General features: G+C 44.8%; 5 protein-coding genes and 7 long non-coding RNA genes across 18 annotated transcripts in view; 5 read left to right on the forward strand and 7 right to left on the reverse strand.

Moving 5' to 3' along the window:
• Nucleotides 1–57,394: 57,394 nt before the first annotated feature.
• Nucleotides 57,395–72,883, reverse strand: LOC110341630. Of its 2 annotated transcripts, XR_002383595.2 has the most exons (5): nt 72,757–72,883; nt 72,387–72,517; nt 66,332–66,387; nt 60,129–61,305; nt 57,395–59,631 (listed from the first exon to the last, which is right to left on the reverse strand). It is a non-coding gene; the product is annotated as an uncharacterized LOC110341630 (long non-coding RNA). The 2 variants fall into 2 exon arrangements; XR_002383596.2 differs by lacking the exon at nt 60,129–61,305.
• Nucleotides 72,884–78,030: 5,147 nt separating this feature from the next.
• Adra2a (adrenoceptor alpha 2A) lies at nt 78,031–81,826 on the reverse strand. Its single transcript, XM_040742818.1, has 2 exons — nt 81,201–81,826; nt 78,031–81,108 (listed from the first exon to the last, which is right to left on the reverse strand). Exon 2 carries the CDS (start codon nt 80,814–80,816, stop codon nt 79,419–79,421), a length of 1,398 nt encoding a protein of 465 aa, XP_040598752.1. The 5' UTR covers nt 80,817–81,108; nt 81,201–81,826; the 3' UTR covers nt 78,031–79,418.
• Nucleotides 81,827–95,074: 13,248 nt separating this feature from the next.
• Shoc2 (SHOC2 leucine rich repeat scaffold protein) lies at nt 95,075–164,972 on the reverse strand. The gene is given in 11 exon segments (XM_040742823.1): nt 95,075–97,347; nt 98,599–98,716; nt 99,016–99,153; nt 100,153–100,275; nt 102,067–102,255; nt 109,458–109,588; nt 121,296–121,433; nt 135,204–135,660; nt 135,663–135,833; nt 135,835–136,144; nt 164,725–164,972. Coding segments are annotated over 10 exon segments (1,749 nt in total). The 5' UTR covers nt 135,910–136,144; nt 164,725–164,972; the 3' UTR covers nt 95,075–97,138.
• On the forward strand, nt 164,473–177,100 carry Bbip1 (BBSome interacting protein 1). 3 transcript variants are annotated; one of them, XM_040742845.1, is made up of 4 exons: nt 164,484–164,611; nt 172,906–172,920; nt 175,879–175,952; nt 176,515–177,100. In XM_040742845.1, exons 3-4 carry the CDS (start codon nt 175,907–175,909, stop codon nt 176,679–176,681), a joined length of 213 nt encoding a protein of 70 aa, XP_040598779.1. In that variant the 5' UTR covers nt 164,484–164,611; nt 172,906–172,920; nt 175,879–175,906; the 3' UTR covers nt 176,682–177,100. The 3 variants fall into 3 exon arrangements, with proteins under 3 accessions (XP_005063202.1, XP_040598779.1, XP_040598785.1); XM_005063145.4 differs by lacking the exon at nt 172,906–172,920 and having other exon boundaries at nt 164,473–164,611; XM_040742851.1 differs by lacking the exons at nt 164,484–164,611; nt 172,906–172,920 and adding an exon at nt 172,977–173,102.
• LOC121139321 lies at nt 172,528–175,530 on the reverse strand. Its single transcript, XR_005876254.1, has 2 exons — nt 174,555–175,530; nt 172,528–172,974 (listed from the first exon to the last, which is right to left on the reverse strand). It is a non-coding gene; the product is annotated as an uncharacterized LOC121139321 (long non-coding RNA).
• Nucleotides 177,101–178,379: 1,279 nt separating the features above from the next.
• On the reverse strand, nt 178,380–208,371 carry Pdcd4 (programmed cell death 4). 3 transcript variants are annotated; one of them, XM_005063457.4, is made up of 13 exons: nt 208,250–208,371; nt 204,044–204,150; nt 202,192–202,494; nt 200,355–200,449; nt 198,210–198,323; nt 188,418–188,639; nt 186,670–186,767; nt 185,775–185,889; nt 181,897–182,004; nt 181,642–181,752; nt 180,968–181,107; nt 179,103–179,211; nt 178,380–178,521 (listed from the first exon to the last, which is right to left on the reverse strand). In XM_005063457.4, the coding sequence occupies exons 2-12, from the start codon at nt 204,084–204,086 to the stop codon at nt 179,151–179,153; spliced, it is 1,410 nt and encodes a 469-aa protein (XP_005063514.1). In that variant the 5' UTR covers nt 204,087–204,150; nt 208,250–208,371; the 3' UTR covers nt 178,380–178,521; nt 179,103–179,150. The 3 variants fall into 3 exon arrangements, with proteins under 3 accessions (XP_005063514.1, XP_012971869.1, XP_040598768.1); XM_013116415.3 differs by having other exon boundaries at nt 178,380–179,211; XM_040742834.1 differs by lacking the exon at nt 208,250–208,371 and adding an exon at nt 207,840–207,946 and having other exon boundaries at nt 178,380–179,211.
• Nucleotides 208,372–208,640: 269 nt separating this feature from the next.
• LOC121139318 lies at nt 208,641–216,410 on the forward strand. Its single transcript, XR_005876249.1, has 3 exons — nt 208,641–209,024; nt 214,042–214,153; nt 216,030–216,410. It is a non-coding gene; the product is annotated as an uncharacterized LOC121139318 (long non-coding RNA).
• LOC121139319 lies at nt 212,966–220,896 on the reverse strand. The gene is made up of 2 exons (XR_005876252.1): nt 220,791–220,896; nt 212,966–213,462 (listed from the first exon to the last, which is right to left on the reverse strand). It is a non-coding gene; the product is annotated as an uncharacterized LOC121139319 (long non-coding RNA).
• Nucleotides 220,897–246,498: 25,602 nt separating this feature from the next.
• The window catches only part of Rbm20 (RNA binding motif protein 20), a 195,817-nt gene continuing 153,957 nt past the window's right edge, over nt 246,499–288,358 (reverse strand). The window contains exons 6-14 of the mRNA XM_040742878.1: nt 281,446–281,586; nt 279,144–279,275; nt 272,909–272,988; nt 269,977–270,640; nt 264,249–264,353; nt 262,533–263,187; nt 260,663–260,797; nt 255,013–255,134; nt 246,499–249,611 (exon numbers count right to left, since the gene is read on the reverse strand). Of these exons, the coding sequence (XP_040598812.1) occupies nt 249,501–249,611; nt 255,013–255,134; nt 260,663–260,797; nt 262,533–263,187; nt 264,249–264,353; nt 269,977–270,640; nt 272,909–272,988; nt 279,144–279,275; nt 281,446–281,586 (2,145 nt within the window). The 3' untranslated portion in view covers nt 246,499–249,500. The remainder of the gene's footprint in view (nt 249,612–255,012; nt 255,135–260,662; nt 260,798–262,532; nt 263,188–264,248; nt 264,354–269,976; nt 270,641–272,908; nt 272,989–279,143; nt 279,276–281,445; nt 281,587–288,358) is intronic.
• On the forward strand, nt 249,528–259,114 carry LOC121139325. Of its 2 annotated transcripts, XR_005876261.1 has the most exons (4): nt 249,528–249,648; nt 251,569–251,666; nt 254,520–254,631; nt 255,601–259,114. It is a non-coding gene; the product is annotated as an uncharacterized LOC121139325 (long non-coding RNA). The 2 variants fall into 2 exon arrangements; XR_005876260.1 differs by lacking the exon at nt 255,601–259,114 and having other exon boundaries at nt 254,520–255,019.
• Nucleotides 271,924–274,895, forward strand: LOC121139332. The gene is made up of 3 exons (XR_005876265.1): nt 271,924–272,057; nt 273,460–273,593; nt 274,459–274,895. It is a non-coding gene; the product is annotated as an uncharacterized LOC121139332 (long non-coding RNA).
• Nucleotides 286,271–288,358, forward strand: part of LOC121139329 — an 11,457-nt gene continuing 9,369 nt past the window's right edge. The window contains exon 1 of the long non-coding RNA XR_005876264.1: nt 286,271–286,677. This is a non-coding gene — a long non-coding RNA (uncharacterized LOC121139329). The remainder of the gene's footprint in view (nt 286,678–288,358) is intronic.

Raw genomic sequence — 288,358 nt, forward strand, 5'->3', positions numbered from 1 at the left:
ACTAGTGTAGACAAGAAGGAGTGTGGAGACCAGAGACTAGTGTAGACAAGAAGTGTGGAGACCAGAGACTAGTGTAGACAAGAAGGAGTGTGGAGACCAGAGACTAGTGTAGACAAGAAGGAGTGTGGAGACCAGAGACTAGTGTAGACAAGAAGTGTGGAGACCAGAGGAGACTAGTGTAGACAAGAAGTGTGGAGACCAGAGACTAGTGTAGACAAGAAGGAGTGTGGAGACCAGAGACTAGTGTAGACAAGAAGTGTGGAGACCAGAGACTAGTGTAGACAAGAAGGAGTGTGGAGACCAGAGACTAGTGTAGACAAGAAGGAGTGTGGAGACCAGAGACTAGTGTAGACAAGAAGTGTGGAGACCAGAGACTAGTGTAGACAAGAAGGAGTGTGGAGACCAGAGACTAGTGTAGACAAGAAGTGTGGAGACCAGAGGAGACTAGTGTAGACAAGAAGTGTGGAGACCAGAGACTAGTGTAGACAAGAAGGAGTGTGGAGACCAGAGGAGACTAGTGTAGACAAGAAGGAGTGTGGAGACCAGAGACTAGTGTAGACAAGAAGGAGTGTGGATCTGGGCTTCAGGAATAAAGCAGAGCAAGCCCGAAGGATAGAAAACGGCGCTGGGCCCCGTCCGCCACACCTTGGTGCAGCCTGTCTCTCTCCAGCTGCACAGCTCCGAGCTCACACTCCCTACACTGTGTCCTCATCACTCCGACCCCAGGTCCGTGAAGGCCAGATGAAGACGTGTCCATGAGGGGCTCAGCTAGAGCCCTGTGCAAGTTGACATGGGGGCTTTCCAATAAGAGAAAAGAACAAAGAGAAAAAGAAGGGAAGAAATGTAAATGGAGTTCTCCATTGGTCTAGGTAACAGAGATCAGGGAGAAGGAGCAAACCGCCAACCATCACACCTCACCTCCTTTGCATCTCAGCAGGCCAAAGAGCGACTTCCTGTTTCTCCCTGCTCGCATCCTGTTTCTGCCCAGCTACCTCACCTCCTGCCTGTCTATACAGACCTCCAGACCTCTATGGTTGGCTAGCGGTGCGCTCCATTCTCTGACCTCCAGACAGGCTTTGGTTGTACAGGCGAGATATCACCACAAAGAAAGGAGAGAAAGGAGGGAATGTGTGATTGGTGTGTGTGATTGGTGACTATCAACTTTTTAACTTGGCCAACATGGACAATACTCGGGATCCGGGACTGTCACACACAAATGTGCAAGCTACACAGCGCACAAGGTGGGCAGGGGTGTGTCCTGTAGCACTGACCTTCGCAACCCGCAGGCACCCTGGCAGGTCCGCCCTGCATGCCTACCGCACCACCTGGCTGTGCCTGCGTGACCTTCTCCACAATTAGGCAGGTTGTAGACGCATTGGTTTTTGCTTTAACGCTTTTCTGACTCTAAGTGGGTTTTGTTAGTAAGGTTACTAGCCTGGCCATTTCTGTTGAGACTAGAGCAAAGCCGTCTTTTCTGAAAGTCTGGCACCCAGCTATGCATAACCGAAACCCAGGTTAACTTGGGCTTGTCTCCCCCACGAGGACGGCACGGGTCAACCAGGCCCCCAGCTGGTGGCAGACTGGAGAGGAAGACTGAGTCACTGACTGGGCAGGTTCTGTAAGGGGCTTATAACGGCCCATGCAGCTGGCCTGCGGAACACAAGTCACTTCTACAGCGGAGAACGTGACGACGCCAGATTTGTTTTGTTTACCGGATTATGATAAGGAGAGGTCCACAGGCTGGGACACCTCCATCCCATCATTCAATACTTCGTTACAGAGAAGAAAGCCACCCTGGAACCAAGTGAAGAGCCACCTAGTATGTATAAGGCACTGGGGATGCAGAGATGGCATCTCAGTGATGGACAAAGGCGAGCGCCAAGGCTGGGCATTCCTTCCCTGCCCTACCGTGAACAAAAACGAACTGAGGAAATACCGTACTTAACCCTGAACAAAGCAGAGCCTGCAGCTCAGCAAGGTTCCCCTCCAACAGCCCTGCCTTCCTCACCTGAGGCAGGACGCTCACCTACAGGGGAATGAAAAGAAGGGATAACAGCCGTGTGAGAAGTTACCACCCCGTTCCCATAGCTCCAGAGGCCCAGATCCCATCTCCCTGGGGCTGGTTCCCTCATAAAAATCTGGGCTAAGTCCCCGGTCCACACACTCCATGAACCTTGCTTTTCAGTCAGAATGCACATTGTTTATAAGAGAATATCAAGAAACGATCTCAAACAGTGCTCTAAATAGCTTTGGGTGAGAGAGAATCATCGCCGAGGCAAAGGAAGACAAACAGAACAGAGGAAAAATGTCCACGCGGTGGGCACTTCTCCAACAGGCGAGGACAGAGGAAGAGACTGGCCGTGGCTGCTGCCGTCAACAGCTGGAAGATGGGAAATTTCACCAGCGCTGGAAATGTCCGACCAGCAGCCATGTTAGGGCTGTGATACCTAGGGAAGGGGAAGAGACATCCAAGCAGGGTGTCTCAGTCGCTGGGCTGGCGATACACAGATATAAGACAGCTGGACTCTGTGGGGCAGAGAGAGAACTTCAGAAAGCTCACAGGGGTCCCTTTAATCTGTTGCCAAACACTAAGCTGGCATTAGCAGGAAAAACTCCAAAGGCCCAGAGGCTCTATAAACTGAATGCATCCTGTAACCAAGAAGTCTGAGAGAGCTTTCCTTCTGCCATCTGCAGTGGAGCTGCTGCCAAGATGCAGCTTTTCATGAGGATCCCAGGAGGAGACCATCGGGCTCAGGGTTGAATCCCCGGACACTGCAGAGAGAGCAGAGGCCAGGATCCAGGATGAGGAAGGGTTCTTCCTGGCCAGCAAAGCCTGAAAGACAACCATACTTTTGTCTTACCACAGCATTCAAAAGGAGCCCATCCTTCACCATGGTTTGAGACTTTGTGATAGTGCTAAGAAAAAGATGGAGGAGCCCTACCTAGACCACACCCAGGGACAATAATCGCAAGAGAAAGAAGATAAAACTGTCTGTGCTGAAAGATTACAATGCAGATGAAAACGGCAAAATCAGTCAACATGAGTGCCGTTCTCATAAATGTGTTGCTGGAATTTTCAATGGCCACTTTGACAGACAGTATTATAGCAAGTGTTGTCTGACTAACTGTTTCAACAAACCAGAAGACAAGTGTAACATGAGTTCTAATTGGTCTTAATCATAAAATTCCAGAGTCAAGTCGGGCGGTGGTGGTGCATGCCTTTAATCCTAGCACTCGAGAGACAGAGGCAGGAGGATCTCTGTGAGTTCGAGACCAGTCTGGTCTATAAGAGTGAGTTCCAGGACAGCCTCCAAAACAATACAGAGAAACCCTGTCTCAAAAACAAAACAAAACAAACAAAGTCTGGAGACAAATACAGGGAAAAATGCTGAGAGTTCACAGAGACAAAGGAACAAATCCCAGCCACCTTACCTACTCAACTTCCCAGCCATAAAGAGACTGTCTCTTCCCACCTGATCACTTCTTCGGTCTGCCGAGGCATATCACTTCCTGTCTGTACAGACCTCCAGACCTCTATGGTTACCTAGTGGCTAGCTCTGCCCTCTGATCTTCAGGCAAGCTTTATTTGTTAGAGTATAAACAAGGTATCACCACAGACAAGTAATTGTGGATGAGTGATTAAAATGACAGGAACTAGAGAAAGAAAGAAACAAAGAAACAAAGGAACAAAGAAAGAAAGATTCTGACCAGAGTAGAGACTGGTCATAGGCTGTCAGGCTATCCAGGAATGTCTGGAAGAGTCATGGCCCAGTACTGAGGCTGATGATCTTCCATAAAGATGGCTGTGCACTGGCTCTAATAGAACTCTAGGAGCCCCTAGCAACAAAACTACCTTCTGGAACAAAGCTCAACATCGACAGAGGGAAAAATAAGCAACAACAATGTTAGAGACAGAGTTACTTTGTACTGAACCTCTCAATCCTATTGTGACACCACGATCAAAACCACCTTGGAGAGGACAGGAATCACTTCAATTCCCTCTTCCAGGTATCGGTCCATCACTGAGTCTATCACCAGCCAGGCCAGGAACATGGAGGCTGGGGACTGAAACAGATCACGCAGGAATGCTGCTTACTACTGGCTTGCTCCGATGTGCAACCCAGACTCACCTGCCTAGGGATGGAGTCACCCACAGTGGGCCAGACGCTCCTACCTCGATCAGTGATCAAGAAGATGCCCCACAGGCCAAGCCGATGGGGGCAGTTCTTCAGCTGAGGCTCCCTCCTCTCAGGTGCATCAAGCTGACAACCAAGATTCGCCATCGCACGGCGATTGGAGGTGGGGTCTTGAAATATGACTGGACGCACAAGAGCCCAACTCAGTCTCACTAACCTTGATAGAAGAAAAGAAGATAACACTGGAGAAATGGACAGACAGAGGGGAAACCATGAGGACTCAGCTAGAAGCAATCACCCATAGGCCAGGGGGAGGCCGTGGTAAACCACCACCTGCATTTCAGACCCCCGCCTCCAGAGCCCTGAGAGAGCGTTTGTGTCATTTGTGACACCCAGGCTCAGGGCTCACAGTTCCCTTCCAAACGAAGCACAGCTCACCTCTGTCCCCTTCCTGTCTGAGCTCAGGCTCACATGGGGAGAGCCCAGACTCTTACAGTGGGCGTCTCAGCCCACACACAGCCTAGGCTTCTCCACAGTCTTTCCAAGTCTTTCCTGTAGTCTGTTGCTTTAGCGGTCTTAACAGACAACCACAATCAGCAACAAGAAAACCCACTGCTCAGCAAGATCCAGCACATGATCACCGGACCATTAGACATGCAAGGAAGCAGAAGCTGTGTGATCTGTAGGTGGAGAAAATGAGTCAAATGAAACAGGTCCAGCAGCGATGGAAATAACGGACAAGTGCTGATTTTTAACACATTATACACACTTGAGATAAAAAGATAACATCAACATAGTAAACACAAAAAAAGGGAGAAAGAGTTGGCAAGATGGATAGGCAAGGGCAGGGTGTACAGACACTACCATCAAGGCTGGAAACTGAGTTGTGTCCCCTGGGTCCACATGGTGGAGGGAGAGAAGTGACTCCAGAAAGCTCCCTGACCTCCCTAAGTGTGCTGAGACACACATGCCCACACATGCCATAAACAAATAAATAGGTAGGCAAATATTTTTAAATATTTGCTCATTTTTAATTGTATTTGGGAGTTTGCCTGCATGTATGTATTTGCACTGCGTGCATGCCTTGTGCCCAAGGAGACTCAAAGAGCATCAGACCCCCTGGAACTGGAGTTGTAGGACGCCATACGGGAACTGACCCTAGGTCCTCCACAACCACGGAGGCATCTCTCCAGCCCAATACATATTTTTTAGATAAGAATAAAAGAACAAAAATGGAATTTTAGAGGTCAAAACTGTATCAAAATAAAAATTTCCCTGGATAGAGTTGTGTTTGCTGGGATCATTGTGAGGGTGTTTTAGGGACTGGTTCACACAATTATGACGATGAGATGTACGAAATACATAGGATAGGGCACTGGGCTGGATGTCCAAGGAGCTCATGTTGCAGTCAGGTCCAATAAAGCCATTTGCAGGAATCCTCTAGCTTGGGGGAAGCAAGGGTCAACCTTTCTTCTCTGAATCTTTCCATTAGTTGCAGAAGGCCTACCCTCATAACAGAAGGCAGTCGGTGTTTCTCCAAGTCCACCAACTCAAAACTGAAATGTCCACCGCACCCACAAAACAGAGGAGTGGATTTAAAAAAAGTACAGAAACCTCCAGAAGAGCCAGGCATTGGTGACAAACGCCTTCAATCCCAGCACGCGGGAGGCAGAGGCAGGAGGATCTCTGTGAGTTCCAAGACAGCCTCCAAAGTTACACAGAGAAACTCTGTCTCAAAAAAGAAAGAAAGAAAGAAGGAAGGAAGGAAGGAAGGAAGGAAGGAAGGAAGGAAGGAAGGAAGGAAGGGAGGGAGGAAGGAAGGAAGGGAGGAAGGAAGGAAGGAAGGAAGGAAGGAAGGAGGTAGAGAGGGAGGAAGGAACCTCCAGAATAATGTTTGACCAAACGTCTGGACATCTGACATGTCAAATTAACCACCATCTTTTATCATGTTAGATACCACTTGGAAAGGAACAAGGTGATGAAAGATTCAATGATAAAACAAAAAACTTCTTAAAGAGAAACACAGGAAGGGAAGAAAAGATGGAATGCTTAAAGGCCCCAGAGCCCCAGTGCTGTGACACAAAAGCCAGCTGAGATCCGCATTTGCGTGACCCGAATCTCAGAAAGAGGGAACAGGGGTAAAGCGGGAAGCATCTTTGAAGAGTAATGGCCGAAATGTTTCCTCATTTGGTTTTTTTTAATTTATGAACCTTCAGATCTCACAAGCTTGATAAATCCCAAGCAATATGAGCGTGAAGAAAACTGCACAGAGATGTGCAATAAAATTGTCCAAAAGGCAGTGATAAGAAGATGCTGAAGACAGTGGGTCCGGGGGAGACGGGACCTACATGTGAACGAGATGATGACTACAAGGTCAGAAGCAATAAGAACAAAATGACACTCGAGAGTGAGATTAGTGAGTAAGCAAACAGACAGCAGGTGAGGAGGGATCCCGCTCCAACTCTACTGGGGAGTGAGGGCAGGAGGGCTGGGGACTGCTCAGTGGAGGTGCACACCTCTGGGTCCCGGCCCCCAGCGCGGGGGCAGGGGAGAAAATAAAGACAAAACAATCACCATAGAGGAAAATATAGCCTGCACGATTTTACCAGCAGATCAAGAAAAGTTACAGAAAAGTCCCAACAAGAAGGGGCAGATAAGGCAGACGCCAGGTGTTTGAGCAACAGAAATTGGGAAGTTAATGTTGACATGGGAATTTAGCATTGACTCAAATGACTGAAGAACTGCAGAAGTAGACTCCACCCATATTACAGAGAGCTCCACCCACATTACAGAGTGCCCTCTGCTTTTCTCAAAGCTGGTAGCCATGAAATTTCAAAAACTGTGAAATAATTTCTATACAAATATCAAATATTTCCTATTTAAGTTATTTTAAAGATGTTTCACCTTCTGCAGTTTAAAAGGTTCTACAGTTTATTACAGGACGAACCATACCCCCAATTTAAACTTGACCAAGGCTGAAAATATTGACCTCCGTCTGGTAGGCTTGATCAGGGACCACAATCAGGACTGAACTCTCAGTCTTGCTATCGTGTGAATTCTTAGAGACCTGGCTTCCTTCTCCTCCAGGCTCTACTCTGAGCGTTGTACCTGATTTTGTAACCAGTTTTCATGTGAACCCATTGACGATTTTGCTTCTGTTTCTTGTCCAGGGATCACCTGATTTTCAATGTCTTGAGAGAAGATAACTGGAGAGCCAAGTCAGCTGTGTGGTAGGTACATAAAGATCAATGTTTCACCTTTTAACAGTACAGAGACACAATATGCCTGTAACATTTAGAGGTAAAAAGAATGATCGTGGTGGCCAAAGAAGAAAGGAAATAAACTTTGTGAGTTTCTACATGAATTTGTAAACCTAAAGGAAACTACTAAAAATGTTAACTAAAACAAAGATCTTTCGCTAATAAATTAACAATGGAAAATAATGAGATGATTTTAAAAATAATCGTGTTGATAATTATGTTGAAACTCAGAGACTGGCAAGCCAGTGAAAGAGGAAGGTCAAATGTAAGATGCAATGATAGAATCATGAAGAGACAAATAGACAAACACTAAACAGAGGAAAAGAAGCATGGCTGCTTCACACACTTACACCATTACCAAGTAGACGTGATCTCAATATTCTGCACCCAGTATGCAAAGCTTCAAAATACATAAAGCAAAACTAACAGAAAGTAAACCAAAGGGAAAACAGATCAAAGTAGAACTCATGTTCAAGACATCAACATGCCTCTCTTATTAGTTAAACTAACAAAGACAGGTTTGTAGTTTTGTAGGGCTATAAAATAATTAAACAGTGACATGGGAGATAATCCAGAATATCAACACGGAAAGACACAGTTGTATTATGGGTGAGCAGGTTCTAAGTATGCACAGTTCTGTGGGGGAAGGGATGGGCTTCTCAGTAAGGCACCAATTCAACTGCATTTCTATGAGGAGAAAGCAATAGTCTTGACCTTGAATCTTGACCACATACTAATCTCAAGCATTAGTTTTAGACAGACTGACGTTTTAAATGCTGGAGGACCTAGATAAATGTTTTATTTTTTAATTTTTTATTCATTTTGCATACCAACCACAGTTCCCTCTCCCTCGCCTCCTCCTCCTACCTCCCACCTCCCCTCAACCCACCGCCCATCCACTCCTCAGAAAGGGTTAGGCCTCCCATAGGGAGTCAACAAAGCCTGGCACATTCAGTTGAGGGAGGACCAAGCTACACCCCCCCCCATCAAGGCCAAGCAAGACATCCTATCATATGGAATGGGCTCCAAAAAGTCAGCTCATGCACTAGGGATAGATCCTGGTCCCACTGCCAGGGACCCCACAAACAAACCGGGCTACAAAACTGTCACCCACACGCAGAGGTTCTAGGTAGGTCCCATGCAGGTTCCCCAGCTGTCGGTCTAGAGTCCATGAGCTCCCATGAGCTCGAGTCAGCTGTGGGTTTCCCCAACATGATCTTGACCGCCCCCCCTTGCGCATATGACTCATCTTCTCTCTCTTCAACTGGACTTCCATAGCTCAGCCTGGTTCTTGGATGTGGATTTCTGCATCTGCTTCCATCAGTTACTGGATGAAGGCTCTATGAAGATAATTAGGGTAGTTGCTAATCTCATTAAAAGGGAAGGCCCGTTCAGACACCCTCTCCACTATTGCTAGGAGTCTTAGCAATATATATTATTTAACTTTTTATGCATATCACTTTCAGTTCCTTCTCCCTCCCCTCCTCCCCACCCCCCAGTCCTCCCAACCCCTCACCACCACTCTATCCCCCCTCTACTCCCCAGGGAGGGCAAGGGCCTCCATGAGGGATTTTCAGAGTCTGTCACATCATCCCAGGAAGGGCCCAGGTTCTTTCCCATGTGTCCAGGCTGAGAGAGCATCCCTCCACATAGTATAGGTTCCCAGAGTCCTTCTGTATGCCAAAAATAAATACTGCTCCAATCTCCCAGTTCCCACGAATGCCAAGGCCTCCTCTCTGTCACCCAGGTTTGGTGGGGGCATGTCTGGATCAGTCCCATGCTGGCACCTCAGTCATCAGTCTGGGGTCCATGTGTTCCCCCTTGTTTAGGTCAGCTGCATCTGTGGGTTTTACCAGCCAGATCTTGATTCTTTTGGTCATCATTCTTCTTTGCAACTCGGTTCCAGGAGTTCAATTCGGTTCCCAGCTGTGGGTGTCTGCCTCTGCCTCCATCAGCCACTGGATGAGAGTTCTAGGATGGCATATCCCTAGTACCAGATTTCTCCCTAACCCCATAATGTCTCCCTCTATATCAAGATATCTCTTCCATTGCTCTAGAAGAATGTTTTAAGTGTAGACACAAGATTCTCATATGTCCACAAAGTCCACTAGCCACAAAGGAAAATTTTGATAAATCAGACTATATTAACTTTTTTTGGAAAATTGTTCAGGATTTTTTCAAAAGAAAATAAAAGGTAATCTACTCATCTAAAATGTACAGAGACCTGTAATAAATAAGCAAAGATGAGTGATGCAATCAAAGAGCAAAGGGCTTGAGAGGTGCTTGAGGAGGATCCCCTGCTGGTGTGTGACTGACTTCATGTGTCATGAGGAAATACCAGCTTACTATGAACAGGGACCACAGTGCCTCTGCCAGCATGAGGAAGAGGAAGGTGGCCATTTCAAACATCTGTGAGCACTTGGAACCGAGAAGCTTTCAACACTGTCATGGGTAGACTGTAAATCGGTACAGCCACATTAAAATCCACCCACTGCAGCTTCTAAAATCGAAATATCTGTTCCCTGTAACCCAGAATTCTCATTCCTGACAGTTTTGCCAGCATAGACACACAGATGTGCACCTACCAAAAAAAAATGCTCATAGTGGCCTACCTGTAACTCCCCAAACTCTGAATCATCAAAATACCCATAAACAGTCCCATAAATACTCATTACAATGCTGGACAGCAGTAAGAGTGCTCCCCCAGGACTCCTCCAAGGCCTGCACATCCGTTCCTGCCTCCAGGCTCTTGTTCCGACATCCCTGGGTGACGACTGTCAACTGAGATAAACCATCTCCCCCAAAACAAACAAAATACCAAATGTGTCTCCGCTACTTCTTTTGTAATACAAGTTTAGACCATCTATTAGAATTTTTAGATATGAAGACATTTAGTTCCCATCATAAAGTTTAAACTTTGTAGCCCTAAATAAAATTATAAAGGAAAAATGTTTGGCCTGCAGATTAACCTCACAAATATGATGAAACAATGAAAGTCAGACTTATACAAGGTATGGCTCTGTATTTTTACAACTAAGGGCAAGAGGGATGTCCCAGTTAAGAGTGCTTGCCGCCCTTGTGAAGGACCCAACCCACAACATGCGTGGTGGTTCAAGACTGCCTGTCACTCCAGTTCCAGAAGACAGGGCCCTTCCTCTGGGCTCCCTGAATACCAAACGTGCACGTGATGCAAACACTGACATGCAGACAAATAAATAAGTGAATCCTTTGCGGGGGGAGGGGAGAAATGGGGTTCAGGTCCCAGGTGTTATGGTGGGAGCTGCAACTCAGCCCCTGGCATCCGTGTACCCAAAGTGTCTGGGATGTTACAGTGAAGTTTCCACCCAAGCTTCCCTCTCCCATCTCCCTCCAAACCCTGCTGCATCTCAGAAAGCCCGCCAAATTATGACCCCCTACCCAAGAGATGCTCAGGACCACTCCCACAGGGTGTTTAAACTGCCCGCCAGAAAATAGACTAACAGTTTTCCAGTCTCCCTTTGCTGTGTCCTCTCTGGGGGTGCTGGGAGGCCATCCAGGAGCGTTGGCTTGATTTGATCTATTTGGATTGCTTGCACCGGTGGACAGGCTTGTGGGGCGCAGAAAGTTCTCACTAGGACTTACATGGTGGTCCACAGCCACTTGTAAATCCAACTCCAGGAAATCGGATGCCCTCTTCTGGCCTCTTTGGTCAACAGGTGTGCATGTAGTAGTATACTTATATACTTGCAAGCAAAACACTCATATATGTAAGATAAGGTTCTAATTTTTAAAACAAATGCATTTAAAAACAGGTAGAAGTGAACTGTGTGTGGCATTAGAAGTTGGGATAGTGGGTAAGTGAGGGTGGTTTTCTGGGGCTCTGGGAGCGTTCTGTGTCTTGATGCTGGCACTCAGTAGACAGGTGCGCTCTGTTCTCCAGCAATGTAATTAGGACTGCGTCTTTTCTAAGTGTGTGTTAAGGGCAACACACCTGGGGTGAAAACAGTATGCAATGCCCTAAAAGACCTTAAAGAAGCCGGGCTTTGGTGGTGCACGCCTTTAATCCCAGCACTGGGGAGGCAGAGGCAGGCCGATCTCTGTGAGTTCGAGGCCAGCCTGCTCCAGAGTGAGTTCCAGGACAGCCTCCAAAACAATACAGAGAAACCCTGTCTCGAAAAAACAAAACAAAACGGAAAAAAAAGAGACCTTAAAGAAGCCCTGCAGAGTGTGAAACCTGGGAGAGAATTAAGTTTCCGGGTGTCAAGAAAAGCCCAGAGGCTGGAAATCAAGCTTGACCATAGAAACAGTCCTTTGAAATCCCCTCCCAGTCCACATGGATGGACAGACATCTCTGAGCAAGGGCAGCTCCCCTGGAGGCAGCCAGTCCTCGCCCAGCCCCTCATTTTTCCCACTGAGCTGCCCTCAGTTTCTCTCCCCCAGCCCTCTCCTCTCCATCTTCACCCCTTCCGTTCTTCCTCCCCTCCTCTCCAGCTGTTCAGCGTGAGGATGACAGAGGACTCACCCTGGACTTTCTCTACCCTAAGCCGCGGTCCCTAACCACCTACACAAATGAGGAAGCCAGTCTAAATGGGAGCACACACAGCAGGGAGAAGCCGCCCAGAGCCCAACTTCAAGAGCCCAACTTCAAGAGCCGGAAAATGCGGAGGCTTCCTTGGTGTCAACCATGGCCAGAGCACTGTACAAACACAAAGTTCTTCTTGCTGGCAAGAAATGCGAAGCTCTGTCCCTTTGCCCTGCCATCAGTCAGAGCATCTCGGTGATCTCATCTCTTGATAAATAATTCCTCTGACGACAGGGACGTCTTGCCTCCGGATCATAAAGCCAAGATTTAAGAACCCTGTGAAGCAGGGAGCTTGGGGGGCAATTAGAATTGTCTGGAACTGGTCTTTGGGTCACCGTGAGGCATCTCTGATTTAATACCAAGTTCAAGACGCGTGGCAAGCAACAGCGTTTGACTTCAGCCGACCTTCCGCGACTCCCTCAGACCATCTGTCTTCCAATGTCCCCTGCACTGACTGGCCTCCTGTGACACTCTGTGAGTCAGAATGACCCCAGGACTGACCTGCTTTCTGAGGTACAGTGAGGGCATTCTGAATCTTGCCTTGGCACCTGTTAACCCAGCTGCCTTGCCGTGGCCACCATGAATGTCGTTCCAGACCAAGATGATGATCCCTTCCATGATGGCTAATCTCGTCAGCTTTGACACACCTAGGAAGAGGGACCCTCAGATGAAGAATTGTCTCCAGCAGGTTACCCTGTAGACACGTCTGCGGGGCATCTCCTTGGTTGCTAATCGATGCCCAGCCTCCCAGGAACGGTTCCAGGCCCGGGCAGGTAGCCTGAACTGTGTAACAAGGGTAGAGCTGAGCCTGAGAACAAGCCATTAAGCAGCATTCCTCCAGGGTCTCTCAGTTCCTGCTTTGAGTTCCTGTCCTGACTTCTCTCGGGGATGAATTGTGACCTGACCTGGAAGGGTTAGCCAAACAAAGCCTCTCCTCCCCAAGTGCTTTCAGTCAGTGTTTATCCCAGCACCAGGAAAAGAATTACAGCGCCCTTACACAGTGCCTTCCAGTCACTACTGCCTGCAATGCCAGTGCCCCTTGTACACAGTCCACTGTCGCAGGGCTTGCATGGCAGCAGCATTGGCTGATGTGGGTTTCCGCGTCATCAGACTTTGACCTTTACGGGGGCGGAGGCCATACTTATGCGTTATTTACCTCCTTGCACATTGCTTAGTATTTTTATTGCTTTTTGATAACACATGTAATATGAGGCAATATAAATTTCAACTCTGACAGACATGCAATAGCAGCTGTGACATTGCCCCAAAATCTCACTGTCGCCGGATATAACTAGTCAATTTGATACATATTCTGCCAACAATTTGCGTATTAAAATACAAATTATCAGTGTCAAAATGTTCCTGAAAGATAAAATCATTGTCTACATGCTGTCTTGCAATTTGCTTTTATTACTAAGCAGCACAGGATAGACTCACCGGTTCCTACTTTGTTTGTTTGGGTTTTTTTCCGATTTTGAGGAATTACAATGTAACATCTCTTCCTTCTGTTCCCTCCCTTCAAACCTTCCCAGGTACCTCCTTCTGCCAGTTCTCTTTCAAATCCTTGATCTCTGTTTCTCTAGTTGTTACACTTGCGGGCTCGCACGCGCGCGTGCACACATACACACACACACACACATTTGGTATTGGATAACCAGCTGGTGTGCTCTTCCCTGGGGAAGACTGTTTCCCCCGCTGTCAGCATTCCTGAGTTGCCTGTACTCTCAGGACTGAGGCTTCCAGAGCTTTCTACCTTCCATATTGGCATCTCCATCCGTGCCATCCTTGTTCAGGTCATGCTGAGGCACCCATGTTGTCTACCTTGTTTTTAACAGCTGTGAGGTACTCCATTGTGACAGACTGCATAGTTTATATCCATGAACAGGCCTGTGGACCTCACACACTTTCCATGCTATACAATCTATCACTGGGAACCTCCTGTTCATAATTTTTCATGACTTTTGTGCCAATAAGGGGGCGTTTTTCAAGGGAAATGCACAGGTTTGAAATGTTAGATCTGACAGCCCTCTTTCATTCCTCGGTTGAACCACTGCAGTATCTAGACCCAAGAGTCCTCCAGAAATGTCTGCTGGCTGCCCAAACAACAGGATTCTATAAAATGAAATGGCCACGAAAAGACTATCCCTGCTTATTTGTTTATAATAAACACAGGGCTTCCTTGCATAGCCTTCACTATCCGGGAACTAGTTCTGTAGACCAAACTGGCCTCCAACTCTCAGAGCCTGCCTCTGCCTCCTGAGTGCTGGGATTTAGGTGCATGCCACCATTGCCCAGCTACTCCTGGTTCTTGGTGGAGTAGGTTTCAGAGAGTGGGCCTAGGTGTTGAACTCAGCCCCTTTTGTTGTTGTTTTGTTTTTGGTATTTTTCGTCAATGCATGTTTTTATTTAAATTAGAAACATGAATGTTTCACATGTCAATCCCAGCTCCCTCTCCCACCCCTCCTCCCTTGTCCCTCCACCAGCCCCCCCCCCAGGTCCCTACCCCATCCCCACATCATTCCCCAGGGAGGATGAGGCCCTCCTTGTAGGGATCTTCAGAGTCTGTCATTTCATCCAGGGCAGGGCCTAGTCCCTTCCCCATGTGTCCAGGCTGAGAGAGCATCCCTCCATGTGGAATGGGCTCCCAAAGTTCATTCATAAACCATGATAAACACTTATCTATTACTCAAGGCCCCAGTGATTTCTGTGGCCTCTTCCCTGGCACTACATTCATGGAGTCTAGATCAGTCCCCTGTTGGCCTCTCAGCCATCAGTCTGGGATTCAAGAGCTTCCCCTTATCCAGTCAGCTGTCTTTGTGGGTTTCACCAGCATGGCCTTGACCCCTTTGCTCATCACTCCTCCATCTCTGTCACTAGGTTCCAGGAGTTCAGTTCAGTGTTTAGCTGTGAGTATCTGTCTCTGCTTCCATCAGTCACTGGATGAAGGTTCTAGCTAGGATGGCATATAAGGTAGTCATCAACCTTAGCATCAAGGAGGGGCATTTAATGTGGTCTCTCCACTATTGCTTAGTTTAGCAGTTGGTGATATCCTTGTAGATCTCAGGAGAACTCTCTAGTGTCAGCTCTCTCCTCAAGCCTATAATGACTCCATCTATTATAGTATCTCTCATCCTGCTCTCCTCTATTCTTACCTTGGAACTCAGCCCCTGTTTTTAAAGACTCAGCATAGCACCTTTTCCCCATTGGGCTACAAGGAGGATTGTACCGTGTTGTGTTTGCTCACTTTTCCAGATATTTTCTGAGCCTAAATTAAGAAACGATACCAGCAGTAATTTCTGATTAAAAAAAAACAAACAAACTCCTGTTTCCATGAAATACCTGGTTCTTGTGTTAGTTAATTTTCCCTCACACTGCCCGCTGGGAAGTTCAATTCTCTTTGACCTGGGAATGTCCCAATATGCAGCTGCTTTGCCTAACACTCCACTGCGGGGCTACAGTGGCATTCAGTGCTTGGTGCTGCCTAGTAAGTAGGACTCCCAGGGTCTGCGCATGCGTGCATGCATCTTACTGCAAAACAGCAACAGACTCCTGTCAAGGGAAATGGCAATGGCTAACCTCTTTACAAAGAGCTTGTTTACGTAGCTTGCCTTCATTTTTAAGTCACAGCAAAGGGGGACAAGAATCATCATGGACTGAGCATCAGAAGACAGGGTAGTCACCTAACAGTGGGGCCAGCAAAAGGCAGATCTGCAACTCTAGCCAGGACTGGTCATTTGATGACTTAAAGACATAAAGGCCAATAACACACTTCTGTACTGAGTCATGTCAACTGGCCTCCGCCCTTATTTATGGCCAAGTAGACTCTCCTCTCCCTGAGTCTTCTTACCTGCTCTTATTCTCCAAGTAAGCAAGAGGCTTCTGAAGACAGGAGAGGCAGCAGAGCCTTGCTCACCACCAGCCAAGACGTGAACCGGAAGCCGCCACCACCACCACCACCACCAGGACACACCTATCTCACCTGCACATCTTACTGGGCACCCTGACACAATTCTCAGTCTTATCTAACGGTGGCCCGATTCTTCCATGACGTCAGGCCATGAGACAGAGAGAGCTGAGGACCAGATGCAAAGGAGAGAGAACAAGGAAACACAAGACTTGGGTGGGGGAGCCAACCAGTCTTTCCAGGGTGCAAATGAAGCCCTCCCTTTCCTCCTGAGGCTGGAGGACCATGCTGCTCACACTGCTCCTGAACAAACAGGTCGGCTGCAGCTGACAGTGTCCGCTGCGGTCTCTTGCCATTTTGTTGTTAATGTCCCAGCCGCTAGGAGTTTCTGCTCCCTGGGGAGCCCATGAGGCCTGCCCCTCTTCCCTGAACCCCATGTGTTTATGGCCTGGCCTCAAAGCTTCCCTGGCTAGCTCTATTGATTTTTTTAGCAGTCTCTCTTAATATTCAACTCCATCTCTCTCTGTTCTCTGACATCTTTGATCTTCCTCGGGGCTGGCGTCCCTGATCTCCCAGAGACTTGTGTAGCTGGTGAGCGTTCTCCAACACCGACCTTCACAAAGGCCATTTCCATCTGCTCTTCAGCTTGTGACAAGCCTAGTCCCACAGCACCTGTGAGGACTCCCTGTGGCCCAAGACCTCTGGACATTAGAATTACAACCGAACAACAGAAAGCACGAGAAAAGACTAGCACTCCAACAGATTCCAGACACGATTACTCAACACCTTCGTGGGTATGGCACTCTCAAGAGACCTGCATAGCAGCTGAGGTGCTAATGTTTGTTACACTAGGGATGCTTAGAGTTAAGAAAAAAAATTGCATTAGGAAATGGTGAGATTCTGAAGCCATCTCCTCAAGGGTGGTCACTCCTGGCTTCTAACAGCTAGCCCCACCTGTAGCTGCCTTCTTGATGACTCTACTTGGATGCTACTGGGGCGTCTTTGACCTGACAAGCTGGCCATTGTCCCTCTCCCCTTCAGTCCAGCCTCTGCACCTCAGTAAACAAAGGGCACACCTGACGTTCACAGAACGTTGGCACTCTCTTCCCCTCACTGGATGACATCGACCCAACTGCGCCTCCGCAAAGCGTCTCCAATCCACCATTGCTCTACACCTTCACCACCCTTGTCCCTTGAAACCATCATGATCTCCATTCCAGACTGTTCTCCCAGCCTCCTGAATCTTCCTGATCCAATTCCTAACCCCTCGCACTGGCTTTCACTTCAGGGTGAGCATCGAAGACCACAAAGAGCTGTGCCCACAACTCCAATGGATTCCTGATGCTTTTGAGATGAAGTGCACAAACTTGGCCGTGGCTCACGGAATCCCATACGACCCCAGTCTTATTTCTTCCCATTCTGCTGCGTCCTCGCCTTCTTGCAGTTGCTCGGCTACACTGTCTTTCCATGGCCTAGAATTATGTGCCTGTTGCTCGCGGACATCCCTATGGGATGCTCTGCCCCTACCCGGCTCCACCCAGAGGACTCTTCCTCATCCTCCAGCCTCGCCTCAGCCACTGCCTGCTCAGGGCTGCCTTCCTGGCCCTGCACAGTGACCTCTCATTTACAGATTGGATTTATATCAGAAACACTTAACTAGTGTTTGTTGAATGACTGTGATGCCCCCCACTTCATTCGTACCTAAAACCGCTAGCCTGGGAAGGGCAGAGGCCGCCAGGTATGATCCTACATCCTGGGTGTGAAATGTAAACGAAATGGGTCCATAGTAAACGCTCAGTGCAATGTGCTGAGAAGAGGGTCAGGCAGATGGGAAATGACGGGGGAGGGAGAGGTGACTGCTGTGTAGATCTATTTTGAACTTATTCTCCTCTGTGCTTCAAACACAGGAAAGAATCTTTTCCTTGACGACTTGAAAGGAAGCTATTGCTTCATGGGGTGGGGGCAGTGTAGCAGTGTATGCATGTGTGTATACAAATTTGTTTTCCTTGTCAATCTTTACTAAGGGAAATCCAGAAAACTCAAAGCTTAGACTAAGAGGTAAAAAAATCTCGCTAAAATCTGAAGGAAAGTCCCAGTTATGCACAGGAGTATATAAGGAAAACTCAGTTAACTGTGGTAAGCCCCTGCTTCCCCAGATCCCAAGAGCTACAACGGCAAAGACCTGAAGGTGGCCCCTGTTGTCGCCTCACTGGCGGCGCACTGATCTTCTTATAGCCCTCTTTCCAAATGTTGTGCGTGCCCCCAGAGGTTATTAAAGCTTCAGATCTTTGGCAGCATCCACAGTCCTGGTGGGCCACCCGATCTATCCAGAGAACATGAAGATATCCAGCCCAAAAGCTCTGCCGCACCATCAGACTAGCCTGGTGTTTCCTGAGTTCGGGGTTATGCTCCCACGCAGCTGACACACCCACTAGTCCCACAGACGGCGCTCTCCTGAAAGATCAAACACGCTTTTCTATTACAGAGCTGTTACTCCTAACTAGTGTTGCAACCACCCCTCTTACTGCAGTTCAGAGAATAAGGTTTGGGGAAGTGTCTACAAGACATTTGGTCCAGCAGTATGTCGACACACTGGAAAAGCAAGTTGAGAAATATCATTGTTTGGATTTCAAAATACCCACTGGAACTGGGGATATAGCTAAGTCGGTAGAGTGTTTGTCTGGCATGCATGAAACCCTGGACTCAGTTCCCAGTGCCACATCAGAGCTGGCATAGTGACGCATGCCTGAAGCCCAGGAAGGTAGGTAGCAAGTTCAAGGTTAACCTGGGTCATGTGATAACCTGACTCAAAATGCCCACTGCACATGGCCATGACATAAGAAGTCTCACGTTTCATTTTACTTCTCTGCAGGTGCCTCCAAAAGCAGCGTCTTGAGCTGTTATAAGAAACACAGGAGGACGCTGTCTATATATTTCCCACGGCAGTGCAGGCTGTGGATCACCTGCACGGGAACCACAGGAGCTTGTTAAAACGCTAAGCACGCGACCACCGTTTGCGGAGAAGACAAACTAAATTCCCACGAGGAAGGGGAAGGATGAAGGTAATGCTGGTGTGAGAAGCTCATGTGAGTGCTTGAATACAGGAGTCTCTCAACTGGGAGGGTGTACCTAAGACTAGAAAGGATACCAGAACAGATAGGTAGAGGGGAGGCTTGGGAAGGGGACCGTAAAATGGCCCTTAAAGTCAGTGTTCAGAGTCAACTGTGATCTCCACCTGGGGAAGAGCAAGACCGAGTAATGTAACACCGGAAGAATGGGGAGAACCAAGAGAGCCTTGTGGGCAAGCTCAGCAGCATGGAAAAGGGGACTAGTTCCACCTGGCTGCACTGCTTCCGCTATGACTTCAGAGAATATACAGAAAACACTTAAGAAAACCTGGCAGGATCCAACGTATGCTATGTTCTCATTACTGCTATGGTTGCTACATCTAAAATGCCAGGTAATTGTTAGTCTACTGAACACACGCAGGCAGCAGTATTCCCTTCTCACTGCTGTCTGTGTTCTTTGAAACTGGACTGAAGGCCACCAGTATACAAGCTCAACTTCAGAAACTCATAGATAGATTATAGGTATGCAGGTAGATAGATAGATAGATACATACATACATACATACATACATAGAGAGATACATAGATAGAGATACATAGATAGAGAGATACATAGATATAGATAGATAGATGATAGATAGATAGATAGATGATTGATAGATAGATATAGATAAGATAGATAGATAGATAGATAGATAGATAGATAGATAGATAGATAGATACCTGCATCAGCTTAGTGCTTTTGCAGGGCATCAGACATCACATTCCCCACCCACTTTATTATTATGGATATTTTAAGGAATATCCATAAATGTAGTAAGTATATACCCAGTCCTGGGGCTGGAGAGACAGCTCAAAAGTTAAGAGCACTGGCTGCTCTTCCAAAGGACCTGAGTTCAATTTCCAGCACCCACATGGCAGCTCACAACTCTCCGTAACTCCAGTTTCAGGGATCTCACCCCTCTTCTGGATTCCATGGGCACTGCACACACGAGATGCACAGACATACAGACAAAATACCCACAGTCATAAAACAAACATAAATACAATTTAAAGACAAGAATTCTAGCCCTATTGATTTGCATGTGAAAGCAGTTTTGTAAACCCTCAATTCTTCACTCTGATGCTTCTATTTCCAGTTTGTTCCCACTTGCCCCTCAAGACCCACAGACTTCTTAGTTTCCCAGTACTAGTCCAGCCACCCCAATTCCACTAATCTTGAGATTCAAGACAGTTTCACCCATAGAATCAGCAAGCCAAAGGACCCCGCCTGCCATGTGATCCTAAAGTAGGAAATGTTCAGGAAATCAAATCCCTGAAGAACATTTAAAAAGCCTTAATGTGCTCTGAAATATGCCCTGTTTGCATAAGCAGGGCTTTTGATGGGTTCTGAGAACTTGAGCAATTTCAAAAATGTTCTCCGGAGGAATCTGAAAAGCCACCAGGGAGAAAGCAAAATGTTTCAGTGACTGTGTCCGATGTTGTGTGACAGCTGAGTTCTACAGTCATTCCTCATGTGATGGTGGACCTGACACCTAAAGTCTTCTGATGTCAGATGAATAAGACAGTGACGACGCCCTGGGGAGAAGGGACAAGTGAAGCTAGACAAAACATGCACTCAGTAGGGCCAAAGCACCCAGGGAAAGACATGAATGGGACTGCAGTTTGCCACACCAGCCTCAGCAAGGGGGCTCAAGCGCAGGTGTGCCAGGGTCACAGCAGAGGGTGGTGCACCGCAGAGCAGAGCTTTCAGAAATCACAGAGAACTCTACAGAAGGTGGGAAAAGGCCACCCTGTGACGCCTCGGGCACTCTGGAACTGATGGCAGAAGGCAGGAGCTGGAGAGATAGCTCAGTTAGTAAAGCACTTGCCTTGCAAGCAATTGAAATGGGAGGAGGGAGGATGGATGTGATGGTAAATGCAGCCCCAATGCTGGGACGGCAGAAGCATTTGGAACTCACTTGTGGGTCAGGATGTCTAGTCCTCTCAACAAACTCCAGGCCAGTGAGAGAGCCCATCTCAAAAAAAAAAAAAAAGAGTGGTGTTACCTAGGAAACACTACCCAAGGCTGTTCTTTGTCTCCCACACCCACACTCACACCCGTGCACAACCGTGAACACTGGTGCGTGCAAACATTCACAGAGAGAGAGAGAGAGAGAGAGAGAGAGAGAGAGAGAGAGAGAGAGAGAGAGAGAGAGAGAGAGAAGATCGGCCAGTAAGGGCCATACATCAGTAGTGCTGGCTTGGTGCTGAAGCTGCTGCCATCGCTTCCCATCTGTCCTGGTGGAGCTTCCTTGGGCTCCGCACATGTGCTGTCTGTGTGGCCGCCTCTCTAAGCAGAATGGCAGCTGCTGTAGTAGGACTACTGGGAATGCCCATGACAGCAGCACTCAGAGGACAACAGAAGGTGGCTGAGTCACTTCATCCTCTCTCTGAAACCTTTTCCAAAGAGCACTGAATGCAGGCCCCGCCCAGTAGCATTGCATACCTGGCCCCGATCAGTCAAGACAGACATGTATCGTCCATTTATGATTACCTTCTAGCCAACAGGCAGTCAAAGGTTAGGTAGTCCCCGCTAGGATTGTGAGCCAGACGGGTGAGCATCCGGTGGAGCGACGGCATAGGCCAGCCTTTCCAATGGTCCACCATTACCAAAACATGGACAAGGACAAAGGGCAGCCTTTACGATGGCCCACCATTACCAAAGGATGGAGACTCAAACAGGCAGGGCTCAGGCAGTTTTTAGTTTATATTTTACTTTTTAGAAGATATCAGGAGGTGATTGACTTATAAGCCAAAAGAGACATCTGACTTATTCTACCTAAGAGACATCTTGGTTTTCTGTGGTCGCTCATATTGCTTTTAATGAAGCAGTAGGAGGATATGAGGGTATAGCTCAGTGGTAGAGCGCACGCTTAGAATGTACAAGGCCATCGGTTCAATCCCAAGTAGCAAAAACTAAGATAAAACAATAGTATAGAGATATATAATGTACACACATGAGAAGGTAAAAATTTCTATACTCTTCTCTCTCCCCTGAAGCCTTATTCCTTAAGAGCAGAAAGAGGCATGTGCCCTGGAAGGGGTAACAATGAGCTATCCGGAGATACTCATGCCCTGACTATCCTGGAAGCTGAAGAATAAGAGAGAGGGGCTTCCAGGAGAAAAAAAATATCTGTCAAATTTGAGGACTCCCTGTATTGCCCTCATCGTGCATTCACAAACACCATGGGGGAGGCATGATGCTGGCCTGGAGCAGACATTTTATTGAGCCCAAACTTCATGCCAGGACCTCTGCTAGATGCTCGAAGAGACAAGATGTGCTGGACACAGGAGCCCTGTGTCCGTGACAGGCTGAATTACAAACAAGCACTCGAAGAAACGAGCAAAGCAATGGAGATCGGAAAAGAAGAAATCAATGGTGTCGGTCCCTGGAGCGAGGGCATCTCCATTAGAAAGGACAGAAAACACAGCAAACCATGGACAAGAGTCTTGCCCTATCTGTGTGCTTGGCAGCATGCACACATGTGCGAGTGTTCCTCTACAGACAATGCCCACACAGGCCTTCCGCAGCTGGGAAGTAAGATCTGTTCACCTGGCGTTAGTTCACCAAGCTCAAGGCAGACCCAGAGCATGAAAAGCATGACCAGCCGCACATGCCGACCCAGTTCATAGCACATGGACCACCCACCACCCCACACTGGCAACGCTCCGCTTTCACTGGGACAGCATCCTCAGCTTCTCCTGTCTGGAGGGAACCATCCCCATCCATCACCTACCAGGTTCAAGGCACCTTTCCCTCCAAACAGTTTGGAGCAGACAGAGCTCACGTTTCACAATAGGCTGGGACTGGATATGTTTTTTTTCTGGGTCATTGTGCCCCATTAGGGTTGCCATGGATACAATGGGTCCGTGTTATCTGGACTCTTGATGTGCTAGACACAAGGGCAACAGCTGTGTTGCCTTTCCTACAGTTTGCCAAGGAAAATGGCAGAGAAGTCAAAAGGTGGAAATGCCGAGCAACAGCAGGTCCCCAGCATTGATGGGGGGCAGGTAGGAGGAGGTGCCATCCACTCGTGAAAAGTTAGCATCCTTCTTCAACCCACTGCTCCTGAGATCCACCGGGTTGGAGGCTCAGACTGACAGGCCTTGGCATGTCCAACACATAGAACAAATGCTCAATAAATATGATTGATTCCTTGTGTGGTGAGGTGAGGGTGAGTATTAGAATCCTCTCTTCTCTCTCTCTCTCTCTGTCTGTCTCTCTCTCTCTCTGTCTCTTTCTCTGGATATCAGAAAAAAGGGAAATTACAAGTGAAACCAGGCTCCTCTTTGCAAACTGGCGAGCCCAACAATAGACATGGGGCTCACCAGCTAAGAGGGGCATGAGGGACTCGTGCAGCTACAGTGGGAGTGGCAGCGTGCCAGCTTCACTCCCCCCGTGGAGCAGAGACCAAGATGGCTTTAAATGGCAGCAAGAAGTTTGAGGAACTTCCTGTGACGGAGAAGGGGGAAGGGCGACACCTTAGAGCCACAGGCAATTCTAGCAGCTGTGGGGACACCAGACCTAGAGCAGAGACCCACTTCCCCATCGGCCTGGGAGTAGGCAGCTGTAAGACAATGTTTACTAAAAACATGTTAACTAGAAACAATACAATGCCCAGGGCAATAAGTTCCTGAAAAAGGCTGGCCCATGGGAACTGCCCTGACCTCGACCTTGTCTAAAGACTAACCCCCTCTTCTGACACACCCAAATCAGTTTCTGGTGTCAGAGCAGAACCAGCCAGGGGTAGAGAGAGAACAGAAGCCTTTCTGGAGGGAGGCCTTTCTTGGGAAGTTTTCTTGAGCCTTTTTGGGGCCTGCTTAAAGTTTTCTTTACACCGTTGAATGAGTCTCTGTGTTGTCAATCCCCGACACCCTCTGCACGTTCTCGGACACAGGCTGTGCAGCAGACGCGGCAAGCAGCAATGGGGTGGGGCTGGAAAGAAGACTGAGCAGGGGATGCTGAAGAGAGCGGAACAACGCAGGAAAGACTGGAGCCAGTGGAGGGATGGGCTCTGGGTTAAAGGCCCCCATGGGAGGCGTCCATGCTAAGCAACAGTGCAACCCCAGCAGCAGGAGACTTTTATCTGTCCCGTGGGTCCCACTGAACCCATTTGTATCGGCCCATTCCATTGTCTATCTTGACCCCAATAGACCAGTTTCTCTCTCCCCACTGAGTGCCCACAGCCACTAAGAAATAACCACTCAGAGACCTAATATATACTTATAATTGTTCTGCCAATAACTTAGGATCATTACTGGATAGCTCTCTCTCTTAATTATCAATCCATTCCTATCAATCAGTGTATCACCACACGGCCTTGGCTTACCAGTGATGCCCAGGTCCCTGACTCCCAGTGGCTTCACGGTGTCCCCTCACTCTATCTTCCTTCTCTTCTCCCTGCCTCTTTGTTTGGAATTCCCACCTGGCTAAATCCTGCCTGTCCATTGGCTAAAACAGCTTTATTCGTCAACCAATAAGACAAGCCCATAGTCACAGCACACAGAGGACACTGCACTCTATCACCAGCCAGGCAGGGACCAAGGCAGGTGCAGCCACCACATGAATGTCACAGTGGATCTAGAACCAAAATTCCCGGGTCAGCTATCCTCCCACGCCAAGGGTATCTGAGCCAAGCTTCCCATGATTCCTGAGGAGCTGGGATGAATCTGAGGAGCAAGAAGCAGAAGGCCCCTGGGAGACTGGGGCAGTCCGTGCAGATGTGAACCATGTCTGCAGAGCACCAAAGCAAGACAAGGCAGGAGGTGGCTGGAAGACTACGTCAATTCTGACATTCTGTCCTCCGGCAGAGAACCAGCCTGGATTCCCTTGCAGCTAGTGGCAGCCCTGGGACCTGGTGCTGGCTAGTGAAATATAAACAGGAAGCAGAAATCTGTTTTCCTGGTATAAAAGAAATAGACTGTTTGTGTGACCGGTTTCTTCCTGCATTCTCCACTTTCCCACCTGGAGCGTGGACCTGAGCCAAGCAGGAAGAGTATGCTACCGTGTGGAATCTACCCACCAGAGATGGCGGAGTGCAGAGACAGATAAAGCCTGGAAAAGTGGAGATACGGTGAAGCAGCTGAATGCAGATCTCCTACACCCAGAACCCTTACTCTATCAGAAAAATAACCTCCACAGAGTTCATCTGTGAAGTCATGCTAGCATCCCATGCAGCCAGAACCCAAGTCCCAAGCAATCCAGAGGAAATTCAAGTGGAAGACGTCTTTGAAGCCAATGGTAGAATGCCCCCTCCATCTTTGCATATGACATCCAGCAAGATTACATGACCACCATGTGCTGTTATGGACCCTGGAGAGGAAAGGAGTTCCTGAAGAGGAGTGGGCATTCGAGGACACTCTCCTTAAAGTGCATATAGGGCAAGAGAAGAAACTGCTCCGAAAGAGTTTTCAGATCTGTACTACAAAAGAGCGAATCCCAACTCTGCCCTCTCATGGGATGCAAATGAGCTAAGGAAATGAGACAGATAAGTCCTACATTGGTCTCTGTGTTAACCTTTACATTCTGCAGTTACTCAGCTTAACGCTTCACTTGCAAGCCATTCTCTTACACACACACACACACACACACACACACACACACGCACACACGCACGCACGCGCACACACACGTCCCGTGCAATTTCAATAACAGTTGCACCATTTTTCCATTCCTACCAAGAAAGACTTGGTTTTCCTGTCGTCCCCCACCCTCGGCCAGCCTCCAGGACGCATATGAATTTGGCTCTTGAAATGCAGTATCTGAAGGATTTAAATCTGTTGTCAGAACTCCTTCTCTGTAGTGATGTAAATATCTACCCCCCTCCTCATAAGGTTCCAATGACAAACTGAAGGCCACTCTGGTGACCAATCAGTTTATTAGGCTTAGCTACAGACCATGGGTTGGGGGTGATAGTCGGGTGCATGTTAAAGCAGTCAGAGTGAGATGTCTGTACCCAGAATGGATGATGGCACCTCCATAGATAGAGCCCCTCCCTCAGCTAACCTCTCCAGCCTGTGGACTGTAGTGCTCAAGACCACAATTAGTACAAAATTACTTTCAAATAGCTGGGAAGAGTGGCTGGAATCTCAAGTGGAGGATCCAGTGACCCTCCCTACTCCCTCCTTGTATGAGGGAATGTCAGCATTCAACAGGCATGATCACAATGGATTCTTGCAAGGAGGCACAGCTGATCTCATGAAGATGGAGGCAGTTTTGCTGTGTGAACAAGAATTCCTGCAAAGAGGCTGCCTGCAAGGACACATTAAATCATATTAAAACTGCAATTGTCTCTGTTAGCAGATTAAGACCACTGTAGAAGACTACACCCAGAATCCACATGCAGAGTTGTGGAGTCCAGTCCCAACAGACACGACTACAAAGCAACTCCTCACCCAAGGCTCAAGGAACATTGTAGAGGGTTGGGGTGGGGAGAAGAAAGACTCTAAGAGCCAGAGGATCAGGGAGTTCACTGGGAAACTGTGTTCCCTAGTCGTGAGAAGCTACACCCATAAAGTCTCACTGATACAACTGTCTAAATAGGAACTGACCTAGGACACCCATATACATGTCAAAGTGGATACAGGGAAGCCCATGAGGCCTCATTGCTGCCCAAAGAACTAAAGGCCACTGGGAAATTCTGAGGGTGCAAGAGTCTTTTCCATGGAGGAGCACACCAATTAGTTATCCGACCCCAAACCACCAGTCCTGAAAACATACACAAGTAACACATAAGACTAGTCGGGTTATGTTAAGAGAAGCTTTTTCCTTGAGAGAAACCGTTCCGCCCACCTGGGCTCTGCAGCTTTGTAGTCCCCAAATAAACACACAAGACGCTGTATTAATTATGAAACTGTTGGCCTTGCTTGTTTCTTACTGGCTAGCTCTGCTTTAAGTAATTACCCCATAATTGTTAATCTAAGTATGTCTCTTACTGGAGAAGTTTCCTGGCTCCTACCCGGCGTTACATGTCGACTCTCCTGTGTTTCTCCCAGAATCCTCCTGGACTCCTAGCCCCACCTATCTAGATTCCTATAGGCTCAACAGTACTTTATTGACAAATAACAGGCAAATAACAGGACTTCCCCAACAGGGTTATATTAAAGAAAATACATGGATATATATATATATATATGCATGTAACAACAATTAATGAGAAAAGAGGCCATGAATCAGAAAGAAAGCAAGAAGAGGTATATGGGAAGGTCTGGAGAGAGAAAAGGGAAGGGTGAAATGATATACTATAAAATCAAAAGTAAAGTTTTCAAATAAAAAAACTTCAGTGATATGGAGAAGTTAGAACGTCACAGGTTCAGAGCCGAATTACAATTTATCTTGGCCTAAGTTTATAGCCACCTAAAGAGCTGTCCCTTGCCCACCTCTGTCTCAGACCTGTCACCCTATCACTCGTAGACAAAGCCAAACCTAATACCCTGACAACAGACACACACACACACAAAACAAAAAAAAAAAGTTGGAATGTTCTAACTCAACAAAACTATTCTCCACCAATCAAAAGTCTAAGAATTCTATCATAAAGTGCCTGAAGTCCACGGCTAACACTTCCTCTCCTGGCTATAACTTCCCCCTTTGATAGTCCCATCAATGTCGTTTTAAAATGTCTTGATTCAGGGCTACCTTTGTTCTGTTGGCATAAAAACTTCATGAAACTATTTGCACATCAGACCATGGAATTTGCAAAGCCGTGAATCTGTGTTTCTAGGCATGGTAACTTATATTTAGTTCTGGAATAAACTCTCTTTACCCACTTTTAGGTGAGAGCTACATTTTTTACATTGACAGCTGAAGGACCACATTCTACAAGAACACACACACACACACAAACACTAAGCAGAATGCATTTGTTTCCTCTTATCCTAACAGAATTAAGACAACTTACTCCTAGAGATCCCCGGACAATGACTTTTCCTCGGATACTAATAAGTATAATAAAAACAGCCAGACCCATTCTTCTCACCCCCATCTATCCAACTGGTCTACCAGGGGAGATGCCCTGCTTCCCATGGGATGATTACTGTGACAAATAGTACAGCTTGCAGTAATGGAAAAGAGGTTGCAGACTTCACGTCACCTGTCAACATGTCAATCATACAATGTCACAGAGAGGATGACTTAACACCATGGTTTGTGCTATGGGTCAAGCACTGGAAATCTGATCAGCTCGTAGTGCTCCCAGAAGGCACAGCTCACAGTCCGGAAAATTAATCAAAGCTTCTGTAGGACGTAGAAAACTTCTGGTTTGACAAGCAAAGCCAGCTCTTCCTGCCCCCACCTCACAGAAGACTTGCACAAAGTCAGTCTTCTGAAACCAAGTTCCACATTCACTGCTGACTGTCTCAGTGGAAAAGCTCCCCCTGGTCCTTTTCAGATGTTCCTCCAATCTGAAGAAAACACATTTGATTAATAACCATGTAAATACATTTGCAGTCAATGACCACTGTTACTAGACAGAGAGACCACAGGGCTACAAAACATGAAGTCTGCCAATAACTCTAACAGCTAAGTCTTTGATTTTTAAAAGGGGGTCGTTGCAGGCTGGAGGACCAGGATTTGATTCCCAGTACCCACATGACAGCTCACATTGTCTGTAACTCCAATTCTAGAGGATCTGATGCCCTGTTCTGACCTCTGTGGGCACCAGGTGCTCACACTATGTACATGCATACATGCAAAAACATCCATAGACATAAAATAGCTTTGAGGGAGGGTCTCATTGGAATGAGCAGAGAGACAGTGCAAATTTTGTAATTCCCATGCAGTTGACTGGAGTTTGACCTTTTGTAAGACCTGAAGAATAAATTAAACTCTATGAAGTAGAAGAGATGAAATCAGGGCAACAGAAGCCAGCAGAAGCTAGGAACTCAAAGGGGATGCAGAGAAGGGAGGCTGCCGTGCTGTCTTCCCACCCTTTCATTCCAGCTACGGGCTGATAAAATGCCCACCCCTAGCCTGCAAAGCCTCACTCTCTGACTCCCAACCCCTTCACTCTGCTTCAGCATCCTGACCATTCACCAGACACGCTTTGCTCTCGTTAGCAGGCTACCTGAGATTCCCTCATCCCCTAGGCAAACTCTGCCACTTGCTGGGATACAATGGAGTGTCTTAGGTGTCAGCTTGACTTAGATGGTCCCCAGTTACTACATCAAACACAAAGCACTGTAGCAGATGCAGAGAGAACCCATCATGTTGAGCTAAGAAAGGGAGATGGTTCTAGACAAAGCCCCAGGGCTGTTCCAACACTGTGAAAAGCCTCAAGGTGAATCTGGGGCTTTCCTGATGAAGAGATGTCTCTACAGGCTGCAGCCTTAGCACACACATGAGCTCTGGAAAACCTGAGCTTTGAATTTTGGGCTCACACAACCAGTCCAGAGTCAGATGATTCGAGTCCTTATTTAAAAAATATTCTTTTCAGAGTCTGTCATTTCATCCAGGGCAGGACATAGGCCCTTCCCCATGTGTCCAGGCTGAGAGAGCATCCCTCCATGTGGAATGGGCTCCCAAAGTTCATTTGTATGCCATGGTGAACACTAGTCTACTACCCAAAGCCCCAGAGATTTCTGAGGCCTCCTCACTGACACTACATTCATGGAGTCTGGATCAGTTGCCTGTTGGCCTCTTAGTCATCAGTCTGGGGTTCAAGAGCTCCCCTTTATCCAGTCAGCTGTCTTTGTGGGTTTCACCAGCATGGTCTTGACCACCTTGCTCATCACTCCTCCATCTCTGTTACTGGGTTCCAGGGGGTCAGTTCAGTGTTTAGTTGTGAGTATCTGTCTCTGCTTCCATCAGTCACAGGATGAATGTTCTGGGATGTCACATAAGGTAGTCGTCAATCTTATCATCAGGTAGCGGCTATTAATGATAATTCTTTTCAACATACCTACTGCTGCTTCTACTTTGTCGTTTTAGTTGAACTTTAAGTGACACATATTTTGAATGCTTTATGTCAATCCATTAACCTCCAAAAATGTATTTTATGCAAAATTTTATAACCCTTGGTTAAGCAGAATACTAGTACTAGCTTCCATAGTGGAAGCAAACTTCAAAGGCCAGTACAAGGGATGCTGCTACCTTCCAAAGACTCCAGCTGCCCTGCCTGTTTAAGAAAGAGAGCATGGGAAGAGGTGGTTTGGCGCTGGGATGTGTGTCCATCAAAGACAAAGTCTGAGAGAGATGCTCGTTAGAACTGACAGAGGCCTGAGACGGAAATCCATGTCTCACAAGGGCCCCCTGCATTTCACGGTGTGTGTGTGTGTGTGTGTGTGTGTGTGTGTCTGAAACCATCTTGTGTGACCAGACGCTCACATTCCCTTCTTGCAGACACAACACTCAGACTGTGAGCAGGTGGCCAAGGGGTGTACACAAAGGGCCTTTAGCTGCCATGAGTCAGTGTCTACAGAAGATTTAACTGTGAGGGAGATGTTCCTCCCAGAGGACAGTGCAATAAATCAACCCACCCCACCCTAACTGAGCACCTGGGACTATGACCCAGCAAAGGGCCCTATAGAGGCACACGAGGATGGAAAGTTAATGCCCCCTCCCTCAGCATTTCAGATGGCACAGTGACCCCCTCCTTCAGCAGTTGAAGGAGTAAGCACCTCAAAGCTCTCAAGGTTGTGATTTCTGGGGTTCCATGTGCCACAGGGAGAGGCTCCATGGAAGCAATGTCAAAAGGAAGAGCCTTGAGACGGTACTGTGCCCTAAGCAGTGCTGACTCTGTGCCAAGGACCGTGCCACTACAGTTTGGCGTCATTCTCATTCCACGGTAACCCTGCAAGTCCTTCAGAACTCTCTTCTATCCCCTATTCTGGGTCCCTGGGCAACTTCTTGCAGAACCGTTACTCCAGTTGCAGAGTAGAGTTGCAGGTCCTCCTAAAGAAGGAAATGCAATGTGCTTGGACAATTCAAATAAAGGCCAAATAACGGAAAGAAGGTTCCAGAATATGGTGGGTGGGGTCCAGCAAGTTTTCTGTCTCTGACCTTTTGTCTCTCCACCCATGATGTGGAAGCTACCAATAGGATTGTGGTAGACGCCTGATGTTTTGTTTCCTTTGAGCCAGATGACCCTGCTTCTCCTTAGACACGCCATGGCTATTCTCAGTCTGTGCTCCGTGGGTGTGGATGAGGGCTGAACCTTGTTCCTTCATCTCTAGTTTTTGGTATGTACCCATTTACCATTTCCTTCACAGTCTCAGCCAGGCCCTGTCACCCATGAGACAGAGTAGGATGTCTTGGGTGTCAGCTTACACAATCAGCCTAGGCCTCTTTCTTGGTTCAGGTATGAGCAGGTAATCAACACGCCTGTGGCGGTTTGAAAGAAAATGGCCCCCAGAGGGAGTGGTACTATTTCGAGGTGTGGCTTTGTTGGAGTGGGTACGGCCTTATTGGAGGAAGTGTGTCACTGTGGGGGTGGGCTTTGATGTTTCCTGTGCTCAGGAAACTGTCCAGTGTGTCAATAGACTTCTTGTTGCCTGCAAGATGTAGGACCCTCAGCTACTCCAACACCACATCTGCCTTCATGGGGCCATGATGATAATGGACTGAACCTCTGAGACTGTAAGTGAGCCACCCCAATTAAATGTTTTCCTTATAAGAGTTTCCAGCCGGGTGTTGGTGGCGCAGGCCTTTAATCCCAGTGCTCAGGAGGCAGAGGCAGGTGGATCTCTATGAGTTCGAGGCCAGCCTAGTCTACCAAGCGAGTTCCAGGACAGCCTTCAAGACAATACAGAGAAACCCTGTCTGGAAAAACCAAAAAATAAAAAATAAAAATAAAAAGGAATTGCCATGGGGGCTAGAGAGATGGTTCAGTGGTTAAGAACACTGACTTCCCTTTGCAAAGGACCCAGGTTCAGTTCCAAGCACCCACATGGCAGCTCATACCGGTCTACAACTCCAAGACCTAACACTCCCACACAGACATACACGCAGGCAAAACAGCAGTGAAAATAGAAATAAATAAATAATTTTTTAAAAAAAAGAGAGATGCCGTGGCCATGGTGGCTCTTCACAGCCATAGAAACCCAAACCAAGACAACACTCTAATCTAAAAAAAACAAAACAAAAACAAAAACAAAAAAAAACAACTTTTAAACAGGTGGGGTACAAACGGGACCTCTCTGTCTCCTTGTATGGAGTTTCTTTGGGGAACAAAGTCAGTAAAAAGGAAGGCAAAGATGGAGGGGAAAATGGAAGGGGAGATGAGGGTTGGGGGAAGGGGTTCTGATCGAGACTCATAGTCAAACTAGCCTGGACATCAAAGAGAATGGAGCTGTCAGCTGCAGCCTAAATAACCACACCTCTTAAGGCGAGGGTCATACGAAAGTGCCCTAAAATCACTGAGTAGCACCTGGCGTGGTGAGCGCTCAACAAACACTGCTGTTTAGGGGCCTTAAGCAAAGTCATGCATTCGAGGCACTTGCCCCCTCACTGCCCTCAGCTCAGGCACCTGGTAACCCAGGCAGCCTGGCCTTATAAGAGCAGGTGTGCTTCAGAGAGCCTACATGCCAGGCTCTGGAGATGAAAAGCTAATGAACCAAAGAACACTGTGTCTTATGGCGGCAAGGCTCACTGCCAGAGCTGCTCAGTGCTGGGTGGTTTGGTGACCCTAGGTGTAGCCACTCCAACAAGAGAGCATGGAAAGTAACCATCAGGTTACTGCAGAAGCTGAACATGGGGGCAGAGGCTCTTTCGTAAAAGGGGAAATTTTCAACAACAAAAAAATCCAAACTTAGATTGCGTGTGTCACACAATCTCAATTTTATGGCAAGATATGTTTAGTAATTACTCCTTTTGAAGGTTGATATATTTAACCATTCTTCCAAAAATATCGATATGGAGTGGGGGAACAGATGACAAGTGACAAGATGTGTCAGTTGCTCACACCGCTTCACAGCCTCAGAAGCAGTCAGAACTAGTAGTAGGCCCCATGTGACTGAACTGTCATCTTGTCATTCTGCTACCAATGGCAGAAGTCACGCTGTCCCTGTTCCTCTGACAAGCACTTCCTTCAAAAGCAGAGAAGCGATTACAGGATGGCTATCACTGGCCAGCTTTTTCCTTTTTACATTAATTTTAAAGCTGACTTTTTCTTTTGAATGGTCATCACATATACTTACTGTACATTGCGTTACGCAAACTCACAGAGATCCGCCTGCCTCTGTCCCCCGAGTGCTGGGACTAAAGGCGTGCGCCGCCAACGCCCGGCTCCACGTGGTTCTTCACCGGGTGAGGTCAAGGGATGAGACCCGCGTTCTGCCTTGCTTGTCTCTCTCCTCTTTTTGCACAGCTCTGACTATTTAGAAATCTCATTCACGCACTGAGCTGAAATTGTCTTCCCCACGATTTATCTCCTTTCCTCTGAAAACTGGTTTCAACTGCACTACAATTAAATTGTGAGCATCTAAATGTTAAACCAAAACTTAAAAGGCGTGGAACACAAAAGGACAGTTGAACACATAATCACAGGTTAGGACAGATACTTCTAGGCGTGACACGAAAGAAAAATTTTTGACAGACCCGTCTGTATAAAATCTAAAATAAACATAAACAAATTCAAAGCAAGGAACAAAGTTAATGGAAATATTTGCAACCTAACTGGAAAAGGACTAATAGCACCGACATTAAAATCTCTCAAAGTAAATAAGAATATAGTTCCAGCCGAAAAAAAATGAATAAATGGCTGATAAGAGATTAAAATGTCAAATATGGAAGAAAAAATGTGGGCCTTCCTTATTATGCAAAGTATAGATATTAAAACAAGACACCATACCTCACTTATAAACAGGACAAAATGCTTTAAAGTTAAACACCAAGCACTGGGAAAATACGGGCATCTTCATATTGGAGCCTCATAGGGCGCCATCAATTATAAGCATCAGCAACAGCAAACGTTGAATGCCCACAGTCCTTCAAACTCTTCTGCTTGAGGGACTTTATATATGGTAAGCTGTCAAGAAACCACCCCCCACCCCACCCCGCCCCACCCCACCCCACCCCCAAGGATGCTTATCACAGGGCTCACACTTCAGAGGAAAAACTGTAAGAGAAGCCAACACATAAACTACAGCTTCATAAACAGGTTAAATCTTAGAGCAGACCATTTGCAACGCTTAAAAGCAGTGTTCAAAAAAGAAATTGATGACTCTGAAAATTACAGTATTTAGTTACATTGTTTTAAAAAAAAATAAGTTGTAAGAAACGTCAGACTAAATACAGGGTCATGCGTGTTTCTTCCTGGTGGGGAGGGAGGAACAGAAGATTATAATTGGATGTGCAAACAGAAGAGTGTGAAGGGTTGTCTTAAGTCAGCCCTAACATGCCTCTTTCTGTGTGTGTGTGTGTGTGTGTGTGTGTGTGGTGTGAGCATGAATGTATGTGTGTTTCTCTTTCCTCCTCTTCCTCTGTCCCTTTCCTTCTCTCCTCTACCTCTTTCTCCCTCCCTTTCCTTCCTTCCTTCCTTCTCCCTCTCCCTCTCTCCTAGCTATGCTGTGTGTAGTTCACACTCATGTGTAATTTTCTGACTTCTCTGCAGTGAGTGAGCCCCTGTCCTCACAGCAGGATTTTATGTTATAAGCTGTGTCACGCAGCTTTCCCACAACTGGTCCATGTTAAGCCTTTTATAAAACATAAAGTCTGTTTTATTTTTCTCTTGATCTGGTAAAGCTGAGTTCTCGGACCCAGACGCCAGCCTCTCCTTCCTCTGTGTCCAGCCTACTGAGGTCCTTTGGCTCCAGTCTCTGTCCTGGGATGTCTTTGTTTGCTAGCTCTGCTCTTTGGAAAATTTAATAAGCGCACCTTCTCCCATTGCTCTCTGAGGGCACAGGCCACTGCAGGATCTTTTTGAATCTCTGTTCTCGAGAGTGAGAACCTGTAATGATGGGGTCAAAGTTGTTACCATGACAACCACAGGACCAATGGTGAGCCGAAGGGTGGAGGAGGAAGAGAGGTACCAAAACAGAGATCAGACAGAGAAGACACAGAGAAACATTCTGTCTCCAATCCGATTACACAGCCAAAAAAAATGAAACCTCTGGAGCCAACTCTCCTGGCTGCCTGCCTCATCTACAGACCCAGGCGCTGTGGCCGACCTACCCTTCATCATTCTCGTAAGTGGCAAAGATATCTGACAGAGTGGCCCAAACCACCTCCCCACAGGACTAATGCAGTTAGACTTGCAGGAATTACTCATGGGAGAACACACTAAAGTGTTTAGTGTCCCCTAGATGCATTAGAGGAGAGAAGCACCTGAAAACTTCTGAGCTCTCTGACCACGATGCCCTGGTCTTCATGTCCAACACAATGGCTGTCTTGATATAGTCCAGTCATTTGGACCACTGAAACCCTATTTCTCTCTTTGGAGACATCTGCCTTCCTCATCAATGGAGTCATGATTCCCAGGCAAGATACAAAGGGCTTTTACCTCGACCCCCGACCTACCCAGTCCAACACATTTCTGTTGTGGAATATTATTTTAGCTACAGAAAGATGTGCTACATTTGTTTATGCGGCGGAATATTGCTTTAACTCTGTAAAGGTGTGTAGCATCTGTTCACACTGTTATTTGTTTAATTATGAAAAGATGGATTTAAGGTTTTACCTTGCCTGCCCAAGGCACCCAATTGGTCTAATGAAAAACTGATCAGCCAATAGCTAGGCAGGAGAGAGATAGGTAGGACTGACAGGAAGGAAAAAAGGAGAGAATGAGGGGGAAGGAGAGGGAGAGATCTGGGGCCAGCAGACGCAGAGCAGGACATACAGAAAAAGAAAGGTAAAAAGGCCCCAGGTAAAATGTAGATAAAGAAACATAAGAGCTAAGACAAGGCTGACCATTCATAACTAAGTCTCTGTGTCGTGATTTGAGACCTGGTTGGTGGACCAAAAAAAGAAAAATTCCTGCTATACAGTCCCCCTCGCCAGGTCCCTCCTAACTTCTCAACCTGTCCTCTCCCCAACCGATCTTCCTGGACCCACCTTCTTCAAACATCTTCTCAGACAGTTCAAGTTGGGACTTCGCTCTGGTGTCAGGATCCTGGCTTCTCTTTGTCTTGAATTCCTCCGGCAGTGACGATGAGGCAAGGGTGTGTCCCGAGAGCCTTTGTGAGGGTGGGTGTCACCTCTCACAAGGAAGAAGAGTGACCCACCCTGCTCTCTTATAAAGCCACCCGCCTGGGCTCTGCACACATGAACTTGAGTTTCCTGTGGTCTGGTGATATGTGAGAAAAGGAGAGTTTTGGCCGTGAGTCCCAGCCACCAGAACCACACAGACCGCCCCTCCCTCCTGCTCTGAAGTCTGAGGGTAGGAAAAGGCTCCTACTTTATACAAGAAATGCTGTAATTACTGCTGGTCCTGTCGTGGCTATAACACCTCATCCCCATTCGCTGCACAGCTGCTATGAACCATGAGCTCTGCACTGACCCCTTCTGATCTTAGCACTAATGTCACAAATCCTAACTGCAGCAGAAATGGGAGACCTCACATGGGGAAGTTTAGTTTTGGGCCAAAGACCTAATTACTGGATTCATTGTCCCTCCTCCAGGCCGCATGTCCTGTCAGCACGGGAACTTGCCCCACAGTCTGCAAGGGCCTGGCTTGTACTTGGGTGCTTTGACTGGGGAGCAACTACGTGGGTAAGAGCAGGGTTCTGTGGCCAGGCCAGCTGGGTTTAAACCCTGACTCCGCCGTCGAACAGCTGGGAAACCTCATTCAAGAAGCTTCTCTTTATCCTCACACAGCTACACACTGGCAATCTGGCTCTGACTTATCCAGGCTCACCAGCTCTGGTGCCAAGTACCGCATGCCCATGAGTTCATTAGACCCTCAGGAAGATACAACCACTCTGACAGGAAGGCTGCAAGGGGATAGAGGGGAACAGGGTGGAGATTAGCACTTGGAAGATGCCCTAGAAAACCAAAAATAAACCAAATTAGTCAAAATTATCTTTTAGGTAACTTGAAAGTTACTTTATTATTATTATTATTATTATTATTATTATTATTATTATTATTATTATTACCACCACCCTTTCGGAAACCCGGGGTTTGCCTACTCTACTGGCACAGATTTCTTATGGGAAATGCCTGTCAGAACACAAGAAGCTCAAAAGAAGAATCTTAAGTTCTCAGAGTCATCTGAAACTTTTCCTTCAGCTGGGCAGCGGTGGTGCACACCTTTGATCCCAGCACTTGGGAGGCTGAGACAGGCAGATCTCTGTGAGTTCAAGGCCAGCCTGGTCTAGAGAGTGAGTTCAAGACAGAGAAACCCTGTCTTGAGAAACAACAAAACAAACAACAACAGCAAAAACCTTCCCTTGAACGGACCCTCAGTGTCAATAGGTAAAATCCCAAATCACTGTGCCTGTCCTGTAGAAGCCTTAGCAAGCTAAATTTTTGTCAAATTTGTTTCCTCCCATGCTAATCTTCCATTCTGTCTGCTACAATACCGGTTCTAAAGTCCTCTGCTCATTAGTGACTTTGCTAATCTCAGGGAGAGAGGTCATTGTTACAACTTCACTAATCTCAGGGAGAGAGGTCATTGTTACGACTTCACTAATCTCAGGGAGAGAGAGGTCATTGTTACAACTTCACTAATCTCAGGGAGAGAAAGATCATTGTTACGACTTTGCTAATCTCAGGGAGAGAAAGGTCATTGTTACGACTTTGCTAATCTCAGGGAGAGAGGTCATTGTTATGACTTCACTAATCTCAGGGAGAGAGATCATTGTTACGACTTCCCTAATCTCAGGGAGAGAGAGGTCATTGTTACGACTTCACTAATCTCAGGGAGAGAGAGGTCATTGTTACGACTTCACTAATCTCAGGGAGAGAAAGGTCATTGTTATGACCTCACTAATCTCAGGGAGAGAGGGGTCATTGTTATGACTTCACTAATCTCAGGGAGAGAGAGGTCATTGTTACGACTTCACTAATCTCAGGGAGAGAAAGGTCATTGTTACGACTTTGCTAATCTCAGGGAGAGAAAGGTCATTGTTACGACTTTGCTAATCTCAGGGAGAGAGGTCATTGTTATGACTTCACTAATCTCAGGGAGAGAGATCATTGTTACGACTTTGCTAATCTCAGGGAGAGAGGTCATTGTTATGACTTCACTAATCTCAGGGAGAGAGGTCATTGTTATGACTTCACTAATCTCAGGGAGAGAGAGGTCATTGTTACACCGTGTCTTTACCCACCATCACTTTGCACATGTCTCTGTGGAAGCAAATCCCTACACTGGATACCTCCATTATCAGTCCTGGGTCAAAAGCTGGCACTCACAGAGCTTGAAAGGCTACAATCCAACAGCCCTCAAACCCACTGTTCACTAGCTTCGGGCTAAGTGCCCAGGGCATTCAAAGGTTGCCCTGTCCTTGACTCACACAGGACTCATGGTGAACACTGACGGCATGGAGAACATTTACAGCACCAGGCAGCCTCGAGTGATGCTAACACAAAAGTTAACTGATCACATAGCTCTCATTCAGTTACCAGGGTAACAAAGGTCCAAGGCAATGTTGCAGGCAAGAAAGTTTCTAGTTGGAAGACCCAGGTTTAAGCCCCAGCCAGGTCTTAACATCTACCAGCTGTAACTCTGAGAAAGTTAACTTGCCTCTGAGCAAGGGTAATAATTTCTCTTGCTCTGGTTTCGTTGTGGGGTATGAAACTGGTTCTGTAACTTTGGTACCTGCCTTTTCCTAACCTCCAGCCTCGGGACCCAGAATTGTGCAGACCTGAGCTAACAGAGGAGTAAGTCTGGGCTAGAAATGGCATCTTTCCAGTTGGATAGCTTTTGCTAATGCAATACTTATGTTAATTATTTGCCCATTTAGCAAAATAATAGTAGTGGCTTCACTCCTGAGGCTTATGAGCTTCCCAACTTTGGGTTCTCAGCTAGATTTATAGTACCTGATATGAGTTCCACCCAGAGCGGCAGTAAGTCCACCCATAAAACGGCTGATTGCTCCCATAACGTGGGAGCCACTATTACACCCATGGGCGTATACTGAAGGACAGCCCATTTAAACCCCATACACACATGCATGCATGAACGCGCAAACGTGCGATACTGGGGGCATACTTTTTTAAACTCAGTTTATCCTGCCACTGTAAAATTTGACAAAATCTCTTCTTGATGAAAATCACTTTACTGTTTATACCCAGCTTCAGGTTCAATGCATTCAGTTAAGTATCTGTTGACTTACACGGCTCTGGTCCTCATGCAAGCCGAATCCTCATAACTCCTCACTTGTTGGAGCAAGACATTTACATACCTCTAGCAATTAAAGAATTATATAGGCACCTGTTCTTTGCTACGTCTGTGGCCAAAGAAAGAAAGTTATTGCTAGTAGGAATGTAAAATGGTGCAGCCACTAGGAAAATGGATATCTCAAACTGGGGAGGGGCTTGGTCCTGCCTCAACTTGACCTGCCAGGCTTTCTAGACTCCCAGTGGGAGGTCTGACCCTTTCTGAGAAGAGGATGGAGGAGGGCAGCAGGGGGAATGGGAGGAGAGGGGGGGAACTGTGGTTAGTACATAAAATAAATAAATAATTTTTTAAAGCTAAGCAGAGAGATGCCATGCAGTCCAGCAATTCCACTTCTGACCATACACACAAATGAATAAATAAAAAGGGGCCGAAATAAATAAATATAAATAAATAAAATGCTTGTGCATTGACACTTGGGGCAGAAACATTCACAATAGCCAAATATATAAAGAGGCCATGCATCAAAAATATGGATAAAGAAAAGTCAGCATATGCACACAGCGGCATAGGATTTGGCCTTTGAAAGAGAGGAGACCCGGACACACATTACAACACAGACAAACTTGAAGACATTATGCTAAGGTAAAGAAACCAGTCACCAAAGGGCAATGTCCTCCCAGCTGTTTCAGTAGCACCGCTAGCCAGCTGGTAACAACTCAATTCTTTTCTAGGGGCCTGCATTTGGAAGGATCCTGAAGGGACCAGATTTTCCATTCCTCTTCCAAACTCGCCAAAAGTTTGGAACAACGTAGAGCTTGGCTGTTTTTCTCCTAAAACCTAGACTCTAGAAGTGCTTTAATGAGTGTGATACACCCTTTCTAGTCCTACCCAGCCACCATATCCTGTCACCAAACTGGGTCCTTGCGACCCAGTTAGGTAACCAAAGTCAACACACTGTTGTTATATGCTTAATGACTTAACCTGCTGCCTCTCCCAGAAAACATATTTGCATTTCTCTGGGTTTTCTAGAGACAATGGTTTAAATCAAAGGAATGAACACAAATCCAGTCTCTCAACAAATATTTGTGGCTTATGGGTCTCATAAGTTTACACGGGTGGCCATTCCACCCCTGGGCAGCAGTGAAGTCTGCACTAACTTGCCTTATGGAGAAGAGTGGCAGAAAGTTCCTCACTGCCTGCTGGGCACCTCTGAGGGAGACCTTTGGGCTTCATTCTCTCTCACCACTGACCTTTCTAATTCCAAATTACAAGAATGGCCCTAGGCCTCGAACATCTGAAGCTCAGCTCCAGCCTTGTGCACCTCCTGAGCCACATTTCAAACTGGTGACCCATAAGTTAAACAACACTGACTCTCTCTCACATGATGATCACACAGGCAGCCTGAAGAAGGGGCAAGGCATCTGCAGCGTCTTCCTCTGTGTTTTGTGACTGTGAAAATATCAACCCCACACACTGCTTTCCCAGCTGAATTCCTTCAGCTCAAAACTGGACCTTGAAACAGAGTGAAAATAATTCCCAAATGAACTGTGATAGATCCCGGGGCAGGGGACACACATTTGTGGTGCCGGGGGTTTCTTTTCCACCAGGTCCCTCCTCTGCTTCAGCACCAGATAAGCACACAAAGACATATATTAATTATTAAACTGTTGGACAATAGCTGGAGCTCCTTACTGACTAGCTCTGTCTTAACTATTAGCCCATCTCTATTAATCTATATATTTCCATGTGGTCTTGACTTACCAGAGAATGCCCAGTCCTGTTACTCCTTTTGGTGGCTACATGGCATCTCTTTCTGTCTACCTTTCCCAGAATTCCCCTCATCTCCTAGCCCCACCTATCTTCCTGCCTCTACTGGCCAGTGTTTTATTCATCAACCAATAAGAGAAACACATACAGAGAAGGACATCTCCCATCACATTTTGCTGAGAGAAAGAAGGAAGAATGAACTTCCCATCATGACTATGGGTCCCAGACAAGAAGAGGCCCACAGTTTAGCTTCCTTGAAGAAGGTGGGGAAATATGATGACTTTATGAGGAGTCTGCTCCTACCTGCTCTGATAGCTCGAACCAGACCAAGACAGATAAGCAACTCAAGCACAATGGCACAGGAGAGGGTACTGAATGAGGAACTCTGGACTTAGTGACCGAGTGACCCTATCCACTTGTTTAACCAAATCATCCCATCCAAGAACTTGGTTGCTGCTTCAAGATACCAGTGACAAATCAAGTGTGCCTACTTCATAGGCATCTTTTCATCTACTATTCACATGAGACTGGCTTGTTTCCTGACCTCTCCCTTCCTCCTCCAAGATTTCCTCCTCCTTTTCTCCCTTCCTTTCTCTTCCCTTTCTCCTCCTCTTTTCCTCCTCCTGCTCCTCCTCACCATTTTCTTTTTGAATCAGTCTAATGTATCCCAGTCTGGCCTTGACCTAATGGTCCTCATGTCCCCCCTCCTGGGTGATGAAATTACAGATATTTATTCGGTACTGAGTATCAAACCCATGGCTGAATTAACCCCGGGCAAGCATTAAATCAACTGAGCTATATCCCCAGTCTTGGTATCTTCTTTATAAATGAAGGGTCTGGAACACAAAGATATAAACTGAATATGAAAGAAGAAAAAACATTTGCAGCAGCCCTCACCTCCAAATAAACATCCGAGAGCTACATCATTCAGATACTGGCTCATCTGTCCATAGAGCATACCTCACTTTTCAAACGAGAAGTCATCATCTCCACAGTTCCCAAACTGGGATAATACTTTCCCTGCTTCTGCTCTTTTCTATTCAAACATGATGCACCCCATGAGCACCAAGGCATGGCTTATCTGTCTTTGATCCCAACTGAGTTGAGCCCAGGGCTAGAACTGGATGCCTCTCATGATATATGGGATGTCACAAGGAAAAGCCACAAGGACACCAGGTGTTCATTCCCGGGGATGCTAGCGTTAAGACCGCTATAAACCCTGCCCCTTCCTCAAGACACAAGGGCAACCAGCTGATCCTTGACTTTTGCCTATAGCACATACCCAGGCCAGATTCTGATTGCACAAACCATGTATTTTCTTAGTCTTATGTAGTCATTTGCCTTGAAAATGCCCAACAGCTGTGCCATCCGCTGCCAGCTGTACATTATTCACGCATCACAGGGAAAAGTGCCTCCATCGCTTCCAACTCCTCAGCTAACGTCCAGACCGGCACCTAGTTTCTGAGCTGCACAGGGAATAGCGGCGGGTCTCCAAATTCCAGCTGGCCCTGTCCATTGGCTGGAAAGCCTCAGACATCTGGCTAGGAAGATTGGCAACTGTGCAGTCCCCTGGCTGTGCCAGGCAGGATCACATAAGAGTCTGAGCTCCTCCGAACGAAGGCAGCCGGCTCTCTCCAGTCCAAGTCTGCGAGCATCTCCCCGTACTTGTCTTCCTGTTTGCATTGCTCCCTGTCTCCACCTCATCCTCACTCTATCTTCCACACTCTTCTGGATTCCAACAATTCGGGGCAATATGCGTTGTTGTTGTTGTTTTAAAATCAGAATGAAAATACTAACTATAAAAGGCAATTGCTGTTTGATGAGGACCTATTAGATGCCAAGGATTTCACAGGCTCTGGCTCTGAGCCCCATCAGCACCCAGCTAGCTGAGCACTATGATCCTTCGTTTGCAAATGCTGAAGCAAAGGGAAATTTGTGACTTCCCTAACCTTTCAGTTGGGAAGTGACAGCCAGGAGTGGAACTCTCACCCCTGATTCTCCCGTGTTTACTTTTCTGCCTCAAAACTCTCAAGGGTTCTGCTACTAAGGTCAGTATCCCTAACCCAGAAATTAGAAAGTTTTCACCGGACAGGCTTCCCTGGGGTGGAGCAGGGCCAAGGGGAGAGGGACAGGGGACCAGAAGGCTGTCAGAGCCAGAGAGACCCACCAAGGAGACGAGGCAGGAAGAAACTGCTTGTTGTGGGGCTTTCAATTAGTGCACTCGGGGCTAATTTATTATCAGGGGAATTAAGTGATTCCATTGGCCTCCTGTCGCTTTCCAAAATAAATCTGTCAGAGTCCGGGGTGAGCAGGGAGAGGAGAGCTTCGCTGTTTTAATTCGCTTCTCTGCACTTTGCCAAGTGCAGGCCCAGGCTCCATTTATGCATGGGAAGGAAGCTGGCATCTGTCCTGAGGAGCCTTGGTGCTGGTCTTGGCCCCTCTGCAGCCACAGTTCCAAATGGGAACAAAAACAGAGCCCGCCTTGGCGAAATGGGGCAAGCGCCCAGTCTGCACGGAGGGGAAGGGAGGCTGAGAGTAAGAGGCGGCCAACTCTACCAAGGAGGGGCCTGGCAACTTGGTTAACTCCCTCCCTCCAGCTAACCAATCAGGCTCCAGAATGATGATGCCCCCGCCCACCCCCACAGGCAACATCTCCAGGCATCCAGTGACTCCTGTACCTGGGGTCATTGGGTGCAGACTAAGAGCCTGGTCAGCAGCACCACGGGTCTCCTTCCACCCCCACCCCCCCAGCCCCCCACCAGCATCCCCATCCCTCTGAGCCACAGACGGGGCTCTCAAGAAGCAAATGGTGGGGCCAGCTCAGAAAGCCAAGTCCGAATGTTCAGCTGATGCTCCAGGCTTCAGTCCCAAAGTGTTGCCTCCATCCCTGTTTGCCAGTTTTTGCCAACCTCAAGTGTTCAAGGCACGGTCATATGAAATCCCATCTCCCAGGACTGAGAGCAACCAAAGACGAGACACTGTTGCTTTATAAACTAACTCAGAGGCAAAATCAGCAACAAATGGCAAAACAATGCTTTATTTTCTTTTATCCCAGTGCTTGGCTCTCTATAGAAACCTAATATATACATATACATACATGCATACATACATACATGTTGTATTAACTAATCACTCTATAATATGAGGTGTCACTCTTAACTAAATGGAGAGTCAGGTCTTGACCAAGAGAGGGGACATACACCTTTTCCATGGAAAACTCTAAAGAGACCAGAACAGAGCTGAGGGTGAGCTGGTGATTCCAGTGGGGAGAAACCAAATTAAACTCATTTGCTCAGAACTCGGGTTTTCTGAGCAACCGTGCTGGTTCCATGGAGATGAATGTCACCAGCTGATAAGGGTGCCAAAAGCCATGGGTCACTGGAATCTTCCTCTCCCAGATGCCCAGCCCTGACCATGTCTGCAGGGAGCTGTAATCTTTCTCTTGGCACAGCTTCCTGGTCGTTTCCTCATCTGTAGCCCAATAACAGGGTGCCCTTGCTTAGCTCCTGTAGCAGAGGCAGGAACTACAGGGTGCTAAGATCTGTGTGAGATCTTCTGGAAGGTTCAGCACCCACCAGGGAGTCAGGGTGTTTTAAAGTCAGGATAGACGCCAAATCAACACCAAGATATACTCTCCTTGTCACAAAGGAACCATGACACACAGCCACCATCGTGGGAAAATTATCCCTGCTCCTAGACACATCAGCTGTCCCTAGGGGGAACGTGTGGACTCTGTGCCCATCCCACTACTCATGCTTTTCCAAAGACCCGCAAGCAGAAGGAAAACACATTCCAGACACTCTCTGCAAGTGGTCTTCAGTCAATCAATAGCTTGGGCTACCAGCAACCACTCAAACTTGCTGAAGATATCCCTGCCAGAGGAGCCAAGGAACACAGGCTGGGAAGGTGACTAGATGTCCAACCAAATCCTGAACATCTTGGCTCCTGCTCTCCTGGCAAGGATGGGGCAAAGCGTTTGGAGCAGGAAATCATTCCCATCTTTTGAGTGCTGGCTACCCTGGTCTGCTCTCTAGGAACCACAGAGCGCCAGGTGAGTCCTCCCTTCAGGAAGCCTCATGCATCAATGCACTGGTGTATCACTTGGGGAAGTGTGTTGTGTGCAGATTTGGATGTAGGACAAGCGAGGGTCCTCAGGTTCCAAATCTCTGGAAAAGCTCAAAGGACACTCGTTTTGCTGGTCTGCAGATCTCTTCCAGCACCAACATTATATGAGTGTGTGTGTGTATTTATATGTGTGCGTGTATATATATATATGTGTGTGTGTATATATATAGTATGTGTGTATGTATATATAGTGTGTGCATGTATATATATGTGTGTGTGTGTTTGTGTGTATATGTGTGTGTGCATGTGTATATATATGTGTGTGTTTGTGTGTATATGTGTGTGTGCATGTGTATATATATGTGTGTGTGTTTGTGTGTATATATGTGTGTGCATGTGTGTGTGTGTGTGTGTGTGTGTGTGTGTGTGTCCTCTGTAATAACCAGATATGGCCCAAGTTCATGCTAGCTTCCTTTTAGGTTTACTGGAGAGTTTAAGGGATAACACACATGAGGAATTTTCCAACATGCCTGGGGCCTAAAGAAGCGTGTACTAAACAAAAGTCTGACCGTCCCTGTATTCCCAACCTGTCTACTGGTCCCTGAGCTTTCGACCTTACCCAGCTGAGAATTTAGGAATTTTAACCAGTCAGAACAGAGTTAACTACACTAAGTTAACAAGTAAGTCCAAAATCCCCATGGCTAAGCACAACCAAATTTTGCTTCCTGGTCCTGCTACATGTCTGAGATGGGTCAGTGTGAGGGTTTGCTCACCTATGTCTGTCATATAGAGGCCTCATCTCAACATACGAGACTCTGATCATCATGGAGGAAGGAAGGAGTGTGTTAAACCACAGGCAGGCTCTTATGTCCCTCCCACTCTGATTTCTCAGACCAAAACATGTCCCAGGACAATGCACTGAGGACCTACCATACTTTGTGTATTCTATGGTGGCAACATGATAGACCTGAAGTCCAGAACTGGGAAGTTGGCTCAGTAGGTAAAGCCACGTGGTATGCAAACGTGGAAGACCAGAGTCCAGACAGCAGTACCTGCAGAAATGACACGTGGGCCTGGGGGCCTGCCTGTAATTCCAGCACCTGGAAAGCACACCCAGGGGATTCAGAGCAGAAAGGGTAGCTTGACTCCCCAAATCAACAAAGTTCTACTCTCAAGTGGGAGATCAAGCCTCAATGTAGACGATGAACCACCATCAAGGAAGACACGTACATCAACTTGTGGCTTCCACACATGTGCAGGGCTGCATACAGGTAACCAAACATACACACACATCCATGTACACACCACACACACACACACATGTTTAAAAAAGTGCACAAACTCCATGATCTCATAGTGTTTACACTCTGCAGAGGGTGATCAGGAGGAACACCAGGAAATTCTAGCAGATGGTGAGTGTCCACAGAGTGACGGGCATTGCAAAAGCACAAAGCAGGGAGGAGCTGGTGCCCAGTGGAAGGTTCCAAGTGCTCACCGAGTGTGACGAGCAGTAGCACAGGGTGATGGGGTCAGAGACCAGCAGTGGCCTGCTACTGCAGTCCTGTTAGAGACTCCTGTTGCCTGACCCGGATCCCGGCATGCCCTTCCTCAAGGCCTGGACAAGTGACACTAATAACACTAACCCTAGCAGCCTACGGGACATGGCCTTCCAAAAACACCCACCTTTCCAGTTTTCTCGTCTCCCCTTACACGATATAACCCGAGAGGTCCTGGAAGCTCCTTCCGCAAGCTCAGCAGATTGCTCATTTTTCCAGTACCAAGATTTACGCCCTTCTCTCCTCCCCTCAGCTGCGTGCTTGTTACCCTGTCTCCAGATGGCCCTCCTTAAAATTCTGCTCCATATCCTCTCCACCAGTGCATAGACAACACTTCCTGCTCAAAAGAAAAAGCCTAGATGCCATATTCTTTGTGACATTCTAAAGACCTGTGGCAGCTGGAGCCAGCTGATCTGTCCTTGAGGATGTCTTCTACCACAGGACTAACTTGGCTCGATGGCATGGACCAATGTTTTCTCCCTGAATCCTTATCTCTCCAAAGAAACTGTGGGCTCCTGGGAGGCAGGAAAGATGCAATCGAGCCGGTGCTCCCTTGAACACACACCAGAGTCCCCAGCAGAGGGGCAGAGCTCAGGAGTGGTTTGGTTCCACGGGAGGCAACAGGTGGCTTTGTTACCCATGAGCGAGCCGGTACCTGTCAGGTAGCTCACTGCCTCTGTACGTCCATCTGCTAGCATAGCACCCAGAGCTGAGCAGGCTCAACGGATGCCTGTGGGATAATCCACTAGCTATTTTGGATGTGTGACTTGGCATCTTTGAGTCTCAGTTTCCCCCATCGGCAGGTGAGGAGTGGGGTGAGCCCCCTTCCACATAAAGTCATCCGAAAGTCAAAGAAAGCATAGCCATGAATGGTACTCAGTAGATCCCGCCTTCACGGACCTTGTAATGCTCCTGTGGACACACACTCGAGTTGAGGAGGATGTGAACTAGAGTTGGCTGGACACATCCTGCTTCCTAGCAGAACAAGCCAGACCCAAAGCCAAGAATAACAGCAGCATCATGTTTCAGGAAAGGGTGCCTGTGCTTCTGAAGAAGTACTCACTCTGTCGCGTTTGGTTGTCTAATTCTTTCTGCTTGAAGGGACAGGGGAGCGTTGGAGCCACCTGGTGAAAGGTGGAATCTAAATGGTGACATTCACACTGGTTTTGGGTCCCACATCTCCTTCCATCCCTCTTGTTTTATAGAGGGCTTATTTACATTGGGTTACCCTCCAGAGGTTTGCTCTGCCATCTCTCACATTCTCCATATCAGAAACAAACCCTGGGTTCTAGGAAGCATCCAGAAAAGCCCAGTGAGTCCACCGTCTGCTCAGAACAACAGCCTCTGCTCCTCCTGAAGTTGAATGATGCAGAGAGGAGACCATCTCCAGTTCGTACATTCTCAGTTAACATTCCACAGACACATAGGGCTGAGTAGAATTCTGAGTGCTGTGGGCCCGCAGCGTGATCCTGGTGGGTAAATCCTTTAAGCCCTCAAAATTTGAATCCCCACCCCCCATGATTTCCGTAACAATGCATTTGGATGAAACTTATAGGGAACTTACCACGGTGTCTGTAATATGAACACACACAATATACCTTACCTATTTTCATCATTCCACCATTAAGACACAAGGTATAGATAGGGGCTTGACACGTTTCCCCCGTGGCAGCCTGAACACTCTGATCTACGGTGTTACCACGTGGTAACGCACGATCCTAAAACATGAGTGTCTCCTCCGTCACTCTTGCCCGCTCACACACTCTCGGAACAGCTACTGGGCAATGATGCCTCAGTGCAGCACCTCTGCAGGTTACCCAACGTGTCCACAACAAAATAGACACGTCTACACCACCTCGTTACAGACGCTGATGGCCACATTTGGAAAGGAAGATGGCAGGGACACATGATGAAAATCCAAAATGTCCTATTCCAAAATCCAACCCAACCCAATCACACACTCAGCATTTGTGGGGAGCTTACCTTGTCTTCTAGTGAACCAGGAATTAAGGCTGCCCCTCCCATTCCCCAGAGCAGAATGGCAAACTGGGATTTGTTACCTACATGTGCGCTTATTCAGTCTAAATCTCTTAAAGATAAAGACAAGTCTATGTATCTAGAGACCGCCACCTGACACAACAGCATACATAAGAAATGTTGGTAAGGGCTGAGGAGAAGAGTCAGTCAGCAAAGTGTGGGGGCATTTTGTTTATGATCTAACAAATAAAGCTTGCCTGAAGATCAGCATGCAAAGCTAGCCACACTAGTTAGACATAGAGGCCAGGCAGTGGTGGCACACACCTTTAATCCTAGCACTTGGGAGACAGAGGCAGAGGGTTCTCTGGGAGTCAAGGCCACCCAGGGCTACGTGAGATTGAATCTGTCTAAAAGAGAAACAGAGTCCACGCAAAGGTAGTTCTAGCACTTGGATGGCCACTCTTTTTAATCCCAGCACTGAGGAGGTGGCAACAGGGCAGTCTGAGCAGTCTAGACAGTCTGAGGAACAGTGCGTTCCTAAGCAGCCTAAGTAGCAGTACAGTCTAAGCAGTCTGAGGAGAGGATCGCCCCTCTGGTCTAAGCATTGGCTGAGGTGAGAACTCTCTAGTGGCTGGCTGCTTTGCTTCTCTGATCTTCAGCTTGAACCCCAATGTCTGCTTCTGAGTTTATGTTATTAAGAACAATTAGAATTAATGCTACAGTAAAGTGTGTGCCACACAAGCTTGAGAATACTCAGATATGAGAAAAAAAAGCCAAGCATGGGAGTGTACACTGGTGACCCCAGTGCTGAGGGGGTAGACATAGGTGGACCTCTGGTGCTCAGTGTATGACTGGCCAGCAAGCCTAGCCATGGTGCCCAGCCCAAACCTAGTGAAAAGACCTTGACTGAAAAAATATGACTGGTTCCTGAGGAATGATACCCTAGGCTGGCCTCCAGCCTCCACATGAAAATGTACACACAATCACACCCTAGGCTGGCCTCCAGCCTCCAAATCACATGCATGTACACTCGGAGGAGCACACACGAATGCAAGAAAAGCAAGTAGATTAGAAAGTAAATAAATGTCTGTTAGATATAGCTGCTTTGAGATAACCTTATTTGTCTCTCCACCAGTGCAAAGAGTAGCACGCTCTAGCTTTATAATGATGGAGGCTAGGAAGCCAAAACCTTCATTGTAAACCCCTCTTCGCTAGTCCCCATTGCGAGGTGGGTGGGACTTTCCCTATTGAGCAGATCTTGGATTGATAGGACGAAGCCACCCACATCGTGAGCCACGGTCTCTCTTCACCCTTAATCTAGTCATCCAAGTGCTGAATTCATCTAAAAGGCAGGGTTCTTCCTAGAGGAAGGCAGGGAGGAGACACAGGGGACAGAGGCAGGAAAGAGATGACAGCCTCCCCGGGTAGACTTGGCATGGGGTCTCCACAGAAGGAAACGAGAATGCCCAACTGGCTTTGAGTGTTAGATAAAACTCGGGACATGGGGCATCGTGGGAACCCAGACAAGGCCTGGGCATTCTCAATGCTGACAGAAAGTGAAGAGGTCATGTGGCCTGATTATACACCTGCCACCAAGGCCAAGGACAAACTGTGCCACCTTCCTCTGCAAGCCAAGAAGCCAACTCTACAGATTCATGAGATGTTGCTCCAAGACCTACAAGTATCCCGGGACCCAGCTAAGTGGTGGATCTCCCCGGACATGGCCTCCTGCAGAGTCCAGGCAACATGGCCCCACCACTCAAGAGCTTTTCGTGGACAATGCTTGCAAGTTCCAAACTTACTTGAGACTCATAAGACACTTACATTCCGATTTCTTCAGTTCTATTGCGAAGCCTGTTGGGAGCCAGATAAAACAAAGAATTGCACAGAACACGTGCCAGAAGTGTCCAAACAGCCTGTCCCACCCCCCACCCCCACCCCCGCACTCACTCTCAAATCACTGATCGGCTACTTCCTGCAGCTTCCCAGAGCAGGGCCATCATGTGGCCAGGTCACTCAGACAGCCACATTCCTTGGTCACATGTTGAATACTTTGTGGATCAATTGGTATGACTCCCTTTGCTTATTCTAATAGGTCTGGCTCAGTTCCCATGCCAGATCTCTCTGGACTCCGCCAGCACCCAGCAAATAAAGGGCTCCTATGTGGAAACTGCACCCTCCCTGTGACCCACACTGCTGCTCCAGGAGGCCTAGGTGTGCTGAGTTTTCAGGCACCTGCTGTGGGATACTTTGCATATCACCTCAGCCCTTCTGGATTCACCTCTAGGAACAAGTAGCAGGCTAAGCTGTCCCTTGTCTCTCGGGCATGGCTGAGCACCCTCTAGGCAAGAACAGCTTCACAGCTGGATGCCGGGGTGACCTTCACACCTCCAAGTGAGTGTGCAGGAATGACATGGCCATTGCTGTCTCAATACCAAAGCAGCTGTGCTGACCTGCATGAGACCCTCACATTTACATTCGCTGGTGAAAGAGCAAAAGAGTTCATGAGAATCACAAGTCACCAGCCCTCCATGAGAATGCAGAAGCAGTTAACCATGTCAGAAGAGTAGCAGATACTTATCTGGGGGACAGCCTGCACAGGAAGAAGGTGCTCTGGTGGTGTACCTGCCCATGAGTTGTTCACGGACCTGTAAGCAACCCCACTAAATTCATTGGTTCTTCCAGCTGGACTTGTGTAGAATCATTTCTTCGGCCTGTGACTTAGTTGGGTTTCTAATGCTGTGAAAATCACCGTAATCAAAGGCAACTTGAAGAGGAAAGGAGCTCACTTTGCTTACACTTCCAGGGAGCATACACTTCTTCTAGTCCATCACTAGAGATGTCAGGGCAGGAAGGCAAACAGAGTGAGAACCTGGCTGAGGGACTAAACCGAGGCTGGGGAGGAACATGCTCAGTGGCTCGCTCCTCATGCTTGCTCAGCCTGCTCTCTTATACCATCCGGGTCCCCAGAGGGGTGTGTCAACCACAGTGGAATGGGCCCTCCCACACCCATAACCACTCAAAACAAACGCCCACAGGCTTGTCCAAAGGCAGTGTGGTGGGAGCATTTTCTAAGTCGAGCTTCCCTCTTCCCAAATGTCAGCTGAACTGGCCATGACAGCCTGCTACTGACCACTCTCCCTGGAGTGCATAGAGGTAGTCTCCCCACGAAAAAGAACATAGCAGGAAAAACATTGCTCCCCAAACACAGAGGCCAGCCTGGTCTACAGAGAGAGTTCCAGGACAACCTCCAAAACAATACAGAGAAACCCTGTCTCGAAAAACCCAAAAAAAAAAAAAAATGCCCACTCAAGAGGGGAAAATGGTAACTGGGATTGGAACATGAGCAGTCTTGCTTTAGGATCTGTTTTCAGAAATGACCGGCTTGTAAGACACCAATAGAATTGGTGGGACATAGGAGAAGGCATAGGAGTAGATGAGCTGATGCCCAAGTTCATAAAGAAAAATAAAGAGACCAAAACACCAGTAGACATTCTGGAGATAAGAACTATGGAAAAGTGCATGCTACCGAGTTCCAGTAATTAAATCAGTGTGTCACTAACATGCCCAGAAAAACACCCTGATGAAATATAAAATGTGAGAAATAGACCCAACCATGTGTGGGATTGGGTGTGTGATGAATGTGGCCTCTCAGAGGAGGGGAATGGAGAGGAATCAGGGAGTGTGTGGGTCCATCTGGAGCAAAGGACAGTACAGGATCCATGTATCACAGTAAGAGGCTGGAGATTTAAAACTAAAACACTAGGGACTATAAAATGACTAGAAGAAAACAGCAGAGTTCCTGTACAGCCTTGAGTGGTATCACTAACTGAGGCTCAAATTTACAGAGTTTATAAAAGAATAAAACATAGATCAATTTGACTGATAAAAATGAAATTTTCTGGGCTTAGCCATTAAAGTGCTGCAGTTGGCATGGTGGAATACACTTCTAATCCCAGTGACCAAGAGGCAGAGACAGTCAGATTCCTGGGGCTTACAGGCCAGTAATGAGATGTCTTACTGCAAGCCCATAAGAAACACTTCCCAATTAAATATTCAGCCTGAGGAAAGACACCAAAGGTCATCCTCTGGCCTCACACTCTTACATGAACACACACACACAACCTAAAACTTCTGCATGGAAAAAAATGACAAGAAAAATCTATGGGGAAATAACTAACTCATTTCACAGACTGAATGAGGGCTGATCTCTCTAAGATGTACAAACTTTTACAACAGGGGAAAAAGGACAATGACACAAATGAATGAATAGAATTTTACAAATGACTCTTTAAGATACAAAAGGATGCTCAGCTATGTTCCTAATAAGGAAAACGCAAATGGCATTTGACACTGAGATTGTTATATAGCTAGAAAGTTAGCTAGCCTTCTCTTTGGAGAGGCTGTGGAAAAACAGGTTCTCAGACAGCAGCAACAGCAGCATGGAAACCCTCCCAGAAAGCAGTTAGTTCAGTAACTTCTATCCAAATGACGATGCAAACCTAGACCTTTACCCCACAGCCCCATCCTGAGAACCTCCCTACAGATAGACTTGCAGACACGGTAAGTGACATGTTTACAAGGTAATGTGCTGCAGGGTGAGTTATCATAGCAGAGGATGGGAAACAGACAAGCACCAGCTAACCAGAGTGTGAGATAAATTATGGGCTTATGGTTCATCCATCAAACAAAGAGCTGCACGGCTGCTTGGAAAACGAAAGAACAGGGAAGGTCTTGGGCGCTCACACAGGAAGGCTCCAAGACACGCCCTGTTTAAGGAAAGTGAGGGCTAGTGCCTATAGTATCATCTTTTGTGTGTTGAAAACAGCTGGAGGAGGAGGGGTTCCCTTAATTTACTTGCATTTCCAAAAGAAACTCAAAGGACAGAAGTGTTGTGTGAGGCAGTAGATACTTAGAGGAGAAACCGGATGGGGAGATATTTCTTTCACTCTAAATCTTCTCAAGGGGTGGTTTATTCCAAGAGAAGAAGATTCTCTCTCTCTCTCTCTCTCTCTCTCTCTCTCTCTCTCTCTCTCTCTCTCTCTCTCTCTCTCTCTCTCTCTCTCTCTCTTTCTGTGTGTGTGTGTGTGTGTGTTAAGGTACATGTGTACATATGTACATGCACATACACATGTGTTCATGTGTGAACCACAGGCATTCATCCACAGGTGTGGGTCTACATGGTTTTTAGACACAGGGGCCTCTCTCTGGGAGGGGCTGGCCAGCAAGCCCCAGAGACCTGCCTAGTTCTAGCTTTCCCAGCTGGAATTACAAGTACATGCCACCACACCTGACGCGTTACTTGGTTTCTGGGAACTGAACTCTGGTTCTCGGGCTTGCAAGACGGGCACTCAGCCAACTGAGCTATCTCACAGGCTTCTACGCATTTTGTTTAAACCATGTGAACATATCACCTACTCAAACATCATTGTTTAGGTCTGATATTGTGATCTCAACTTCTTTCACGGCTTACTAAGTAGTGTGCAAGCACAGTGTCCTGTGGTCCCCACTCAGCCTCCGTCTATTCCAGACCCTGTACTGAGGCTGTGGACCGTTGAGGTAGAAAGGGATCGAAAACAGCCAACCGCTGGGTGCGTTGACTGGAAATGAAAACAGTATTTATTTAAATTTTTTTTCATTTTGGTGGATCTGTACCAAAGTGTCCCCGTGTAACCCCAGGAATAGGAAACTGTGGGGCGCCCAGGTGCAGAGCCCACGGCTTCTACCTCCAAACTCTCACCTCAGGCTCCATCTTCCATGGTCCTACCAGCTCTCGGAAACACCTGGGAAGCCCTAATGGTACCAATTACCAATTTAAAAGGTTTACCCGTGTCAAATCAGCTTGACTTCCCTCTGATTATGGCTGAAGTCGCATGTTTTGTGTGTGTGTATTTGATTAGCTGCTCACTGTCTTTGACAAGAAGCTCATAGGTACAGGGTCTGTATTTACTCTGCTCACCTCAGTGAAACAAGTGCCTAGCAAACAGTTGGTGCTCAATATATTTTAGACAATTAAATGGATGAATGGATTCTGGGATCTGCTGGAAAAAAAAGCAGAGGATAAGAGACACATTGAGGCGGGGGCTATAAGGAGGCAGGCCCAGCAGTCCCCAGGAAGGGGTCCCCAAGCGTCTGTTCCCACCAAGCCCCGAGCTGTTTTGGCTGTGTTGAATTCTGGCTTCCTCCTGGGAGCCACCCATTGGTCCCAGCAGGAACTGAGGACATACCTGTCCTTGGACAGGACATGCTTCACTGATGGCTTTCCAAGTGCGAGGCTGGGACTTGCTTCTCTGAACACCATCCCTTCTAGAACCTCCAATAAAACCCAGATTTGCACAGGACAGAAAGTAGCCAAATGAAAGATGCCATGAGGGATATCCTGCACATGCCCTTGGCCTTCTCTCCTCATGATCTGTGGTCTCTCTAGACCAGTGGTTCTCAACCTTCCTGATGCTGTGGCCCTTTAATACAGCCCCTCATGTCGCAGTGACCCCATTTCATCAAATTGCTTTATTGTTCCTTCACGGCTGTAATGTTGCTGTTGTTAGGGATAGAAATGGAAAAATCCGTGTTTTCCCATTGTCCTAGGCTAACCCTGTGAAAGGGTCATTCATCCCCAAAGGGGTCTCAACCCACATGTCTAGCTCTAGACGCTACTTTCTTCACCTGTGAAATGGAGCGGCAATATTGTAGCGTGTGCTTGTTACAGAATGATACAGCAGTCCTCAACAGATGCAAATAAACCCAATGCCCCCGTCCCAAACCCAATGAACAAAACGGCTCTTGAGGAGAACAGAGGTATGGGACTCTGATCTTGCTTGTTTTGTGAAGCTGAGGACTCGACTCCAAGCCTTGCATGTGCTAAAGCAAAGGTTGACTCAGCCATGACCCCAGCCCTTTCTGTCGTCACTATCATAGCTGGTGACTTAGAGCTTCGTGTTGGCATTCTGTTACTCTGCTTCCTGGCCACTACGAGGGAAACTTCTCTGCCCTCCTGCGCCTTCCATGGGGATCAACATCCCTGAAACTGTGAGGCCACACAAACCCTTCCTCCTTTGAGCTGCTTTGCTGTCTATCTTGTCACAGTGACAGGAAATTTAACTAAAATATGCTGTTATATGTGGAAATGAGATAATTTTGGAGATCTTGGATAAAATAAACCATACGTAGTCCACTTGTTTCTTTTTTTATGTTTTTAAATGTTACTAGAAATTTTAAAATCAGGTGTGTGCTCAAATTATATTTCCATGGACAGCACCGTTTGTCAGCATAACTAAGGGGAGTCAAATCTGACAAAACTTGTCAAGCAGAAATTTCTTTTGCACAATTTTTTTGGGGGACACCTGCCCTGACCTGTTTTATGTCAACTTGACTTAAGCCAGAGTGATCAGAGAGGAGGGTGCCTCAGTATGGAAATGCCTCCATAATGTTAGGCTATAGGCAAGCCTATAGGGCATTTTTTTAATTAGTGATTGATGGGGAGGGCCTGGCCCATTGTGGGTGGGGCCACCCTTGGGCTGGTGGTCCTGGGTGCAGTAAGAAAGCAGGCTGAGCCAGCCACGGAGAACCAGACTGAGCCAGCCACGGAGAACCAGACTGAGCCAGCCACGGAGAACCAGACTGAGCCAGCCACGGAGAACCAGACTGAGCCAGCCACGGAGAACCAGACTGAGCCAGCCACGGAGAACCAGACTGAGCCAGCCATGGAGAACCAGACTGAGCCAGCCATGGAGAACCAGACTGAGCCAGCCACGGAGAACAAGCCAGTGAGCATGGCTTCTGTGTTGGCTCTGACCTCCAGGCTCCTGCCCTGCTTACATTCCTGACTTCACTGATTTTGATGATGAACTATACTGTGGAACCTCGAGTGAAACAAATCCTTTCCTCTTCCAACTTGCTATTGGTCATGGTGACCCATCACAGTGGTAGTTACCCTAAGACAGCGTGCTGTTGAGATTATGTCCAAAATGTGCACCAGTTGGCTTTCAGCCATTAGTCCCATCTCTCTGGCGCACTCTGAACATACAGAGGAGATACATGCCAGGACCCGTGTCAGATGCCCAGAGGGATCTCAGACCAGAATGGGGTAGATGCTGAAAGAACTCAACTCCGAGTTTATCCAGGAGATGCTGTGGGAAAACCTTCCTTCCTCCGTGGAGGAGGTGCTGGGGGGCCCAGGTGGGTGGGATGTACCTTGTCATCCCTGTGAAGCATCTAAGGCAGCTCTGTCCTTGAGGAAAGACATGTCCTGGGGATACTTGGGGTAGCCTGAGCTCCTTCCCCACTCTGTACATGCTCTTTCTGGGGACTCGTGATCCTCTTTCCCTCCCTATGAGCCAACTGAGGTTTGACCCATCTAGTTATGAGAGAGATAGGAGGCTACAAGGGAGGCTTGACAAGAAAGGGTCACCCTCTACCATGGCTCAGATATGTCCCCAAAGCTCATAAATAAGAACGTCAGCCCCATGCAGTATTGAGAGCTAAGAACCTTGGAGGGATGACTGAGTAACACAGCTTCTTCCTGATAAACAAATTCCTCCACTTACGGACTGGTGGCTGCACAGGTCACAAAATCAAACTCTCTCTGGTCACGTCAGTCCTCCCACCACGTTACAATGTAGCAAGAGGGCACTGAGGAGACTCAATTCCAGTTCCCGGTAGGATGGCCATGCTCCAGGAGATGTAACCACGCCCAGTTGAACTCAGTGGGTTATTAAAAAAAAAAGACACAAAGTGAGGAGGAGATGGGGTAAGGAGTAGGTCTGGGAGGGATCAGAGAAGGCATGTCAGTAAAAATGATCAAAACTCATTGTTTGCATATATGAAATTCTCAAAAAAATTAGTAAACATGTTTTATTTTAAAAGAAGGTCCACAGATGCTAAAAGATTCTTTTATCATGCTCTCGAACTTCCCAACTTCCAGAACCACAAGCTTAATAACCTCCTATTCTCAGATATTTTGCCACAGCCACAGAAACAATGGATCACCATAGCCTCCTCCCTGTACTTTCAGCTGGTAGGATGGGGCTAGACAGGGCCAGAGCCAACTCCAGGAAAACCTAAGGCTCAGCCATCGCTGCACACTGTCAGTTATCACACAAGTCAGCAGCCACTAAAGGGAAAGAAAACAAGAAGCCCAGTGAGGCCCTCATGTGTCACCATTTGTCCCCACAAGCCGAGGATTTGGCTGAGGAATATGTAAGAAATACTTCCCTGAAAGCTAGGTGTGGCCATACCAAATGTTCCTCCACTGGAACCGTCTCCCCATTCTTCCTTCAAGGTCCAACTTGTTCGGTGAAAGCACCTGTGCCCTCTCCCAGGAGCAGGCCCTCTCTAGCCTCTGGTCCCCTGATACCTCAACAACACCCTCTAACACCTGGCTCAGGTCCACCAGCCCCACCCCAGGCTTCCCAGAAGGCAGCTCGGCTCTGAAGGCAGCACGGTTTCACCCTGCCTCTTTGAAGTTTCTGAGGTACACTCAATCACTGCACATCAACCGCTTTCATGGCAGGCTGGGGCAAATGAGAATCAAAGTTCGAGTCACTTAAGACTGCGATGTGGTGTCACACACCTGTAACCCCACCACTTGGGAAACATGGGCAGGAGGATTGACAAATTGGAAGCTAACCTGTGCTACACAGCAAGTTCCAGGAGAGTCTGGGCTATAAAATAAGACTCCAATGCTATTCTTTCCCAAGTCACTTTACAGTGCTCCCTGAAGCCCATTCAACTCCACAGGGACTCGGAGAAACCTTGAGTGACCCCTTCAGAGAGCCAGGGGCCCTGCTGGGTGACAGTGTCCCCAACCACCCCTGCCTTCTACTGGCTGATGATATAATGAGAAATGGCTCGCTGTGACTTTAGTTTTCTGTCTGTAGGGCCACGGGCAATGATGGAGAAATAAACAGAGTATTCCAAGGAAACCAATGCCACGGGCGCAGATGACCTGGAGACAGTCACAAAGACCTCACCAAGGAAGCGAGCGGCATGCTAGCTGGGTCTTAGATGGGAGGAAAATGGGAGAGTTGTTTCAGACCCCAGAGACAGCACCTGCAGAGACAAACGGGTAGGAAGGGACTTTGAGTTCAGGACATGGTGAGGAAAAAGGTTGTTGAAAGGCAGGCAGAAGGTGGGGTCTGAGTTTTGAAGAGCCACATGCATAGCTGGAGGTTTCAGGATTATGTTCATGTTATCAAAAGTTCACTTCAGAGACTGAGTGAAGGCTAGCCCACTGTGGAGGGAGTAAGGCCATACAATAGATACTGGACCCCTGGAAAAGAGAACAGATCTTTTATTTTAGACATCTACTGACTACAAACTGGATAGTTAGGAATGAGGAAATTTAACTTATTCCCCCAAGCAAAGGACAACAGGGACAACCTCACTTTTATGTCCCAACGGCAGTCATTGCTAATCAACTGTAGCACTATCTATGCTGAGTCTGGCCTTAACCACAGGTGGACACCATCTTTAACCAAGGTAGCAATTGTCTTCAACCAAGGTGGCACACAAAATGAAGATTGTTTTCCATCCTTGCCCTAGGGAAATAAAGCCCAGTGTTGACATTATTCCAAACTAAACAACATCAGCTAGATAAGATTCATGTAAAAGTTCCGAAGAATTAAAATCCAAAGTAAATACAGGGGTGGAAGGGGAAGCTTGGGATTAGCTTCACTCCACTTCAGAAGACTCATATGGTCACCTCTGCACCAGACATCTGGAAAATGCAAACAGTTTCAAGGCTCTACCACCGCCGCGTTCGCCTTCCAGTCTCCATTCTCGTCCGCACCAAGAGAGAGGCAGAGAAATCAAGTTGGGATCACGGTCCTGTGCCAACGACATGAGTTGTACCCTAGCTGGGAAAGAGCTACATCTGTCTGACCTTGTCCCCCCATCCTACCCCAGCCAGGGATTCTGGGACGACGCAGGGCCCCAGGGTCGAAGACCACAGCTCCATGCTCTTGCTCTCTCCATGCAGCTGTTGGCAGACAGCTGGACAAGCAAGCAGCAGCAGAGTCTTTGATCCTCCCTTCTCTCCGTCCAGGCCTGCACCTCCTTCTCACATCTCAGCCTCACCTGAGAGAGCAGAAGGAAACCAGGATCAGGCTTGCCTGGGTGGAAGGGTCATCACCACCCAGTCCCTAGTCTGCTCAGTACCTGGTACCGGGTGAAGGAGCCCCCCCCCCCGCCATGAACTCCCTCCTCCTACCCTGGCAGGGTGCCACAGACATGCACCTGTTTGCTGTTTGACCTCAGACACAAAGCCCCAAGTGGTTATGATCGTCTCACAGTCTGAACCCAGGCCAAGCTTGAGGAAGAAACCAGCTCCTACATATGACAGCAAACCAGTGTCTGTGGGGCCTAGCATTCCTTGGCTCCCAGAGGAAACCTCACGGGGACCCACCATGGAGGAGTGGCCTAATCCAGTTACGTCCTTTGGAGACAACAGTCTTGCCCGTAGGCTAGTCTGGGGGAAGAGTGGAGACGGTGACGGCAGAAACGACCCAAAATGGACGAAGGGACTTAGGGTAACTTGACAGAAGCAACACTCATTTGGGAAGAGGGAGCCTCACCTGAGCAAGTGTTCCCACCAGAGTGGCCTTTGGGAAAGACTGTGGCACATTTTATTGATTGATGATTGACGTGGGAGAGTCCGGCTCACTAGGGTGGCGCCACCCCTGGACTGGTGATCCTGGGTGCCGTTCAAAAGCAGGCTGAGCTGGCTGTGAGGATCGAGTAAGACAGCAGAGCTCCTCCATGGCCTCTGCATCTGTTCCTGCACACAGGCTCTTGCCCTGTTGGAGCTCCTGCCCCAACTTCCCCAGTGATGGCCTGTGATGTGAGCTCTCAGCCGAAGTAAACCCTTCCATCCCCAAGTTGCTTTGGGTCGTGGGGTTTAATCACAGCAATATTAACCCTAACTAAGGCAGGGGCTCCGCGTGCGCTGATGTCATTCAAACCATGATTCACTAGCTCCTGGTATCCGGGTGACAGGGGCTGGCCCTAGCGCAAGCCTTTTTGAGAGAACCAGGGGCCCGGAGGAGCATCACACCTTCCCACCAGGCAGCAGGAAGCCTGTTGTTCAAGTCAGAAGTAGAGAGTGAAGTTCCTGCTGTAGGAAGAAGTGCTGCGCCAGCCCATCAGCCCATGTCTTATAATGTGAATGCGAGCCGTTGCCATACAGCCTCATGTCCAGTGCTTGGTCCCCAGCCGGCGGTGCCTCTTCAGATGGTGATGGAGGCATTCAGACATAGGAGCTAGCTGGAGAATGTAAGCTCCTGCAAGCATGACTTTGACATTAGACTGGGCTGGGGCTCCATGGCTCAGTGATTAAGAGCACCCGCTGATCATCCGGAGGACCTGGGTTTGATTCCCAGCACCCGTATGGTGGCTCCTAACAGTCTTTAAGTCCAGTTTCAGGCAAACTAAGGCTGTCCTCTGGTCTCTGCAGACATCATCGTGCAAGCGGTACATAGACATACAGAAAAACACCCACACGCACAAAATAAAAATTTAAAAATAAATAAATGCAGTTAGACATGATTCCTGTGGTGGTTTAAAAGGAAACAGCCCCCATAGGGAGTAGCATTATTAGGAGGTGTGTTCTTGTTGATGTCTCACAGATGCTCAGTGTGGAACAGTTCACTTCCGGCTGCCTGCGGATCAAGATGCGGGACTCTCAGCTCCTTCTCCAGCACCGCGTCTGCCTGCACGCCACCAAGTCCATGACAGTGGACTCAGCCTCTGAAACTGTAAGCCACCACAACTAAATGTTTTCCTTTGTAAGAGTTACAATGGTCATGGTGTCTCCCCACAGCAATAGAGACCCTGACTAAGACAGTCTCCATCCTTTCTCTGCTGTCTGCTCTCTGCTCAGTGTGAGATAGACAGTCTCCTACACCACAAGGTACGGATGCCGCCCTGTTCTTCCCCAGGATGTGGGCCCTGGACACTGTAGATCAAACCCTCGGAAACCCTGAGTCAAAGAAAATTACGCCGCTCTCTTACGCTGTTACATTTCTGTGTGGTGGTCACATCACAGCAAAGTCTAGCATGCTACTCGAAGATTCTACAGTCTTGGAGCCCCGGCCGCACTCAGTCCAGATTCCCAGAAATCCTGGTCTTTGACTAATGTCACCGCCCCCCACATGATCCCAGCAGGCCCCCAAATGGGAATAAACCATGTTTCTCCTGTGTGAAAACTGACACAAATATGAAAACAGAGGAGGACATGGGGATCCCACCCTGTCTGCGCTGACCCCACTGAGTTAAAGGGAGTGTGGGAGTTTCAGAGCAGGTACGATCAACAGTGAATTGGAAGAAAGCTGGCTTTTTTTTTCTAATGGAACTAAAAATAGTGTGAGGTTTTCAGGGACTGGGATATTGCTTCAGGATGTGGCTACGAGACAGTTTTCGCAACAGTTATGGGCCACTCAGAAGCCTGCACAATGACCACCGCTGCTCCAGAGCTGAAGCCAGGAGAAGGCATGTGTGTGCCGACCCCAGCCTCTGCTCTTTCGGCATCCCTCCTCCTGGCACTGAGTTGCCCACATCCTGAGTCCCAGTCACTTTACAGGCAACCTTTCTCAAACTCCCCCCACACCCCCGAAGCACCTCACCACCCAAGAGGAATTTGCAACGGGAGAGAGCTGTCTGAGGTAGACACCTGTGGACGCCTCTGCAAGTATGCAATTCCCTCTAAACCTGTCTCGGCCAAGAACTCATGGAAATGTCTTTTTCCCCTCCCCTCCCCCCCCAAGTTCAGGTTTCCTTTTGTGCTCAAAAATCAATTTCTCGTAGTTACTTTGTTACTCAAAAGAAGAGGGCCCTGCGCCATCAAGAACCCTTTGGCTAACTAACACTGCCAGCCGGGGAACCCTGAAGTAAAACTGTTCTATGTGCCTCAGTCTCAGAGGTCCTCTGGTCCTTGAGGCTCATTGCTGACTCTTCCATCAATTCATTCACTTATTCACTAAGCGAGGACTCCAGGATATGCCACGGAGAAGCCCAGCCCTCCCTGGGACTCAGTTTATAGAAGTTTATGACACAAGGAAGCTGGGTGTCATCCATATCCTTGACAAGTGCTCCAACAGAGTGTAACCAGAGGGCTCTGGGAACCTCATGAGTGAGAAAGTTGGCAAGCCCCAGAAACCACTCAATCCCTTGTCTGTAAAATGAGCATAATGGCCATGCGGATTAAACAAGCCCTCATTAGAGCAATGGGAAGTTCTCACCGCGGTGCCTTCCCGGTCCTAAGAGTTCACTAAGGGTTCACTAAGTGCTGCATATTTCCTCGAGACCTGCGGAATGGCTGGCATAGAAGTGTAGGGGGGACAGGAGATAAATGTGTGCTCCAAGCAAGGAGGCCTCACGCTGAAGAACAAGCAGTATTTCTTACACAGGTGTATTCACTCAGAGAAGGGAGAGTATGGTGATCCTCACACGATCATCCCTAGCCATTGTTCCCTGGCAGGTTCCTGCAGGAGGTGCCCAGGGGTAGTTAAGCCCCTGCCTTTTCCCAGGATGAATGGCAAGGGTGTCTGGTGGTCTTTGCCATGTGGGATCCCACAGACCTGAGACAGACTGAAGAGTCCTATTTTTTAGTTCACTCAGGAATGACCAGATCTCTCCCCTGGCCCTTTCTGCTATTTTACTATCACTCCTAGGGCGGCTGGGGGAGGGGGGGATGGGACACAAAACCACTGGAAAGGCCAGCATGGAGCAAGCAGAGAAATGCAGGCCAAAGGACATTGTAGGTACCACAGGGTAATCACAGCTTCGGCATATCACCCAGTACAGCCCAGACAGCTCACTGGACTCCTGGCAGGAGCAGATGTAGGGGATGGGTGTTAATGGGGTACAGTTGGGTGGGGATCACAATGGGGTGGGGGTGATGAGGTATAATGGGCAGGGGTTTTGGTGATGCTGTTCCATGGCTACCCATACTGGTTCTCACTGCAATGAAACAGTTCCTAGGACTCGGGGATTTTAGTGCCCCAAACCAGGACAGTCTGAGGCAAACGGACATGAGCTGGTCACCCTGTAGATCCCATATGGTGGCCTGGAAATCCATCCTAACTGACTGCCATTTTCTCCTCCCCTGCCTTCTACCCCACTGCCCCTTCAGCCCCCAGGGATCCCATAAGGGGCGAAACTGAGGTAGCCTGGGCATGTATGGGATCTGGGCAGAAACTGGGGTACTCTGCCCCCAGTAGGTCAGAATGGTGGTATTTATGGCTCTCGTGGTACTAACAGATGCCCTGAGACAACAAAGCAATTCTTTTCCTCCTGTCGCCACTGCTCTCCAAGAGGTCAGAGTCGTGACACTGAACCCACCACTGGCCCGCCAGAGCTCAGTGGGCCCCTCAACCTGGTGTTGGCCTGCTTGGACAAGTGGACCGGAGTCTGCAGAGGGTGCCCTTGACCAGGACTCAGGTCCACCCGTGCTAAGAAATCTGAGGGAGTCCCCAGGGCCCTGCCCAGCTCTCTGGGGTGCGCCCTGACTTCGAGATTGCAGCAGGCTCTCTGCCATCCCATTAGAGGGACATTCTTTGGTTTCAATTACCAGTCTCCACTTGTATCCTGGTCCGAGCTTGAATGCCAGGCTATATTAGGTCATGCAAGCCAAGCCTGTCCTTTCTCATTAGCTGCACCCGTATTTTAAGGGGTAGTAGAAACAGGCATGATGTCAGACAGCAAGGCTCTCTCCTGAGCGACCATATGTCACCTCCATGAATATGTCACAGGTAGAGGTTCAAGAGCCCATCGCGTCCGCCAAAATCTGGGACCAGTTCTGAGGTCAGGGATAAATCACTGCATAAGCCTAAGCCTGTAGGGCTCATGCTCTCAGGTGGGGTCCCCATCTGCTCTGGCTACTCTGAAATGCACGAAGGTAAAAGCATGCTGAACATCTGCTTTCTCATGGCTCAAGGTGGAAGGACACTGTTGAGAGGATCAAATCAAGCACCGTGGAGCAGTCCCCCCCGTCTATCCTAACCCTGCACAGACCCACCAGCAGTAATTCAGTTCCCATGTCTTCTGTTCTGTCGTTGCTACTATGGAAGACACAGACCATCTACACGGTGGTAGCTTCCTCACTAGATTTAATCAAGGAAAGGGGGCAGGAAGCCCGTTTCCCAGATGAGTAAACCAAGACTGTGAATGGCGAGGTGATACCATCATAGAGGCAATGTATGAGAGGAGGATCGGTGCCTTTCTCACGGACATAGAAACTTGGTGTGTGGTCCAGGCCCTCCTTTCTGAATGGTCTACAGTGACACCCAAGGACATTGGCTTCCTTTCCTCGATGTATACCCCTAGAGGAGAGGAGTCATGGAAGTGCCTCTGTATTTAACTCTGTCTCCTAAGCTTACAGAGCTTAGGGCAGGGGCAGGGCAGAGACAGGGAAAGCATTCAGTGACTGTCCACTTGTGGTCAGTCCTCATCTGGCTGGGTGGTGGTGGCGGCGGCGGCGCACGCCTTTAATCCCAGCATTCGGGAGGCAGAGGCAGGTGGATCTCTGTGAGTTCGAGGCCAGCCTGGTCTACAGAGCGAGTTCCAGGACAGCCTCCAAAGCCACAGCAGAGAATCCCTGTCTCAAATAAAGCAAAAGAAGGAGGAGGAAGAGAAGGAGAAAGAGAAGAAGAAATGCTGATGAGCCATGAGCTTCCTTCTTAATCAATAACAGAGTATGATGCCAGTGTACCCAGGACTATGGCTGTGGACCGGCTCCCAAGAATGGGTAGCAGTTAGATTAAAGTGAAAACAGTGGGGGTGGAGACCCAGGTCAATGTAGCCATTTGGGAAATATCCTGGATCTGCAAGATCCAAAAAGGTTGTAGACAGTGGAATGGAGCCACGGATCAAACCCTTGTGATTTAATCATCTCTGGAGATGCTCTCAAGGCACACCAGAGGTGTGTTTCTACTAATTTCCTAGATGTCTCTCAATCCAATTAAGTCAACAATTGAGATGAGTCATGATATTGTCCAAACATACATGACAAGTGGGGTTGGTGTAGAAGAATGAATATACTTGGTAGGCAAACCATGGATGTTTACCATGGAGCATATGACAATGGTTCAATTTGTACATCATCCCCAACATACACATGACACTGATGAAATACAGACAGAAGGCAGTCATCTTACTATTTTTGCCCCTGTTTCCTCTGCCCCAGTGTGGGGCAATTTCTAGAAGTACAGCAGAAAAGCTGTGGACATGAAGAAAGTAGAACTAAGTGTTCTACCCATGAAGAGCTTAAGGTCTACAGCCTACTGAAGAGGGCCACATGACTTCTGCCTTCCTCCTTTGGTTCCCACAGTCTTTCCCCAGCATAGTACCTGCTCAGACCTCACCAGAAAAGCTGGGACCAGCCATCTTGCCTTCTATGTTAAGGCTCAGAAACTGGGTAAAGGGAGGAATTACCAAGATCTTCACCACTGTTGCCAGGACAGAAATCAGGGCAGCAGTGTCACAAAGCAAGTATCATCATCAAGAGGAACCAATACCCATAAGACAATAGCAAATGCCAAGTCCAAAGCCTGGACAAGTGAAAGCAACGACAGAGGTACAGAGATCACATAACAACCAAGGCTGCAGTATGACAATGTGAAGCAGTTGAGTTGTGAGAGGACCAAGATAAGCACTAAGGACACAGAGCACAGGCCGTAACTGTCCACCAATGAGCAGGAGCAGGGGTGAGGAGGCCCGGACCTTGCCAGATCTGGGACACAGGACAAGTGTCCATTCTCATGTGCCCAGAAGGACATCTTACCTGTATGCTGTCCTCCAGCAGGCTCCATGGTGTTGACTGGCTGCACACAGAGGAGACTGGCAGGAAGAGGAATAAGAAGCACTGAGTCATATGAAACAGTCCATGCTGACCCCTTCCTGGTGCTTGCTACCAAGCTACCCTCAGAGAATGGAAGCCAGGTTTATCTGTGGCAGAATAGCACTACACTGATGGGGGAAGTCCTTCTGTGTATATGTTCTCTATATTGTCTTACTGGTTGATAAATAAAGCACTCTTGGCTAATAGGGAAGCAAGATAGGTGGGACTAGGAGTCAGAGAGGATTCTGGGAAATGTAGTCAAGAGTGGAGAGTCGCCATGTGATCCCAGGAGGAGAGGGCACAAGTCTGGCATTCTTGGTAAGCTAAGACCTTATAAAAATACATGTTAGTAATTATGAGTTAATAATTAAGTCAGAGCTAGCCAATTAGAAACCACAGCAAATGGTCAACAGCTTTATAATTAATATAGCATGCTCTGTGTTCATTTGGGACTGACGTGGCTCTGGGACCAGGCTGGCAGGAAGAATACACGTTACACTACACTGTCACGCACACACGCGCGCGCACACACACACACACACACACACACAAAATGCATAGGCTCTATACCCATGAATTTAACAACTATGAATCAAAAAGTAAAAAATGTTCAGACAATAAACTTTATCTGTACTAAACATATATGTGTTACTGTTATTCCTCAAACAACAATACAATAATTGTTTTTAATATCATTAATATTAAGTGTTAAAGATAATGCAGACAAAAATTAAAGCCCATTGTAAAATTATACAGATTATATACCATTTTATATAAAGGAATTGAACAACCTCAGGATTTGGTATCCATACAGGCTCTGGTATCATTTCTTGCAAATTTGAAGTGATTGCTTTACACACAAATGCATTTATGCACATATATCTGCTGCTATGTTCTCTTGACACCATGCACTCACATATGTACCCCCAGGGCCTGTGGGTGTGGAATCATTGTAATATGCCCTAGGAGAGGCCATTAGAATGTTTTCATTGTGTTGCTAATACAAACAGCATCATGGGAACGGGAAAGATGTCTTAGGGCATAAGGTGCTTGCTGTGCGAGCATGAAGACCTGAGTCTGGATCCTTGCACAGCACCCGTGTGAAAGCCACACAGAGCGGTGTACACCTATCAGGCCAGCACTGGGGAGATGGGGTGAGAATCTCCCAGCCAAAGTGACGGGCTCTTGGTTCATTGAGAGACCTGACTCAAAAACTAGAATGGAGAGCAAGAGGTGCGCCCAACATCAGCTGCTGGCCTCCAAGTGTGTGCTCACACACATATACACACACCCGTGCACATGTGTGCACACCCATGCACATTCACACTATCACACTAAAAAGGAGTATCAAAGATACCTTTGAACAGACATCCCATTTTCTTTCACGTCTTAGTGTTTTTTAGGAACATGGCAATGAAAATAAATGATGTAAGCAACATAACCCTTTTTTATTCATCGCCGCATTTCTTTCTGGGCCGTTGTATATATCCTATCAGCAACATCTGAACACACGCATTCTTAGGGAGAACACACGCATTCTTGGGGAGAATGCACGTATTCTTAGGGAGAACACATGCATTCTCGGGGTGAGCACACGCATTCTCAGGGTGTCTTTCGGGACATTGGCACCGGGATGCAGGCAGATGCCAGCTGTGGCCATCTTGTTACGGCCACAACATTCCAAGCACTGGATTTTATGATTCCTCTCTTTCACCGCAACTTCGTGATCCCCCCCTTTTTTTTAATTTACTGCTCTATCAAAACTCACAATTGTTCTCTGATTTCTTTCTTATATTGCTAGAACAGTGTTGTGTTGCCCAGATGAAAAATGTTCTCCCTTCCTCAGGTGTCAGCCCCCAGCAAAGACATCAAATTCCCCTCATTATAATTAGCCCATCGCAAACGTGCGGGATACGAACTTCTTCTTGATGATGCTTCTTACCTCTTGTCGTTTCCCATTGTATTTGATTCCTTTCGGTGGCGTCACTCTCGTTTGTGATAAGCTTTCATGTTCGTCTTCCATCCTCACAGAAGCTCTCAACTCTTTAATACACCAAAGTATGTCTTCTCTTCACACTGGAGACACTGTCACCCGTCCTCTTTGACTTACGGAAAATTTCATTTTTGTCACAGAGATGAGGTACAGTCATTGTAGGAAAATATTTAAATGTATGCAAGAAAAAATCGGAATAAAAATTACCCACAAGTGGATTTTGTAGCACTTCACAGGCAGGGTTTGTTTTTGTTTTGTTTTTTGAATACATGTAGCAGGGTTTTCTATACTTTGTAATTAATTAATGAGATGTTTTAATGGCCTGAGTAATCTTGTGATGGCTGGGCAGGTTAAAGCACCTCGCTTGCCTGGTGTACTTAGGCCTGTGGAGGCCTCGGTAAGGAGTAAAGTTTGCTGCAGTCTTTCCTTTTGTCTCTTCTCTCAGAGCACTGAAGATGGAGCCTGGGATGCCACACACACAGCGGTCACTCTGGCATCGCACTACAAACCGTGCCCTTACTCGCTACTTTCTAGTCTCAGAATGAAGCATGCAGCGCGTACCCATGAGCTTTGTTAATTTCTACGTAAGATCAAAGTTTTGATGTGCAGGTGAATCCCTATTTTATTTGTTTCTATTAGAGATGGCTATGCCATCCACAAATATATAAAGTCGTGTATGGAAAACTTTTGTTTACTAAGGTTTTAACGTTTTTCTTTCTATTTTATTCATTCATTCATTTATTTACATCCCAACTGCAGTTTCCCTTCCTCCTCCCCCCCCCTCCCCCTCCTCCTTTCCTCTTCAGTCTCTCTTTGCCTCCCATGGGTATCACCGCCATGGTGTATCAAGTTGCAGTGAGATCAGGCACTCCTGTCCTATCAAGACTAAACAAGGCAACCTGCTGGGAGGAAAGGGTCCCTGAAGCAGGCAACAGAATCAGAGGCAGCTCCTCCTCCCACTGTTCGGAGTCCCACAAGAAGACGGATCCACACAACGGTAACACGCGTGCAGAGGGCCTAGGTCAGTCCCACGCAGGCTCTCTGGTTGTTCAGTCTCTGTGGGCCCCTTTGAGCCCAGGTGAGCTGACTATGTGAGGTTTTTATGTGACGTCTTTGACCCCTCTGGCTCCTGCAATCCCCCCCCCTCCACCCTTCCAAAGGATTCTCAAAGCTCCACCTAATGTCTGGCCGTGGGTCTCCGCATCTGTTTCCATCAGTTTCTAGGTGAAGCCTCTCTGACAATAACTGAGGCAGACACCAGTCTATGGGTATAGCATAGCATGGTTAGGAACACTTGCTCAACTGTGTGTGTGTATATCAGCTTTATTTGCAATAGCCAGAAACTGGAAACAACCTAGATGCCCCTCAACCAAAGAGCGGCTGAGGAAAATGTGGTACGTTTACACAACAGAGTATTCCTCGGCTGTTAAAAACAATGACACAAGGAAATATGCTGGTAAATAGATAGACTAGAAAAGATCGTCCTGAGTGAGGCGGCTCAGACCCAGAAAGACAAACATGGCATGTACTCCTGCGTAAGTGGACATTAGCTGTAAAGTAAAGGATAATCGTGCTACAATCCACAGACCCAGACAGGCTAAGTAGCAAGGAAGGCTTGGGGGAGGGGGATGAACTCGTGTATCTCACGGCGAAGGGGAATAGAATAGACACTGTGGGTGGATGTGGCGAGGGGACCTGGGTTGGGGTAGGGATGGGAACAGAAGAGATTGTGTTGGGGGAGGAAGGAGGGAGAGGGTACTGGAAGAGACAACTGGAATCAGGGGCATCTCTGGGATGAACTAGAAATCCAGTGCAATGGAAACTCCCAGGAATGTATGAGGGGGACCCTAGATAAGACTCCTAGCAATGGGGGATTCGGAGCCTGAACTGGCCATCTTCGGTAGCCAGGCAAGACTTCTAGTGGAGAGACCGGGACAACAACCTAGCCACAAAATCTGTGACCTGCAATTTGTCCTGCCTTCAAGATATGTCAGGCTAAAGGTGGTGCAGAAATTGTGTGAGTGGCCAATGGATGACTGGGTCCAGCTTCAGACCCTCATCATGAGAGTGAGCCTGCCCCTGGTGCTTCCTAGAAGGCCAGGACCCAGAGGCTGGATAGGCCAGAGACCTAGGATAGAATCAAACATGACCGGCAAAAATAAATAAAATAATTAAAAAGTCAATGAACTTATTCCTAATGTTTTATCATGTTTATTTACCCTGTTTCAGAAATCCATGCTTGATACTAGCTCCTGCACTCACATGCCATCATTGTCTCTGAAAAGTTTCTATACCCCAATAAGCCTTTCCACCGATGCAGCAATCTAAATCAGACCACATCAAACCGAATTAGAAAAAGCCCACGTTTAATGGATACAACACTTCCCGATGGCCTTCCAGTCCCCCAGAGAGGAGACACAAAAGGAGACCAGAAAAACCACACATCTGTTTTCTGAGGGACAGTTTAAATACCTGTGGGAGTGGTCTTGAGCATCTCTGGGGGAGGGGTTAGCCTTTGGTGGGCTTTCTGAGATGCAGTAGGGTTTGAACGGAGATGGGGAGGGGGGGGTCTTGGGTGGAAACTCTACCACAACATCCCAGACTCTTTGGGTACGTGGATGCCAGTGACTGGGGCAAAGCTTTTATCATTAACAGTTTCTTAAATAAATTTGCTAATTAAATGCAGAAAACACGACTATGCGCCAGCTGAAAGAATAAACATATTTCAACAACAAAAAGGCATTACCCAAAATCCCTCAGTCTGAAGGTCATCATCACCAGCTTTTGTTGTCACTGTTTTGTTGTTATTGTTGTTGTTGTTTTCTCTGTGATATCACACTTGGCCTGTATTAACCAAGAGTTTTCTCTTTGGAAAAATAAGGGACTGGAGAGGCAGCTCAGCGGGTAGAGCACTTGTCACTCAAAAGTCCCCATAGCCAGTTCCCACATAAGTGCTGTACAGACATGGGACCGCCTGTAATCACAGCCCTGAAAGGCATTGACGAGGAATAACTAAGGACTAAGGAATCACTAAGTCAACCTGGCTGGCAGTCTAGTGGGAACCAATGAATTCCGAGCTCAGGGAGAGATACCCATTCAGCAAAGAAAGTAGAGAGCATTTGGGGAGGGCAGTGGACGCGGATCGATGTCCCCCACATGCATGAGCACACACGCAGCCACACACATGCAAGCGCACATGTACACATGCAGGAAAAACACCGCACGAGCTGTCGTTTCCCCAGGAGGGTTTGTTTTCTCTTTCCATATGTGAAACGGCCCGCTGTGTGAGTGCCGCAGGGTCAGCGCCCCGCTTAGACAGGACTTGACTGTTTCTGCTCCCTCTTCATGTACCTAGCACGCACTCACAACGCGTTACCACAGCAGTCTGTGTATCTGCTCCGTCACAGAGAAGGCAGGGCCTATGTCTTTTTCACCCTGGGCGACTAGAATGGGAGCAAATGCACTCTGGGCGCTAACAGACGTCACTAATGCTACCGGGCAGCTGTCACTAATGCTGCCGGGAAGCTCCTTAGGCAGACACTGCACGAATTCTCTCTCCAGGATGCATTGCTCTGTACACACACACACACACACACACACACACACACACACACACACGTGCCATTTCACAGATGAGTAATTATCAAGAAACTCATTATCATTACAGTTCCCTTCACTCCCCTTTATTTTGTGTTTCTTCTCAGAACATACACCTGCCCAGGCTTGGCGGGGAGCCTGGGACAGACACTAAGCAGAGAGTGACTCTGGAGATTGTCCCTCACCAATCCCAGAAACTGTGGATTCATAATGCTGGAGGATGGGTGGGAGGGAGGTAGAGATCTCCACTGAGATCCCCTCTCCAGGCAGACCTACGCTTGTTGGAGGGAGCAGAGGATGAGCATGTATGAGTCTTCAGGCAGAGCAACAAGAACCTTGTGGAGGCAGAAGTGTCATATCCAGGAGACAGGAAAACCAGCCTAGGACCATAGCAATCAAAGTACTGACCTATTCCAGGAGCCCAGTTTTCAGGGGCGTTTCATTACAAACCCTCTAGCCAGCGTAGGTCTTGTGCAGGTCTTGAAGTTCATCCAGTCCACCCTCTCACTCTGTTGGGTCTTGCAGGGTCTCGCAGCAGGCTGTGAGAGAGAAAGCCCAACAGCTCAAATCCCTGCTGTGAATGCCCTGAAACACTGCTCTAAGGGCTAAGGCAGGTCCCATGCAAACCTGCCGAGCTAGCCTCTCTACCTGGAACGGTTTCCAAAGAGACTGGAGAGGAAAAGCCAGCAGCACAAAGCAACCCCATGGGATGCGTGAAGCCCCCAACCCAGCACCCAGCCTAAGCTCAAACGCCAACAACTTCTTGTTCAACTCACACCTCGGGAAACTGGGGCCACACCAGTTCAAAGCCAAAACGCCGCAGGACCTAGACTTCAATTCGGGTATTTCTGATCCTAAGCCTAGCTTCGAAATGGCTGCCTGGGAAATGCAGATGTGCCCGTTTAGGTCTTATTGTTAATCTAACACAGCCTAGAGTCACCTGTGAGGCTCTCCATGAGGAATTGTCTGGATCTGATTCGGCTGTGAGCATTATCTGTGAGGAGTTATCATGATGGTTACTTGATCCCGCCCATTGTGGGCGTCACTGTTCCCTGGGGAGGGAATGCTGAACTGTTTAAGAATGAAAAAACCTAGCCGAGTAAGCAAGCAGCAAGGATATGTTTGTTTTTCTCTACTCTTGACTGTGTTAACCTAAGTCTTGAGTCTCTAAGTAACTGCCACACTTCCCTCGATGATGAACGATAACCTGGGATCATAATCCAAATAAAGCCCTCCCTCCCCCGGGTTGATTTTTGTCAGTATCTGTGTAATGGCAACAGAAGTGAAACCAGAAGAGCATTCCCTCTCAAGCCTGAGCACCTCTCTGCAGACTCCTGGGAACGTCATCCCATCCAATCAAGTCTCAGGAGAGAAAGAATCAGGTGCAGGCAGAGAAGCAAGTACAGAAAGCTATAGGGAAGGCTTGTCCCAGAACAGTGAGTTGTCTGGTTGGGAGCAAAGTAGATAGAATATGCCACAGGTTCCCTAAAGTCCTTAACAACAAATGACTCTTCTTGAGGAGTCTAGACAAGGATGAGACCCACATGTGTGACTTATCAGATCCCAAGAGGAACCCTGGGCAAGTACTTTTGCCCTTTCCAGCCAATCGTGACCGTGACATGCGTGCTCTGAATATCCTGCCCACATGCTACCACCTTACCCTCGCCCAACACTGCCGGACAGCAGATAGGCTGCAGAGGTGAGGGAACAGAAAGGAAGGAGAAAATACCAGTCCTAGGATGAGTTTTTCACATCACCAAGGCCAACGGGTAATTCTCCAAGAGGACTGTTGTTTTAATCACAAACAGGGATCTCTGAGACCAGGAACTGCCCTGTAAGATGACTGTTCACAGAAGTAGGGACAGCTCTAGGTCAGCACAGAGCTCGGCACTGCCAGCTGGGTGACCTCTGCAGGAAGAGAGGCCCGAGGCCTCCCTGAGTGTCATCCCATCAGCCCCCTAGTGAAGCCACTAGCATCCCTAGCTCGGGTGACTGTCACACACTCCTCATCAGTTTCCACCCAGTGGCCACAATGATTGTTCCAAAAAAAAATTCAATCATTTCCCTCTGTCATCTAAAAAGATCCCCATAGCTCCCACTGCCTCCAGGATAAAACCTTTCACTAGCAGCTGCCTGGTCTGGCCCGCCCCCCCTCCAGCCGCCACCCCCACCTCCTCACCCCCCACCCCCGTTCGCTCTCAACACCACACCACCCTCCCAGGGGAAACTTCCTTTAGTTGCTCAAGCGTGAGACTCCCTGTCCTGTCCAGCTCCTCCTCCCCACACCTCACCTGACTCCTTCCATTCTGTCCCTCAGGCAGTGTCCTTCTTCTCCCTGCTGGGAGCCTGTATCCCTCGTCTGCCACTGTCCCGAGGCCATTTGTATCGGTCTCTCTCATGCGCTTCATCCAATGCGGACAGGAGAGTATAGATTTAGTATTTTATGTCATCTTAAAATGGATCAGCAGAAAAGCCCCCGGAGATCCTGAGCCAAGTGTCCTTGGAAACACCAGTCACTACAGTGTGTGGAACACAGCACACCATGTCACCAGAAGGACCTGTCCAAAGTACATTACATGGACTGGATATATTCTATTTGTGTATTTAGGAATACACACACCTACACACACCACCACCACCAACACAACAACAACAACAACAATTAAAGAAAAAAAAGTCCATGAATTTGAAAGAAACAAATAGCAAAAAAGAAAAAAAAAGAGAGGGTGGTGTGTGGAGGGGTTTGGGGTGAGAAAAGGGGAGAGGTGAATAATTAAATTATAATCTAAAATATTTTAAGGCGGTATATAAATGATAAATAGATGAATAAATAACTGGTCACAATTAGTGACAGGTATATGAAAGATCTAAAGCTGATGGCTTTTTGATGATGTTTGATAGATAACGGATCGATATTTAGATACATGGAGAGACCTGAAATACGTTTAATGATTTCCACAGAACACATGTTGAAATAACAGTAGACCAATCAATGAGTTTCCTTTTGCCAGCCCCTCAGTGAGATGCGCTCAAGGTCACATAACCAGTCAACAGCAAAACTGGGACGAGAAAACCAGCCCCCGGCCGCGCATCTACTTTCTTCCCAACAGGACCTGTTCCCTTTTCTGTATCACACTCCACACCCTACGATTTTTGTCCATTGAAGGGATTGATGTTATTTCCAAACCAAACGGTGGTGTTTGTGACTCTGCAGTGGCATGGCCTGGCTGCCATTACAGGCGCGCCCTGCACAGAGGATGGTGTTTCTTGCCAAGACAGATTCTTGGAACCACATGGAGATCGTCAGAGCCCAAGGTAGGGTACTGAGGGCAAGCTGGCAATGAGCCCTGGTTCCGGAGAGATCATGATCCTGGGATCCCAGATAAGGAAGACTTCCCTTTTAACAGGTATCTTGAGTAGGCACAGGCTGTTGAAATCAAAGCCAAGGTCTTGGCTGGGCCTGGGAGTCCACGACCTGTCAGCTCATCTGCCAGAACCATAGCCAATCGCCCTGTCCGGACCTCAGCCAAGACTCGGAGCCCAACCCTCATGTCCTCTCCAAATTCTTCTTATGTGCCCATTATTCCAACCCTGCCATGCTGCCACTGTTCTCTGGCCTTGTAACACGCCACATGGACACATCTTGCCTTGCTATGCAACTCCAAAGCTCCCGGAAGGTGGCGAAGACTCTCTGCTAGCTCCCACTGGAACAAAGGATGACCTCGCAGTGCACGCTGGGAAGGAAGAGCCGTCCTGCAGGGCCCAGCGTGGCTCTAGATGCAGAGCAGGCACAGAACGGGTGTTTGGGACTTCCCAGCAGCCTTCCACACCCTACAACCAAACAGAAGCTGTGCTAGAGACAGGTAGAGAAGGAGCCTGGGATGATGCATAAGCAGCCAGCTCTTAGGACCCCAGCTTAGGCGGTGTGGGAACTGAGGGGCACAGGCCACATCTGGGCTCTCCAGCTCTGATTGGATCGAGTCGTGCAGAAGGGAAAGCCTGAACCGTGGTATTACAGTCTCACCTGAGCCCTTGAAGGAAACCCGTGGGAGGTGGCTGTGCAACTGCCTAAATGAAACTAAGGATCCTACTACCCTCCCCCAAGCCCGCTGTCCGCACAGCAAAGGAATCCCGCCAGGCCTCACAGTTTCACACCCCAAGAACACTGCACGAAGTAGTGTCAGCTCTCTTGGCCCAGAAAAGAACCAGGGACTATGGGCGGGAGATGTGGAGCCATAGCCAATCTTTTGTTCCTAATGGTAAGATCCATTCTTCACCTCCACTCACCCCCCACACACACGCACGCACGCACACACATGCACACACACGCGCACACACCTTCACAAACTGCGACTTGAACCTTTAAAACGAACAGCAAGCCCTACTGTAAATTCAGATGCCCAGCAGCCCAGCGTGGGCTCCAGCCCTCTTGGCCTCGTTGTCTAGGCTAAACTCATGTCTAAGGCTTCTCTGCTAATGTGTTGTATGGGAGATGCCACAAGACCAAACCCTCCATTCACACCACCGCCTTCACTTTCCCCTCTAGGCAGCAACTGGCCTGTGGGGATCCAGGCAAGGCAAACACGGCTCAGCAAGCAGAGCAGAAGGCAGCCAGTGGTGAGCTATGTGTCTGTCTGCCTCGATGCCTGGCTATACAGCTCTGGTCCTGGAGGCCAGCCAAGCTGGCCTATTGTCTAGCGCTGTTTGCCTTTAGGGCAATGGGTACCATTGAACAGAAAGATTGGAGCCTGGGTTATGTAGAGTAGCAGCAGGGAGCCAGCTTTGGTGCCACAGGCCTGGGGGTGATTTGTGAAACCCCTGAAGAAGGGTCACTGGAGTCAAGGGCCTGCCTTCCCTCCCTTCTTCAGGCTTGGAGAACCCGGGTGACTACAGGACCTCCTCTAAAATCCCTTTGTCCTCCTCTCCCAGGCCTCTCAAACCTGGGTCTCCTCCCAGAGCCACCTACTTCCCACCCACCCCTGCACACACCCCTTCACCAGAGGCACGATGCCGCAAGCGCGTCCACAAGGCACTTAGCATCCACTTCTGGAGCAGGCAGAGCTGTTCCACACACAAGTTACAGGTGGCTGGACTTACACAATTTTCCCTCCCGTCAAAACCACATCCTGTCATTTGTATTTGTCTCTCAAAACCCCCTCCTCACGAAGGTCTCCCCACCCAGCTGCAGCAGGAGACCTTCCCCAGTCATGGCTAGGGCCAGCAGCTCCCTAACTCAGGGGCAGCCTGAGACCAGGGCTCCATCATCTACATCTGTGAGATCCTAAGCGAGCTACTTCCACTGGCCCGCCCCCTCAGCTGTGGGATAAGATGGGCTCGCAAGATCTCGAAGGCCATTTTGGCATTAAAGTACTATAACTTATAACCATCTTTGTAAGGTTCTTGAACCCTCAGGGGCAGATGTTGACACCAGAGGCATACAACAAGGATGCACACTTCTGGCTAGAGAATGTAAGCCACCAACTAACATATTATGTGGCTGTACCCAGCTACGGGGTAGTTACCACACTGTCTGTTAGCACATTTTACTAATGGCACACATTTTCAAGTGTACCCCAGTGTTTTGAATGTACCTGTCACACTTTGGGATAGGTACATGCTTTGAGGAGTGCATACATTTGGGGACACTTTAGGCCATGTACATACGACACACTTGGGATGCCTACACTGTGTGTGCACCGCACCTGCATTCAGAGGAGTTTCACCACAATGCTGGCAACTCTGGGGTGAGGAGCACATAGCTTTCAACCAGATAGAATGGAATGGAATATAATGAATTTACACACCCATTAACCTTGAGTAAGCCAGTTGCCCTCTGCACTCAGTTTCTTTACCTGTGAAATGGGAATAACAACAGGACTTAGCACTCTTGGAAAGATTAAAGAAGGCAGTGCCTAAAACAGAGCCTGGCATGGAAGGAACACATGGATGGTAGATTGTTACTGTGCAGGGGGCTTAAAGATAATTTTCAATGTGTGTGTTATGGATAATCCCAGAGCTCAAAGACCTGAAAACTCAATCATGAGACAGGAGGACCGCTTAATCCATGTTTATTTCACATTTGATCTGTAAACTTTATTTTAAAAAATCCACTGTCATAAGCAACAAGTGCTGACATTTAATTTTCCTTTCATGAAATGGGAGCGCAGGCCTTCCGCTGTCCGCCTGAAATACGTAGAAACCCTGCTGTAAACACCAAGTCTCTGTCCTGCTCCCTCATTTTGGCCATTCATTAGTGACAGGTCTCACTCAGCCAGAAGAGCCAGGGGCGGGGAGGCTCTCACACCTCAGAGCTCTTGGGGCTGGCAGGCCCATTTGTCTTCTCCCTATTTACCTTGTGCAAACTGTATCAGGTTTGTTTCTTCCACATAATTTCCACCCCTCCCTGTGCGGCTAAAATCAGCAGCTGAAAGATTCCCCTCTGAGTCAGCACTTTCTGGGGGGAGGGGCAGCGCACTTACAAGATAGAAACATAGGTATTCTTCTTCGAGCCTTGGCCCCCGAGGAGTGGGGAACCACAGAGTCAGTTTTAAAGTGAGTTACTGGGGCAAGTGACGCCTCAGATAATAATGGCTTTATACACAAGGCTGATGCAAGGCGCAGGCTCATTTCCTTCTGTCTTGGTCCATCGCTGTGATATTTACATAGGAAAAGGCAATTATGCTGTTAGGCACGGGGGGGGTGAGGGGGGACGACGACAATGAACAGAAACCCTGTCCCTGTCAGGAAATCTGAAAGCAGGTCCGTGTCCAAGGGACAGTCACCAGTTACTGGTGAAAAGCACTGAGAGCCACATGACACTAGAAAAGGGCTTGCATTGCAAAGGACCTTGGTCTGGACCTGGTTGAGCCGAGGTGCCCGGTAGCATCTCCACCGCCATGATTCCAACATCACACCAAGGCCAAGGTTGAGGACTTCAAAGTACGCTATCAAAAATAATGTATATTTACAGTGGGGGTGGAGGAGGGCAGGCGGGATGCCCTGAATGGGCTTTTTAAAGGAGGGAGAATAGTAATTAGCCAGGGCTAGGAAATCTTGGTTCGTTAACCCTTTGGCAGCCGTGCCCTCTCTAGTACTGCTTGCTCTTGCTCTGAAGAGCTTGGGAGAGTCAAGACCAGGGGCAAGGGTGTCAATATCATTAGGAAACAATACTGATCAGGGGTAGCCCACCAGGAAAATGGCTGTGTGTGGGGAGCAACCATAGCAACCACCATAAGGCGCACGTGTCCCTCTCAGACAGATTTTTACACTTGTAACCAAAAGTGCTCTCAAGAGCACGGGGCTCGCTCCAAGTTAGGCAGCACACAGAGCAGGTAGGTCTTGGGTTTCAGAACGCTGGGGCTGCATGCATAGACGCGCCCCCTCAAAACCCGGAACCTGCATGGGACAAGCGTCTGTAAGCAGGGCGCGTCCCAGCAAGGTTCACACGATGCGCTTTCTGTCCCCGCGGCAGAGGATCTTCTTGAAGGCGCGGCGGAAGTCGTGGTTGAAGATGGTGTAGATGACCGGGTTCAGCGAGCTGTTGCAGTAGCCGAACCAAAAGAAGAAGTTGAAGAGCTGGGAGGGCACCGGGCAGCCGACCGCTATGAGCGTGTAGGTGAAAAAGAACGGGAACCAGCACACCACGAACACGCCGATGACCACAGCCAGCACGAACGTGAAGCGCTTCTCGCGGTTCTGTCGCCCGCGCCAGCGCGACGCTTTGGCTCCCCCGCCGCGCTCCTCTCCCGGCCCCGAGCCCGCAGCTCCGGGCCCCACAGCCCCCGGCCCACGCCGCGGCAGACTGTCCCCAGGCTTCACCTGGCTCGCCCGGGTCTTGCCCTTGGCCCGGGGACCGCGTTCGGGTCTACGGGGCCCCGGGGGCCGCTCGGCGTGCTCGGACGACGAACTCTCCTCTAGGTCCAGTGCATCCCCTTCGCGCGGCCCGGCGGGCGCGGGCTCCCCCGGGGCGCCGTTAAGCTGGGTGGGGAGAGGCTCGGCCTCGGCGCCCGTGGCGCCCGCGCCCCGTTCCGGGCCCAGGCCGTTGGGCCTGCGATCGGTGCCCCCAGGAGGCGCGGAACAGGCGTCCGGACCCCGGCGGCTGGGCGGCACGCGGGTGCGACGCTTGGCGATCTGATAGATACGCACGTAGACCAGGATCATGATGAGGCAAGGCGCGAAGAAGGACCCGATGGACGAGGAGATGACATACCACTTCTGGTCGTTGATCTTGCAGCTCGGCTTGGCCGGCTGCTGCCCTCCGCTAGCGCCCTTCTTCTCTATGGAGATGAGTGGCGGGAAGGAGATGACTGCCGAGATGACCCACACGGTGACGATGATGGCCTTGATGCGGCGCGGCGTGCGCTTCAGGTTGTACTCGATGGCCTGCGTGATGGACCAGTAGCGGTCCAGGCTGATGGCGCACAGGTGCACTATAGAAGACGTGCAGAAGAGCACGTCGAGCGCCAAGTAGATCTCGCACCACACTTTACCAAAGTACCAGTAGCCCATAACCTCGTTGGCCAAAGAAAAGGGAATGACCAGCGTGGCCACCAGGATGTCAGCTGAGGCCAGAGACACCAGGAAGAGGTTTTGGGGCGCTTTGAGCGCACGGCTGGTGAACACCGCAATGATGACCAGCACGTTGCCAAACACTGTGAACAGCATGAGCAGGCCAGCCAGGCACACCAGTGTCAGTGTCACCTGCAGGGAGTAAGGGGTGGCCCGGGTGCCGCCCCCGGGAGCCTCAGTCCCGTTCCAGCTGTAGTTGCCGGCATCCGGCTGCAGGGAGCCCATGGGCGCAAAGCTGCCCTCGGCCAGCGGCTGCTCCTGGCGGAACATGAACGCGGGCGCCGGTTCTCCTGGGCCTGCTGCCAGCTGCCTTCCGGCCGGCCCCGCGTCCGTGGGTCCTCCTCTTCCTCCGGCGGATCGTCCCGCCGCGCCTCACATAGGGAGATGGCCGCAGGGAGCCCGGGCCCAAGCTGGAGGGCCGCTAGTGGTCCATGTACTGGCACCCGCGGCCCTTCCGACGCTCCGGGTGGGCGCCTTCTCTCTTCCAGCTCCCCAAACACAGACAAGTTTTATTTCTAAACGACAAGATAGAGTAGGGCCAGCTGGTGGCTAGAGATTTATTCTTCAAGAAAAGAGAAAAGAAATCATCGGTGGCCTGATGACTTGGAAAGATGTCAGAAAATTATACAAATGTATTTAAATAGACATCTATACCTTGACTCTTGAGCTGAGCGAAAGCAGGAAGTCTTACCCCAAGAGGCAGCGGAGGGGTGCTGGTGCGGGCTCAGGGTCCTGGGTCTGTCTTCTTCCAGCCTCGAAGCGATTTCCGACTTTGTCTCTGCCCCCCAGGCGCGGTGGCGCGGGCTGGGCTGGACCTCGGGCGAGGGTGCAGACTCTGCCTCCTCTTGGAGAGCCACGGGACTTCCAAAGTTGTGCGCCCTGCTGGGGCTGAGACGCAGCGTACAGAACTCGGGGGCGGCGGCAGCGGAGGGGTGAAGGGTGTGGGGGCCGCATGAAGGCACCCCCCAGGTCCTCAGGGCCAAGCTGGGTGAGCGATCGGCTCTCCAGGAGCCACGGCCAAGGCAAGGGAGGCTGCTAACCGCGAGCTGGGTAGGCACTGAGCGCAGCAGACCCGGTGGGGGTCCTCAGACCTTTTGAGTTTTAGCAGGACTTGGGGCTGAAGGCGCTTGGGGTGGTTGGGCCGGCGTGCACCGGCTGCTGGGCGTCTGCACAGAAGCGGGAGCCGCTGCTGCTCCGCGGAGCTACGGTGGACTGGTTTTATAGCCCCAGGATGAAGCCTGCGTTGCCGAGCAGCCAGCGTCAGCCCCCACGTGGGAAGCCGACCCTCCTCCGCCCCTCGCGCCTCCCCTCCTTGGTCTAGAGCCCGCACCCGCGTCGGACCCCAGAGAGTGCTGCCTCGCAGGCTAGACCGGCCTTCTGGAAAGGAGGGTACTGTGAACCAGGGGCTTCAAGAGAGAGCCTAAGGAGTGGGGAGCGGCCCCTGCTGGGAGGTGACCGTGCAGCTTCGGGCCAGCCGGGAGACAGTAGCAGACACCCAGGAGTGTAGCGATCTAGCTGGGTTCTACCAGGAAAGGGTGCCAGGGTGCTGGGACCCGAGTTAGGAGTTGCAGCGTTGCGTAGGTAGGGGTCGCTGGCGAAGCAGCCCCACCCCAGGCCTGGCGCAGGTGCTTTTGGTGGCCAGGATGAAAGGGATCCTGCATGTGCAGTCCCTATGGAACCGCTGGAGCGGAATGGACAGCACCCACGCATAAGCAGCCACGGCCTGAGTTATTCATCCTTAGGAAAGAGAAGGCCATGTGTCCTTGCAGCCATAGAGCTGTCTGCGGGTCGCTTGTGGCCTGGGGTCTGCACCGCGCCCCCTTGAACAGCGGTGGGGAAGGGTCCAGGAGGCGTAGGCCCTGAGCCGTGACAGAACGAGAGCGCACTGACACCTGCTGGCCGCTGAACGTCACGGCTGGGAAGAGGCTTGAGGCTCCAGGCTCCAGACTCTAGTCCTTTCCTACATCTTCTAAGCTCAAGGGGGGAAGAGGTGGGGGGGGGGTAAATCTAGAGTTTACTGCACTGTCATGTTTCAGAAATCGTCGAGGTGTGTGTGTGTGTGTGTGTGTGTGTGTGTGTGTGTGTGTGTGTGTGTGTGTACCTCCGACAAGAGTGAAGCTCGAACCTTCTACAGATGTGAGCGAGTCCTGTGCCGTCCTCTCTGCTTACTTTAAACTGCTGGAAACCGTTAAGCATTCGTTGAGGCATAGCTATTTTCTGAAGAGCTAGGAAAGAGGAGCGCCACGACATCATAAGTGGATGTAAGCCTTAATCACGCTATTTCAATCAGTACATTGTGTGAGCATGTATTAAAGTACCACACTGTAGTTCACAAATGTACACAATTACTATGTGTTAATCAAAAAGGGTTTTTTTAACTTTTATGGAAACAGAAATGTTAACTTCCCTGATTTGATCATTCCATGCTGTGCATCATATTGAATTAACATACAGCATCTCACACAGTTGTGCAATTAAAATAAAAAATCTAAAGTTAAACTCCACACCACTTACATGTGCCTTGCCCTTATACCCCCAACACACACACACACACACACACACACACACACACACAACTGCACAACATCTTTCAGTGGGGGGGGCAGGATGCTAGCCAATGAAGAGAGACTATTCTGATGCTCTTTCTGCTAAGAATGGTAGGAACATGGGAATGGACCACAGTTTCCAAGCATGCTGGATGTCAGTGGCACCAGATTCACTATGCCATCTGCACTTTAGAGGAGCAGCAGGCAGATCATGAAGTCCAGCAGAGCAGGAAATGTCGACAGGGTGGGCATAAGACCTAAAGAAACATATGTTATATTCTGTTTATGCTGTCATTCAAGCCCAGACTCCACGCTCCGAGCAGATAACTGGAACATTGAGATGCAGGCTCAGGTCTGGCCGAGAACTGCAGGCTAAATGAATGGTCTTGACCGTTAGTTCCAACTCCAGTTGATATTTGCAGCCCTCACTAGCTACTAAGTACTTCTCGGATGTCTCATTTGAACTCAGCACCTTCACTGCCCAATCCTTCCCCAAACAGAGAGCCTCTGCTCCTGTCTTCAGACTGACAAGACTTTCTCAGACTCTCAAGAAAACCCAGAAGGCTGACAGTCCCCTCTGTGTTGAGACTCTTGTTCCCGCCTTCTCCTAAGTCTCTGCTCCAAGCCTGTTGAGCAGGGACATTGCCCGTCTGCTCACTTGGGAATGGGACCGAAAGTGGCCAGTGGGAAGTGTTCAGGTTTTGGGAAGACTTTTGTAAAGCCAATGAAAGCTACAGAGAGGAATGAGCTCAGGTTGAGAATCGCAGCCCAGACCTGAGGCATGCAGACTTCTAGAGTGGTGTCCCAGACCCATAGGAACTGAAGCAGATCACACAGTGGAGAGCTGGCATTGGTGGCCTGAGGGGGCCCCACCCCCTGGACACACCCGTAAAGGTCTAGAACTATTAGAAAAAAAATCCACTTCTTAGCACTGGCTTCAGGTCAGCCGCAATGCTAAGCAGTTTACAAACTATATATTATTTTGTCTGATCATCTGCTTATGTAAATGAGGGAAACAAGGGTCAGAAAGGCTAAGCATATTGCCAGCCATTTATTGGACTGCTTCCCGAATGTAAACAGGATGTAAACTGAGTATAAAAATCACCACCACCGCTCCCCACCTGAGGCTCTGCCCTCAGAACCCTGGCAAAGGCTCACCCAGAGAGTGGTGAGCTATGGACATTGCTCAGGGGGGAGTCCTTAATTAGCATGTTCGATTCCTTCAGTCCTCAACACCCCTGCACAAAGTGAGTGCAGTGTGGTGGTGCATTCCTGTGACCCGGCCCTGGGGAGGTGGGGGCATGATGGTCACAAGCCCAAGGTCACCCTGTTGCATGATGAGTTTGACCCCGTCCGAAGGAAGGGGAGTGGTGGGAAGTTACAAGTTCTCCTCCGTTCTGGAAGGCGTCCTCCAGGTGTGACTGCTACAGTAGGGCACACGTGGGACACAGGGTGTGACTCACCGTCCTGGTATAGTGTCAGGCACACTCTTTGGGAGGCTGAACATTTCTCAGGATCTCTGATACAGAACATGGAGAGATGAGAATCCCTCCCTCTCCTGGGTATCAGTATTAACTTGAATAAACTTTCACTCTCTCTCTCTCTCTCTCTCTCTCTCTCTCTCTCTCTCTCTCTCTCTCTCTCTGTCTCTCTCTCTCTCTCTCTCTCTCTCTCTCTCTCACACACACACACACACACACAGTGGGCTCACACTCAGACCTACTCACATAATATGCACAGTGAAGTCATGCTCAGGTTACCCTCACACTGTGGGCTCCTCTTTTGTTCCTGGAGCATCCCGGAAGACCGATGCTTACAAATCCCATTTCTGGGGGTAGAGACATCTACTTTGCATGAGGCCCTGAGTTCCATGCCCAGGACCACTACATGAATATTTTGGAACAGACTCCTTGAGAATGCCAATTCACTAGGATTAAGATGGAATCTTAGTATTTGCATTTTTAACATAAATAATTCAATAAATACTACAGATCTAAATGCTTATGAGTTGAACATAAGGATGAAATCCACATCTGGCTGAGCTGCCAACAAGACAGCAGGCCCGTGAGTAATCAACCAAGATGGCTAGTATTTCAGATCAGGGTCGAGCTACACTATGAACTAATTCACAGATATAGGTATAAGACATTCTATTCTATGTTTTTCCCCCAAGGACATTTAAGTCAGCAGGTATTCTAATTGTGTCAGATGATTTGTCAAAAAAAAAAAAACCAAAACAAACAACAAAATGAATGCTGCTTAGCTAAACTATCTTTGTTCTCGAATTCCATCTGGTTTCAATGTCAAACGAAACCCAAATGTGCCTAGGCATCTCAGCCCCACTGTCACACCTTGAATACAAAATGGCCCTTATGTGTCAACAGTTTGATCCCAAGCTGGTAGAATTATTTTGGGAGGTTGTGACAACGTAAAGAAGTGAGACTTGGCTGAAGGAGGTCAGTCACTTGGGGGCTCGCCTTTTGCCGTGGTTAGAATCTGACATGTCTCCCACAGGTCCAGCCTTGGGTTTGAACTCTTGGCCTCAGTTGACAGCACTGTTTAGAAAGCTGTGGCTCCTTAAGGAGATGGAGCTTCACAGGAAGAAGTGAGTCCTGGGGGGTGGGCCTTAGGGTCTTACAGCGAGACCTGACTTCCTGTCCACTCTGTTCCTTGACTGCGGGTAATGTGACCAGGACAGCAGCCCCCATCTCCTGCTGCCCACCACGATGGACTATATCCCATCAAACTATATGCCAGCATGAACCCTTCCTTCCTTCCTCCAGCACGAACCCTTCCTTCCTTCCTTCCTTCCTTCCTTCCTTCCTTCCTTCCTTCCTTCCTTCCTTCCTTCCATAGCTTCTTGTCACAAAAAGAGAAGTACCTTTGAAGAGCATGCCTGGTCCCTGTCCTTTCTGGGCTGATAAGCGCACTACTGCTACCCCCATGTTCTTCCAAGGACATAGGGCTAAGCAACCATGGTCCAAACCCTTGAACTGTGAGCATAATAGTGGTTTCTGTCAGGTAATTAATTGGTTACATCAGTGAAAAGTAATGAATCTGCTTACCTTGATGGGGACTTCAATTTAACAGAGACAGAGAGCTGAGCGGGAGAGGACATTATTATTATTGCTGTGGTTATTTTGGTTTTGAGGTTTTATTTTGTTTTGTTTTGTAATTGTCCAAGGGAAAAAACAGCATACCTATTGGCACATACACCTAGGCAATGTCAAAACCCTCTTGAATAGGAATCTGCCACTCATTCAGACAGACACAAGCCGTCCTCCACCCCACCTCCCAGAGAGACGGTGCTTAAACACAACTGTCACCCTTCTGAACACGATGAGCAGGTGTGGAACATAATGTTCTCATGCTGTGCACACAGCTGGAGCCACAAACATCTGTCAGCTCACTGTCTTTGCTGAGAGGAGACAGGGGACTCAATAGAGGAAAATCCATCACTTCTCTGAGCTTCCTCCTAACTCCTCCATCTTACTCTCCCCTGTGCTGACGCTTGTGGGTGGGCATCCTTTGATGACTGCAGGCTGGTAGGAGCCAGAAGGAGTGTGCGGACCTGTCTTCCCACCCCTCATGTCTCGCACTGACGCCAGTTCTCTGCGGCTCTTCACAGCTCAGCCAGTAAGCCCTGCCTGTCACTGACTTTGTCACTGTCTAAAGCTCTAGCCCAGCCCTGTGTGCTGCCCTGGAGACTGAAGCCAGGTGTTCCCTTCCTGTGAAAGCCTCCAGCCCAGACCAAAAGGATAGCAGTGGATGCCAGATCAGCTCCACTCTGAGGATGCCCAGGTAGGTGGGGCTTCCGGCAGACTCTTTGAGGCAAACTTACTCTATGTGTGATTGTGTCTCCGCTAAAGTGTGGCTCTCAGGAGTCTGTGTGCACACACAAAGCCTAGCTTCACCTCAGGGCTCTGGGGCAGTCCTCCCCGGCCCCAATCAGCTGAGGAATAATGACCCTGTTTTGTCCAGAAACAAGAGGGAAAGTACCCCTTGGATTGGCTATGGTGAGCAATGGCTGTTTGTTCTCACACTTGACATGTGACATGGAGGCACAGGTCCATGGGTACAAAGCAGACATTTGTCACCCACAGTAATAATTCTTAAGCTAACATCCCATTAATCTAATTAGGTAAAGTGAGTCACCTTTCATGTTTGCTCAAAGAAACCATGGAGACAATGTGCCTGAAACATGGCGGGGAGTGGGGGGGGGAGAAGACGGAGAGAATATGAATCTAGCTATGACTATTACTTAAAATGATCTTTTTCCCATCCTCCTTGGTCACCACCACCAAGCAAAAAACCCTTCCTTGCTAAAGAAACTCCTGCCCAAAAGGTCCTGAGAGGCGGCAATTCAAGTGAGACATTGATCTTTTGGACTTGGGTGTAAGATAAAAATAAGTATGTCCTGCTTCTGCCATTTAATAGCCATTTACTTGACTTCTCTGGGCCCTCATTTCCTCATGTGGAAAACAGGATATGGTTTTATACACCTCACCCATGTTTTTAAATGGACATTAAATATGTGAATGCACAGAAAACACTCACTTTGTTTAAATGGATACAAAATATACATTAGGTATTTTTGTTTATTAATCTAAATAGCTATGGAACCAATGCAAATAGAGCCTATGATCCGCCAGCCTTAGCAATGGATTACTAATAAACCAGCACTAGAAATATGAAGTTAAGCAAAATAAACATCAAAGTGTGAAACAGCTTACACAGGCTTAACACACCTTTGTTAGATTTGTGTGCGGGAGGTAAGGGTATATGAGCATAACAGTTGATGCTTTGAACTGTCACATTAAAGGAGAAATGCATGGGGCTATGTACACCAGAAAAGAGGGACGAGCACTGGTCCCTTCAGAGAACCAGCAAAGCTGGACTTAGCAGGGAAGCCCTCTCAACAGGGTCATCCATACTAAAGTTTGTGACATATGAAAATTAGGAATCACCTCTTTTGGAGGCAACTCAAAAGTAGTATTCACAACTGCGATGGATCTAGAATGGGGTGTAGACTAGACTGCAGGAAGCAGGGAGGAGGGGGAATCGGGAAACTTAAGCTGAATAAACAGACGGATGCTTCCAAGGCACCTTCTTCCACAAGCTAGCTCCACTGGAGTCAGCTCTACTGAAGACAAAACAGAGAATGGACTGATTCAGGTATGTGACATCTGGGCCAGTTGAGGAGCAAGATGGAACACAGGTTCATCCTCTGCTCCAGTGCTCTCCCCCTCCTCGCCAAAGGAAAGAGGATCAAGCAACAACACTGGTTAATAGGTATGCGAAGCTGCAGGGTCCTCAGCACACTGGAAAGAAGCCACCACCATCTGCCCCAGCCCCATGTGCGGTTTCACAGCTGTGAAACGGTGGTGGGTCCCTTCTTCTTTCTTCAAGGCTAAGTGACTCCACAGCCCACACAAGTACTCCCCCATTTTACCCTTCCAGTTGGTGTCTACTCTACAATTACAACACTTGACTAGAATAAAGACATGCAAGAGCTTTAATCATCAGTAAAACGATTTATTAAGCATCTTCATGAATGGGTCCACTGATGGAAATGACGAACAAAACGCTAATTTGGTCTGTCCTGAGGACTCTGAAAGCAAATTTATGTTGGGATTGAAGATACCCAAAATACAACTGAGCTTTTCTGAAAAACAAAAAGTAGTGGGACACAAACTTTTAGTCCCAACACTCACAATGCAGAGGCAGGCAAATCTGAGTTCAAGGCCAGCCTTGTTTGAATTGTAAGAACCTGTCTTAAAAAAAAAAACAGAAAAGAAAAAAGTATTTCCAGAAAAGATGGAATTCTTAAGGTCAGATTTCAAGTCTTTTGTCCAATCAAATGGAAATAGGAGAAGAAATATGGATTTCAAAGGATGCACCACCCTGCACAGAGGCATCAGGAAGCCAATATACCCCAGCCACCCAACGTTCCAGTGACATACACTAAGCATTACAACTAAAACACCTGAAAAACACAAAAGCAACGCGGGGGGGGAGAACAGGACAGCAAGTAGATTAAGAAGAAAAATAAAAATTGAAGAAACCCACATGAGGTGTCCTTCTCAAGTTCTTAAGCTGGAACTCAGTGATGCGTGAGCAGCTGACAAAGCTCTGGCCAGGGAGCTGGAGAAGGGAACCCTGTGGCCAGACAGTGTGGGGAGATGCTGAGGATAATCATTTCCTGAGTTTCCTCCACCCTGTTGGCTCAGCGCTGCCGGCTGGGCAGGTGTTGGCAGCAGGATGACAGGGAAGCAGGGGGCTGCCAGGGTGGCTGGGGTTGGAGGTCACTTGCAGACACTTTACATCTTCCTAACTGCACTCTGCATTTCCACCGGCATCGGGTTTGACAGGTACGAGAGGCTCCTTAGTAACTCCTAACTCCCTAGGGACTGATGCCCTTTCATCATCTTTGCCATCTGCATTTCCTGATTTGTCCGTTTTAACTTACCCATTTAAAACCATTCATCCCCTGATACGAGTCCCTGTGTATTCCAAACCAGTCCTCATCAGATCTATGCCTTGCCAGTATGTCCTCAGTGCACGGTGCTTTCTCCTTTTGTTTTCTCGTTTTTTGGTAGTGCCTTTTGCAGAGAAAAAAAAAATGCCTAATGACACAACTTGCAAATGCTTTCAACAAATGTTCCTTTGGTGTTATACCTAAAACTCACGAGTCACACCCAAAGGCCCGAATACAGTGAGTCTCCTGCTGGGCATGATGCCAGCTCCAATGCTGTGCTGGATATTCTGGGTTTTCTGCTCCCCAAAGAGCTAGCTTAGAGTTTTATAGTTTATGTTTGTGCATGCTTTAGGACTTGGGTTTGATTAGATACACAAACACATCACTGAAAAGGTCATCACCATCACATTGAACTGTTTTTGCTCCTTTGGAAAATCAGCTGTTGAAAATTACCACAAAGAGGTGATGGATTTTATCAAGCGGTTTTCTGCATTGATTGGTACGACCATGTGGTATTTTCCTTCTTAACCTGCTGGTGTAATACATTACACTGTGGTTTTCTAATGTTGAAACAGCCTTGTATCTTTGGCATAAACGTTTTATCATGCTGTATAATTCTTTTTGTACATTATTTTATCGGATAAAATTTGTCATTACACTTCGTTGAGGATTTTTGCACTGAAGTTAATGAGATATCTGTGTGACATCTTCCATTATAAGGATTTTGGGCTTAGTACTGGAGTAATTCTGATCCCAAAGAATGAAGAGATAGCCCCTTCTGGAAGGAACTATAGAGAAAAGGCTGTAGAAACTACTTAAAGAGTGTTTTCTTTATGTGTTTGATGAATTCCACTAAATGGAAGTACAGACTCAGTTACCCCGACAGCATCAATATACATTTTTTTCTTCTGTAAAATTTGGCACATTATCTTTTTAAAAAACTGGCCCATTTTATTTTAGCTATCAAATTTAGGGTCATACTAGTTTTTACAGTATCTATTACCTTTCCCCTCCACGGGAGCTGTAGTGACATCCTTGTTTTCATTTATGATAAGAATTAGTAGGGTAGCTGGTCATAGCCTGACCAGAAGGCTTTGAGTTTACTAATATTTCCAAATAACTCATTTATTGTTTCATTGATTCTATTAATTTCTTGTTTTATATTTCATTGATGTCTACTCTTTTTTTCCCTTGGGATTATTTTAGATTAAATGTACTCTTTTTAAAGGTTAAACACTTCATTTTATATTAGAACTTACTTTTTTTTACATTTTGTCATATTTTTTCTCAATGTTTTTATTTAAATTAGAAACGTAAATATTTCACATGTCAGTCCCATCTCCCTCTCCTACCCCTCCTCTCTTGTCCCTCCACCAGTCCCCCCAAACACCCACCCAATCCCCACATCATTCCCAGGGAAGGTGAGGCCCTCCTTCAGGGATCTCTAAAGTCTGTCATTTCATCCAGGGCAGGACCTGGGCCTTCCCCATGTGTCCAGGCTGAGAACATCCCTCCATGTGGAATGGGCTCCCAAAGTTCATTCATAAACCATGATAAACACTTATCTACTACCCAAGTCCCCAGTGATTTCTGTGGCCTCCTCCCTGGCACTACATTCATGGAGTCTGGATAAGTCCCCTGTTGGCCTCTCAGTCATCAGTCTGGGACTCAAGAGCTCCCCCTTATCCGGTCAGCTGTCTTAGTGGGTTTCACCATCATGGTCTTGACCCCTTTGCTCATCACTCCTCCATCTCTGTCACTAGGTTCCAGGAGTTCAGTTCAGTGTTTAGATGTGGGTGTCTGCCTCTACTTCCATCAGTCCCTGGATGAAGTAAAACTTACTTTTAAAAGAATATAATGCAAGAGGCTCTGAAGGCTCCTCTAGGCTCTGCTGTCACCACTGCAAACAATTTGACAAGTCTGTACTTTTCATTTCATCCAGCACAAAACTTTTAAAGAACGTCTCCAGCGCACAACAGTGGACTGACCTTGACCAGACCAACTGCTTGCAGTGTCTGCTGCCTTACATATTCCGGTGGTCTGTTCGTCACTGCACTGGAGAGCGTGCTTAAGACAGACCTCTCATCAGGTATTGCCTCTTTACCTCCCATACTTTTCCCTTTTCTGAAGTCTACCATCAACGTAGCACAGCCCATGTGCTGGCTCCTGTCTGGTGCTATAATACTGCAGCTTGAAGATTGTATTTAGGCTCAGAGCTTCAGAGACAGAGCCCACAATGGTAGAAAGAGGCTTGGTAGCAGGAGGCTGGGCCAGGAAGCTGATATCACATCTTCAACCAGAAAGCAGGGGGGGGGGGGGGCAGAGGTGGGTTGTCACTATTTCCTCCCAAGATGCACAACATAGAAAATAGCTATATCCTAGATTTCCCAAGGATGTAGATGTACTTTCCAAAGTTAGGATACAGGAGAACAAAGGAACACAGAATTAAGTCAACCATCCTACAAACAAACAAACAAAAAACAAACAACTTATTTATAGTTAGAGATGTTGTGGATCCTGGAAGGAAAAAAGCAATCTGTCTACAACTCCTTTGCTGAGGCCATTCAGGACTGCTGCCAGGAGGCCCTCCCTTTCTTTAAGGTTCTACTTCCAGCTCAGCCCAACCTCTTCCACAGACGACTTTGGTAAGGACACCCCGCCCCCCACATTCAAGGCGACAAACACGGCCTGGGAGAGCTTCACCCCACGACGTACTTCTGAGCTAGTAGATTTATCTGAGGCAGGCAATGATCTCAAATTCCTAAAGTCGTCACCTAAGTTAATTTTTTTTAGTAAGAAAGCTATGCAAACAGAAATAGCTGCAGATAGTGTAGACATTACATAGAGCGACTTGAGTCTCACACTTGAGGTGCTTTGGCTCAGAAGGGTGGCAAGTGTGAAACTTCAAGCTTAGCGCATGTTTTCAGCTGGGTCTGACTGAACAGGCCCTCACTGGCTAGCTTAGTCAGGCACCGCTGTTAAAATCAGCGCTCCTCTTTCACCTACGGCAGTGTCGCTTTACAGAGGGAAGTAACCCAGAGGAGTAACACCACTGCTTCAGGGGCCAGGTCTAATTCAGCAATGATGGGATACTAGGTGAATATGTAACCCATGCCCTTGCCTAGAAACCCCATCTTGGAAGTAACATCGTCCAATTTCCTTCAAGACACGGGGAAATTAATTTTATGACTCAATACACAACTGACTCCCTTAAAAAATCTAAAAACCCTAAACTAGGTGAGTTTTTAAAGGTTTTTCAGAAAACAACTTGGGTCATATTTAAAAATTTATGACCAAACTGGAATTCTGATAATCCAAATTATCCAAACAATCCATGAACACGTAACAGTGGAGGAGAAGGCTACTAAATTCCTGCTGGGACAACTGGATACAAAGAGCCTCACTGCACTATCAGGAAGGCAGCCTATGAAGGCGACTTTGCAGGGCTTGTCCCGAAGGCAGCGGGCAGCACAGGGTATTCGAGTGACGGCCACAGGCCTTGCCCGCACCGCAGCCCATGCTGGAGACATGACTCTGAAGGCCTAGCCTGCTGGCTCTGCTTCCCAGACCATGAAGACCACACACTCCACTACCTGTCAGAGCAAAGCGGCCCTGCTTTTCACACTACACTAGACACAAATCTTCCGGAAACGGAACCCAAATAAACTTACCTCTCTTGTCTCCATCAAACAATCTGCTTTAGTAACAAGAAAACGTACAAAGCTGGCACCAACCAGGCCTTGGGGGGATGCAGAAGAGTGCAGTGTGACAGACTATAGCAGCCTGGAGCCGGGGCTGGGGCTCAAGGGTCGTCCTGGGGAAGACCTCCAGAGAGCACGGGGCTAGCAGGAACGGGGCTGGCAGGAACGGGACCAGCACATTCTGCGCTTATGTTCCACAAGGGGGGAAGGCACCATTGGGACGGGAGCTGGCGGCTACTCACTTTACATTCTGACAGAGAATTTGGCTGTGCTTTGTTGGCTGAAATTCTAAGTAAAGTTGAAGTTAAAAGAAATGGACTAATGGGACATTTCAACCCAGCTTAGCATCTAGGCTGCCATGGTTACTGCTTGCAGCTTTTACCCAAGTTTGCAATGATAACTGATAGAAAAAAAGAGTCTAAAACTCTGAAACATGCAATCTGGGGAGGAAATAAGTATCAAACTCACTTACAGCAACTGTCGATCCATCCACCGTGATCCTGAAGAGGTTCAGCATGACTATAGAGAAGCTAGGCACCAGACTACAGGACAGACCCCTCGAGGGCAAGACCCCACCCATTGGAAACTCAGGGGTTAAGACTTTAAGGCCCCCAGCATGTCTGGCACTAAAAGGGCATAAAAGCTGCATTCCCCAAGCTTCAGCCACACAGCACTCAGGAAGCTGTGGTAGTGGCAGCTCAGTAAGATATAAGGTGACTTCTTGAGTGGCAAGAACGCTATTTTGAGGATTTTTAGGGTAAAGACCTCAATCCATCACCCAGACCATTCTTGAACTTGAGATCATCCTGCATCAGCCTTGACTTTGAACCATCATGCCTGGGTAGGTGCATCCATGTCTTTCTATGAGGTGGTTTTTGCTTGTACTATTGGGGAGGGGGCACTGGGCTTGAACCAGGATCTTGTGAATGCTAGGCCACATACTACACTCAGCTACATCCCAGACTGCATTTGGTCACTGTAAATGGCTCAGACAACACAGATGTAATTAGAAACTCGTAATCCAGGCTTTCAGAATTCCCTCCAACTGATTCCCCACCTTTTAAGTAAGTATGAACTGACGCTTATATTTTCTTGTCTAAGAGTTTCTACTTCGACTGTTTTCATTAATAGTCATTATAAATGACCATCTCTCCTTTTCTGTGTAAAGTTCAAACTAAACACCTACAGAAGAGAGACTTTGATGTATCCATTTCACTGCTACAGATTAACAAATCAAAATTTACATGTTTCAGCTGGGCTTTGGTGGCACACGCCTTTAATCCCAGCACTCGGGAGGCAGAGGCAGGCTGATCTCTGTGAGTTCGAGGACAGCCTGGTCTACAGAGCAAGTTCCAGGACAGCCTCCAAAACAATACAGAGAAACCCTGCCTTGGAACAAAAAAATTACATGTTTCAGACGACAGTCTGTGATCCTTATTTTATTAACCAAATCTCATGGAGAGTCAAAATGTTACTCCTTTAAGAGAAAGGCAACTTTTTCAATATGGAAATTAGTCCCATTAACGTTTCATGAAAAATTAACTAACGTGTAGTCATTCACCAGCCCACACTCAAGGATTAAGTATCTTGATATCTTGATCTCACTAGTGCTCCTCCCCCCTAATTGGAGACAGTCGTGAAATAAAAGGGATTTTCCAAGACAGCATCTCTAAAGATCTATAGTTTACATCTTAAAAAGGTTAATACTACACTATCTATATGTAGTATTAGTTCTACATGTAAGTTTGTAATCATTTTCCACCTCTATTGTAGGATAACTTAAATGAATGTAGGGAAACCAAATTGTTTAACATTTTCCATATATTTTCATTTTGAAAAACCATGTTTTACAAGGAAAGACACTAGACCGCTACCCCTTAAGTAGAAGTTCCATGACCTTAATATCAATACATATGGATGAGATTTAAAACCCACATACACACACACGCACGCGCACACACACACAGATGCACGCACGCACACGTACACACACACACACACACACACACACACACACACACACACACACACAAAGCTCTAGGTAGAACTGTAATAAATTCCTTTTATAAACAAAATCTTAACTGAAAAGCCACAGTAGATGGAAAAGGAAAAGGATATTACTTTGTAAAATCCAGTGAACATCTACAATAGTTTTACAGCACATTTAAGCATTCTAGGGTTTTATATCTTTACCTGCCTTCCATTTCTTACTTGCTCCTTACAAATTTGTCAATTATGAACCCAGATTTGTTCCTCAAATCCAGTCTTGAGTCTGAGTGCCAGAAAAAGCAAAAGTTCAAATTTTATCTCGATATTACACTTTTAATTGTAAAAAATAGTTGTTTAGAACAAAATGCCCAAAAACTGGGGGGGAGGCCAACAGAAAAATAAGCAGCAATATTTAATCATATATAATAGTTGCTCATTACGTGGAAGGTATATTTAAAAGGGTGATATCTAGGATGCACTTGCTCTGTGGGGTCTCCTCAATAATTAAGCGACCTAGACCAACACTACCAAAAATAAGAGTACTATGTAAGGGGCACAAATTTACACTTTTGCTATTTGTAAAGGCAGTAAAGCAAAAGAAAATATTATCAAATAGTACATGCACATCCTACATAACTTCCATGGAACTACCAATGTGTCAATGCAATGTGCATTTTTCCCTAACTGTACTATATCATCTACTAACAAAGGAAACAAGAGATTGAAAATAATGGTACTGAACTGAATTGTTTGAAGCCGGTGCCCCACATATGGGGAAAGTGCATTTAGTTCAGCAGCAATACAGCACAGTGTGAAGATATTGTGCTTAGACACAGATACTCAGAACAGAAAGATGTACAAGGCGAGTCAAGATATAAAACCACAGTACACTGTTAAATAACCTTGAAACATACGTGACTGCAGTCTTCAGAGAGACATTCATCTCATTGTACAACGAAAGGGTAAAGTCCTTAAAGTTACCTATTGTAGTTTATGATATAATAAATACATGTCTATATAGCATTGTATATACATATATAGAAAGTGTGTTCATGTGTAATTTATTTGCCAGATTTCTGTTGAATTTTTGTGGATCTGCAACTGTCAGGAATGGAAAAGAAGAGAAAAGAAAATCACCAGATTTCTGCTCCCCCAAAGTAAAAATACTTATTTTAGGAAAGGTCTCAGTATCCCCACCCCAAAGACCAGATATTTATTTTAGAGTTCATCAGAGAAATAAAAGTAGTGGAAATTTTGATTTCTAAATGTATATTTTCTGTTTGCCAGCTGTTTCAACAAAAATATTTTTTAATCTTTAACTGATGCAAATTCTTGAGGAGAGAACATAAACTCTATATCTGACTGATCAAACCAGAGCAAATCAAAATAATCCAGTGATTCACTCCAACTGTAAACAATATATAAAATTCAAATTTCAAAATAAATTAAAGAAAAATTCTACCTTCAGGGCTTATGCTATTATAAACATTTGACAATTGTAAGGGAAAATGTATATGAAATGTTCCAACAAAATTTTTGGCCCACATTTTTTCCTAAGAGAAACACATATCTAACTATATTACTTTGCCCCTTAAATTTAATGACTTCATAATTTGTTGGAAGATTTTTAAACAAACTGGCATATCAGATTACACAACAGAAAACCATCCATCAAATTTAGCAAAGAAAACTTATATAAGCCTTTTTTTTTCTTTACAGAATTAAAAAAATCTAAATGGCTATGATTCCTCTATTAGCAGAAACACATAATGCAGTCTCTATAAATCTGCCACAGATCAATATCCACAGATACAGATATAGATATGAAACATTAATGGCAGTCTGTTTTTGAACAGTGTGTGGGACCAGCAGTTTGTGTCAGACCATGGCACGATATGGACCCTGCATCTTTAAAAACTGGATGATGAACGAAGGCCCTCCAGCAACAATCTGAGGTGGGAGGTGGCTGAGCGGACAGTTCTCAATACTCATGATCGACAGCTTGCTGCAGAGAGCCAGCTCAAAGGGGAGGCTGTGGAGGTTGGGGTTGTCATTCAAATACAATTCTTCTAGGTTTTCCAGTGTACCTGTTTAGGGAGGGAAAAAATTAATTACTACTCTTAAAGCTCTCACCACTTTAGATTTCAAACTGCAGCATATTCAGATCAACCGGAGAGACTTTAAAGCCCCAATGTATAGGTCATTCTATACCCATGAAATTACAATGGTTTTGAAGCCTAAGAGGTTTATGGAAATACTTCGTTTTCAGACATTCTGTTGGGACAGTTGAGAGTTCACATATGGATTTTTAAACCTCTATTTTAAAAGTCAAAACATGGACTACTTGTAGTAAACCAACAGGCAGCAGGACAGACTTGTCTACATGTAGGATATTTAATCTCAGAACAGTCTATATGAAGTAAGTTACTGTCCAGATTGACAAGAAGACATTACGGGTGGACAGTCTCTATCCAAAGCTAAAAAGTTTGGGAAGTGGCAAAACTAAATTTTAAATTGTCTACCATGTTCAAAAACATGCTTTATCTTGCTTCCACAACAGGGCACTATAGAGAACAGATCATAATTCATAGAATATTACTAACTTAGGAACCATTCAGCTGACTCGACTACAAAACTTATTATACTTCCTAAATTCAAAGTGATCACATTAATTATATAAATAATAGCTATGAATATTTGGAAAACATTCTAGAAGGAAATCCAGGTATTGGTATTAATCAAATATTACTATTAACTCTAAATCCCTATGAGGAATGTTCTTTGGCAAGTTATGCATGGTAGCTTATACCTAGTTTCAGTACTGGTTATTATAAACAAAAATCTAAATAAAGATGACAAAAACAGAAATGCCCTTACTGCACAGACATTGCTAATTTAATTCAAGCCCAATCAACTCTTTATTTATTTATTTATTTATTTTGGTTTTACGAGACAGGGTTTCTCTGTATTGTTCTGGAGGCTGTCGGTCCAGCCCAGCCTCGAACTCAAAGAGATCCGCCTGCCTCTGCCTCCCGAGTGCTGGGATTAAAGGCGTGCGCCACCACCACCTAGCTCAAGCCCAATCAACTCTTAAGTCTGGAAGAATAGAAAATAATTCTTCTACATTGAGATTTATAAATAAGGTCTACTGACAGCATAAGCAGCCTAACTGTTTTCAAATATAGTATACATTCTAAGAACTTAGGAAAATCTTTGGCACTCCATTAAAAGCCTTGAGCTTGATGCAAATGAATTTACAAACAAGTGGACTTCTTAAACCTGTCTGTTGGAAAGCACAAACTCAGTCAGCAGTGTCAGCAGCGTCCACAGGTCCATACCAATTTCCTCGGGAAGGTGAGTAAGCAGGTTCTCTCCAAGGCCAAGGTGTGTGAGGTTGGTGAGGTGACCAATGCCTCTGGGAAGAGTGGTCAACTGGTTGTTTGTCAAGACTAATTTCTAGAAGATTAACAAAATAAGAAAGTTACACATACATCAGTTCCTACAACCCACATAAACTTAAAATGATGTATCTAATGAATAAAATAAAATAAATAACAGGGAAATTAAGTTGGGTAAAACTTGCTTAGTAAATCACAAGACTTTATTTCAAAACATTTCATTTGTTAGGAGAACAAGAGCAGACAGCTTATGTTCACACAGGACAGTGAGACACAAGACCTTAATCGGAGAACTGTATTAAAACCTAAAGCAAGAACTTTAGTCATACAATTCTACTGCTTCCAGGAGAGCTTTACCTGTAAATCCTTAAGATACGCAATCTCATTGGGCAAGGATTCCAGTTTGTTCTCCTCTAGATCTAATTCTCGTAACTTTCTAAGGTTTCCAAGACCATGGGGAAGCTTCTTTAGAAGATTGTTCGATAGTATTAGAACCTAATCAAGTTAATGAGAGCATTTCATGACTCAAGAGATAACATCATACATGACTGCTATATAGATTAAAGCTTATTAAACAATATTAATTCCCAAAATGGCTCTTAAGCATAACAATTATAAAATATTAAATATTTAATGGACTAATACAATATTTAAAACTAATATAGTTACTACAAAGAGATTTTAATCCAATTATTTAAACAAGGAAATAAATTATTAGCTAAATTTTAAAAGGAAAAACAAAATTAACTATTTGCCTTAAGATTACAGTATTTTGAGCCAGGTGGTGGCAGTGCACGCCTTTAATCCCAGTACTTGGGAGGCAGAGGCAGGCAGATCTCGGAGTTCAAGGTCAGCCTGGTCTACGAGCTAGTTCCAGGACAGCCTCCAAAGCTACAGAGAAGCCTTGTCTCGAAAAACAAAACAAAACAAAAAAGATTATAGTATTTCGACAATCAATAATTACAAGTATTAATAAGTATATTAATCTTACTAAACTGTTGGTTAACGATGAAGACTTCACTAATCAAAGACAGTTAACAGTCATTCTTGACTAAAGATGGATTTTTAATTATGGGAAAAGCATTTTAAAAGAAGGTAATAAAATCAAGAGAGAGAAGAGCAACACTTAGACACTTAGAACTATGCACACAGCTAGAGTATGCACACAGCTACAGTATGTACAACACATGACCAACACAGGGTGTGGGATAAAATTAGATCAAAGTCATACAAGAAAAGGCTCTGAGCGTCAATCTGAAAAATCCATATTTATTTTGGCAAGCAAATGCCATGTTTCCTAAAAGGAATTAAGGAAAAATGTTTTAAAGGCGCTAGGTTTTAGATACCTTTCTCTTCTAAAATTCCACATTTAAGTCTCTCAGCTTCTGTTAGGCAGAAGTGGTTCAGAGGCATGAACACCTTCCTCCCCTCACAGGGCTGTGCATCTAACGGAGCCCAGTTGTGACCACCTCTAATTACATTATATTTACTTACCTCAAGAGAAACAAGACCAGAGACATCCTCTGGGATTTTTGTGAGCTGATTTGTGGCTAAATTCAATTCTACCATACTGGTCCAAGTTCCAAAATCCAAAGGAAGCGACGTCAACTGATTGTCCTAGCAAAGACAAGAGGCACCCAGGTAGAACCACAGAAACAAAGCCACAATTTATACTTCTCATATTCTCATATTTATCACCCAAACAGAAAAAGAAAACAAGACCCAAAACTTGCCAAGAAAACCTCAGAACTTCCAATGTTTTAATTAATTGGGCCTTTATTTTGAGGTTAAATTAGATTTTCTTTGTATATGGATACTTGTAATGAAAATTTTAATATATATAACGTATATACAGAGAGAGCTCTCAAAATTTCAAAGATTCTAGTGACAAATGGGTATTCTCTACTTTGTACAGAAATCACTGAGTAAAATAAAAATGCTCAGATTAAGCTATGAATAGGAAGCTGGAAAGACAGCTCAGTCAGTGGGGAAACACACTTGCCATCAGCATGACGAGCAGGGCAGACATAGAAGAAGCCAAAAACTGTCCTCCAGCCTCCTCCACATCAGCCACGCTGCTCAAGCACACACACAACCAAAGACAAACAAGTGTGGCTTTAAAAAGATAAAAAAGGTACTAGTGCATACATAAGGAGAAAAACTGTCTCACTTTTTTTTTTTTGGCCAAGGAAACATTTTGTTAATTTTTTATCACTTTGAAGAAATGTTAAGACAAAGTTCTACAGTTTCACACTTATTTTACTGAAACCTCAGGCAAACCTGACTAAGCAAATAGACTCTAACATTAGAGTCATAAAAAAGCATGTCCAAATACAAAAACTAGCAAACACCTGCTTCATCACAGTCTAAACCTATTAAAAACTGAGACATTTCTTATTACTTATGCTGGGAACTGAAACAAGGGCCTTGTACATGCTATGCAAAAGTCTGCCACCAAGCTAAGTGACCAGCATTTCTGCATAGATAACACTCAGCAGGAAGGCCATCATCACTTTATCTATAACCACATGAACAGACTAGGAACTTTTATGCGGACTTTTAAGATTATCTCGAATTAATATTTTTTACTTATATACATCCAAAGAGTTACCATGATAAAGTATAGGAACAAAGTTACAGATTTAGGTTACTAAAGGCCACAATTACGGTGCATAGTTTAAAGAAAGACAAAACTATGTAGTGTGCTAAGACAGAACATTTTACCTGGAATCAAAGAAACCCAGGTTTCCTGGATTCCTACTCAGCTACAATCAGGATTAGGTATGTGCCCTTTACAAATTAAAACACAGCATTTATAATTTCCCATAAATTTTTCCTTCCACAGTAAACTCACAAATTCACATTATAAATGAAAGTGTTCACCAAAGGGCACACGAACAGGCAAAGAACCTGAGGTGACTTATCAGTTACTCCGACAGCCAAAGAGAAGCCCTGTCTTAAGAGCTGCTGCTGGATGCGTAACACCTAGGAGTTTAGTAGAATAACTGGCATATTTAACACAGGTTAAGCCTGTGTACAGGGATTTTTACATACTTCATACTTAATAAAACAGGAATGCGGCAATAGATATTTAACACTGTGTCTTAGTCTAAGTCATCAGATATATTACTTTAAAAATTAAACCTTTCTGGCATAGTATGTTGGAATTTATGAAATAGATATCCTTACAGTTATACTTCTACTCCCATGATTATTTCTTCAGGACAAACTGCTAAGGGTCTGCTTCATTTGAAAACATTTGTTATCTAATAAGAACTGTTCTAAAAGCATGCTTGTTAACAGGCATCAATTACTCTACACACTAGTAGAGAAAATATGAATGAGAATCACAGCACACACATACGCAACACACACACACACACACACATACCCCAGACAGGGGCTTACCTTCATATTCAGCTTACTTAACACTTTAGCTCTGGAGAAGATTCCAAATGGAATTTTGTTGATTCGATTGTGTTCCATGTTGAGGGAATAAATGGTGGAAAACTGAGATGGACCTCCCACTGGATATAACTGGAAGCAATTTCTAGCTAAGGTCAAGCTATTCAATTTTACAAGACTGGATAAAAGACTCTGTAAAAACAAAATAAGTATAAGATTCAGAACTGAAGTAATATCACTTTAAACAAAGCAGTCGCCTTGAATGGGATTAAAGTAGCCTGGTCAGGCTAGTTCTGGGACCATCTTCAGGGACAATCATGTGACCATCTTCAGGGACAATCACTACACAGATCTAGAGTTTACAGAAAGCCCATAGTCAACATCAAATTAAATGGAGAGAAACTCCAAGTAATTCCACTAGAACAGGAAACAAAACAAGGTTGTCCACTCTCCCCATTCCTACTTAATACTGTATTTGAAGTCTTAGAGCATTAAGACAACTGAAGAAGATTAACGGTATACAACTAGGAAAGGAAGAAGTCAAGTTATCTGTATTTGCATATGATACAATACTATACATCCTACATAAGTGACCCTAAAAATTCCACGAGGCAATTCCTACAGCTGACAGCTGATAAACATTTCCAGCAGAATGGCTAGATACAAGATTTAACTTTTAAAAAAATCAGTAGCCCTCCTATATACAAATGACAAATAGACCGGGGGGGGGGGGGATCAGGGAGACACTGGCCTTCAGAATGGCCACAAATAATAAAAAATATCTTGGGGTTACTCTAACCAAGCAAGTGAAAGACTTGTATGACAAAAACTTTAAGTCTTTGAAGAAACAAATTAAAGAAAATATCAGAAGATACAAAGTTACCACACTATGGATCAGCAGGATAAAAAAAATGGCCATTCTACCAAAAGCAATCTACAGATTCCATGTAATCCCCATCAAAATCCCAACACAATTCTTCTCAGACCTTTTAAGACAATTCTCAACTTCATATGGACAAACAAAAAACCTATGATCCTATGATTACTGAAATGATGCTGAATGGAACTGTAGAAAACAAAAATGAAAAACAAACAAAAATATGCGGTATTGGCATAAAAACTGGTATGTTGATGGATGGAATCAAATTAAAAATTCAGACATAAATACACACACCTATGGACACCTGATTTTTTTTTTATAAAGAAGCCAAAAGCCGGGGGGGGGGTTGTTGGTGGCGCACACCTTTAATCCCAGCACTTGGGAAGCAGAGGCAGGTGGATCTCTGCGAGTTCGAGACCAGCCTGGTTTACAAAGCTAGTTCCAGGACAGCCTCCAAAGCCAGAGAAACCTTGTCTTGAAAAACCAATGGGGGGGGGGGGGGGAGATTAAGCCAGAAATACACACTGGAAAAAAGAAAGCATCTTCAATAAATTGTGCTGCTAAATTGTTTGTCTGCATGTATTAGAATGCAAACAGATCCATATTTATCACCCTGTACAAAACTCAAGTCCAAGTGGATCAGAGACCTCAACATAAAACCAATCCACTGAACCTGATAGAAGAGAAAGTGGAGTATAACCCTGAACTCATTGGTATAGGAGACTTCCTGAGCAAAACACCAAAAGCACAGGCATTAAGATAAAAACTTACTAAACTTCTTAAACTGAAAAGCTTCTGTAATCTGTAAGGCAAAGGACACCATCAATTGGATGAAGCAGCAGCCTAAAGAATGGGAAAAGAATTTTTACCAACTCCACATCTAACAGAAGTCTAATATCCAAAATATATAAAGAACTCAAGAAACTAGATATCAAAAGATAGAAAGAAAGAAAGACAGAAAGAAGCCAAACAATCCAATTTTAAAATGGTACAGATCTAAACAGAGAATTCTCCATAGAGGAAACTCAAATGGCTGAGAAACAATGTTTAACAACCTTAGTCATCAGGGAAATGCAAATCAAAACTACTTTCAGAGTGTCTTACACCTGTCAGAATGGCTAAAATCAATAACACAAGTGACAGTTCATTCTGGTGACAGTGAGGAATAAGCAGAACAGTCCCCCTCTGCTGGTGAGAGTGCAAACTTTAGAACCACTATGGAAATCAATATGGTGGCTCCTCAGAAAATTAGCTATCTCTCTGCCTCAAGATCCAGCTGCATCCTACCACAAGGGAACCTGTTCAACGTTCACAACAGCCAGAAAGTAGCAACAACCAAGATGTCCCTCAACCAAAGAATGGATAAAGAAAATGTGGGACATTAATACAATTTACTCAGTGGCTTTAAAAATAAAAATGACATCATAAAATTTGGAGGCAAAGGATGGAACTAGAAAATAAAATAATCCTGAGTGAGGTAACCCAGGCTCAGAAAGAAATATATGGTATGTATTCACATATATATATATGGATATTAGCCATTAAATAAATAACAACCTACAATCTATAGAGCCAGAGAGGTTAGGTAAGAGGAAGAGGCTAGGGGCGACACATGGATCTCCTTAGGAGGGACAAATAAGTGATTTTATGGATGGATTGAGGGTGTGGGGGGAATGGGAGGACCAGGTGGGGAGGGAGAGTAGGGTAGAGGAAGAGAATGTGGCGAGAGACAGCTAAAATTAGAAAGGGCTATATTCACTTGAGTTGTTGGCCAAGGGGGTCCCATGGAAATTCCCAACCATCCCAGGCTGGTGCTGAGACAATGGGTCTGTGGGACCCTATTGCTGAAGACAATACCCATACAACTCATTGAACACAGAGAAGTCAAGAAGGTGACTACATGGAGTCTTCACTCCTACGCTCTAGTTAGTGTCTTTGGTGCAGTAAGGCACTCTGGAGGTTGCCAAAAGAGAAACATAAAAACAAACCGAGTCACAAAACCTTTCACCTACACTCTGTCCTGCCTGCAAGATATGCTAGGGCACTGGTGGCACGGAGCTTGTGGGAGTGGCCAAGCACTGTCGGATCTGACTTAAGAGCGCTTCGTGAGACAAAGCCCATACTCAATACTGCCTGGGTGACCAAGAACCACACACTGTCTCGATAGCTCAAAGACCTAGGATAACCCACACACCAGTGGTCTTTAAAATGACTTCTTAATGACACTCCACTGCATTCATAGATACCTTATCCAGTCAGCATCAGAGATGCTTCCTATGGCAGACAGGAACAGATGCAGAAACCCACAGTCAGACACTACAAAGAGGGCCCTGAAACACACAGCTCACTGAACACGGTGGAAGAGGAGGGGGAAAGTGTGTGAAAGACAGAGGGAACAGCGAACACCCAGAGAACAAAGCCTCCGAATCAACCGAACGAGGCTCTTATGGACTCACAGAGGCTGAAGCAGCAAACATGGGCCCACACAGGTCTACACAGCTCCTCTGAGTATACACTCCAGCTTGCAGCATAGAACTTTTGTGGGACTCCTTAATGTATGAATAAGTGGGTCTCTGGTTTTTGTGCCTTCTCTTGGGGCTTTTCCTTCTTTGGGTTGCCTCGTCCAGACTCAATGTGATGGCTTTTGTTTTGTCATGGTAAAAAAAAAAATTGTGCAGGCACCATATCAGATTTCCAGATTTCATAAGAAACAGGAAAATCTCCCAATTTTTATCATTTGTTTCTCCATTCATTGGAAACACTCTGGAGTAAAGAAAGCACGGCTGTGGATATGAAGTACCCGTGGGTACCCAGTCTGTGACCTCTATAGATAACGTACTATAGTGTGAGAGAGACATGGTCTGAGTCCACTGTGTGATTAGTCTTACTAGCACACCTATCTCTAAGTTAGTGTAAGATTAGCATTACATCTGTGCTGGGTAAGATGTTCAGTAATTTAATGTTTCCTTTAGGAATATTAAATTTAATAGATGATTACTCTTCTCTATGGTAAAATTTGAGGGCAGAAAAGTATCAAACAAGAGTTTACTAAGTATATAACCCCATCGATCCCTGTTTTAGCTTCCCATTATGTAAGGGAAGTAACAAGCAAACAGATACAAAAGAGTCTCTGGAGATAATACTAAAACAAAGCACACTGATTAAGAAAAACAACTAGAATAATATTTAATTGTGCTATCATTAGTAAGTAACAAATTAAGTGAAGGATGCTCTTTCTATTAAGGGTTATTAAGTCAGCATCCTGTGCAGCCTGTTAGTGGGATCTAGACCATTCCCACAGAACCACAGCATTCATTATGAGGCTCACTAACATGTGAGAAACTCTGTAGCAGGCTAAGATAATTTTGGCTCCTAGCTCTATCTTCTAATACCTTGTGATTTTAACCAGTTACTTTTCTGAACCATGGTTTGTTCACTGGGTAAAATGATAATGCCATATAAGCTCAAGTGAAGACTAAAACACACAGTTTTGTTGGATGTAATAAATGCTTAAACTTTAAATCTCTTCATTCAAAGGGAAGAACACTGAGATAATTGGAAACAGAGAGGAGGTGGAGATATGACACCCAAAGACAATCATTAGACTAAAGTTTAGAAAAAAATCTGGCCAGGATGTGTGCTAGTTCAAACTTGGAGCAGTTGAACATCATAGAGTTAGAGATGGAATCTGAAGGATCAGTATTAATGGCAAGGCCAGCAGAAGGCATGAAATAACTGTGTAATGAAGGAACAGAGCAGAAACAGAAACTTGTTCTTTATATACAACACTAAGAAGGTACTCTTAACATTTTTGTGGTAGACAAACTGGTAAACACTGTGACTAAGAAAACTTCATATGACAGTCAGCTCAAGAAGTACATTTTCAACCTATTTTATTAAAATTTCCTGAGTTTTTTCCACAAATGTTATCGTAACAACTGACTTTGTTTACTGAACTGAAGAAAGGTAAGTATCTGAGATCCTGGGAAGGTTTAACTTGGAGTTTAGTCAGCCTCTATTTCTTACGTCAACTGTGAAATGCTGCAGTCTGTGGATTCCAACCTTACATCTGTTTTAACAGTTTTCTTCAAGTCCAGTAAATTAATTAAATAACCCACCTTCTTCATATTTTCAGATAAGTATTTAATCACAAATTCTCCCCCAAACCTCCCTTAATTTGTATTTCCTATCTATACAATGCCTGTTCCCGCACAGAAAGTCTATACTGAAGAGCAAATGAAACCATAAATGGACAGCTCTTAGTTTCAAACCTTGGATACCGCACACGTGCCTAGTGTTGTTAAATTTTGTTCTGCATGTGCATATGTCTACGTTAATACTAATTTAGTCTCGGATGTCTTCAGAGAGAAAAATGTACTCATTTTTACCAGCTCTGATCTCAGGAATGAGTCTCTCCTGCAAATTGCTGTCATGATTCATCGTCTCAAACTTGAAAGTCTTATCAGTAGCATCAAATGGATCCTACTGTTTTACTTACTGAGTCTATGTTACAAGCAGAATCACACATTTGCACTGAAAATATGCTACTTCCAAAGCACACAGATGATTACCCATATGTGGAGAAAGCCACTCAAAGGCTTCCCCAGTGTCTCTACCTGAAAACAAGCATATGTATACATATCCACACGGCCTTTCATATTCGAACCAGAGAGAGCTGACCTTTTTATAATGCTCTTACCACAAGTGAAAAGAGGATTTAAGACTCCCATGCCCAAGGCATGGAAAAACTTTGTGGGGTCTCTTGACCCTGTTTAAAAATGAAAGGGAAAAGGTCAGGTCTGATCAGAGACTGCAAAAAAAGATAAATAAATGGAAAAAATTGGCTTTTATAGTAGCATTGCTTTTGTTTTTACAATATCATAACAATATAGAAGCCAGTAAGTGACTTATTTCAGTTATATAATATTAAACATGAAACTAACCACATATGGTAATGTCTGTATATAAAACTACATATTTTTAAATGTTTAAACTTTATGGGACCCAGTCTTTAAGAATATGGACACAAACCACACCCAAAAGGAATCTCCTCAAGAATGTAGCTGGGCACAGTGGCGCACATGTAACCTCAACACTGAGGAACCCTTGCTGAGGCAAGGGGACAGCTACACATGTGGGTACAGCTTGCACTACACAGCAAATACTGCGTCAAAAGGCTACTCTACAAGACCTGCTCTCTAAAAGAGAAAAAGCGACTATCACCACCAAGAAACCTACTTAATGTGCCAATTGATCCATTGTGGGTAAGTCCTTAGAGAAGTGGGTAACATTAAATAGTATAACCTCATCCATCTTGATTAATCTGAATTATCACTATTACAGAACAAAAACCCAGACAGTCTGGTTCTTGGAGCTGGATCTTATACCTTGGACTTCATCTCAGTTAAGTGCTACATTTCTACTAAGGAAAGGCAGTCACAGTAATCTCAGTGGCCTAGCCTAGCAACTGCAACCATGGGAAACATCTTTGCACTCCAAGCTGTTTCCAGAAAACACACACAGCCAAATTAAAACAAGCCAAATTACTAAATGTGGCTTTATGTTTTGCTCCCCTAGCAAACAAATAAAAAAAAAAGGCTTTCTATGAATCCATATGTAGTTGCATTTACCCAAACAGTTCTGCATATATGAAGCTTGAACTTGAAACACAGAACAGACAGATACACATACTCTCTCAACTCCTCTCACATTTACACTCAGATACCACTTAGAAAAGACTGCAGAGGTCAATGGTACAAAAGCAGTTCCTTCATTTGATTTGTTAGAGTACTGTATTATGCTTGAATAAAGTAAGTAGACATACTGCCATGGATGCAGAACTAATATACTGTTTCCATACAGGAAAGGCATGAATTAAACCGCACACCACACTGAAACCCATTACTCCAGAGTGCAATGATTAGTAAGAGCTGTCTCCTATACTGAGACTAGAAGGAAGCAAAAGTAGACAGACTCGGGTGGGTTTGGGGGAGGGGGGTTGACTTCTTACTAGACCAATTCTTTTTCTAATAGGATCAACATAATTCAAGTTAAAAATAAGGTGTTAAAATATCCAATTTGTTGGCTGTTATACACTAAAAAAACTTTGACATTGCTGCATCAATAGGGTAATAAGGGCACAAGAGAGTTACAGCCAGTATTAATAACGCTATACAGATGATTCTTTCCAATTACCAGCATGTCTTATTCTAGCTGAACCGGGCAGACAAGTTCTAACCAAGTAACACAGTTCTTGCTTAGAGGTGTTACTAGAGGAGCTACAGCTAGACTTTCACTGTGGTCTTCCCCACTTGTCCACAGTAAAACAATAGCGTGCTCTTACACGCCCTTTCCTGTTTTGGAGTTTACCTTATGACAGCATGTGCCAGCATACTCGTTGTTCTAACAGTCCCAATCACCAAACTATGGATCCAGCCATAACACTGACTAGATTTACCTCCGTTTCCTTGAAGACTAGTTTCAGTTACATTTGTTTCCTCTATCTACTTCTTACCTCTGGTAGAGTAGAAATGTTATTGTTCTCTAAATTTAACTCCTCAAGTGCACTGCATTTTGCTAAAGATCTGGGTATTGCTGACAATCTATTGTATCTCAGGCCAAGACGATTTAAACTGGACAGGTTTCCTGTAAATACAAGAAAAAGGAATTTGTCATTCAGAAATCTGATGGGCCTTTCAGTATCATAAGCTGCCCACTAGGTGGTCATTAGTTACTCTAAGGTCTTTAAACCAAGGGGTTGGTATTTGAGAAATGACAAAATAAACAAGTGCAAGTGAGCTTCTAAATGAACCGTTAGATAAAGTATTGCATCATTTAACAAGCTAAACTTTAGATTTAACTTATAACACGTGGTTCTGAGCATCTCACACAAATAACATGACATCAATAATATTGAAGCATATCCAACCTGAACACACACTAACCACTACAGGGCAAATAAAAAGCAAAAACATCTCATCCCCACATATTTCCTAGTTTTATTGTCAAGACAACATAGGAAACTACATATCAGCCCTGGATGAATATGGTATCTACTATTAAAAAAGATTCAAGAAAACTTCCTAAACAATACATATAAATTTGTTTTGATACTTAAAATGGCAACAGTAACAATTAAGCTGGGTTTATTCCTCTGTCATGACTGATTCATTTCTAATTGCTGCTCTGACTTTTCTGGATGGTCAGGTTAAAATGCCAAATGTTGTCTTTATTTCTACGTGAAACGGTTTCCCCAATGTTAGAAATTACAGGAATCGATGACTGTGCCATGTGTTAGTTTCTTAGATGCATATTTGAAGCTTTGTGCTGTCAGCAATCTATTGATAATTATTTTTCACTCTGATAATCCTATGAGCGAACTTTCTAAATACAACATTGCTATGATAATTATCACAGCATCAATCGAGCCTCGCCACTGTTGGAGAGGAGTTGCTATGCCCTCACTCCTCACCCAGTCACTCCTCACCTGCTGCTTCCTTCTCAGTAGAGAAACCAGCAACAGAGGGACCTAAATTACCTCTTGGAGCTGGTTTTTCTCCTTTACCATGTCATGGTAATAATCATATTTTAACATCGTAAAGTATTCTCATGAGTCTAGTCCTTAAATCTAATCAACGATAACACAGAAACCACTGGGCTACAGCTACGAAACAGTTACATCGCTTACATTTCTACAACCCTGCTAGGATGTTGGGACACCAAGAATTTACAGTTCTGGTTAAGTAAGATTCCGAAAGATAAAATAGGATCTAAAAGCAACAACAAAAATCTATCACTTAGCAAAAATAAGCTGAGCCTGCCTTTAAGTGATTTCTAAATCAACTCAAGATGCTTCACAGGTATCTTTGTGATGGCATCGAGGTAAGATGTAGTCACTTTAGAGGAGGATGGAGGGATGAAACAACAACAAAAAACAAAACAAAAACAAAAACAAAAACAGCAGAGTGACCATTTTCCAAAGCACTAAGAAGTTTAGATCAGAAATAGGGGTGAGAATCACTCTTTACTATTATTATTACTTCACTATAACTAAATATGGAAGCTGTATATAGTGGCAAAAAATGGGACATCTACACGTACAATAGAAGAATAAAATTGGAGACAGCAGAATACAATAGGAAAACCAAAGTATTTTATACTATATACAACACATGTGCAGAAGCATAAACATAACATCTAGAAGTGTGAAAATGTACCCTTTAGACTCAGAAATGGTGCTGTGATTTTTTTTAGCATGTCATATAACATGGCAATATTTACAAGCTAAACCTCAAGTTCAGTAAGCAAGAATTGAAGAATTATGCTTCAAAGGCAGACAATTCTTGGATCTGGTATTATTAGTTCAAATAATTAAAAAGCTATATATATGTTGTAGGTTTTTATATCCCATTGTGTACATGGGCTTATGTGAGCCCACACATGCGAGTGGGTTCAGAGGCATGTCTGTGCTTGTCTGTGTAGACCAGACGTGATGCTCCTCATCTTCCTCAATCACTTCCCACCAGTAAATAATGTTATTTGTTTATTTATTCATTCATTCGTGTGTTTGTTTAAATCGTTTCTTAGTGGCTTGGATTTGGCTGGCTTGACTGTATGACTGGGATCGTCCTATTGCCGCCTGCCCAGATCACGAGCATGTGCTGCCCATGAAGACCTGTGTGCTAACACACAGTACCCAGTCCTCACACTTTCACAGTCAGCGCTGCATCAGCTGAGCCGGATCCTCAACCCACCTGTGGCCTCTTGGTGAGCAAGGCTATGGTCACAGATATAATCTTTATGTTTATGGACAAAATGTTCTCTTCTCACATAAAGACTATCTGATTATAACCTTTGACCCTAGAACAGACCAGCTTTAAAATGTCTGTTATTCAGTTTACCAAAACTGCTTCTTTACAGTGACCCCACAGGACTATTACACTCAGGGTTGAGGTTAAACTTGTGAACATAATTTGTAAGTCTACCTAAGCTATTATAACCTATGTTTTCAAGTATGTAATATTCATAATAGACACTTCAGATTAAACAGCCACGGCTATTTCACTGTTCAGTCTTGTATTTCCACCTAGATATATGGCACCCTAAGGTGAGAACAAGGTAGCAGGAACCCTATAGACAGTACACATCTGAATCTTTAAAACAGTAAAAACATCAAAAAATTTCGTTCTTAAAGACAGTTTCTTGATACTTAAAACTCAACTTTACACTCTGAGACAACACAGCTCTGACAGGCTCCATGATGTATCTGTTACATTATGCCTAATACTAGGGCAATACTTCTGGAATCAGTGGGGGGGGGGTCACACCAAGTATAAATGCTCATTCCTATCTCTGTCTCTGTTTCCAGACTCTCATAAATTCTATTGCCAAAACACTAGTTCAGAGCCAGGCAAAGTATATCCACAGTATTTGCTGGAAGTTTGTCACAAAGAGCAAATACTGAGGAGCATTAAAGTGGCAGACTGAGTTCTGAAAATTGTTATAGAAAGAAAACACAGATTTCATTAATTGAAAACATTTCCTAATACCAGTTTTATCTTGTCCAACTCACTCAGAGTCTGTATCCTTAAAATGCTTCTCTCCTGTCTTTGCTAGTTTCTCCCTGTCACCTCAAAATAAAATTATGTAACTAGTTTTGAAGATTAACTTTTAATACTTAGTCCTATACCATAATAGTTGAGATAAATCTACTTTTCTTTTTGTGTAACTGAGAAAACTAAACAACCACTTCTTTTCCTATCAAATGTATTTATATTACTGGACTAGTTTTTAAGGCTCCTGGCGCTCATCTTCTGAACAAGATGCTGCTATATCAAATGTCAAATATCAGACAGCCTACTCTCTCTCAAGACACCATTTTACACATGACAGTTATGCTCAGAGTATGATGGTAGATGAGAGGTCTGAACAAAATGCTTGGAATATTTATAAAGAGAAGCACAGCTCCTAGCAGAAAAGATCAAAACTGACTTATAAACAGGCAGGAGAGCACTATTACAAAGGAGCATCTCTGCCTGGCACATCAGGAGGGAATGAACAGAGAAGGGTGGTGTAGAAATGGAGGGTGGGGCCAGTGAAGCAGCTCAGCAGGTCTGACACCATGCCTGAGGACCTGAGCTTAATCCTTTGGATGCCACAATGGTAGACGGAGACAGACTCCTGCAAATTGTCCTCTGACCTCTCTTCTGCACGTACCCATGCATAAGCACATGCACGCACGCGCACACACATACACACACAGAAAATGAACGAATGAATGAATATGAATGGTTAAAAATGAAATGTATAGGTAAGATGTTTGGGTATTATACAATATGGTATTCATTTTCATTATCAACTAAAGATATGAACTCAAAGGTTAAGAAATGTGTTGATCATGGCTTGAAGCTTTAGGCAGTTACTCTGTGACATTCGATAAAAATAGCTAGGACATCTAGGCAACACAGCAGAGCTGGCCCAGACGGTGTGGGTACAGGTGAGATGGCCCCTGGGGGCTTTCAGAGTCAAACTGACCCACACCTTGCTGCCTGCTGCACTGGGTGAGCTAGTCGGTGCAGTGCTGGAGAGCTCGCCCTGGTGGTGAGGATGAGGGAGAGCCGACCAACCCACCTACCACCCAGGCCCAGAACCAGAGCGATGGTGGGTGCACCCCATCTGTGAACTGCTGCAGCATGTGAAGGGACAGTCTGCAGATGCAAAGGCAACAACAGGACATCCAGGAGGAGCCCCAGCGATGATCCAGGAGCAGAAGCCAGAGGCCAGAAGCCTGGAGCCAGACTGATGACTCACTGCAATGAACACTTGCAAGTAAAGATGAATGGACTAAAGGTAAAGTGCGTGACTCAGTAAGTTGCACTACAGCTTCCAAGACAAGAATTTTTTCTTTCAAGTTTTCTTTTTATTTAGGGGCGGGGGCAGGTTGCAAGGGCAGACAGGAAGGGAGAGAGAGAAGGGAATGGGATCAGGATGCACGAAGTGAAAGTCACAGAGAAGCAATAAAAAGTTTTGTTTTAAAAAAAGTGAGTCAGGCATTTTATAAAATCTCTTTGTGTGTGTGTGTCCTTAGTGTAGTATACTACGAGAATTACTCAGCAATAGCTAAGCAGGAGCAGTTAGTTACTTTTCTCATGGCTGAGACAAAATGCCTGACATGAGGCAACTCAGGGGAGGAAGGCGCTATCTGCTCACAGTTTAGACATCACGGCAGAGGGGACGTGCAAAGGAGTGACGTATTCCCTTCTACTTAGCAACTGTAGTTTGTATATTGAGTACCAGTACATGTCTAACCACGTTCATAATGTTTACAAGAATTCAGTAATTAATAAAAACCTTCATACATGTATTCGTACACACATCAGAGTATTTCATGATGTGACAGAGGATAGAGCTTTTGTCAATTGTTATGAATGTGATGACCACACAGCTAATTAATTTCATTTCCACAAAATCAGAGATCATGTTCACTTCCTCACTCTTGAAGGACAAGAAGTAAGATCACACTTCATTCCTGGCCTATGGCCACTGCTACACCAAAGCCAGCGAAGGTGGGAAGTTTCTCCTAAAGTAGTGATTGTGGCTGTAAAAGGCAGCGAGCTGGTCTTTGAAGAAAACTAGAGGGAGATAAGGCGACTCTTTCTCTCCTCCTCACTATGCCTTTCTCTATTACAGGAGTCTTTGAAGTCTACCAGAAAAGCAAAGGATTAATAAAGGCAAGACCCCATAATTCTGCTCCACCAACTGGCACGCCTCATTTAATTACTGTCTACAGTAGAACAAGAGACAAACACAATGCTTTAAATGTCTCTTAATCTCCTTCTGTAGCGACACACATTAGTGTGGTAATGGATTTCTAAATGCTTAGCACCTCAAAAAACGGTAAATAGAACCAAACCAAATCTCACCCTTAAAATCAGAATAGATTTCCAGAATTAAAACATCTCAGACTAAAACTGTTGCTGTGAAATTGATGCATGATATTAACTATGCCTCTAGAGAGAAGTTGAACTTTTAAAGATAAGACCCATGAAAATCCATGCCGTTTTACATACTTAAGAGAATGTGAGAGAATCATCCGCATTTAGCCAAGATCCTATTACTCTCTGAAAAGTAAAGGAGATTGTAAAAATTAGGAAGAATCAAATCTTATCTATGCTGGGAGGGGGTTGCAACAATGGGCACCAGGAGGTTTGACATTCACTATGATTCTTCAGCAGTGGCTCCAGCTCTTAACGTCTCTACTTGCTGTGGTTCTACCTACAAGTCAAACGGCAACAGTGAAACCAAGAAAAGGTCTGCTTTAACCTTGAGAGGCACTGCGACTAAGACAACCACAACAGGACAGTGCCTCTGTATAAATGTGGGCTGATCACTGTCAGGCAACCAGTAGCTTTTAAGTGCTCCACTTTGACAGCATGCTTTCTTATGCTGCCAAATGTTTAAAACATGGTGAGATTACAAGCCTATGAATTACAATTAGATACTTTCAATTTTGGCAAGTATAAAGCATCTTTAGGTTAACTCAGCATATTAGTTTAGTAAGACTATTTCAGTCTTTATCTTATTTTTACAAAGTAGCAAAAAAAAATCAGTAGGAAAAATACACCATTCTAAAGATGAAATAATGACAAAGGTGCACAGGGTTTCTTCATGTAATAGCCTCGGCTATCTTGGAACTTGCTCTGTAGACCAGGCTGGCCTCAAACTCACAGAGATCCTCCTGCCTCTGCCTTCCAGAGTGCTGGGATTAAAGGCGTGCGCCACTACACCTAGAATAGCCTCTGTGAACGAGCCTGTGCTTTGGCCTTGAATGCAAGGTTTTGTTGCATCCTTTTGTCTTTATCTAGTTTCAAGAAGAAATAAAAAGCTAAATGTCTATCGTACTTTAAACCCTTTTCCCCTGCTTCTATAATGACTATCAGAAACTCCAGAATGTTTTATGGAAAAGCAGGTTTCTCTTATGAATAAAATTATACTGTAATAAGACTTAAGGTTTTCCTTTTGTCATAGAGAACTCTAGCAGTAAAGGAGGTTTCTATGCAATCAAGTGTCGTTTGAACATTCAGCAAGACTAACTGAATGAAGACTCTGACTTCCCTGCTTCCCCTGTCTCTTCACCCCGCTCAGGAACTACAGTGACCCCGCTGTTGCTGATGACAAAAGAACGAAATGGCAGTGATTACTGACAAGAAGGAATGGTTTCAAAACAAAAGCTGACATTACAAAAAAACAACTTGGCTACTGAAGGTGGGGGTGGCTTTTGGAAATGTCAGGTGACACATGATTTCAGAGGTAAACCGGGTAGCTCCTCCAGGACCAGTGACTCCACAAGATAGAAGAGTGGCTTTTGTTTGCTCATTGTGGTGACGCTTTCAAAAATGGGCTACAATAAAAAATAGTAACAGTAATGTTTTAAAGAAAAAGTACCAAGGGAACCACAGTTCAATGAGATCAAGCTTGTCACTAACTGTTCCACATGGGTTGTTCTTCTCTAATAAAAAAAAGAAAAAGGGTTTCAAACGTCAATTGAGAGCTAGTTATGATAGAGAGCCTGCCTCGTACGTGAGGAGCCCTGCTTTCAATCCTCAGCATCCCCACATGAGCAAAAGAAAGAAATGCATAAAACTTACTAATGTAACACATCACAATCTAAATGGTCAAGTTTCTCATTAAATTTTAACCTATAGCTACACAACCAAAACATCAACATACTGGGATAGAAAGACAAAAAAATGAACTGTCTAATAAGTAATACATGAGAAATGGCTACAATATAAAAATCCCAACAAATACAACTTGTTAACATTGCCTTCACCCAAAATCACAGCTACTTTATCTCCTGGCAACTAACAAATTTATTTTCTATAAATGCAGTATTATTTTAAATTGTTATTATTAATGTTTCCATTCTCACTCTTTCTAATACATAGTTGTGATCTGATCACGTAGAACATGGGAGACATGAAGTCTACAATATCATCTTAATTATAAGAGATTAATAATGAAGTCAGTGGTTAAAAGCACTGTCTGTCTTCAGAGGACCCAGGTTTGATTCCCAGCTCCCATAGAGCACAACCTTGTCTAACTCCAGTCCCAGGGGACCTGATTCTCTCTTCTGACCTCTGTTGGTACCAGGAAAAACACTCAAACACATAAAATAAAATAATAATGCAGTCAGATGCCATCATATCTATAATGATACTCTCTTGGGATTTAGCTTGATTAGCATGTACAAGACCCAGGGGTTCAAATTCCCAGCACCATATAACAAGTAAACGAATAAAAACACAGAATTACCTCTATATATATATAAAAAAAAGAGACATGCAAAACTAAGAAAACCAGGAGAAAGAAGGTTATATGGGACAGTTATCTTTCTCAGAGGAAGTGAGTCTAGAGGACCTAGTCCTACTCTACAGGAGATTCTTAGGGAGCACAGTCTGTGCTCTCTGTGTGCTGACGCTGTGGTATGCTGGCTGCGACATTTGCTTATTACGCCTTAACAAAAGAGGGACACAGACAAATTCACAAACACTAAACATCACTAAGACTATATAAGAGAAAAAACTGTGGATCAACGACCATTTCCCGCATATCTATTTCATCACTGGAATGAGTAAAGGAGATTCCTCAGCAGACAGGACAACAGAAACAAAGACCCTTCGGCTAGAATTTGCTTAAGAAACAATCCAGCAGCCTGAGAAGCCCAGTGTCTCAGCAGTCAAGAGCTGCATACAGTTTTACAACCTGGAGTAAGCTGCATCTCATCTTCCTGTCTTATTATTTGCAGTTGAGTAAAGCAGCATTTTTTTCTTTCTAAGACTAAGCAAAATTCTGGATTTCATGAGCGATTTTTGTTTTGTTTTTCTTTTAGTAAGGTTAGTTTTAACATGACCCCACGGGAGAAAAAAGTTAATACACTGAAACTAAGTAGTTACTTTCCCTTTTACTATTCAATCAGCTGTTCAAAATTAAGCAAACTTGAAGACATTTATTTCAATGTAGAAATATACAATAATAGAAACGAAACATGTCACTATGTAATTTTTAAAAACAGATACTAAGATAAAAATTAACCCATCTGTTAAGCTGCCCCAGAAGCATACTACAGAAATGTCATTGTAAAAGATCAACACTGAGAAAACTTAGTTTTTTTACACTTCAGAAATAAAGACACCATCCTTTGTATGGCTGAGCTTTAAAAAAAAGTCTGTCACTTACAATGCACAAGCACATATGTTGAACGCTGAAGGGCAGACCCAAAGGCAGCAATGCGTCCTGATTCTACAAGGGCCTTGAGGAAAGGAGCCGAGTCTACTGCCCACACGTGTGCCTGGCCAAAGTGTTAAACATGGAACAGGTATGAAGGCCAGACTGGCTTTAGCTAATCAAAAAATTGACTATGGCAACTACATCAACTAGACAGCTGATGAATGGAGAAATGAAAACAACACTGAGGATTAGACAACAGCATTACATTTGTTCTGACACTGTAACAGACAAAGATCTGAAGGGGAAAAGGTCCCCCAAAGTTCAGGCTGTGGGCAGGGTAGCAACAAACTCACTGCTTCAACTGCACTGTGATAGCCAAATGCTCTATGAAGAAACTAAACCTGTCTTTCAAACATTGCTAATAAGGAAAATTCACTGGTGAATTTTACCCAATATCAATGCCACTTTTTTTCTTATAGTTTAGTATGCTTATGTGTTTTGCCTGTACGTGTGTATCTGTGCACCACTTAAATTCTAGGAGGCCAGAAAAAGGCATTGGATCCCTGGAACTGGAGTTACAGAGGGTTGTGAGTTGTCATGTGGGTGCTGGGATCAAACTGGGGTCTTCTAGAAGAACAATCAATCATCCTGTCCACTAAGCTGTCTTCCAGTCCCAAGCTATGCCACTTTCATATAAACTTCGAAATAATGAAGAGGAACATTCCCAACTTACTTTATGTGACCAGCATTACTAGACCAAACCCAAACACACACACACACACACACACACACACACACACACACACACACACACACACACACTTTATAATGCGCCTTTTTTCATTATCTCACTTTGGTAAACAATTCTGGTTTTATTATCCTCATTATCTGCTTTTTATGTTTTCTTAACATTTCACTCATGAAGTAACCAACCTCTGTCGACAGGTCTCATTAATTCCCTAGAAAGAAACGCCTGTGGTGTGAGGATACAGTTGAGTGGATGATGTACTTACTAAGCAGGGATGAAGACCCATGTTCAGACCTCCGTGCTGGCCTGTCTGAGTTTTAATCAAGCTCATGAGGATGTGAAATTGTATTTTATTAGTTAATTTCTTCTACTGAACTACCTGTCTCTTCCCAGAATTTTTCTCTTTTGCTGCTTTTAAACTTCACTTATTTTATATTATTTCTATCTTTCTGTTTTTAGTTCTGGGGTATTTCTTTGACTTTGGTTTATAGGTCATTATTCTGGTCTTTGTGTTTATTATTTAGCATTTTCCAACTAACTTAATTTGGTAAACACATCTTTTCATTTGTATATACCTGTGTGTTAGGAGGCGAGTGTACCAGCACATGGGCCTTTAGAGGCTAGAGTGCAATGTCTGGTATCTTTGTTACTCTCCATGTTATTTCTGGAAGTCTCTCATGAACCTGAAGCTCACTAGTTGGCTAGACCCACCGGCTGCTGGTGAGATCCTGGGATCCCCATTACTCCATTTCCTCAGCACTGGGATTACAGGGGTTCGCCACCATGTTCAGCTTTTTATGTGGATGCTCAGAATCTGAACTCAGATCAAGACTGTATAGCACATTAGTCACTAGGTCATTTCCCCAGTTTCTTGGCAGACATTCCTAAGAACTGTGGTTTTGATTCTTTTTAGTATCAGTCTGAACATAATCATCTGAGATCATTTCTTTGTCCAGCCCATAAAAAAAAGCAGAAAATAATTCTCATGGTTTCTAATACCTTGAATTATCCATCTGTTCTTTTTATGTTTTAACTTTAACAGAGCACTCCTGATAACTTGTTACATGATACACATGAGTTTGCCCTTCCAGTTTAAAGAAAGACTACTTAATTTGTTGCCAGTACAAATACTAATATGACAGAAAGAGCCATAGACCAAAAACTAGAAAGGCATAAGTAGAATGGCAATTATAGTATCTAAGTCTCAGCCTGCTTTTCTGTAAATTGTTGACTTATATCACTGAAGATGCCTCCCACTGGCCAGAAACCTTGGTCAGGAGTCAAAATAAATAAAGATCATTAAATAAAGCTACTTCACCTAATGTTTGGTAACAACAGCCCCCTCTAACTTAAAACAAACAAAAAAAATCAAAACACCCAAACTGTAAACATCCCCCAGAATCACAGACCTAACAAAACAGGTTAATATTAGCAGTCTGGAAACAAACTCTGAACCAGAAATAATCAGATACTGGGAAGGATTTTGCCCCAAGAGAGCTTTCCCAAACAGAATATAAACCTGAACGACTAAGCTGCGTTTCTGGCAAGAGACAAAATCCAAGTGCTGCAGAGGCAGAACCCTTCAGGGATGTTCCTTGAACAGAGTAAGCCAGTTATGAGCTGGTCCTCTAAGAAGACACCAACAAAAACCTATAAAAAGCCCTCATGCACTGAACACATTATTAGCATGGCTCTTGTAGACAGCTGACAGCAGCAAACAAGATTACTAAGAAAGACAGAATCATCATAACCTAAACTGTTTTATTACCATCATTTCTGAAATAACTCCAAATTTTATAAATCAAATACAGATGATATTTTTCTAAATATCAAAGAAGTTACAAAAATACTCTTTTTGGCGTGTATATATTTCTAGGCAACTGGAAAAACAAGACAACACAAGTATAGAATATTATCATAGCTCAATTCAACTGTTTGCAGTTTGGCAAAATCTTCAGGATATATTTTAACCATCTACAAAACATCTCTTACAAACTCAACATTATAAACGAACAACTTTTAAGTTATATTATTATGTTTTAAAAACTACACAACAATGCTTTTATTTTGCAACATATTACTTTGACAAAGAAGAGATCACACTGATATAACAGCATGTGACAAGATAAACGAAGCAGAAATCCCTCCATTCTGTAGTAAGTGTACACTGTTTTATTTTCTTTACAATCCCAAATGAATTCATTTCCTTAAGATCTTTTTTTTTTTCAAGAAATGGAAAAATGACTTAAAATACTATTCTAAAAGTTTTACTACTACTTTGATAATTTTGAATATGTATTATGAAAATGGATCATAAATAGTCCTTCCCATAATCATGTAGCTATAGATAACAGTATCTTGCTTCTCCCCTCATACCTATTGTATCTGGGAGGTCTAGTAGTTCATTGTGCTGCAAGTCAAGGTTGGTTATCTGTGTGCAGTTTCCAATCTCCTTTGGAAGGTGTTCAAGTTGATTGTGAGCTACATCCAGGGTAATGAGGTTACATAATTCACCTGTAAATTAATCAACATAATAATAAGTATTAAAGAACATATCAGGTTATACTTGTAAGCATGGGAGTACACTTATGATTCCTAAGTCCAACTTCTACTTTAAAATGGCAAATAATCTACTGAAGACACTCATATTGTGGAAAGAAATTTCAGCTCAAGCAAAGACTCTCACACTATTACTTCAAAGCTGATAGCCAGTGAAATTGAATGATGCTTATAAACCAATTCTTGATTCTGTCTTTTGGTACTAGGAATTGAACTCAAGGCCTCACACATACTAAGCACGGACTCTGTCACTGAACTACATACAAACTACTCTCCCCCTCTCATCATGTGTTGTACATTCCTTCTAAATAGGCATTTTGATCACAAATGCTAATATATTCTAAGACTTTTAAAAACCGACTAATTTTATTAGCCAAATTCAGCACATGGTATTACAGACATTTTCTACCTCAATATATGTATACTTTCAAAATGCATGTTCTGGTGCTATGCAAATGACTACATTAATATTTGAAGTAAAAATTCCTTCTCAATTTAATAGAAAATGAGGTATATTTCCCTTACCCAATCAAGGTTAGAAGAAGTACAAAGACAATTCAGATATTTCTTAGTATTATCTTTTTCTATTTGTAGTTATCTGTAGAACAGTACTCATGGAAGCATTATTCATCATAGTCAAAAAGTGAGTACAACCTCAAAAGTCCGAAGTCAATGAATAAACAAAATATTGTATGTATTAACAATAAATATTTTATAGCTTTATAAAGGAATGGAATTCTGATACATGCTAAAACTAGATAACCTTGAAAAATATGCTAAGTGAAATTAGCCAGACACAAGAGGGTAATACGTTATATGATCCCATTTATATAAGGTACTTAGAATAGCATTTATAGACAAAGTACAGTGGGTATTGGGTTCTGCAGAGGATGGGGAGTAGCAGTTTAATGGGCACACAATGTTGTTCTCAGATTATGAAAAAGATCTGTAGCTGGATAATGATGATAGTTGGACAATATGAACACACTTAATATCACTAGACCTCAAAATAAATTCTATGCCACATCTACTTTGTAACAAAACAAACAAACAAACAAACATGGTCAACCTAAAAGCCAATGCTGAGTTTATTTTTACATTGGCTAAGAGAAAAAAATCTCAGGGCTATCTTCACCTTCGGGTCAGAAAGGACCTAGGCAAGTCTAATAAAAATGTGTATACATCAACCAATAAAAGAATATACATAATAAAATTAAAACAGAATAAAGACAAGTCAACATATGTAAACACTGGTTGTTCAGGAAAAAAACAATATTTGATAATACTTACAAGACTTAAAATGATAAAAAAGAGAAAAAGAAAACACATACTACAAATATCAGCAATGAAACAAGCGAGTACATTCTACAAGCTTCCTTTTCATTTTTGATTTTGAAGCAAGACTTTCTCTGTAACCCAAGCTGGCCTTAAACTTGTCACTCTATGATTCCAGCCTCCAAAGCGGTGGGATTATGACAATGTACCTCCATACTCGGCCCAATTCTTACAGTTCTATTGTTATTGTTATTGTTATTGTTTTTGATGATGGGACAAGTTCTTCCTATATACACCTAGCTAGATCAGAACTCACTAGATAGATCAAGGCTAGTCTTAACTTGTAACAATCCCCTTGCCCTTGCCTCCCAGGTGCTAGGATTAAGCCTGTTTTACCATCTTTAAAATAAGTACTATTTAGCAACTTTATAACCATGGATCATAAGATCAAAAACTTAGGCTATATAAACAATTCCCTAAAAAAAAAAATACACACACACTACCACCAAAACTCAACAAGTAGGAACCCTCAATGATTCTCTTAACCACTAGACAAATTTTATGTGTAACTGAAAAGTTTTCTCTTCAAAAATTGAAGGCACCAATGGTTTCTCTGGAGACTCATACCAGATGCTTAAGCGAGAATTAAGTAATGTAGTCTGTCACAAGATGGAACTATTTCCAAACTCATTTTATTAGGCTAGCATTACCTTGATACCAAAAACAGTCAAAAAGACAACCCACAGATCAATGGCCAATTCCCTCTTTATATAATACGATGCCATACACACATACGTACATACATACATACGAACGAGACATAGAGACGTAATGTAAGAATTCATCAATTCCAGACATACAATGCTAGTTCTGTGCTTGAAAAATTAACCAATTGTAATTCACTGCATCAACAGTTCTAAGAGAGAAAAATAATCTGCTGAGTGATATAAGTATTTTATAAACTAAAAATACTTTTAATGTTAAAAATCCTAATAAGGAAGAGAGAAGAAATTTACATATGTATTTAATTCTGATTTTTATTCTCACACGTAAAAACTTGAAGTCAACACTCCTGTCCTCACAATACTAATGAAAAGACAGTGGACAGACAACTCCTGTCACGTTTTTCAAAAACTTGAGGACAAAGGGCAAATTCATGAGCTAAAAACTACAGAGAAATGTGAATTCAGAGATTTAGTTTACCAGAAGTAACAGCTAGAGCTTAGAAGAACAGTTCAAAGGTAACTGCTGCTTTACACACTGTGGGATGCAGGAGAGATAACTGGAGAGACAGCAAGAATGGAACCTCCCCCAAAAGGAAGGGGTGTGTGTGTGTGTGTGTGTGTGTGTGTGTGTGTGTGTGTGTGTGTGTGTGTGTGTGTGTGTGTGTCTCTCGTCGTCATGCAGGACCGCAGAGCAAAGACAGCAGGAAAACTATTAATCTCACCGTAGACACAAACAGTCTGCAGGGCTAAGTCTGCACTAGCACCCGCCCTGCTTGTACTGGTGCACTGGGCAAACGTCCTTCAGATGAGTCTTTCAATAAAGACCATGTGCTATCTCAGTGTTCCCTTTATGTGCCTGTACTAACACACAAAATTGTGAAGATTATACCAAAGGATGACATTAGAACTCTCTCACTCCCTCTCTCAACAGAATCTGTCATTTGTAATGAAATTCTCATTCTGTCAACACCACTAGTTCTAATACATGAAAAAAAAAAAAAAAAAAACAGATTGAGTAGTATCTATACTAAAGGCAGATGCACTTAGCTATGTGATTTCTATATCCTTCGAGTTATTAACAGCTTGGTAAAATAAATAGTCAATATTAGTTCATTTGACTTAATTAGGTGTTAGAAAGCTAAGGCTTCTTTGCATGAGAAATGTCTGTAACCAGAATATGATTGTTTCTGATGCCCAGAATTATGCATGAACCTTTTTTGTAATAACTGAAAGATTCTGAGTAGCCCCTGCTTTAAGGAAATATGATAATGCAACCAAAGCAAATGAACTTTATTTTTCTAACATGGTAGGAATTATTTGAATTCTAACACCCCAAACTGTAGTTCCTGTGTATCCTAGTTTACTTGTTTCCTTTGTAGTCATTTATTTACATCTTAGTGTTTTTGCAGCACCAAAAGAATGTTATATAGCAAACTTTTAAAATAACTTCTGTTGATTATATATAACATAAAATAGATTTGATTGAACAGCTTATCTTCTACTTTAAATTTATGGAAAGAAATATAATGTCAATGTTTTAAAGAATTAAAAAATGTCTTGAAAGAAAAGGAAAAAGCTACCTACAGAAAAACAAAAGTAAAACATTAGATTTTTTTTTCAGAAACCATGCAAAGACAGCAGTGGAGTGAAGTATAATAAACACAGGCAAACAGGGGAATCATCAACCTAGAAGGCCTGTTACCAACAAAACTACCCTTCCTTCCAGAGTATGGGAGAAACAAAGGCTTACAGGACTAACAAAAATTGAGGGTGCCTTACCCACCAGAACAGATGTACAAGAAATACTAAAATAAATTCAGGAAAATAACACATACAGAAACCTAACAAGATTATGAGAAATGGAAATGTTTTAAGGCAAAGTCACAGAAGAAATGGGCCGTATTTGTCAGAAGGCATCTAAAGTACAGTGCTCACTGGAAATACACTAATAGTCATCTAAAGAACTAAAACTCTACAGCAAGCAAGCAACGCCCCTCAATAGGGAAAGCCAGGGAGTCTGACCCAGTGATGCACCTGCAGTCCCAGCACTTACAAAGGAAAACGGTGGAAACAGTTGACCTGACCTAGTGAGAGCATGGAGAAACCTAAGGCTAACATTAACCAAGAGAAAACCGGGTCAGCTAGAGTAACTTCAGACAAACAAAACGATCACAGCTATAGGAAAGTACTACACAATAGTAAATGAATGGGTCTATTTTTCATTATTTTAGGAGTGTTTCAGTCCCTTTACCCAGCAATAATCACAATATCCATCCTAGCAGTGGTGAATGGTTCTCGACCTGAGCATCGTGCTCTCCCTTCTCAACTACTTACTGTCCCTCTTCCCCACCCCCTTCACAAACAGCACAGGCACCAGTCTTGAAAACCCTCCTTCTTCCTGATCCTTCCCTTCCCAGCCTCCCTCCCCACTTCGTTCTCCCTGGGGACCACGGCAACACACACCTACGTTCCTTCACAGCATCACCTGAACTGAAAGAAAAACTAACTTTGGATCCTAACTCTTCACATCAGAAAAAAACTTTTGGCATTTCATCCTTGCGCCGCTGGCCTGGCCTCAGTCTTCCAAGCCCTGGGATTGTAGGCATGAACCACAGCTCTTGGCTCATTTTCCAACAGTACATGCCTACAGCTCTTCAGCTCTAACTAAAATACGCTTCCACTGACATAAAGGAAGGTGCACAGCAAACTTGAAAGGGATCAGGAAACTAAATGCACCAAGTTAGAATCAAGGAACATGGCTAACTTTGGAGCAGCTGCGATTCAATAGAGGCAATTACAACTTGGCAATCTTTCTCAAATTCAGCACTATGACATTCTAGACTAGATTACTCTTTGTTGTAGAAGTCACTACTGTACATAAAACAGCACCCCTGACCTTTACCCAGTCATCTCCCTGTGAGCTCTCACAATGGGGATGACACCCAGGATGAGCAGACTGGCTCTCCGTTCATCCAAAGCTCCCTCGTTTGCTCTGTACCCCAGCAGCTCACCCTGTCACTGGACAGTGCCCGCACCAATGGTCACCTCACCCATTCCCTAAGGAAGCAGCTCACCCTGTCACTGGACAGTGTCCACACCAATGAATGGTCACCTCACCCATTCCCTTAAGGAAGGGCATTCCAGATGCTTCATACTTTTAGCAGTAATAAAGGTGCTAATTAAAACATTAATTTATAAGTTTTCATGTAAACAAACATTTTAACCCATTTTGGTACTTACCTAAAAGCAGGCATGGTTAAATATATTATTGTGGTGCTATCATTTAACTTTTTAGACAGGGACAACTGTCATCTAAAATGGTTGAACCATTTTGTATTCCTAATAGTAATGGGTAAAAATCCTCATCTAAATTAGAGATTATCAGTAGTTTTGATTTTAGACATTCTGATGTGTGTAGAGGTTGTATTTTGGAAGAGGATCTCACAGGCTAATAAGGTGGCTATAGGGGGGCAGTAAAACCAAGTGGTTGACAGTGTTTCTTCTCAAAGAGCTTAAACATCTATTGTGGAAAATTATGATCTACACACACACCAAAAAAAAAAAACCACAGCATTATGAACAAATAAAAAGTTCACAATAGGACGCACATATAACATAGACATCATTATGGGTAAAGAGAAAAGCAAGTCTAGCTGAGTGCACTGTAAAAGGCAGGTTTGAATATATAAAATGAGCAAAATCTACCCAGATATCATAAAAAAATAACATGAAGTGGTACAAATAAAAGAAATGGGGAGGGGACACAAGCTCAGCAATTTTATTGCAAAAAGCAAGTCCAGAAATTTACCAAAATCAGTATTAATATACAACAGCATTACTTGTATGAAGTGCTATTTAAAAACCACTGAAAAACAAATGGATGAAATGTTGGTATTTTCATACTGTCAGTCAAGTAGGAATGCAAATATGCATGCTCTAACTTTTACAACATAGGAAAAAAATTGCCATGGAGAAGAGGTCAGACACACAAAAAGCATATATACAGTATGACTTCATTAGTATACAATTAGTGTATTGTTGTACAAGCACAAATGCTGTTACCTTAATGGGCACAGCAGCTAGAGGTAATGACAGGGACGGGAGTCAATGGTTGGTACAGGTGCTCTGTTTAACTGACCTGCTGAGTACATGGTTTGCAAACATTCACTCCACTGTATGTTAATGGCAGGTGCAATCTTCTGTAAATATTATTCAACAGAAAGATAAATAAAAGCATGACCTCCATTCTTTGCTTTGAACACTGAATCTAAACCATAACAGAAAAAATGTTGCATAAATGTATAACCTTCAACATACTTTAGTGAAAAAACATTTTGTTCTACTCAAGTTCTCCATGGTAAAAAACAATTGTTTCAATTTTTTAAATGTTTTATCTTGTCTCTAGAGAAAAATTACAAAATGTTTTCTATACTCTCTGACCATGATATCATTCTATAACCAGACAATAAAATATGCTAGACGTATCTCTTCCCAAAGGTGATAACTGCTTGGTGACAGTTTATGATACAGAAAGACAGTGTTCCACACCCAGACAACAGCAATGTGACTTCTGCAGTCCAAAGGTAAGCCAACTGGGATGTAAACTCATGTTCATCAAGCAGAAAAGCAAAGTGAGGGGAAGAAATGTCCTTCTTCCCTCCCTGTAGAAACTTCAGCGACTAAAGGCTTAAAAATTAAATTCCTGAAAACTATCTGGCACACACCTAGACTTCCCATTTTTATGAATACTCTTTGATTAAATATGATACACATACACATATACACACACTTTACATATGACTATTCAGGTGACAAGCTCAATGGCTATTGTACAATCACACGCATTTGTAAAATCTAACTGAAGATAGGTTATTACTAACTGAGCATTAATTCAGACAAAAGACTATGCATTCTCTTTCTGAGAGACACACTGGACAATGAACACACTACAATAGATCAAATGGGTGTTTTCATGAAACTGGAAATTAGTTAAGACTATATATAAGGGACTGAGGTGAGTTAAAGAGGATCTGTACACCAAATTGGCCTTTTATTGCCTACTTAAAAAATTTCAACACTGTCATTCTTCTGGATCTTCAAGGTCATTCATGGTAAAGATTCCTTCAGGTTTGTTCATTTTTGAGACAGGAGCTTTCTATGCAGTCCAGGTGGGCCTCAAACCCTTAAGCCCAGGGTCTCCTCCTAAGTGTTGGAATTGCATGCATGTCTTTAATGTCATGACTCCACTAACTTGTTTTTTAAAACCTAGGCTTTAGTTCCGAAAGCCTATCTTCTCAAACTAGACAGAGCCAAACAGTACTGTAAAGAGAGGCAGTAAGGGAATCAGCACAGAAAGAAAGAACTCAACCCCTACAAGCAGAGAACATTAAGAAGAAGACTTCCTAGATTACAGCCAGTATGGCTCATACTTACTTCTAGTAATTGTTGTAATACTTAATTTACTTAATACTTGATTAATTCATGCACTGTTTTTGAGTGGACTGAACCAAGCAACTTGCAAAGTATGCTACAAATGATGACATCTGTGACTATGTATGTATAAGAGGAGAATTTTGAGGAGCCTGAAAAAGAAACAATAGTTTGAAAGCAAAATGAGCACATCAGACTTCTTACAGCTGCCAACTATGGCATCATTTAGAACTTCAGCCTGCCAAGCAAGAAGATTGGAAAACAGAGTATCAAAAGATTGTACAGCAGAAGAGTAAAAATCACAGCACAAGACTAAGGATGATTATTCGGCTTTTAAGGACATAACCAAACAAATTCAAGAGCTAAATCCAAGTCTCTGCAAGGTTAAACAACTTCAAGAAAGGTTAACTGTGGAACAAAACAAGCTTTCAACACTCATGAGAGGGTTATAAGAGAATTCATCCAAACCATCATACATAATCCATTCAAACAATTACTACAAGCATGATCACAATGGCTATAATGAACTAGAAAATAAACCCAGTATATAGGACAATGGATCCTCGGCAGTAGACAAGAGCAAACATGACCATGTTCTCCAAGATCAAGGAAAAGTGTATGAGCCTTCTGGTTGACAAGTTACTGCCCAGGAGTAAGTTACAAGTTACAAAACAAGCAGGAAAGGGATAGAGTTGAGACAAGGGAAGTTCCTACAAGTTGTTTTAAGGCAGAATCTGAGAGACAACTGTGCAGCAGTAACATTCATACAACCTGAAAGGAAGTCCCACCTAGAATTTGCCTAATTACCATATAGAAAGCAACTGAAGAATGGTCTGGCAAAGAGCCAATAAAAAGCAACCCAACAATTCCCAATCCTAGTGGCACAAGGCTGGAACAGTCTGAATTCCTGCCATTTAGAAATGCCTCATATGATAATCTATCAGGAAGAGTCCTAAGAGAAGCATATTGGGGATAACTTAGATATAAACAAGAGGCAGTTAGCAACACTATGACCAAAGCCTATAAGGAAAGCACAAAGGAATCAAACTGACTCCAAAGTAACTGAACTGTATGCCAAAATACACTCAGCATTAGTCAAAATAACAAAATCTAGACCCAACAATGCTCTGACATCCAATGAAAATGCAACCAAGCGTCCAGATACAGAAAGTATGACCTCTAAGGAAAAGAAAAAAAAGGCAAGAGATAACAGAACCGTGAAACAACAATACTGAAAAGACTACTAAAAATGAGCTCCACAAGAAAAAATGAGCCTCACAAGACAAAAAGAAGATATGGAACAAAAATAACACCCAAATGTAATGCACAGAATAAAACAGAGAAAGGGTTTTTAATAAATATTGAATTAATTAAATGATTGCTAGAGACAGGAGGCCATTTAGTCTGAGGATTCGCACAAACAGGATCGACCTTTTGTTCTGAGGATTCAGTAGAGGTAAGAACTAATGGCTGGCTGCTCGCCATCTCTGAACTCTCAGCATTTACCCCTGTATCTGATTCTGGGTTTTTATTATTAAGACCAATTAGAATTTGAGCTACACACCTATGGCCTCTTTATTTTCAAAGAAGTTACTTAGTAATACTTATGGCTTCTCTTTATTGATTTCTTTTTTCCTGTAAAATTACTTACTGGCATTTGTTTAAAAAAATACAAAACACTCAAATAAGATTTTTAAATAAATAATGGCTGGATCTGTTGCTCCTGACAAAACTAAGAGATTTTTTAAAATTGGGGGGGGATTAAGGCTTACTACTTAAGGTAATATTGAAAAGGTAACTGAATGTTAAAAGATACTAAGATACTAAAAATACAAATGACTTACTTATAAATGTATTAGAATACTAACCTGAAGTATAAAGTACCAAAATAGATTTTAAAAAGTAAATACTTCAGTAAATTCAACTTTAGTCATATAGTGAAGGCTTAAGACTTAGCATCTAAAAAATTCAAAGAAAAAATTACACATCAGAAACAGATAAATATTAAGTTCAGTCAATTTTTTAAAGGCTACTGATCCTGTTTGTTTTGTATTATGTATGAACAAGTGATTATATATTAATTACACATTGGTTACATACCACTTGACTTGGATAAACTGTAACCCTGTCAAGTGCTATGATTCGACTTTTGTTTTCAATAAGTGTTATGTCAAACAGGTTAAATAATGTTACTGACTTTATTTTCTTCTCGCATAGCCTGTGAAGGCTGTTGTTTTGCTTTGTTTTGTTTCAGGGGAATGGAGGCCAGAAGACTACTTTGGGTGTCCTTTCTCCTCCGGAGCCACCCACCTTGCTGTCTGTAGACAGGGTCTAGCCCGGGACCAGAGGTTCACTTGTCAGGCTGGGTACTTCCCCCTGGCCCTCCGCAGCACTGACGCCACACACCAGCGCACCATGCTTCCTACGTGAGCACTGATGACATCTCCCCCGCCCTGGGAGAAAGAAATGATCGTGCTCTTCAAAAGACATACTCTTTAACAAGTACATCATTCCACTAGCAAAAAAAGTCCTTCTGATAATCAATATATGACATTGTATACTATATAAACATGTAATATTTTACTGAATACAGAAAAATAACTTCTGTAAATATTCTAACTCAGCTGTTTTGATAGAGAATATTTTTGAAAATTGTAATTTAATAAATTACTGTAAAAATTTCTAAACCAGACATATTCAATGAGAGAAAAGAATTCACAAGACAAAGATGGGGTTTATCTCTGGTTTCAAAGCATAATAATCACAGCCTTCCTAGAAAAATTAAATTCTGTAAAACTTCACTGTCCAGAGCTCCTGAACTAACCTAACCATGACTTCTACCTCCAGTAAGAGACTGCTCAAAACCATGTCTCTAACTGGGAACTCAAGGGAATAATTATTTCCTATTTCTCCCTAGAAACAGAAGTTCTTGACTGCTTTCTGTATAACAGAGAGCCCATTTCAAGAGTAAAAACGAGGAAGTGTCAGGTCCAGAAGAACAGGACGAGAGGCTAACTACAGTGCCTGTTAGCATACTCAAGGGAATGCTGGCCTTCAGCTGCAGTACCTGCCTGTGGCTCCCCTCAGCTCTTAGCACCTCGACCAAACACACACTTGCCCTCTCTAGCTTTCCACTCCTATGTAACATTCTACTTCGGCTGGGTTTTGAGACAGGGACCACTATATGGCCCAGGCTGGCCTCAACCTCCAACGGGCAAGGCCTCCTAACTGCTGAGCATACAGATGTGCAGCCCCACGCCCAGAAAAATGCATTTCTTCAGCCCCAGGTGTTTGATAGCAATGCTATGGAAGCAAATCCTAAGAAAGAAAACTTGTGAATTAATTAAACTTTGGGCCATGTATAACACAAACACTAAACAATGAGGACACGGTGAAGAGTTTTACATTTATAGGGAAAAATCAGCATTTCTTTTTCCAATAGCCTAAACTTCTGGGGACAAGGAACCATATGCACCAAATTGAACCCTGACTGAAGCCTATACTAAAGCAAGTCACTCAACAGCTACTCTCCTGTAGGAGACACGGAATGAAGCATTTCCGCACACTCATTTATTGAGACTATTTTAATAACTCAGGAATGAGTCATACTGTGTATGCACATTACTTCTTAAAATATTAATATATTGGATTTTCTAAATATACTTTTTAATTAATTTTCTTTATTATGGTATTTTAGTTTCATTGGTGTACCTTTGGATTCTGACTGCTCTTATCCTCATGTCCTTACCAACCTGTCCATCCTCCCCTCCCCACAAATCTCCTCTTGCAGTCTTGCCTATTCACTTTGTTCTGTGACCTACAAAGATTAACCAGGGCTAGCTGTGTGACCATGGGCTTGGAGCTGTATGCTAAGAATATGTGTTGCTTTTACTGGTTGATGAATAAAGCTGCTTTGGCCAATGGCAGGGCAGAATATAGCTAGGCAAGAAAGCCAAGCAGAGATACAGGGAGAAAGAAGGCATTTGGGGTTGGGGGGTGAAGATGGCAGCAGCTGCTGGAGGAAAAAGACATCCAAGCATCACCAGAAAGTCACGGACCACATGGCAATACACAAATCAACAGAAATAGGTTAATTTATAAGAGTAAGAGCTAGCCAGTGACAATTCTGAGTCATCAGTCAAACATTTGTAACTAACAAGTGTCTGAGTGCTGATTCAGGAACTGGCGAGCAGGAGAGACGCTGCAGTGACAGAGCTGTCCACTGGAGCCTGGCGGTGCAGCAGAGAGTACACAACAAAGAGAGTGATTCCTCCCTTCCCAGAATCTACTGGAGCCAGGCAAACTCAGCTGCTCCCTTGACTAATTGTTGGCAGTACTGGTCTTGTGTGGGCCCGGTGGAGGAAACAGCAGTTGATGTGGGTTACAATAGCTGTATCCAATGGAGGGAATGGCTTTTTGTAGCCCTTGACCCTATCTTCTGGTTCTTACGGACTTCCTGTCCCACTTCTGAGATGTTTGCTGAGCCTAAAGCGATTTGTTTAGGGTTGGGTCCACATAAGTGGTTGATTTTCTACATCCTGGGCAATCATGAGTCTCTGTGGGCTCCTGTGGTAGTTTCAGTAAGAATGGCCCCCATGGTCTTAAATACTCAGTCACCAGGGAGTAGCACTAATTGAAAGGAGTAGGAGGTGTGGCTTTGTTGGAGGAGTGAAGCCCATGCCAAGCCCAGAGTCTCTCTCTTCCTGCTGCCTTAGGGTCCAGAAAGACTCTGAGCTTCTACATCTGCCTGCATGAGGACGGTGAACCATCCTCTGACACTGTAAGCCAGCCCCAACTAAATGCTTATAAGACATTGTGGTCATAGTGTCTCTGCACAGCAATGGAACACTGACAAAGACAACATCAATGCTCATCGTAAGAAAACACTTCTCTGATTAGGACTAGAAGCCGCTTAAAACAAATATTAATTTTTAGGTCTGTAGAGTCAAATATAATAGAACATATTTGAATTTTAACTAATATTTTTAAAGTTAAACATAGAACACTGTATCCCTGAGAGCTGCAGAACCTAAAAGTCAAGAAGTTTCCTGTATCATCTATTACAAAACAATTCTTCAGTCAACAAAATATTGAACTCATCTTGAATTATTCAGACTGCCTATAACAAAATGAAAAACTTCTCTTAAGTTCGCAAATCCATTTTTTAGTTTGATATTTTAAAAATCTTATCAAATGCCGGGCACTGGTGGTGCACGCCTTTAATCCCAGCACACGGGAGGCAGAGGCAGGCGGATCTCTGTGAGTTTGAGGCCAGCCTGGTCTACAGAGCAAGTTCCAGGACAGCCTCCAAAACAATACAGAGAAACCCTATCTCGGGACAAAACAAAACAACAACAACAACAACAAAAAAAAACACTTATCCCTATCTTGGGAAAACAAACAAACAAACAAAAAAACACTTATCAAATGTGCTCAAAATTTTATCTTTATAAATTTCTCAAAAATTGATAATGAATTAATATATTCCAAATGGTTCAGAAAATTATTCCATAACTAAAAAGATATTCCAAAATTTATTCCAAGAGGATCAAGCTGATGTCTTCTTATAAATCTATGTTCCTTTTTCCTCCTATACCACTCTTTTAAAGTTTTTCCTTTGTTTGATTATAACTTAGTTTATTATATAAGACTGGAATGAAATCTATCAAACTGCCAGGAGCAATGCACAAATTTATATTACAGGTCCCTCTCTTCTGCCTTTCTGTATTGGATTTTGTTTGTTTGTGACTCACTATGCTGCCCAGGAAGGGACCCAGACCTTGGGCTCCAGTAATCATCCTAGAATCCTGGCTGCTGCACACCACTGTGCCCAGCTGTTACACTTTGTTTTTAATCAACATATACGTACTTTCAAAAACGGGAGAAAAACCTATATTCCTATGGCAGTGTTCTTTCCTGAAACTGTAATGTGACAACTGTCTGTGGTAATCAGGTGAAAAGTGATACTGTTTCCTAATCTAACTTTTTTTTTCAGACAAAAAGAAAGTTAGATTAGGAAAGTTGAGGCAATATAGTCAATATAAAATAACTATAAAGATAATTAAAAAACGGGTGTTAAGGCAACAACTTAAAAATTAGGCAAACCTCTTTTCAATTCATTTTTCTGCAATGAAAAGCAGATTCAGTTGTCTAAGGAAGGTCTAATTATATCTGTTTTATAACCCACTTATGTCAATAAGAATATAGAGATATGTGTTTTCAGACAGTTGAGGAATCTCTACCATGGAGAGCACTAGACTAAGTCACAAACATTGCAGACAATGCAGGCCCTCACCGATTTCCGCGGGGAGCTGTTTGATTTTGTTCTCACGGATGCTGAGCGTGCTCAGCTTCGGCAGGTTTTTGATGTCCTTCTCCACAGCAGTGATGCGGTTAAAGCGAAGGTACAGGGTGGTGAGAGAGTCTAGTCTGTACACCACTGCAGGGATCTCTCTCAGTTTATTATGCCGTAAATCAAGCATCCGCAGCTTCTTCAAGTTATCCAGAGAGTCAGGCAAACTAGTGAGTGAGTTCTCACTGAGAGCCAGTGTCATGAGATTTACTAGACAGCCCACCTCTGCTGGAAGGGACTGCAATTTGTTACTGTATAAATAAAGTTCTGTTAGTTGAGTCAACTCTTTAATTGATGGTGGCAGTATATGTATAGACCTCTTGGATAAGTCCAAGCGCATTGAGTTCTCCTCCCGGCATTTGTTAAGCTCTTTAATTACCTCTGCATTGCTGGATTTTTTTTTCTGGTCCCAGGTGCTGGATTTGGCCGTTTGATCGTATTGTCGACTGAAAAGGCCACCCCGGGCTGGGCAGCACTGGAATCCTTCTTTCCATCTTTGGCATCTTTCCCTTTGGTTTTAGGTTCTTTTTCTTTGCTTTCTTTCCCAAAACCTCCAGAGGCTTTTGCCTCTTTTTTCTCTTTCCTTGGCAGATGGCACTTTGGGATCTTTCTCTTTAGAGTCTTTTTCTTTGCCTAAACTACTACTCATGGTGACTCAGGCTTAAACAAAACACTACATGAACTCCTTTTGTTTGCCAGCAATCCAGGTCAAAGATGAAGAGACAAAGATCCTATACAGTCAAAAGAGTGTTGGCATGAAGAAGCAATCAGCTTGGAGTTGCATCCATCTGTTACATGTTGGCTCTAAAAGCACTATGTCCATTCCTGATAACTTGTTCCAAATGGTAAAATGGCGTTGATCAATCAGTGATTCATTAAAATTCCTGAAATACAACACAGACAGCAATAAATTACCTTAGGTTATAACTTACATTATATAAAGTGTCTCCAAGCAGTCACTGGGGAGTATGTAAGTTTCCTTATGTCATATACATTATTCAAGTTCCCTCTCTCAGGAAACACCCCCTGCAAACTACAAAAGCTAGCAGAGCACATAAGATCTCCATCCACAGAACTTACATATGTTAAACGTACTTTAAAGTCCTTGGAATAGTGCTTGTACATAGAAAGCACTCAGTTATCAGCTATTGTGATTTGGCCTAACTCTGAGCTCTCAAAACTTTGTATCATAGTCAACTTGGATTCATTTTTTCTTAAACCTTTTTCTATGAGATTCTAACAGTATCTGAGTTCGAACCTGTTTAAGACTTTAAATCATTTCTTTCAATAACTACCTTTTGTACAAAATGAAGAAAGGTAACCTGCTTTTATGTTTTTCTTATACTCTAGTCACATTATATTACAAAATAAAATGCCTCAATCTGTAACAAGGAGAAAGGCTAGAAGGACAGGGGAAAGGAAGCACTCCACAGTAAAATGCATTCTTAGAGCTCCTCAGAGTGGGAACCAGTGGGTCTCTGTCTTTTGTGCCTTCTCTTGGACTCTTTTCCTTCTATTTGTTTGTTTTGTCCAATTCCAATGTGTTAGTTTTTGCTTTATCTTACATTTTATTATTATCCTTTAGAAGCCTGCTTGTTTTCTAATGAGAGACAGAAAGGGAGTAGCTCCAAATAGGAAGGGGAGGTGAAGAGACAATGGCAGGAATAGAGGGAGGGGAACCATAACTAACATATATTACGTGAGAAAAAATATCTATTTCCAAGAAAAGGAAAAATAACCCAGGTAGCCAAACAAAACAAAACAACCACTTAAAGCAAGTTGTCTTAAATAAAATCAAAAGGATCGTCTTGGACATCAGTTTTCTTTATACTGTAGCACTGAATGGAGTAGTTACAGGATACTGACACTTGTTCCTGGACATCATTAAAAATGCATCTTTAGAAGAGGACCAGCAGGAGAGGATGGAGGGTAAAGAGAGTGAATAGGATTGAAGAACATTACTTATCTATATGAGACTCTCATAATGAAATCATTACTTTCTACGATAAATAAAAGCTAATAAAAAGGGGGAATCTATCATTGGGCCCAATGTGGTGACTTACACCTGTTATGCCAGCACTAGAGAGGCCAAGGCAAGAGGACATGAGTTCAAAATCAGCCTGAACTACACAAGACAACAACAAAAACTTAGTCAGTATAAAAACTATAAAGACCATAATATTTTTTAAAAGCCAGTAGGTCATATGCACTCCCACAACACACACACACACACACACACACACACACCACACACACACCTTCCCACCCTCCCTCCCTCCATGGAGTAATTTCAACTACCTCAACTACAGAATAACCAAAATAAAGTACAGAACAAATAAAGTGAGGTTTGTAAAGGAAAAGGGTACATAGTTCAGGAGAAAGAGTTAAAATAAGCATATTAGTTTATTCTGATGCATGGAGATATTAAGGACTACCTTTGGAAAACAGTGACAAAAAAGTAATCTCCACTGAAAACAGGAGAAATATTCACCTCTGAATGATGATAGCATTAGACTATATAGTCCGAGTAATTTAAATTCCCACAACCAGATACTTGGGAAAAGTAAACAAAATCCAAATAAAGTAAAAAGAAATAGGCAAAAGAAACCCATGAAATCAAAACTAAAAAAAAATTAGACACTCAACTTTTAAAAATGTACAAAAGTGATAAGCATCTGTCAGCTCCGACAAAGGTAAAAACAGGCAAACGACGGATACCACTGAAGAGTTCATATTACAGGGACAACAGCCCTGAAGACAACTCTGTAACCATGTCAGCAACAGGTAAAAATGGAAATCACATGCAGAAAATCTCAAGACTAATCATATCTGAATAACTCTAAATTTAAAAGAAATTGAAAGCATAGTTTTAAGCTTTCTAAAAGAGGAAAACGTCAACCATAGATGTGCCAATGAATTATGAGAAACATCCAAATAAGAATATCAATTCAGGAGCATGCCATGATATCCCAAAGTTCAAAACATTCTACAAAATTTCCTCCAAGAAATAATCATCTGGGGGACAAAGTCCCCTATATCAAAGCTGTACAACTGAGTTAAAGCACAAGCAAGCAGACAGGTCAGTATCTCAATGAACAGCAATCCACAGATCTTCAAGAGCATGACTGAAGAGCAATTTACCTCTGACCACACTTGTTCTATGGAGTTGTGAAAGTCCTTGCAAGACAAAAAGGAATAGGGGAGGGGGAAGGAGAGGGAGCAGGATCACACATACAGAGCAAATATACTTTCTTATGCAAACACAGTTGTCTAACACTGAATGCAACCTCCAGAACTTCCTGTAAAATACTAAATGAGTCCACCTAAGTTCTAGAATAAACTAGAAACAAAAGTTATGCCAAAATTTAAGACATAATTTCATTTGCACTAGCTTGTAAGCTAAAATAAAATAAAACATTTGTGTATAAGTCAACCACAAGCACACAGAACTTGTATGCTTAAAACTACCCAACAGTGGCATAAGCACCAACGAACACGTTAAAACCCTGTCTCAAGCAGGGAGGAAGGTGAAGACTGAGGAGGCTGGCTGCTGGCCTCCGAAAGCACGCTGTGGCAAGTATGGCACTCGCACATGCATGTGTGTATGTGCTGGGACGTAACTCAGAGACAGACCAACACCTAGCATCTGTGCGCCCCAAGGTAGCACTAAATAAAAGGCAAGAAAACCCAACTAAACTCAGTACATTCAGCAATTTTTTCTTCATCTACAAACTTGGTTGTCTAGAAACTTTTCTCTTAGGATTATTTCCTTCTTTTATAAACCTCACACACAGTTTTAACTGTTCCACTGTAATTAATTTAGCAGTTATTAGTTTCAAATTAAAAGGTAAAAGAAGGGAGGGTGGCACTGCTCAATGGTAGAGAGGAACAGCTTAGCATTCATAAGGCCCTGGGTTCAATCCTCATACTGCAAAAAATGAAATAGGTATTTTAAAAAATACTTTACACAAAAATTAACTCAAAATGAACCAAAGGCCTAAATGTAAAAAAAAATAGCTGTAAAGCTTTTAGAAGAAAATTTAGAAAAAATGACTTAAGAGATGGGATTGGGCAGAGTCAAGAGATGACACCAACAAATAACATCCTAGCGAGAGAATACGCCAGTCAAGTTGCTCCCATGTGGCAAGCACTATGTAAGTACTGATGAAAAACTGCCCTGTTTCCTACATCCACGTGCTTACATTCATGTAGGGGGAGAAGTCATCAAAGACCTTTCCAGAACGAGAGAACACATAAGGGCACAAAGAGCCAAGAACACTAAGAAGAGTGAATTGATACATTATATAGCTAAGGATTTTTTTATTAAGCTGTAAGTCCTGAGGGTTTGTTACATTATGATACAAAATCATTTCCCTCAATTTCCCTGTGCTTCGTGTATTTTATCCCTTTCTCTTTCTCTTCATGAGTCCCAGCAAGGATATTTCAAATTCCTAAATCAAGCATTGATGTCCCATACAAAAACTATATAGTTCTTTTATACAAAACAAAATAAAACAAAACAAAAACAAAAACAAAAAAAAGCCTGGTTGCAGCTGTTGCAACTTACAGATGAAACTTTGATGGTGGCAAGTTTCACAAATTGTGGTTAACCTACTAAATGAATAACCCTGAAGCACAGTATTGAGAAAACTGCATGTTATCCATTAAACTGCCAAAACTGATTAAATTGTATCACCAACTTGGAAACATATCAACAACTGAAAATGACTGTTTTTAAAACCAAATACAGATATTAAATATTTATTTTAGACCCACTTTGGGAAATGCCTATTCTAAAAAAAACAAACAAAAAAAAAAAACCAACAGATATACCTACCTACCTCTAGTTCTCATTGTGACCTCTTCTTATCCCAATGCCCCCAAATTCTAAAGTCACTGTTGGAACATTCTTTTACAAAAACACTGGCTACTTTTTGGTTAATCTTTTTTGATGTCAGGGACCAAACCTAAAGGTTACACACATGCTAGAAACTCTACCATTGAACTATCTACATTTCCAGCCCCCAAAGTTCTTACAAACATCTATTAAAGTACACATCAAATATGAAATTAAAATGTTTTATATCTAGGCATCCTTCCTCTCCTTTACCTCCAAGCACATCTGTCCAAATATCGTAATGATACACATATTAAACATTCCCATTTGATTAAAGTGGAGCCATGTCTCAATTTTCAATTTTTATTCAAGATAATGCTTCTCTTTGTTGCTTCTACTAACATTAAACTGTGTTTTCTTCCCAGATAACCACGAGTATATTGTACAGGTGTAGTATAGTAAACCTTACTGAAAATACTTGGGACCAGTAGTGGTTTAAACTTCAGAAGTTTCTGAATTTTGGAAAATTTACACAAACTTTCCCATTTGAGCATCCCTGCTCAAAGCATCTATCTGGAATGGTGGCAATCTAGAGGCAAAGCCAGGCAGATAATTATAAATTCAAGCCCAGTCTGTTCTGCATAGCAAGTGATAAACAAAGCCTAAAATGCAATTTGGAGCATTAGAGAAGTGAAGATGATTAGGGATACTCAAATTCTATAAAGAAAAAGAAGAAAAAGGACTCACTTTTTGCTAGGTTAAAAAGTGAAAATAAAAAATTAATTAACAGAAAGTTACCAAAACTTCCTTGCTATGACTAAAAGAAGCTTAAGAAACTTCTGACTTCACCTTTTGCTCACAAACTGAAAAATTAGTGAGGGGAAAAGGTAAGAAAGTCAAAAATGGGAACACACTCCCTTCCCATTGGCCAAAACCAGAAACACACGAGGACCAAAGCAGTAGATGAGACAAACTCCTTTCAACTTCCAATAGCAAGACCCTCAAGCAATCAGATAGCTAAAGCAACCTCTTATGTAGAGGTAAAACCATTACTCTAAGCTCTGGTCATGTCAAGTAGAGCTGAATTCATTCTAGATTTCCTCATGCATTCTTTATTAACTAACCTTCAATAAAATGGCTGATTATATCTAGCAGTATTTATAACTGGCATCATTTATAATTTATAACCAAGTTCATATATATACATATACATAACTTGCTGGTCTACTAAAATGTAAAAATCATTTTGTTTTATATTAAAAGCTGTTATTATATGAGTCAAATCCTAAAATAGTTGATTAAGCTGGGCTTAGTGGCACAGGACTTTAACCCCAGCATGCATGTGGGAGGCAGAAGCAGGCAGATCTCAGTGAGTATGAGTACAAGGTCAGCCTGATGTACACAGTGATCCTAGGACAGCCAGAAGTACCTAGTAAGACCTTATCTTGACACACACCCCAAAGTAACTGATCAAGAAAAGAAGAAGGAAGGGTAGCAGGAAGGAAAATATGAACAAAGTACAATATTTGTGTGTGAAAATATTAGTGAAATTCATTTCTGTACACTAAAAAAATTAAAAAGAACAATAATCCATATATATTTCTCTTGTTACAAAAAGTGATCAATCATGTATCAACCTAATGCCAGAAAAAAAGTAAGATTATATAATACAAATCTATCAACCTTCCAACCATCTTCCTCCCTCATGAGCTGTTTACAATGTAGCTATGAGTAAACTGCTACACTGTATCTGGGGCTTACTAGAAAACATAAAATCGTTACTTTCATTGATTTTAAGTAAGGAAAGAAATAGACAAGCTACACCACTGTAACAACAGAGGAACTGGAAGTGTAATGAACAAGATGAGGGTCCAAGTTCAACAGGACTGGCAAGCTTGTACTGTTGGCCTCAGCCTGCTGAGCACAAGAGAAGCCATGACAGCACTACAGAATCTAAGTCAGTTTCCCATGACTGAGGAGAGTCAGGGAGGGCCTATGCATGCTGTGACTACAAATAAAGGTTGTCAAGTCTTGAAAAACTTGTTACACAAGTTTCATAATTTGAACTTCATCTTGCAGACACCATGATCTAAGAATATTCTAGGAGGATAACATGGGTAAATATGAAGAGAAAATATATTCCTAAAAGGAAAAGAGGGTATAATCAGAGGCAGACTTTAGATTTATATCTGATACAGTCCAAAACTGGTTTTATAAATCAGATGTTCTCCAAGCAGCACAACAATGAGAAAAAAAAATCATCCAATAATAAATTCTCAAATGAAATGTTCCATCAATGCTAATCGGTGATAACCATTTGGGGGTCTTAGCAATTCTAGGAATTAACCTAAGAATTTTAACCAAATGAGTATCTGTGGTAAGGAGTAGTATGTATGTTTAAAGAGTTTTCCAGGTAATTCTAGTGTAGGGCCACATTTGGAAATAGCCCATGCGAAACGTAATAAGGAAACAATCCAATTTCATTAATTCACTTAGGGTTGTACCAAGGTTTAAGGTATTTAGTGGACAGAATATGCACACGAGAGCTCTTTTGCATATTATATAAACTTCAAATGCCAGATAGATGAAGAACTGTTTATAATAATCACCTAGAACCCAATCCCATTTTCCCTATGAGCCTCAACTGTTTCTGAACGTCTTAAATTATAAAGGTGATGTATATATTCTGGAGAGAAACCACTTTACCTTGCAACTGGCAGTGACTGACAGCCATACTTCTGTACCAGTTTACACTTAGTGGAGATCTATGTGCACATTTTATTCTTCATTATTTTCTAGTGCTATGCTTGAGCATTTTCATGACAAATGTGTACCAGATGCATCATTGTTCTTCAGTTGTTATTGTGTCAAAACATTCACATGCTGATGTATAAAATAATTTTTATATTTCATTTATCAATTGATTAGGTTTATTAAACTATGAGGGTTATATTATAAAAACTTATAATATAAATGGGATGTTAAGTCTGATATTTTTTAAACCACTGCTTTAAAATAACCAAATGAAAATAGTAGAAGATGGCCGGGCGGTGGTGGCAAATGCCTTTAATCCCAGCACTCGGGAGGCAGAGGCAGGCAATCTCTGTGAGTTCGAGGCCAGGCTGGACCGACAGCCTCCAAAACAATACAGAGAAACCCTGTCTTGTAAAACCAAAAAAAAAAAAAAAAAAAAAAAAAAGTAGAAGATAGTAATGTTTTACAAGATGTTTTAGAACAAAAATCAAAAAAAGGATGAAAGAAACAGACCCAGAGTTATGTCTGGGCTGACAGATTAATGGCAGTAGAATAACTACTAGAAAAATGGAAGTCACTGCCTTCAGAGGACATCCACTGGTGAAATGTTCATGTTCCATGCCCATAGGCTGTCCTGATTAATCCAGTGGGAAACAAAATAACAAAATCCAAAACATCACCATGATAAAGACCCTCAATAGAACAGAATGAGAGGTAACACAAACATCACCATGATAAAGACCCTCAATAGAGCAGAATTAGAGGTAACACAAACATCACCATGATAAAGACCCTCAATAGAGCAGAATTAGAGGTAACACAAACATCACCATGATAAAGACCCTCAATCGAGCAAAATTAGAGGTAACACAACTCAGCAGATTAAAGACCCACAACCTGCACTATCCCATATAAACAAAAACTCCAAGAAATCCCATTAAAAAGCAGGAACAAAACACAGCTGATCACTACCCCATGCCTTTTCAATGTATTTACTACCTAGCATAAGAGAAGGAAATTAAAGGGATACAAATAGGAAGTCAAGTTATCCCTATTTGCAGATGATATGCTATTATATATAACAGTCCCAAATTCCTACCAGAAAACTTTTATAAATAATCAGCACTCACTGGGCATGCTGGTGTACACCTTTAATTCCTTTAATTCCAGCACTCTAGGAGGCAGAGACAAGCAAATTTCATGACTTTCAAGGCAGGTGGTCTACACAGTAAATTCCAAGACAGCCAGGGCTATATAGAGACCCTCTCACAAAACAAAGGAGATACTTTCAGCAAAGTCATAAAACAGGATATAATATTGTCCTAGAGAAGAGTTACTATTGTTGTGATCAAACACCAAAACCAAAAGCAACTTAAGGAGAAAACACTCCATTTACAATACTGTGAATACACCTAAGAAGGTGAAAGACCTCTTCAACATCTTCAAGAAAGAAACTGAGGAAGACACTAGAAGATGGAAACACCTCCTATGCTCATAAACATTGTAGAAATAACCATCCTAACAAAAGCCATTTACAAATTTAATACAAATCCAACAAAAAAATATGCATGACATTCTTCCCAAAGTAGAAAAAGAAATCCTAAAATATGCATAGTCATAAAAGACCTCAAAAAGCCAAAGCACAGAGTACAGAGAATGCTAGAGGGATTCCTATACCAGATTTCAAGCTATAATAATAAAAACATGGTATTGGCTCCAACACAGACATGTAGGTCAAAGGAAAAAAAACAGAAAACCCAAAAGTAACTACACATAATTAATAGCTATCACATAACTGAAAAAGATGCCAAAAATACACACTGAAGGAAGACAGCATCTTCAACAAACAGTGACGGAATGGTGATGAGATTTGGATGCTCACACAGAGAAGATTAAAATTGGATTCTTACCTAGCATCCTGCACAAAGATCAATTCCAAGTGGATCAAAGACCTCAATGTGAAACCTGAAACTCTGAAACTACTGAAAGAAAAGGCAGGCAGTACCCTACAAGACATAGGTGCAGGAAAAGTTATTCTGAACAGGGCTCCATTAGCTCAGGAGTCAAGGCCAAAAGATGGGATCTCTTAAACCAAAGTACTTCTTTCTGTATAGCAAAAGCAACAACTGATGAAGCCCACAGAGTGGTGATTTTTGCCAGCTATAATTCAATGGAGGATTAACATTCAGAACATATAAAAGAATTCGAAAAGACAGAGAATCAAGAAAATAAACTACCCTATCATATGGATTTGAACAGAGTTCTCAATAGAAAAAATTAAAATGGCTAAGAACTTTCTTTAAAAATGTTCACTATCTTTAGCAATGTGGGACATGGAAATTTACCTACTTTGAGATTTTATCTAAGTCAGAAAGGTGAACATCAAGCAAACTACCAACAGCAAATGCTGGTGAAGGAGCTGCAGGAGAAGAAGAAACCCTGTGGTTTACAGACAGGCACCCTCATGGAAACCATCGCACATCATTCTCAAAAGAGCTGAAAGCAGAGCTACCGTATGACCCAGCTGTGCCCATCTTTAGCACTTAGGAAGAATTGGAGTAGGGAGAAAGTGGGGTAGACGTGATATAAATACAGCAATCACTCATGAAATTCTCAAAAACAATTTAAAATTACAGTAGGATGTTGTCTGGTGCTAGGAAGAGGAGGGCTGGTGTGTTTGCAAAGGGTGAGAGAGCAGGGACCAAGCACAGTGTGTTAAATAACGTCATCAGTATATACACAGAGTATGTATAAAGATACTGATACTTCTGAGGAAGGCAAACACTCCGGGATGGATAAATGAAGCAGGGCTCATAAAGAAACAGTAATACATGTGAACCAAGTAAAAACATTGCCAAAGAAGCAGTATAGGAGCCAGCGAGATGCCATGGATATCAGTGAGTAAAGGCATTTACCAGACAAGCCTGGCAACACATGTAAAAGTGTAAAGAACCACCCAGAGTGGTTTTCTGACCTCTATATACATGGACCATAACACAGAGCTTCTGTCTCCTCCCTACATAGTGTACACACAATAGTAACTGTGAAAGCTGTCAGTTCAGCTACTTGCAACTTGGATGGAATAGTGAAAAGAGCATACACAGAGCATAAAACAGCCTTAGAGAAAAAGGATCAGCTTTTTCCTTTTCAAATAGATTAGAATAAACTCGGAGAAAGCTCATTTATTTGAAGATAAGAGAAGCAGTTCAAGTATCTTTATCTCCAATTATGCATAGTGGAAGAGCAGGATTAAACTTACTTGTTGACAAAATGAGAGCTTTTTGTAGGGAGAGATCTCATGTACCCTTAGCACTGACCATGCCTGTTTGGGTGTGGTCACAGGTACATGGGGCAGGCAGGGAATACAGGACCAGGAGGAGAGACGCTCGCTCTCTCTGGCTGGGGATTCAAGTCAGGTGTCGGAAGCCACTGAGACCAACTTGAGTTGCCGGTTTCTCTTGTACCTTCCACAATAAATAGTCATCTTTACCCTTCTAAACTATGCAATTCACATTTCAGGGACAATTTTGAAGAAAAAAATAAAAAGGAACATATAGACATGAACCAAAAGAAAATAAACTTAGCAAAATCTAAAAAGTTCTGGTATCAACTTGTAATAACAACAGCAACCTCTAAAACTATAGTCTTTTCCCCAGTCATATTTGGTAATCTATATTTTATTCTAAATTAATTAAGTTGAGAGAATTTAGAAGGCCAAGTATGAATAAAAAACCATAAAGGACTACACAGAGCAGGCTAAGATAAAGGAGAGAACATCTGATAGGACAGCAAGAAAGAGGGGATGAGGAATTAGAGCACAACTGGGAATTGGGTGTACACTTTAGTAAAAATCTGATGCTATTTCTGAAGGAACCATAACTCATTTATCCACAATCATATATAAAATACCAACACAGAACAGCTTATAAAAATGATAATCATAATGACACATCATTACATATCTAGCAGAAACCTAAAGTAAGAACAAGACCACAAACCCTGTCTCGTAAAACCAAAAAAAAAAAAAAAAAAGAACAAGACCACAGCAAAACACTAATGAGTTTATGGAGAAAACGCATATTTCTCATGCTATAGTGTAAAGGCAAAACAGTGTAGGAACAGCTACACACTGTAGTATACATACCATCTATCTTACATCTGTAGTTCTTGGCATTTAGTCCTATAAAGTTAAAATATACTTTGACACAAAATTGTTGATAGGAATATTAATTATGATGGCAAAAACTAGAAATAATCCAAGTGTCTTTTAAGGAGTAGTTAAACAAACCCCGATACATCTATACAAAGGAACACTACAGAGTAATAAAAAGGAAAACACTTCTGATGTATGTAATAACCTGGATCTCATGCCTAGTAAAAATATCAAGCTCAAAAACAGGGTGGCTATTGTATAATTCCATTTATTGAACATCCTTAGCATGATAAAACTGAAATGGAGCACAAAACAGTGGCTCCTTAGGGATAGAACAAGAGAGGGACAGAGAACGGCTTCTTTCTGATCAAAACACAGTCTGCGTCTTGACTGTGATGGCAGTTCAAAGAATCTGTGTATGAGATAAAAATACATAGAACCAATGAATACATGAAAGAGGAAATGCTGTCTTACAATCTAATTAATAGTGCTATGCCAATGTCAATTTCAGGGCTGAAATTATATAGGGTGCCAACACTGTGAGAAGCCAGGTGATATTCTCTTTTTGCAATTTCCCATGAGTCTGTTACTATTTCTAAATAAAAAGCTGGTGATTCACTGACCAAGTCTTACAAACAGCAAACTTCAAAAAATTACTTCTGCCAGGTTTCAATGAAGATCATAGAACATCTTCAACTACCTGATAAGTTTTAATGAAGTATCATAGAGCATCTTCAATTACCTGATAAGGCTACTGAAACAGCTCTACCACTGTCCTCTTACATACAAGAGGGGTTGGATATTGGCTTACTTAAGTAACAAGTGGTCAACAGCTCATTCAATAGTATCTATGCAATGAAACCGCTGTACGAATCTCTAAACTACAGGGCTTGCAGAATTTGGTGAATATTCCTTGGTGCTGAGAATATAATATTCATAGCTTTCCCATATTGTCCAATACACCTCTTTGATTTGACTCTATGCTACCCTTTATACTAAACTAATAATCAAAATCAGAATTTCCCAAGTTCTATGAATGCTTCTGGCAATTCATTCATCTAAAATGGAGCACAACTGGTTGGCTACAAGTCTGTGTAGCCAGATTGGAGCTGACAGTGGGCAGGGCAATCTTTCGGCAATGAGCCCTTTCAATCTATGAGATCTAACACCAACTTCAGGTAGTGTTAAAACTGAACGGTAAGATGCGTAGTTGGTGTTCAGAAAAAAAAATTGGAGAAAATCCCTACTACATTGTCAAGACTGTAGTGAGTAACAGCAATTCATAGACATTTACAGTTATAAACACAGAAAAGAAAGAATAATTAGTGATAGAAATCAACAGACAGCTACAAACTCTTCAAGGAAGAAAGTGTGACCAAAGAATTTATATCTAGACTAACTATAATCCAGGATTAAAACAACAGTTATAAAAACTAACAAATATGTAAAACTCAAAGAATACTGTTCTTATGAACTGACCTTGAAAATTCAACCAAGCAACAGCTAAGGCAAAAAGACAAGCTGTGCCCACTGGTCTCTCTAGACTATTAAAAAGTTGTGACTGCCAAATACAACATAAATGTTACAATACCTGGCAATGTTGAATGATCAGCAAAAAGTAAAATAGAGGGATTGATGTATGCTTACACCTTTATGCTTAACAGCTTTATACCTTTATACATGTTACAATTTATCTCAATCAGTTTTAAAAGAGGATGTCATAATATAGGTAAGTTTAATACGTTCATTTTTAAAGTCTCAAACTAGATCTCTCTCTCACACACACACACACACAGAGAGAGAGAGAGAATGAGAGAGGGGGGGAGGGAGGGAGAGGGAGGGAGGGAGGGAAGAAGGGAGGGAGGGAGGGAGGGATGAATGGGGAAAAGGGTCAAGAAAATGTAGACAACAGAAAGGATGTTAAAAACTGTAAGGAAACCAACTGCTTTATAAGTCATAAGTATATATACATATGTATGGCTTATGAATATATATTTATATGGTTAGTTGGAGCTGCACAGGGGAAAATGCCCTTCCCAGAAGCTGTAGGTTAGCAAACAAAAAGTCTAATGTCAGGTGTGGGATACCCCATGGAGTTACTAGTCAAGGGGAGGCTTGACGAATAGAGAACTAATACTAATACAGGCTATTTATTGCCACTGCTCATGGCTACTCACTAAACTTAATGTTTGATCACAGCATATGGAGAAATCAAACTGATCTGAGTCTTCCCTGCTTTCCATGTTAGAACGTGTTTTTCAGTCTACGGAGAGAGAAAACCACAAAGGCATATCCTTCTGTGAATCCTGTGAGTTACAATAATGACTAGCCTGTCAATATTTGCCCATGGATACAATAGTGGCATGAATGCTACAGGAGTAACCAACAGATTTTTTTAAAATTAGGCTTAAATCACACTGTACAAAGGGAACTCATATCTGGTACTATAAACCTGATCAAGAACCATGGTTTGAGGAACCATGGGCCCTACTACTATTACTTTACTAACAATAGTAAATACTCACGGTAACAGTATTAAACTGTCATCTAAATACTTATTCTTAGACCCAAACTAGTACAATTCTCATCCCTCATCAAAGAAGCCTTTCATGCAGCAGACAACAGAGACATACAGAGACTCACAACTGGCCAACTGCAAAGAATAAGGGACTGTGGAGCACTCAGCCCCAAACCCTCCTCCTCCTCCTCCTCCTCCTCCTCCTCCTCCTCCTCCTCCTCCTCCTCCCCCTCCTCCACAGGCTCAGGACACCACAGAAGAAGAGGTGAAAGACTTTAAGATCCAGAAGGCAGAGAGAACGGCTGCAAACTGTTTTCTGAACCTCACAGGATGTTATACTCACGAAGTTACAGCAGCTACAATTGTTAGGAAAAGATCTGCGCAAGACCTAACCAGTCAACAGTTCAGGAAGCCCTACCCCCACCAGAGGTAATATTGGTAGCTAATGGCTGCTGTGGTAGAATCAATTTTCCTCAGCACTACAGCCCATGGGAGGTTACCCATGCTGCCCTATACCCATGCACATTGGGTATCACTAGCTGAATTCAATAGGTTGAAAAATAAAAACAGGAAATTAGGAGGGAATGTCAGGGAAGTCCAGGAAGATTTAGAGAAGGGGGGGAGGGGTCTAAATACTTAGTAGTCATGTATGAAATTATCAAAGAATAAACAAAATGAGCACTAAAGAGATAGCTCAGTGGTTAAGAGTACCTGTTGCTCTCCCAAAAAGACCTGATTCAATTGCCAGCACCCATATCTGTCTGTAACTTCAGTTCCAGGGGATCCAATACCCTCATCAGGCCTCCATGGGCATCCACTATACACATAGTGCATACACAAAATATTTTTTATTTAGATTTTGAATTTTAGAGTAGGGCAGAGATTTTATTTTATATTTTTCCTTTTGAATATTTTGCATTAACTATGTGTTGACTCGACAAAAACTACTGAACTGCTTTAGAAAGCTTAAGGAATTTGCTACTGAAAACAATGCTGTTAGCTGCTTTTTTTCTGACCACCATGCACAAAACTGTATTTCTGTATATCACAGGTCATATAAATACCAATTCTCAGATACAAATATATTTCTCCAAATTATAAAAGTTCAGTATTTAATGCCATTGTATTAAAAGGAACTTATTATTACTATAATGTGCATAAAAATAGCAAAACATTGGAAACGTAAGACACTAGAACACAGTATAATGCACTGGAAAAATTATAGGTATTAGTTATCATACACAGTATAAATATATGATACATTAGAACTTCACACAGTTATACTTCACCCTTTCTTATTGCTATGGCTTGTGGTATGGTTATATCAATTTATTCCTGTATCAACCCACATATAGGTTGTTTCTAATTGCTTTCCTCATTTATATCAAAAACTATTTTTGCCTAGACAGATAATGCCATCTTGTTTATGGCCATAAACCTTCATTCATCAGAACTATTATTTCTGTAAGGCACATTGCTGAAAGTTGAACTAAGAACCAATATACATTTAAAATTTTTATGTCTTCTTTCAAAGAGCATCCATTAATTTATATTCTCAATCATTCAAATTATTTGTCATCAATGTGATAAAGTACTATTTTAATCTATACTATACGTGAGCAATCTTTTCATTCTCCTACTTTCATAGTATTCAGAGAAAATGTGTTTGATAACTACATTGTGTTTAACACATAACACAGTTTTAATTTTCCTTAAGTCATTACAGCTTAATATCTGAGAGCTTTATATTTAAAAGCTAGATCTCTACTTCTCATTAAAAACATTAAAATACTTGGGGCTCACTGGGTCCATATTTCTCAGTGGCAACCATCAACTGACACTGAAAAGAAGCTATCCTCTGAGTAGTCCTGGGCCCACCTACATCATACATTGTCATGCTATGTTCATGCGCATACCGATGTGCTGGTCTCCTGTCAGAACAGAAGGCTGGGACCATTTACTTCTGTTTAGTTTTTTTTTTTAATTTTATGTCTGCAGGAGTGTGAGGGTGCCTGCAGAGATCAGATAATGTCAGATCCTCTGGAACTGGAGCTATAGAGGCTGTGAGCTGCAGAATACATGTGCTCAGAATTGAATTGGGTCATCTGAAAAAGCAACAAGTAGTCTCAACTACTGAGCCTTCTCTACAGACCATAAGGGCTTCAACTACACTGGGTTACTTCGTTACAGAATGCTTTGCATGAAAAGTATATTAATAGCCTGTTTTGTATGCATGTTTTAAGCCTTTTCATCTGGGATTTTAATTCTTTTAATCACTCACAAATATATATGAAATTTTAAAAGTCTAAGAAAAAGCTCAACAAATTAAGGGTGATTTTTACTTTTATCTCTATATTCAACATTTTTAAAATATATTACAATGGTTGACACTTCTTTTACAATTTATAAACAACAACAAAAATAATCCAATAGTAGCTGGGTATTTTTAAACTGACAAAAAAGAAAACCAAATAGAACTAGGAGGAAGGCCTGACTATATTGCAGGAGAGCAAAATATTAAAGCCTATAGAAACGTTATTAAAGAACTTAGTTTATATAGTACTTGAAGACAAAGTTACACACTTCTTACAAGTAATATCCAAAGGTCATAAAATGATCTAATTCATAAGAGGACAAACACGTTTTGGGACATTAGCAGTTTAAAAAGATAATTTTATCCCACTATGAACATTAACATTTAAATTAACAAGTAGATCTTCAACCAGTTAGTTTATTGCACTATTCTTCATACACTGTGTGTTCAGTGCACAGTACTTGCTATATACTTACACACAAGCAGTAAAGCAACGCAAAACCAACGTGCTGGTAAGCATAAAGAGAAGGAAATCAAGGCAGGTCTTGAAGTAGGGGGTCAGGAATGTCTTCCTGAGAGAGAGGATTTAAGCAGAGATCAACCCCAACCTCCTACATCTCAACAATTACCAAACCTTCTCCTGACTTCAACCTCTCTGTATTCCCAATCCCACCATCCCCACAAGGTGGACTCTGGTCTGACTCAGAGTCGGTTATGGGCAATTCACACCTATGCTTTCTTACCTGCCTTACCATATCCATCCCCACCCTGTTGCTAACATAATCACTGTAATTAGAGTTACTGGCCAAACTAAAATACTTAGAGGTAGCCCTCAAGATACACCCGAAAACATTTAGCAGTAATTTGCAATCTTTTTAAGATCTGGCCCTGCTTACTTCTGTCACAACCCTAGGATTTTCCACTTTACACTCTGGTCACATGAACTTCTTGCACAATCACATCAGGGCCTACCGTTTCTTGTAACTAATACTTTGCTCATGCTACTTCTTCTGTTGTAAATACAGACATACAATTCTTCACTAAGCACACTCCCAGGAACCACTTACTGAAAAACTTTTTTGCATATTATCTCTTCTCTCCCTCCACTTAAAACAAAACAAACTACTGTCAGCCACTGGCATTTGGTCAACATAGTGAGTTTCAGGACAGCCAGCACTACAGAGTGAGACACTGTTTCAAAAATTAAAAATAATAATAATAATAAAAACCCGACTGTCAAAGTACTTAACACGCTATAATATACTTCTCAGGTAAGAATCTTCTGTTTAAAGTTAATGAGTAAATGGGAGCCAACCTGTCGTTTTTCAGTTATATCCCAGTAGTTAGACAGTATTTCAGTAGTTGTATTTATATAATAATAATAAATATTCAACTTATGCTTTGGTATTTTTTTGCTGTTTTGTTTTGGTCTTTTAGGACAGGGTCTTTTATATATTCCAGGATGACTCGTAATTTGCCATGCAACCCAGGCAGGCAACTAACTCATGACCCTGCTGCCTCGGTCTCTAAAACGTTAGGATTACAGTGTGTGCCACAGGTGTGCATTACCATACCTGGCTTTCCTAAGTCTCATACACCATGCTGGACATCTCATTTTAGATGAAGTGCTTCATAACACAAGGTATTAGAAATTTATTTAGCATAATACAAATCAATAAACATTTGTTACATATGGTTAAAAAATATAACAAACCCTTATATACGTTTATAGGCTGCTTAAAACAATCAACTCTCCTTCACTCAGATTTTTATGTCAATACCTAAAAGATGGCAAGACTACAGGTGTAATTTTTTTGTTACTGTTTATAAAGATCTGAAAAGTTCTTTATTCTTTTAAATAATTTAAGAATAAAAAAAACAACTCTTGCCTCCAGATAACTATTTTTCAAGTCAATGTAAAGACTTTAGGAGAAACTTCCAACTCAGAAGGTCAATGCCGTTTTCCAAAGAATAAGAGATTATGCGATAATATTAATATGCTTAAATAAGCACTGTTATTTTCAAGAGAACTAAAGGAATTCGACCTAACACAGCAAAGGGAGTCTGAGACAGGGTTAGTTTTCACAGGGGTTTAAAGGAATTCTATCATGAAAGTTTTCTCTACATGTCCATATTAACTAGAATGACAAGAAGTCGTATGTACAGCATCTTCAAAATTACTCCCTCCCCATTCCTTGATAAGAAAGCAAAATAAAATACTAATAGTTTGGCAGCTGGGGAGACAGGGTTGATTTATTTTATATTGTTATAAATTTGTATCACTTTACATGTAACTTAAGACTCCAGACACAAATTTAAAACAAAGAATTGAAAATTCCTATTTAGCAACCCACAACAAAAACCTTACCTGGGACCACAACTGTCTTGTACAACTCTAATTTACCATGTGTATAAAATATAAAGTGACCCAGTAGAATCTCAACCTCATATACCATTATCTGAAAAGTTTTTATAACAGAGGAATGCAATGTAGAAAAAATTTATTTATAAATACTGCGTAAACTGCCTTTCTTTCCAAAATCTCCAAAGTAGTCCTATACAACCCAAGTATTCCCCAAATTTCCCCATGTGAACTGGTAGCTACGTTTAAAATGTTGGCTATGGTTGGGGCTCAGAACATATCACTCAAACATGACTCTTTGGAGACCAGTATTTGCCACCCAAATTTATTTCCGCTGGCATATTTTCATCCGATTATTCTATGACTGGCATGTTATCAGAATCAGAAAGAAATGTTCTTGTTTTTGGATTGTTGGGAACTGAACCAATGGCCTTGTACACGCTAGGCAAGCTTTCTAACCTGACTTCACTTACATGATAAGTCTGTCTTTACTGCTATACAATCCCTCCAGTTACACGCCTATAACATAAATCCCTACCGCCCCCAGAAGCCCACAACCTCTATTCCTTTCTATACTCTACATATATTCCATCTATAAAGATGCTATATTGCTTTTAACCATCTGATTTGTCTTATTCTGTAAGATTCCTGTTTTAACATGTAATAAATTTAGTTTTTCTCATTAATCTGAACATTTAATTCATTATCCATCAAAGAACAAGAGAGTAGATGACTGTAAAACAAGAGAAATAAAATGCAATTACTGTTTTCTTACACATGCTAAGGTCACTGTAAGACCCAATAGATTATTTTCAATACTTTTAAGTTATTAAAATTATACTTAATGTTTCATTTCATTTTTTGTTTGTATAAACCCACAGTCCTTCACTTTGTCAATGACTATGTAAATACTTCCTATTACTCTATAAAGAAAAAATTTAAGTGCCACAAACAGCAAATTGAGAGTATGTGGTCTTCAAAGTATAAAGCTTATTAGTAATGTGCCATGATTATAAAACAAATGGTCTTTCCATCATTTCGGCAGTCCATTTTTGAGACTTTAAAAGATCTGTATGTTCAACTATATTATTTGTCTACTATCCTAACAATATGGATTTAATAACTTTTTTTAAATGTATGTATAGGGATGTTTTTTCATACGTACATGCAACACCCGCATGCCTGGTGCCCAGAGGTCAGAAGTAGGTATAGGATCCCTGGGAACTGGAGTTAAAGATGGCTATGAGCTATCATGTGGGAGCTGGAACTCAAATCTCCAGCTCTCTACAAGAGCAATCAGTGCTCACAACTGCTGAGCTAATTCTCCAGCCCAATGGTTAATATAACATACATGACATCTCCTGAATTTAAAAATATCTGTGTATTTCCAAATATTTCAAAGCAAAACCACTCATATAAGATCAAAAGAAACATCAAACTGCCGTGACTAATTTAACTTAAGAGTAAAAGAAATTTCATCAAATCATACACAAAATACTGAAAGACAGCAAACATTATTCTATCTCTATAACACACTAAACCAAACCATACAATTTCCAATTGGATATGCTACCTTCTAAATGTAATCCTCCCTACTATCAATTTAACTCCCTGCTGCTATGGCTTATGTTTAATCCACTGTGATCACCGTTAGGGATGGAGCCTTTGGGAATACGTGGGCTTTGCTTAGATCATAGTGGAGGAGAGAGCTCAGTGGATTAAACGCTTGTTTTGCATGCATGAGCATTTCAGCTGAATCTGCAACACTCAAGAAAACAGTCAGCATGGAGGGGTATGTCTGTTATCCCAGCTCTGGGGAGACTCTCAGACATAGACAAGGCAAGGAGCTCACTAGTCAGCCAGAATAGTGGAACTGGTCAATTCCAGAATCAGTGACAGACTCTTATCTCCAAATATAATGTGGAGAGTGAGAGGGAAAAACACCTGACTTCAAACTCAGGTCTCTGCACAGGTATGCATACTCACAGGTAGTATTTTTAATAAAGGCAAAGTGAAAATTATTCACTGAACTGTTTAAGTACTATACGCAACACTGTGGAAATATATGCATTGTAGTTATAAAATTTACCCTAGTTTAAAAAAGAAAAGGAAATTTTTGGGGACAGAGCCTCATACAGCCCAGCAGGCCTTAAATTTACTATGACTATGATACCAAAGATAACAATAACTTCCAGTCTTCCTGCCTTGACCTTCCAAGTGCTGGGCATTACAGGCACAGACTGCTGCACCTGGCTTACAAAGGATATAAGTGGCTCTTTTTTAAAAAGTAATTTTATTTCTCAAGCTCCAAAGTAACTTTTATATTTCATGCATAAAACATTTATCTTTCAGTTTATGGCAAAATTTCACGGACTATCCTATCTGACTACAGTTAGGTCTTTAGTACTCAAAACAAAACCTGCTAGTCTTATACAGTCTTTGCACTATCATACACTTTGTTCTTAACCAGTGTTCTGCATGCACTACAATAAGCTATTATGTAACAAGAAGATGGAAACTTTAAAACACTGCAGCACTACAGCCATTTAGTATGCCAACTTCCCACCATTGCTTGGTGGGTGTTCTGAATCGAGGCCATATTTCTAGTATTAAGAATTCCAGAACACTACTTCCATAGCACAGAAATAAACGCCTTCAAGATTAAATCATAAAATCTACTATTTTAAGTGTCCTAGTATATAAGGATTTCACTTCTATGAATTCAGAACTATGATTAACACATGGAGATAAGCCAGGATTTGTTTTAACAACAAAAAGTAACTTTTCTTCTACATACCCATATATAGTCACAGAATTGATCTTAATATTAAGATATAAATGCAAATATTTGAATTAGAAATAAAGGCTCTAAGTGAAATGTCTAACCCTCTATCCCAAATATATACAAACTAAAGCTTCACAATTAAATACACTCTCTTCTTAACCTCTTATACAACAATAAATTAATTCTAGCAAAGAAATTATTGTAATCTTGAACCTAAATTTCCCGATCCAGATGACTGAAAGATGACAAGAGAAATAAAGCTTACTTCCAGTAAAAAATAAAAGTCATGGCAACACTTTGGCCATTTTGTCATGTCACTGTAACAGGTTACATTTTCAAACAACACTGATCAGGAAAAATATGTTACAAAATTTCACACATTGCATAGCTAACCCAAAAAACTAGAGGTTAAACATAAGTTCCACCTTGGAAAAATTTTAAGGCAGTAAATAGGTCACTGTACTCTTCCAATGCTTTCACAGAAAATTATTTGTTTCCATTTACTTTGTCCACTAAATACTTGTTGATACCCATTAGGTTTCACCTCATTAGCAAAATTTTCCAGTAACAAAAGCTTAACACTAAAAGCTCTAAAAACAACATTCAGATTGGAGATCTTTCTGAAATACACATTTTTTAATCTTTAACAAATTATACCAGTTGACTTCTTTATGACACTGTATTATCCCTAGACTATTCTATTTATGACAAACGACATCTTCAAAGGGTCCACACGCTTACAAATCAAGCTGCTATAAAATACTATCTTCTAAAAAGTGTCTTCCAATTACCCTTTCTGTTTGTGTGGAGACACAGTCTCCACAGTGCACACTGTCCTGGAACTCAGGACAATCGAATGTTGGGAGTACACCACCACACCCAGCTCTCAACTCTTTTCAAATAGTTTCCCAGGCTATTACTCTCTTACAGCCTATAGGTATAATTTCAGCCTTTTTTTTTTTTTACCATTTTGTAATTATTTTAATTGCATATTACAAGAGTCTTCAAAAAAAGCCTAAATTAAGGTCTGAGGATTCGAAGGATTAAAAACAATGTGTGTTTAAGAACAAGAATGCGCTCACGTCTTCCTCCTTTTTAACAGCCTTTTCAGTTTGTCTGTGGCTCTACATTATCAATCACTTTAAAAGTAATTTTCAACTATGAATCTACAAGGTCAAAACACTGTTAAAATACATTAAAGAAACAACAAGCAGCTAATACTCTGCATGAATTTTGTTTCAGCAAAAAGACATTAAGCAAATCACTACAAAATGCTGAATTCTACAAAAGAGAAAATATAAATTGTTAAAACTAGAGATCAAAAATAACATAATATCAGACTGAGGCCTGACGTTCAGCCTGGAAGGAAGCATGGGTAGTCGAAAAGCAGACAGTACCAGAAATTCTTAGTTTCCTAATAACGTTGAGATACATGGGATACTATGTATAACATTTTAAGGTGACTGCTGAAATGTGAAATTAAAAAAAAAAAGAATGCCGTAAATTTCTTTAAGTCTCACTATACTCTTCAAGAAATACTAAATAATACTGTATAAAAAATGACTTGTAGATGTAGTAGCACAGGCCTGCAATCCCAGCACTTGGGAAAAAATGGTTGACCCCAGAACAGTCTGTATTACCTAAGAAGATCCTTTCTCAACAACAACAAATGACTTGGTCCTAAAGCATAAACAATGCAAAATACAAAGTGTTCCATCAGGAGCTAATTGCCAAACACAGAGTTAGAATCACATAAAGAATGTGCACTGCCAACTAGGTACAAAAATAAGTTTTTATTATACTCAGAAGGAATGTGTTTACATAATAAAATTAACTTTGTTCTAAGTCTATAAATATCATTATGTATTGCCTAACAGAATATTTAAAATTAATTTTAAATACATCATCAATAAGCCTCACAATTATCACAAACTAGGCTTATGTGTCCTCCTTGTATTTCATTAGAATATTAATCAAAAATTCACTTAGGTAAAGTTTTAAGCAATAATTTAAATATCCTTTAACATTAATACAGGTCTATAGTTCAGGGTCCAAAATCTATTAGGTACATAAGAAACGCCACTATAAATATGAATTATAATGAAAATCTACAGTAGGGCTTAAAATATTGGATGGCATACCAGGTTGAGTGGGTTAAAGCAGGTGGCCACAGTGTCTGAGGTACATCCAGGGACCCACATGGTGGAAGGGAGAACCAACTGGGGGGCAGGTCGTCGTCTGACCTTCACACACGCACACTGTCTGTATACACATACACCTCACATAAAACATTACTGGAATCCAAACAGCTAGTCCTCATCATTTTCAAGATGGACCTACTGTCTAAGCCTTGTTCTTTTTCTACCCTCTATCCCACACAGGGCATGTCCTCCAGTGAGTACTGCCAGTGGCAGTCTGTGAGAGACAAACTCAGATGACAACAAGACAGACTGCCTGTGTTTGTCAGGATACAGCTGTGTAAGTGACTTGTCTGGTACTTGCCTCTGCATTATAGCACCTAAGACAAGCATGCCGTATGCAAACTGTAACCATTAAGAACTGCCTAGCAGAATAGAGAAGTTAAAAGACTGTGCGACTAAGAATGGCTTGAAAGCAAAGTGGACAATACAAGAACCACAAAACTAGAAACCCTGAACATTAACTGATAAAATTCATTTCAAACTCTGAAACTTAATTGTGTCAGAACAAGTCATTCACTCATTACCTCTAGAACATTAGAAAAAAATTCAAAAGGACATAGCATGGTGGCACTCCCTACAGTGCCAGCACTCAGGACACTGAAGCACGAGGGTTGAGCTGCAGAAACCAGTCTAGAGGCTAGCTTGGGCCATGTAAATAAGACTGTGTCACAAAAAGATGTGAGTGGGGAGAGGAAGGATCCTTTGGCATGTGTGTGCTGGTGTGTTTGTGTGTGTCTTCCTCTTTCCTCTTTCATTCTCAAACTTTTTTTTAAGAGAGGTTCTCTCAGCACGCCTAGAGCTCACTACTTCAGGTAGACTATCTTGGAGCAAGCACGCAGGACCCACCATTCTCAGCCTCCCCCAGTTAGCGCTGGGGACCCGAACTCACTTCCTCACACTTGCACAGCAAGTATTTTACCTACTGATACATCTCCCCAGATCCAAATAAAAGGTTTATCAGGTATAAAATCATGTAACTAAAATGGGAGCTCTTTAAATAGCAATGGAGAATAAATAACATACTGAAGCAGTAAAAATTCATAGGCTATAAAGATATCACAGAGACCAGTCAAAAAAATTCTCAGGTATATTTAATGAGCTGATTTCACATTTTTAAAATCTCCCTTAATGGCTTAGATACAAGCAGTATGCTCATTCTTCCCTATAAAGAATCCCTTCTTGTACAGAATGCAATGTCTTTTGTTACCATTTCTGACCGTCCTAAGGTGTAATGAGAGGGCATGAAATCTAATTGGTTTTCTTTCAACCCTGACAATGAGAACTACATACTTGCTTAAGAAACACATGCTCCCATGCAGAAGCTTAAGAATGCTTGTGACACTCTTTTTATGTGTTCCAACTTTGCTAAAATACTGAGGACAAGGAGAATGCATCAAATAAAAACTATTTTAACTTAAAATAGATGCCTACTTTAAAACACATTTTTTTCAGATTTAACAAATGTTTTCTTCATTCTGCACTGATTAACAAGCACATTTCAGATACTCTGCAGCATGCCAAGTTGAAGCACACTACAAGTACCTTGTAACTTATGAAACTTCACATTTTAAAAAGCAAGATTAGACAAGTAAATAATACTGGAAGTTTACTTCATTAAGAGAAAATGCTTTTAAAAAGATCTATGGGGCACAGCTTTGATTTGGTGTAGCATGCATTTGAAGACTAAGCAGTTAAAAATGTAAGATTAGCATACTTATGTTCATGCTTTAGTTCACTAGCCATAAATTACAAAATGTGTAATACAAAATATATAATGCATGAAGTATGGTAAGTCTAACAAGAAATCAATTATCTACCAACCTAATTATTTACATGACTCATTTCAAGTATCACCTTACATATTATTCTACTGCTAAATTACAAAGCCAATGTCAATTCATTTACAACAAACATATTTACCCGTTCACTCATCATCTAACACTAATATCTAAACTCCCTCCCTTTTGTAAACAAGAAGTCTTACACCAAGTCTAAGCTATAAACCTCAAAACTCACTGAAGCAACTTACTTGTTAGGTTGCTTTTTTGGTTTGAATTCCATCTTGGTTAAAATAAAGATTTTTGTATCCCTTCATATATGAAGACACATGAAGAGCAGAGCAACTGAACCTCAGAGACACTTTTTCATTTAATCTTCACCCTCCAAATACTAATGCCCTTCCATCTAACACATGCAAGGTCTAGCTTTTGTTCTGTTCTAAAATGCTGAGAGTTTTTATATGTGGGTTACCTTTTTAAAAACACTAGCCTTTCAGAAATAATATACAAGAAATACTGATAAGTCAGCATATTTTAAAAACAAGTATGACTGAAGTTTGGCTACTTGCACAAAACATCCCAATTTTATTCACAATTGATATGGGTAATCGGGGAAAAAATGTACACTTGGGGCTGGAGCGACATCTCAGCAGTTAAGAGCACTAGATGCTCTTCCAGAGGATCCAGGTTTCATTCCCAGCACTCACATGGCCACTCAAAATCTTCTGGAACTCCAGTTTTAGGGGATCTGAGTCTTCTGGTCTCTGCCAAGTATGTATATACTACAGACATAGTCAAGCAAAACTCATATACATAAAAATAAGTATATTTATATCACAGCAACTCTTCAGAAGCTACCATGAAATCATTTCATCTAGAACTTTTCTAGCTTATATCTGGGAGAGGAAGAGCCTTTATATCCTGTCCCAAGTCACATAAGGAGCAGTTATTATTTTTTTAATTTATTTATTTAAGAGCTAAGAAAATCAAACACAGGCAAACACTCTACCACTGAACTACATCCTTGGCCCAATGTGATAATATTTTTAAAAGAATTGCTGCAAGCATATCAAAAATATAATTTTGTGTTCCTATTCAAACATAAAGTGCTTCAAATGTTGTTCACATGATGATTTAGGATTGGCACTTGCTACAATCACCAAAAACAGCTCTGATCTACTTTCTGATTATGACATCTTAAAAAAAAAGTAATCCAGGTTCAAACTATTAATGTATCTTTTTATACCACTTTTCAACCCATACTAATTTCTGAATAATGAGAGATTAAACAATGACATATCATAAAACAAATGCCAACTTGACAAAGTTTCTTCAGAAACTGAATAAGCATCTTGGGAAAGTACACTCTGAAAGTGAGGCCAAGACCACAACCCCAAACTGAGATTCAGGAGTGTGATGTTATGAGAGCTTTATGTTACAGTTAATCCTTTGAAAGGTATAAACCTTGGGGAAAAAAACTTATTTTTGTCTTTGCAATTGCATATTCAAACTAACATAGAAGTACTTTGTCTTAATACATTTAAAAGGCTTTGTATTTAAATACTTTTTAAGCACTCAAAGCTCCATGTGAAAAATGATTAAATATTTAGTATTTATCTAAAATCTGTAACAGTCATATGAAAAACATTTTTTATATTTGTAGACTTACTGAATATTACAAATTGTGAGTAGCTAAATCTCTAAATCTCTTAAAATACACAGTAAAGAACAGTTATAAAGGCCATGCCAAGGAGGGTGACAATAAAGACTAAGAGTGCACTAACAAAGCCAGGTCTTTAAAATTAAAAGTCTGTCAGTGCTGATGACTAAAACACTTGGTTGCACAAGAATACCCTAGGATTCTGAAACTCAGCAACCCAAGCTTTTTGATTCGGCAATCCCTCTGAGAAGATGCTGGAACTTCTGACATCTATGAAGGGTGTACAAGATTACACAGGTGTGTAAGCTTAGAGCTTAATCATAATGCTGGAGACCACTGTACCACACAACCTAATTTTCACTTTAACATCCCTAGAGTCCTCAAAAATATGATGGTGTACGCCACAAAACCAGGGTTTCCTCTTTTATACAAGCCAACAGAAAGGAAACCAAACGTGCAAGCGTAAAGGTGAGATGGGATGGAAAGACCCCAAAGCGTCTCCCCGGCAATTCCCGAATAGACAAGCATTCCACCTGTTTGTAAACCTCTACTGGCACAGCGAACGCAGACCCTCTGAAAGGGAATGGGGGAAAGACAGAGCGGGGAGGGGTGTGGGAAAGGGGGAGAGGCGGGCAAATTAGGGCTTTGGAGTACTTATTCTTCTACCTAGGCACTGGGGGGGGAGGGGATGGCACAAAACAATGGATACCGAGGGGCTGGGGGAAAATCGTTTTGCCCTGCAGCCTCGGGCGTTGCGAGCTGGGGGCGGGGAGTTCCACTACTTTTCCTCCAGCCCTCGGAGCCAGCGCGGAGACTGCCATCGGGCATGTTTAGCAGGGCGGTCTCGGCCGCCACAACTCCTTCCAGCGGGCAACACACCAGAAGCCAATTCGCCGCTCTCCACGCAGGGTCTGTGGGAAGCGGGACCGCCCAGCGCCCGGGGCTGTGGGTGGAGGCGCAGAGACCCCACCCCACGGCCGCACGGCCCCGCAGCCGCGCCCGCCCGCCCGCCCGCCCGGCGCCGACCGTCCCCAGACCCCCGGGGCAGCCCGCAGCCCAGGCCGGGCGGCGCCCCGTGCCGAGCAGCCCGAACGCGACTGACCGTCCGCCCCGGGCCCGCGCCCGAGCTCCGGCGCTGTCCCAGCCGCCCTCTCCGCCAGTAGGCCCGGCCCGGCGCTGTCAGGGGCGGCCGGCGGCTCTCGGCGCCCCGCCCGCTGGCCCCGTGCGGGCAGCGGCTCCGTGGACCCGAGGACCCGGGCCGTGGAGCCCCGGAAAGCGGCCGCGGCGCCTCCCAGGGCCCGGACCGTCAGGCCTCGCCCGGCCCCGGAGACTCGCGCCTGTCAGGGCGCGCGGGGCCTCCCCCCTACCGACAGCCAGCCGGACCGCCCGGCGAGCAGGAAGGCGGCGGCGCTGACCCGAAGGCGCCCTCCGCCTCTCCCGCCCCAGGTCGCCGTCTGGAGCCCGGACTCCACCATCCCAGCTCACCTCCTTCCTCCTCCTCCTCCTCCTCCTCCTCGGCCTCCGCTCCCACAGCGACGCTCCCCTGCCACCGCCCCCCCGCCCCTCCCCCACTCGCCCCGCCCCTCCACACACTCCGGCTCCGATCGCCCCGCCCCGGCCCTCCCGAGCAAGCCCGGTATTTGCTGGGGAGGGCGGAGGGGCGGAGCCGGAGCCTACGCAGCCGTCCAATCGGAGGGGGACGTTGGTGCCAGCTTCCCTCTCCCCGCCCTTTTCCTCCCCTCCGCGGCTGTGCGCGGTCTCCCGCCCACTGGGCGCCGCTGCCTCGCTCAGCCAAAGAGAAAGCCTCCGGCCGGGCAGAGAAGCGACTCCCAGGCGGAAGTTACGGTCGAAGTCCCGGCAGCCATCATTGATAATGGCAGGAGGCGTTTCCTGTCTCCCGTTCGACGTCGCCGCGTTTCCTCCATCCGGTCCCCGTTACCCCGGGCAACAGCGGAATCGTCAGGGAAGGAAGGAAGGAAGAAGGAACCGGTAAGTGCGCCCACGGAAGAGGCGAGCTAACCGTCCAGGCTGGGCGAGTCAGATTGGACGCGGGGACCGCAGGGTGGCCTCCGGGACCTTCTCCGGGACGCCCGATCACTTACCCAGAAGAAAGAGCTCAGAGCTTCAAAACTCCCTCGCGCCGGAAGTCGCGCCAGGCACTTCCTAGTAGGGTCACGGCCAGGCGGTGGGGAGTAGTCGCCCCGCCGCGCCCCAGGGGCGCCCCCTCTGCCAGCGCTGGCGGGTGGGGTGAGCGCGGCGCGGCGCCCAGCGGCGGGCCGGCCAGGCCGGGTGAGCCGCCCAGGGAGCGCTCGGAGAAGACCCGCAGGGCCCAGGGCCGCTTCCGCTGGCGGAGGGTTTCTTTCCGGCTGCCGGGGCGGTGGCCAGCCCTCCCTCCGCCCCTCTGAGGTTCCCCGTAGGGCGAGGCTGCCCGAGCCGCCGCCTGGGCTGGCCCCGAAGCCGACCCAGGAGCCCGAGCCCCCGCCTGCGCTCGGCGGAGCTCCCGACCACGCCCCCTCGAGGTCCTAGGGAGCTCAGTGCCCCTGACCTTTAGAGACTGTGGACTCCAGGGACAAAAAGGAGTGATTTTCACCCCAACTGTCAAAGAATCCCTAGTCAGCCAGCAAAGCAGGGTCTTCCCACCGCCAGTTTTTGTTTGTTTTTTTTCACCTTCTGATTTTTCTAACCTTTTTGCCCCGCCTCCCCTTTCTGGACTCTTTGTAAGGGTGTACTGGAGTAGTCGTGGGTGTCTACGATTTATCGAACAGCTTAATGCTTGTGAATATCCTTTCAAAGAACACTTAACATGCAGTTGCTTCTGTGGGCTTTTTGACTCAAGAAGTCAATTGTTCTAGTATTTACAGATTGAATACCTAAAACTGAAAAAAAAAACAATTTTCAGGTAAATTAAGAATTGCGTTTACCTAACCTTCTCTACCTATGTCCCAGGCAAAAATGAAGCGGCCTTGCCTGTTGTGAGGTTATTTAGTCTGATGTCACCTTTTGTAATTTTGTGTCATGATTCTGTAGTCCTTGGAGATGTGTTTCCAAATTCTCTCCAACAGGAAGTGGTTTTCTCCAGGCTTACATAGCGCTTCTAGCATATCTTATAATTGTCACTAATGTATCAGCTGCTCACATATTTTTAACTTCTTGACTATGCTTATGCCTGAACAAAATGGTGCGTGTGGGGTTCACCTGCTCTGCACTGTGACAAAATGTTGCATCATTAGCTGCGTCCTGGAAGTCTGAGACACTCCCAGGAGTTTTACTCGTCTCCACTGCACCAGAAAGAGCACAGCCCTTGGTATTCAGTGTTTTCTGAGGTCTTCTGAACCCCTCCCAACATAAGCACCTCCCATATGTTTTATTGTGAAAATGTGCAGACATTACAAAGCTAAAAGAGTTCGGTGTGATGCCCTCAGGAGGCTGAAGCAGAGAATTTCAAGTTCAAAGCCACCAGGATACACAGTGGAATCCTATCTCAAAAAGGATGGAGGGGGAAGGAGAAGAGCCCAGGGCTGTGCAGTCATACGCCATTGACCTGCGCAGAAAGTGTCAGCACTTTACTATGTTCCCATCTGTCCTCCTGGCATTCACACCTTATACTACTTAAAAATAGGCTCTAGGTCTGCTGATAGGCCCCACCCCTAAGATTTCCCAAGAATTTTGAAGTAGAGAAACTGGGAAATACAGTATCATTACAACCAAGAAAAACAGCAATTTTGTAACTTATAGAAGAGGATGTACAACTCAAAATCCTATCCAAAAGTGTTGAATTATACATGAGCATTACCACTTCTTAACTTTAGAACTGTCCCCAAATTCTTCCCCTCTGTGACACTGACATTTTGAAGAGGTCAACCCAGAGGTATTGTTGAAAAAGGATTCCTTTCCTTACTTCATGTGAATTAAAAGTCAGACCAGAGGTTTATTTAAGATTCTTTCTTGGGGCTGGAGAGACAGCTCAGTAGTTAACAACATTGGCTGCTCTTTCAGAGAACCTGGGTTCAATTCCCAGCACCCACATGGCAACTCCAAACTGTCTGTAATTCCAGTTCCAGGACCCAACACCAATGCACATAAAAATAAATAAAAAAGAGAGACTATACATACATACATATATATATATATTTGTACTTATTTTTCCAGTTGTCTTCTCAAATGCAACTACATGTACCCTTGCCATGTGTTACTAACGAAGTTCATCCCATTTAACACACCAAGGGTTTGGCATTTTATTTTCCTGTCTATATAGAGTATTTACTAGTATCCTGAGCTGGGCAATATAGAATGTCTCACTTTAATAAATGTTGCTACTTGGCAATGACATATACAGTAAAGTATACTGATGTCAGCATAGTTTCTTGACTTTCAAGTCCTGGCACCCTGCAGACGGCTGCTGAAAGATGTGTAGCTCTGTAATTCAAATGCATGAATCTTGATGTTATCACAGCAGATACCACAGCAACTGTTGTCCATCTGGCCACAATCCAATTTAGGTGATGTTATTTTCTCCCTGAAATTCTTCTGCAAGATCTAATTGGTCCTGTTGTTTCTATGATAGCTTTCTAGTAGTAAGCATTGCTTATTAAAAATTGCAAAATCAAGATTATACTTAACACTTGGTTCATTAAGAACATTCTCTGCCTGGTAGACAGAGAACTGTGGAATTTAGTTTATAATCACAAGAGGAAAACTTAGGAATGCAAAGCTCATGTATCCCTATTACCCTACACTTAATTTTTCACCTTGAAAGTAAAAAGAAGTCTCTTAGGTTAGTGAAGAGTGCTTTTAACTATAATACTGACAGTTAAAATAGCATGTTTCAATAGTTGCTTTCTTTATATAGGAGGAAGTGCCCTCATATATGATTGTGAAACAATTTTAACTTAGTACAAGATTCAAGAAAGCTAAATAATATACTAGTTAAGAACAGGTTTTAGAATCAGAGCTGGGTTTCAGAAATATGACCATTCACTTGCTAAGTATCTATGGGCCATTTAAAACTAAATTAGATTAAAATATTACGTTAAACTAAATATTACTTTAGCTTGCCTCATAGCACATGGAATGTGCTCAGAATATGGTCATTATTATTAATTTCTAAAGCAGTATAATTTAGTTACATATTGGACATCAAATATTTAAAGGTCAATGAGAGAGACAGTTCCCCAAGTTTAATGTCAAAAACATAAAAGATTCCAATTCATTGATTCTGGAGGACTTTAGAAAAAAGTGTACATTTTTAATATAAAAGAAGATTTTTAAGCACAAAATGTGAGATTTGAGAAATGAGCTTTACAAAACAATGTAAACTATCAAATAATTCTCTTTCCTTACATACTACGGAAATAGCTAACCAGTTATCTCAGATGTTAACTTTTTCACAAAGCTAATGGTTAATAGAGAACAGTATTTTACAGGACGTGAATATGAACTTAAAAGTAGTATATGCTATTGGAGTCTCCCAGTATCTATGACATCATCCATATCCCATGATCAGTTCCTGTTCTGAGGCTTCAGTACATTTCAGAAACTAAACATCACACATTTTAGTAACGTGAGTCTGAGTTAATTAGCCAAATTGAGCATGTTGCAACACATGTATACTAGCAGACGCCAGCTAGCAAAGCAGAGTAGAATCTACTATGTCTCCAGCTGTCTGATGTCTGATGTCAGTTGGCTTCTGCACATGAATGGTATCAGTCCATATTCCATTGGCATATGGGCAATGCTTGAGGAAAACTAGGTGTAGGATCCTACGTTATATCTGCTGGGAACCAGTCTCCTTTTCCTTACACTAGACAATCCATATGGAACTGGAGGTGTAGCTCAGTGGTGAATGCATGGCTAGTATACAAAGGACCCTAAACTTAATCCCCTGTACTGCCCCGCCCCCATCCTTCCAAAATCTATGCTTTTGAAATTTCCTCTATCATTCAATCTCAACCTTTGAATGAAAGAGGATAATTTTTGTTATTGTTACTACAATCCTATGCCATGCCCACTTAAACCTGAACCAGTCCAATTGAGTTTACTTTAAAAGAGCTAACTTAATGAATATCACAAAAGAGTTTACTGTAAAAGCTTTAACAATGAATATCCTTTATATAGTCTTGCTTCTGGTGCTTCAATGTCTAGGATTTGAATCTTAGTGCCTAGTAAGCCAGTTCCAGTGTTGTCACTAGTGCTACCACCTACACTGGAGGATGAAGCAGGGGATCACTTGAGCCCAGGCATCCTAAGCAACTGCATTCAGATCCTGTCTCAGGAGGGGAGAGGAGGTTGGAGAGACAGCACAGACATTAAAGACAAGTTTGCACCTGAAAAAGCCAACCAAGCATCAACCACTGCACGACTTGGTATGTAATACAGTGCAGTGGTTCTGCATTTTACTGCAAGGCAGTGCCAGAATGTCAGGTGTGCTTAACAATGGGACTGATAAGGGGAGAAGCAATGGGGATAGGAAGCACTGAGAATCTGAGAGCACGTTTAGCAGATACTGCCAAATACAGCTAGAATTTGGATTTAAGTCAAATCTACAGGGTTTCAAACTGGCTCAGATACTTTTTAAATATCAAGCAGATCAGATAAAAAATGAGATCAGGACTATAGGGCTCCAGCTTTGTGGTGTCCATATTTCTTACATAAAAACATTAGGACTTTGTTTAAAGAGTCTCAAAATGCTTTAAAAAGCACCACTATTGCTTCTCTTGGTAAGAATCAAGTCGCTTGTCATCTCTGTCAAAGATTCAAGATGGATTTTTAACATACCACAGATCTGTTCCCTTGGTTACAGTCTTGTGTAGGTTTCTACTCTGCACTGCTCACTTAAAACCTCACCATGATTCAACCTTTGAGTTACATATAATATGAAATATATCTGTTTAATCACACATTCAAAAACATTTACAGATACAATTTGGCAATGCAAGCTGCTTTAAATTTAAATAAATAAAAAAGTGTTTAAAGAAAAACACTTTAAGTAGATCATGCCATCTTATTTATAGGTAATACAGTGTCTATATAGATTCAAAGGTCTTTGAACTTAAACATTCCTTAATGGCAGTGTAGAGCAAGTTCAACATGACATGAAAACTTGACCGAACAGAATAAACTATACTGAATTTCTAGGCATTTTCATATCTTCTCTTTACTTGGAGCTTTCACTTTGGATAGATATTGATAAATGCTTTATATGAGGAAACCAAGCTGCATAATGGTTAAGAAATGTATTCAGGGTCAGACAGCTAAGTTATCTATCAGTATAACTTCAGTATCTTTTTAAATTATATGCCTGAAACAGAGCAAAACCAGCTAGCTAATCACCATAGAGTACAACTCTGTTCCCCTCTTAAAGTATAAATGTAAATAGATTACTAGTAGAAAAAAAATTTAGATTTTTTTATGCAAGCTTTTGTTCTCATCACCTGTTTAAAACACGTGGACTTCCTAAATTACTCATTTCTTACTTTAGAGATGGGTTTTATATAATTAGCATAAGCTGATGAGTTCATTTACTATAGGGAAAGTGTGATGGTGAAGACCAAGTGACAGTCAGGAGTGGTGAGCACCGATTAGGGAAAAGACATTTGTCTGTGGGGATGGCTCCTGGCACAAAACCGGCTATTCCTGTGAGCTAGAACAATCTAAAAATGGATCCATAGCCTGCCCCGGCTCTTGATTTTGATTTTCTAATTCATATTCATGGAACTGGAGTTAGATCTTAATAATCCATTCCCCATTTTATTTACCACTTTTGTGACCACAACTTGCATTTTCCAGATAACTAGACAAAGATATGACCTAGAGCCTATAGACCTGTTTAGCTATTTAACATATTGCATATCTGCTCAGAATATAACAGCTCTGGTCGCACATTCTTTTAAAACATAATACTTAGGGCTGAGGCTCCATGATAGAGCACTTGCTTATCATATGCAAGACCCTGAGTTGATCGCCAGCACTGGAAAAAAACTCTGTAAATAAAACCCATAGTCAAAAAGTTTGCCTTCCTAATGCTGTTTTCAGGGTGGTATCAAAAGAGACAACTAAAATACCCCCCCATCTACAAATTAAGAAAGATCACTCACGTGCTACATATATTGTCTGTGACAGTTGCTAAAGAGAGAAAAAAGTATACTATTTGACTTTCCATTTGTAAACATGTACACATTCCTGAGACTTCCTGACTCATTTTTACCTGACTTTCTAATTGTAATTAATGGCTTCAAAGCTACCCATGCCCATTCCAGCAGATTGTAAAGAGTGTATTACTTCAGTCTTAACTCGTTTCTGCTCATTGTAGTCTCTTGTCTCGTATGTTAAATGTTTGTGTCCTTTCGATGGGCCTCCAAGCTATTTGCCCAGGTGTAGCATAGAGAAAACTGAAAAGAGGGCCAGGTAATGAATTATGGCAGATGAGAGTCCAAGTCCCTTATTGAACAACTACATAATCTTAGACATGATTACTTTTTCGTAGTATTTTACAGTTTGCCCTTACATATTGTGGGATGAATGGGAGGTAGGGTAATTCAAGTTTTCCTACCTGGTTTTTGGCTGCACCCAAACTAATTCTAAAATTGCCTTTTGAGGTAAAGAAATATTTACACACACACACTCTGTTCAAACATCTTAGTTAATACATATGACTTTCCACTAAACACTGATATTATGAAGCTAAGGTACCTGCATACATAATTTTCAAAACAGGGCTCTGTGTAACCCTGGCTGTCCTGGAACTCACTCTGTAGACCAAGCTGGCCTTGAACTCACGGAGATCCACCTGCCTCTGCTGGGATTAAAAGCATGCATCACCACCTCCCCAGCAAGATGCTTCTCTTAACTGCTGTATATGCTCGTATTTTTACTGGTATCTGGGAACAATTAAGTTGGCAAATAATACATTTTCAATTCTCCTGTAGATTCATTGCATGCTTTAAGTTTCAAGAAGTCTTCATGTTAAAAAGAAAAATTTTTCTTCATAGAACATCTCAAATTTTAGTTAACTATAAAATCTCAGAAAATGTACTAGTGTCTCTAATACAGTGTGATTTACTTTACAGATCAGGAGTATTTATGCCAGGGTACACATATGCTTCAAGACATCTAAAGGCAATCAGGGCAGATGGAGACAAGCAAGGCTAAGCATCATGAACTTGTAGACCATTAACTTGCATGTGAAGTCTCTGATGCTGAATTCTGAGAAAATAACCCTGTAGATAAATAATCATGCTCAGTCTCATTTCCTGTACCCCTCCTTTCATAGGCGCCAAATGATGGAAGGGGGATTTTCTAGCCAATGTAGAATTTTACTAGGATGAAATGCTCCAAGGAACAAAATCTCTTGGCTGCCAGAGACAATAAGTAAATAAAACTCATTTTAAGACTGGGGACTTGGGATTATTAGTTAAGATTGAGCTTTCACAAGAGGAACTGCTTAGTGCTCTGCTTCCAAAACTACTCAAGGAAATGTAGGCAATAAGGATCCAGCTCGTTGGTAAAATGCTTACCTAACATGCAGTGAGGAAAACTTTACTAATTTGTTGTTCACAAAAACTAATTATTGATAGATCACTATAACTTTTAAATACATAACAAGTTCAAAACTTGAACAAAATTTTCCCATTCCCATCTCAGTACTTCTTCTGCCTGTATAAATGAGAAGTCAGACTGTAACAATCCAAATAGTCTGCCAAGCATATGTGAACTTACTGAGAAAACAAAAGTCTCCCTAATAACAGATATGTGGTCAGTAACTTTGTTGATGTATTTTAAAGTTATAATTTAAATTTATTAACATTTTGTAACCAACTTATATGCTAGTATGATCAGTAACATACCAAGTGTGAGAATGTTACACTAAAATTGTGATAGAAATAAAGAAATCTAGGGACAAAATAATATAAAGTCTCTAAGAACTTTTCATTTTTATTAAAAAATGTTAGCTACCAAAGTACTGTGTTTACATTGATGTTAAGTATGTAGAAATAATGTCCTTTTAACTATTACAAATGGAAAATATATGTTGATTTAGAAACATGTAGTGGTCAATCTAGTTTCTCCAAAATGTCTCTAAAAATCTACAGGGAAGAATTTGAAGACAGCTTGCATTCTTAAAGTTTAAAAGGACATTTTGGTGATCTTCTCTTTCCAACTTGTCCAATACATGATTGATTTTAAAAGCCATCTTTCTTAGACAAGTCTTTCAACGCTCCAAAAACAGTAAAATATCTTTTGACAAAGGTTTTCTTTTCCTGTGAGTTCTTTTGAATTTATTGCAGGCATCCAGTACTGTGGTGAGTTGCATACCTTCTCGGAATTTTGAGTACACTGCCCATCAGATCTGTTCTCTGAGAGAGATTACAAACTTTAAAAAGGAAAGAAAGTGGCAGACTATTCCAGTTACCCTGACCAAGGGCTTCAAACAATGGTATAATGACACTGCATTTGGCAGTGTTAAAATCTAGGTTCCAATATGGTAAGATTATTTTTGTCTTAATATGCAGTCACAATCTAGATCATTTTTTAGTCTAAGGTGGTATCCCAGTCTGTGCATAACCCATAATTTGACTCTTAGCCAATTGCTGAACAAGGGGGCTCAGGACTGCTGTCAGTGTCATTTTTGGTGCAGTGTTGAGTGGGCATCCCTACTCCTACGTCTACTGTAGTTGTATTAGGGATGACAGCTCTCAGTAGGATGCAGGGTTTAGCAGACTTGGCAAATAGCTCTATACCAAAGGTTGGAAGGAGGTGCCCGTAAGTCTGCTTTCACTTTGGAAGTGAACAGGCTTTTTGACTTGTCCACAGTTCCAAGGCATAGCACATAAACATACACACACAAATAGTCTTTGCTTACGTGCCATCTTAATAACCATCATGATTTTCCTATTACAACTGGGTTACCCTCTTCCAACATTCAACGTAAACTTTTATCTGCACTTAGCTGCCTTCTATTGTTTCTCTTTCCTTATCCCCAGCTGTAGGCTCCAAAAGGCAAAAGATTTTAAAGTTCACTGATAACATTGTCTGGCACATGGTAGGGCTTCAATTAGTGAATGGTCGTGGCAATTTCAGTAGTAGATGTTTATTTCTCTTTTGATCCATCAGCCTCTGGTTTTGTATGCATCCCATCTGCACTGATAATGTGCTTAGAAGTAGCCACACTCTTTACAAAACACTACACCCTACAAAATACTTGTGTTTGGCTAATAGCAGACTGCTATGAGGAAAAAAAAAAGTTCCTTTCTATTCGAATAGACTCCCAGGGCAGTTAATTATCAAAACTGCATATCCTGACCCTGGCTAACCATCAGATCTCCACCTTGCTTATTTTAGCCCTTCCCTTCCTGTTTCTCTCCTGTCAAGGCCTAAGGGGCCTAGAACAAGAATCAGTCCTACTAAAGCAAGCAGAAACCACCTAAGCAGTTAAGAGCACTGGCCTTCCCCTCACAAGTGTCAACCACTCTGCCAGTCTTTAGCCCCACACCCCTTCCACTAACAATGCTCAAACAGAATGAACACAAGTGTCATCATTTTCCTCAGGCTATATTGTGGGTGTGGAAAAGGGGAAAACCAAAGGAAAACAAATAGTAGTGATTTAAGCTAGAGTTGCTTTCTGTAAACAGCTAAAACTTAACCACGATGGACAGCATTTTGGTGGTATGAAAACAGTTATTATTCTTTTCTTTTCTCAAAATCAGTAATGCCCCTCCTTTTCAGTGGCATGTCAGATCTGTACCTGAGGCAGTCACAGTATTTTCACTGTGATGTTTTTAATGGAGAGGCTGGGGGTTCAGTAGCTATAGTAGTTTAATCAGGGTTATCACTGATATCAGCTTCCAACCCTCCTAGAATAAAAAGGCTGTGGTTATTAGGCTCAGGCCTAAATAACAAGGAATGCTGTATTAGGAGCTGTGCACAGCACACTTACCTCACACTCCACTGGGTGCTGAGTTGCTTTCCTGGCCCGTGCCTTACCTCATCTCCTCTCACTGATAGACCAGAGTGGGAACAGGAAGAAGGTTTGAAGACAGGAGTTCTACAAAGCAGAGAGAGGTTCTCAGGAACCTCATTCCAGAGTAATTGAGTGAGAAGATAATCACTTGAAGGACAGCGGAGTAAGAAGCTTTTATTAGGAAGTCTAAGTAGTGGAGCAAGACGACAAGAACAAAAACAGCTCACTTGGTTATAATTCATTTGCAGTGGGTGGAAAAGTAGGCACCAAGCCAGCATCACCACTTTATAAACAATAAGTCTTGGTCGTAGCATTGTGAAAGACACACAGTAAGGTTGCATCAGTGTACTGAAGCATCTCTAAATGGGTGGCACTGTCTGGAAAGGCAGCATTCTACAACTTGATCCGGAACCCTTAGAGCGGGCGGTACAGCTGTGATCTGGGATGCAGACTTGGAACGAGCCTCTCTGGCTGCAGGCAGCATGTGCTTAGTGTAGCAGTATTAGCAGGAAGATGTACCCTGGCCCTTTGGCGTGTGTTATCTCACCAGGACTGTACTAAAACACACTCCAGTCCATGTTATAGCTCATTTACCCAATATGTAGCTTTCTCACAGACTAGAGCTGCGCAGCTGGGAATTGAAAAGTAGAAACTGGCTATTAGCAACTGAAGAAAAAGGATGTTAGGAAAGGTTGCCTATTACCATTAATTCATCTCTGGCTCACCCCGTTTCATTTGGTAGTTATGTTGGTTTCAGAGTCTCCTCAGGAGAGAAGCTGTCTGTGAACCAAGATGACCTACTATATGCCTTTTCTCAACTGAATGATTTCCTCTTAAAAAGAAAAGGAAAAAAATAAAACATGCCAGGTAGTGGTGGCATTAATCCTAGACACCATTAATCCCAGCACTTGAGAGGCTGTGGCAGGCAGATCTCTCTTGAGTTTGAGGCCAGGTGGTCTACAAAGAGGGTTCCTGGACAGCCAGGGCCACACAGAGAAAGCCTGTCTCAAAAAACAAAATAGAAACAAACAAAAAACGCAAAACCAAAAAGAAAACTGAAGTTTTATCATTTTTTTTCCTAGGATAGAATAAATTAGAATGTTTAACATTCCTGTTACTATTGAATAAATATCGATAAGACCTAGATACATATAAAATGCTTCGCCCTTATTTCAGAGGAGAACCACAGAAAACTAGTGAGATAGGATAGTTTACTCTCTGTAGTACTTGTGGTTTCAGTTATAATCTCCAGTAGTATTCTTTGGGAATTTTAATCTTGGTAATTGATTTCTCATTGAAGGATCAAAAGCACTATCCAGCAGTTATAGATGGCAGAAGTGAAGTCGATGTTCCGGGAGGTCCTGCCAAAACAAGGTATATTCTACAAGTTCCTGGTTGTAGGCTTCTTGAGACTTACCAGGTGATGGGCTGAGTATCTGCAACACTGTAGTTACATGGCTCACTTACCATCCACTCGCTTATACTGTGTTTTCCTGAGTAGGTTGTAAAGAAATTCTCACTTTTTTCAACAAAAGGATACCAAATTAAGTACTGTTTCTTGTAACAATAAATCCTGTTGTTCTCAGTGCAGGATACAATGTGAAATTCTCAGTGAAATGCAATTCAAAGGAAGACTGCAAATATGGGGAAAGGAACCTAAAATCAAACTCTAGCAATAAAAGCTAACCATTCAACCTTGCTAAATTTTTTGTGTTGTGTATATATTCTTACAATTAAACATTTGGCCCAAACAGCTGTGTTGTCCAGCTTTTGTTTCCTGACCCTTCAGTGTTTATGTTGCTTGTGGGATTATTGCTTTGTCAGTCTAGGGGCAGAAACTTTTTCATTGACAGTAAGATTTTAGATTTACATTCTAGTTTCAAATCAAAACCATCAGACGTCTTCCTCAAATTAATTTCTTATTTCTTATCAATAGGACAATTGTCTGTGGAAGATGTAACCACAATGGTGCTGTGTAAACCCAAGCTTTTACCCTTAAAGTCTTTGACGTTGGAAAAACTGGAGAAAATGCAGCAAGCAGCACAGGATACAATCCGCCAACAAGAAACGGCAGAGAAAGAAGACCAGCAAATAGCCCACTGACAAGTACCACTTTAAGGGAACACCCATCTTCCCTGTTCAGGAGCTAGAAACTATTCTCCATCTACAGGCTGAAAATACATAATTAATTAGACATTCATAATTCTAAAATGCAAAGTTTGGGAACTAAAAACATTGGTTTGTGTTAAAAAGAAAAACTTTGAACCAAGTTTTATTGAATTTTGAAAAAGCTTTTAAGATTATAAATTGCCTATTGCTATGAAGGTAAGAAATTAAATACATCTTTTATGGGTCATGTCTAATAGACACCTAAACCTGAAAATAAACTCTATTCTTGAATATATTGTTGGGCTTATATATTACCCCAAAACAAACTTAACCAGTTATATAACATGTCATGTTTAATGGGATGTGTAGCCTGACCGTAATGACAGCAGTAATAAACAAAACTGATTTCTTAAGCAAATGTTTTTTTCCTTTTTTGTTTGTTTTGCAAGACAGGGTTTCTCTATGTAACCACTGTGGCTGTTCTGGAACTCACTTTGTAGACTAGGCTGGCCTCGAACTCACAGAGATCCACCCACCTTTGCCTCCCAAGTGCTAGGAATAAAGACGTGTGCCACCAATGACCAGTAACAAATTTGATTTTTAAGAAACCTTCAGCTATTCTGGAGTTAACTAAGCTTTTTGTAAGATATAAAGAATAACCAGTTACTTGAGTACCAAATACAAAAACTAGAAATGTTTATTATAGCCATCACAATGATAAACCTAAGCAATATCAACTTTTAAAAGCCCATGAAATATGAACACTAGAGGATTTTCTTTCTAAAAGTCTCTATCTAGCCCTGTAACCAAGAAACTATTTCGAAAATTATAAATGCAATGGTTTACTGCAGTCACTAGACACCTTCAATTACCACGGACCTTGAAACCTTGCTAAGTAATTAGCCTTTATAAAAGAGGCTAGAAATATGATCGCTCTTTAAAGTAATTTATTGATAATTACATATTGGTATTTGGATAAATGTAATGCTTTAAGTACTTGGAGAGTCCTTTTGTAAACATGTTAACAGAACTTAAGGATAAGAGCTGTTTATATATTAGAAAATTTTCATTAAACTCCAGTTCCGTAAAAAAAGATTAAAGTGTACATGTATTTCCCTAGTATATCCTTAAAAGGTTCTTTTTCAACTATTACACTAATTTAAGGTTTTATGTTTCTGTGTGTGTCACCCATGTGCAGGTGTCCATAGAAGCCACAAGATTTGATCCCCTAGAGACCTCTAATTACTGGAGGCTATATGCTGCCCTCTGTGGGTATTTAGAATTAAATCCACCTTGGGTCCTGTGCAGAGCAGCACATGGTCACTACTGCTTAGCAATCTCTCTAGTCCTGTTTTATTTCTTTTAATTAAAATTTGAAGGTTAAAAATAATTTTGTAACAATTTGAATTCACTAAGCTCCAATGCACTTGTTTTGAAAGCCAGGCATGGCGGTCTATGCCTTTATTCCCAGCACTCAGGACACTGACTAGACACAAGACTACCTGAGTTTGAAGCCAGCCTGGACTACCTGAAGTTATGAGGACAGCCAGAGCTACATAACAAGGCTCTGTCTCAAGAAACAACAAAACATGTTTGTGTGTCTTGCACTGTTGGGTTGGACAAAAGGCCTAATGAGGTTTTGACGGAAAATCTAAAGGACGTTTTCAACCGACAAAATAAGCATACACCCACTAAAGAATCAACACTGCTTCATGTTTTATTTTGTTGTACATTCTTGTAGAACCGGGTTCATTTTTCCAGTTTTGTAGAAAAATAGATGTTCCAGCCACCATTTACTTAACTGTCTAATATTTAAGACCAATCAATATGTTCCCTGGAAAGATGAAAAAGTCTCATGACTAACTCGTCTTTTAAAAATTCTTTAAGACAAAAGTGTCTCTGTGTGTGTGTGCGTGTGTGTGCGTGTGTGTGCGTGTGTGTGTGTGTGTGTGTGTGTGTGTGTGTTTATGTGTGTTTACTCCCAAAGCACAGCATTTCCACAGCAGCAGCCAACATGGGGCTTAGTAGCTTCACTTCACCCCTAACTAAAGCTTTGTATAAACCAGTGATTTTACTACAAAAAACACTGTCCTTAAAAGAAAGGAGTGGCAGTCAGACATCAATGCAAAACTTGGAATGATTAGGTCATAAACATGGCACTTAGAAAAAGTAGCTTATCAGAGTATTTCCACTTATCAGAGTATTCCACACTTAAGTGGTTACTCTTCTGTCCCTCCTTTAATTTCCCCTCAAAGGAAAAAAAAAAGAAAAAGAAAAAGAAAAAGAAAAAAAATACTTCCTTCAAAAATCCCCATTAAATTTAAGTTTATAAAATTTCAGAAATGCCTTGTACCCCCCCAAAAAAACCAACAACAACAACAACAAAAAAAAAAACCCTGCACTAATAACTCTTACAGTTCAGATCTGCCGTTATCACACCTAAGACTGTAAGAGTTCTTGCATTCAGTAGCTCTCTGGTTTAAGACGGCCTCCATCTCCTTCACTTACAAAACGCTTTCTTCCCCTGTAACAAAAAGAACAAAAACAAAGGCAGGTAAAAATCTGATTCAATGAAAAAGTTAAACCTTGACTTAAACTTAAGACTTACAGAGTAAGACCAGCATGCTTCAAGTCCTGTGAAAAGGTATTTTTCACCTACTAGACACCTTAGCCTTAAAAAACATCATATAAGAGCAAGAAGGAGTAGCTTACATAAATGCTTAATTATTAATGAACTTTCTTTATCTACTTAGAGTTACTAATAAAAGTTAAAATAGAAAATAAAGGCATTTTATTTAGACTTTAGTGTTTATTATTACCTTATCTGAAAGCAAGTGAGCTGAAGATAAGGACTTTAAATATGAATGAGAATCATGAAGACAGAACTAATAGAACTTAACAAAACAGAGTTTGGCCACAAGGTGGTTCAGATCAGGTAAAGCTCTTGTTACAAAGCCTGACCACCCCTGGGACCCATACAGTGAAAGTACAGAATCAACTCTCACAAGCTGACCTTTGACACCCACATGTGTACCATGGTATGTGCACACAAATCCATATCAACAAATGAATAAACAAATGTTAAATAATACTGCTAAAATATGCTGAGTAACTACATTTTCCTTGCCCTCAGAAAAGTTCTAATCTGTAGACAGTCACATGAGCATCTGAGTTCTTTTGCCTGTGTGCCCCGTAGGGGATTCTTGACTCAGTTTGAAGCGTTTCTCTTAGTGCTTTCCTCTAGCTACTGTAGCAGCACTCTCCCAAGGGAACAACTGCCCAGCAGCCCACATCAGGAAGAGTAAACAGACTTGTTGCAGGAGCAGCACCTACTCTGCACCCACAACTAACATGCACAAGCATGTAAGATCACACAGGCATGTGCACTTAACACCAAAAAGGCAAAAGCTTAAGAGAAAAAAGTCACAGTTGTTTGGTATTATGCTATACAGCTGTACAAACTCTTCCCATGACCCTAGAGTTAAAGTCCCAATAAAAATAACCAGACTTTTAAGTACAAGCTTTAAAAAAATCTTAAAAAGCAACCATAGGTACTCAGAGGAATCTGCTTTCTCTTCTTGAACGCTGAGGACTACACTAAGATCAGGGTGGGATAAACAGTGAAGATCAATAGGCCTCTCTCTGAGCTTCTAAACTTTAGAAGCTGTTTTTCTGAGACTCTTCACAAAATAAAAATTCAGAGCTTATAGTTTTCAGACTTAAAAAAAACAAAAATGTATATAAAATGTTAAGTTTGGCAACAACTAAATATTTAACTTACTTATTAATTTTAAGGGGAAAAGCCCTTATCTACTTTCAAGTTATATCCTAGTAGTACAAACAAAATTCCTTCCAAAGAAAATCACTCCAACGTGTAGTTTCTAACAATAGTCAGCCCTCCATCACATGAAGTAAAGGAAGCCACCACTGAGTACAGGAAAGTTTAGACCTTTGAAGTCTAAGAAAGTCTGAATTAAAACTTTGCCAACACAAAGTTTGCAGTAGTTACGGTAAACTTCAATTTTCTCTTAACATTTACTAACAGCCTAGTAAACATCTACACTATGCTAGTCCTGTCCATAGTTGCAAGAAGACAAACAAGTCTCATACTTGTTTCTCCGTAAACTCTTAAGTAGATGGTTCTTGATTTCCAGTCACTTCAAGAAAGACACTTGGGACAGAATGACCAAAAAAAGAAAAAAGACAAAGAAAAACCTTAGCTCCCCAAGTGTCTCCTGTTCATAATTTTACAATGAGAAAATAGTATTTAAATACAGTACCTTGATGGACAAAGATCTCGGACCTGTTTGGAAATGATTCCAGCCTGAAAACATTCCTCCACAAATCTCTCAAGCACAGAGTATGAGTGTGGGACATCCAGATTAATATCTGGGATTTCATTGTAAATTCTCTCATAACCCTAGAACAAAATTACATATACAATTGTTATGCTGTGTAAAAAAATGTATGGTGTCACGAAACAACCACCACTGTACCACAAACTGATAGAGCACAAACTGGCAAAACAATTTTGAAACTTGAAAATAAAATAATTTGCTTTCTTTAAAAATTCCCTAAAGAGCGCTAAGACAATGAGCAAATTCTGACTATCTACTTCCCCATCCACATTTACTACCTTGTATAAAAATATAATATAATGTCACCATTTAAAAAACAAGACAATTTTAAGTAGGAAAAGAAATGCAATGTAAATGTATTTTTCTAAATACAAGAAAAAAATATTGTATCTCACAAACTTAAAAAGACTGAAGTGATATTTTCCAAAAATAGTTACAAGTTTCACAGCCAAAAGATTTTAAAAAGTCAAAAATCTTCAGGTATAGTACTGCACACACAGTGAAAGAAACTCCACTAACAATTCATAGCCTTTACTCAATCATATAGTTGAGGTATAAGCCTTGTAAAAACATACTTCAAATAATGTCATACATACTCTTTTCATTTGGTCTATGGTAATGGTAGAAGACTTCCACAAGGATTTTAATAAATCTAAGATCATCTTGAATGTGCTTTCTCCAGTTGACTCTAAAACCATTACAATGGCCTAAAAATTGAACAAAAAAAGAGTAAATTAATTTTTGTTCATCAGTTCCTGAGAAACTGCTCCTAAAAATGACAGGTAATGATGTTATGGTCACTGTGGTGTAAAGGACCTTGAAAACCCTCTGGTATGAAAGTGCAGTCTTACTTCATACACCAGCTCGTGGTGAAAATGAGGTACTTCCAGCTCCTTCAGGCAGTGCTCGGCTTCAGATATGTCTCCAGAGAGTAAATATTCTTTAAGCAGCATATCAATCTATTAGATTTGAAAGTTGAAATGTTAGACTTCCTAAATTTTAAAAGATGTGTACTTACCTAAATGATTTATTTACATTCACACCAATATTGAATATAGGGACAGGATAATTAAAAAATAAGCTCCCAGGCTTTGAATGGTTCATTAATGAGGCAAACACAGCACTTGGTTTCCTAAGGAATGACTGGTATCCAAAAGCAGGTTTTACAGTGTAGATAACCTAACTTGTAACAATAATGCTCCATGTGCATGCACTCCAGAGGCAGAAACAGGTGGACCTCTATGAGTTTAAGGCCAGCCTGATCTACAGTGTGAGTTCCAGGACTACTAGGGCTGTTACACAGAGACACCTTATCTTGAAAAAGAAACAAACGAACAAAGGATTTGGGGGCTAGAGAGACTGCTCAGTGGTAAGATCATGAACTGCTCTTGCAGAGGACCTGATGCTATTTCCAACCACCCATGACAGGAGCTCACAACCCCCTGAAACTCCAGTTCCTAGGTTCCCACAACTCTGTCCTCTCCATGGGCACCTAACTCAAATGCACATACCCACACACTTACATTCAATTAAAAGAAGTCTTTAAAAAAGGCTAGTTTAAAGTCTTGCAGCTTTTTAGAACGCCACAAAGTATCAAGATGGTCTTAGTGCAGAATATAAGAGATTCAAAAAGTAAGAGATAATAATAGAGCATTACTACATGGACAAAGACTTCTACAGTTCCCCTTTTCTATACAATTGAGGATTTGAAACTCAGTATCTCAAAACATTTAATGGGGATGGAGAGATGGCTTAGTGGTTAAAATGACAATGCCTGCTCTTCTGGAGAACCCAAGTTCAATTCCCAGCACCCACAAGATGATCAACCACATTGATGAGGATCCACTGCCCTCTTCTGGCCTCTGAGAGCACTATGTACATGTGGTACAAACTTACATGCAGGCAATACACCCAAACACATAAAAAATAAAAACCTTTAGCAATTGAGCTTCAATCATAGCAGAGGAACAATTCTTGATTCCCAACTAAAACCTGTATGGTATCATTTCTGGCTCTAGAAAAAAACCGGCATTTTTTTTCAACATAAAAGCTTTTCAACTAAAAATATTACAAATTTTCTAGGAAAAGCACATTTGTATCTAGTGGCACTAATTTTGACTGGCAGAATAAAATTATTTTAACTAAATATCCTCTACTTCAACTTCTAAAGCATCTTCATAAAAAGTAAAATTTTACCACTAAGCTACATTCTAATTAGTAAATTCATTTTTTGTTTTTTTAAAAAGTATATATTTGAGGACAGCAAATCAAATCAATGGGTAAGAGCACTTGAACCATAAGCATGAAGACGAAAGTCCAAAGGCCCACACTCATATAAAAACAGTAATAATAAAACCAGGCATGATTTGCATGAATGTAATTCCAGCACCGGTGGGCAGACAAGGGAATCACAAAAGCTCACTAGCCAGTAAGTCAAGACAAAATACCAAGCTTCTGGCTGAGGGAGACACCTTACACCCATATATGTGCACAAATGCAAAAGCCCACCTCGTACGCATGGGCGCCACATCACACCATGCACACACACTACACTTACACAGTGTTTAATATAAACATATGTATTGTATACTTCATGTGTTTATATGAATATCTGACATTTCAAGTGGTTTTACTAAAAACTGCAAGGGATGTGTTGTTTAGGTTACTTGTTATGCCATTAGGGAAGTGCAGCATAGGGCTGGAGATAGCACATGAGCTCTTGTGATGGGCCTGGGTTCAGTTCCCTCCAGCACCCACACAGTAGCTCACAACTGCTCCTAACTTAATTGCTCTCTCTGGAAGACACACACACATGTGCATGCACACACATGTTACACATACAGAGAAACAGGCATACACATGTATCAACATAAATCTTTAAAAAATACTTATTTTAGTGGAAGTATTTTTACTTGAACCCTTGTTTCCATTTAAATGAATACCCAAAATAATGTCAATTTCAAATTCATATATGATTGGTTTTATTTCCAATCTCCTTTTAATTGAAAGGTAAGTCTTAACATATTCTAATTTTGTCTATTTCTCAAATATCATCTTAATAAGTCTTATAATCCATAAATATGATGTATCTTTCAATGTTTTCAGTTTTTAGTGTATAAGACTTGAATTTCCTTTGTTAATTTTCATCATATTATATTTTATGCTTGTATAAATACAGCTACACTTTCCTTTCTGATTATTCATTCAATCCTAACGTATAAAGAACTGAATGTAATATATTAATCTTGTTATTGTGCACATTTGCTAAGCTGTTAGTTAAGTTTGGGTTACTGGAGTTTCTCACCTGGATTCTCCAACCTCTGTATGACTGTCTCTGAGGCCAGAGCTAGTTTCACATCTCCTTTTCTAGTCACGATGCCTTTATTACACTGCCTTGCCTAATATCCGTGACATAGTAATCTTTTATATACTTTAACTTTTCTTATGAATCTTTCAGTTTTTAAAGGATAATGAATGCAACCATGACCTGACCTATCTATTCTAACCTATGTAAAAGCAAAAACAGTAACACTACACCTATCCTATTTGAGCTCCTTACCGCTGAGACTAGAGATATACAAGACACTGAGGGTCGAGGCAGCAGCAGCTCAGTTAATTGAGTGCTTGTCATGCAAGCTTGATGACCTTACTTTGATCCCTGTGACCCATGTGAAACACTAGGCATGGCATGCTTGTAATCTCAACGTCAGAAACAGGGACAAGGAGATATCTGGGGCTCACTGTCCAGCCAGCCTAGCTCATAGGTTAAGATCCCAGTGAAGACTCTTGTCTCAAAAACACAAGGTGACATTTCCTAAGGAATGAGATCTGAGGTTGACCTCTAGACTGAAACACACAGACACACATACATACACACATATGAACATGCATATGCACAAAAAATAATTAAAAATCAAAATTAAGAATACACTAAACAAGAACATAAACTACAAACCTTCTAACTGCCGATCTCTAGATCTGTAGTTAAACATTTACATTTTTCCCGCTTCTTAAAGAACATGAAGAAATCCATAGGAAGCTAATCTTTCATTTTAATGAAGTGACTCAATCAGTAAATTTTCATGTAACAAATGCACTACCACTACAATCAACTCTAATGTTCATAATTCCTAACTATAATCTTAAGGTACCCAAATTGCTTATATATAATTTATTGAATAATTTAAAAAATAGCATTTAGTATTAAGACCAAATACTACCAAAAATAAGATTTCAGGCATTCCTTAGATATTCAGACAACATTCTTAACATTCATGAAAAGTCTCTTAAAAGTCATGCCACTAAGTCACCAAAAAAGGGGAAAATAGCAATAATTATGTAATTATTTTCTAATTTGGGGAGAGAGAGAGAGAGAGAGAGAGAGAGAGAGAGAGAGAGAGAGAGAGAGAGAGAGAGAGAGAGAGAGAGAGAGAGAGAAAGTGTGCTGTAGGTTTTTCAAGACAGGGTTTCTCTGTAGCTTTGGAGTCTGTCCTGGGACTCGCTCTGTAGACCAGGCTGGCCTCAAACTCACAGAGATCACTTGCCTCTGCTTCCCAAGGGCTGGGATTAAAGGTATATGCCACAATTGCCCAGCAGAATATCCCATTTTACTTGCAGGTATTAAGACCACATTGAATCCTTACTCACAAAAATGCCACTAAATAGTTGTCTGATTGTTTTCTCTTTCAAAAGAACACATGGTAAGTTGAAAGCAATGCTCATTAGGTACCTCTTTAACAAGGTGATTGACAGACTGCTGCCCGCCTCCAGATCCCCACACACTATCTTTGCGCTTTCCACCTTTAGACATACTCAGAAGCACAGTAGCTTTATCCAGAGCAGCTCTACCAAAGACAAGAAGAAGGAAATTTTCACTTTGATGCACAGATATGCCAGAGGTTTACTACATTATCAACAGTTTACACGTGTCTATATATTGACAACTTTCATGTAACAAAAATATGTAATTTTTGAAAACAACTTTTCAAATAAAAATTTGGTAGCAAAATATTTAACATCCTCATGTTCTTTTACATCCATTTTCCATCAAGAAAGGCCAAAATACATTGCAAAAATAATTTATATATAACCAGGAAGGAACATTTCACATACAACTTTTATACAGATTCACAACTTCCCACTTGGAGAAGTCATTCCACTATGACCTGAAGTAGCCCCACAAAGTTATATCTGTATCTGGGAAAACATAAGGCATGGCTGTCTAAATCTTAGTCTCCAGAAGTTTAGAAAAGTGAAACACCAAGTTTGGCTTATAATTCACTAAATCAAACAACAAAGGTAAAAGCACATTTTCCAAGACAAGATTTCTACACAATTCTCAACATTAAATAACTTCAGGTGTCAGAACCAGAAGGTTACCATGAACACTAACTACACACCCAACACTTTCATTTTATGAGTAGGGAAACTGAGGGAGCTGAATAAATGAGCTCAGAACTGCTGTTTATTACTGTTCTTTTCCTGTTACTTCATGTCCACAAAACAATGAAGAACAGATAAATGACAGCTACATGTTTACGTCTGATTAATGCAAGTGTCACTGTACAGGATGCTGTACAATTTCCTGTTTTGAAACTCTAAGAAGAAAAAATTAATTTACTTACCTAGCCTGTACACAATCTACAGTCCCTTTGTAACTATCAATATAGGTATTACATAAAATCCCATCTCCAACAGCTCTGGCAATGAACTGGCCCACCAACTATAAGAAGAAAGAAGAGAGAACTATGTAAAAAAATCCAAAAGAAATCTTTGTTAGGACACAATTTTAAAGTGGATAAATGATAAAATCTAGTTGAACTACCCAATAGCTAAAATGCATGCTGGGATCTGCAGAAGTCCAGTTTGTTATGCATGATGTACACTCCTTTACACTGACCTCACACTAGTGCCCTCGGGACTGAAGGCTGCATCTGTTTTGTTCACTACTCAATCCTCCATACTTTGCACACTGCCTCAACCTTAGCATATACTCAATAATATCTGTATAAATGGCTTTTAATCAAGAAAAGAAATTCATTCTTAATAACACAGAATGTTTTTTCAACCAACTATAAAACATAGTTTGTAGAGAAAAGTTATGCAGAAATGTTCATTTGAAAGTATGACCACAGCATTATTTACTACAGAAACTGGAAATAACTTCAGGGTCTGACAATACTGGTGTGGCTAAGCAGAGCACACACAGCAACGGCTGAGCAGATCACACACAGCAGCAGCTGAGCAGATCACACACAGCAGCAGCTGAGCAGATCACACACAGCAACGGCTGAGCAGATCACACACAGCAACAGCTGAGCAGATCACACACAGCAACGGCTGAGCAGATCACACACAGCAACAGCTGAGCAGATCACACACAGCAATGGCTGAGCAGATCACACACAGCAACGGCTGAGCAGATCACACACAGCAACGGCTGAGCAGATCACACACAGCAACGACTGAGCACACACAGCAACGGCTGAGCAGATCACACACAGCAACGGCTGAGCAGATCACACACAGCAATGGCTGAGCAGATCACACACAGCAACGGCTGAGCAGATCACACAATAAAGTACACTGTGAGGCCGTGGGAAAAGATACTTGACACATTGTATAAGAAAAATCAAATCCACAAAATATATTGTGGTATAATTCCATTTGTTAATTAAATAAAGGTAAAAGGATATTGAAAAATAACCAAGAAATTAGAAATAAAAAACACTATGAAATGTTAACAGGTTTATGTGGGGTTTTTTTGTCCTGGCCTCTCTTCTATAATTAATAGTTATAAAATTCTATAGTTAATATAAACTCAGGTGGTCGTTTTTAAGTGTATATACATAAAGGGGAAGGAAACTATATCCATTTCACTTAGAAACCCTATGTAAGTTTAACTGATGCAAATGTTAATGAATAGCAAATGTCTGTTTTCAAAGTTGCAAAAGGGATATAATTCTGTAAGTCAATTATGACTTATAGCAATGCACATTTTAAAAATTCCTGGTAAAATAGTGAACATGTAATAAAAATGTGTAAGCAGAAAATATGTGATCTAAAAACAACGCACACCTGGGTGGGAGAGGTCAGACATAAAGCCTAGCTTAGCTTCATCCAAACCATTGGAAAAGCAGAAAGGCTGTGGATTACAGCTCAGTGGTAGAACACTTGCCTAGCAGTGGGCAGCCCTTGGTCTAATAGACTAAACATTAAACAAAGTTGGGGGAAGACCCGAAGGAGTACAGAGCTACTTTTTGGATGGTAAGCAACGAGGGTCACTATGGGAATTTGCTAGGCTTATGGATTATTTCTACTGTCCTAAACGTAGAAGGGAAAGAAAGTGAGCAGAAAGAAAAACGATGCAAACCTGTGGTGCTCTAGGAGTATCCAATGCTAATTCAGGTAGATCCTTCAACAGCTTATCAAATGACTTCTCCACATCATTTGTGCTCATTACCGTCCCACAGAGGTCAGAAAGCAGCTTAGACGTCATCTCCCGATGGCTGGCCTTCCCCTCCAATGCTAAGGACACTGCCAACACAGGGACTCCACTTTTCATTTCACCAAGGTTTAAATCTCTTAACATTTCCTAATTAAAAGAATGGAAAGATTTACTTATGGTTGGGCAAAATTTTATTTTTGCAGTCATGCTTTTATCTGTCATTATACCTCTCTTTAGAAATATCAAAATAGTCATATTTAGCAGGTTTAAAACTGATATAACCTTTAACTGCCTGAACATTAGTACATTTAGAATGTGAATAACACTGAAAAATAGTTCATTCAACTATTTAGTTAACTAATCCTTTGCTTTACAGTCTATTGCTGTACAAATATTCTACAAATACTTCATGAACATTTGTGGGGAAATCCATTTATACTACAGGTTTACATATTCTACTTAAAAGTTTTCTCTTGAAGACTGGGGATAGTAGTATACACCTTAAATCCCAGCACTTGGGAAGCAGAGGCAGGTGGATCTCAGAGTTCAAGGCCAGCATGTTCTACATAGTGAATTCTAAACCAGCCTAGGCTACACAGTAAGACCCTGCCTTCTCTTAAAATGAGTGAGATCTTTAGAGTTTAAATGGGGCTAATGTTTCAAATAATGGAATTAAAACTTTCCTATTAAAATACAATAGCAGTTAATATTCATTAACCACTCAACTATGTTATCAGGCACTATGCTACCCCCATTTAACGCTCAAAATAACCCAAAGTGACCTTAGAGTTCTAACTTGGTTACTTAACCCTGCCAACCTGGCCCACATTCGGAGATCTTTCAATCGCACCTTCACCAGCTTTCTGTTTTCCATAGTTTTCTCCGCTGCCTAACCTTGACTGTCCTTGAACTTATCTGCAGGCCAGTCTGTCCTCCCACTCTGATTTCCCAGCCTCTGCCTTCTGAGTGCTGACAATTAAGTGTGTGCCACCATACCTTGCAGCAGAGAAAACTATGGAAAACAGAAAGCTGGTGAAGGTGCGATTGAAAGATCTCCGAATGTGGGCCAGCGTGGTCTAGAGATCCACTTTCAGGACGGCCAAGCTTAGGCAGTGGAGGACAGAAAGCTGGTGATGATGTAACTGAACAAGTAAGAAGCACAACTTGGCAGCTTTGGCCACGTGGTTCCGGCTTTAGAGTAAAGGACAGAAGGAACTGGTTATGGAATTTGCCTCTGCGCCTAAAAAAACTGCTGAGACCAGGCATGTGTCGGGTGTCCTTGAATGGAGGCCTACTAGAGAAGCCATTGTGTGAAGCTGTGAAGTTGAGGCCTGGATTGCCTTGGAGAACTCTGGATGTTAGAGATGCCAGAGTCAAGGGATACCTGCCAAGAAGACCTGCTAACAGGAGAGAAGGGAGATGCAGTCAACAAAGCTGGAAGGAGCTGGAGATCTGAGGAGAGCTTTGACATTAGACATGGAGACCCAAGGTTTGGAGTCTGCCCAGCTAGTTTTCAGTCTTGCTTTGGTCCAGTATTTCCTCACTATGCTCCCTTCCCTGCAGTTTGGAATGGTATGAATATCCTGTGCCATTATGTGGTAAAATATTTTTTATGATCTAATAAAGTCACTTGAAATCAAAATACAAAGCCACAGCTATAGAGTCAGGCAGTGGTGATACACACCTTTAAAACCAGCAGCCATAGAGGCCACATGGTGGTGGTACACAGTTTTAATCTCAGGAGACAGAGGCAGATGGATCTCTGTGAGTTCAAGGCCATCAAAGGCTACACAAGAGTGAATCAGTCTAAAACAGTAACAGAGCTCACGCCTTTAACCCAGCACTGGGGCGGTACAAAAGGAAGAAGCCAAGGGTCTCACGTGAGACTCAGCCTCCAGACAGGGAAGGCATGTGCCTCTCAGGATTCATGGAGACAGGATCACCCATTTCGGTCTTGGTAGAGGTAAGAACTACTGGCTTCAGATTGAACCCCAGTATCTGTCTCTGGGTTTTTATTATTTGTGCTACACTACTGTAAGTTGAAAGTATGTATTCTTTTTGTTTTTATAAGTGGTTACAGTTAAGAAATTGCATGGATTTCAAAAGAGATTTTGAACTTTGGACTTTTAACACTTGAGAATGTGACAGACTATGGGAACTTTTGATGTTGGACTAAATACATTTTGCATTATGATATTGTTATAAGCTTATGGAGGCCAGAAAGTGGAATGTGGTCATTTGAATGCAATTGGCCCCCATAATGGCACTATTTAGGAGAGGCTGTGTTGGAGTGGGTATGGCCTTGTTGGGTGTGGGCTTTGAGGTTTCCTATGCTCGGGACACTGCCCAGTTTGTCAGTCGACTTCCTTTGGCCTGCAAGATGTGGAACTCTCAGCTACTCCAGCACCACGTCTGCCTGCACGCCACCATGCGCCCTGCCATGATAATAGACTGAACCTGTGAAACTGTAAGCCAGCCACCCCAATTATATGCCTTCTTTCTACAAGCTGTTATGGTGTCTCTTCACAGTAAGAAAAACCCTAATGAAGACAGAGAGCAAGACATGCAACTGAGGCTGAGAAGCTTATGTGGGGGAGAGTCGGCAAAGGAAATTCCAACAGTTGTCCTTCCCTTCATGCTGCATGTTAGTGTTTTTGTGCTATGGTTGTGCTAGAAGTCACATGGTTCTTGCTATGAGACATAAAACTAAGGCTGAGCCATCATTAATGTCTGTGGGGAAATCCTAGTATGGGGTGGCATGCCTGCTTGATGATTGGGGTCCACCAGGTAGATATGGAGATGCTCTGAGAACAGTTAAAAGTTGCAACCAGTTCTCAACTTGTGTGGTGAAACCCCTTTGGGGGTCATATATCACATATCCTGTACATCAGATACTTGCATTATGATTCATAACAGTAACAAAATTAGTTATGAGGTAGCAACGAAAAAATTTTATAGTTGGGAATCACCACAATATGATGAGCTGTATTAAAGGGTCGCAGCATTACAAATCTTGAGAACCACTGGTTTAGGGGAAATTTTGCAGTCTTTAAGATTAGCACGCAGGGTCAACGTTGTCATCAAACAGTAGCATAGGTTACCTGGTCATTCTTTGGTGTAGTTAGACATGCGCCTGGGGCTAAGATGGAAGCCAAACAGGCCCTGGTTTGTGCATAGGAGTAACTGCAACCAGAGAGGAAGGCGTGGCTAGTGTGCTCTGTGTTAGCCTCTCATTTGGCAAAGAAATTAAGCAAGAGGATGAGATGGAGGGGTTGGCTTGTCACTTCAGGTTTGGGGCGAGAAGGAAAATAAAGCACAGGTTAGATGTGTGCTCAAAAGCCCTTCTTGGATCCAAGACCTTGGAACCCATGGGAAGATTCACAGTAAAAGCAATGGAAGATACCCCACAGGTCCAGTCCACCTTCAAGAGAAAAAAACGAGACACTCTATGACCCAGAATATAGTCCAATGCAAGAAACTAGGGTGATCAGTGAATACTCGGTGCTTGAACTGCTGGAATTAGAGAGAAGAGGTTTAAACAAGCAATGAAAGAGCCTGTCACAAGCCTGTCAGAGCTTGTGAGGCTATGGGTCATGGGAGTGGATAAGATCAGTGTGACTTCTGTGGAGACAGGAAAACTTGATGTAACGTCCCATTCCTCCTGAAGGCAGCACAACCTAAGACAGTGTGAGGGAAATCAGTTCCCTGGTGGACTGGCTTATCAGAGCCATCAGGATCACTTGGTTATCTCCATCTAAGTTCCCATAAAGATCAGGGGCTGGAGGACCGCAGAGGAGGGGCGGATGCTATCGAGGGCCCTAGAAATAAGACAAGCTGTGTGTGAACCCCAGTTCACAGGGGCAGATAGAAGTGTGTTCACAGAGGAGTTAATGAAAAGGCTGACCAGCAGGGACCTGGAGGCTGCTGTGGCTTTGCTGAGCCCTTAGGTGGGACAAGACCTTTACAAAGTGAGAAGGGCTTTCACAGGCCTCAGTGACTTGGAGCAGCATGTACAGTGTGTCTGTGAAGTGAGAGAGCAACCTAGAGGAGAGAAGGAAAAGACAGGGCAGAGGAAGAGCTCAGTCTGGGTCACGGGAAGACAAATGTGACAAGACTTGTGTGGAGCTGGAGTTCTTAGGGGACAACTGACAGAATCCAAATGGTGTTAAGGGGCTTCTGGATGGCTTCAAAGCCTGAGGAGCAGTTTACAGAAGATACCCGTGTGGAACAATACAGATGAAGAAGATGGAGCCTGTCCCAGGGGTGGGTAATTATCCCATCACACTAGGGAGGGCATATTTCCCCATAGCAAAAGGTTCGGCTAGGGGTGGAGATCATTTGCCTAACAAGGAACTCCCCGACAGCCAGGTATGGTGGATGTAGCTACAGCGCCTACCGAGGGCTGCCCTGACCCGGGGAGTGGTAGGCACAGCAGGGGAAAGCAGGGTCGCATTCACCTCTGGCCATGAGTAGGTCTGAGCAGATGAAGTCACGCTGAGTTTACCAGTGTTAGAGAAATGTAGAAAGGTTCCATGAAGAGCTCCAGGATAGGAAATGCAATGGCTCAGAGAAAGTGACTGAGGGTTGATGAGAGCTAATAAGTGAGAGCCTCGTATCCATGGTTTGTGCCCAACCTTGATCTGTGGAGGAAGCAACTGATGCAAACGGATGGAGCTCGTGTTTGATTCTGGTATCTTCTCAGTTGTGAACCTCTGGGGTCACCTGACACTTCTGCTAACAGGTGGCGACAGACTTTCAGGGTGCCTTACTAGATTATCTTTTTTTTTTTAAAGATTTTTTTTAAAAGATTTATTCATTTATTACATATACAGTGTTCTGCCAGAAGAGGGCACCAGATTGAATTGTAGATGGTTGTGAGCCATTATGTGGCTGCTGGGAATTGAATTCAGGACCTCTGGAAGAGCAGTCAGTGCTCTTAACCTCTGAGCCATCTCTTCTCTAGCCCCACTAAGATTATCTTTGTATTCCCCTCTCTGCTATAGGTTGGTGGTTTGGGGTGTAGCCTTGTCCTCTGGAAAATTTTGTTACACAGATGACATAATGCTAACTTCTGAGTGTTTTGTAAATTGAGAAATGTACCTAAAGGACATATAGGTGCATCTACAGGAAGAAGGATGGGAGACCAATCCACAGGCACAAGGACCAGGCACAGCTATAAAATTTTTGGGAGTATTATGGTCTACTCGGGTAAGGCACATATGAAACCTGACAATGCTATTGTCAAACTCCTACAACAGACTACCTGTAAATGTAAAGGAGCTCAGGCACCGGGAGGCTCTTGGGATAGTAGTAGGCTTTTTGTGCCATCTTTCCCATTACTTGATAATGAAAAGAGTTATATGGGAATGGCACAGAAAGGCTCAAGTGGCTATTGAGAGGGCTAAGATCTTTGTAGGACAGGTTCAACAGCTATGTGTCCCACTAACCTAGTGTCCCTTCCTGTTAGAAGCCACCAGAAGTTCAAAAGGCTATAGCTAAGGGCTATGGCAAAAATAAGGTTTTGGTCTCAGTCATGGGAAGGAGCAGGAGCTCAATGCACAGCACCAGGACATCATCTGTGAGCACACAGAAAACACTGCAACATGACATCATCTGTGAGCACACAGAAAACACTGCAACATGACATCACCTGTGAGCACACAGAAAACACTGCAACATGACATCACCTGTGAGCACACAGAAAACACTGCAACATGACATCACCTGTGAGCACACAGAAAACACTGCAACATGACATCACCTGTGAGCACACAGAAAACACTGCAACATGACATCATCTGTGAGCACACAGAAAACACTGCAACATGACATCACCTGTGAGCACACAGAAAACACTGCACCAGGACATCATCTGTGAGCACACAGAAAACACTGCACAAGGACATCATCTGTGAGCACACAGAAAACACTGCAACATGACATCACCTGTGAGCACACAGAAAACACTGCAACATGACATCACCTGTGAGCACACAGAAAACACTGCAACATGACATCACCTGTGAGCACACAGAAAACACTGCAACATGACATCACCTGTGAGCACACAGAAAACACTGCACCAGGACATCATCTGTGAGCACACAGAAAACACTGCACAAGGACATCATCTGTGAGCACACAGAAAACACTGCAACATGACATCACCTGTGAGCACACAGAAAACACTGCAACATGACATCACCTGTGAGCACACAGAAAACACTGCAACATGACATCATCTGTGAGCACACAGAAAACACTGCAACATGACATCACCTGTGAGCACACAGAAAACACTGCAACATGACATCATCTGTGAGCACACAGAAAGCACTGCACAAGGACATCATCTGTGAGCACACAGAAAACACTGCAACATGACATCACCTGTGAGGACACAGAAAACACTGCACCAGGACATCATCTGTGAGCACACAGAAAACACTGCAACATGACATCATCTGTGAGGACACAGAAAACACTGCACCAGGACATCATCTGTGAGCACACAGAAAACACTGCAACATGACATCATCTGTGAGCACACAGAAAACACTGCAACATGACATCATCTGTGAGCACACAGAAAACACTGCACCAGGACATCATCTGTGAGCACACAGAAAACACTGCAACATGACATCATCTGTGAGCACACAGAAAACACTGCAACATGACATCATCTGTGAGCACACAGAAAACACTGCACCAGGACATCATCTGTGAGCACACAGAAAACACTGCACAAGGACATCATCTGTGAGCACACAGAAAACACTGCAACATGACATCACCTGTGAGGACACAGAAAACACTGCACCAGGACATCATCTGTGAGCACACAGAAAACACTGCAACATGACATCATCTGTGAGCACACAGAAAACACTGCAACATGACATCACCTGTGAGGACACAGAAAACACTGCACCAGGACATCATCTGTGAGCACACAGAAAACACTGCAACATGACATCATCTGTGAGGACACAGAAAACACTGCACCAGGACATCATCTGTGAGCACACAGAAAACACTGCAACATGACATCATCTGTGAGCACACAGAAAACACTGCAACATGACATCACCTGTGAGCACACAGAAAACACTGCAACATGACATCACCTGTGAGCACACAGAAAACACTGCAACATGACATCATCTGTGAGCACACAGAAAACACTGCAACATGACATCATCTGTGAGCACACAGAAAACACTGCACAAGGACATCATCTGTGAGCACACAGAAAACACTGCAACATGACATCATCTGTGAGGACACAGAAAACACTCCACCAGGACATCATCTGTGAGCACACAGAAAACACTGCAACATGACATCATCTGTGAGCACACAGAAAACACTGCACCAGGACATCATCTGTGAGCACACAGAAAACACTGCACCAGGCAGAATCTATTACTGGTTCCATCTCAGTGACTTAACAGCTTGCCCAATGAAGGGTTGGACTGAAGCCTCCTGGCCAAACCCGTTTGGTATGGCACAGAACAAACTTCACAATGGTGCAGCAGTGAGGTGTGGTGTATACAGGCCCCATTACCAATGCCACACACAGGCTCCCACAAGTACTATCCTTTGAAGCCACTGAGCATCCCCCAGCATCTGAACTAACAGCTAAAAAGTTTAAATCCAAATGGCACCCTACATGGGTAGAAAAGGACAGTTCCAGAAGCCATAACGTCACTGACTGAAAATCTCAATGCCAGGGATGGGCTACAACCTTTTGAGTTGTTGACCAGGGAAGCCCATGAGGCCCAACAAATAACAAAACCTATAGCTACTGCTGATGGCAAGACCCTACTGCTGAAGACATTACATATGTAAGTTTTGACTATAGGATATGGAAAAATTAAGATGGGGCTGAACTGGAGTAACTCCCACCCTACTGGTTGGCTCGCACAGTGCCAGGAGATGCCATGCAGGCTGCTGGTGGAGAACTGTCACTAACATTCCTGCTTGGCCATAGGCCGAGTGCTAAATACTGAGAAACTAAGCAGGGTGTTCCCGCATGCGCCAACTATCATGGCGAAGCCCAGCAATCCCCAACTAGATTGAAGGCCTACGACACAAAAGGAAGGTCATGGCTGGTACTGTAAGCCAGGGCAAAAAACTATGGCTGGGGAGGTCCTAGGTCCCAAAGGGGAAGCAACTTGTATGATTTTTCTAGATGGGTGCTGGAGCACCTATCCAACTGTCTTCTAAATGTGTGTACCCATAGGTCACTATTGTAATCAGCCTCAACTCCTAACCACTGGTGAAGCTCCTGAGAACAAATGACTGTTAGGGTGGAATGTTACTGTGGCATGCGGTGGCCTGTTTCTCAGCCATCAGTGGACATCTACTGTCACCCCCAAGGCTCAGGAATCACTACAGAAAGACAGAAAGCTTTTTAAGTAGGAAGGTAAACAACTCGAAGCAGCTTCAGAAGGCTCCTGAAACTGACCACATTCATTAGGTCTCTTCTCACCAGAGGTAAGCAGAGACAAGCTGCAATGAAGACTCAAGCAAGCCCAGTTGCCAAGAAAACTCTGAGAGCAGACCAAAGGCCTGGGAGTTTAGATCAACTGAGGCATCTGGACAGGACACTCTCTAATATGCTGAGCTGTTTGCAGGCTGTGCAGTGCATTCCAGGTCCCAAGCAGTCCCTCATGCTGGAGTGGGTTCTGATGATGCAGCTGTCTTTGAGTTATTTCTGATCCTCTACGTAACCCCCACCCATACTCCTATAAGTAAAGCTCATTGGTTCATCAAACTGAACTTTGGTGGTATCTGTAGTTTGGGCTTTCATGGGTTCCCTATCTGAAGTGAGTTAATGTGTGTGTGTGTGTGTGTGTGTGTGTGTGTGTGTGTTGTGTCTCCCCAAGAAAAGTTTTGTCACACAACAGTATGATATAAACAAATATTTGTTTTATAGTGAAATGCTATAAATCCAAAGATACCAAAACTATGTAACAAATAAACAGAAAGTCAAGCCTGTATTTAAGAACTACAAACATCTTTCAATTAATACTGTTATGTTTCAGGCCTGTAATAGCAAAACCAGTAATTCTATTTTATCCTTCTAAATTTACTTTATGAACAATTCACTACAAGCACATTAAATATTTCCACATAAATTATGATTCAAAACATAGGTTGACTATCTTGGTCCTGTACACATTCGTTTTCAGATCTCTGTAAATGTTTTGTTTTTGGAGAGAGTTCAGATACATTTCCATCTCATCCAGAACCATCAGGGAATCCTGAGGCAGGCCCCTGAAGAGGTTTGCACATGGAATCTATAAACTCCCTGAAAATGTTTAACTTATAAAACCAGAATCTATAAATGTATAAATAGTGGTTATATCATTTTCCCCACAAGAAAATTGAATGTAGGTTTCATCAGAGTGCAAAAATACATAAGAAAATTTATTTGAGGAAAAGAAATATTTTTTCTTTTTCTTTTTTTTTTTTTTTTTGGAAGCCCTATGTGGTCTAGACCTGCCTCAAGCTGTCCTACCTACTTTCTCCTCACCAATACTGGGATTTTAGGCACAGACAACCATGCCCCACACAATCCCTTCTTGGTTAAGAAATCTGTTGTTGTTATAAAACAAAAAACATAAACTTATCCAGAGTAATCCAAAAATCATTCTAGACACATTTTCCTTGTAACAGTGCTGTTTTCTCCCTGCAACTTAAACCTACCGCAACTTCATTCGTGTCTCCGTGCTCAAAGTACTCTTGTATAATTGGGGTTAAAGTCTTCTCAAATGCCGTCTCATCCAGAGGTAAAACTACAGTCTCATAAACACAGTTCTCCTGTAGAAGGGGGAATTGTAAATTAAATATTCAGATAAGCTGAAGTTATCATTTCACCCTCCACCCAGTTAGTGACCACAGTAAGGCGAGGTATACACCTGCCTGTTTTAAACACTGTAGAATCTGCATACCACTGCTCTCATGAAATTCAGTAACCCAAAAGACAGTGAACCCACTTACTGTGGCAAGTACATGATTTTCTCCCAAATTCATATTCCTGCTGACTTACTAGAGGGGGATGGCTGAGGGGAGGGGAGAGTATGTGCCATGCATGCGTGTGGGGGGGGGTAGAGGTCAATGCCAAGTTGTCTCCCTGTATAGCGCGCTCACATGCGCTCTCCTCCCCCTCTCTCTGGGGGGCATGGGGGGTGAGAGGACAATTTCACGTATCGGGTCTTGTAGGAGCAGGACTCTTCTTGTTTCTGACTCTCCTGTCTGTACCCCCATCTCACCACTGACATACGGATTACAGATTCACTCCATTATGTGTTTACCAGACTCTGGGGATTAAATTCAGGCTGCCCAGTGTGTGCCCAGTTTCCCTACTGAGCCATCTCCCTGCCCATCACCTCATTCTGAGACACCGTCTCTCAATGAACCCAGAGCTCCCATCCAGCAAGCCCTGGGATCCCAGCCTCCACTCCCCAGGCTGAGATTACAGACAGGCACCATCACGTCCAGCTTTTATGTGGGCACTGGAGATCCAAACCCAGATCCATGGCTCACAGCACACACTTTACCCTCAGACCGTGTCAGCTCTTCCATTAACTTTCCTCTCTCTCTCAAAACCAATTTTTCAATCCAAAACAGCACCCTATCGTATATTTCCATTAAAACTTGGCTTTTAACAAGATTAATTACTCCTTAAATATGTACCAATATCATCAAAAACAAACTTTCATAATTATTCTAGTAAAAATAACAGAAGTCAATATTTGTAATGATTGAAAATTTTAAGAATAGTTCAAGTGAAATTTCCAGAAGATTAAATGCCTAATAATAAAGATTAAATGACTATCACAAATGTGTCTCCTCTACAGAAAAGCTAAAACATTTATCTGCAACTGAAATCTGAGATGGTATTGCAACATATACTTAAAAGACTAACATTTAGCATATTCCATTTATATTTCAATCCCATAGACTTTAAATATTTTTATATTCTCTTAGAAATTTTTCATGTCTAGCCGGGCGGTGGTGGCGCACGCCTTTAATCCCAGCACTCGGGAGGCAGAGGCAGGCGGATCTTTGTGCATTGTGTGTGTGGACCGATAGCCTCCAAAACAATACAGAGAAACCCTGTCTCGTAAAAACCAAAAAAAAAAAAAAAAAGAAATTTTTCATGTCCATCTGTTAAAACCAGTAAGTACATAATATAGAGACTTGATACTTTCAAGTTTTAATTTGTCATCACCATTTTCTACCTTAAACAAAATCAGTATTTTTAATTTAAAAAGATATTTTCATCAGACCTAGTGTTCCCTGAAGAGAGTATGGAGGAAGGAGATAAAAGGAGATAGAAAATTAGTAAGATTTCCTGTGAGTTACTACGGTGACACTGGTGAAGCTCAGGGTTGAGTTGAGTGAGAATTTTTCCACTAAAAAGATAAGGAGAACTTAACAATTATGCATTAAAACATTTCTTACTAAGCATTTATCATGAGAGAAAATGCAGGTGTGTTCCCAGAACAACATATATGCTACTATTCATGTTAAATAGTGACACAGAAAAGGAACCTAGTATCTATCGCCCACAATACCCAAGAAACCTCTTTATCATCACTACTAATCCCAAGTCAATAAAGACCTCCTTTTGACCCCTAAAACCAAGCAGAAATTATGTACGCCTGACTATCAATAAACTAGTTTCCTCATCTAAAATTAATTCAGCTATCATCGAGTACTGAGTGTATATGACTTTGCTATTCACATTGTATGTTCCTTTACAGCAACAGAGTGTTCATATATGACCACACACCACTTGACAATCTTAGGAGTGCAAAGTCAGGAACCCTTGTACCTGACGCCTACCTGGTCATCGTCATAGTTGGGGTCTTTGACATCCACCTCCTCCACATCATACACCTGTCCAGGTGTGCCCCAGACACCCTTGCCTCCTGCACCACCTGCAAGTTGTCCACAGTTCACAGTTAACTGGAATCTGAATAACTTCAAAGTAAAAACTCTTATGCTAATCATTCAAACTCCTATTTAGATCACTTTTTAGACAATAGGTTATCTATTTCCAAAAGCATCAAGTTGAAATAACTTAGTTAGAAACTACAAAGGCAGATTCTTTTTTTTTTTTTTTTTTTTTTTTTTTGGTTTTTCAAGACAGGGTTTCTCTGTATTGTTTTGGAGGCTGTCCTGCAACTTGCTCTGTAGACCAGGCTGGCCTCGAACTCACAGAGCTGCCTGCCTCTGCCTCCCAAGTGCTGGGATTAAAGGTGTGCACCACCAACACCCAGCCAAAGGCAGATTCTTTAAAAATCTTTTAATCTGAAAAAACAGCCATGCCACAGACCTTAGACAAAGTGACACTGTGAGGACACTCTAAATGTTGACATGTCTTGGAACCAAAAAGAAGGAAATGAAGAGACACTTGTTGGACCAGTAAATATGGCATTAAAACCTCAACATATGATTCCAAAAGCACCATAATGACCACCATCAAATGCTTTAAAGTCTAACTTCTTCCACATAAAGCACACATTAACCTACACTTCAAAATTAGCAGTATGTTAACAAATAACGAATTGCAATTTAACAATCAACAGCACTGACAGCAGTTTCTATTTCTGTATACAAACCAAAGAGTAAAAACTTCAACTTGCCAAGTTGCTTTTCTATATCAAATGAGGCACTTTTCTAAAGCCAAATCTGTCTACAATAATACTTTAAAGCCTTCATAATGACACTGCCTCCTTTTACGTTTCACTCGGCATCCACCCTCCCCTTCTGCTTCCATCTGTCACCGCACCCCTACCTTTTGTTTGAGTTTTCATTCTGCACTTTCAAATATAATCCTTGCCAACACAGCACACCACAATCAGTTAACTAACTGTCGTTCTGATCCAAATGAATATGAAACTATTCACAAAAATAATTTCTGAAAGACTACTACAGTTTATCTGAATAGTTACATATTTACCTTTCTCTCTTCCCCCTAATGAAAAAGTTTTCCATAATCCTCTTTTTGTCTCGGCATTAGTTCTAGGTTCATTAATGGACGATGCTGAAACCCAATCTCCATGTTTCACCCCACACACACACCTCCAAACACGTTCATCACCAGATCCATTTAAATGATCAGGGTCTTAAGTATATAAACTGAAGCTCACATCATTCAAAATGCAGTCCAATCTCCAAATTCTACCGAAATCCTACTACAGGCAGAAGCTGACAGACCCTCGTCCAATGACTGTTTAATTTCTACCAGTATTTTAGGCACTGAATACAACAGTGAAATAAATCAATCCACTCCATCATTCAAACAGCAAAGCTAAAGCTAAAGAGAACTCAGACCCAGATCTACAAATAGGATACCAAATGTATTACAGTTACGATTCTTAGCAATGGACCATAACCAGATTGATTTGATACGTTATGATTAATCTGACTACTTTCATACTGTGTATAAAATCTGTAACTGAAAGCATCAATGTTTACTGTATTTTGTTGGGGGGGAGAAAGTCCCATTCCAAAGAAAAAGACTCAAACTTAAGTGATATGGGCCTTCAGCTCTACAGCAAACACATAAGCAACCAATAACCCTTACAAGTGTCTGCACGTCTGTCCTCTTTAGAACAAGGACTCCCAGCGCAGAACCTGCGTTTCCACACTGTTTCTTTGCACAGCACACACTAACCTTTCTTTGGCAGCCCCCTTCCTTTCCCAGATCTGGAACGCCTATCTAGCAACCTTCCTTTTGGACTGGTGGGCACAGTTACTCCACTTCTAATGGCTTCACTTCCGTTATCACTGACTGAGTCGCCTCTGCCAGAGTCCCGCGATGAGTTTTTCCGGAGTCGTCTTTTTGCCTTAGCATTAATTCTAGCTTCATTAATAGAGGATGCAGAAATCCAATTTCCATTTATTTCATTCTTTATTTCCTCAGTGCCAGCATTTTCTTCATCACCAGAAAATAGAGAGTCGCTTAAATTATCAGGATCTTAAAAGAAAAACGAACAAACCAAACTAAGTAATTCCAACATTCACTGTTATGTCACTACAATTTAATTTGGTTACTACCCATGAAATTAACACTTTGTAGTTAGTAGTAATTATACATTGGCAATTTCACATGGCTTAATCTAATAAAGGACAAATAAGATTTTTTTCCCATTACCAAGGAAAGTAAGCAAAGGTACTGAATTTTAATTATGATTCTCTGAAAAGAAGGAACCTCACGTTTAAATAATTAAAAACAAGTTAGTAGAAGGTCATAAAACTGTAGATTCATGAGCAAAGAGTTATGAAAATAGAGATAGTAAGACAAAAGAATCTTGAGACAATGTCAAACTACATAAAATGTCTATTATACTTTTTAGGCTCTATACTGGACACGAGTTCAACAATTTATACAAGTGAGGAAATTAAGAAACTGCCTTCAACATAAGGAATATTCTTAAAATCATCAACTCCAACTCCTAAACTTATTTCTCCAAATTTCCATCTATGAAGTTTCCAACCTACACACATTAGTACCTAAAATAATTGCTACTGTTCCCTTGCTTAAAAATCATTTAATTACTAATCTGATACCAAATTCTTCAAAATATACCCCAAATCTTAATCCTTCCATGAAAATCTCCCTAAAAACTCAAGCCACAGTGATTCTAAATGTTCAGGTAATGATCATTTAACCCATCACAGAAATCAATGTTTTTACTTCTCTTCTAATTCATCTCTCTTGTCAGAGCCTCCAAGAAGGGGCTATTAGACTATTGTCTACCAGCGGCTCTGAGCAGATCAGTCTCCACACGCTCTTTGACAGCTGTCTTTGACAGCTGCGTGACAACCTCAGCTTTGCTATGCAAACTGTTTTGGGTTTTGGTTTTGGTTTTTAAGTCAGAAAGGCTACTGAGTTCATTTACCACTACGGCACTTTTGTTCAAGATGGATAACTCAAGTCAGAGCCCAATCACCCAAATTATTTGGTGCCTAATTATAATTATGATGTGCAAAATTAATATATATAACTTTAATGCCTTTTGTGATAGTTTACAAAGTAAGCATTAAATCAATCTCTAAAAACTGTATTTGTATTTAATCCTGTTCAATTCTTAACAAAAATGCACCAGTGTTAATAGGAAGTGCTGTGATCCAAAACAAACGCGCTTGGAGTATTAAAACTAAGTATTCCCCTGGCCTCAGTCCCTCTATCTTCAGTCTTCAAACATTCTCTACCTGAAGAGCCTGGTTCTAAAGCATGCCCTTCCTGAAAACTCTCTCAAGGCTTTTCACACTGCCTCAAATGAAGAGTAAAGTCTTTACTGTGTAAAATAATGTCAATGGGCACTGTGCCCCGGCTAACTGCACTGTAAGCGATGCTAATTGACCATTTTTACATTCAAATAGCCAAAGTTAGCTGATACCTTTTTTCATTTTGAAAATCTTTTCATTGTCTATTAAAAGTTGTACTGTCAGTTTTTCAGGTAAGCTATGAATAGCTTCAAGTGTGCTCACAAGACAGGGCTTAGAAAGCCGGTACTACTTACCAGTGGGGTTTACATTCACGATCTGCTCATTCTCCACATCCATTTCTCCTTAATTTCGCTTGCACTGATTATACACAAATTACGAAATACAAGTCTTCCTTTAAAATCTATTTTTAAAAAAGAAAAGTTTCAACATCTTCTAAGCTGACAGTTGAGGTAAATTCAACTTACTTGACTACAATATGAAAAATGCCTTTTTTAAGGTTTGCTTTACTTTCAAAAATAATCTAATTAATACGTAGCTCCAAATTTCTCCACAAGCTTTTCTGAGACAGAGAAAAAAGAAAAATCTGAGGTTAAAAATACATCAGATTTCAGCATGTGCCAACGAAGTCCTGAAACTTGGGGCTTAAGGCATAATTACAACACACTTCTTTCAATTTATGTCTCCCCCACCATGTGCCTCTGTGCACACCTGTCTGTGTGTAAGTGTATGTCTGTGTGTCTGTGCATATGTGTGTGTCTGTATGTGTGTGTGTCTGTGTGTGCATGTGTGTGAGTGTGTGTGTGCATGTGTGTAAGCCACAGGTTTACAGACAGCTGTGGAGGCCAGAAGAGGGCACTGGATTCCCCAGAGGTAACTGATGGGGGTGCTGGGCTGAACTCGGGTCCTCTGGACAAACATGTGCTCTTAGCCCATGTTCCATCTCTCCAGCCCACATTTAATACAGTCTTGAAATTAATCATACATTCACATATAGGAACACAAGTATTGGGATAGTTCTCTAACAATAACTTCAATTTATTCTAAAATGTAAACAAAAGTTTGACTGATCAAGACTGTTTCATGTGCTGATCTTCCCCACCACAGACTAAGCAGAAGCACCTGACATTTCATGTCTTTTTATGGGGCACTGAGACAGGCAGACATTTTTTAAGTAATCTTTTCTATTGTGAGATTGATTTGAAATTTATTTTTAGCATATCAGTTTTACAATCTAAAATATTCATTCTTTAAAAAATAACCTGTTTTAGTAACAAATTAAAGTCAGTCGTGGTAAGACAAATCCACAGCCCAGCATTCCGGAAGCGCAAGCAAGAGCAGTCAGGGTTAAAGCCTGTGAGGGGAGGAGCAGAGAGGTGACAGAACTCAGTGGTACCATATGCAAGACCCCTTCAAGCTGATATCCTTCTTCTCCAAAAAGGGTATTAACTTGTGAAACAAAAATAACACTTTATGCTGAAACGAAGCCTTTATTGTTAGGCTACACGAAGATATTACTGTACTGCTTGTTGAGAAACACAACATGGTAAAAATCATCTCTAATTAATTCTATTCAGAATTAACTGATGTGTGGGTCTAAATGATTACTTCCCAATGCTTTAATTTCACAACTCAGGATTTAGAAAAAATTAACTTTACGATAGGATGTGGAGATTCATGCAAACATCAGTACTTTCCACGGCTGAAAATGCCACACACTGCTTCCTTGCAGTGCATGGGACACATGGTATAGGAAACCTGTCATATGTGATAGGGTCTGAGTTCATTCTTTATGAAAATGTAATCTTTGAGGAAATGCTTTCTGCAGTTCCTACCTAATAAAGGGAAAAGATTATAAACAAATGCTTATCCAGCCCTTTGTAATTCAAAATGAATTATGCCTGCATTATTTCATGCACTTCATGCATTCGTTCTGATTCAAGAGATTCAGGAGGGAAGGAGGCCCGGCAAGGAGGAAGGGCAGCCCAGTGGAGGACCACTATCAGAATCCGGACCGTAAAATGCAGGCCCAGAGCTCACAGTGCCCTGCAACAAGGTTCAGGTTAACAACAACAAAAGTTTATGACAACACAGACCATAGACTTGTTAACCAACTGCTAAATACTGCTTTCCAAATGTTGTGATAAAGCCTACTGGACCTTGGCAGATTCCATGGCGGGCAAGGTTGACCAAGGCAGGAGACAAACGTGCCAGGCAGACAGAGCCTAGTGAGAGGTTTTATTAGAAAGGGAAAGGGGGGAAGGAAAGGGAAAAGAGGTAAAGAGACACAGAGACAGAGACAGAGAGAGGACAGAAGGGAAGAGGGAAACAGGAAAAGCCCTGTCTGCCCCAAGGGAGAGGGAGAGGGAAGGGGAGGGAAGGAGAGGGAGAGGGAAAGGGAGAGGGAGAGGGAGAGAGGGAGGGAGAGAGAGAGGGAGGGAGGGAGGGAGGGAGGGAGGGAGGGAGGGAGGGAGGGAGAGCAGGGGGGATGTAAGTGGACAGGGTCTGTCTTTTAAAGGGGTCCTTTGCACCTGCAAGCAGACTACTTAGCCAGGGAACCCTGGTCTGACCAGGGCACTGCCTGCATGCACCCTGCCAGGTGACAGGGGCGGGGCCAGCACAGTGCCTGAATCCTTTCACTAAATACTAAAAACAATTATAGCATATTGCTTTATTAAGTCATTGTAACATAAAAAAAAACCCAGCCAGTTCCTTCTCCAGACCATGACAACTGGATCAGTCAGGAGCCCAGTCACAAGCCACAGCAGCACAGCTGTTCTAAAGGACAGGATGTCCCACTGTCTTCAGAGTGGCAGGCTTTTTTTTTTTCCTTTTTTCAATTTAACAATCCTTAAAATGCTTACCTCAAACTTAAGGCAAAGCAAAAAAAAAAAAAAAAAAAAGGATAACTCCATTCGCTCCACACTAAGCCATACAAAATTGTTTCCAATGAGGAAAAAAGCATGCGTACAGTTAGAAAAATTAAGGTTGAAATTAACTGTTCTCCAGTGCATTTCCTAAATACCCCATAAATTACTCTGACATTTCTGGAAGTCAAATTTAGAGCATATGTTAACTAGAAAATTACCTTAATTCTTCCCTGTGATACAATCACCCTCTTAGAAACTCACAATCAGCTACTAAAAAGGACTCTACCCCAGTAATGCAAAAGCCATCGTTACAGAAAATAGCCATGTACATTTATTTGTTGCAGTCCTAACAAGTATTATTCCCTTAACATTACCACAGTAGACAAACCCAATGATAATTCAAAGATGCTACCATGTGTGTGTGTGTGTGTGAGAGAGAGAGAGAGAGAGAGAAAGAGAGAGAGAGAGAGAGAGACAGAGAGACAGAGAGAGAGAGAGAGAGACAGAGAGAGAGAGAGAGAGAGAGAGAGAGAGAGAGAGAGAGAGAGAGAGAGAGAGAGAGAGAGAGTTGCAAGCACATTATGGCTACAAATGCCAATACAGGCATATATGCTAAGACATGATTTTTAAAAAGGAATAGGGGCTTTCGCAAACCCTCAAGTCCCTAAATCATGTGGAATGTCCCAACTGCGGAGCTCCCGGGATGTCTTCAAAGCAGCATCCTGTAGACAGGCCTCACACCCACCACTCACCCAGGCCAGCAGTAGCTGCGTTTGGATGACAGCCCATAGGAGACTACAGTGGCTGGCGACCTAGCCAGCGCCCAGGAGGGTGTGGGGGAAGATGTGGGGAGACCTACATCTGCAGTTCGGAGGCTCTGGGGGGAGCGGGGGTGGGTGGGGGCCCCCTCTGTGTACATTTCAGCCCCGGGCGGACCCGGGCAGCAGACGCAGCACGCGTTCACAGAGAGGGGGCCCCCCTCTCGGCTTTGTTTTCTTCTCTAGCTTGTGTTCTCCTCCTTAAGGGCCCCTGAGCGGGAGACTCGGCGAGGAGGAGTTGGCGCAGGGCCCGGCTGTCCGCGTCCCGAGCCCGCAGCGGCGGGAGGGCGGGCGGGCGGGCGGGCGGCTTCTCCCGCACGGCTCCCACCCTCCCCACGAGCCCCCGGCAGGGCGGGCCGAGGCGGCCAGGCCCGGGATCCCGACCTCCGCCCGTCCCCACGCACCTCTCCTACCGCCCCGTCCCCCACGTCCAACTGCATCGGGACGGGCACCTGGAGGCTCCCCCGGGCCGCGAGCGCCCGCGCGCCCAGCCGCCGGGGAAGGGGCGGCGGCGGCGGAGGAGGAGGAGGGGGCGGGCCCCGCGCCGCAGCGCCCCGGTCCGGCCTCGGAGACCGAGCCCCCGCGGCTCCCCCAGCCCCCCACACACACAGCCCCGGGCGTTGGGCGAGCGCGGCCGGGCCTGATGGCTTCGAGGCGGCTGCAGACCCGGGCCCGCCGCGCCGAGGCCTCCACGCCCCTTCCCCCTCCCAACGTGCGGCAGCCTCGGCGGGCCGAGGGCGGCCGGGAGCCAGGGAGGGTGGGAAGGGAGGACGCCGGCGGCCCCGAGCGTGCGAGCCGCGCCCACCGTACTGACCCCGTCCGGCCGCCGCCGCCGCCGCCCGGGTCTCCGGTCCACCTAGCCCGCCCGACCCCGCCGCAGCTCAGCCTCCGCCGCAGCCGCCTCGCAGCGCCTCTGGCCCCTCTCGCTCTGTTTGTTTTTGTTTTGTTCTACCCAGTAACACGGGGGCGGCTGCGTGGCGTCGATTGGCCGAGAGGAGGAGCTCCGGCAGCCAATCGCGGCGGCGAGGCTGCCGCCGCGGCGGACAGGGAGGGAAGTGAAACGTGGAGGGTTGGGGCGGGGCGCTGGCCGCGGGGGGATTGGGGGTGGAGCGCCGACGGCCGGCGCATGCGCACCGGGCTCGGGGGTGGGGAGCGGGCGCCGGGAGTTGGGGGATGCTGGGGTGCGGCTTGCTGGCCCGCCTCGCCCGTCCTCTCCCCCCGGGGCGTTCGTCGGCCGGGCTCAGCCAACCCCTAAGCTGTGGGTGTCCTGAGCGCCCCTCCGCCTCTGGGCCGCGTGCAGGAAAGCCGACCTCTGCCGCTGCCGGCCGGCCCTGGCTCGCGCGCGTTTCCCCACCCGCGTGTCCGCGTGCTTGGAAGTTTCCCGCAGCGCAGGCCTAAGCCCTCCGAGATTAAAAGAAAAAGGAAAAAAATCGTTCCCGTTTCCCGGATAGGGAGTTTCAAAAAACTGCAGTCCCTTGGCTCAGCGGCCGGGCCGCCGTGGTTCTTGCGTTCTGGATCTCGAGGCTGGGTTTCTCCACCGTGGCTGCTACAGGTTCCGTGTGGAAGCAGCTTTTCTAGAGCTGCCCTGGGTGGGTTTTTCCTTCCGGCTGCTGTCTCAGTGGCCCCATCTAGCCCTCCCTGTGTCTGGGTCGCAGTCTCCTGAGACGGCAGTACCCTAGGCCCTCCCTTCCCTGTGCGCCTGTGAAAGGACTGACCCGCTTTCTCTGGCCATGGTTACCTCGAGTCTGAATGGCAATAGCAGAAAGATTGCTTGGCATTTTCAGAACCAAACTGCCTCCTCGCTCAGTAGCAACCACCAGCCCCTAACTTGGCCCACTGCCCAGTCTCCTTCCTGGTGTTGCGTGTGATATCATACACACACACACACACACACACACACACACACACACACAGTGCCTCCCTGGGGTGGCATCCTACAACCCACCACATGACTTGCAGGCTTTAAGGCGGTTGTCTCCACACCCTTCCGAGTCCATGGATACCCCTTCTCTGGAACCCACTTTTTGGACAGCACACTGATGATCCACATCCTCCCTTGGGTCTTGCGGGGTCTTTATATCCTGTCATCTTGAAAAGCCTGGTACATCCTACTCATGTCTCTTGGCCTCCCCCAGTCTTTATCAAGTCTCGTGCCAATATGATCCACTTTCTGAAACCCGGTTTCTCTGAGAATTGGCCGGTTGTACCTCTGGAGGCACTGATCGAAGTTCTACCTGGCATTATTTTATCCGAGTCCCGGCCCTGGCATGTCTCCCTAAGAACATGGCCTTGTTGGACACGAGATCTATGTCTCACTCATCGTTTGTATCGTGCGCTTACGAAGCCGCTTTGTAGATTTATTAAGCCCTGCAATAAATACCCCTTATATGAGTTCACAGAGAATCCCAGTCGTTGGTGGTGATCACCGGCTCTTGGTCAAGGACTTTCTCACATGGCCAGATCTGAATTAGCCTCATGAGTCATGGTCATTATTCATAATCAGAGCTTCCTAGCCACTCAGTTTTGTGGCTTTTTAAACTATCTGCAGCTGTCTCCTTTCTCGCCCCTAATCTGTGACTGTTGGCTTCTTTTTACCCGTCCCTGCCTTGACGTTAGTTCTTGACCCTGTCTTGCTCAGCTGCAGACTCCTGCTAAATTCTCCCCTTCACTCACTTGCTTAGCACACAGTATAGCCTGGCTCTATAGGGCAAATATCCCAAAACCTCTGAAATAAGGGTACAGTATAATCCCCATTTTTAAAAAGCACCTTAGGCCTCTAAAACGGTGTCTGTCGGCAAATCTGCCCCAGCAGAGGATCTGACAGAGAATAACATATGTGTGTTATCACATCTGCCCTGGCAAAGGGGGCCAGCAGAGCCTGACATATTCACATCCTTTTAGCTCCCCATCTCAGCCTCTCCCCAACATCTGAAATCCCAAAGCCCAACTCAGTATGGCGGTTGACCATTTTGGCCAAGACAGGAATGATGGGCTAGAACCAGGTCCCCCGCTATCAATAACAACTCTACTTCCCTCTCAAGTCTTCTGTTTCTTTACCAGTAAAAGCCAGAAGGTATTCTCAGAAGCATGTGAATTTTGCAATACCTCAGTAGGTATCCTGAAAAACAAAAAACAAAAAACAGTAAGGGAGAAACTGTTTCATAGCCACATCATGGAACAAACGAGCCATGATAAGATTAAACTTTACTACTAACTCTTAGCAACTTTGGTGGGCAGCCCAAGAAGCTTGGCAACTATGAAGTTGGACACAGAACTCTTATGCTTTAAGATCTCCCAGAATATGTTGAAAAAAAAAAAACCAGCATCTTGGGATATAGATGATAGCCACTGGCACCAACGCTGTTTCTAGCCCAACTGCCCCTACTCATCTGTGCCACTATAGCTAAATGTTTTAAAAGAATAATAATTAAAGAATAAACTAGAAATAGAAAATAACCAGGTGCCAGGAATTCTTGCCTAGCAAATCAATCTACAAGTATTTATTGACTGCCTATTCTATGAAAAGCACCTAATTAATCCTTCTGTGTTCTTGGCAAAAAATGACATTTTTCTATCTTAGGATAGCTAGTACCTGAAGCCTAGTCCTCCCCAGGATTCCTGGCCACCATTTGTATTCTCATCTAATATTATAAACTCTTGTAGACTTTTTGTTACTTAAAGCCCTTTGCCTGTGGGCTCAACATTAATTTTGCTACTAGACATGAGGTTCCCTTCCTCTCCTCTGGTTCATTCCAGAATGATGGAACTGTAACTTCCATTTCCTTTCATAACAACTCATTCCAGGAAAGAAAAGACCAACAATAACCTAGGACAAGCCACCTGCTCAGAAGTGATAGCAGACTCTGCTGTGTGATCAGATAGGCATTATATGGCCCAGTCCCCCTTGGATTTAAGCACTGTTAAGATGCACAGAGAAGGTGTGTGTGGCTTGTTGGGGTTTGTGAGAAGAAGGGTAACAGAGTTTCTAAGTTTTGCTTTGAAGTTATTGACTTTGTTCCTAACTGTATTGCTCTGGGCATCTCAGCTTCTCTTCCCCCAGATAATATAATGCTCCTATATTCTGCACTGTGAAAGAAGGAATTATCAACACCAAGGAGTCTCAATCCATTTGAGATACTATGCAAAGGACTTAGATTAACACCACAGGAGTCCTGGGAATGAAAAACAAGAGATGACAGAACTTTCCCCTAATCTCTAAAAGGATTCAGTGAGGCGTAGGTAAAATAATTTTCACACTCAATCTAGGCGCTGTCTCTAATACAAGGCTTTGATAATATAATTTCCTTCCACCCCAAAGACAAGAGTGATGGCAGGAGTCAAGTGTGGTGGCCATACCTGCAACTCCAACACTTAGCAGAGAGAGGCAAGAGGACCACCATGCATCCAAGGCCAGCCTGGGCAACAGTATGAAGTCATTCCCGAAACAAGCAAGGAAGAAAGAGATGGTTGGCGTTAGGCTTGTCATGCTAGTGGGTTTCTATGAGTGAACGACCAAGGGATACCCAGGTGAAAGGCAAAACACCCAAATTTCTGCAGGTGGCCGTGGAGCTCTGCAGGGCTGGCTCATGCTTTGAGCAAAGCCACATTTGAGATCCGAGGGCTCTGACGCTTAGCACCGTTCAAGCCCTTGCGTGCAACCGAGAAGCAGCCATCTTTCTGGGGAGTGAGGGCAGATCTAGCCCAAGTCCTTGCAAAGAACTTGCAGATGGGATTGCCATTGGCATCAGCCTCATTCCCCTGCACTGGCCAGGCTTGGTCTCCTTTTTGTAGAGGCCAGGATTTCAGGAGTTTCCCCAAGAGGCCATGTCTCCTTTAGCAAATAGTGAAAGACTTGAAATACGGCCTGAAGAGGAAGCCACAAAAAGAATCTCTGTGACGACAGCTGATGTTTGCATTGTTTTAGGGTTTCCTGTGCACTTTTATGTATACTTTCTCCACCTCCCAGTGATGGGGATAAGGCTCTCTGTGCTTCAGAGACGAGAGAAATGAAGCTCAAGCAGGTCGCCAGTAATCGTGGGACTTTTACGTTGAAAGCAAATGTGGGAATTTCCTACCTCAAACCTTTCCTTTGAAAGTGGAGAAACAGATCCAGAGAAATCGAATGAGCTGTCCAACCGTCATAACTAGTCAGAATCGAAGCCAGAGGAGAAAATAAGGTTTCACTGCACAGATCAGGCAGAGAGCACACAGGCAGAAGACTCCAGATGTCTGGAAGCCAGGCTGACTAGATTCTTTCTATAGCTCAGTCCTGAGTCTTTCAAGTGAACCTCAGATAGCGGTCCCCAGCGCCTTCTGCTAGCGAGTGCCTCCATTTCATTTAAATGCCCTGGAAATAAAGATGTGAGATGGAGTAGGATAGAGAGATGTGCATGCCGTAAAATTGCTTCATAGACGAGAATCTCATTCCTGGGATGAAGAACATGGCATGATCAGAAGCATAGCACAAGTATGCCATGCACAAGTAGATATGGCATCTAACCACAGTAAAGACCAAGGAGTACGAAGTGACTAGGGAGTTTTTATGGCACCCCTTCAGCCTCTGAGAGGCTTTTGTGGTACACTGGTCTTTTATAGGGTAAACACCAAGTCCCCCTTAACAAGTTAGAAACAAGCTCAACTAGGGATGCGAAATTCTAGAAAAAAGAAACACATTTCCCTTAAAAATAAAAAATAAAATAAAATAAAATTTTACCACATGTCCTACACCTATGCCTGCCCTGACTTCCAAGCCTGTGAAAATCCAGCTACTCCGTCTTTTTCAAGAATTGGTCATGGAGCCCACCCCCTTTCCTGAGCTTACGATCCCTGCATCCCTGGCATCTGGGGGGGGGGCTTTATTTGCGTTCTTCTGGAGCATGGGTTCTCGGCTGGGCTTCTCTTCTCTCTGTTGAGTGTTTGAGTGCTCCTCCTCATCTCTGGGTCCACACAACTTCTGCTTGTCTCCCAAATACCAGACATGAGGCTAGTAATGTCAAGACAGCCTGGGATAGAAGCAAGAAACTCTTCCTGTAGAAAATAAAGAGTAATGAATGACCTGGAGTTGTCATTAAAAGACCCAACTCTGCGGGGAAATGCAGAGAAGGCTGGAAATGGGTGCTCGGTAGGCTCAAGAGAAAGAGTGGTGTACTAAAAAACTGATTAATGAATAGAATTAATCAAACTTCTATTGATTTTGAACAGAAAAAAATAAAATTAGTGGCAAATAATAGAATGGGGAAACCAAAAAAACCAAAATGCATATTTGTGTGTGTGTGTGTGTGTGTGTGTGGTTGCATGTGTGTAGACATACGTATGGAGGCTGGAGAACAACCTCAGGCGTTATTCTCAAGAATATTTTCCACCTCCTTTGAGACAAAGTCTTTCCCTGGCTTTGCACTCACCAATTAGATGGGCAGCCAGCAGGCTCAGTGCCCTCCTCTCTGCACTCCCCAGCGCTGGGAGGACCAGCCCCCATCACCATGCGGACTTTGTGTGTGGGTCCTCCGGATAGAACTGGGATCCTCAAGCTAGCCAAGCAAGCTCCTCCCTGACTGAACCACCCCCAGCCCCTAGATATTTGTCTGTGTTACTGAATGTTTCTAACAGGAATGAAGTCAACTCCCTGGAAGATCAAAAGCAGAAGAAGGGCATGGCAGATGGCCCAGTGAGGACAGTTAGCCCAGATTACAACAGAACGGAGCGAAACTGCGTCCAAAAGGTAGGGTGCAGCCTGGCTCCAGACAAGTGCAGAAGGAATGGGTGACAGTCCACTACCTGATGCCACATGCCCTTTCCCATGTGATCCTTTGTTGTGCCTCTCCTGTTTGCAACACACACACACACACACAAACAGACACACACACAGACACACACACACAGACACACACACATACACACACACAGACACACACAGACACACACACATACAGACACACACACAGACACACACACTCACACATACATTCACACTCACACACTCTCACACAGACACACACACAAACACACACACACTCATACACACAGACACACAGACACACACACAAACAGAAACACACACAGACACAGACACACAGACACACAGACACACACACACACACACACACACACACACACACACACACACGCTTTTTTCCTCTTTCCCCAAATCTAGGAGGACCATTTGCAAATAGGAAAACTAGGCCTGGCATTTTTAAACCATACCTCCAGGAAACCCCAGACTCTGCAACTGAGCATAGCCAGGCACATAACTGGCAGTCCTTCGGCAGGACAGACAAAGCTGTTCTCCAGACCTGGCAGGCGACAAGCAACCCTCTGGGATCTAAGACTGCAAAGGGAAGAAAAACAGTTGCAGAGGGGACAATATCCGTGTGTGTGTGTGTGTGTGTGTGTGTGTGTGTCTGTATGTGTGTGTGTGTCTGTGTCTGTGTGTCTGTGTGTCTGTGTGTGTGTCTGTGTGTGTGTGTGTCTGTGTGTGTGTGTGTCTGTGTCTGTGTGTGTGTGTGTCTGTGTGTGTGTGTGTGTGTGTGTGTGTCTGTGTCTGTGTGTGTGTGTCTGTATGTGTGTGTCTGTGTCTGTGTGTCTGTGTGTCTGTGTGTGTGTGTGTGTGTGTGTGTGTCTGTGTCTGTGTGTCTGTGTGTCTGTGTGTGTGTGTGTGTGTGTGTCTGTGTCTGTGTGTCTGTGTGTCTGTGTCTGTGTCTGTGTGTGTGTGTCTGTATGTGTGTGTCTGTGTCTGTGTGTCTGTGTCTGTGTGTGTGTCTGTGTGTGTGTGTGTGTGTCTGTGTGTGTGTCTGTATGTGTGTGTCTGTGTCTGTGTGTCTGTGTCTGTGTGTGTGTCTGTGTGTCTGTGTGTGTGTCTGTGTGTGTGTGTGTGTGTGTGTGTGTCTGTGTCTGTGTGTGTGTGTCTGTGTGTCTGTGTGTGTGTCTGTGTGTGTGTGTGTGTGTGTCTGTATGTGTGTGTGTCTGTGTCTGTGTGTCTGTGTGTCTGTGTGTGTGTCTGTGTGTGTGTGTGTCTGTGTGTGTGTCTGTATGTGTGTGTCTGTGTCTGTGTGTCTGTGTCTGTGTGTGTGTCTGTGTGTGTGTGTGTGTCTGTGTGTGTGTCTGTGTGTGTCTGTGTGTGTGTGTCTGTGTCTGTGTGTGTGTGTCTGTGTGTGTGTGTCTGTGTGTCTGTGTGTGTGTGTATCTGTGTGGCACTTTAGATAGTTCTCTCTGAAGACAAGTAATCTAGGTCAATGATTTATTGATGGGCTTCAAAGGGTGGATAAAGACCCTAAACTGTATGTAGTTTTTATGATGAATATGCATTTGGTGCCACAGCTGCTTCATAATATATATCAAAAGATAACAAAAAGAATCATGTCACCAAAAAAAAAATCCAGTTTTGTAACATTTGGTTCCAAGCCAGGATGTGCCATCATGCTGCCCCTTCCTCTGAAGGTCAAACCGCATGACTTTCCCAGGGAAGCAGCTGCACCTACAGCGTGCACTTCACAAGGCTGATTAGCTGATCAGTGTCTCAGTGACTGTAGTTGCAGGCCCCTGAAATGGCGGTCTATTGTCCCACCTTCTGTGTGACCTCACATCCTTGTGATTATTAGGTAAATCTCTTTGGAATGTACGAAAAAAACCTTGCTTGCCACCAAGCCAAAGCTGCAAATGTCATCGGAGACCATGGGAGACCTGAAGCAGTGACCTCCCTACTTCCCTATGACCTGCTTACCTGAGGTACCTACTGACGTATTTGAAAAGTATTTTATTTATGACCTTTGTTCTGGTACTATAAAGACTTCATGGAACTGTTACCATGTTAAAATGTGGTACTTACAGTAACCTAAATATGTGTTCTCCGGTCATGGTCACATTTGGCTCCAGAATAAAGTATCTCTTGTGTTAAAAATTGACTATGACAACAGTGGAAATGCCCTCTTAGGACCCCCTAATGGTTATTCCAGCTCTGTATAGCAGCTACCTCCCCGTGTCAATGTGCCAGCACTGTAGGTTGAATCTCCAGAAGTGCCCCAAACAAAAGGCACAGGCACGCCACCCGTGCATTTATTGTTAAAAGCCCATGAAGTTGTCGGAGGGGAAGCATCGTCTGACTCCTCTGGAAATGTGCCCTGTGGATGTCCTACCATACCTGGGATGCAGCTGGCTTTGGAGACTGCTTAGCTTCATTCCAGGAAAAGTGTGATGGGGACGTCGGTGTGGCTTTCCGTAACCCAACGCTGTTGAACTTTCTTGATCCTCTCTTTTGTGCACATTTCCTAGTCCTACCTTACGGGACACACGCTGGAAACCACAGGGTCAAGAGAATGCAATCTGGTGTGGTCCCCAGGCCCACTTCTGAGGCTCCCTGCACGTACGGCCTGAGGCCTCCATCCGCGTGCTCCTTTCTTTATACTTCTATTTTTAAAGATGCCTGTGTCTGTGTGTTTTCGCGTGTGTGTGCACGCACATGTGTATCGTGCCCTAAAGGCAGAAAATAGCACGGGATCCCCTGGAGTTGGAGTTAGAGGTGGTTGCGAGCCTGCTGACGTGGGGGCTAAGGTCCAAACTCAGATCTCTTGGAAGACCAGTGTGCATCCTTAAGCCCAGAGTCTCTCTAGTCCTCCCAAATCACCTCCCCCTCGGCAGGTGGTGTGAGAGTCTGCGCAGGCCAGCCCTTGTTCAATTTACACACATTTGCAACCAGGGGGTTTGATGGCAGGATTTGTCTGTAAGCCACCTTTCTCCTAAGCAGCCTTTAGAGCAGTGGTTTGTAACCTGTGGGTCATGACCCCTCTGGGATTGACTGACCTAAGACCATCAGGAAACACAGAGATTTACACTACAATTCATAACAGTAGCAAAATCACAACTATATAGTAGCAATGAAATGATTTTGTGGTTGGGGGTCACCACAACACGAGGAAGAATTAGGAAGGTCAAGAACCACATCTTTGGAGAGTCTGGGAAGATGGCTTCTTTATGAAGAACACCAGGGTTTGATTCCCAACACCCACAAGGCAGCTCACAACCGCCCATAACCCCAGTTCCCAAGGTTCTGACACCCTCTTCTGACTTCCTTGGACACCAGACACACAGCTGGCACACATTCCTACATACACACAGACAAAGCACTCACATATTAAAAGCAGGTCTGAAGAATCCTCTAGAGATACAAGACAGGGGCTGAGGCACTGGAAAGGAGAAACCAACACTGCAAACCTATATCAGCTTCATTCGTGGTGGTAAACACCTGTGCTCAAAGCCATAAACCTGAAGGTGACCAGATGGTCCATGGCCGCAGATATTAATGGAGCTGGTTTCTTTTAAACTGTACTACTGCTTTGAAATCAAGTTTCACCAAGCATGATCACATGACCTTAACAGACAAGTGCACTTTCTGCAAAGGATCAGTTCCCACAAATACTGTTACCCTGCAGAAGGCCCTCCTGTCTCAGCTAGAATGCTGACTCTAGCTCTCTTTCAAAGACATCTGAGTCAGTGACAGCCCTGGTCGTGCCTTTCCCAGGGAATGCTATAGGCCTGGGAATACTTTTAAGCACTGCCTGTAAAATGTCTCCAGCTCTTACACAACCAGTAGGGAAGTAGCCTCGGGTAGTACATTAAGACTCCATTTTCCTTCTGAATCCTAAACCAGGGAAGCCGTATAAAATTTGTGCATGCAGAGAGCAGGGGGAGGACCTATTTAAAAGCAGAGGCTGCAGGCCTAGCAGGAGCAGGGCCCGCAACAAGCCAGGACGTGTTCCATGGAAGAGCTTCTTCCCCGACACAGCCGTGGCGGTCTGTGTGACCTGGTATCCGGGGAGGACCACATGTCCAAGCAGGCTGTGTTTGGCACGGCTTCTACCTCACACAAGAAACTTTGGGGTGGGGGCGGGGGTTGAGACAGGGTTTCTCTGTGTATCCCTGGCTGTCCTGGAACTCACTCTGCAGACCAGGCTGGCTTCAAATTCAGAGATCTGCCTGCCTCTGCCTCCCAAGGGCTGGGACTAAAAGTGTGCACCACCAAGGCCTGGTACAAGGAACCTTTTAAAAACACCCATCTTATCTTCTCTTGGCTCCTTAGCCTCATGAAATCTAAACAGGTCGCTTCCTGGATGAACTTTGTTCAACAAATAAAATATTCACTTTGAGTCAGTTACCTCACACCCACCGGCTCTCGTCTCCTCCCCTGAAAACAGAGATAACTACGGGACCTTTCGCACTAGGGTTACAAGAATTAAATGAAATAATATTCGTGGAGTTCTCAGAGGGAGGCCTGACATTTTGTAGCACCTAGTAAATGATGATGCTTGCTTCCTATTTGTATTTACTTCTTTTGAATCCTGACTGAGCCTTCGGAGTAGATAATTTTCTCCCGGCTAAGCCAGAGCGGAGAGGACCCATCAATCCCATCCCCTGCGCGTATAGCCTCCTGCTGACCTCTGGGCTCAGTTTTGGTTTGTACACTGATTCCCCCACTGGGATTGTGGACTTCTTAGAGACCAAACCTCAGTGTTTGTAGGTGCTTACCAACAAATGTTTGGTAAAAGAGTAAAGAAACTAATAAAATCTCTACTTTCTGTGTAAAAGTCTGTCTGGGGGTGTCCTGAGGGTTTCGCTTCCTGGTTTAGCTCAGTGCATCCCTGTCATTTGCTGGGCCTGCAGGGAGCTGTTCAGAAAACAAAACAAAACAAAACATGTCAAGCAGCCCGAGGGCTTGCCACCGAAGCCTTCTCATGCTGTGAACATGCAAAGAGAGGAACTGGGGAGCTCTGTCCTCTCTCACCCCCACCCCAGGAATGGCATGAAGCTGGAGTTGTCCAGGCCCCCCAGCCACACTGGATCCCAGGCATTATGATCAAGTTGACACGCCCCATCGGCCGGGGCTGAGGCACAATTGAATGCTGTGGCTCAGCCAAGAGGACAGTTTTCTTCCAATCAGTGAGCCAGCCCTGCCCGGGTGAGGCCTGCTTCAGAGGAAGGGCTGGCAAAAACAAAACTAGGGCGGCAACGAGCTGCACAGGAAGTGGCGGGTCTGGAGGCCAGAAGAGAGAGAGCTCGGTTCTTTAGTGACTCGCCACAAGAAAAGGTCCCCGAAGAGCAGATGCAGAGCAAACCCTGCAGTCTGTTGTTTGCATTCGGGCGTTCCTTCATCCAGAGGCTGAGCCTGAAGTGTTGCCGGAGTCAGTCAGGTCTAGGTGCATGGTCACCTCTGCCAGGAAATGGGGTGAACGTAGACAAGGGACCCCACTAAGACCCACTTTTCTCATCTGGGAGCCACTGAGGGAAATGCAAAAAAAAAAAAAAAAAAAAAAAAAAAAAAAAGAGAGAAAGAAATGCACATGCCCAAGGTAAAATTTTACATAATAAGCACTTTCTTCATTATCGAGCATTGAATGTAGAAAAAAAAAGCCAAGGTCACTACAATCTTATTATAGGCATAACACTACACACACATGTGTACACACACATACACACATACATACACACAGCACATGACATATAGTCATATACACTATACAGACATATATGCATACACATATACATCACATGTACATATATCATCACTCTCTCTCTCTTTCTCTGTCTCTGTCTCTGTCTCTCTCTCTCTCTCTCTCTCTCACACACACACACACACACACACACACACTTGTGAAGCAACAGCTCTACAGTTCTTCCGTTGGCTGTTTGTTCCCTAACTAGGGACAGATTGCCTTCCACTCAACTGCTTCTGGACCAGAGTTCCTCTAAATGTGGGCCTGGTCATGATGATTTTCTTCCCTTGTTTCCAGTCCATAGTCAACCGGCACTATTGTGTGGCTGTTCTCTGCAGCAGTGGCCTTTTTATCAGGTCATAAATCTAGGGACCAGGGACACTTACAAAAAACCGCACAGATAGGGACTCTGCCACTTACTGATTACTGAATGCCCAGCACACTACAGAGTGTCTCTGTGTCCTCACTGAACCCAGAAGAACGCTGCTGTTAGTCACTTTTTACAACAGATAAAGGAACCGAGGCTAGGAGGTGGAACATTTGCCTATCCCCACCCAAGCAGTAACAGGCAGCGCTAGGATCTCAGCCATCTCTCGACACTGAGTTCTCTGCTGTCTTCTGGTGACACAAAGTCCAGCGCAAGCCCTCAAGGAATTCCTTATCCCTTGCCCTGAACACAGCCCAGACCATTTTCCTTCCATGTTTCCACTTGGGCTTTGCTTGGCCCAAGCTCTCCACTCCTCCCCTCTGATCTCTTGAAGCAGAGAAGGCTGGTGGCCGCCACTTCCTCCCGCCCCTAGCAGCATGGCCAACACAAACCCTTCACTGGAGAGCACCATGCCCTGCAGACAGAGGCTCTGTGTGATGTTCGGTTACCTGCCCACTGGGTCGTCTGTGAAAAGTCCCAGCTGGGGCAGCTGGGCTGCCAGGGTTCCGACACGCAGAGTTCATAAACAGCTTCTCCAGCCACAGAGCTGGGAGTGGCCAGCTGCTGCCTGTGTGGTGCCTCGACCCTCCCAGGCCTGGCCAGCCAGAGCCCTTTTCTGGGAAAACAGCAAAGCAGCTGAACCTTTGAGTGTGGGGCTATGGGCTCCTTCATGGGAGAAAAAAAATGGGCTTCTGTGTCAGAGAGAGACTCATTTAAATCCCGGCTCCCCCACTTTCTACCTGACTTCAGAAAAATAGCTTATCCTGGCCAAATCAGCAAATAACAAAGGGGTAACCATACTGATTACCCATTGTCCAGTCATGGCTTTCTGGAGTAACTGAGGCACACGACACGGAGTTCTCTGTCTGCACTGTCCTCTGGGCAGGCTAGAGTAGATGTGTTCTTCCTGCAATGGAGAATTTGGTTGCCTGGCTGCATCTTCTAAGGGCAAACGACCCTGCGGCTATGTTCCCAGTTCACTTTCAAATAACTTCCCCGAGCATCCCACAATGTACGCCATATTAAGGCTTCCGGGTACGAAGATAAGCAGAAGCCCTGCCCTTAAGGAACACACAGTTAGACCAGCAGGAAAGATACGACCCACAAAAATAAGTATCGTGTGTGGTTAGGAGTGATACGTGCATCAGAAGGGGACAGATCAAAGCCAGGGGAGGGTGAGAGCAGGGAGGGTGACTAGCTGGGGGGAAAGCCATGGCTAATCTCTCATGATCTTGTGAGAGAGTTTGGACACGAGGAGCCAGTGGTTAGCAGCAGCTCAGGGCCACGGCAGCTGGAGCAGGGTAGAGCCTTTTGTTTAAAAAATAAAGAAATAAATCCCAGTGGGTGTTTGTTCCCTGCATGAAATAGTTTAGGAATTTAAACACAAAACTCTACAGCAGCCTAAGACGGTTGGGTGTTGCCGGCTCATTCCATTGCCCTGTGGCCACTTTCCTCTCTGCCCCTCAGCCGGCCATCTCTCTGCACGAGGGATACGAAGGTGAGGCATGAGGGGCTGGAGACGGGCAGCCCAGGCACACAGACGTCTCAGCAGACACACTCCCGGGGGTCTCTCCTGCTCCAGCAGCTTGTCTGGGGCCAGCTCACAGCCTTTTGGAGACAGCGTTTGTCAGGGCGAAGCAGCTGGCTTAGGTTGTATGGGATGTGTGTGCCTGTGCATGTGTGTGTGTGTGTGTCTGTGTAGGTGTCTGTGCGTGTGTATGTGTATGTATGTGTCTCTGTATGTGTATATGTCTCTGTATGTGTTTCTGTGTGTGTCTCTGTGTGTGTATGTATTTGTATGTATGTATGTGTATATGTCTCTGTATGTGTCTCTGTGTGTGTATTTGTGTGTGTGTATATGTGTCTGTGTATATATATGTGTGTCTGTTTGGGACTAGGTGTTCTGCCGCTGATTGCCATCTGGGTTTGGGTTGTACAGCCCTCGCTCAGCACATCTCTATCTGGAGAGGATAAGCTTGAACAGTTCCCTGCAGGTCCCAGCTGCAGCAAACCAGTGCTTGGGAGGTAAACACAGCAGAGACAGGTTCTACATCTGGCCCACAACACTGGGAAAAAAACGCCAGGTGGGACTCCCCAACCAAGCACGGTACTGAGGAAGACACCGGTGATTTGGGGCTTTATCGATCACTCCCGTGCCTTGTGTTCTTACCCAGACATCTCACTGGCATCCAGTCTTTCAGCTATAAAGTTGCAATATGTCATCAGTGTGGAACCCCCCCCCAAGAGCTGCGAATGAGTGAGAGAGGTGACCCGTCACCTCAGTCTAAGTGCCATTATGTTGACTCCTGGAGGCCATACTTTCCTTGTTTACATACTGACAACAGTGTTGGTTTTCAGGCTTCCAATCATGGGGGACATGTGACCAGTTACCATGAGTTTGGCTGATAGAGATAAACATGCTGATAATTGATAGAAATGTTAAAAGGCAAAGTTGAAGAAAACACACTGTAGAGAAGACAGAACCTTAAATGCTACAGGGCCAGGAACTCCTGGGACAAGCAGGTTTGCCCATGTTGGTCAGTCACTTGGGTCATTCTAGTAGAATGACTGCTATAAGGGTTCTTGGGACATTTCAAATGGTGGCCCTGTAGAGTTTAACAAGGCAACGCTTTACAGAATGCAGTTTCAGGAAACAAATTATCTTCAAATAGTTCCAGTTTTCAAAGTCTGAGTATTTAAAGGGAACACTCTCCAAACCCTAGTCAGAGAAAGAGCTAGTCCCTTCCACAGTGCTCTGGCCACAGCTATGTTAGTTGGGTCCAGGGATCATGTAAAAAGTCAGAGACAGAAAAGTCACTCTATGTCAGTTGACTGCATATCAAATGTGGCCCAGTTATCATGTAAAAAGTCGGAGACAGAGAAGTTACTCAAAGGATATAAGCGCAATCCAAGCCAACCCACTGCGGCAGCCATAGGCAATCATATTTGTCCAAACTGTATTTGCAAACAGGCAGGATGGTCTAAAAGCACACTCATTCACCAGTTGGCACAACGTGCAAACTTGTTTGACCTTTACTCATGTTTTCAGAAGGTGAATTTCCTCCCGACACGTGTGGTTCATCCACTATGGGAGGAGCGGGGGGCGGATCAGGAAATAAGATTTGTGGCCAGACTAAACACCTAAGTTCAGTGAGTTTATCTGCTGTCATTACATCTTTGTGAACCTGTGTGGTTTAAGAGAAATGGAACCAATTGAGCATGCTCTTCTGCTGTGTATCAAGCCCAGTGTTTGAGAACAGAGAGCACTGAGCTGCCCAGGGCTGTCCCGGAGAATCACGAGGCAGCCTAGACCAACAAGAGGTCCTGGGCATAAAAGCTCTCACATGACACCTTTCTCTAGATATCTTTATCTTTCAGCATACAGGTAAAGGTAGCTTATGTGGAACAACACAAAATGCAAATGAAAAGAGAAAAGCTAGAAAATATCTGCAATGCCATCATAAACAACCAGTTACCACTTATATTAATAACCACCATTAACAAGCTGTCATATCACTCATATAAATGAGTGCATTAATGAGATCATAGTCTGCCTTTTTTTTTAACTAAAAAGTGAAAATTAAGGAAAAAGAATCTTCCAGAAGGGCTGCAAAGTGTCACCTTCAAGACAAGATGCAGCATGTACAATCACATGCTCCTAGCAGCTGCAGGCCTGGCCTTGTGAGACGATGAACCTATCAACAGACTGGAGTGGGTGGAGGAGGCTGTGCAGGAGGTCCCCCTCTCACTGTGGGGCTCTTGCTACTGACAGATTCGGGGAGAAGGAAGATGGCTGCCTTCAGTGGGTAGCCACAGGGGACACCACCAGGCCCTATTGGATGGTTCCGATACAGTGGATGACCAAACAAAACCAGAGGTCATGAATCTGGGGGCTGGTCAGGAAAAGGGCAACAAATCTGGTCCCTGTGGTCTCCAGGTTTTGAGGTAGAAAACATCACCAAAACTGGGGAACATTTTCTTAAGGGAAACTGGCACTGGGGGACCAGTGGGGTGCCTCAGTGGCCCCCCTGGTGTCTGCATGGAGTTCTGAGGCTCTTCTAACAGGAAGGGGCTGGAAGAAGAGCAGGAACTTAACAGGGATGGAGGAAGAGAAGGAGAGGGTGTGGGGGATAAAACAAAGCACTATGTGTATGTGTGAAATCTTCAAACAACAAAAATCAGTGAAGAAAGCTTCTCTCCAGCGCGCTGAGAGAGAGAAAGGAAACTCTCGCAATAAAGCTATGAGTATGTGGGCAACTCAAATCCTTCATGTAGTCCCAAACACAAACTCCTGTGTGCTAAAGATACGCAAACAAATAAACGAAGGCATTAAAATATTGTAAGAAAACCCAGGAAGCTAGTTGCACAATGTGAGGATGAGGAGGCTGCTTAAGCAAGACGGGAAACTCACAAGCAGATTCGAACGCCGGGACATTTCTCACTCCCGCATGACGGTCAGGGCAGATGAGTTACAGGAAAAATGCCAGCCTTGGGTGAAATATTACCCGATTTCAGGGGATGGAGGGTTAGTGTTTCTCATCAAGCAGAGACCCCTGGTACCCACCACCTTCTGACCCTGACTCCCACCCTCTCTCTCTCTCTCTCCCTTCCTCTCTCTCTCCCTCCCTCCCTCTCTCCCTCTCTCTCTCCCTCCCTCCCTCCCTCTCTCTCTCTTTCTCTGGATAAATGTCCATACTTAGTGAGCAAGGAGTGCCCAACTTGAACATATGAAAAGAAAAATAGATGAGGAATATAAATAAAGAATTCCATGGAGAAGGCAAATAGTTAGTACACACAGAAAGATGTTCAAGTTCGCTGTTGTCAGGGAAACACAAAAGCTTACAAATCAATAGCATCCACTTCTCACAAGGATTCATGGACATGAGTGCTCATCCACTGTTAATTTGGGTTTAGATCAACACACTTTAGAACAAGCTGATTTGGCAGACTCTTCTAGAATTTCCAATGTATCTACTTTTTGACCCAGTAGTACCACTTTTGAGAGATTGAAATAACGCAAATCTGCAAATATACATACATCTATTGTAGCAAGATTTATAATAGAAAACCATTTTAAGCAAGCCAAATACTCATCGGTAGGTTGTGTTAATTATTACATGTCCCCATTAGGAAACAGTCCTTAGTCAATGAGACGGATATTTTATGAGAGTGGACTTTGAAGTGATGCATATGGTATGTTGTTAGGAAGAAACAAAGGATGTGTCAGAGCAGAAATATTTGATTTGTAAAAAACATATGTATTTACCTATTTCTGTCAGTATAAGCCTTGGGGGAAGTCCGCAGGTACTACACGCAGAGGCCACCGAGACGTGTGTGGGATGGGGAGGTGGCGGGGAAGGGAAGGGGCTTTCTCTCATCTCCCTAATAGGCTCAGTCATTATCTGATGATAGAAACACTTAGAGGAGTTACCAACAGGAGTTACTGACACTTAGGGGAGTTACCAACAGGAGTTACTGACACTTAGAGGAGATGGTGGCTTAAGAGCCTGCTGTGTAATCAAGAGAATCTAAGGTTGGATTCCCAGCACTGCTGCACATATCTGCTCCAGGGACTAACTCTCACCAACTCCTCTCCCTGAACCAGTGAGCTACCGGTTCATGAAAAAATACATCTTTAAAAAAATATGCAGAAGATAAAGTAAAGCATTCAATGTTGACCTTTGGCCTCCACATGCACCCACATATGTATGTATATATTCATGCATGAGTGAGTACAGACAAGCACGCTGCTTACATACATGCACATATATACCAAGCTGTCCCTTGCCAAGGGACAAACTACTAAGTGGCAAAACCAGGACTCTAGGAAACATTTCCCAATCCCCCAAGGCTAACTTCATTCCACATTGCCAGGCTACTCCCAGGGTGAGTTAGCAAAAGTAGCCTATGATCTTCTGCCCAGTCTCTTAAGGACCTATTTAGGCAGAAGCCAGTCTATAATCAGCCATGCAGTCACTTCTTGAGTGGCTGGACAGGGGTGAGCTATGGCATCCTTGGTAATGTTCCTCCAACCTATCTCCCTGTTAGAGGAGCCTCAGAATCCTATGGCAGGTGCTGGGGTGGTCACTGAGGCACCCAGATGGTCTTTCAAGGCTATGTTTCCCTTGAGAAAATATCACCCAGTTCAGGTGAGACCATGAGGGGACCAGACCACCAACGGATGCTGCCTCAGAGCAAAGGGGTGATGACTCCAGTGGGCTGGGAGGATTGTGTACCATTTCCTCAATTGGAGCAGGGTGTGAAAAGACAGAACGTCTATGGCCTCAGCCTTATCCTTTCTTGGAGGCCCAAGGGAGATTACTGTGCACTCTTCTGAGAGCCACAGCTGCAGGAGCAGCATGTCCACAGGACTGAAGGCAAGCCTGCGCCCCAAGAGAGGCACACTATGCCCCTGCTGGACCAGGACGTACCAGAGCCCAGGAAACGCGGCCATTAGCCACCCTCCTTGGCCATTCTCTCTAGAGAATGGGGAGGGGGGCAGACGGGACTACTGACCAGGCAACAAGCTGGATTCCACATCTTGCTTTTCACATACTGTGCTACCTTTGGCTGACTCTCTGGCCTCCTGCCCGAACCAATATCACAGCGCCACCCCATCCTGGTTGGCATTCCGGACTTGGCTTCTTCCCTGCTGGTCTCATGGTGCTCACCTGATTCCATCTTCCTTGTTCCCCTGGAGCGACTCCAACAGGGCCCTTCTGGGAAGACGCACGCGGGTCAAGGCAACCCATGACAAGCTGACACATTCAAAGTCCTGGAGCTACCTACAGGCACACGGGCCAGCCGACGTCCCGTACCCTGCTCTGGAGGGTAGACTCCCCGAGGACAGTGGCCATGTTGTGCTCCTACACAGAACCCACGGGACTTCCTGCGAGAGCTACACAGACATTGGATGAATCAACTTTCACTCCCTTCTTCCTTGCCACACACGACCCCCGAAGACATTACAGATGGCACACTTAAGCAGAGACTGGCAGAGTTTTCCCAGAAACAAGTGATTAGTGAATAGTTTAGGGTTTGTGGGTCTTAAGAACCAAAAAAATGATGTTATTGTCTAGGTACTTACGAAGCAAAAAAAGAGAAAACAGATTTCTGTGAGTTTTTTTAATAGAAGTGTATCATATAGTATAGAGCTGTTTTTGAACTCAATATGTAACCAAGGATGGACTTGAACATCTGATCCCCCCACCCCCCACCCACCCCCACCCCACCCCACCTCACCCCCACCCCCGCCTCCACCTCCTGAAAGCTGGGTTACAGGCATGTTCCACCGAGCCCTGTTTGTGTGGAGCTGGAGACTGAGCTTAGAGCTTTGTGCATACAGGGCAAAGATTCTACAGTATGACATACGCCATCAGCCCTCTAAGAGACTTTTATTGATGAGGTTAAAAGCATAAAATAATTGTGTACAGCTTTTTGTAATACAGGTCTCCTAGTGAAGAACAGTGTTTGACCTAGTTGGGATTCAAAATGTCTTGTATCATTAAAAGCTATTCCAAACATTTAACTCTGTGTGTAACAAGACTTTGTGTACTTCATCTTTGAAAGTGGCAGTTGAACTTAATATGTATAGCACAAAATATTCTGTTTTTCCTTAATAAGGCAGTAAACTAATTTGCCAACACTAACGATAATACAGATTAAGATATTTAATTCATTCTATTGTCTCTGCCCCTAAAATATCCCACATAAAATGTGTTATTATTTCATTTTACGTGTGTGTGTGTATGTGTGTGTGTGTGTGTGTGTGTGTGTGTGTGTGTGTGTGTGTGTGTGCTGCCTGCATGTATGTCTTCACACCGTGTATAAGCCTGGTACTCACTGAGGTGAGAAGGATTTCAGTTTCCCCAGAACTGGATTTACAGATGGTTGTGAGCTACCTCGCAGATGCTGGGAATCGAACCTGGGTCTTCTGGAAAAGCAGTCAGTGCTCTTAACTGCTGAACCACCTTTCCAGCCCCCAAAACTTTCTACTTTTTACAAAATTATTCAAGAAGAAAACAAAACTAGACCTGAGAGCTCAGAAGAGGACCTAACAACTTATATCCCTGCTGCCTAGAGAACTCACTATTGCTCAACAGCCCAGGATTGCAGGACAAGAGTTCCTGTGGGTTTTTCCTCTTCCAAGGCTAGCGTTAGCTCTGTGTCAACGACATGAAAACCAAAACCCACTGGTTCTTCCTTAGCCTAAACCACAGGGAGAGGGAGGCCTCTGTAAGGCTGTGTTTAATGGGAAACAGTTGTGCTTGCCGAGTCCAGGCCACTAAGGGAACAAATTTCAATCTAAAAAAATCTCACTGCATCTTGAAAAACTTCACTGGGGAAGACAACGGGCCGCAGATCAGGGTCCAATGCTCATAAAATAACATCAATAATGTACAACAGGGACCAAGCTAAGGGGACTGGGGACTTGTGAAAGCATGAATCATTCATTGGCTCGCTATCAAACACGTTTCTTAAAGGTCTGTGGTGCGCTGGGCAAGCATCAAGGCTTAGGCATACAGAAAGTCAGATAAAGCCTCTCTTCTTTTGGAGTTTACGGCAATCATCCCTTAGGATTTTCATTTCAGAATGCCCCCCCCCGCAATGGAACTTCAAATCCGTGAGTGTCAAGTCCCTAGCCCCCTAAAGTATTGTTTCACAAGGTACATCTTGGAGCACCAAGTCACAGAAAACAGTTTGGAAGCACAGTTCTCAGGATCACTGCGAACGGTTGTGTAGGTCGTACAAGGGACAACTCCAGAAAAAGCATTCACATAGATATACACATCCATGTGACCCTGGAGTCATAGGACCAGTAGCTACGACCTCTGCAACGGTAGGGTAAAGCCCATAGAGGCAGCACGCCATCCATGCGGCTCAAGTCCCGTTTCTCGATGGTTCCTACTGACAAAACTTTTCCTGGGGGAGACATAACACACATGTCTACTCACCCACAACAGATCAAAGTACAGATACACCAAGGCCCAGCTTGGTGAATCAATGATGCTTATAGGGGTTACTTACGGGAACATGGGTGAGCAGATAGATATGACTCAAGGACATCTGCATCACCAAAGCCCACCCTAGCGTGGGTGACAGCTTAAAGAGTCTGGGAGCCTGGAGCACCCTGCACAGCTTGCAGGCAGCTCAAACAGGTTGGCGAATGTCCTTTCCAAGTGCCTCAGTTCATCTCAACCCTCTCCCAGGCACTTGGCTGGTTTCTGCTTCTTCCGGGCATCTGGTCTGGTCTCAGAGTCTCCCTTGCAGCTCCGTTTGCCTGAGTCCTTGCAGCAACCCTTCCTTCAGTCTGATGAGGGCTGTCATCTTTTATTGCTAGCTCTGGCAGGGAGCAGCACAGTGAGCCTGCTCTGTTTCAGGGACTTCCTGAAGTCATTTTGAATTGTTTGCCTTCCTGTGTGAAGAGCTCCCCTGCAGTGTGGAACAGTCAGAGGAAACTGTTAAGACCACACGACTGTAGAAATGAGCTGAGACTACCTGCCCCCCCCCCGTGTTTTCCCAAAGGAACAGCGGAGGCACCATGGCTTCACTCTCCATCGCTTTTGTCCTGCCAGTATAAATGTCAAGAATGACAAAAGCAACTAAAATCTTAACATGACTGCAAAACTAGTTTTGGCCTTATGCAGAGATCTGCAGCCTACACTCAAACGGTCACAGACATAAGCTGAGCAAGCGCACACTAGAACTTTTTAAATGCCCCTCCCCCACGTCAGTGATAGGACGAAGAGCTCTGGTTGCTCAGGGTTAGAACTGGAGGATTCTACTGAGGACAGGATGGACCTAACTGTGCTGCTCAAAGGAGTAGTGACATCCTCGCAGGATGAAGAAGAAAGAGACACTCACAGGCAAAGCCAAAGTCCATGTGGCTCAGTAAGTAGTTGGCCTCACTGGGAATTAGACCCATGTAAGAGAAAGCCTGAGCCAGCATTAGACGATAGAGAATTAAACCAGAGACGTTCCCCAGGTAGGACCCCAACCCCTTAGGACACCAGTTCCTTCCTGTGGGTAGTTTGGCAGCTTATGAACTCAACTCAGCATGCAGGACTCAGAGGCCAGAGCCCACGTTGGTCAGACTATGTGTCTGCAGAGGCGGACGCTTTCCTCTGCGGCAATGGTCAACAATGGCGGGTGTGCCTGTTGACACATTTCCTAGCTTGGTCAGGCTTGGCTCAGGAACTGGACGCCAGGGAGTCTCCAGGGGTGGCTGCTGGTGGCAAGGCGGAGGGGACTCCAAGGTCAGAACCACCGAATCAGCCACATGCAGTCTTCTGTCTTTTTGTTTCACAAAAGCGTGTACGTACATATGTGTGTGCGTGTTCACATGCATGTGGGTGCACGTGGATGTACAGTCACGTGTGTGCAAGCCACGGGTTGATGTGTCTTCCTCAGCTGCTGAAGGACTTCCTCTATTGCTCTCTTATATACTGAGGCAGGTTCTCATTCTGGAAGCCCGAACTTGGCAGCTGGGCTGGTCTAGCCATCCAGGTTGCTTGAGGCAACCCCAAAGCACGTCGTGGGAGCCATTTTCTCATCTCATGCCCAACCTTTAAACATTGCAACGTGGCTTTTTCATCTATAAATTCATATTCAAGAACTCGCAATTGAATTACAAAAAAAACCCACCAAACATTTCATATTTTAAGTGTGCCTAGGATTTTGTGGTGGGCTGCGCTCACAGCCTTAGACACACTTGGCTGGTGGGACACAAGCTGGCCACGCCTGCATCTACAAATTGATGAAATTAGCTACGTCCCCCAAGGCACTGTGGCTTTGAAACGGCCTTCGCTCAGACACGGTGCTGCCTGCCTAAGACTCTCCACCTTTCCCAGCTAGCCTCTGTGCAGTCAGGCTTGTTTTCAGAACCATAACACGTGTGCCCAGAGAATCCGATCCCTCAGGAGTATGCCTTGGCTTTTCGTGATGTCACGTTTGCCCAGATTTCACCTAACTTTTTGGTTGCCTCTTCTTAGACTCCTTTGCAGAGCCCTTATGAGGGTAGGCTTTGGTGCTCCACCACAAATCCCCCCCTTTCCTCCCTCCAAGGTAGTCCGACCTGGACCCCTGTTCTCAATTTCTACCACATTTCTTTCTTAAAAACACTGCAGACCCACCCTACTTCCCCATGTACAAACACTTGTGTGTGTGTGTGTGTGTGTGTGTGTGTGTGTGTGTGTGTGTGCTCTTTTCTCTCTACAGTTTCCTCAAGGGCCTGGGATAGCCAGAGCCATTGGCACACGGTTGGCACCAAGAAATGTCTGTCACAAGTCCAAACGTACAAGGGGGTTGGGGGGGACTGGAACCAAATCATTATGAACACCCTTGTCTAGACTGTGGTGTGGGGGGGATGTGAGGGTGCCCACGTGACCTGTGCTATCTATCCGCAGTTCAGGTTGCCATTCTAAGTATGTGTGGAGACTTTGAGAGAGGACCGGCTAGGATGTGTTCTTGCTCCCTTTCGGTGTGATTTGGAAATGGAGTCCACCCCACATGCCGAGCAGGGAGAGAAGGTTCGGTGAGGGCATGAGGAGAAGAGACATGCAGACACACGTCTAGTCCCAGCTGATGTCGAGGCCCTGCATAGCCATCCACTGCCAGCACCGTGCTGCATTTAAAGACTCTAAGGTGAAAGTACCGCACGCGTCTACTGGGATGGATGTGTTTCTATCTCATGCTTGAACATCCCTGAAAACAGGAAACATCCTCCTAATGATTTTTGTGCCAGTGTTTGTTTAATGGTATTATTATCCTTCCCAATTATCCAAAATATGAAAGTGTTACTCATAATGGGTAAGCTAATGATGTTTTGGGGTAAAGGAAAATAGTTTATGGCCTCCCCCGAGAAGAACATGAAATGAGAGCAGACCTGTAGTCCACAGCAACATGTTTCTTTAGCTTTTCAAGGCTCCAGCCTCAGGTAATAAGCCAGCCTTGCAATCTTCCCTGAGGGGCCATTCTTTTTCCCTGCGCCTCTGCTGCCCTCCCTCCCTTCCCCTTCTCCCTGAGCATTCTCTTCCATCTCGGATGTGTCCCGCCCCCATCCTCCGTTTTTTCTCAAAGCCTGTTTTTAGTCTGCTCTCTTAGCAGAAAAGGGAAGGGAAAGCCGGGTGGATGGAATTTGCTTAGAAAGGACGAAGGGAAAGAAGCCCTGAGTAGTCCTGTAAGGACAGCTGTTGGGCTAGGAACAGGGTTCAGGCAGATGGAGGCAGGTTCACCCAGCTACACACAGCGAGGGCCAAGTGGATGGAGGGGCGTTACCAGCCACCAGCACCCCCAGAATCCTTAGAAAGTAAAACCTCCAACCATGACGGCTGCTCTCTGTGAGCTTCTCATGCACACTCATACCTACCAACACACACTAGATTCCCATGCAGTGTGCACACTCACACCTACCAACGCACACTAGATTCCCATGCACCTGTGCACACTCACATCTGCCAACGCACAGTAGCTTCCCATGCACGTGTGCACACTCACACCTACCAACGCACACTAGATTCCCATGCACGTGTGCACACTCACACCTGCCAACGCACACTAGATTCCCATGCACGTGTGCACACTCACACCTGCCAACGCACACTAGATTCCCATGCAGTGTGCACACTCACACCTACCAACACACACTAGATTCCCATGCAGTGTGCACACTCACACCTACCAACACACACTAGATTCCCATGCACGTGTGCACACTCACACCTGCCAACGCACACTAGCTTCCCATGCACGTGTGCACACTCACACCTGCCAACGCACACTAGATTCCCATGCAGTGTGCACACTCACACCTACCAACGCACACTAGATTCCCATGCACCTGTGCACACTCACATCTGCCAACGCACAGTAGCTTCCCATGCACGTGTGCACACTCACACCTACCAACGCACACTAGATTCCCATGCACGTGTGCACACTCACACCTGCCAACGCACACTAGATTCCCATGCACGTGTGCACACTCACACCTGCCAACGCACACTAGATTCCCATGCACGTGTGCACACTCACACCTGCCAACGCACACTAGATTCCCATGCACGTGTGCACACTCACACCTGCCAACGCACACTAGATTCCCATGCACCTGTGTACACTCACACCTGCCAACGCACAGTAGCTTCCCATGCACGTGTGCACACTCACACCTACCAACACACACTAGATTCCCATGCACGTGTGCACACTCACACCTACCAACGCACACTAGATTCCCATGCACGTGTGCACACTCACACCTGCCAACGCACACTAGATTCCCATGCACGTGTGCACACTCACACCTGCCAACGCACACTAGATTCCCATGCACGTGTGCACACTCACACCTGCCAACGCACACTAGATTCCCATGCACGTGTGCACACTCACACCTGCCAACGCACACTAGATTCCCATGCACCTGTGTACACTCACACCTGCCAACGCACAGTAGCTTCCCATGCACGTGTGCACACTCACACCTACCAACACACACTAGATTCCCATGCACGTGTGCACACTCACACCTGCCAACGCACACTAGATTCCCATGCACGTGTGCACACTCACACCTGCCAACGCACACTAGATTCCCATGCACGTGTGCACACTCACACCTACCAACGCACACTAGATTCCCATACACCTGTGCACATTCACACCTACCAACACACACTAGATTCCCATGCACGTGTGCACACTCACACCTACCAGTGCACGGAGACACAGATGACATTCTGCATGTACACGGGCTTGAACACTAGGTCAAAGCCTTTCTGTGACCATGAATCACACCTCGAATGAAGGAGGGAGAGAGGATCAAGATAACTGTCTTTTAAAGATGGATGAAGACACCGTGGGAAGAGAGGACGAAGTGGCCCCATCAGGTGACCTGGCCAGTCAGTGTCAGAGGCAGGTCAGCAAGTGACCCCTAGCCTGCTGACTCAGACAGGAACACTGAGCAGAGATCTCAGGGATTGGTCTCGTCACAAGGCTGTGTTAACCTCCATGGAGACTGAGTCTCACTCCTGTTCTCTAGAGTAACGTTAGCCACAAAAGGCTGGACTGTAGGTCCAGAGAGATGGCTCAGTAATTTAGAGCAATCACTGCTCTTCCAGAGGACCTGAGTTCAGTTCCCATAATCCATATGGCAGCTCACAAACACCTGTAACTCAAGTTCCATGAGATCCCACCCCTTTTCTGGAACCTGCATGAAGGTGATGGCCATAAACTCATTCAGGCAAACACCTCTATACATTAAGTAAGTAAGTAAATAAAATATTCTTTAAAAGCCTGGACAATTCGAGTCCATTGGTCTATCTGTCTATTTTTGTGCCAGTGCCAAGCTGTTTTCAGGACTATAGCTCTGTAATACAGCTTGAAGTCAGGGATGGTGATGCCTCCAGACGCTGCCTTGTTGAATAGGGTGTTTTGGCTATCCTGGGCCTTTTGTTTTTCCATATAAAGTTGAGAATTGTTCTTTCAAGGTCTGTGAAGAATTGTGTTGGGATTTTAACGGGGATTACGTTAAATCTGTATATTACTTTCAGCAAGATTGTCCATTTTTACTATGTTGATCATACCTATCCAAGAGCATGGGAGATCTTTTCATTTTCTGGTGTCTTCTTTAATTTCTTTCTTTAAAGACTCAAAGTTCTTGCGATAAAGGTCTTTCAATTGTTTGGTTAGCATTACCCCCAAGGTATTTTATGTTGTTTATAGCTATTGTAAAGGGCGATGTTTCTCTGGTTTCTTTCTCAGCCCTTTTGTCATCTGTATATAGTAGGACTACTGATTTTCTTGAGTTGATCTGGTAGCCTGCCACTTTGTTGAAGGTATTTATCAGCTGTAGGAGTTCCCTGGTAGAGTGTTTTGGGTCACTTATGTAAACTATCATATCATCTGCAAATAGTGAAAGTTTAACCTCTTCCTTTCCAATTTGTATCCCATTGTGGAATCGAATTGAACACCCCAACATTAACCCATACATGTATGAACACCTGATCTTTGACAAAGAAGCTAAAATTATACAATGGAAAAAAGAAAGCATCTTCAACAAATGGTGCTGGCATAACTGGAGGTTGACATGTAGAAGACTGCAGATAGATCCATGCCTATCACCATGCACAAAACTTAAGTCCAAATGTATCAAAGTCATCAACATAAATCCAGCCACAACGAACCTCTTAGAAGAGTAAGTGGAAGGTACCCTTGAATGAATTGGTACAGGAGACAGCTTCCTGAACATAACACCAGTAGCACAGACACTGAGATCAACAATTAATAAATGGAACCTCCTGAAACTGAGAAGCTTCTGTAAGGCAAAGGACACAGGCAGCAAGACAAAAAGGCAACCCACAGATTGGGAAAAGATATTCACTAACCCCACATCTGACAGAGGGCTAATCTCCAAAATTTACAAAGAACTCAAGAAGCAAGCCTCCAAAACACCAAAGGATCCAATTAAAATTGGGGTACAGAACTAAATAGAGAATTCTCAATAGAGGAGTCTAAAATGACTGAGAGACACTTAAGAAAGTGCTCAACATCCCTAGCCATCCTGGAAATGCAAATCGAAACAACTCTGAGATACCATCTTCTGTCAGAATGGCTAAAATCAAATACACCAATGACAGTTTATGCTGGAAAGGATGTGGAGAAAGGGGAATACTCCTCCACTGCTGGTGGGAGTGCCAACTCATACAGCCACTATGAAAATCACTATGGAGATTCCTCAGGAAAGTGGGAATCAGTCTACCACAAGACCCAGCAATTCCACTCTTAAGCATATACCCAAAAGATGCACATTCATACAACAAGGATGTCTGTTCCACTATGTTCATAGCAGCATTATTTGTAATAGCCAGAACCTGGAAGCAACCTAGATGCCCCTCAACTGAAGAGGGGATAGAGAAAATGTGGTACATTTACACAATGGAGTACAACTCAGTGGGAAAAAAAGCAATGGAATCTTGAAATTTGTAGGCAAATGGATGGCACTAGAAGAAACCATCCTGAGTGAGGTAACCCAGTCACAGAAAGACAAACATGGTATGTACTCACTCATATATGGATTTTAGACATGAATCAGGAGAGTGCCAGCATACAATCCCACTGCCAGAGAGTCTGGGAAACAGAACCTTCATCCAGCGACTGATAAAAGCAGAGGCAGACACCCACAAACACTGAACTGAACTCCTAGAATCCAGTGACAGAGAGGGAGAACAGATGAACAAAGGGGTCAAGACTGGGCTGGTTTAACCCACAGAAACAGCTGACTTGAACAAGGGGGAGCTCTTGGACCCCAGACTGATGACTGGGAGGACAGCATGGGACTGATCCAGACCCCCTGAATGTGGGTGCCAGTGAGGTGACCTAGGTAATCTATGAGGCTTGGGCAGTTGATCAGTATTTGTCCCTGGCATACAAATGGATTTTGGGTGCCCATCCCACATGAGGGATGCTCTCTCAGCCTGGACTCTTGGGGGAGGGAATATGCCCTGCCCTGGATGAAATGACATCCCCTCCCTGGGGATTGCAGTGGGGCTGGGGGACCTGGCAGGGAGGGTTAGGAGGGGAGGGAGAGGGAGCTGGCATTGACATGTGAAGCAAGTTTGTTTCTAATTTAAATTTAAAAAAGGAAAAGGAAAGAAAAGCCTGGACAATACAAGGAAAAAGAAAGAAGCCCTCACTCAATGGAGGCTTCAGACCTGTGGTAGGATACAGAGTTGTGAGGAGAAAGGGGAAGCTGGAAAGACCTCTGGGAGGTAAGTGATGTGTTCCCAGGACCCTGGAGGAAATGAGGCAAAGCTGAGAGGAGTGGTCTGCAAAGGGTTAAAGGGCAGAGCCTTAGTTTGCTCATCCTGCTGAAAGCTGGAGCTCAGGTCCTCAGCCTCTGTGGTGTCCATGAGCCTCAGGGCTGGAGAAGGCTGGGGGAGAATGCACGCATTCCCTGATGATGCGAGTGGGCAGTAGCCTGACCGGCGGGCAGGGTCCCACCCTTCTGAGCTCTGTGTGGTTCACCTGACAGCATAAGGCAAGGAGCCAGTCAAAGCATGCTGAGCGTGCCCTCCCCTTCGCTGGGCACTGGGCAGTGGGAGTAAAACTAAGGAAGGGAGTGGCTGTGCTTAGGAGTAGCACGAAGGGAAATGGGGCGTCAACCTGCGCAACTGAAGCCCTCCTCTGCTCTGCAGAGCTCACCACAGAGGGGAGCCATGCCGGCCGCACCCTAGCCGGGGCCCAAGGTTTCTCAGAGTTCAAAGTCTCTGGAACCCTATAGAAAGATTTCTTTGGAAGACTGTGGAAACTGTGGAAGAGTCAGAGTCCTCACATCTCTGAGGTCTTGTTCCTTGGGGCCTTTCACATGGAGGCCCCTGCTGAGCTTTGGAGACTCCTCCCAGCACGGTCCTGAGGGTAGTTGGTTGTAGGTGTGTACCTCTGAGATAGCCAGGTTTAATTATTAACCACCTGGCCAACTCAATCAATCTACACCAAGGTCTCTCTCTTCTACTCCATCAGCGGCCCCACCCCCACACCTCAATGCCTCTTAGAAGACTGGAGGAAAAGGTGCCAGGAGCTCCCCACAGCCCCTGGGCTGGCATGAGGTGTGGGCACCGGGTAGGCAGGTGTGGCTTCCAAGGTGCAGGGTGAACCAAGGCCATCCATCCGGTGTTGACACAACTGTCACAAACACTGCTTTGTTCCAAGCTCTGCCTGGGAAGGTCCTGCGGAACTGGGTGGGCCTGGTTCTGTGGGGATACGGAGCAAGGTCAAACAGGTTTGCGGAGGGGAAGCCTCTGGGGAGAGATGAAGGCTGCTGAGGAGGCCCAAGTCTGGGTACAAACGCTTACATTAAAAGGCTGAGTTTGGGGCACTGTAGACAGGGCCATGAAACCATCAGAGCCAACTCCCAGCCCTAGGGTTGGGGGAGCTAGAGATGGAAGGATGGGTAATGTAGATGCGGAACCCCCAGGGCCCACCCTGTCACTAGAGTCAACTAGCCAGACCGGGGGTCACGGTGTCTGGTTACTGGGCAAAGAGTTGGGGCTCAGGCCTCTTTTGTTCCAGCTGGACCCAGGGACGGTAAGGGGGGCATTCAGTCCTTCATTTAGAAGCCACTGCTCCTGGTCCTGTGGTAGACACAGAACATCAGAACATGCTCCCTACCCTTGTAGCTTCAGGGTCTTCTGTCCCCCTCCCAGGCTTGTAGGCAAATCCAAAATCATAGCACCACACAGATGCAAACGGGAGGCCTGTGTGTGTAAGAGTCTGGGGACAGGATACAAAGGGGAGGCCTGTGTGTGTAAGAAGAGAGTCTAGAGAGAGGATACAAAGGGGGGGCCTGTGTGTGTAAGAAGAGAGTCTAGAGAGAGGATACAAAGGGGGGGGCCTGTGTGTGTAAGAAGAGAGTCTAGAGAGAGGATACAAAGGGGGGCCTGTGTGTGTAAGAGTCTGGGGACAGGATACAAAGGGGGGCTGTGTGTGTAAGAGTCTGGGGACAGGATACAAAGGGGGGCCTGTGTGTGTAAGAGTCTGGGGACAGGATACAAAGGGGGGGCTGTGTGTGTAAGAGTCTGGGGACAGGATACAAAGGGGAGGCCTGTGTGTGTAAGAGTCTGGGGACAGGATACAAAGGGGGGGCTGTGTGTGTAAGAGTCTGGGGACAGGATACAAAGGAGGGGCTGTGTGTGTAAGAGTCTGGGGACAGGATACAAAGGGCCCTGGAAAACAGCTAGGAATGAGAACTAGGAGGAGTGGATGGGGAGGCCAGAGATGGTCAAGAAAGGCCGTGCATGCAGCTCGGCTGGGATAGTTTCCCTAGCACGCATGTTCCATCACCAGCACTGCAGCAAGCCGGACGCACACCCACAACTCCAGCACTGAGGAGGCAGAAGCTGGACAGTCAGAAGTTCAAGGTCATCACGGATAGATACTGAGTTTGATCGAGGCCAGACTGGATATGTGAGACCCCGTCTCACACAAACAAACAAACAAAACAGAACTAAAACGTGAAGGGAAGTTGCAGCTGTCGACAGCTCTAACCCTGTAGTAAGAACAGAGGCCCAGGAAAATCATGGGCAAAATCAGACAGCAAAGAAGGGACTTGTCTGGGGACCAGTCAAACAAGGTCACAACTGGACTACATTTTGGGGGTGGCAGGAAGTGGGGGTGGGGGTGGATATGAAAGAGAGCTAAGTAGATTGGGGTGAGTGCCCAGCTAAGGCATGTAAGGAGCACACAAAACCCAAGCCCCGGGCCCCAGGATGGTGACCACCGGGACACCTGCCCTAAGAGGCTCTGTGAATGCTGCTGACGGCTGATTCTTCATTGGGCTGGAAGATGAGAGCAAATGGTGTCCCTCTCCACCCTGTGGCTTAGAGTGTCAGGGTTGTGACACAGTTGAGGAGGGAAGCAGCCATACATTCTATTGAGATGGGCTGTCTCTGTTTTACTCTGGTTCCTCAGGCAAGGCACACGGGGAGGTAGAGATGACAACAGGTGACATTCGCCAGCCTCTTGACAGATTTGCTCCCAAGGGTCCTGACCCCCAGGGAACTGTGCCCATCAGAAAGCCACCCTCCGGGGCTTGAAAACAAACCAAGGGGTTCCCAGTGCACACCTCGTCAGACAGACAGGGTTTTAGCTCACTGGAGGGACTTCTTAGGCTCAGTAGGCAGTGGCCATCCTTTGCCACTGGGAAGTGTTCTCCCAGAATTCAGATAGGCAGGTTCCTCACACAGGCTCTTCTGTTGTCGGCTATGACCAAACACGACAACCAGATGAAGGACTAATGGCAGCCTTCTCGGCATCTGGTGGGCGTTGGCCCCAGAAGCTCAGCTGGTCAACGGAAGACGTTTCAAGAAGAGTATGAGGATTAAAGCAGAAGACTCTGCAGACTGCAGCAAAGTGATGATTCTCTAGGCTGGGGAGGTGTGAGCCTTTGGACACTGGGATGTTAACCTTAGCAATAAGCCTCCCCCCCTTAACACAGGAAAGTTCACCCTAACGACGTCTCTAGAGGGGCTTCCATTGTGTTCTTCTCCAACAGTGGACTGTCTGCACCTCCCCTCCTCCAACACCGCACGCATGAAGCAATTCTAGAGCAGGCTCAGGTAGAGCAATCCCACAGAGATTCTAACAGAGGGCAGCAGACCATACTTCCTCTTTGTGCTGCTGTCACAGGTCATGCCACTATGCAGTCACCTCTTACAGATCACATCCTTGTTGTCTCCAGGCTTCTTCAGCTATCATTTAATAACCTCTGTTGGCTTAGTCTGGTCACACAGGGGCTTTTTGCCCCCCACCCCACCCCGTCTTCTCATTTGGGAAGGGGTGGCAGGTAAACAGAGGTTCTCACTAAAGAAAGAGTAAACAATGTTTTAAAAAAAACAGGCTGGGGCTCTGGGGCCAAGGGAAACCACCTTTCAGTCTGAAGTTCTCAAAGTCCCAAGAGAGGAGAGCGGGGGTTTCCTTCCCTGAAGCAGGAGGAAGGCACACAGCCCCGGGGACATCTTTGCTTTCATTTTAGTCCCTCCTAGCCCCACAAGACTCAGGTCCCCAGGCAAGATCCCCAGCATAGGGACTAGGGAGAAAATGAAGATCCCCAGCATAGGGACTAGGGAGAAAATGGGATATTTTTCTCCTCCCACTTCCTTCCCTTCCTTCTTGTTTCAAGAAAGGTGGGGGCCCTTTCTTGATCTTTCTAGGAAGGGGAGGCATGGAGTCATGGCTTTCTAGAGCTTAGCAACGAAAAGACTTGTCATCAACACCTGCAGGACAGCTAAATGTTGCGTTGCACTCAGCCTTACACGTTCATGGTGCATTCGGAGGCCATGGCCTTTGGGAACAAAAGCTGGGCTTGAGATGAGCAGAGCAGACAGAGGCCAAGTTTTTGAAGCCCAGTGTGGGGACGCATGCCTGTAATGCCAGCACTCAGGAGACTGAGGCAGGGGAATCACCAGAAATTCATAACCAGCTTGGAATGCGGAGTAAAAGCTTGTCTTAAGAGAAAGGGAAGGAGGGAGGGAGGGAGGGAGGGAGGGAGGGAGGGAGGGAGGGAGAGAAGATACAAAGTAAATGTATGCTTAGAGTTCAGCTCCCCTGCTCACTGACTGGTCTAGTCCTTTCTTTGTCTCTCAGAGCCTCGTGTTTGCCTACTGGGGAAAACATCAGCACCCATGTTTCAGCACAGTGAAGGAGCCAGGGGACACAGTCCCAGCAGAATCCACTCAGGTGGCCTGCAGAGAGTCTTAAGAATCAGTGGCTAATGCTGGGTTTATTGGTCCATGTAAAGCAGGTGTAGGGAAAAGGGACCAGTCAAAGAAACACACCCTGAGCAGAGCCAAAGAAACACACTTTGGCCCTGCAACCACAACCAAAGAAATGTACCCTGACCCTAAAACCAGTGCCAAAGGAACACACTTTGTCCCTGGAATCAGAGTCAGTGAAAGAAATGTACCCTGGCCCTAAAATTGGAGGCAAAAGGCTAAAAAGGTGTTGGGGAAGTCCTGTTATTTGCCTGTGCATTTGTCAATAAAGTACTGTCTGGCCAATAGAAAACCTAGATAGGAGGGACTAGGAGTCGAGGAGGATTCTGGGAAGGGGAAACACAAGAGAGTCAACATGTAACCGCCATGGGGGTAGGAGCCCAGAACTATTCTCCGGTAAGAGACATACTTAGATTAACAATTATGGGGTAATTACTTAAAGCAGAGCTAGCCAGTAAGAGACAAGCAAGGCCAACAGCTTCATAATGAATATAGCCTCTTGTGTGTTTATTTGGGATTGAAGCAGCTCTGGAAGCAGGCTGGCGGGAAGGCTCCTCTCAAGGAAAGCTTCTCTTAACAAAAAGGACCAGAGAAAGAAACACACTTTGGCCCTGAAACCAGAGCCAAATCTGACCCTAATCCTGTGTAAAAAAGTAACCAATCCCAGAGCAGAGCTCTAGCCAATCTGAGCTCAGCACTGAAATCGGACCAATCCCTACCCTGGAAAAACTTCCCCAACCCCAGGAACCCCTATATAAACCCTGTGTATGTTCAGCTTGGCTGGTCCAGCTGTCTTCCAATAAACACCTTTGGATGAGCTTCGGGTGAAGATCTTCTTTTGCGGCGGCGACAGAGCAGAGGCGACCCTGGGCAGAGCAGAGCAGAGCAGAGCGAGTAGCGCTGTAACACTTGCCCGGGAAACCTTCCTTGGCAGAGCGGAGTTGTTACACTCTGCTCCCGCCCGGCTCCCTGCTCTCTGCTCTCTGCTCTCCAGGAGCAGAGCTGAACTGTAGCAACTTCGCCCGAGAAACCTCCTGCGGAGCAAAACTGCTACACTAGGCGAACATCCCCAGCTGGAAGACCCTGTCCTGCTGGAGCGGAGCTGATACACCGGAGAAGCCTTTCTCTGAGGCAAGGCTGTAAGCTGCCAAGCTTACTGCAACCTGTGGTGGTCCTTGGCTCCCGAGCTCCAGGATACCTTTCTACCTGAGCTGTGTAACACTCAGTATCCTTGGCTCCCGAGCTCCAGGATACCTTTCCACCTGAGCTGTGTAACACTGGGTATTCTGTGACTCCCGAGTGCCAGAATACCTGACCCACTCCTGTTCCATCCTGTCCTGACCCATCCCGACAAAACGCTTACAGCAGGAAGTAAAGGAACCCCAGGGTTCCTGTTGACACAGACATGGTCCTGGCAATGATCAAACTTCCCTCACTTCAGTCTCCCTGGAAGGGCCGTCTCCAGGGGCTTCGCTACAGAGTGGACACTTGCAACCACTAACCGAAAGAGACCCCCAAAGAAGAAAGGGCTCAGAGGGAATGGGAGGGGATAGTGGGAGGCTACATGGGGTGCTTTGAAAGGAAAAGGGGAGTGGCGCTAATAGGAGGTGTGGCCTTGTTGGAGTAGGTGTGGTCTTGTTGGAGGAAGTGTGCCACTGTGGAGGCGGGCTTTGGGGTCTTATATGCGCTCAAGCCATGCCCAGAGAGACAGTCTACTTCCTGTGACCGGTATATCAACATATAGCAGCTCCTTCTCCAGCATCATGTCTGTATGCATGCCACCATGCCCGCCATGATGATCAATAATGGACTGACCCTCTGAAATGTAAGCAAGCCACTGTAGTTAAATGCTTTCTTCTGTAAGAGTTGCCATGGCCATGGTGTCTCTTCACAGCAATAGAAACCCTAAGACAGTAAACAAAATACACATGTGTTTAAGAATTGAAATTTGTAAAAAGAAAGACTGTGTCTAAGCCCAGTACCTCTGGGCTAAACAGACCCTGCCTCACACCCTGCTCTCCTGACCTCTCTGCAGCTCCCACCAACTCCGTGTGCACAGTCATTCAGCTCTCCTTTTCTGTGTCTCACAGCTACGCTTTCTATGCCGCAGACCCGCACTCCCCTGAATAGTCTCCATTCAGCTCTCTCCTGCATGTGTGCCTAGTAAAATAAATGCCCCTTCTATTCTAGGAACTGATGGGGAAGTCCCTAGTTGTCATAGAAGGCAGCTGACACCACCAACGCCACCAACACTGAACTCGGGAGAGACTTGCTAAAATGCAAATAGCCAGGCGTGACACTGACCAGAGTCTCCACGGGAGGACTGAATCTGTCATTATGGCAAGCTATCCAGGTGATTTAGACCAAGAATCTGCCTTCCAAGCTTTGTGGACTGACAATGTCCAGCAAGAGTCAGACTTTAAAAAATTCCATGCATAATTTAACAGCACCCTGTGTGGCCCAGAGGTACTCCCTGGCTGAAATCTATAAACTCAGTTGCCATAGGTAAATCACTTCCCCTTTCTACACCAACCCCATCCCTCTCTGTCTCTCTTGTAAAAAGAAAAGCCACACTGGATATTGGAACATGTAGTTGAAGGAGACTGAGGCAGGAAAATGACTTGACCTCCGGAATTCAAAGTCAGTCTGAACCTGTCTCAAAACACTATGAACTTGTCTCAAAAATTCTGTCAGGAGCAGGCAGTGGTGGTACACTCCTTTAATCCCAGCACTTGGAAGGCAGAGACAGGCGGATCTCTGTGAGTTTGAGGCCAGCCTGGTCTACAAAGCTACACGGAGAAACCCTGTCTCGAAAAACAAAATGAAATAAAACAAACGAACAAACAAAATCCAGCCAGTCAAAAAACAAACTAAGAAGGAAGAATCAAGGCTTTGGGGTCTTCAAGGCCATCCTGCTCTTCAATGCTTGGGGTCCTACCATCATGGCAGAAAAAGGAAATGAGAGGCCTTAGGGCATGAACCCAGACATCCCACTACTACCTGTGTGGACAGCCAGCACTTGCTGTTGACACGCAAAAGGCACAGAGATCTTGGGTTGGGCGGAGGCCAACATCAGCATCTAAGAGTGACTAATGCACTCTGAGGAGCAACCCCAGCCTCTGCATCACCAAAGCCAGTCAGGGCAGGTCTGGGCACAAGGTGGGATCTGAATGTAAGGGGACTGGCCCAGATCTAGGCTATAAGGACATCAGAGAGCAGGTGAGAACACTCACCCAGGCTTTGGGAAGCAAGAGCAGCTCAGGGAAAGTCCTACCGGAGTGTCTACACTGCACAGCCCCTAGATGGTGGTAGCCATGGAATAGAGTGCACATGAACTGTCCTCTCCAGAGCTGTGCCTATCCAGCAACAAACTGGGACTGGGCACCCAGGACTGTGCACGCCAGGCATCCTGGGCCTTGGCCAAAGGCAGGGACAGGAAGAATGTGTTCTGGCCCATTTCTACCTTTGGTTAGTTAGGGCACAGACAGCAGCTGCTGGGAAGGATGGTCTCCAACCCTGGTGGGAACTAGAGGCCTGAGCTCAGCCCCAGGCTGGTCATCACGAGACTGACATAGGGGTGGAGCCATAACAGGCTCAACAGGAACTTTCCTTAGATCTATAATCTGCTATAGTAATTACAGGTGGCCCCACTCTGCCCTCTGGGTTCAGGTTGCCCATCCCATCCTCATTTACTCAAGAGTGGTGCTAACCAGGGAGTAGGGCAGAATGGTTCTAAGACCATTGGAAGCTCTAGCCAGCCGGGCCCGGGAGATCGGTATAGCTTCACTTGAAGAGGCTGTGGCATAGATTACATGTTGCAAAAACAATGATTTGTTGCTTTGCAGCATATCATATGCTCTTCCCAGCAAACCCCCTTAACCCTGGGAGTTAATGTCACCACTTCCAGGCCAGCGGTGGCACACTCCGAAGGCAGAGGCAGGGGATCTCTGTGAGTTCAAGGTTGGCCTGGTCTACAGAGCAAGTTCCAGAACAGGCTCCAAGTCTATGAAGAAACCCTGTCTCAAAACAACAACAACAACAAAGTCATTACTTCCTATTATACCCAAGGAAAGACCCAAGGAGCTGACACAAAGATACGCCTCTGCTTGGTACGGTGTCCATGAGAGTGCTGACCACTGGATCTTTGTTGTCTACCATCAAAACACAAGGTAGAGGACTGTCAAGGTGTTTCAATCAGTGGGTAAAGATGCTTGCACCAATGCTGATGAATTAAGTTCAGTCTCCAGAACACACACGGTGGGAAGGCAACTAACTCCCAAAAACTACCCTCTGACCTGTTGCAAGCTATTTGATTACATTGTGTAAAGACGTGTCACTGGGATTGGTTTAATAAAAAGCTAGATGGCCAATAGCTAGACAGGAGGTGTAGGCAGGACTTCTGGACAGAGAGAGCCCTGGGAAGAAAGGGGGAATTAGCAGCCAGAGGAAGCAGGACATGCAAGAGGAGAGGTAAATCTATGAGCCACGTGACAGTGCATAGGTTAATAGAAATTTATAATATTAATTAATAGAAATTATTTAAGTTATAAGAGCTAGTCAGGAAAAAGCTTTCATAATTAATAAGTCTCCATGTCATTATTTGTGAGCTGGCGGCCAACCCAGCTACTCTGACCTTCACAAACACCATGACACATACTCAATAAATAATTGAAAAAATTTAAATAAGAAAGAGAGAGGTCAAGAAAGATACCTAACATCGACCTCTGTCCTCCATATGTGCACCACACTCACAGGTGTACACACACACACACACACACACACACACACACACACACACACACACAAGTCAAAAGGAGACCAAATGCTAGCCTAGAGGCGCTATGAGCACCTGGTCAGATACTGAAGGACTCCTTCATGACACGGCCACTCAGAAGCTTTCAAATTCTCTTTATTAAAAACCATGTTTCCTTTTGTAAAAACAAACACTTTAGGTCAGTTATACAGATCAGAAACAATGATGACAATTTATATAAGACACTCAAAAAATTCTAATATTTTATGAGTTCAAACTCAAAGTAACTAGTAGTTCTGTTTTTTCTCGAAAACTCACAAAACAATCTCTGGTCCAGTTCAAGTATAATCTTACAGATCACCGCCTCGGACTGTCCAAGAATGGGAACCCTGAACACTAATGGCTGCTGCTCATATCAACAAGTCTTCCCCGGCCCCTGGGAGTGCAACCTGGATACCACCAGGTGCTCACAGCAAGCACAGGAGAACAGGCCTTCCATACATCCACTCAGGGTGCAAAGGAAACTTCTGTGCAAGGTAGCAGCTGTTCATGAGTGACCTTGGGGAGAGACATTTTGAAATGATTGGCGAAACACTGAGTAGAAGTTTTAAAAAAGAAATCAATATTTCCCTGGTTGTCTTTGACACCGCATTGCATGTAACACACATAGAAATTGAAAAGTACAAGGACCATGCCAATGGAGTTTTATAAAAATAAATACATATGCATATATAAACACACAAATATAGAATCACCCATGACTTTAAACTGAAGGTTGTGACTGAAAGTAGAGACTGACTTTGTGTCCTCCCTCTGGAGGACTTTCCCCAGAATGTTCATAGGAAGCTTAATTTAAATCGAGGGAGCCATCTTAGTGCTCAGAACCAGGCCATGTGGATTTCCATAGAAATGCTGCTAGCATAGGGGCCAGTGGTGTTGGCGAGGTCTGTCTCACTCTGCTGGAAGATAAAGTGTCCAGCCTCTGATAATGTACAGGTATAGCCTCTGATGGAGTTGGTAATGGATTTAGGGATGTGGGCTACAGCTGTTCCCAGAAGTCAAAAGTTTTCTGAGAAACGGAAGAGACTTTGCTGATGGCCACAGTGTGTTGACCACGGTGTGCTGACCACAGTGTGATGGCCACGGTGTGCTGACCACAGAGTGTTGACCACGGTGTGCTGACCACAATGTGATGGCCACAGTGTGCTGACCACAATGCTGGGTTACTGCCTGTGGAGTCCACCAGGGGAATGGTGGAGACTGAGACACACTATTTAGTCTTACTCTTTGAGTACCACCTTCCTAAAGCCCCAACTTCCCACGCTCCTTTCCAGACTGGCCTGTCTCCCTCTTATCTTTGCCTTAATTTCTCTTTCATAGGTTCCAAAAGTTCTCTCCTAGCCAGGAATCATAGGCCTCAAGGTTTACACATGGCCATTTTAGGATCTGCATTCATTTCCTTTCTGTGCCTCAGTTTCCTCACTGATAAAATGTTGGTGTTGAACTAGATCATTTGTCCATTCCTCTTTGATTTGTGCAGAGTACAGAATGGCAATATAAGGCGGGGTGGGGGGGCAAGACATGACTCCTGCCCGGTCTACTTGCCTTGACCTAGGAACATGAACAGGCAACTTACACAGGCAAACCACGCACATGGAGGGTGCCTTCAGGGAGGTGTGTCTACTTGTAGAGATGGCACCAGGCTTTCTCTGAAACTTGGGTCCAATCTACAGCTCAAGTGAAGCTAATGTCTTCTAGTACCCTTGTCCCAAGACCATCCACTAAGACCCTTCAGCACACATGAGATGGGGGTGCGGATCCCATTGAGAATCAGGGATTTCTTCTTCCTAGCATTTTAGCATCGAGATCAGCATAAGCTGTCCCTCCATTCCCACCTAAAAGTCCCCAGAAAATCACATGTTTTGGTTTCTCCCCACAGTAGAGGCACCAAGGGTGAATCAAGGTCAGATGCCAGTTCCTTGATCCTGACTCAGCCCAATTCATTGCAGAGGTCAGCATGCCCCCTGGGCCCACACCAATTCCTCCTTTAGCTGTTGGGTGAAGATGTGGCTGACCTCAAATCTAGTCAATCTATACCAACATCACTGTCCTGACTAAAACAAATCCAGACCCACCCTTAAATCAAGAAGAGTTTTGGATTGGATCTATTGGAGCTTCTACAATGTCGAATTCTTGGCTCCAGAGAATTAACATGATTTCACTTTAAGGCATTAGCCTGGTGGTTTTCTAGAATAACTGAGGTTGAATGACTTTCTGAAAAAATAGGGGTGTTAGGGCTGTGCTTGTAGCTCAGTTGGTAGAGTGTTTGCCTCTTTGCTGGAAGCCTCAGCACCACGATGCCTATAATCACAGCACTCAAGAGGTAGAGGCTGGAGGACCAGGAGTTCAAGACCACCCAACAAGGCAATCCCTAGACTACATGAGAGTCAGCCTCAAAACAAAACCCTCGGCTTTTGGGCTAGGCATACAGCTCAGTGGTAGAGCACTTGTTTATGATAAACAGTGTCCTGGGCTCAGTTCCCAGCACTAGCCAAACACTGAGAAAGAGAAGCAGGCTTCTCAAAACGGTAGGGTCTGCTGGAGGGCTTCGTAATGAATGCTTCTACCTCTGCCAACTGGTTCACGGGTGACCTCTCTCAAGCCTGTGGAACCTGACTCAGCTCCCTTGGGACACACAGAAGCCAGATTGCAAGACCACCTCAGGTTCACTGAAGTGGCTCTAAATTCAGGGCTTCTGTCAAACACTTTCCTTGTGTGACCCAGCCTCGCTTGACTGACCTACCATAACCAATCAAAACTGTGAACACAGTGACAATCCCTGAGACGTTGGGCTTTATGAGAAGGAAATGAACTTTGGCACAGAAGAGATGAGAGGAAGAAAGGAAAGCAAAGCTAAAAGAAACAGCCCACAGGAAGCTGGTCGCCCTTGGTGGGCTGGACTCAGGAGTTGGCTCCTGGAGACACCAGGGTGTTTTGCTTGTCTCCGGGAACAAGCCAAAGCACCATGTCCTGCCTGGCTCTCCTCTGGTCTCACTTCTGTCCCCGAGGACTGACTGGCCCGAGTTCAGCAGGCTTCCCATCCACCTCCAGAGACAGTGGCCGTGGCAGCAGCAGAGTCAGAGTTTCCTCCTCTCCAAGTGTGGCGCGATCCCGCTGCCCTCAGGACTCGGACTGCTTGCCCCCTCCGTTTCCTTCAGGCCTTCCTCCGCCAGCTGGGACAAGTACTTCTGTGGAGGAGAGAGGGACAATATAGGCAAAAAAGATGTCAGTGGTGGCGGTGTGTGTGTGGGGGGGGGGAGGGAGGGAGGGAGGGAGGGAAGGAGGGAAGGAGGGAGGGAGAGACAGAGACAGACAGAGACAGACAGACAGAGACAGAGAGACAGAGACCCCTTTTCTAACACTGGAAAATGGGGGTCATGTCTCCTATCTCTTGTGCATCTTAGGGCAGCAGGACCCCACTATAGTTACGAACAATGTAAGCATCCTGTGGGGAAACTAGAAGGACGGACACTGGCCACAGCGATTGTCCCCCTCCCCTTCTTTGTTGCCAAGCACTTGCTAACTGCCCAGCTCAGCCTAACTCGACCCTCGTGACAACATTGCCTATTTTCCAGAGACAGTGGCAGAAAGAGGGATGGTGGGGGGGTGGCGGAAGTCCAGGACTGGCCCATGATTGACATCAGAGGTTCCCAATCATCCTGTGGGACAGGATATGGGAGAGGGCCTAGAGCCCCCTTAGTGGACTGAAGACAGCATGCCCTCTCTCCAGTGGGGGGGGCTGAAGGTGACAGCATGCCCTTCCTCCAGTGTTGGGGGACTGAAGGTGACAGCATGCCCTCTCTCCAGTGTTGGGGGACTGAAGGTGACAGCATGCCCTCTCTCCAGTGGGGGGACTGAAGGTGACAGCATGCCCTCCCTCCAGTGTTGGGGGACTGAAGGTGACAGCATGCCCTCTCTCCAGTGGGGGGGGGCTGAAGGTGACAGCATGCCCTCCCTCCAGTGTTGGGGGACTGAAGGTGACAGCATGCCCTCTCTCCAGTGTTGGGGGACTGAAGGTGACAGCATGCCCTCTCTCCAGTGGGGGGACTGAAGGTGACAGCATGCCCTCTCTCCAGTGTTGGGGGACTGAAGGTGACAGCATGCCCTCTCTCCAGTGGGGGGGGCTGAAGGTGACAGCATGCCCTCCCTCCAGTGTTGGGGGACTGAAGGTGACAGCATGCCCTCTCTCCAGTGTTGGGGGACTGAAGGTGACAGCATGCCCTCCCTCCAGTGGGGGGGGACTGAAGATGACGGCATGCTCTCAGAGTTGTGACTGGCATGGCCAATAAGCCAGCTGGGGCAGGTCTGTGTTGGGGCTCCCTGGGATCAGTGCTGTGAGAGCAGATGAGGGAGCCCCAAGAACAACGTAAACAGCTCTCGACCGGTCGTTTATAAAGGGCCAGGTGCAGTTCAGTGGTCAAGTGTGCAGTCTCAGCTCATCCATGTCCTGGGTTCAAACCCACCGTCTCCACAGGCAGGAGACTGAATGTCCTAACATCTGTGACGTGAGGATGACCGTGGCAAGCTCACAGGCAGCTGGGGGAGTGGGGCAGTGTTTGCCACACGTGGGAAACTGACAAATGCCTCACAAAGCTCCCGGCATCGTGCCTGGCACTCGGTCAGTACTCAGGAAGGCCAGCCTTCCTCGTGAGCTGAACCTGCTGTGAAACTTCAGCTTTTGGAGGCGGGTGCTGCCTGACTTGGAGATGAACCCCTAGCAGATGCCTGTGGGGGAGGCTGCTGCTGGAGAGCCCCGTCCTCTCCTCTGCCAGGTTCAAGAACACTGAGTGGATAAGCACCCTGCGTGTGTGTGTGTGTGTGTGTGTGTGTGTGTGTGTGTGTGTGTGTGTGTGTGTGTGTGTGTTCTTCCTTGGGGCTTACGACCACCTTTGGGCCCAGTAAGGCCTATGCTTGCTGTGCCTGATCACTCCCCGTGGGTTCACATAGAGCCGTGACCAGCAAGCAAAGGCAGAGCAGGGTTTCTGGAAACTGTACTGAGGCGCCTTCAGCCTGTTCCTGCCTCCCTCCCGGGGCAACCCTGACTCCCCTCCCCCACTCAAGGCCTCCTGATGCAGCTAGCTCACTGATGCCGACTTGAGTTAGCCAGCACCTGCTGAGTGGGTCTCTCTTCTTCACTCTTCACAGGTGGAGAAGCTGTAGAGACAGCGGCGTTCTGCCTGCCAAGGCCCCTGACAGAGCCCTATCTGAGTTGGCTGTGACAGAGACTCCTGGCTCCCTGACAGGTACACCAGGGAAACTTGAACTGAGGTTGGACAGTGTGAGGAGATGGGGCAATGTCTATGCCCAGTGTATCTAGGGACCACAGGGGTGGTGTTGGCCTCTGTGGGGATGGGAGGGAGCCTGGAGTTAGACCCTAGAGGCCTTGGACACCGTGCAGGCCACGGCCCTGGAAAAAAAGGCAGCCTCTGGATTCTTCCTAACTCTCTTAGTGATAATGAGCTTGAACTCCGGGGTTTCCTTGGGGGCTATAGAATTCCACTAAGGGAAGACCAAAGTACCCACACTAGGAATTAGACATTCCCAGAAAGACTGTTAAAATGAGGACTCTTGCCTTGGTATGTAGCTCAGTGGTATTTGTCTGGTATGTTCAGAGCCCTGGGTTTAATCTTTAGCACAATACAATTTTGGAAATGAATTCCTGTGTCTACACTTGAAAGACAAGGGGCAAACAGGGGGCCAGTAAGCTCAATGAGATCCATTTTTAAAAGATGTCTGCTAACTCAATGGAAAATCAGTACCAGGCTACCCCCAGGACCCTTCCAGCCTGCAAATGGTCTAAGAAGAATGATGAAGTCTTTGGGTTGGATGACTGTCCCCAAGTACCTCTGCAGAGCCCAGTCTCAAGTCCCTGCTCTGGTCAAACCAGGCCACCCTTCCCTTTCCTCCCCAGGGAGACAGGACATGTGTCTGCCATAAACGGCAGCTCCCTAGGGGGAAATCAGGAGGCTTACATGACTTGTTTGGGCACAGACAGAGACAGTCCCTTACATGTTGAAGCCAGGTTGGGACACCACAGGTCATAGTTTTGAAGATTAACTTTAGTGGTGCTGCAAGGTCCCCCGCAGCTACTCTGTATAGCCTGGAGCGAATCTTACAGCTCACCTTTGGGCTTCAGTTTCCTCAATGGTAAAGCAAACTCAAGATTCTTAACTAGATGTTCACATTAATCATTTCGAGAATGGTCTTAAATTACATGGTACTGCTGCGCCCCCAAGCCCCATACGTGACTGAGCGCATGTACTCCAAAACTCCAGGCAAATCTAGTTCACATTCCTGCTTAAGGATCACTAGATTAGATCCAGAAAAATGTCTCAGTGGGTAAGGGTGAGGGCCTCCAAAGTTCATCCCTGGAACTTAACGGTGGAAGGAAAGAACCAATCCCTGTAAGTTATGTTCCTACCTTCAGGACTCAAATAAATAAATAGATAAATAGATGTAAAAAATAACACATACAATTTAAAAAAAATCATCAGAATACCTGGCCTAAAATTAGGGCAATAATACCTTAGGCACTTCTTGGATTGAGTCATGTGACTCAAACTCTGGTTATTTATTTTGTGTGTGGTGCCCATGTGTGTATACATTCATGTGTGTGTGTGTGTGTGTGTGTGTGTGTGTATGTGTGTGTATATATATGTATATATATTGTATATGTATATGTTTATACATATGTGTGTATATATATGTGTGAGTGTATGTGTATATATATATGTGTATACATAAATGTTTGTACATATATTTGTACATATGTATGTGTATATGTATGTGTGTATATGTGTGTATATGCATATATATGAACATACATATGTATGTATGTGTGTGCATATACATGTGTGAGTGTATGTGTGTATGCATATATGTATATATGTGTGTGTACATATGTGTGTATGCATGTATATATGTGTATATGTGTGTATGTGTGTATATATGTGTATATATGTATATGTGTGTATATATGTGAATGTATATATGTGTATGTATGTATGCATGTGTGTGCATGTATGTATATATTATGTATGTATGCATATGTGTGTGTGCATGTATGAGTGTGTATATATATGTGTGTGTATGGAAGCCAGAGGTTGACATTAGGTCTCTTCCTCTGTTATTCTCCACCTTATGTTTTGAGGCATCTGTCAATGAGCCTGGAGCTCACTGCTTTGACTAGACTACCTAGCTGGTGAGTTCCAGAGACCTCCGTCTCTGCTCCCCAGTGCTGGGATTACAGGCATGCACCACCTTGCCCAGCTTTTTGTGAGTGCCAAGGATCCAAACGCAGGTCCTCGTGCACACCTGGCAAGCACCTTCCTGCCCGATCCGTCTCCCTCCTCTAAGGGCTGGTTCCGGCAGTGAACACACAGTTGCCTTGACGTGCTCAGTCTCCATCCTCACCCCAGCAAATGAAACCCATGGACAACACAGCCTGTGCCAGGACTTAATCAGGAAAACTGCATTCAAATTAGCAGACACACTGCCTCAGCTCCTTACACTGCTGTAAGGAGTTTCCCTGGTGTGCCTGCCAGGGAACCAGGAGCCTTGGGCATGGTCATCTCAGATGGGGTTTCTGTTGGGGGCCTTGGCATAATGCAAATATTAGCATACTCGTTGCCTTCACGATACTTTAGAAAACCAATTAATGTCTCTGGGATGGAAATATACACATATATACACACAAACTGAGTCGCCTGCTCAGTTTGAGGCACTGCTCTTCCTAACTGGTGTGAACTTGTCTATCAGGCTGAGGATGTGATCAGTGTATCTAAGGGCCCAGTCCCCAGTATGACAAAGGACAAACCCGGAAAACTCGTATTTTCTGATGAAGGTATCTCAGAGCATGAACTATGGAGTTCAGTGCATTTTATAAGTGATGTTTGGATATAGTGCATTGCCTAGTTATCTCCTTTACCACTGGTCTCCTACATGCAACTGGAGCCTACTAGGGATTTCCCTGCATTTGTTGCTGTTGTAGACACAGTGCCCAGAACAGTTCTGCAGGTATGTGCTGTCTGCGACACTCCTTTATTTGTTGTGCTACCTGAACATTTAAATGGGTAAAACCGTGATTCTCATTCCAGAAAACAAAAACAAAAACAAACAAACAAAACGGTTATCCGCATGGAGGAAGACAAAAGGAAATACCCGCAGCTGACGTACCCAGGCCTGCCTGAGAAGGCTAGATGTACACAGGTCAGGAGAAGACCGGCAGAGCTTGGGCTGTGCTCCACCTAGCTGGGGGTGGCAGGTGTTTAAAAGGCCACCAGGGTGCTCTAAGTATTAAAGCAGAGCTGATGCTCCCAGAGCCCTTAGGATGATGAAGCCAGTCTGCCGGACAGTTCGGCCGAGCGAGCCATTCTCTGCGTGGTGGGAGGAGGCGTCAGTTTACAGAAGCCTGTCTTAGAGGAACGCCTGGGGGAATAGCGAGTCTATACAGCCTTGGGGATGGATGTTCACAGCAGAGGCAAGTGAGGCCCCCCAGACTCCTGGGTGCTGGCATGTGAGCGGAGTGCATGGGAGAGCCCACAGGGCGCGCAGCGAGGAGGTGGCGCAGCGAGGAGGGGGCGCGGTTACCTGTAAGTTTCTGTAGTGGACCGTGCTGCGACAGTGGCTCACTTTGGCTGCCTCCTCGCTCGTGTAGAACAGGCCACACAGCTTGCAGTAAAAGCCAGTCCTGGGAACCACGAACTCCACTCCTGGGGGACGGTGCGGGGGTGGGGGGAACAGAGCGTTAGGAAAGTGGGGGGTCCACGGTCCTCTCCTCGTTTGCTGTTGGCTTTGGTGGTTATCAACTCCTCCAGCTTTACCTGGGCTGCCCACAGTTACAATGCAGCCACACAGAGAGTGCTCACTCCATCCACGGGGGCTGTGAATGCCAGGGGCGAGCCACAAGCAGGGCACACAGCGGTGACTGCTCGGTGTCCGCCTTTCATGTCTGAACCTGCATCTGAGGACAAGGGAGGAAGGGCCTCTCTAGTTTTCTAAGGATTTCATCTCTGCTTGGTTCCCCCCCCTGCATCTGGGAGCAAGAGTATAGAAAAATTCTCTTTCAGACCATTTTTATTAAGGAAAAGTAAAACTAAATAGAAGAGGGAAATTCACCCACTCACTGGAATGCAAACATATTTTTAACATATTTTTTTCCCATGTGATTTGCTGTAGACCAGGCTGGCCTCAGACTCGCAGAGACCCATCTGTCTTGGCCTCCTGCGCGATGGGAGCTAAGCCTAGGAACTCAGGTCCCACACGCTGGACCGGAGTTTTCCCCGTGCGAGCAGAACACAGCAGCTGAGGCAGGGGTGCTGCTCCTGTTTCCTCTAGTGGGACAATCTGGGAGACAGAATTGAAAGGAGGGAGGGAGTATGGCAGCGTTCACAGGGATGAGGACGGGGCAGCTGTTCCTGGGGCCCTGAGCCTCCTACAGCCCCGCGGCCCCCTTCCTTCACTGCGTGCTGAGCACAGGAGATCCTAAACTTGTAAACAGGACTTTCCTTTACATCTCAATAACAGTAACCAATAACAATAATAATATAATAACGACGACGACAAATGGAAATAACTCATGGAAAGTGGTGACTCTGAGAGAGGACAGGAGAGGCGAGGAAGCCCGGAACGGCTCGCAGTCTGCCAGCCCAAAGCTCCACACTGCATCTTGAAACCTGGGCTGTCTCTCTGCTGTGCAGGCTCTCTGCCCGATGCCTGATGTCTGCAAAGCACTCAGCATTCAGCCACAAGCCCGGAAGTGAGAGGGTGTCACTCAGTCCAGCTGTCCCAAGGGGCTGAATGTCCTTCTCCTTCAGCCTCTGCCCTTACCCTCCGGGCAGAGAATGAACACATGGCTCCACTTGGGGGTGGGGTGGGGGTTGGGAGAGGCTCTGATGGGAGATCGAGCTGACAGGAATAGGTGTCAAGCAAGGCCTACCGCCTCTTTCTTCTGTTATTGCAAAATAGTTGTGTGCTGGCTGCTGCTCCCCACGGGTCTCAGAGACACAATGCAAGAGAAAAGCTACTAGGAGAGAACTCTGGCCAGAGCCCTGACTCTGTCCTGTCCCTCATCTGACAGGCAGCAGGGTGCAGCTGGGCTGTACCAGGAACTTAGCCCAGGGGATTCCAGTGTAAACCAGGCCACGGCGACCCATCGTCTCTACCCTGGGGTCCCCAGGAGGAGGGGAACCACCTCAGGGGAGTCCAGTGAAACTGAGGCAGGAGCCAAATTGTGCAGCATGGCTCCTTTCGACCAGAGGGTTGCAGCTACCATCTGTGGGGTTGTGAGCGAGACGTCACTTGAGCAAAGTCCCCCACCATACCAGAAAAGGCAAAACCAAAGGGCGTGGAAGCAACAGCAACGGCGGAGGAGACAGGCCTTGCGCTCCCGTTTAAGCTGTGGCCTCAGAGGCACTGTTGGACTTCTCTGGAACGAGTTTTGTCGTCTGTAAACTAGGACGGATAATGCCACACACGGTGTTGTGAGGAAGCACCCGTCACTTTGCGTGGCGCTCAGGAAAACACTAGATGAGGAACATAGAAGCCAAGCATCCAAGCACTGGGCCTCACCCGCTTTCCGGCCTTTCCCAAGGCTGCCGGAGAACCACTTCCATGACTTGGCAGCAGCTTTCTTCCCAGGCCCTGCCCAGTGGGTTGGGTCAACATCAGTAATCAAAAGACAGCACTCGGGAAAGATGAGTGAGGCAGGAGGATCTTCAAACAACAGCACCACCCAGGAGCTGCGAGGGCACCGCAGCGCCCGGCCACCACTCCCCGAGGAAGCCCAAATGCAGGGAGCAGAGCAGAGCAGCGTCGAGAAACGCTGCCATAACGGGGTCAGGAGTCACTGAGCGCTCCATTTCTTCAGGGTTTATTAAGTACCGTCATTAAAGCCGCATCTGCCTCCTAATAATAGCTCCTGGCACGGATAATTATGACTCTGTCATCCTAGTAAAGCCCATGTTGGAGAGAGGGGGAAGCTGACTTTTTGCCAGCGATGCTATTTGGTTGTCGTACGAGCAGGCCTTGGCAGGCTCACACTGGCTAGAGTCGCAAAGTGCTGGCCCGAATCACAAGCGCCCTTCTGCAGTCATGAGCACCCCAGTTCCTGACAACAAGACTGACTTCCATTCTCCCAGCGGGGTGCCCTGTCCTTGGCATCCTGCATGTCACCTCTGTGCTCTCTACAGGGACTGGAATGTTGTCTCTCGTATTTCTAGAAACCTTTCGGTAGTAGTGACCAATCCTGGAGTGTAAGGGGCTTGCAGCCCCACCGAGAAGCACAGTGGGCCTCAGTGAGTTCTGAACCACCCAACAAGCCCTTCCTAAATCCTTGCTGCTGGAAGACACTAGGACCCCACAATCATTTTCTCCTCAAAAAAAAAAAAAAGTCTACACAGAGGCTTTTAACTAGGTTCATAGAGACAAAGAACTCAAAGCAAAGAGGTTAAATAAGTTACTGCTTGCCAGCCAGCCATCAAGTGGCAGAGGTGGGATTTGAACCCAGGAATAAGAGGCCGCAGTCTGTGCCCTTACTGAAGGGCAGATGGCAGCGTGGCCAGGGGACAGACATCCCACGTCCCTGAACTTGATGTGCGATCTTGGGAAAGTCAAACACAGAACACGGTAGCATCCCTTCCTGGAGGGTGAGAGGGTACAGAGACCAGTGAGCTGTTGGCATTCCAGGCTCATAACAATAATCTGCAATCCAAGCTGGAAACAACTTCAGCGCTCACCGCCAGGTAGACAGAGAGTGTGATATGCCCTGATCCACAAAACAGCACAGGTGCCTATGAATATCAAAACAGATAAACCACACGCTTTGCATATGTGTCCTTTGTCGTATGCCAATTACACTCTAATATAGCCCTTTATAAAAACAAAATCAGATGCCATTTCTCTCCTAACAGGTTGGCAAAGATTAAAAACTGATAACTGGGTTTGGCAAAGACGTGGGGAACAGGAATTCACCCCGGAGGTGGCACTGAAAGCTGTTATCCTCTTTTCGGAGTGCAATTTAGTAGTAATTATAACCTTTTCAATGCAAATATATATGGCCCCACAGTGCGCCCATGCTGGGCTAGCAGCCCGTCTCACAGAAATGCTGGCATGTGCGCAAGGGGAACCAAACCAGCACATATGGGCAGCAGTCGAAGACTGAGGCTAAGCACACACTAGTAGAATTTGAATCCGAACAAACACCAGCCCTTCTGCTCGGGAGCCTCGTGACTGCGGCTTAGATTTCCTATCTGTAAAGCCGGGGTTTAAAATACCACTTGTTTCTTCCATGTTTGGAGAGTGCTCAATAATGCATACAAAGCACTAAGAAAACTGAGGGGTGATGGAGGACAATTCGTAAAAGCTTAGCTGTTACCACGTGTTCACAACGGAAAGACAACAAACAGGAAACTACCAGTAAAGGATCCGCAGCTAATCGTGCAGATTTTAGGAAGGAGTGTTTGCAGTGGTTCTGAGGCTCTCTGTGTCTACTCGACTAGATCCCTAAGACCTGCTGCTACAGAGCGTGGAGCATATGGGAGAAAAATCATGGTGAACACGGCGACAAAATCCACCTCTGGGGCTGGGGAGGGACAGCTAAGACCACTAGAGTTGACTTTAAATGGTCTTTGCAGTTTAGGTTTGTTATAATAAGGGTTCACGCTGTCTATAGTGAAAAGACATGCATGAGGAAGCAGGGTTCGCTCTTAATTTTTGCTGTGTCACTTGATTCCAAGTTTCCGCTTGAGAGTTGTTATGCTCTCAGTTCCCTCGGGGTGCAGGGCACAGCACCACGTGACCCGGTGAGTGTTTGCCGGATGGATGAATCCATGGAGGAGCCGAAGCTTCTGAAAGGCAGGTTCTGCAACATCAGTGTCCGGAGCTAACGCGCCTCAGAGCATCGGGATTCATTCAAGGTCTGCCTTTCATTTTTGAAATGTTTGTGTTAGGAGGGCCAGGGAGATAAATCATTGCTAAGAGTGTTTGCCCACAAGCATGAGGACCTGAGTTCTAGACCCAGGCATTCATGTAAAAATCCTGAAACCTCAGCCATGGGATACAGAGACAGACAGGTCCCAGGCCTCGGCTTGCCACAGCCCGACACGGTGAGGTGAGCTCCCTGTCTCCTGAAACCTCAGCCATGGGGGACAGAGACAGGCAGGTCCCAGGCCTCGGCTTGCCACAGCCTGACACAGTGAGGTGAGCTCCCTGTCTCAAGGGAATAATATGGGGAAAGCTACAAGAGGATGTATCTGATATCTCCCTCTGTACTCCATATCACATGCATAGGTATATGTGTACACACAAGCACACTTTACATATGCAAATTTTGTTATGAGAGAGACTGTGCTGCAAGTTTTTTTTAGAACGAGATTTGTCATTTTTCAAATCTATTTCTATAAAAATGACTTATTAGAGTGAAGAACCAGAAGAAAAGTAACAGAAACATGGATGGAATGGTCAAGCCTGCACATTAGTGTGCCTTCCCTAGGACATCCTTGTGACGCCTTTCTTAGGAGACACTTCCCAAAACATCCCCTCTGAAAGCTGTTCCTCCCGTATTCCTTTACTTCCCCATCTTTTAGAGCCAATGCAAACATCACAGACCTCAGTCCGGGAGATTCTCACTAGTGTGCCCCACCGCCATACCCCCTGGTGAACACCACCGCCATACTTTTACAATCAAAAACCCACCTACAGGTCCAACCCCCTGCTACTGATGAGGAAACTAAGGCTCAGGGATACAAGACTTGTCTGAAGACCCAAGGACACCCACCAATTGATTGACAAGGGCCTCAGTTTCTGTGCCATGTAACTCTGACAACGTCAGTGAACTCAGTGGCCTCAGAGAAGCAGGTTTTTGAGGAGAAATGTCACATAGCATTATTATGGGACAAGGACACACAGAAAGATGGCAGCAAAGGGGGGTCATTTTAGTTGACACTTGGGAGGTAGCTGGGCTTCTGTTTCCTGCCTAAACACAGTCTGGGCTTCCCTGATGGGGACACAGGCCTTTCTTGGCCGAGTCTTACTGTTGTGCTATTCACGGTTCAGTCACGTGGTCTACCTCAGGAGCCTGCGAGTGTAAGAAACTTTACCACTGTGCAGACCTGGGTTATTGCATCATACCTTAAAAACAATCACAATAGGATGGCAAAAGCCCTCTGGAGCTTCTCCAAGTCACTATAGAACTGTCATTTCCTGGAGTTGAAATTCAGGAAGGACTGTGAGTTTCACCTACCTAGAGGAATGCTAAGCTCACTGAACACATCCTCCGGCTCCCAGGATGGCAAAGAGAGGGGCTCTTTCAGCTCCGCTCCGGTGAATTCTGGTGATCTCACACCCAGAGGTTTCATTTCCATGTACCTGGAGTTTTCTGCAAAACATGAGCCCATGGAGTGGGGGATGGGGACAAACCACACACACACACACACACACACACACACACACACACACACACACACGCGCGCGCGCACACACACATGCACACACACACGCACACACACACACACACAGAGGGGGGAGGGGAAGAAGGAGAGGGAGGGAAGAGAGAGGGGGAGAGAGAGGGGGAGGGGGACTAATAAAACACAGCAGGCCTCAAAGAGTCCCTGTAATTCTGCTCCCTGCACTGTGTGATTGGGAATTGTCCCTTGGACTGCTTTAATCACGTGAGGCTGGGGCCGCTAATTAGAACCAAAGTGCTGTAATTAAGAGCCTTTTCCACTGCCAAAAAAAAAGTGCCACACACAATAAAACTTGGCACATCCTTGCACTTGTCACACGGGGACGGACTGGTGATGCCTTCACTTGGATGACCCCCCTCCTCCACTGCCCCCAGTCAGTAGCATTCCATCTCTGCAGGCTGAAGAATCCTTAAAACGCAGAAATTGCTGGCATCCACCAAGACTGGCCAAAAAGGCAACGCCACTCTTACCCCCATGCTTGTAAAGTAGCGCTATTAAATACGAACTCCACGTATTGGGTGAGTTAATAGACCCCTGCGACCAGCACGTGTGGAGACCCGTGCCACAAAATAAAAGGGGCTCAGTCGGTGAGAGGTGAAAATGTCCATGCTTTTTGTGTGTGCCTGCTCTAGACGGGCTGGGCCTCTCTGTTCCTCTAGCAACAAGCAGGCTGATCAAGGCTGTTTCCATGGAGACTCAGATCCCAGCAGGTGAAATACCAGCTCAGGTCAGCTTGACATGGAGGAAAGCCCAAGCTTCTGGCCACCCACAGGCTTGCACTACCCACAAGGCTCTGGGCTGACATGCGTCCTTTTCGGTCTTTCCCTGCACTTTCTGCTTCCTGGGTTTCACTCCAGCCTCGGTAGTGCTGGAAGCTTTCTACAAAAGGGATCTATAGTTATTTTCACTGCAAGAGTCTTGAGGACTACTTGCCCTCCCTCCACACACACAACCCCCCTTCCCCCAGCTCTGGATGGATCTGTTTCCATCTGGCAGAGAAGCAAGGGCTTAGCCCATTTTAGACTCCTCAGCTCATGATGTCACAGCGCTGAGCATAGACACAACATCACCTCCGGAGGAGGCGGGCTTGTTCCTGGGATGAGTCCTGTTTCACTATCTGACCCCGGAGAAAAACAGGCCTGAGGTAATTAGAAGGGAAGCCAAGTCCTTCAGCAAAGCTCCACTTTTTCCCTGTGTCATCTTCTCTTACCTGCCCACCCCCCACACCACCAATAAATTAATAAATAATAAATAATCGGGGCCTCCAATGCTCACGAAAGGACAGCAAGCCGTCAAGAACAACCCAAACTTTTTTTTTTAAATACCAAAAAACTCAACCTGATCTTAGATGCCTGTGCCTATGCGGGGCCCCCATATTAGTGCAGAGAAATCGTGTCTGCCTGAGGTTGCTTCTCAGAACTCAGGGGGCTGCTGTTGGATTTCTTTTACACCATCTGCCTGAGAGCTCTCACAGTCTAACCCAGCCTTCAAGGGCTTGCTTCTGTACATGACGCTCTCCCTCAGCTTTAAAGTTAGTGGGAAGCTCCCATACGTCTGTTCCGGTCTGCACATGCCTACACATCCTGAGGGAAGCAGTGGTCCAGTCCGGTCCGCCCAGCCACCCGTGGAGGAAAGGGAGGTAATTACCCTCGGTGAGTGCACCTTGGCAGGCCTGGCCTTGGAGGTCGCTTTCAGTAGTGGGGCTGGCTTTGTCTTCCAGGGGGCTGACTTCGTGAGCCCCATCTTCAGGGGACCCCCTGGCCTTGGTGTCATCGAGAAAAGGGCTGGACTGCCGGGCCCTCTCATCTGCTGGCTGGAGGGAAGACATTTGCTGGGCTGCAGGGGCCAGACACACATCTGAACCCTCTGCTCCTCTGGCCTCCTTCTCATAGCAATCTGAGACCTCCAGCGAGAGGCCTGTCGCGCATTCAGCTGGCTTCCGCTCAGCGTCCAGATTTAGGCCAGGCATCTCCACGTCCGTGTCATTGGGACAGCTTGTGGAAGTAGACGGCAGTTGTCTGGGCAGCGTGTGGATGATTTCTGCATCCCCGTTCCCGATGGTCTCCCCCTGATGGGTGAAATCTTTGGCCAAGTCCAAACCTAAGGTGGCTGTCGCACAGGGACGTATTTCGGGGAGAGTTTTGTCTTTCTGGACAATGGGCGTAATTTCTTCCAGCTCCGGGATGTCCGGTTCCATGATAAAATCCTCTTCCCCCACTTCGTCCACGGTGACCAGCTCCTCCATGTTTGTGGGGTACCAGCTGTCCCCCTCGGCCTCACTTCCGCTCTCCCAGTCTTGCTCCTGTATGAGGATGTAGAACGGGAGTCAGAGGGTGGCTGATGATATTCACCCAGAAGCTGCACACACCGGCTAGGGGAGCCCTTGGCCAGAGAGACCTGATGGTGTTCTTCTCCTTGGAAGCATTTGCTGGGTACTTAGGTCATGTGAGCCCCTCAACTCTCACTTTATTCATTGACTCTAAGGACATCGTTCAAGTCTGCGCAGGCTTCAGAATCAGCCCTTGATGCTTGACCTGCTGTGTCTAAAGTGACACAGATTCCCTATCCCTGACACACACACAGTAGGTATTTGGTAAATAATTTTGAACGGATAAACTATAAATGCCAAACACTTATCAGAACTGTTTCTGAGTGTGTATGACATCACTAAAGATGACTGAAGAAAAAAAAAAAACATTCACAAACGTCCTCCAGACTCCCTGCCTCTCAGCAGAAATGCAATGCTCACACTCACATTCTCCCTCCTGTACTTTTCCCTTGGAGTTCCCAGCAGCTTACGACTTGGTACACAGATTCAGGAGGGTAGTTTCCCCTGACCGGAAAGGCATGAAGCTGGCCGCCATCCAAGGACATTTCTTTTGCCTGTAGAAGCCCAGCCCAGGAGGACGGTAATTGGATTTCGAGTTTTAACTAAGTAAAAATGATTTTTTACAAAACACAGACTGTCTTGTTAACCTCAGGGTCTGGGCCTGCTTGAGTCTCAGGGTCTCAGTCAGGACCCCAGCTTGAGTGCGAATGTCGCCGCCCACTAAGGGACCTGCCTATTTTGGGAGCCTGGCTCTGAAGCCTGAGTCTTTTTTGGGCATAGGTTTTTTTTAAAGCAGCACAGCCAAGTTGCTGGAGAGGAAGGCGGGGCCCAGACGTGTGGCTGCAGACCTCCCCAGTGAAGGCATCTGAAGACCTCCACAAAGCCATTCCCCGGGAAAGCACGGAGGCATTGGTGGACGCTCCTGTGGAGACTTGTACACATTCCACACGGCCACTGTCAGGCATAACTGGCCCCCGTGTCTGAGTCCCCGGTGCAAATATATGACACCACCAACAGGACAGGGACACATTTACCTTCTTCGTCCTTGTGTTTTCTGGGTCAGAGGAGTCTACCCCTTCCTGCTGTCCGCCAGCTGGTAGAGGGCCTTCCTCCATGCCATCCTGTTCCTCAGTTCCAGCCTTACAAGGGAAGAACAGAGCAAACAAGACCAAGAGTGAGCAGAGGCAAGAGAAAGAGGGAATGCAGAGAGAGAGGCAGGTCTACATGCTTCTCCCCTGGTCCCTCCCAGTGCTGGGGAAACTGAGGCTCAGAAAGGAGTCGCTTACTCACACAGACAGACAGACAGATGACATTTTGAAAGCTGGTCCATTGGCTTTCACGGACAGAAATTCATGGCATCCTGAGGTTTGGCAGTGAGGATGACTATAAGAAGCTAAAAGTGACCTGACCCTGGCCGCTATGGTGACATCTCCCCCCCCATACACACACACACAAGGAAGGGAGTTGTCACCCAGCTGGTGTTGTGAACCAAGTAACACTCCCTTGCCTTCCTCCTTCCTGCCCTTTCCCCCCCACATAAGGTCCTCAGGCCAGGGACCCACATCTAGAAAACAGAGCAACAGAAAGCAGGTGTTTGGTTTGGGAATTAGAATTGCCAGATAGCAACAGGGAGCAGTGATCTGCAGTCCACACAGTACTGACTTCTACAATATTGGGGTTACGTGTATGTGTGTGTGGGGGAGAGATGTCACCATAGCGGTCACACACACATGAATACAGGTACCCATGGAGGTGAAAGACATCGGATCTTATGGAGCCAGAGTCACAGGCACTTGTGAGCTGGCTGTCGCGAGTTCTGGGAACCAAACAAGGGTCCTCTGCAAGAGCAGTGAGCACTCTTAACCCCTGACCCCTCTCGCCAGCCCTCAAAGCTACACTTTAAATGATTACGTAAATACCCACATAAACTCCTAAACTTGGCCTCTTGGCTGCCCTTTGACTAAAATCATTACCAATGTGATCCTTTGTAGAAAAGGCTTCGGGGCTGGAGAGGTGGCTCAGCAGTTAAGAGCACTGGCTACTGTTCCAGAGGACAGTTCTCAGCATCCACCTGGGGCTCACAAGTGTCTGTAACTCTAGTTCCTGGAGATACGACACCCCCTTCTGGTCTTTACAGACACCAAGCGTTACAAGTGGTGTGCAAATATATGTGCAGGCAAAACACCCCTACATATGAAATAAATGAATAAAAATTTCTAAAAGAAAAGGGTTGCTAATTCTCACTGTAGGAGTTTCTAGAGTATACTGTCCCATTGTTTAACCCTTGGTCACCAAGTCAAGGCTACTGTCTGGGCTTCTTTGGGATAGGGGACACTGTATGTTATCAACATCCTTGGCAAGAGGTTGACTCAAGGTCAAGGTTCTGATGTTAATTACTTGCAAGCAGACACACCCCCGTAAGCTGATAAGAGCCAACTGGAGCAGTAACTGGGGGCTGACTGGTGTGACTGGTTAGTACTGGACAGCTGGAGCAGGAGAATCCACTCTGAGCTTTCCCCCGTTCTTGTGTGTGCAGAGCAAAGCAGCTGCAGCTGTCCTTCCTTGCCACCAGAGACGGCTCCCACCCAACGACGGCCACTCACATTGCCGATGTCTTAACCTTGAATACGTTATCCCCGGCCCTTCCTTATGGAAATAAACTACCGTTCACGAGTGGCTCCTGCAGACATGCCCCTGGCCAATAGGGCGAAGCATCCCGTCCATTTCAAGCTTGGGGGAGCAAAGGGCAGCCTTGACGATGCAGCCAGAAGCCCCTTCGCCAGGAAAACCTCTGAAGAGGAGGAGGGAGCTGAGGCCTCCCGGGTTTCTCTTTGCCCTATGAACGGCTCTAGGTGGGGAGGGCACACACTGGGAAACGGACAAACAGAATCCATACCCAGCTCGCCCAGCTCTCAGACCAAGGCAGTGGGTCTCAACGGCGGTGAGCAGGTGTCACCACCACAGAGCCAGGAACCCTGCTCAGCTACGAGCTCTTTTCTGAGCTCCACCCTCCACACAAATCTGTTTTCTACAAAGCCATCCAAAAGGATCCCCTTAAAGTGGAAAAAGAACCACCCCGTCCCCTGCGCTTTCTCACCAGAAGATTTATTTACGTCCCCTTTCCCTGAGGTCTGAGAATCTTTCCTCTGCACCCAAGGCCCTGCGTGATGCGGTTGCTGTGGACACACTAGCGTGCAGTATTCCTGTGGACAAACCCACCTCGCCTCCTGACACACTAGCGCGCAGTATTCTGTTCCAACCACACTGGCCTCTAGCCACACGGGAGCCTTTGCAAATGTTGCTCCCTCTGTCCGATCTTCCTTCTCACTCCCCAAACATGCAGCCTTCCTCCAAATCTCCACGGGGGAGCCTTGGAGCCAAGACAGTTTCTGACGTCATCTCACCGCTCTACTGCTTAGCGCCACCCGGATGCTCTTCTCTTCATGGGAAGAGTCACTTGGCCTTCCCACCGTGTCCCAGGACGCTAGGGTCTCTGAACCAACCGAGCAGGAGTGGTGTTTCTATTTATTCTTCTAGACTGCTTGTTCCCCCCGTCCCTCCGGGGGGGGGGTGTCTTCTACAAGTCTGCATGCGTGCATTGGAAGACAGCTCAGGTGTTGCTCCTCCTCTCCCACCTCGTTTTGGACCAGGTGTCTTTGTTGTTTGCCGCAGTACCACACTAGCTGGCCCACAGGCTTCCAGAGACTGTCTTGTCTGCACCTCCCAGCCCATCATAGGAACACTGTGACTACAGACTACGTCCCTTTACCTGCGTTCCAGAGACATGCTTGCAATGAAAAAAAAAATGTGCCCACTGAGCCATCTTCCTCACCCTGGACTTTTGTTTTTTTTTCGAGACAGGGTTTCTCTGTATTGTTTTGGAGGCTGTCCTGGAACTCGCTCGGTAGACCAGGCTTGGTCTCGAACTCACAGAGATCCACCTGCCTCTGCCTCCTGAGTGCTGGGATTAAAGGCGTGCGCCACCACTGCCCAGCTTCACCCTGGACTTTTTAAAGCATGGGAGACTCCATGCAGATCTGTAGAGCTGGTTCTTGCTCTAGGTACCTGACAGCAGCTGGGACGGCAGGGGCGCACACTTGGCCATCTGGAGCTGAACAGGGGCTGGCTTCCTCCATCAGTCACCACCCCTTGCTTATCCATCCTGCCACCTTGCTGGCTTGGCTTCCCTGGACACGTCTGTGGTCCTTGACTCATCCCTTCTAGAAGGATCCATCCTCAGTGACTTGATTTCTTTCTGCGGTTCTAAGGTGGGGTCAGGACCTGACCCACACCCATGACCACTGAGAAACACACAGGGCTTCTCTGCCTGTAGAGACTGCGGAGCGTCGGCTGTGAGCATGAGCTCACTAAAACACGACTGCAACTAATGATAATACCGACTTAGCAAAAGCAGGGAGGCAGACTAGGAGTGTGGGCTGGCTCTCAGGAGTCAGGCCTTTGCCACCGAGTCATTGCCCCTTCCGCAGATGGGGCTCTACTCCAAGGACGGGGACAAGGCTGTGAACACAAAAGATTCTTGCATCATGGAGATGACATTTGGGGGTTTTAGGGTGAGGGTAGACACTATGTTAAGAAAGGTGCTACATGGCATGTGCACAGATCAGTCTGAGCACAGAAAGGTCGGAGGAGACAGAACGGGGGTGGGGTGTTGAGATGTTGTTCAGCAGCCGTAAGCAAAGATAAAGATGCTAAGAACAAGGAAAGTGGACTTCTAGAGAAGGAAGACTCCATGCCAAGGGGATCATGTGCTCCTCAATTCCTTGGCTACTTCTTAGCAATTACAGCTACCCTGTGGTGTCTGAGGGGGGGGGTCCTGATTTTCTCACATGCCAGGGTCTGCAGGTACCTAAGGCCCTTATATGAAATGCTGTGTATTTGCCTATAGCCAACACACACCCTCTCATAACCCTTAAATCACCTCTAGATCACTTTTTATCCCTAATGCTGTGCACACGCCATATGAGCAGCTGCTTTACTGTCTTCTTTAGATGTAACAAATTTTAAAACGTTTATAGACATCATTCAAGACAAAAGTTAACCCTCAAATATTTTCAATCTGTGGTCGGTTGGACCCACAAGTATGGAACCCAGGGGAACAGTTTGAAAAAGCGTGCCCTCTTCTTAAAAACACCAGCTCGCTTGCCAGGGTTTTAGAACCCAGCATGAGTCTTTACCAAGGCGAGTCCACCCCAGCCATTTCTCTGAAGTCACCTCCCGTGCAGATCCTGTGTGGCCAGTTGAGAAAACAGGGCAGACTCTGACTACTGGTGAGACCCCCTGCCCTTCCGCTATTTAATTACTTACTTGCTTGCTTGCTTAATCACTTATTTACTTGACGGGGAGTTGAGGCCTCTTTTAACTAGGCGACACTCCACCACCGAGCTTCATCCTAGTCATTCACCTTTTTTATTGAGTCAGGGTCTCACAAAGTTGCCCAGGCTGGCCTTGAACCTGAGATTCTCCTGCCTCTGTCTGCCTCTCTGGATTACAGAGCTGTGTCACCAGGCCCAGGCCTGGTGTCCTTTTTAACAGGATGCTAGGCATTTGTCTACTGTAGCCTTCTACGGTGGTCAGTGCTTTTCCTGATTTTTACATCTGTGCTGAAAACCCATCATTGGTCCTTGAAACGCTTCTCCCGCACCAAGATGCAAATGAGTTTTATCCAGTGAGGATGCAGCCGATGTTTCCTGCGGAGGACACCAGTTACATCCCTCTGTTGACTGCTCCCATAAGTTCCCTGTTCATTAGCCCCTCCTGTGAACTGACTTTATGTTGTATGCTATTAAGACGTAATGCCGGAGTGAATAAAAATCTTTGGCACGTGTTCACTGTGTGTTCTACCAGAATCATGATTTTATGTTTAGAAAAAAAAAAACCCAGAATCTCTAAATATGTCCTAAAAATGCATCCTTTTGAATATCTCTGGGTTCTTGGACTGTCACCAAGTCCTGGGTCAGAGTGACTAGAAGATACACACAGAGGATTTTTAAGGATTAAGTTTCTTGTGAAAACCCCTAAAACTTTACTATCTCAGCCCTATTTAATAGCAGGCCTCCGCTAAAAGAAGATGCAAGTCAAGTAAAAATTTCAACCTGGTACCCAGAGTTCCCCACCACCACCCGAGTAAGAACCAAAGTGGTGTAGCAGATGCTTGCAGGTGAGTGTCCACTGGTTGCAACGTGCCTGGATTAAAATGAAATTAAAGCCTTTTATCTGGAGAAGCTCACCATGCTTGAGCCTGCAGTATAATTTTAGGAGGCGGGGGCCACAGCTCCTTATCTGTCGCTGGAGCTCCGTGTCAGTGATACTTTTGGCATGCGCACAGAGCGGACCAAGATCTAATCTCCCTTGGGTAACTGTGGGTGCCAGCACCCAGGAACACCCCACCCTGGGCACACAGCTCTACAAAGGGCCTTTCCATCAAGACTCTCCTTAACTTCTAGCGAAGGCGACAAGGTCCCGTGGGAGCTGGCGCCAGATCCCCAGCTCCGGCTCTGGCTGTCCGTGGCGCGGTGCCCTGCGCTTCACTTTCCTCCCCCGAGGTACTGACGATGCTAACTTCGTAGGGCTGAGCGTTGGAGTTGATACAGTGTGCCTTGCACAGCACCCTGCCCGGGGCAGGCAGTCAAGTAACACTCATTCATGCCGTACGTGTTTACCGTGTTTACCACCAGCGTGCAAGGCGGGCGATTGAGCTCTAGGCCAGCCCCGCCTTCCCTAGGGTTGTGTTTGCGCATTTACCTCGTTCTCTGCCATTCTGCTTTCTTTTTTATCACCAGCTCCTTCTTGGTCTCTGTCGGGTCTCTTGGTTTTACTTTTCTCACCCTGCTTGGACTTGGCGCCCTCGGGGGCCTTAGTGATCTTGGGCTCCAGCTCGTCGTCCCTGCCCTGGTCCTCTGGGTAAGGGTGTCTCGTTTCCCGAGGCCTGGCCTCCTCTTTCCTCCTGGGCCTTCCTGGTACTTCCTGCTTTGGGTATTTGTCCAGCTTGGCTTTGGGTTCCTTCCGATAGTAGGCATCTTCCCGCCCTTTGTAGCTGGACAAAGGATGCAGTGGGCCGGGGGACCCTGACCTCAGGTGCTTTTCCCGGTGGCCCCTTCCTCCTTCAAGTCGCTCGTCCAACTCAGCTTTGTCCAGCTGCCTGGGGTAGTGTTTCCGGTCATGTGCCCAAATGTCTGTCCTATCCCTCTTGTCTTCCCCATTCTCCCTCCAGGGGACAGGCTCTCGGTCGTCTTCCCTCCTTGCATAGGGAGAGTGCTCCCAGGAGTCCCGGCCATTGCCCCAGTCAGCCCGAGAAGGGCCTGGCGGACTGTGGGAAGAGCTGCAGGAAGTGAAGCTTGGAGTGTGGGATCTGGGGGAAAGCGACCGGCTCACTGGACTTCGAGAACGGGGCCGCTCCGATCCGTATCTGGGAGGAGGAGAAAAAACAGCGTTCAGAAGCTGCCCAGCCCATAGCCCGCATCACCCAGATGTAGGCGCGCATCCTCTCAGAGATATCCTTGGAACCACCCACCCACCTGTTCATTCATAGTCACAACCCAGCGCTGGCAGAGTGGCCAGGAGCAAGCCTGTCCTCCCTCCTGACGTGGGTTTCCCCCTAAGCCACTCTGCTCCTAGCTGGGAAGAAAGATTATACTGGTTTGGCTCAGTCCTACCTTACTTCCTCTTAGAAGCTCCTCTGTTCAGGGTACAGGCCCCAGGAAAGTCTGCTCCTGGGGATACACAGGGGAGGACTACAGGGCTAAGTGGTGAGGTCGCCCTGCCTACCCCTGGAGACACTGCCTAACCCGGATTCAGTGTTGTTTGCTTGTAAGACTTGAGGCACTCCTCTACCTGGGCCCCATCAGAATATAAGTGACTCCCCTTCTTCCCCTCCTTTAGACCTCATCGCAGGCACTTAAGATTCTGGGAACGGAGGAGCAAGGCTCGCGGTGGGGGAGTGGCAGGGGTGAGGAGGCGGGCTCAGAGACCCACGAAACAAAGAATCGGGAAGACCTTTTCAAATGTGAGACACTGAGACCCTCAGCAAGCGGATCTGCCCAAGGCTCGGAGCCAAACCTCAAAGTCTCCCCACTCTAGGTAGCCACAGACCTACAGGTACCATGATCTATCCTTAGACACGCCGTTACAACCCCAAGTGGCCGCCATCTTAAATTTAAAAAAAATCAGACACATTAAAAGCCCAATTCTGAACACTCACATGTTCCCTGAGGCTGTTAAGCAGGTCACCTGAATCACACACCTGATACCATTGAAGGACGGAACATTTCCATCGGGTTTGCAAATCCTGCCAGGACCTCTACTAGGACTAGGTGAGTCTCTCCCTTAGCCAACATGAGAAAAGTCTGGACCTCTGTCCCTCTACAGTTAGGCTAGAGAACCCCCTGTGGCCACTCGGGAGACTGCAGGTCTGGCCTTGTTTTCCTAGCTTAAGGGCCATAAACGAAAGAGGAATTACAAGCATTCAGTGTCCAGCACCAATGTGCAAGGAACCAGGTGGTTTTCTGTTTTTTTTTTTTTTTTTGTCCCCATATACATCCTGACTTCTACATCTACATTCAGTTTGTAAGAATCAGGAACTGGCTACCTCTAAAGAGAATCTGCCACCACCATAACATGTCGGTGACGTGTAAACTTGCCCCCACAGAACCAGAAATCAATCTCAGCCGCTGCCTTCCTTTCCACACAGGAGGAACGTCCAGGGAAGCCCAGCATCCCTTGTGCCCCATCTGGCCTGAGCCGCACTTCTGGATTACGGCGGCACCTTTTGTGTGAACAGGGAGGAGAAGGGGCTAGAAGGCCAGACGGATGGATCAGAGACGAGGGTAGGCCAAGTTACAACTCAAATCCCCATGCTGGCTAATTTTATGCTCACTTGACACAGACTAGAGGAGACTATCCTAATTGAGAAAATGCCTCCACAAGATCAAATTGTAGGCAAGCCAGAAAGGCATTTCCTTGATTTGTGATTGACGGGGGAGGGTCTAGCCCATCGAGCATGGTGCCACTCCTGGGCTGGTGGTCCTGGGTTCTGTAAGAAAGCAGGCTATGCAAGCCATGAGGAGCCAGCCAGTGAGCAGCTCCCTCCATGGCCTCCGCATCAGCTCCTGCCTCTGGGCTCCTGCCTGGTTTGAGCTCCTGTTGTAAATAATCTTTTTGTACACTGTGAAGATGGATCACTTGGATTGGTTTCATAAAAAGATGAATGGCCAATTGCTAGACAGGATTTGGGGTGGCAGAGAGGATGCTGGGAAGAAGGCGGAGTCACCAGCCATACACAGAGGAAGCCAGGCATGCCAGAGGGGAGATTAAAGCCATGAGCTGCATAGTAGCATGTAAGTGAATAAGAATGGGTTAGTTTAAGCTGTAAGAGCTAGTTAGAAACAAGCCTAAGCTATCGCCTGAGCTTTCACAATAAATAATAAGTCTCCATGTTATAATTTGGGAGCTGGCTGGGGGAACGGAGAAAGACTCGTTACAAGTTCCTGCCCCGATCACTTTGTCTGACGAACTGTTACGGGGAACTGTGGGTGAAATAAACCCTTCCCTCCCCAAATGACGTTTGGTGATGGTGTGTCATCACAGCAGTATTAAGTCTAACCGAGACATCCCCTAAGACAAGAAGCTGGAAGATATTTTAACCTCCAGGTCTCTGCCCTAAGACCCAGAGCCTCACCTGTCGGCTTCTCGGAACATGTCCCTCTCCCTCTGGGAATGGATGTCCTGGATGATGGCAGCCACATTTTTCCCAGGTTTCTAGGCAAAGGCAGAGAGATCATTAGAGAGTGCTGCTGGTGTCAGTGGGAAGCAGCTATGGCCTGCCTTGCTCGTTGCCCGGCCCACCAGAGGGGAAATGATACCTGCTGTGGGAAAGATAAAAGGAGTGATCCAAAAGATGAGGAGTGGGAGCCTGGGGAGGACCAGAGAGCAAGGCGTGTGAATTATATCTTACTACAGCAGATACTACAACGAAAAGGACTGGAAAGGGCGGGGCACACCTTTAATCACAGCACTCTGCAGGCAGAGGCAGGCCAATCTCTGAGTTTAAGGCCAACCTGGTCTACAGAGCAAGTACTGGGGCAGCCAGGGCTACACAGAGAAACCCTGCCTTGAAAAACAAAACAAAACAAATCTCGATTAACCACATCAAGTGTTGATAATGAGTTTATTAAGAAGGCTAACCAACTGCTCTTTCATTCTGCGCCTTTTTCTATGTGACGTATGAAGGCTTGCAGAGCCATTCAGACACAAGTGAACGTCACAGTAGCTCATTCAGAGAAACCCAGGTCTAGCAGACAGAGACGGCAATTCTGCACTCTCCGCAAGGCACGGCTACTGATCTGCTACCGCTCCAGTCAAGGGTAGGTCTGGGAGAAACCCTAATGAAGGTGAGATCGGAGGAGGGCCCCGTCTCTGCTTTCAGAGTAGGAGCCTAGGGACAAAGGGAAAGATGTAAAAGGTGCAAGCCAGGTAGGGGCCACCTGTCAGATGCGGACGCAAAGGCAAGAAGGACAGAGAGAAGACAGCGACTCTGCTCCTGGGACATGAAACAGGCAAGGGCACAGACCCAGGGATTCAGCATTAGCTGGGCCAGCTATCGCAAAGGGCACCTCACACCTCAGGCAAGTGGTGCTTGTATTCCACAGAAAGAATAAATACTATAAGCATACACGATGCCACGTGCAAGTGACCATGTCGCCCCGAATGCACATTGTCGACTATCTCCACATCTGCTTGAATGGCACCGAAACCTTGCAGACCCCAAGGCTGTCAGGAAGAGGTCAAGGCTGGGCCAGGGCTGGGAAAAACGCTCCTGACCAGAACGGAGCCTTCCACCATACTCATCCTAGACAGGGATGTCCCAACTCCCTTGAGCTAGTCTGTCTGCCTTCCCTTGGAAGCTGGCCACTGCTTTCATGCAGCCAACACATGACAGACAATGGAGCTTGAGAACACTTTTTAGTGGGAGCCACATGAAGTCTATGTGACCAGTTATACACCGCCTAAGAGGCCAACTCCAGATCTCAAACCTGTCTGTGGCTTGTTCTGGGACAACTGAATCAGGCAATAGCTAAAGAATATGTCCCCAAACCGAGCAACTTTTCAGAACACAGTGAAACTCCCAGAGTGGGTTGGACAGGAGCTTTATTTTGTAAAAAAGTTTTAGAGGTGAATGTTTTCTACTCTCCTGGAGGAATGTAACGCCATCCCTGTTCTTCCTTTCAGACCCCCGGGAAGCGGGAATGAGAAGAGAGGGTAGCAGATAGGGAGACAGCTCTTACAGAGCCCCCATCCCAGCACAGCCAATGTGGTCACCACAAGAAACACTCAGGCTCTCCTCTCCTTGCGGTGTGAGTGTCACAATGCTGTCACCCTTCCAGAAAAGTAGAAGTGAAAGAGAGAGAATGTCAGCCTACGGTGACCTCTGGGGACCTTGTTATTATAGGACAATTTGAATACACAGAAATGTAGGCTGAATGTAAAACGACTCGGGTCCTACCCTGTGAGATCTGTACTCCAACCTTCTTTCCCACCCTGGGAATTCTGCTGAAGCAAACCTCAGGGGTCACACGCCTTCCTCTGTTCTACGGTGGCATGGATGCCGATTAATAGCCACAGTTAGACCAGCACAGTGCTCACTGTCAACACATCTTGCTGCTTCTAAGACGGGGCAAGAGTATAAGCCCGTGGTGGTCCCAGGAAAGGGCTTGCTTGCTGACAGAGAGGGACCAGAAGTTGGGATCTCAACCTGTGAAAGCATCCCTGGTTCCGCCATCCACTGGCAGAGCCTGGGGTCATGGCTTATTGAATGCGGGGGATTCACTGTCCACACCTAGAAAGGCAGGAAAAGCACACCTGTTTGGCCTCCACTAAAGCCTCAGGGCAGGACAAACTGCGTCCTATGAAAACTGCTGGGATGGGGGTGGGGTTTTAGGCCCTCTGACAGCTCTGTAGATGCTGGTTCCAGCTCCAAAGTCTAGGGAAGATGCTGGAATCTTCTACCTGAGTCTGAAATTCACCAGAACCAGGCTCTATTAACAGCCCCAATTGTCTCTGCTATGACTGGGTTTCCCAGTCTGTAGGCCTCCTTTCATTCAGCATCTTCCTGGGAACCCAGGAATGCTAATGCTAATTCTCCTGTCCTACTTGACCCTGCCAATCAGCCCACAGCCTTCCCCTGGCCACAGAGACTGGTTAGGGGATGGGCACATGTGCTAAACACGTGGGAGCTATTAGGGTGAGCCCGCTTCTTTCTCATTGAAGGGGATGGGACATGGCCTCTGAAGCTAGAGCTGCAGAGGGTTGCCATGCCATCTAGAGGAGAGAGAGCCTGGGGCTGCTGGGGGGGGGAGGGGATATCCCATGAAGCACTGGGAAAGCAAAGCCATGACAACAGAAAGCAGAACAGAGAACAACGTCTTGATGATCTCATCTGGGTGCAAGCATTCAGGTGTACCTGCAGACAGCTAGTCCTGCACTTTCATTTACATGAGCCAAGAAGTTCCTTTTTTCACCTACATCAATAGGCTTAACTGCCACAAGTTTCTGTTACATGCAGAGAGAGAGAGAGAAAGAGAGTACTACGTGTGTGTGTGTGTGTGCGCGCGCGCGTGCTTGCGTGTGTGTGTGTGTGTGTGTGTGTGTGTGTGTGTGTGTGTGTGAGCTGCTTTGTGCCAAGTCCATTACTACACGGTTGGAATACGCTGAAGGTCACAATGACCCAGAGGGACAGTATGACAACACGAGTTGCTGAGAACCCTTACCAAAGGTCAGAAAGCAGTGTGTTTTAGGCCTTTGCCACTCTAAGTGTGCTCATAGGACCAGGAGGGACAGCACAGAAATGCAGGATCATAGTCTTGCCCCAGACCTGCAGAATCCAAATAATTCTGGCCAGCACCCAGGTGCCTTCATGCACCCTGAACTTTGGGAAGCTCTGTGAGAACGCTGTCTGTCCGGCTTTCTGCCTGGGGGTCTGTGAGCACAAAACTACCCGAGTTTCTGCTTTCTTATTTCGTTTGGTGTTTTCATGTAGATGGTGGAAAACCTAACAATGCAATATAAAAACATATCATACCTGATGCAAACCCAAAGCAGTCTCAGGGTTTTTTGTTTTGTTATGTTGGTTGGTTGGTTTTATTTGTTTTGATGGCAGTGTTATTGACACAGGGTCTCACTGGGTAGCCCTGGCTGACTTGGAACTCACAAGACAAGGGAAGCCTGGTCTTATATTTACAGAGTTTTACCTGCCTCCTCCTCCCTAGCACCGGTGTTAAAGGCAAACACCACCAGACCCAGCCAATCGCCATGGATCGTCCAGTTACTACGATCTTGGGCAAGCTGGGGAACTTCCATTAAGCTCAGTATCTTCATCTGTAAAAGTGAGATTGTAATACCTGTCTGGCAGGACTGACGTCAAGATTAAAGTAGATAATGTATGAAGGTACTTAATACATTACCTGCCCCAGAGTTGCAAGGCCTAATTACAGGTACACATTATACTCTCATAATTACTGCGATTATCCGCCCTGCACACCTCACAGCATACTGATGGTGAGACTGGAAAGAAAATTGCTTGAAACCAAGGAACTCAAGTACAGCCCTGAACAGATCTGAGGACTGAGGTTCACAGAGGCTAAGCAAGGGGGCTCGAGGCAGGGGGCGGGGCCTGGGACGGTGCCACCATTCTCTACCAGGCGTAGTGCGCGTATTTGTTGGGTCCTTGTTTCCACGTCTCTCCTCCCATTAGACTAAGTCTCTCACACACTCGCTTCCTCCATGCCCAGGGCACCAGCTCAGGTGCCACCCACAGTGGGAACTCAGGGGACATTTGCCGAATGCAAGGCTCATCCCACGTGACGCCCTCATCCCACGTGACGCCTTCATCGGTAACTCCGCACCACCCCAGACTGTCTCCCTCGTAGAGTGTTGTTATGCCTTGGAACTTCAAGAAACTACTGTTGTTCACCCTACTTCGTATCTTATGGCCTTTCGTTTGGAGGTTCAGGCTCCACTGGGAACTCAGTGTAGAAATTTAATTCCAGCCCCCAGGGGGAAACAGGGACAGGGCGGAGCTTTTCACCTGTCCCGAGCTTTGATAAAGCAAGCAGAGCAGAGAGGGGCTGGGGCAGCTGGTTGACTATTATTATTATATTATATTATATTGCATATTTTGACTTGTTAAGATGTTTTTCCTTGCTAGAAGCAACCTTAGGCTTTGTCAACTGATGTCAACCCTCAAGATTAAGGGCAGATTAAGGACTATGAGTTTTGGACAAATTGGACCCTCGGTAAAGATGGAAATGAACTAGGAAAAGAAATCATTTAGGTAGAGCAGTGGAAAGCATAGAATAAGAGGGTAGGTTAAATGCCAGTGTGGCAACAATTACAATGAACCCAAACAGACTGAGGGTTCCAGTTAAGAGAACAGCAAACCAACCAGAAGACAAAATGTAAACGAAAATTACAGGCAGATGACTTAGAAAGAAACTTCCCACCAAGAAAAACCAGAGCCAGTAAACATATGGGGAAAAGTTCTCAACCTTTTAAGTCATCAGGAAAATAAAAAATAAAAATTGTGATAAGCCAGAACACGGAACCCACCCCACACCCAAATTTAAAAGTCAGACAAATTAGGATTAGCAAGAACGTGGACCACTACAAAGTCTCATAATCTCTGAGGAGAATGTCAGACTGTGACAAAGCACTTTGGTAAGACCTCGTTGTCACCTAGCAGAGCTGAGTTGAGCCTGCCTGGCCACCTAGCATGTTCAACTATATCCATGTGCGTTTGTACCATTGGTAACATGTTTGACAAGTAGATTGGCATTGGTGTTAACATCCCCAAACTAGAAACAACTTAATGTCCATCAGTCGTAAGACAGATACGCATGACAGAGCCACGAAACAATGTTTTACAATGAAAAGACAGGGAAGGGAAAATGCTAAACAGAAAAAAAAAAAAACAAGACAATGCGATTCCACATATACACATATATAAATGTATATTATATGCAGGTATTATATATAATATATATATTAAGAATGGGAAAAGCTAAACTCTACTACTTAGGGTGATATGAATAGGAACAACACAGAAATGATTGTCTTCGGAGCAAGGAGAGTAGGGAAGGAGGTCTGAGCATGAGGAGGGCTCCAAGGACTTCTGGGTAGTGTCCATATGTCATTTCTTGACTGTCGTGGAGCTTTTTATGAGGTGCGTGGCTCCGACTCAAGATTAATAGTAAGTCACAACTAGTGAATTCTATGCAGACTGTACTACTCAAGGAAAAAAGGACAAGAAAGGAAGAGGGCGGAACGAAAGGGACTGACTGAACACATCTGTGCTCTGAGAGTGGTCCGGTCAGTCCAGGGTTTCTTACAAGGACTTCAGATACCTGTGGAGGGTGCAAGAGAGAACACGGAGACGGGGCAGGGGATGCTGGAGGAAGAAAATGTTATCAGAGGTCTGTATGCACCAAGAAGTTGTACTTAAGGGTGGAATTACCAAAACACAGCCCCGGTCCTCCCCCCTTCAAGACTTCTGCTGCGTTCATCCTTCCCTCCAGAAGCCCCAGCTGCCAACTGGTCTTGAACATGCCTTGCCTCTGCTCACCTCAAAGAAGAGTTTCCTTTTTTATATGTTTTTACTGCTTGACTGAGAATTTTACTCGTATATATTGATTACGTTCTCTCCCTCCCCGACTCTTCCCAGACCCTCCCTCTCCCCTCAGTGAGGCATTTTCTTGCCATGCTGTGATTTCCATTTCTAAGTGATGCCCTCAAGATGGGTGACTCATCTTTCTGTTGCTTCCTCGGGTCTTCCTCCCGACAGTGGGAAGATAAATACCTGGCAAGCAAGAGGGCCCAGCTGATGCTCGCCGAATGACCGACTACATGAGAGAACGCTGTACCTTCAGCTGCAACTCCTTGTATCTCTTGGACATCCGGATGAGTAACTTCTCACCATTGATCACAGCCGACTTTTCTTGGTAGTACTGGACCATAGCCTGGGCAGCTTCCGTGTAAGCCATCTCTAAAAAAGCCTAGGGTGGACAGTAAGACAGACAGTGAACTTGACTTTAAGGACCTTAAGCAAATCAGTACCAGGTATGATTCCATGTTGATAAAGTGTAAAGAAACACATACCACAATCAATGCAAACAAGCTGGTGTTGAAAGTCCTTCTAGAGTGGCGTTGGGGAGCTGACTGGAAAACCTGATGTTCCAGAAATGTCCTTCATCTTAACCTTACTGCTAATTACATGGGTTACATATGTAAAAAAATTAATGGAGCTGGACGATGAAGACAAGTACACTATATGCACTTGGGAGTATCTGTTTTATAGCTCAATAAAAAGGGAAAAAATCAGCACAAGAAAGAACTCTCTTTGATCCCATGCATTCAAAGAGAACTTTTTATTAACTTCACCAAAAGAGCTCATTACAGGATGGCTCCTATCCTGGTTTCCATGGTTACCAAACACTATTCTTAATTATGTGTGTGCATCCTGAGTTACAGCATCCTATGGAAGGCCTTGTTGGGTAGCTGGGGGGGGCATTAACTCACAATTCCCACGTGGGCTCTTGTGCACATGGCCTTGGGCTGCCATCAGGAGACAGAAGCAAAAGCCCAAGGGGGCTACTTGAGCCCCGAACTGTCTCATTCGAAAGGAACAGATTTGAAAACTCAGGTTTATAAGCCCCTAGATGGACTGCCAGTCTCCTGTCGCTTGGAAAAAGGAGGCCCCAGACCCTACTGACATGGCGTCTTCCCGCTTTCCTTAACTGTTCTGATAAACATGTTCCGTGTCTACAGTTTCTAACGAACTGTGTCGATGGACATGTCCATTTATCCGTTTATATTTGTTTAAAAGTGGGGTGGACTGACGCTGGTCTCTCCACGTGGAGGCTTACAATAATGCAAAGATACTCTAATCCATCAATTTATATTTAGGGGACAAGAGCTTCCCTGTGTCAGTGAGCAACTCATGCGGAAGTGACCTTCCTCAATTGACAAAGGCCTGCTCTGCCTGTGACCAGGGAGTTCTTGTTATAAGCTCCTAATCCCCCCCATCCTTCCCCTTTTCATTGCCTTATCTTCCTCTCTCTCTACTAGTTAATTTCAGACACATGGCTTTTTTTTTAACCACTGTACTATGAAGTATGAGTGACAAAGAAGGCAGAATCCTTGGGGTTTATTTCAAATGATTCCACCCCCTTTTTCCTAAGGTCCTGCTTGATCTAAACGATGAGCACGACTAGCTGTCAATCCTCAAATGGGGAAAACAATAATTAATCTAGGCAGCCTTGTTGCCTTAATGGTAAAGTTACCCAACTCTGTACGTTTACCCAACACAGAACTCCCGAGACGAACACGCAACGAATATCCCATCTCTAGGCTGAGGAACAGAGAACCTCTGCTGCGGCTTCAAATTCTAGAGTTCACCCCTACACCGAACCTTTAGCTTTCTGTTCTTTAGCTTTCTAAAGCAAAAACAGCCGCTGAAATGAAAGCAAAGGGGGCTTGGAGGGGCGGCTCCGTTAGGAAGAGTGCTTGAGGCATACGCATGAGTCCTGAGTTTGGATCCCAGCGCCCCATGTAAAAGTTAAGTGCACCCTCAGCGCTGCGCCTGCATGGCCGAGACCAAGAGGCTTGTGGGAGCTCACTGGCTGCTTGTCTAACTCCAGGTTCTGTATATGGCCGAGAGCCATAGGACGGGACACCCACCCCCTTTCCCTGGTGCTCTGCTGGAGCCTTCTGAGTTCAGTTCCCTTGTGCCCTCTGTCAGTCCCCCTGTGCTCTCCTGCTGGGCAACCTCACATATGGACACCAAGGACAACTCAGAGTATCTCTTTCCCAGCAGTTCTCATCTGGGTCCACACCCGGGCAACCGGAGCTGATCAGCTTAGAGACTGGGACTGCGGTGTCAGCTCGGGAGATCCACAGCACAGCCACCGCCCATCCATCCGGAGTCCGTCAGTTCCTATTTGGAGGCCGATTGGCTTTTCTATGCTAAGGAGCGCCCACGCCAAAGCGACACCCTCCCTTCCAGCGGGTGTTGTAGGGCCAGAGGAGGCCGAACGACAGTCCCAGCATAAACCGCTGCGCTCAGTCAAAGCAGCCAAAGGTGTTGGTAAGTGTCTGAGGTCTCCGTTTGCCACCATGCGGGCTCAAGGTAGATCCCGCTGGGTGAACGTGGGTGCGCCTACCTACCTGATTGGTTGACTTCATGAGGATGTAATTAGTGACCTTGCCAAAGGGCAGCCCCAGGTTAATGACGTCATTCTCCGTGCAGCTGCCCTCGGGGAGATTGCAGATGTGCACGACCCGGCCAGCGCCTTTCCTCTGTGCCAACTGCTGGGGACAAAGAGCAGGGCTGAGTCTTCAGAGGACATGTCCCTCTACCTCTGTCCAGACCTTCCCAATGGCCGTTCATAAAAACCAACGTGGGGAAGAAACACATCCACAGACACACACACACACACACACACACACACACACACACATACACACACACACACACACACAATGCCAACTTTATGTCTTCTGGCTACGAAAAGGATTCCTATTTCCAATGAGTAGTGATGCACAAGGCTGGAGAACATCTAAGGAAGCGTCCATGTACTATTAGTGGGAGTTGCATCCTGACACCCTTTGAAGATATGTCTTCTCAATATTAAATAAAAATTTAAATATATATATACATAGGCCATTAATCCCAAGAGCCCACTTTTGGAAAAGAGTGCCTGATTAAAATTAATTAAAATTAATTTAAAGGAGCATGTGTACAAGATACTTCCTGAATATTTATGGGGTGGCAGAATGTTTTGGGAACAGCCTGCAAGTCCAACAGTTGGAGAATGCTTAGGTAAATGACGGTTCGAGTGTACAATGGAAAAATTCATAGGCATTAAAAGGGAAATCAATGTGCTGATATGGAATATATTTAAGACAAATTGTCAGATGGAAAACAGGTTGCAGATTAGCATGTATACTATAATGTCTTTGAAAGGAAGAATCACAAAGAAAAAGGAGAAAACAAGAACTGTAAAATTTGTGATAATTATTGGAGGTGAGTGACAGGAACCTAAGAGTTAATTACGCTCACTCCTATAAGTTTGAACCTTTGAATTTTGTGGTTTGTTTGAAGTGAAAATTTTTACATGTTATCAGCAAACACTGAGAAAGACGGGGAGCGAGTATCAACCTGTCAAGGCCTGTCACTCTCAGAGGAGCAGAGCAGGACAGGGAGCAAGGACAGACACGCTCAACCTGCTTGAGATGGACCTTGTATTGTTCAACTTACAATTGAAAAAAGTTCTACTAGATGAAAGGGGGGACAGGAAGGCTTTAAGACACCGAGTAAGAATTCACCAATACTCACAGCACCAACATGTGGTTTATGGCAACCACTCTTCAAAACACTTTTCAACCTTGGGCTCCTTTCTCCAAACAGCAGCCTGCTCAGCAACCAGATACACTCAGCAAATAAAAAGGGGGCTGTTCTGGTCAAACTTTGGGGTTCTAAACCCTGCTTCCATCCCCACCAGATAGATGCGAACCAGGTCTAAGGAGCACAGCTCTGAAGCCGGGACCTGTGTTGGTTCGAGCTCCTGGAGGATGCGCGTATAGATTTGCTTCCATCAAAGTTTAGTCAGCCCCAACGTTCAGGAGTGCAGGAGTCAGGAACCAGATACCAACCCAGCATGGGAGGAGACGGGCATAGTCTTCAAAACCCAGAAAGCAGCTACATTAGCAGTCATCACTTTCTAAGTAGGGTGAATTTCAGTATCTAATTATGGTCTGATTCTGCTGAGGTAACAGAAAGGGGGTATTTCAGGCCGCATCCCTAACAAGGACTGGTACTTAGGGAAATACTACCATGAAAAGCCCTCATTTGTCTCATCTTGGCTGAGAACAATTAGACACAATTATCATTTCCTTTTATGGTTCCGCCTTGAATTAGAGACTCTTCAGGTGTCCCTTCCAGACTCCATCCTCCAATGGTGTCCAGATGTCACGCACTTTCCCAAAGGGGAGCACTGATTCAGCATGTGGCTCCCAGGAGCACCCACTTCTTCCCCTAGGGAGGAATCCACCACCACCACCAACCCCACCACCACGCCTGCTTGCAGGGAGAGTCTGCACCTAGGTAACAAAGAAGGAGTCCTCTAATGAGGATGAATTGGCTGCTCTTAAGAGCCAGGGCAGGGATCTTTGCCTCCCACTGAGGTGGTCTGAGACAGACCCAGCAGGACTCCCAAGCAAAGCAAAGTGGCTGGTTCTCTGACTCTATACCAGGAAGGTTAAGCCTGGGCACTCTGCCTGGCTGGCTCGTAGTAGGCACGTTTCTGCCCCTACGTGACCTTGCTGCTGCGGTTAGCCTGAGTGACCTGTGCTTGGACAACACAGCGGCCAGACAAGCAGGGAGATTCTGGGCAATCTCTCTCCCTGCAAGTCCAGTTGCCTAGTGACCAGGCACGGGAACCAGCATCCGTGTGCCGTGTACTCTGAAGGGACAGTTTAAGAGGCCTTCATCTGAGCCCAGCAGAATACACAGGACACTCATCCCAGAGAACAAACCACAGACTACCAGTCGCCAAAGACCTACAGACTTCCACTCACAGGCCCTGAGATAAGCTCATCGCATAGCTCTTGCTCACATTTAGAAGATTCGGTCCTTGACCCCTCCCCACACTCCAGTCAGAAATGGAAATGGACTTTTCTTGATTCTTTAGATGCTATGAAAGATTAGTGTTCTTCTAGTTAGTTATCTCGATTTGGAGCTTCCCAACCAGCGAACCACACAGGTTTTAGATGTACCAAGATACCGATTTTCTAAGCCTGGAGGCCATAGACCTCCAATGGCAAACCCCTCACTCCATCATTTTTGAAGTGAGCCATGAGATGAAAATCTTGAGAAGTGTTATGTTCATGGTTTGTTCTGGGTTGTCTGGTTTCAGATGTGATAAACCCTATACTGTCAGAGAGACAAGATGTTCTTTTTATGAATTAAATTATTTTGCTGATATTTTATTTAGAAAACTTCAGGCTACATTCTTTATTATGACTTTTGTAGATACTAACTGCAAGCCAAGTTTGATTTATAAAAAAGCAAATAGGTACTATTGCTCTATTCTTGAAACAACTTATATAAACATGTCTATTATTTGCCCTGCTCCCTATGAGAGATCTTAGCGAGGAGAGAGAGGGATGGTCAAAGGGAGGAGGGAGGCAGAGGGATGTCCCCGGGGGCGGGGTACATCTGGAGTGAAGCTTGATCTCTGAGGACTCCAACAACTGCAAAAGCTTTTGATCAAGCAGCAGGATGTTATGTGGTAATCCCCAGGTTGGGTCCACTAATTAGCTCTAAATGATCTTTGGAGTTAATGATACAGTAGCCTTTACCTTATCTGTAGGGAATTCCTTCCAAGACACAAAACATTCCAAATCCTGCATATACTAGTTTTTCCTGCATACATACATACATACATACCTATTATCAAGTTCAATTTATAAACTGGGCATAATAAAATATTAATAATAACTACATAAAACTAGAACAATTACAACAATATATCATAATAAAAGTTACTTAAAACTTACAAATAAACATAGATTGTTTCTGGAATCTTCCATTTAATATTCTCAGACCTCAGCTGAACTTGGGCGGCAGAAACTGTGCAAAGTTAAACCAAGGATAAGGGGGACCACTGTGTCACGCTGATGGGTGCTAAACAACACCTTTGACGTTCTAGCAGCTGAGGTGACATCACGCTGCAGTCTATTATTCCATGTCCCATTAGACATGGCTTAAGAATGCCGGCAGCTAGCTCGGCGATCTAACTTAGCATGTAAAATAACCGAACACCTAACTTAGGAGCAATCAGCTGGGGCTCAGCCCATCACAGGCAGCTAACTGCTCAGCCCAGGTTCAAATAGGGCAAATACCAACAACCTATCTGATTGCCTTGTGACTCACTTCTTTTCCTGTCCAAAAAATGCTGCTTACTCTACTGTGGGGCGCTGCTCTCCCATTACTCTGGTACCAAGGGATGCAGGGGTCGTCTGGTCAGTTGGAGCCCTGAGAGACTCAACTCATTTAATCTTAGAATGGTTAGAAAATCTGACTGGTGGTTCTGTATTTTTGATTAGTTAAAAAAAAAAGGGATAACTGGGTAACACATTAACTGTGGTAGCATGTTATTTATGATTTAATAAAAGATTGCCTGATGTATCAGAATGCAAAGTCAGCCACACTGGTTAGCTATAGAAGCTAGGTGGTGGTGGTGGTGGTGGTACCATTGAATAACCAAAAACCACCCACCCCACCTCTTGGGAATGTGGGCATCATGTTCTTAAAGTTACTTCCTGTTGTCTGGGGGTGATCTTTAGGAGATCCTGAAAAGGAAAATTTGGGGTTAACTGTCAAGCTGTATGGTTTTTGTTTTGTTTTGCCCAGCCTCTGCATAATGGGAAAGTGCAGGTCTTGTCTCAAGTCCTGGATAGAATAGTCTGTGAGGCTGGATCATCTCAGCTAGCTACCTCGAAATCATCCTGAGCAGTGTCTGTGAGGCTGGATCATTATCTCACCATCAGCTTGAACCCCAATAGCTATCTCTAGGTTTCTATTCTTCGTGTTTCCATCAACTTTGATGGCTAAAACCACTTCCAAACATGGAATGCATGTGGGTACCTGAGGTAGAAATAACAGGGAGGGTGTGGGAGGGAATTAGACTTTAAAATCTGGAGGCTTCTTAACGAATGAGAACCTAAACATAAGAGACAGAGGACCGGGGTTCAAATCCCAACCCAACTACTGATTAGGAGTGTAGCCCAATTCCCTTTACAGTTACTAGTTCCCCAATACCTGGAATGAGGGCGGACGCCATATGTCTAAAGTCCTTCCCAAATGTCCAATAACTGTGCCTTGTATCTCTAAGCTGGACAATGCTAGTCTTCCTGGAAGCTTTGCCAAGCAAAGCAGGACATGAGGGTACAAACAGGAAACCTGGCTCCTCCCACCCAGCATGGCCCGTGCACCAGTGAATTTGTCCCCCTCTCCCTGTGACCAGCTGTTCAGTCCACAGGGCTATCCACCTTTCTGCGTGATGCTGGTGATTTTAGCCTTATTGTGTCGTGGATATGCTCCTGGGTCTGTCGGCTGCCCTGCTCTAGTGATCACAGCCATGGTGTCGGAGAAGCCGGAGGGGACAGATGTGCTGGGCGCAGTGAAGACACGTGTATCTGGGGTCTCTCTAAGGGACATTCCTGCATCTAGTTCATGCTTTACTGGCCCCAGGCACCAGGGACAGGACGGAAGGAGGACTGACTGTTAACTCTGTACCCCTGTGGTTTACTGTGAGCAAGTTGCTGAATTCTCCTAGCCCTGGCTTTGCCTGCCTACAAATCCACGGCCTGATTGAGAAGGTGAAATGCCACACCGTAAGTTTAATGTTTTTCTATAAAGTCTGACCCCCCCAGGGTTCCTAAATAAATAAACATTTGTCTCCTTCCTCTTTCTTTGGAAGGGGGTGCTATGATGCTCTTGGGCTGGGAAAGATTATTACTGGAATGATGTGAGAGAATATCCATATTCTCAAGAAATAAAATGAGCAGTGTTTTCAAGCTATCGCTAAATGGTGATTCGGGGAGGAAAATGCCTATCTGACTGACTGACAGACAGACAGACAGACAGACAGACAGTGAGACACAGAAAAGAATGATAAAGTAAATTGCAGGAGAGAAAGGAATACTGAACCCTGCCTTCCTGCCTGGCAAGAGTTGCACAAGAATGAATCCCTTATGTCTCTCTCTCTCTCTCTCTCTCTTTTTTTTTTTTTTGTCAGTTTGAAACATATTAAAAGGTATCAGTTTTTTCCAAGAGGAGCTCTGGGGTAGAAACAGATGGGTTTTAAGGAAATGCTTGGCTCTCACCAGCCTGCATTTTGGCTGTGAGATGCTGATGGGCTCAGTTCACACCCACCAGGAGCTCTGCTGCTGAGCTCCCAGGACACACTTATGAGACAGGTGCACTTGAGACTGTGCAACCCAAGGTCAGGCCTCTCAAAGAGCTAAGGTGTCAGGGCTGTAACCCAAGCCCCAATTACCAAGCTGAAAGGACAGCCATCCTTTGCCAGCTGGGAGGCACTGACCTCGGATGACCCCGATCGGTGGCTTGGTCTGTGTGTGCTGACGCGGCTTGGGCTTCTCGTCTGCCCGGTGCTGCTTCTAATGGTTCTAAGGCTGGACCCCAGACGTCTCAGCTTACCGCAAATCTTTTATAGCTAGGCGGAAATGTGAAAAGACCAAACAGACTTGGGGCTGCAGGTTCTGAGACCTTTCAATGCCCTTTGTTTGGCTGTGTGTGTGAGTGCAAAGAGATCCTGTTCAAATACCTCAGCATTACAATAAGGTCATGGTTCAGGGCTGCAGGCCTGAGGGGGAGAGAAGCTTCCAGAGTGTTTCCTGCAGCTACAGATGGTAGATTCTGCCTTCGGGGAACGATTTCTGGGATCCAACTAGACGTGCTTGGGTGATGTCATTTCATATGACATCTGCTGGTTGAGTACAAAATGCATATGACTAGGGACAAAGGACAGACGCTGATGTTATACGACTGTGATTCGGAGCAGGGAATGGACGTGGGTGTGGATTCCATAGCTCTGTGTCGTGAATTAACGTGACGCAGACATAGATGCTGCTCTAACAGACACTCCCAAATAGTTCATCGAGCCTACTAGGATTGACTACAGTACATCAATTTTATCGGTGTCAAGGATTTGTCTGTGGCTACCAGACAAATGTGGTTCCCATTCTGAACAACTTTATCCCCATAAACTTTAGAGTCATAGAATATCAAAAATGGAGGCTTAGCAGGGCATGATGGCACATACCTTTAATCCCAGCACTCAAGGGGCAGAGGCAGGTGGATCTCTGTGAGTTCAAGGCCAGCCTGGTCTACAGAGTGAGTTCCAGGACAGATAGGGCTACATAGTTTAGATCCTGTCTCAATAAGAAAATAAGACAAGGCTGGAGAAATTGCTCAGAGGTTAAGAGCACTGGCCACTCTTACAGAGAACTGGCTCAATTCTCAATTCCCATGATCCACACGGCAGCTCACAAC

The sequence above is a fragment of the Mesocricetus auratus genome, unplaced genomic scaffold (assembly GCF_017639785.1).
Source record: "Mesocricetus auratus isolate SY011 unplaced genomic scaffold, BCM_Maur_2.0 Super-Scaffold_4256, whole genome shotgun sequence".
In the NCBI taxonomy this organism is placed as follows: domain Eukaryota; kingdom Metazoa; phylum Chordata; class Mammalia; order Rodentia; family Cricetidae; genus Mesocricetus; species Mesocricetus auratus.

Bases quoted from the DNA above. Each gene is read 5' to 3' on its own strand.
- Pdcd4 (XM_005063457.4), bottom strand. From the start codon at position 204,086: ATGGATGTGGAGAATGAGCAGATCGTGAATGTAAACCCCACTG. The intron at 198,324-200,354 runs GTAGGCGTCAGG...CCCCTTCTACAG, and splicing joins CCAACTATGACGATGACCAG to GAGAACTGTGTTTATGAGAC. The intron at 186,768-188,417 runs GTTTGCATCGTT...TTCTTCTTATAG, and splicing joins ATACTCCTAGAGCACCACAG to TTGGTGGGCCAGTTCATTGC.
- Bbip1 (XM_005063145.4), top strand. From the start codon at position 175,907: ATGGCAGAAGTGAAGTCGATGTTCCGGGAGGTCCTGCCAAAACAAG. The intron at 175,953-176,514 runs GTATATTCTACA...TCTTATCAATAG, and splicing joins GGAGGTCCTGCCAAAACAAG to GACAATTGTCTGTGGAAGAT.
- Adra2a (XM_040742818.1), bottom strand. From the start codon at position 80,816: ATGTTCCGCCAGGAGCAGCCGCTGGCCGAGGGCAGCTTTGCGCCCATG.